Source organism: Chaetodon trifascialis, chromosome 14 (genome assembly GCF_039877785.1).
Source record: "Chaetodon trifascialis isolate fChaTrf1 chromosome 14, fChaTrf1.hap1, whole genome shotgun sequence".
In the NCBI taxonomy this organism is placed as follows: domain Eukaryota; kingdom Metazoa; phylum Chordata; class Actinopteri; order Chaetodontiformes; family Chaetodontidae; genus Chaetodon; species Chaetodon trifascialis.
Window position 1 is genome coordinate 21,055,172 of NC_092069.1, and position 208,768 is coordinate 21,263,939.

The window sequence follows — 208,768 nt, forward strand, 5'->3', positions numbered from 1 at the left end:
TTAATCAGTATTCATTAGTCACAGCCCTAAATAACAATAATAACCATAGCAATGTTTTCTCACGTGTTCATGAATAATTGTCCTGTATATCCGATGTGTCTTCATTAATGTGTTGATGTAACTGGTTTGTTTTCATCACTGGCTTTTTAATGCGATTTTTCATATTCTTGTGTTGGTGAGTGGGAAGGCTCAGCAGTGGTTTTCTCCCAAAGTAACCACTCTATGTTCATAGTGGTGTTTGCATTTAGGGATTTCATAACAGTTGGATCTAAATTCAGCCTAAATTAACAGCATGGGGCATTCATTTTCCTCTCGATGCATTTGTGGTCACAGTCATAAATCTATATTATGTCAAATCAGGTGCCGTGTGTGTATTGTGCAATTTTAGACAGCAGCTATTTTTTTCATCACAAACTATCAGATTTTTTTTGTGAATAGTTTAGTATAAAGAAATAGTAAAAAAAAAAATCTGTCAGTTTGCAAACATAGAAAAACAAATAAAGCAGCAAAATTTATTCATTTGTGTGTGTGTGTGTGTGTGTGTGTGTGTGTGTGTGTGTGTGTGTGTGTGTGTGTGTGTGTGTGTGTGTGTGTTTATATATAGATCTTTGTGTTTAACTTTTCATCTAAATGCCTTTTATGTCCTTTGTGAAGCACATTGCTGTGTTGTCCACAATATTGCTTTGTTTTTTGCTTTTTTCTTGCAACCCATTTTTATCGCCGAGCGGCTTATTATAATATTGCCATAATATTGTTTATGTGTGATTTCATATTAATCCTTATTATCAGAAATGTTCCGAGAAAACTCAGGATCGTGAACTGTATGAAACTTCGCCCCCTGCTGGCTGACAGCAGGACGCGCTTCTGTGCGTTTTTGTGTTTGCTAATAAAGTTACGTTGACGAGATTTGAAACCAAGATGGCGGTGTGCATACCGCTGTCTTTAAAAATGTCACCCTCAGCTTCGCTGGGCTTGAGGTTTCTTTTAACAGAGCAGTACTCTTCCAGAAAGCTGCTAAAGTCTTTGACAGAGCTCTGCAGACGAGGTGAGACGAGTTTTTGGTGAGTCGTGTCGATGGAGAAAGTGTTAAAAGCGTTTGTCGGGTGGTGTAACGATAATTTCTACTGAAAGCTGACCTAGCCGAACGTTACTTTGAATTAACCGTTTTGGTTACAGTTTAGAGTCTCTTAAAGTTAAACTGGTATTACCATAACTATCTAAAGTCCTGTGCAAACTTACCGTGTTGTTTTGCCTGGTTGGGTCCTGCTCGGTCAGCTGTCAGACGAGCTGCCGCTTGCTAACCTTTGGTCACAGCAGCAACATTATCGGACCTTTCCGCGTCTGTAAACTCCTAATTGTGAGGGTCTGAAATGTACACAAAAGAGCTGACGTGCCGTCACCATCTGTGTTGTTATCATTTTAAAGGGTACTCCGTGAAAGCCCAGCAGGCGGTGGAGGAGAGCGGTGTCAGCGCCGGTGGGTTCACCGGTCCTCTGGATCACTACAGCGGGCTGATCAGAGAGGGGACGCTGCGGGAGGATGAGCACCAGAAAGCGGTGCTGCAGAAGCTGGACAAGCTCCACAAGACAGTCAGAGGATACAGCAACACACCGACGTCCATCTTCTCCAAGGTAGAGAGAAACTCATGATTATTGAAGTTTCCATTCTTAGTCTATAACGCTGTGGACATTTGTTTACTTTGGGACCTTTTTTCTGCCTGTTTGTCTTTTAGTTTTTCACAAAACCAAAGCCTCCAAAAGGGTATTACATCTACGGTGATGTTGGTAAGAGAGACGAGTCACACAGTTAAAAACACAAGTTTAATTTTCTCTGGCATTTTATGTTTTACATTATTTTTTCCCTGAACTCATCTGCTCTTTACTGTTTCAGGCACAGGAAAAACGATGGTGATGGACATGTTTTATTCATATGTTGAGACTGAAAAGAAAAAGCGGGTCCATTTCCACGGCTTTATGCTGGACGTGCATAAAAGTGAGTTAACTTCATGTTTGCACTGAGGATGCAGGGTGTCAGAGATCTGAAGCTCCAGAGGGGGTTACTAATGTTCATCTTGGACTGTACTTGCTCCTAACAGCCACTAGGGGGCAGACAGCTTTGAGTCACAGATGACTGCGTGAGTGAACAAATTCAACATGATGGATGATGGATGAGCTGTGCTGCATCTGAAAAGTGGAAGTTGTGCTTCCAGCTGCAAAGGTTATTCACTGCAGTGGGAAGGAAAACAACCAGACTCACCCCCCAACTTAAGGAGGAAATGTGATTTAAGAAAAAAAACACACACACACACACACACACACACACACACACACACACACACACACACACACACACACACACACACACACACACACACACACCAGGCAATCATTTTTCTCCACGTTGTCAGTGAACCAGAGCTAAAAATATTTCATATGATGAAATTTAGACTGTTTATGTTTGAGACAGAATTGCTGCGACCAAAGGGCGACACTGTCTTAGCCTTCGTGTGTTCATTCATTCATTCATTCATTCATTCATTCATTCATTCATCATTAACAGAGAAATCATGAAATCAGTGGTTACAGACAACCCACAGAATCAGCAGCTCTGTGCAGCCTTGTTAATACTTAGGTGTCAGCAGCCCATCAGCGTTAGATGTACCTCACATATACGGTAATGACCCTGATTCCAGAAAAAAGTTGTGACTGTATAAAACGTGAATTAAAGTCGTCATACTCTCCTGTCCACTCTCAGTTTTCTAAACGTGTCTCAGTCGGGGCGAAATTTGTTGCATTGCTTTTTCTTGCACTGTAATGCTTTCATTTACTGGTGTGGTGTGAAACCAACGCTTCACAATACGCTACATTCAAAGTCTGTAGAAGAACGCAGCGCTGCGGTTTTTGGACTGAACTTATACTTCCTGTTTTCAGTCACCACATGCAGGTTTTGTTACATTTAAAGGCCTGCTTACACATTGTGTTATATATGCATGCTGCTGACAAAGCACTTAAAATGTGTCCAGTAAACCTCCAGTCTTTCATTGCCACGTCTCGATTGTTATTCTTCTATAAATTTAAATATAATTATACATTGAAAATCAGAAATATGTAGCGAATGGCTCTCAGCAGTTCCACCCCAAACTTAAAAGTTATAGCTCAGCGGTTTCTACCACTCGCGTGTTTTCATTCATTCGTTCTTATCCAGCAGAGCCAAGACTGATTTCTGCTCTGTTTCTGGTCTGTAGGGATCCATCGGCTGAAACAGAGTATGCCGAAGAGGAAAGCAGGGAAAATGGCCAAGTCCTATGACCCCATTGCTCCGGTTGCTGAGGAGATCAGTGAGGAGGCTTGTCTCCTGTGCTTTGACGAGTTTCAGGTAATCTCTCAATGCTTCTGCTTACCTCAGTAACTGAGGAGTCTGACAGTATATGTATATACGTTTTCGTGTGTATCATGTAACCTGAGCACTGTTGCTCTTATGCTTTATTTGAAGCTGATTTATTTGTAACACTTATTTCAGGTCACTGACATCGCCGACGCCATGATCCTCAAGCAGCTCTTTGAGAACCTCTTTCAGAACGGAGTTGTTGTTGTGGCCACTTCTAATCGTCCCCCTGAAGGTAAGTTACAAATCCTGTAACATATCCTGAATATGTTTGGGTCTGACTGTTCTCACTGCTTGGCTTTGCCATAACTGAGCTCATCGTTGTGTCTTTGATTTACATCCTTTGGGACTTTACCAATTAAGATTTGAGAGTTTTTCTGTGGTACCTCAGACTGAGTTACTGTGCTTCCAGATTTTCCTTTTGCTGTCCTCATGGATGGATGTCAACACAATGTTGTTTGGGTTCAGTTAATCCTTCAAGATGTAAAATCCAACATAAACAGTGTGTCTCCATTAAGTGTCAAGAACAATCATTTGACAGCATTACAAAATTTGGGAAATGTGACTTAAAAGCATAAATAATGAAAAATGTAAAAACAAAAGCCTCTCCTTTCCCTCAGACTTGTATAAAAACGGACTGCAGAGAGTCAACTTTGTGCCTTTTATTGCTGTGTTGCAGGTAAGAAAGGAGACAGCACAGTGAAATGTCTTCTTTTGCTTTTAAATCTCCTTTTTGTTAATCGCTCGTCTCTCATGCAGAAATATTGCCAAACTCTTCGCCTAGATTCTGGGATCGATTACCGCAAAAGGAACAGACCATCTGCCGGAAAACTCTACTTCCTGTAAGGAACATGTCCAAGTAAAACAGTCTTGGCAAGCCAGATTTTGATCTGCTGTTTGCATGTTTTGTGTTTTCAATGTTTCCCTGTTGCATTCGCTGCAGCTCCAGCGAGCCGGACGCAGAGGCGACGCTGGACAAGATGTTTGATGAGCTGGCTTTTAAGCAAAATGACAGTAAGTGGGCTTTGAAACAACGTTTGATGATATGTACTGAGGTTCAGTCTGCATTATGCAATCATTTGGTTTGAGGTGGCGTTCTTACCAAGCTGTCTTTCTCCACAGTAACGCGACCAAGAGTTCTGAATGTTCACAACAGGAAAGTCCACCTGAGCAAAGCGTGTGGGACCATTGCAGACTGTACGTTTGAGGAGCTGTGTGACAGAGTAAGCCTCTCAGACCCGTCTATGACTAATTCTTAATTTTTTGTCGCCTCTTGTAAATTTGCTAAATGGAAAGCTTTAATGAATTTCTTTCTTCCCCTTAAAGATACTGTGTCAGCTCGTCCCAGCGTGTCACAGTACGGCCGTGTAGGCTCCTCTGTGGCGAGATAAACTATGTGTTATTAACAGCAGAGCAGCTGCACGGATGAGTGAAATGTTATTTCTTTCTGTCTCTCATCCATTTTCCACCTGTATCACATCATTTTCATGCTGCTCTGCTGGATAACACATCTTTTGGTCCTTTCACTGAATAGCTGTATAATCAGTAATTAGAGGTGTGCCTCTTTCAGCCTCATCTGCTCGCTCTCTAAGACTGAAAAACAAATATCTGTATCCATGTTATCTTGTGTACAGATGTCATCACATTGTATGGATTGAGTTTACACCAACCCAAGAGCTTAACACGATGCGAGTCAGATGTGATCTGATCCGTCAGACCACGACACATTCACACATTGCATTCACATGTTTTTTTCTTCCTTATCCAGATTAACGTGTCTGGATGCAGCATGCATTTTAATACAGGTGTAAACTGGGTTTTTCTGTACACTCTGCTAACTGAACACAGTTCACTCTTGTTTTTATTTACATTTCACACAGCGTCCTGGGGTTGTGCAGCATCTTAGACCGGTGTAGTGTGCTTTGAGGCTTGATAAATAAAAGCCACATATTGTGTTTGGGTGTAAATGTTTCAGCCTTTAGGAGCCAGCGACTACCTGGAGATGTCCAGGCTGTTTGACACCATCTTCATTCGACACATTCCTCTGCTGACGCTGAACAAGAAAACTCAAGCCAGGCGGCTCATAACGCTCGTGGATGCCCTCTACGACCACAAGGTGCACTGCTGTTAGCTGCATGCGCACGTGAGCGACACTAAAACTCCAAACTTCAGCTTTTTCTTTGGGCGCTTTGTAATTTTTTGGTTAATCTCGTCGCAGGTGCGGGTGGTGATTCTTGCAGATCATCCGCTGGAGGACACTTTCGTACATGATGGTGATCACAGTCACGACGAGAGCCACATTCTGATGGATGATCTAGGGCTGAAAAGGGTAAGAGCTGCGACTCTGTTTTCACAGCTAAACCAGTTTTTCATGTTGGGTGTGTCCTTTCAGCAGTAAAATGTAGATAATTAGGCTGAGAATGGGGGTTAAAGCGAAAAGCATGTCAGTCCACTTTGTCGTATGCACTGAAAACCCTTCATAACCAGAACTTCAGTTTGTTATTCAGCATTAATTACTTTTAAAAGACTATAAATCAGCTGCTTCTGTGTTCAGACTGGATAAACAATTGTGGCATCTGTGGGTTGAATTGTTTTATTTATTAAAGTGAGTGCCTCAGTCTCTCAATATCAAGAGATTTTGGGACATAACTCGCACAAAGCCTCATTTTCTCAACACAAGCCCTCCAGTTCCTTTATTCTGATTCGTTTCTTTGTTTTTTAGAAGCAAATTATGAATATTGAGAAACTGCGGTGTTGAAATCGTCTCACCCGAAGCAAATTTATTTCCTGTTTTCAAATTAAAAAAAACAGCTTTCAAGGTTGAGGTCACACACCTGTAAAGTCCTGTAATGTAACCGAAACACTGATACAAGTTTCTCAACTTTACTTTTGTTTCTAACTGTTAAAAATACAATTAAAGTGAAATGTTGAGACACTCTTCAAGACACGTGAACATGAGCTGCAACAGTCCACCCAGCGACTTTTGTCTACCTCATTTCCTGTTGTAGTTCTTTCTGGTTGAAGGCAAAAAAATGCCAAAAACATTATTTAAAAGAAGTGTAGTTTCTTCAGCCTCCAAATATTAGAAATTGACTAAATGTCAGAAAAAAACCATGAAGATATAACCATTTAAAATGAAAGCCTGAGAGCAATATGAGAAGCTGTGTGTAAACATGAAGATGAAGGGTTTAAGATATGAAGATTTAAGATGCTCTGAGCTGTCCTCGTGCACACTGAAGATTTAAGAACGTAAAGCTAAAGATTGGTGTAATGACTCCTGTAAAGCCATTCGACTGATGCGCGTTGACTTAGCGTCCTGGGTGAAGAACAGTTAAACACACGGGGAGTGTGTTTTGTGGTTTAACAGGACGAAGCCAGCAGTCTGTCCATCTTCAGCGGAGAAGAGGAAAGATTCGCCTTCCAGAGGACCGTGTCTCGCCTCACGGAGATGCAGACAGAGGAATACTGGCTCGAAGGAGACAGAAGTGCAAAGTCGCAGGTGTAATATTTGGACAGCGTTACACAACCAACATACTCCATAAACTCCTCTCTCCTAAACACAGGCCAGACTGAACACTACTCCCACTCCTCTCATCCAGCACAAACCCGACGCGGCGGCTCAACTGTATGTGTGCAAGTGTTGTACAGAGAATATTTATTGAACTAATCTTAAGGCCTTTCATGATTTTATTGTGACATTGCACTTTACAGATCCCTTTTAAGATACATTTTAGGGTGTCATGTTGCTTTTAACTCACAATCATATCGTGGTCCAACTGTATTTACTTTCATGAATCTGTGGGAAAGAGCTGGACGACTTTCAGAGACGGATTCCCAGCGGACTTTTGTGACGATTTGAGGGACATTTTAATCTCCTTTGACCTACATAATGTTTATGAAAATACAATGCATCTCAACGGGTTGTATGTGATTCTGATGCAAGCTTAAATACAGTGGGAGCAGATCGGCTCTGGGATTTAAAGCTGTGTGTTTGCTTCTGATGATTTACGCGGTTGGTGCTCGTGGAATGTTTCACACGTGCACTGATAAATTACAGCGTTCATCAGTATTTGCATATAACGGATAAAAAGAAAATCAAGCATGTTTCACAGCAAGTGTAAGCAGAGTAAGCAGTGCCCTGAGTAATATGTAAACAAATAACGGTTCAGAAGTTGGCTTCACTTTTTACCTTCTTACATTAATTTTTTCTTTATCCAAACACTTAGTAAGACACACCGCCCTGCAAAAAGAAAGCTGCGTGGGCAGTGAAAGCGAGAAAAAACCTCAAAGTTTACCTCCTGCATGAACAAAAAGTGTTACTGATGCACAAAGACAGTTGGTGGCATTTTATGTAGTGGAATTTGTGGTTATTTTTTGCACAAACTAAATCGTGTTTACCTTTTTAAAGCAGTTTTATACTGAAGGATATAAGTGCATTCAACAGTAAATTACAATAAAGCCACAAATTTGCCTTAAAGGGTTTTAAAAAGCCTCCAGCAGTCTGTCTCCTCTGACCCTCAGATATAGATATTAATAAGGATATTTTCTCTAATACTGACAGATACATCACAATATAGAAATTATGAGTACAATTATAGAAATACATTTTGTTTCACTGTAACACATCACATGAAACTTCATGCCACAATGACTCATCATCTTCCTTACGTTTCATTTCAATCACAATTTACAGAAAATGATCAGTGCAACCGTATGTTTGTCAGCCGGCCCTGTTCACCTTTTCTTTAATGAATTTTGATATCAGTAATGCTTTAACGTTGACATAAGTGAGTGTAAAAAGTGTTTTATTCTCCTTTCTTTTGCAGCAGAGCCTTTAGTTTTTAGTCGCTCTGTCAGTTTGCTTTAAAACTCTTTTCCCGCATCAGAAAATCTTTGAAAAAGCTTCTTGGTTTGTGCATCCTGTTGCTGTGTTGTAAACAGTGTCGTCGCCGTGACTTTACAAACGCTGAAGTCAAATACAAACCCCCAGAGGTGCCACTCCACCTCCACAAGTATTTGACGAGACACCAGACAAAAAGAATGAAATGTTTTTTTAAATGTCATTTTATTTGTTTTATTTGTGTTTTCAGTCAGTTTTATTTTTCTAAATGCTGGTTTTTACCACACTGACACTTTATACTTCTGGGCTGACTAATACTGAACGTATTATTTTTAATTTACCTCTAGATTTTTGACAAAAAGGTGAAATTTAAAGATCAGATCAAAACCCACCATATGTTTCATGTGTAACTGCAGAATGACTTCAGCTCACTGAAAGACAAAACTGATGCCATCTCAGTGGCAGCGACAGTCCTGTTTGGTTGCAGGTAAGAAAATGAAATTAAAAATAATCTGCAGGCAGCAATTGTCATTTTATGACAAACCTATTGATATTTTTTATATTTAAAAAGCTGCAGTACTAAATTTCTTGTTTGATTTTTGCATCCAGGGCTTTTTTTTGTGGGAATTTGGGAAACCTGCTTGCAGTATATGTTCCACTATTTTATGAAGCAACACAAGGGGGCATTTTAAAGGATTCAGTAATTATCCAGCATAATTATATTAGATAAATTTGACAGACAATTTAATTTAGCAATTAACATTCAAAATAAAAAGTAAATACTCTCAATATTTCTCAAATCTTGGTTATGGTTGCAGCTTTGATCTTGCAACAACAGACTTTAATGTTGCACAAATGAAGAGAAAAAGCAGGTAAGTGCTGCTGAAGTGCAGCAGCAGTGTGGAGCTTCACATGCTGTTCTTGAAATCCTGTGGTCATATAAAAGGTGCACACAGTGATGTCACTGGCCTGCGGACATTTCCATACTGTCGCTTTAATTTCAGCGCAGTCCAGGGGGCAGGATCGTGCGTTTTTTTTGCCTTCACTTGGACTCGGAGCGTTTGCGCCACCCCAGCAGCAGCAGCAGCAGCAGACTGAATGAGGAGTGTTTGCAGGCTGCCCGCCACACGGAGGACACCGTGCTGGCCTGTTCAAGCTGCCAGAGATGTGCAGCCAGAATGCATCATTATTTTTTTTAGATCTTGAGAGGGCGGATTTGAGCCTCGCCACATTTCTCCACTAGCCCCTTAAAAAAAAAAAAAAAAAAAAAAAAAGCTGCAGGGCCTTGAGAAAGCAATCTCCGCCTTGATGGTATCTGGACAGCAGCGCACTGCTCAGGCGACTGGCAGCTCTCTGCACGGATGATAAAGAACTTGGGAGAAGGAAATGGTCAAGATGGCAGCTGTGTACGGAGTGATAAAGCTGATGTGGTGGCATAAGGTGTAGTCATTTTCTGTTTCTGTGGCATGCACGTCGCAGGATCGCGGTGCAGGACGCGGACGCTTGTGAAGGAACGCCGTTTGGATTCCGCTAAGACTCGCCGCTGAGTCTCCCTATCTTCAGCTCCACATTTCGCCGAAATTGCAATGCATGTTGGCCAGGGTGTGGGCTGTGCACGAGAAAAGGCAATGTTTTGTTAATGCTGGGCAGCCCCATCAGCTCTGTGCTGCGGATAGACGCCGTGCAGGAGGACAGATAGACGGACACGTGCTGGGACTCGGCTGCAGGCTGGACATTTGCATATCGTGCATAGTAAATAAACTGCCTCTGAAGCCTGCACACAACATTGATGGAATGCGACCTGAGTGATTTTATAACCCTTTGTGCAACGACCGAGATATTGCGATTAACATGGCTGAGGCGCCGCGCAACGGCAACGAGCCTCCCTTAAACGTTGAGATAGATCCGGATTTCGAGCCCCAAAAGCGGCCACGCTCCTGCACTTGGCCCCTTCCCCGTCCGGAGTCTGGTGCGGGCAAGCCCGGGACAAATGACACTGACGTAATCCCCGAAGAGGAGGATGATGAAGGCGGCAGCACGGGGAGCGGCGATGCTCAGAAAGCCAGCAGCGGCGTTCTTAAACCAGGGGAGCCGAGCAGCAGCTCCATCTCCCAGCCTGTGGAGGTCCAGCGCGGCCCCCGCAAGGAGGAGGCCGCCGACGGCTCGCCTTCCTCCGCGCAGACCCCCGCCGCGGCTCTGGGCGGCTCTGCCTCCCAACAGCTGAGGAAGTCCTCCGCCCGCAGGAACGCCTGGGGCAACTACTCCTATGCAGACCTCATTACCCAAGCCATCGAGAGCTCCCCCGAGAAAAGGCTGACCTTGTCCCAAATCTATGACTGGATGGTGAGGTCTGTGCCATACTTCAAGGACAAAGGCGACAGCAATAGCTCTGCTGGCTGGAAGGTGAGCGGTGACATGCTGGTGCTGTCATCATAACAAAGACCATCCTGTGGTCATGCAAAGGCACACAGCATTGTGCATGTAGAGATAGAGGAGGGGGGTGCAGCCACCATATAAAGGATGAGTGCAGGTTATATTTTTAGCTTTGTTATAAGGAATATTTGGGTGTCAGATAATCAGGGGTTTAGGATTGTGTGGCTGCCTGCAAGCACATGGTGTTAAATGACACATGAGAAGTTGTTGTCAAGATGAAAGGGTACAGTTGTAACAGTGTGTGCATCAAATTACACACACCATTAGCTCTGCACCTAAAAAAAACAATCACACTAATGAAGTAAAAACACAGTGGTGGGTGTGAAAGTCGAGAGTCTGAACAGGCGATGCAAAGTTAATTTCACTTTCAAGACCAACTGCTCACACTGCAGCAGAGGGGCTTCTTACAAGCTTGAGCAGGGCCCTGCCTCTGTTTGATTTTAAGGATTAGTTCGGCCTGGAAAACCAATTCATCTGTCATGGAATCAAGTCTGATGAAAGCTTTGAGCTTTGCAGGATTTAGATGGTGGTGGTGGTGGTGGTTGTGGGGGGGGGGGGGGGGGGGGTAGAAAAACTCTGGAAATAGGTTTGTAATCCTGCACAACTGTGGATATGGGATGCAGGCTGATTCCAGGGAGATTCTTCATGAAGAAATTACAGTAACAGCCAAAACATTGTGCTTTAAACCTCATCCCGGTGATGTGGCATGTTGATGGGACTCAGAGTAAAAACATGAGCAGTGTGTTGAGAAACAAACGGATGCTAATAACCTTTTAATCTGCACAGAATCAGCTGGTTAGTTAATACTTCAGATTAGTGACGGTCGAGTTTTCATTCATGTTCGCAGGCTGGTTTTCCACCAGATGCATTCTGCAGACAGACACAGGCGTGCAGAGGAAAGGGTTAATGTGAGGGTTTCAGAAATGCTGACATCAGCATTTCCTCGGAGATGCTTTGTAGCTGTGTGACATTCAGCAATCATCTTAAGGTCCGCACGAGGGACTGTGGGCGAAAATGTCCTCAGCACGTCCAGCGTGGGACTCAGAGGTTGTAATGCGGACCTGTCACACTTCTCAGTGCCATCAGCCAGAAAACACCACATTCAATGGCAAACATTGTGTGTAGCCCTGTTCAAATTTCCTCCCTGTTGTGAATCCAAACAAAATATCCAGCTCCTGTACAGATGACCAGGCAGCGGCTCGACCCCGCTGTGTGCCACGCTGTCTTTTCATGTGGCCCGGGCACAAGAATCAATCAGCTGACTATAAATTATGTAGGTCAATGTGTAGCAGTGTGAGAGAAGCTCAGTGTTTCTCTTTGGATCTGGCTCTGGCTAAACTGGCATTGCTCCAGTCCCCGCTCAGAACGAGGCTTTGCTCAAAGGGTGCTGCAGCGCTGCTATGACTGCGTGGGGGAGGGGCAGGCAGCAGTTGCTCTTTGTGATTTATCTTTTAAACGCTGTGTGGCTCTACTGTATCTACCTGTGCAGCGTTCTGGAGATTTAACACGTCTGCGAAGCTTTAAAGATACAATAACGTCCACGAAATCTGCCTTTTAAGATGCAGGCCTGTTGGTTTCTGCTGCTACATGTCACACAGATGTGTTTTAGGCATTCAATGCAGATTATTGTTCATTAAATACCACAGCAAACCTTAGCTAGCTGTGTACTGGAGGTAGACACAATAAATAATAAACAGCTGTGCAAGAAATAACTGCCTTTATGTTGCTCATAACATAAAATCAAAGAGGAGCCTTTGAATTCTTTGGACATTTTTCAGGTGGTACGTCGTGTATTGTACTGTGTTGTACTGTATTGCAAAGTGTGACTGCTGTTTCGCCCAGCTGCTGTAATACAATACAGTCCAACACACAAGCTCCACAATTTACGGCTTCATAAATGACCAGAGAGCTGAATCAAAACCTTTCTGACAGGCTAGGTTTGTTTATTTACTGCAGGACTGTTGTGTTGGATTTCATTAGACTAAACAGAGCAGGTCCGCTCCCTGTAGTCTGGGATGATTAATATGCTGCAATGCTTTGCTAATGTTTTAGTTTTTAAAGATAAAGTCTGGATATGTAAGCATTTACTGACTATTGCCCTTCAGACTCGGTGTTTTTAGCTATCATGCATGGCGGTTCTTGAGAAAAACATACTTTAAGATGTTAAGATACTCTTTCATTTCATATTGATAAGTTAGAACTTGTCACTACTCGCATCCTGATGAAAATGGGGATGCATTGATCAGTATTGAAGTCAGAAACAATCAAATTTAGCCTTTTCACAAGTGTGGGCAGAGAAAAAAATGAATGAAGTCAAAAGTCCCACTGTGTTTTATTAACATCTGCACTGCTCTCTTCATCTTCTTGGCTCTCTTCATCAACAATCTCAGATTTATGTACTCTTAATTATCAACCCAACCTTCTGGTCGTAAAGCCAGCCAATGGAAATGGACGCATTCCAGCTGATGAGGTAATGTGGGGGGGTTTGGTTAAAGCCACCTTGAAGCAAGATGAGTCAAAGGTCAGGTTAAAGGTTAAGACTTACGATATCCTCTTTTTCTTATTGCCAACAAATCCCATGAAAAGACCAAAACCAACAATGAATCAGTCTTACTAACAAGTATTGCCTGTGTGGCCAAAGCCTGATATCTTATTCCTCTGTGCCATAGAGCTCCATTGTTATCCAAAAGCTGTTAAAAACACACTGAGTCACACTGCTGCACTGGGTGACATGTTCGTTAAGGAGCACACAGGCCCTGTAGTTTATTTTGAGGTATTCCCAAATACATATTATTATGTTTTAAAATGGCAGACAGATGTGTTGGTGGGACATGAGGAAATAAATATTGTAATTTAAAACAAATACACCACCTAACCTTGGATTAAGATAAGAAAAGTGGGTAAACTGTGAATGTCCGAAAGCTAAGCTGGTCAATGTCAAGTAATGGTGCACTCATAAAAAGGTGAGTTAGCCGTATGTGTATTTGAAATGTGCAGCTGAATCCTGTCCGATCAGCAAGCTAACGTTAGGTGGACGGGCTGCCAGAGTTAGCTAACCCTGACTAGCAGTTTAACTCTGCATTTTGGTGACAGCACAATCCTACTTTTAGCTAATTTACAGTTTAGTCAGTGGGCTGACCTGTTTAATATGAAGCTACCACTAGCTACTTGTTAGCTTAGCCCAGCTACCACAAAAACTTGAAACGGGGAAGCAACTAGTCTGGCTCTTTCTACAACTTATGTGTTACGTAGTAAACAGTACCTATTAAATAAACAAGATACAACATTAATTAGTGTGTTTTAGAGATGCTGATGAGCAGATTTTGTTATCTTTGGATATAGTCAGGCTAGCTGTTTCTAGTTCTTGTGCTAGCTAGGCTAAGCTAACCGTCTGCTAGTCTTAGCTTCATGTTTACTGCACTGACAGTGGTATCAATTTTGAAGTATTTCTTTTAATATTTAGTACACATTTTTTAAAATTTATGCCTTCACTATGAACTGGTAGATTTGGGGACAGAGTGCCACAATGTGTGGAAGCTGGACAGTATTGAGAGATGGACGTGTGTTGTTGGTTTTCATTTTTCAAGAAACACACCAGCCTTATTCTTTAAGTCAGTACTTAAACCTCATGAGCAGATCACTGCTTAATTCTGAATGATTAGCAAAAGCCACCAGCCATTCCAGCTAAAGTACGCTGGGTGGAAATAAGAAAGAAAAGAGGTACTTGAAGTTTTATATTTGGGAGCCACATGTGCTTTGTGATGAAAGTGTGCACACGTTTGTGATCTCTCAGTCATCACTAAGCTGGAGAGCAACTTCCTTCACAGCTGCCTTTATATGATCCATATTGCAAAGGCCACGGCCAGCTCGTGTTTGTATGTGTGGAGCTTGTTTAGTGTTTGATTAGTTTAATCTTCTGAGAGATGGATTTAAATAGGACCTTGGTTTACTCAACTTAATTCAAGCTTAAGAGAATTATGCTGGACCCTCTCCCAGTGTAGTTGGCCTTTGGGCTGCAGAGATCACTGCAGAGTTTTGTCCTGCTGTTACTGCAGAGTGACTTCGTGTGGGCAGGTCGCGCTGGCTCCAGCTGTTTAATTTTGTACATGGTCGGGAACATCTCCAGGGAAATCCTGCAGACCTTTCCGGGCAGCCAGAAATAGGTCACAGTGTGAGGTGCAAAGAATAAGTGTCTCTTTGAGGATACTGCAGCGTTATTCACAGTATTTGGTTATAATAGTTTGTTTTGTCAGAAGCCTTGAATTTTCTGTTGTTAGGGCATTACAGCATTGGATGTTATCTCTTAAAAGTCTTCATTTTCTCTCTCTAGTGCAGTGGTTATGAACCTTTTTGGCTTGTCTCCATAAAATAAAGTAGTTTTCCAGAAAATATCTAGTATTTCAAGAGAAAAAGCAAAAGTTTGAGAAAATTATGATGAAAAATATGTTTGATTTCTTGTGTCAGAAATAACAGGCGACCCCAATAATGCTGCTGCAGTGGAACGAGGTGGTCAAAATGTACTTCTCATCATATCTGATAGGAATCTACATAGACCTACCAGATGACTTATTTCACACAAGAATAATCAGAGAAATTATTGTAATTCAATGCTTTGAAGGATCATTCTGGTTTACTGCACCTTGGGTTTCCTTTTGGTGGTTTTCTTCATCCTTTTATCTTAATGATAATATCATACTCACCAAGTTCTTTGTTGAATTCTGAGAACTTGGCCACCACAAGGTCCGTTGAGTAGCTCCTCTGGAGCTTTCAAACGTTACCACACAATCCTCCTCAACAGATGCTCACTTGTCATGGAATTTCAAAATGGTAATGTGAACATCTGGAGTGCCGTGACAGCTGGCCAAACTCCAGCTGCTGAGGAAGATTAGGTGGTTCGATGTAAAGCGCCAGCACAGATACTAAATGGAACCTTATGGTTAGAAACTGTTTGTTTCCAAGGTCAAGAAATGAACTTTCAGTCTCAATTGACCAAATCGTCTGTTGTAGACATCATCACAGTTTACAGAGCAACTTTCTGGTTTAACCTCGATCAACTGTACTTGCCCTGGCTGTGCATAGATACATTTTTCCTGTTCAACGAGGGTTAATTACCAACATTTCGAATACACTTGCTCTCTGTTTTACCTCAAAGTAAAATGGTTGACATAATTTGTTGAACGGTTGGCTTGTTTACAAACCTCTGATCGCAAATGATCAGATTTTGCAAATCTACAAAATTAGACCAAAGTTAAACAGGAATGATCCTTTTTATCTGTCTTTTCTAAGAATATATGAATTTTCATATTTTCTAAAGTGCTTTTGAAGTTAATCTTTCACAAGTGCATTTTAATTGTAGTGTATCAGAATCAGCCTTTTTGGACAAGTGTGTTTAGGCACTACCTCACGCGTTAAACATGGATTCCATTGTTTTCATTTGTTTTTATTGCAGAATTCCATCCGACACAATCTGTCCCTGCATAGTCGTTTTGTCAAAGTCCAGAATGAAGGAACAGGGAAAAGCTCCTGGTGGATGGTCAACCCAGAAGGTGGGAAAGGCGGCAAAGCTCCCCGAAGGCGGGCTGTATCGATGGATAACAGCAAGTACATCAAAGGAGCCCGAGGACGTGCCACCAAGAAGAAAGCCTCGCTGCAGGCAGCTCAAGATGGCAGCTCAGAGAGCTCCTCCAGCCTCTCCAAATGGACAGGAAGTCCCACTTCCCGCAGCAGTGACGAGTTGGACGCCTGGACAGACTTCCGTTCCCGGACCAATTCTAACGCCAGCACACTCAGCGGTCGTCTGTCCCCGATCCTGGCCAACCTGGAGCTGGATGAGGTGCCTGATGACGACTCGCCCCTCTCCCCGATGCTGTACTCCAGCCCCAGCAGCATGTCCCCGTCCACGGGGCCCACAGGGCTTTCTGACCTGGCAGGTACCATGAACCTCAACGACGGGCTTTCTGACAACCTGATGGATGACCTTTTAGACAATATCAGCCTGACAGCATCCCAGCAGCCTCCTCCTGGAGAGGAAGACAACGGAGCTAACGGTCAGGGGACATCAGTGTTTACCTTCAGCTGCTCAGGAAGCAGTCTGGGTAGCCCCTCTGGCAGCTATGGGCCTAACCCTCTTTTTAGCCCTCCGTCCATCACAAGCCTGCGGCAGTCGCCCATGCAGACCATCCAGGAGAACAAGCAGACCACCTTCTCCTGCATCTCACACTTCAGCGACCACCAGACCCTGCAGGATCTGCTCAGCCTGGACTCCCACAGCCACAGCAACGTCATGCTCACCCAGTCTGACCCGCTGATGTCGCAGGCCAGCACCGCCATCGCCCTGCAGAACTCCCGCCGGAACGCCATGCTGCTCCGCAAAGACCACATGTTGGTGAACCCCACCAGCGCAGGTCAGGCCCAAAGCTCTTCAGTGCCTGGTTGGCAAGCTGGCTTGTCAACCTCTGACAACGATGCCGGCCACAACGACGCCAAGCAGCCGCACCTGAAGTCTCCCAGCAAGAACGCCTCTATGCAGCTCGGCTCTGGTTTGCCCGGCCAGGACCGCTTTCCCGCAGATCTGGACCTCGATGTGTTCAACGGCAGTCTCGAGTGTGACATGGACTCCATCATACGCAATGAACTGATGGACGCAGATTGCCTGGACCTCAGCTTCGACTCTCGCCTCACCTCCGCCCAGAACAGCAACAGGAATTCAGGAAGCTTCTCCAGCTCGAAACAGACCTCCTCTCACAGCTGGGTCCCAAGCTGAGAAGCTCTGCCAGAGCTCAGCATGACTTAAAAAAAAACAAGAAACAAATAAGAAGGAGTGGGGAAAATGTAAATTGGGGTCTTTGTCCTGCATTGTGCAACTAGAGGGAAGGGAGTATGTAAAAGTGTATTCATGTAGTATTTTTTTCCATTATTTTAAATGTGAGGCATTACGTTTGGTACTGTATTCTAAGTGTCTGAGGCACACAATGGTGTCTTCACAGAGGAGAAAAAAAAACATCTTTAAAAAGATCAATGCCTGGGCGGTGTGAACAACAGTATTGACTGGAATGGAAGTACAGGACATTTTGTTAAAACTATACGAAAAGCATCAACTCGTGTTAGTCTCAGGGAATCACTCATACACTATCACAAAGTGATACATGAAGATGAATTCTGTTTTCACCCCGCTTTCTCTCCTCTTACACACCCTTTCATACCTAAACCAACATTTTTGCCAAACCAGCTGTCAGCGCGTGGTGAGTGACAGCCTGTTTACAGAAAAAAGCTGCAGAGAATGTTACATTATTACGTTCCAGTGGAGGATACTTGACAAGCTTTTTTTTTATTTTTAGACTTCTTTTGAGAGACGTAGCCTAAATGGACTAAAAGATTTAAAAACAAGTGTTAACGAAAAGCTTTTCTTTCTTCTCTTCCCCCATTGATGCACAGATTCACGCACCAAATATCGATCTGTAGAGGTTAATATGTTATCAAGATGTGAACTGATCTACATTGTGTGGTTTTTGTATGTAATGTTTTATTTTTATTTGGCGAATTTTACCCTGTGATTTTAGTGACATTACTGTGAATTCTGTTCCTTCTGAAGAGGTGCATTACCGAAGTCTTGATAATATGATGTTTCTGCTGCAGATCCCTTCAGACCCCCCCTCCCCTCCTTCTCCTCCTCCTCCTCTTCCTCTTCCTCTTCCTCTTCTCCCACTTACTGCAATATTGGAAATACTGCTCAGTATACAGAGTTTAGGACAGAATTAAGGACTGTGTTTAGCGAGCAACATGATTTAGCTCAAGTTAACACATTTACATTAGCAGACACTTAGAACTATTTGGATTACAATAACCACAGCACTCAACTACAATATTTTGGTGTTTGTTCATTTGAAGGAGTTCTTGGTGCTATAAATAAGGAGATAGCAGGGAGTGGCTGCAGATGGAGCAGCATTAGTAGCCTCCCCTTTGTTATCAGCACTATAGCAGGTGCTGGGCAAAATAGTGTTTCCAACCCTGTGACAGGAGATCATGTAGTATCTTAGAGCCATTTTTTGCCATTTGAGAAGGAAACGACCACAGTATTTTAAATATTGCCAAAATATTTCTGCATTTAAATAAGTGGAAATAAGAGAATATACAGTGTATAAATATTAGGAACCAGTGCTTTAAGGGCAACAAAAAATGACATCAGCACAGTTTTTGTAGGAACACCAGGATGAACTTTTATTTTTTTGTTTGCATTTTTATCAGCTGGAAACTCAGTTTTCAATGAATTTGTCCTCTTGTTAAATAGAAATTTTATTTATTTTCTTTTCCACATGTACATATGTTATGCTTTTCCATATGGCGCATGGTAGAGCTGTGTAAGAGCACTTTTGTTTTAATGGTCTGTTGAACATTTTGACCATCTCACTAGGGTATCGATCAGGGCCGAGAGCAAACAGCAAATGGTGCCTGAAATCGCGTCCTCCATTCGAGTTATTGAGGTTGAATTTAACTGACATTAATTGAATCCCCCATTCTGCACTACTGTGCTTCCAAATATCACTGTTGAAGCTCCAGGAGGATTATTTAATCTTTAAAACACAAGAACACTTGAAGCTTAATTTTTCTTTCTACATTAATTTTGAGTAACACTCACTGCCAATATTCAAACGCCATTTCTTCCTATTGCTCCTACAAAAAACGAGAGACATCAAGTTGACATTGCCAGTTGTAATTCCACTTCCTATCTTGGTTGTGTCAAAGATGGTGCATGTAAATAAAGCTTAAAGAACCACTGAAAACTTGGATCTTTTTTGATATTCCTTTCTTTTTTATTTCAGTCTCTAGAAGAATTGCACAGCTGCAGATTTGACTCTGCAGTCACCAGCGAGGTGAATTCCTATTGGATAATCACTTCATTAGCTAAGAGCCAATCACACACTGTATCCAAGAGGAATGGACCCACTGAGGTAAAGTTAGGTTTTTGAGTGCTGAGGCATGTGCTGCTCAACGGCCGGTGTACTGTGCATTAAGTCATACATACACACACTGTACTGTATATTAGACATTACAGTTGAAGTATCTAAAAGCCCTAAAGCACTGACATCATAGTCTATCGAAAGGAGGACTCTGGTGTAACGTTAGAGCCCTCTACAGATCAAATGCAGTCACTGTCTGAGTCCGCATGAAGGCCAGGGGATGGGAGAGGATGCCCGGCTGTTTGTCTCCATAGATACGCCACAACAAGTCAGCATGTGGAGGCAGAGATTTGGCAGCACTTCAGGAGGTTTTTTTTTTTTTTTAAACGTTTGAAATGTTAGGATTTCCCAGTTTGTAGACGCGTCGATCCTGAACAAACAGGTCCGCCATGTGTGACACATACAGAGCTTCCTCCTCTGTGAAAGTGCAGCAGATGGAGGCAGAGCTGTCCAGTCAACTCTCAGCACTCAGGGCGGAAATTGAAGAGAAGGGATTTCCTCAAAGAGCAGTGCCTTCCAAGTGTTACAGGTGTGAAAGCTTACATGATTATTTCATGTCTTGTCTCAGGTAACAGATGCAGATCACTCGAAGTGTTCACCTGTAAACTCAGGTGGATGTTTCAGGTTGCTGGTGCAGAGGTGCACAAGTGTACAATGCAAATTATGCCAAAGCCATCATACAGATTTCTTAAAACATGTCTGGAGGGGCTTTCGTGTCACTTTTAAACTGCCTTTAAATTTGCTCCACATAGTTGCTAGAAGATGAATAACTTCGATGACGCCTTCATATTACCTGCAGTGTCATCATCAGGTCAAACTTTTAATTTGGTTAACACTTTGTTTTATATTTGTAAAACTAATGACGTTGCCATTAGCTGTAGCTAATAATTAGTGAATGTTAGCATGCTAATGCACTGAACTAAGCCGTAAACATGGTAAACATTACACGACGCTGCCTGCTAAACTTTAGCGTGTTAGCATGCTGTCATTAACTTTAAGCTAACGCAGTTAGCATTGCTCTAGGCGCTTAAACTTTGTTTAAAAAGTATTCTTAAAGCGAGACTGTGTATTTATATATGAGCAAAGGCCACTCTGGCCATGAGGGTGATGCTAAAACATAATATAACAGTAGCACAAGTACAGTAAAATCAACAAACTGATCCTGGAATATCACATATAGTCAGTTGCTAACGTAAGCTAACATTAGCTCCCATGAGCTCCAGGTGATACCAGACAGAGGACTGTAGTAGTAAAACCACTAAGTGTGTTGAATTATAGTAAAGATGTCAAACGTTTTAATTTGTAATATGGTTTTATTATTTCTTCTTTCAAAAGTCTGGCTTTAAATGCTGTCTGGCCAAGAGCCCCCCCCCCCCCCAATTAATTTCTAGCTTTATTTCAGTTCTGTCCCACCACCAAAAGATATTTCTTTCTTCCGTCTGGAGAGGGAACACACACTGAGGAGAGGACTTCAGGTGAGACTGAAAATATGGACATGTGTTCAGAGCCTCTCGATAATATATATAATGCTCACTTTAAAGATCAACCTGAACTTGATTTGGCTTTTTACTGACACCTTAGTCTTCCCTGGGCTGCTCTCTGCTCCTGGTTGCAGGTGGCTGAAGCCTTACCGGTTCAGTCTCCAGCTGACATCATGCACAGAGAGCTGGAGAGCTGCTTGAGTTTAGAGTACACTCCTGACAGTCTGCCTCCACTACTGCACCAGGTGAGGATCATAAAAAATGACTTGACCTGCAGGAGAACAGAGTGGAAATGAGAGAATTTGCTAATTTGGTGCATTTGTGTGCAGTTCTATACGGACAGATCATATCACTTGGCTCAGATCAAATATCTGCTCATGCTGAGATGGAGGAGATTCTGCCGCCACACAAGCGTCATTGAGAAGCTTTATTCTCATTACAAGGTGATAACCCGAGTTTCATTCAGACCAAAAAAAAAAAAAAGAAAAACCAAGTATCATTCACAATAAAATAAAGGAAACCCAATGGCTTCTTGGTCAATGTCAAAATTTCAGAAATTCTAGTCTTTTTATTATTTTACTGCCTGCACACGACTTTCTGCCTGATTCGTCTTGACCGGATCACATCAGACGTGTTCTCCCTCAGGATCAGGTGTCATACTTGACGAGTGAGTACGAGGACGCCGTTCAGAGGGCTCGCAGGCTGTCAGCGAGCAGAGAGAAGATCCTGACCGGCCGAGGAAGCCCTGCCACCCTGCTGACTCAGGATGATGTGGTCATTTACCTGCGCTGGCTGGTCTGCCATCTGCACTCTGTTCAGACCGTTCACAACTTCCTCAGGGTAAAGATCCACACACAGTTTTCTGTTGTCCAAGGTGTTTTTATTTTACAGTGTTGATTTCCTTGTTTTAATCCATCTTTATCAGGTGCTGCATTACCTACCAGCCTGTGAACGAAATGATGAAGAATCACAACCAAACGTCTGTGAGGGCAGTTTACACGAGACTCAACATGTTGATGGTAAGAGTCAAAAAACAGCACTTAAAATGTACATTTGGAGACTGTGACAGCAGAATCCAACAACAATCCATCACTTTCATCAGAAATCTAAGATTAGAAAAGTAACAACACTAAAACTATACTGAAAGTTTTGCCATTCTATCCATTTTTCCTTCCTTCCCGAGGAAAAAGGAGGAAAAGCAAACATGGGATGTTCAGCCATCAGCAGTAAATAGTGCACAGCTTTTAGGACATTGAATGCAGCATTTTATCACTGAATACATTGAACTGCAGGTGTTTCAGGACTGCCTGATGCCGTTCCCCTGCACACTGGTCACCTGGAGGAGTTTCTGCCCGAGCTGCAGGCTTTGATCGCTCACTTCCAGCTGCCCTACGACGCCCGAAAACTCAGGACCACTGCAGACGAGATGGAGTTATTCAGCATGGTAATACTGTCCAATGGACAAGTGATGCAACACATAAACAGAAGCCTTGTAATATTTACGGCGCACGTGACCTGAATCTGCAGGTGTGGAGGGAGTTCAGAGCCATTTTCAGACAACAAGAGCAGATGAGATCGTTTCCTCAGTACGACAGTACGGAGGTCAAGCAGAGCCAGTGGGGGAGGAGGAGTGCGAGTTTGGCTCTGAGGAAGGAGGCCAACTGGATCCCCTTCATTCAGGTGAGAGTGAATCAAATCAAGACATTCTCTCCAAATACAAATGAAATAGTCAAATCATTTTTGAAAGTTTTCCTGGTCAGCCAGTTGGTCTGGGGTTTGTCAGGGTTTGTCATGACAGTTTTGACTTCTGCTCCACTACAGAGAGACAGATATTGTACTTTTTACTCCACTACAGCTGTTTGACAGCTTGAAAGCTGAAACAGCTTCTTGATTAGACAGTTAGTCCACTGACAGAAAATTGATTTGGACAATCATTTAAGTCATTCTGCATGTGGAAACATTTCATGGCTCCAGCTTTACAGATGTGGGCTTTTCCTTTTAAAGGTAGACTACGCAGGATTGCCCAAAAAACAGCAAATATAGACTCAGACAAAAGGAATCACCCTCAATCATCAGTTATGAGTATAAGTATTTGTAGAAGCTTTTTTTATTCTGTTAGTTTTTCTCTCTGTTCGGTCTCTCATGTCACTTGTTAATCTGCTCCATTTTCAAGGATTTTCTCTGTCACTCTTTCTTGTGTTTCAGGCTGTAAAAGCATTACAGTGTGTGTATTTTTTGAGTTTTTTGGGTGGTGGGAGGACAGTAGACACTGACTGGGTTCTGACTGTTTGGGTTCGGTCCTGCAGGTGAAGCCCAGATGGGATCCGTGGCAGCAGAAGCTCATCACAAAGCTGCAGGAAAAGAAATGCATTGATGAGCTGCTGAAGATGCACAGCAGGTTTCTTCAGGTATCGCCCCTGAAGCAACAGCTCAGTATAATTAAACAAGATGATTAATGGTTTATCCAGAAAGTATACATTTACTTTGTCGATCAGAAAGTGTCAGGCAGTCATTTTTAGTCCTTTAAGATAAAGTGTGTATCAGGTGTCGTCTTCTCTGTGTATCTCATCAGGTCCCTGATCTGCTCCACGTGGCCGCGGCTATAAAACAACACGGCGCTCATGTCGGCGACTTACAACATGCACCGACAGCCTCAGTCTCACACAGCAGTAAGACAAACCGACACAAGATCTCCGAGATCTGGACGAGTGTTTACGGCGCTGCCACTCTCACTCAGGCATGTATCATCCCGTTTTCATCCCGGGAAAAAGCCTCTCAGCTTGGAAGACGTTATATTAGAAGTGACATTTGTCTTGTTAGGAAACACACGATCAGTCGACCATATCCGGAGGCAGAGGAGGCTCTGATAGGAAGAGTCTGAAGAGTCAAACCTCAAGCTCAACAAATAAAAGGTGTGTGGTACAGGAGCAGAGAATATTGCTGCATTGTGAGGTTTAAAAAATGTAGCACTCTTAATGATTTACTAAATAAAATGTAGCTGTTTTTCAGCATTTTCATAATTATGTATTTAATATTTGTTTTTTTTTTAATTAGACTAAAATAAGCAACCTGAAGACTGATGGTTGTCATTATTTTCTGATATTTTATAGACTTGATAATTAATTGTCTAATCATAAGATATATGTATTATTTGAAACACTGAGGTTTACGAGTTGCAGTCTGTGCAAATCAAAAGATAAAAGAGTAACTTTGGCGTCTTGGTTGGCCTCCAGGTTTGTTCTTTGTAGCTGCCATCACCTCAGATGCATAAAACACAGGAGTATTGTATAGATGTGCAGTTTTATGTGCCTTTGCTCCCTCTATTGAACACAGCTACTCTTTGGAGGACAGCCTGCAGCTCCTGGGTCTGGACGATAGTTCAGAGGAAGGAAGCTCAGATCCCATCATAACCAGAGGTGCTTACCTGTCTCTGATTTACCTGCGTCACCTCAAACTCAGACAGCTCCAGGTGAGCCAAACAGCTGCACATCACAGTGTAACAACCTTGGGATGTTTAGATGTGTGCTGGATAATGCTTGGCTTGAATTCATCGAGAAGCGTTTGTTCTAACTTTTCCCATCCACAGCGCGTCTGTCTGGGGCTGCTGAACTACCTGCGCTCTGTGGAGAGGACTTTGACCTTTGACCTGGCAGGTCTGCAGCTGGAGGAACGAGAGCTGTGCAGCACAGCGGAGGAAACGGGCTGGATGAACGCAGCCAGAGGTGGAAGAGGGGAGGCAGGAGGCCTCGGCTCGCTCCAGTACAGCTACAACACTCCTGTTGACTGTAAGGTGAGAGCACGAGAAAGTACCGGCAGCTGATTCCTGAAGATGATGGTAAACATGAAACAGGCTGTCACATAGGTGCAGATCCAGATGTGGATTTTTAAAACGTGTGAGCTATTTTTTCATGAGCTGCTGTATTTAGTGGACTGAAGTTCCATCTGACTCATGATTTTCTATCACAGTGTGTGTAGTGCAATCACTCATCACAACTCTACTGTCCATGTGTTACAATATTTCTCAAATATCCATCTGGTTATCGTCTCCTGTTTGCATGCATGCACTATATGACTTCCTCTTATTCCAGGTGCATTGCTCAGAGTTTATGGAGTTTGCTGAGGTGGAGAATCTTCATGACTTCTACAGCGCAGAGGGACGGTTTGTCCACACTCAGGACCAGCGAGGTTTTTACATCGTGTACGACGCTGCTCTGAAGGACCTGGAGCAGCTGGAGAACGAGCTTCTTCTAGTCGGCTCCCATTTCATCCAGAGAAAGGGGATCAAGAAAATGGGAACCGTGGAGAGAGCCACCACCTCGACAGCAGATGTCCACTCCAGGGCCGGGACAGATGTCGACCATGTTGCGGTGCTGCTTGACTTGTGGACCTGTGAGACAGAGTTTTTGGAGAGCAAAGTGAAGGTACAGTGATGGAAATGAGGATGTGCTCATGTGCTTTCCACTTCATGTCTCATTTCCATACTGATTTAATAAGTTAAGGCCTTTCAAGCACATTTATAACCTTGAATTAAAGTCTATAGGACCAAATTTGAGATAAAATAATTCCCCTTTATCTCTCAACTGGAATATGTATTATCCTGTTTGGTTCCTCTTTGTTCTGCAGCTCTTGAACTGTTACTACGAGGCCTACCAGCATGCCACAGGGACTGAGGAGAGGTTTGTGCTGGCTCGAGTCATTACTGACATCATGCACAGCAGACCGCACCTGGACCTGAACCTGGATTACTTTGTTCAGACCTACAGAGCCGAGACAGGCTGCCTGCGAAGCCACCAGCAGCTGATCAGAGACATTTTGGACAATCAGGTGAAAAGTGAAAGGGATTTTATGCACGTGTGAATGTGCAGAATGCAAACGTGTGCATGCTTTTGTTTGAATTAGAGATGCAACAGTGAGTCAGTTGATCGATTGCACAAGCTCTCTGCGCTGATGAGCATCTCTCACTCATCTTTGACCTTTCATAGACTAAGCAATTTATCAGATAATCAACAACTTGCATCCCTTGTTTGAATGTAATAACTGGTGTTTTATGGAAACATGTTTCTTAATTAAACCAGCCTCTGTGTAAAATCAACAGTGTGTGTACGTCAGTATACTAATACACCTTGTGACAGATTGTGTTGTTTGTTTCATCAGATTGAAAAACAGCGGCAGTACCTCCAACGCATCTGGAGAGCCGACCGCAAAGGCTCTGTTTGTGATTATGGCCTTCCACCAAACTACGTTCCCGAACATCTGGTCTCACTTGGAGGCAGCAGGCAAGTAAATACAGAAGTCTAACTGGCCTGGATTTGGTGTCCTGCAGAAGCTTGTTTACCTTCTTGTGTCGTGTTTGCAGCCCCGCACTGATGAACGTTTTCCTCCTGGAGGTTCATCCGTCCCTCTGCCTGGCTTCTGCAGTCTATCACAGCTTAGCTCAGGCTCACGCAGAGCTCTGCCAGCTGCACCGAGCCACTAACATCAGCGACAAACTCACCCTGCGGCAGAAGCTCCTGCAGCAGGCCCTGCACAGCTGGAGCCACCTCGCTTCACCTGGAGCCTCCTACAGCGCTCAGATACAAAAGGATGTAGGTTTTTCTGTCTGGATGATCTGTGTGAAGGTCCAGTGTGGAGGATTTAGTGGCATCTAGTTGTGAGGTTGCAGACTCCAACTGACTAAATGCAGCTCCGCTCACACTGCCCTACAGTGGTCACAAAAAAACATGACAGGCGCTGCAAGAGGCGAAACACGGCAATACAACATGGTGAACTTTATGGAGGAAGACCCCCTTTCTCTGGCTAAATTATCCCACCATACTCTGCCTCTGATTGGCTAGTATTTGTAATTTCAGAATAAGAGTAGGGCGGGTCATACCTTCACCAGAGTGGGATTTGTAAAGCTGCCTCCCTCTGTAGATATAAAGAGCTCATTCTAAGGTAACAAAAACACAAATATTATTATTTCCAGATGATTAAACACTAATTAAAACATAATTCTGAATATTATATATTCCATTTTTGCCAATAGATCCTTGTAAATCCTGCACCCTGGGCCTTTAATCAGTTTACATAACAAAGCAAGTAAGCATAACTTCTTTCCTTCCTCTGTCAGTTGTTCTCAGATGTGTTTTTTGATGACCCGATTTTGGTCCAAACGGTGGGACTGTCATTAGTAAGATCAGCAGAGGAGAGGGACATGATGCAGGGAAGAGAGAAACAGCTGTATGCTGTGGAAACTTTCTCCAGGCTGCTGGAGCTCGTCACCGTCCGCCATCGTCTGCTGGAGTCGGCCTCAGAGACGGCACATCTGGCACAGTTAAGATAACGGTCACGCTGAGGCTAAGGGATGTCTGCAGGGTGATCTGTGCATTTGTTTTTACATTCTCAGTGTAAAACTCTGAGTTACACACAAGCAACGTAAGACAGAGAACACAAAATAGGCCACAAAGTGGAATTAGAAATATGATTGTAGACTCGTGAGTTTTTAATACAGTCAGATAAAATAATTTGTCTAAATAGCACCTTAAAGCAAATCAAACTCTAAAATATGTGTATTATATATCTGGTTTGTGGGCCCCCTGCTGGTCCCTGAATATGAAAGCTGCCTCATATTTAATGATTTTCTCAATGATTTCAGATGTTCAGATGAATAATTACTGAAACTATACTAAATATGCCAGTAAAGAATTTTACTCCAGTATTATCTAATATCTTTAAATGGTGAATACATTGTCCAAATCCCACTTTGAATAATTCTTCACAGGTTGTACAGAAACGTGGCTTCAGAGCTCGGCTTCGATGACTTCCACCTTTATCTGCGGCCGGTGCAGTTTGAGGTCGCTGAACCCAACGACGAAGCAGAGCAGAGGCCTGTTTTTATCACAGCGGTGCTGGAAGGTGACGCCTCTGTGGACAGGTGAATAATCACACCACACGTCCCATTTCCAGGATTCAAATCAGCGGTGGAAGGAGTTTTGCAATCCTTTCCTTCAGTAAAAGTACCAACACAGCAAGGTAAAAATACTCCATTAAAAGTAAAACTCCTGCATTAAAAGTAAAACTCCTGCATTAAAAGTAAACAAGTATTAACAGCAAAATGTAGTTAAGTATTAAAGTAAAAGTACTGGTTTGGTCCCTCTGACTGATACATTCTTATGCATGATGTCATTAGATTATAAATACTGAAGCATCAGTGAATAAGCAGCACGTTCAAACTAGTTAATATACAGGTTTGTACTGTATGCAGGGACACCAGGTGTATCTGAGGGGTTGAGAGATGATTGATGGGAGACTGAAGAAGAAGCTCTGACACACACATCTGTTTTCAGTTGTTTTCCTTTTTTTCCAATCTTTGATTTTTGACGTGATACTCGATTTTTTTTTGAACACTTACTCAACTGGAACCATGTGAGAATTTAAGAGGAAAAATCACTCTGTGGTGGAGCTTTTAACAACTCACAGACTCCTGAAATGTGCTTGGTTTGAAACCGCTGGTGTAGTCTTGAACACTGTGTGGTATTTGTAAAGCTTTTTTGATGATCGATTTTGTAAAATCTTCATGGTAACTGTTCACTGGTAACTAAAGCTGTCAGATAAAAGTAGTGGAGTAAAAAGTCTAAAAGTTAAGTGGCATAAAATACCTTAAAACTGCACTCAAGCACAGTTGGTTAATTTCCACCACTGATTAAAATCTACCTCTGGACATTCTAGTTTATTTCCAGTTGGTCACATCAAAGGTTGATCTAACTGCTCTCACATCAAACAGACACATTGAAGATTATGAAGACGCTGCGCTGCAACATGTTCTTCACTGATATCAAACAGATGCTTGGGTTTGTCTTCTGAATGCATGTTTTCCGCTCTCAGCTCTTCCTCTCTGCGTGCACTCTGTTATTTCTGCTTTTCTCACAAGAGCCCTGAAGTGTCTTTGAAAGGGGATTAAAGTGCACTGTCTGCTGCAGGTTCACCCCGTCCCACCTGCCTCTGAGCATCCAGGAACTGGACGAGAACCAGATCGGGAGGTTCAGCTTCAGCTCAGAGGAGGCGGTTATTCACGTGCGTCAAAATTAAGTTAGCCAATGTATTACTCGTAAATCAAGCTATTAATTACTGACCTGATTCCTTTTCTTATCTCTCCACAGCTCATGAACAGGCCGAGTATCGAGAACCTGCAGGTGACTCTGGCCTCTCAGGTCACGCAGAAGAACGCTTTGATAAGTGCTGTGAAGCTGGTTTGTCTTTGTCGCTGGGCGCAGAGGGCAACGCCTCCGGCTGAGGTGGGTCTCAGTGCGAGCACTTCGCTGTGTGTCACTGGCAAATATTGTACTTTTTAATCCACTTTCACAGAAATAACCTTTTGTTCAAATATTTCAGGTTATTTCAGTTTGTTTCCTGTTTGTTCTCAGAGTGAAGCTGCTTTTCATTCCGACAAAGATGTAAAATTTGACTCCAAACGTGGGAGCGAGACCAACAAAGTGCAGCAAAAATCCGACTCTTCACCCTCCAAAGGCTCAGCAAGAGCTCCCACCACGACCAAGGAGAGGTACGTTTCCCCTCTAAAGAAACAGATCATGCTGGCATTGATTAACAGCTCTTGTTCTGGCTCTTTAATAAACAGAATGTTGTTTGTTACTTCAGGCTGATGGAAGCTTTTGTGTCCATCCAGCTGGAAAAAGTGGGTCTGCGTGACGAGATGCTGAATTCATTTCTGAAGAAGAAACAGGCCGTGGGGGGTCTTATAAAAACCCTGGTGAGTCGCACGCAGCGGTGGATGGTTCTCAGGCGGCTGAGCAGGATGACAAATGTGATTGGCTGCCCGTGAAGTAAAATTAATTTTTCTCACACCGCAGGAGGAAGCTGCAGCGATCAAAAGGAGGCTCATAATCAACTTTCTCAACAAGTATGTCCTTGGAAAACATCTGCATTCCTTTTGTTACGGGACAACACGCAACCCCACTGAGGTTTTCTCTCCTCCTACATAAGAGCATGCTGGAGGTAAACACTGTCGGCCTGTTTCTTCACAGATTCAGCACACAGATATCTCTTCACTGTGTGAGAGCGCAGATTGTCGCGTATTACAACAGTCTAACCTCCCTTTTGGACGACGTCCCCTCCATCCGTCAGTCCCACTTCGTGTTCGGACAAGCAGGCGAGCCAGAGGTCATTTTGGATTCAGGAGCCGACCTTTGCCCCGACCCCTGGTACAGCCAGCTTGAATTTGATCTATTATGAATGAGAAAAGAGCATCGCTTGCACTGAAACAACAAATTTGTTTAAACAGACCACATTTCTATCTGCCAGGTAGTGTTGTTTTTGGCGGCCTGTTTTAATTTTAGTCTTAGTCTAGTCTTTGTGTCAAGCTGTCATTTTAGTTTTTATTAGTTTTAGTCACGTTCATACTCTTTTTAGTCAAGTTTAATCGACTAAAAGTCTGAGCATTTTAGTCTTATTTTAATCAGAATTATCCGTGACTGTTTTCGAAAACTGATGACATTGTAGTCTAGTTTTAGTCAATGAAAATTGTATTTCTCTGTCTCTTTTTAGTAATGCAATTCTATTTAACCTAGTCAATATAGTACCTCGTAGTATAGACGAAACCAAAATTTTCTTTTAGCCAAACCCACAGAAGACACTCTGATTTGAATTTACAACATATTTATTTTACCAACCAAAGCTGGCTGGCCAGCCACCGGTCCCTGTGTCGGTTGTCTGTCGTTAACGCTAACCTACGCAGCTGCATCTTCTAAATAATGCCGCGAGTGGGAGCTAATGCCATGATGTCGCCTGCGACTGCGCAGTGCGACCTGATGCAGCCCCTGAAGTGAGACACAGGAAACAGAAATACTGCAAGATAATAACAACAAGGTGACTAAATGAGGCGAAATAACGTCAGAACATTTCGTCTCGTCTCGTTTTAGTCAATGAAAATGAAGAGACATTTTAGCAGAGTTTTTATTTTGTAAACCACGTTTAGTCTCGTTTTTATTCGCCAACAATATTGCATCATATAATTACAGTTATCATCACCTGACCAGCATTTACGTTGCGTTTCGTCTCGTTTTCGTCACGTGATAAAGGTTTGTTGACGAAAGCAACACTACTGCCAGGTTCAAATGTTTAAAAATGATTAGCTCACCCATAAAAACACACTCAAAGCTTTTATGATGAACACACTATAAAAAATGCATACAGTGTCTAACCCACAAGCGTCTGCACAGATAATCTATTTCTCCATTGATGTACACTCACAATAAAAGTATGACCAAAAGAGATTCTAAAAAAAGTTGGGACACAGTGACATGAATGCGTCTCCACCCTTCAAACCTCGTGGCTAATCAAACCTCCCTCCCTAACAGGAGCTTTCGGCGTCGGCCGCAGCAGCTGCTGTCTGCAGACGGCAAAACTCTCCTCAACCTCTGGTTCATCCCTCACTTCTCTCAAGTGCTTCACATGTTCAGCACACTGAATGTTTCGGTGAGACGCTTAAACCCATCAACTGGAGCTGCTGCCTCTCTGAAGAGCCGGTACATCAGTGTGGAATTGATTATTTTGTTCTTGTGGTCTGATTTCAACAGGCGTGTTCAGCAGCTCTGCATCACACTCTGCAGATAGTTTCAGCTCTCCATGACATATTTCATTACCTGGTGAGTTTCTCCAGACTGGGAAACACAGAAGACTCACTGGCAGCTGACTGGGGAGGTGCTGAAGGCGTTGGTAGGTGGATCTCACAAGCAAAGCATCACGCTTGATTATATAGAGATGTTATATGTGCTTAAGTAAAAGTAGTAACACCACAGTGTAGAAGCAGCCAGTGGTGGAGTGTCAAAAAATACATTTACTCAAGTTTTGCATCCAAGAACACATTTGAGGTACTTGTACTTTCTGCTTCTACTCCACTACATTTATCTGACAGTTTCAGTTACTTTACAAACTAATATTTTTGCACACTAATCATACGAAGAGTTTAGGAAATATGATGTTTTCTTATAAATTAAACTTCCCAACACTTTATACAAACACAGCTGCTCTAATTAGTTGACTAATGAATTGACAAAACAATAATTGGCAGCTGCTTTGATCATTGTTCAGTCATTGTGTCATTTATTTACAGAAAACTTCCTGTTCATGCATAAAACACGTGACCAGGCGACATTCAGTGTCTAATAACAGACCAGTATGAACCAGTATGTTGACGATCGATCACAGTAATCCCGTCGCACGTGTGTGTCGTGCTGCACAGGAGCTGAGCTGCTGGAGATCCAGCGTCAGGTCGACCGCCTGTCGCATCCCAGCAGCCCAGAGTGTGTCGGCCGCCTGCTGCAGCTGCGTCGGCAGGTCCTCCTGCTGCAGTTTGACACCGCCGTCCGACACCTCATCAGGTCAGCAGAAACACTTCAGGTCCTGTTGGGCGTTTGGTCTCTTTAAACACCTGATGCTGCATGAAATGTAACACTGCGGACATGCTGTTGTTGCTGCATGTCATTTCATCGTCATTAACAGGCCTTGTTCTCTCCATCACGTTTCTCTTGTGTTAGGGAGGCGTTCCTCTCCTCTGGTGATGTTGCCTCTTACCAGAGTGTGAGCGACAACATGGCGGCAGCCCTCCCCCTGCTGAGTGACAGTATCCAGACTGATGTGTTCAGTCTCACGCTGCCTGTTCCTCGACCTCTGGAGACTCGAGGCTGTCAGGTCGCTTTACACGACATCAGTGGACAAATATGGTTTTGTATCAGTTTAAAGCGTAACATTGCATGTCAGGCTGTGCTTCATTTGTCCCCGCAGGCACAGAGGATGTATCCATGGAGAAGCTTCATAGCCTGTCAGGGATCATTCCCTCTGCACGTTTGGGACGTCCCTCCCATCGAGTACTGCATGCAGGTTCAGCATATGTTTTAGCCTCTGACCACAATGCCATGAAACTTGATGGTGATGGTGATGAAGTGTTTCCTCCGGTATCGTCACCAGGGCAAAATGGTCACTTCTGGCACACAGATAAACACACAGTCACACTCCACAGATGATCAACCTTTACATTTGCAGAAATTATACCACTCAGCACAAAAAGTGTGTAAAGGTTTGTTATTATGTAACCAAAGATCGATGAAGAACAAACTTGCTGAGCACATTAACAGTGTTCATATTGCTAATGTTATTTTGAGGTTTGGACTATTGGTTGGACAAAACAAACATTGTTATGGTGTCACCATTTCTCCTACAAACCAGTCAATCGATTAATGGAGAAAACAATTAGGAGATTAATCTGAAATGAACATAGACAGCAGACTCCTGCTTTTACGGTCATGCATGAGTCATCATAATCTAACGATATGTAATAATTTAACGGTCATGGGACATTTTCTGGGTTTAATGCTTTTACTCTTCATGCTTGGAGTACATTTTCCTGATTATTCTTACAGGCCTTTACGAGAATAACATTTTCAATTCAGGGCTTTTTTTGAACTAGAAGAAAAACACGTCTTTTTGTGGAGATAACAACAAACAGGATAATTCAGAGCGGTCGTGTCTGTCTGCAGCTGTGTCTGAGCGGTCTGAGCAATCGCAGCAGACTGCAGGCCAACGCAGCCATCCTCGGCGTGTCGCTGCTCATGGAGGACGTCCTGAACGGCGGCAGAGAGGCAGAGCCCGTTCGTCTCCGTGGCAACAAAGACGACCATCTGCACGATGGGAAGCCTGACGAAGTAAAAGTTTTATTAGCAAGTCGTGTTGAGTGAGACAAACAAGGCAGCTTGGATCTGTGAATGTGATTGATTGAATGTGTGCGTGAGTCTACTCACAGCCTCATTTCATGTGCACTGTGTTCTGTCTTCGCTTCAGGGGGATAAAGTCTGCTCGGAAGCTGAAGCAGAGGAGACCTGCGTGTCAGCCGCCGCTGCTCCTCTTCAGGATCCAATCAGAGTTCAGTCTGTGCTGAAAGGTTTCCTCCTGCTGACGAAGCAGCTTCAGGCGTTCAAGGAGAGCTGGGCCCAAAGACGTCTGGGCGCTCAAGTATTCAGGACGGCCACTTCGTATCACCAGTTTGTCAAACTCTACAGGTACTTTGGATTTTAATGCATTGAGACACGACTGCTTGGCTTTTGATGAGATCAGATGGCAGCAGTCAGTCAGTATTATCTACTACTAATATACTGTGAACATACAGACGTGTTCCTCTGATTCACTGCTGCATCAGTATGAACGTATTCCTTAAATCCTTACATTTTTTATAATGAAAATGATCAAATTTAAAGAGTTTAACAGTGTATTACAAGCTCACCATTGGTGGCCGATCTGAAGCTTTCATCCCATTTTCTTCCTGAGCAGGTGGAGTTTGTCCACGTTTCATGAGGACTTTAGGTGCATTTTAATGTCCTTAAAGCTGGACTGTGGGACTTTTACATATTAATGAACATCTACTACATCCAAGCCCTGACCAAACGATCCACACGCTGGTGTCTGTGGCGATGTTCCCTGTAGTGATGCATCTCACATCAACCAGAAATGGTTGGTTTGCAGGAGTTGGAGGGGCAGCAACCATAGTGATGGAGTAGGCTACAGCTACTGAGAGTATGGTGGAGGATGGCATCATAAGCCTGTCAACAGTTTATGTGTAATAACTGTCGATGCCAGAAGGGGGAGACAACAACTCTGCACTGCAGGTTTAAAGGTCTTAGATGAAGATCATGCGATATGATCAGAAGCTCCGCACTGGTTAGATTTATTTTCCCCGAATGCCTTTTTCTAAGGTAAAGAATGAACTTAAAATCTCAACTTTCCAGAACTTTTCAGCATCTTTAATCTCATATTTAAATTGTGTCACAGAGCTGAAGTCTTCTTCCCCAGCATGAGAGCGCTGGCTCAGCAGATGGGGAAGGAGCGGGACTATGAGGTCTTCATTTCTGGCAGCCAGTGTCTCCTGCCTCCACCTGGAGCCTCAGAGGTTGATGTGAAAACCTGGCAGGTGCAGTACAACTACTAACTGCGGTACTGTCTGGTGTATTTGTACCTTGTAACAAAACGCCGTCTTCCTCTCAGCTTCACAAGCTTCTGGAGAGCAGTGAGTGCGACATGATCCGAGCGGTGCAGAGGAGGATCAGCGCAGAGCTGACGCTGGTGGTTTCAGAGAGAACTCGACAGGACTCAGGCCTCCCGACAGGTACCTGAAAAACACGAATTTAACTCTAAGTTGATGCCAAGTAGAAAAGTATGGCGTTGATGATGTTGCGTGTGTGGTCAGAGCTGTGGAAGAAAGCGCCTCTGAAGCACAGTTTGTCTCCTGAGCGGCCGCAGATTGTGGAGGCGTTCATCCAGCAGCTGATGGAGGGAGCTGAAGAGGCTGAGGGACAGGTACTGTGAATTACTGAAGAGGTCAATTTAAATGCAGATTATGACTTTAAAAAGATACGTTTCTCTGTTTTCTTTACACCTCACACATGCGAATGTAACCAAAGTATTTGCTGATTGATGAAAGTTCATCTCTTGGATTCATTAATGGCAGTTTTGTTGAGGTAACTAGAAACTGTAATCCCTTTAGGAAACGTGCTCTTTTGCTCCCTCGCTCCCCAGCATTGTAGTTGTTATAGCAGGATCGTAAGAAGAGCTTTACCGTCCCTCTGTTGACAGCTGCAGAGGTTTCCATGCTGAGTGTCTCCTCTTTCAGGTGAGGGTCTCTCAGGTTCGCCTCCAGCAGTGTCTCACTCACCTCGGCTGTTCCCTGATGGAGCGCGAGCGTTGCAGCTTCCTGCTTTACTCGCAGTTCTATGAGCGAATCCTGCAGCAGGAGACTCAGCTCCTGTATGAGAGAGAACAGGTAGGCGTGGGGATTATCGCCTCATGACGCGATGCAGTATGTTATCGGCACTTAACATGTTTATAGATTTCTCCCTCACAGAATGGTTACTGTACTGTATTTAAACCTCTTGTATGACTTCTTTTCCATTTTAACTTCAGGATTTAAAGAATCTTCAGGACTCTGATACCAGCAGCTCTCACATAGAGGTAACTATTACCAATGAAGTGACTGTGAACCCTTATCTCAGGAGCGCTCATGTATTTGTGCTGAGCTGCTTTGTGCTCACACACGTCTGTTTTCTGCTGTTGTTGGCCCAGAGAGCTGGGAAATGAAGTGTTTTAGTCAAAGGATGGTGGAGTTTTTAGCAGCGACACTCAAGGGAATAAATCTGGGTAAAGCAAACATTAAGAGTCCGTATCTCACCAGTTCTTCAATGGAAATCTTGTATTTGGATGAAGCCTCATCATACAGAAAAAATATACATAGGTGGCTTTTGTTGTGTTTTTGAGTGTAAAACATACAGCGATTTGTTTTCTTTGGATCATGAACGTCTACTGCAGGAAGCTGTTTGTGGAGTCTTACTGTGTCATGTTATCCCATGAGGGATGAGCCCTTTTAATGGTGTACCGGGAAAATAAAAATGCATTTATTCAGAGTCAGAATCAGGTTTATCGCCAAGTAGGTTTTCACTGACAAGGAATTTGAATTTGTATTTTGGTGCATAACAATAAACACAGTAAGAGAAAAGAAGAAGAAGAAAAAATACTGCAAAAGTCAAGAATCCTAAAATATGAAAAATCAATGTAAAATATGTATGTTTTTAAATGAAAAGAGCTGCACAGTGTTTTGAATGGAGAGGAAGTAGAATGATAAAATAGTGACCAAGGAAAGTGCAACATTTCACAGTATGATTTATTCTGAATATGTCCATGTGTCGAGATAATAATCCAAATAAACGTGTGTTAATGTGACACATTGAGTCAGACGTGGAGACATTAATGCAACATGTTTTTTCCATGGTCTGTATCACTATACTAATATTGATGAACCCCTACATTTTCACCAGTTAATCCACTGCTTGATGCCTCAGCTTTGAAATCAAGGCTTAAACAAGTGTGTGTTTGACCCGTGTGTGCGTGCGCGACAGGTGGCTGCTGTGTGTCGTGGGATGATGTTGGAGGTCTCAGCGCTGCAGGCCCGAGTCGCCCACCTGGAACAGGAGAGGAGCATTTTAGAGGAGCAGCTCGCTCTCAAATTCAAAGAACGCTACGAGCCTTTGGTCCGACGACTCTTCTCCACCTGCATCCAGCTGAAGGTGAGGAAACTTCTGCTTGAATTTAGCGATTTTCACCTCTGACTGATTTCTAGAGTTAAAGTGCATATGACTAAATTAGCTAAATTTATTAGCTAAGCCATTTGCTGCTTAATTAATAAGTCGTCTGCTGATGCCCGTCATGTCAAAGTGTCCACGGGCAAAACACTGAAGTGCAGTCCTAGTTGCTGGTCCCGAGCCTGGACAAATGAGGAGGGTTGACTCTGAAAGTGCTTGTGTCAAATCAAATACGTGGATCATAAAATTCAGATTTCACATCAGGAGATGGAGACAGACGTAAGATGTCACATTTGGTTTTTTGAGCTGTTTAACTGAACGCAGTTGCTCGTGCTCTGCGGTGTATGTATCCCAGGCCGGGCTTGATGAGTACCGCCGGCAGATGGAGCAGGATGTGAGTGAGATGGTGAACAGAGTGAGGGGCGAAGGAGTGGACAGAATTATTAAACTCAAGAAGAAGTACGGCTGCAGCGAAGACGACGACGCACTCGCAGTCACGCAGTTAAAGGTACAGAGAGATGTTTACTGCACAGCAGCAGTTGATGCTTGAACTCACTAAGGCGTTTGTTTATGTGTTCAGGCTGTCAGTCTTTGATTTTAATGAACACATCGGTGTGTCCTGCCTGTTTTCTCAGAAAGAAGAGGTCCACGAGCTGCAGCTGGAGAACAGCCGGCTGGCCGCTCTGCTCTGTAAGCTGAAGGCTCTGAGCAGCTGGAGGCGGCTGGCCGACCAGGAGAAACTTCACCGACAGCTGCGTCAGACTCAGCAGGTCAGAGCGATCAATGCAGAAATCAGATTCAGCCCCTGCAGGACGACCACGACAGCGAGTCAGATAGCCTGTTGAGTCAGAAGCTTGTGTTTGCTGCCTGTGCTCCTCAGCGTCTTTTTTTTTCCTGTTTTAATGTCTGATACGTCAAAAACTTCAGTCACTTAAATACTAAATATGTTTAACTGATTTAAACCATTCTACAATTTTCAGCTCTTCATTGTGTTTCTGTTTTTTATTTATCATAAAACGCTCTTTGGGAAAGTAAAGGTAGCATCACAGTGATTCAGGTAACGATCATGACGTATTTCCTGTCATCCAGAGGGAGATTAGCAGCCGCACCGACGCCCTCAGGGTGAAGATGATGTCAGAGGAGGAGGTGCTTTTCCTGCAGGAGGAGCTGGAGGCTGTGAGGAAGGAGCTGACCCGGCGTCAGTCCGAGTGCAGCAGCATCAAGAAGCTGCTCAGCAGGAAGGTACGTGGAGCATCATCCACCCTTCAGCTGCCAAACACCGACTGCAGAGCAAACTCAGTTACATCTTTAAGTTGCGTTAATCTACAAGGTATTTTAGCCATCAACTGATAGATTTTTGGTGTGTAAAATATCAGCAATTTGGGAAAAATGAGCATCATAATTTCCTAAAGCCCAAAGTGATATCTTCATGTCCTGTTTTGTCTGATCAACAGCACAAAACTTACAGATTTTCAGTTAACTATCATTTAATAGAGATGAATATTTACATTGAGTAAGCTGCAAACACTGATTTATTTATTTATTCACATAATGTTTTCTGTTCTTGTTGATTTTCTGTCAGTCAGTCAACTAATCATAACAGCTAAATAACAAAGTGCGAAGTAGAGAATGTCATCAGAAGCAGTAAATTTGTTGTATTTGAAGTATTTTTGTACTGTAGTTACTGTATTATGATCTCATGCCCGCCTGTATTGCGTACATGATTGTGTAAATGCCACAATATGTGATTTCTAGTGGCTGAAGTGTGTTTGGGCACAGTTACGCATCTAAAGTATCTACAGACTTACGTTCATGTAAAACTCTACTGTGAGGTTTTAAATGGTCATAATGTCCGACACTGGAAGCCTGGATGTTTTCACTGAATACCCTCTGTTACACAGGCAGAGGAGCTCCAGCTGTTCAGGCATCAGTCTGCGCAGGAGGCCCGCAGCAGGCAGGAGCTGGACACCTATCGAGTGCAGAGCCTGGAACAAATGAGAGCCGACGTGGAGGACAGAGAGACGCAGCTCAGGGCGCTGAGCGAGCAGCTGGACAGAGGCAGCAGGATGAACCGCTTCCACCGACAGCGCAGCGCCAAGGAGATCCGACAGGTCAGGAGACGTGTGTGTGTGTGAGAAAATGACAAACATTTAAAGTGTCCATGATGTAATAGAAAAGTTCTGTTTCAGCTTTGTGACAAAACGTTATTTTTTTAAGCTTTTAATGTTCTTTAGCTTCAGAAGGAGAAAAAAAATCTCAATCCGGTTCATCGAAAAAATGTCAAATCTTCAAAATGAATCTCAGATACTTTAAATTTAAACATCTATTATACATCAGGACATTTCTCACAACACAAAGTGCAGCTGAGGCTGATGGGAAGGTCATTTGTAAAATATCGGTCGTGGTGAGATTTCGACCCGCTGATGGCGCAAGATTATGATTCATTCAGAGAACATAAACGCTTCACCCAACTGTAAATGAGACATGAGAGCCAGAACATCTGTCAACCTCATGGTGGTGCTAGAGGTCAGACAATCACAGAAGTCAGTCGTGTCCCTCCTCTGAATGTCTGTCCTCCATCAGCGAGCTGTTGAAACACGTCGGCCACACGGCAAAGCGAAAGTTCAGACGTTAGAAAGATTGTGGCTTCCTGTTGTCTGCTGTGTGAATGCAGGTGAGGGGCCAGCTGCAGAGAGAGCTCAGCCTCAAACAGGAAGCCTTTCAGCAGGCGGACAGGCTGCAGAGCCAGGTGAACGACCTGGAGGCGGCTTTCTCCAGGTGCACCTCTACGACAGGTACGTCAGCAGAGACCCGACGACGGAGCCTCAGAGACGCTCGCTGCAGTCAGCTCTCACCAGACATGATCTGACATTTCACTCCCACTTCTCTCTGCGTCTGTTCCATCAGGGCAAAGCAGGAATTACATGCCGTCTGTCAGCAGATTGAGCACTGCCTGTCCCTCAGCAGGTGCTGCGCCCACCTTAATCCCACCTTCATCTCAGAGCTGCGAAGTGATGATCTGCAGAAAGAAAAAGATTTGATTTCTAGCTGCTCAGGCGCTTCAGGAGTGAAATTAAAGCCACCGTCTCGTCAGATCCCCGTTACATTTTGTGATGACATTTTAGATTTCGTTGTAGATCGTGTTTCTGAGCAGTGGCGCTCAGTCTCTGTTCTATTTGTGTCTCAGGTCGACAGAGGGCCAGTCGGCAGCCTGGCAGCACCTCCAGCACACTTCAGGACGTCTCCGCAGAGCCAAAACACCAGAGAGCAGAAACAGCCGGGAGCCGTTCAAACACCAGAATGGACCGACCGAGAGCGGTGAGCGGGCGAGAAACGGGTTGAAACTGAGGGGAACGACAGTCCATGTCCACATTATGAGAACCTCATCAGTTTTTACATGTTCAAATTTTCATTTTTTTCCAACTAATTTCTCGTTCACGTTGGCTTAAAAAATGAATTTTTGAAGTTAATTCTTCTTTATTCTTGATTTGATCTCCCACATGGTTGCTAGTTATTCTGGGCTCCACACAAAAACAATAAAATAAGACAACAGTTTAAAATCAAAGTGTCAATAAAAAAACAAAACAAAATGCAATATAAGCAAAATATAAAGATCACAAAGGCCATTTTAACCTCGTAAACAATAATAGCTGACGATCTCACCACAAGGTCCACTGAGTGAGTGTAAGAGCTTTCAGTCATATATCAGGGTCTTTTTGCCCAGTTGTCCTGCAATTATTAATTTCAGTTCAATTACTGATGAATTACTACCTTTAAGGAATAGTTCAACGTTTTAGGAAATCTGCTTTCTCGCTGTCTGTTCATTAAATATGAACCTACAGCCAGCGGCCAGTTAACGTTAGCTTAGCATAAAGAATGGATGTAAGGGAAACTGCTAGCCTGGCTGTGTCAGAGGGTAAAAATCTCTGAATAACTCGTTCTCATTTGTTTAATCTGTACAAACACCAAAGTAAAAATGTGTCAGAGTGAGTTAACTTTAAATTTAGGTGCTGATGGGTAGATTTTGTTAAATCAGGTCAGAGCCAGGCTAGCTGTTTCCAAGCGTTTCCAGTCATTGTGCTAAGCTAAGCTAACCTGCTGCTGGCTGTAGCTTCACATTCACTGTACAGACATGAATATTTTGATTCTGCTTTCTCTTCTAAGCAAATGAGCACATACAAAAAGCCAAAACATCCACCTTTTCTTTGAAGTGATTAAAACAATAATATAAACATCTGCAGTTTCACGACAACTGGGCAAAATTCACCTGCTGATGAAGAGCATGTCATATGAAGGAAAGCTCCAGAACAGCTCTGGTTGGTTAGACTGTTTTTCAAAGCTCAACGCATAACTAAAAACTAAACTTAAAAACACTGTGGGAGTCCCGCACATGTTGACATATTTGACCGCCTCACATAACTGTTGTCTATCTGCTGTCGTGATGTCGTTGGATAAATCCACATTCAGCCTCTGTCGCTCTTTCAGGATCCGCCTCGCCTGCGAGCCCTGACTGCTGAGGCCACGTTGCCGGGCCTGTGAGATTTATTTCGCAAAGCGACACCAACCTGTTTAACGAGTCAGCTGCTGTTTGTCGTGCGGAGCGCTCTGCAGGCTTCTGTGACGATTTACTGTGTTCTGCAGCCGTCTGTCAACAAAGTCATATTTAGATCATTTTCAAAGGCGAAAACCTCAGGAATGGCCGGGCTCATTCTCTTCATCGTCAAAGCGTTTTATGATCCATTTTAGAGCATCATCCACCGCAGTCATACTGTACTGTGCATGTGTTCAGACCACCGCTCTGGCTCTTTTGCTTCCTTATCAGTTCCATTGATTGACAATAAAATATTTTTTTCATTCTTCACTCTGACGTGTCCTAAAGTGTACTGTAGCTCTGTAGATTAATTCATGCATTGCTCTCAAGCACTGGGCTCAACTCATGTCCTGCACTGAGTGAAAATCCACTAACACCTGAGAAGCTCCGTCATCCCAGTTTGCTGCTTCTCAAAACGTCAAGCCTGATATCATCTTACTGAAGATAAATCTGTGTCTGTACATAAATCATGAACAAAAATCCTGAATCGCTCAGGCTCTGCTGCATCCCAAGATGTTTGTGGAGTTTACTGCTATTCAGGAATTTCCCTGAAGTCCCACTCTGTCCTGACAAGGAGTGAAGCCAGCGGTGCTCTGGTATGTAGAATATCACGGTTAGCCAGTCAGAGGCAGAGTCGGGCAGGTCACGCCTTCGCCATCATGACAGAAAAAAAACAGCCTACTGTAGCAGCAGCAGCGTCCTCGGTGTGGATCCTGCTCACGCTCAGCCATCCTGCGGCAGCCCGGTGGTGTACAGGTAGGAGACGGTCCCTGCCTGGATCTGAAAGGTCTGTCCCTGGATGTGGTGGCTGGAGATCTGCTCGCTGGTCTGGCTGATGGAGATGGGCTGGCTGCTCTGGCTGCTGATGTGAATGGCCTGGCTGTGCTCCCCCCTGCTCACCTGGCCCTGCGAGGCCTCCTGAGCGACAGCCAGCTGCTGGATGGGCTGGTGCATCACCTGCAGCTGCTGGACGGGTCGCGGCGCTATCTGAAGGGGCTGCGGGGGGCCGTGATGGGCCTGTAGGTGCTCCATGGCCTCTTTACTCAGAGTGATGACATGCATCTGCTCGGGCTGGTGCGTCATCTGGCCCTCCAACATACTGATGGTCTGAATCTGAGGGTTCTGGTCCACCACGCCGCCCTGAGCGACCAGAGCCACGTTCTGCGCGTTTCCTGACGACGGGGTGAGGAGGGTGAGTCTGGAGTGGGCCGAGTCCGTCGTCTGCCCCTCCGTGGTGATGATGCTGATCTCCTGCTCCTGAGCCGGCACGAAGTTAATGTCCACGTCTCCCGTCACCATCAGCTGGATCTCCTGCTCGGAGCTGGAGGGCAGCTGGTACTGCTGCAGCTGCAGGATGTTGCGCGCCTCCTCCGGCGGTGCCGCGGCGTCCGCTGCCTCTGAGGCAGCGTCTGTGGCTGCAGCTCTTTCCTTGTTGTGGGACTTGGTGTGTGTTTTCAGATTGTCCACTCGGGTGAATGAAAGGCTGCAGAAGGAGCAGGTGAAGGGTTTCTTCCCTGAGTGAGAGGTGACATGACGTCGTCTCGCGCTGGGGTCTGAGAATGATTTGTTGCAGATGCCGCAGTCGTACGGCTTCTCGCCTCTGCAAAAGGAAACTTGATTTTAGTTTTTGAGCATTAAAGTGGCTAAAATCAATGTTTTTTTTATTGAAAAGGGATCACATTTCTCTATATTCATATTTCTCACCTGTGAATTCGGATATGAGTCTGCAGTGTGCTCTTGGCTGTAAAACACTTCCCACAAATCTCACAGGTGAAGGGCTTCTCACCTGCAATGATATCATTAATGTCACCAGCAGGCTGCAGCACGTGCCGCCACATATTGAAGAAATTAGCTACACAGTAATATCAGTAGCTCAGAAATGATTCACGGATCTGTGGAAGGTGTGTCTGTCTTTACCTGTATGAGTCCTCAGGTGCTTTTTCAGCTGAGCCGTGTCCATAAACTTGTGGTGACACTGAGCGCATTCTGGTAGCGACTTGCCTTCAATTAAAAAGAATAAAGAACACATTCTTCAGCTTTCAGGAGTGACGACGTTATAAACAACGTGCTGCTGTTGAGGTGATGTGATTCCGACCTGTATGAACTCTATAATGGCTTTTAAGCTGCCTCTTCTGAGTGAACGTCTTCCCGCACTTCTCACAGCTGAAGGACTTCTTCTCTAAAGATGCAGATAAAGAGACACAGTTCAAACCCACATCAGGCGAACGAAGAACACGATGGACCCTGTCTGATCCTACCTTCATGGAGGTTCATGTGCTCTTGCAGGGAGTGTTTGGTGGAGAGCGCTTTGGAGCAGACGGTGCACACGAAAGGCTTCTCTCCAGTGTGCATGCGCTGGTGAGCCAGCAGAGTGTGCTTCTGGGTAAAAGCCTTCCCGCAAACAAGGCACCGAAAAGGCTTCTCTCCTGGGGAACAGTTGTGAAACACAGTGACAGGCACAGGTTCAGAGACGGATGCTCCAGCAGAATCAAACAGCTGTGATGTCCATTAAACTCCAGTCCAGTCCAGATTACCTGTATGAGTCCTCTGATGAATCTTTAAGAAGAGGTGGTTTTTGAACACTTTGTCGCAGTCCTCACATCGGGCCTCAGTGTTGGGGTATTTCCTCTTCCTGCCTCTCTTCCCCGGCTCCTTGCTTCCTGCTGTGTCGCTGCCCACCTTATAGCTCTTGTATTTTACCGGTGGCCTGATTTTGCGTTTGCTCTGCCGGTGCGCTCCCGGGCTGTAATCTGCATCGTCTTTAGGCTGTGACTCAGTTACAGCTTCATCGCAGTCCACAGCTCCAGCCTGCATCTCCTCTGAGCTCTCACATGGTGCACCTCTGCCCTCCAGCTCTGTGACGTCCACGTTCTTCTTCGGTCGTCCCCTTTTGCGTTTGGACGGATCAGGCGCCGTGTGTCCCTCCTCACCTCTAACCGCTGCAGCAGAGCGTCTGAGTTCAGTGAGCGCCTTCACAAGGTCGCTGACCTCCAACAGACGAGCCGTGGCCAGAAGCTGCTCTGTGGCGCTCTCCTGCACAGACACCTGGGCACTGTAGATGAACTCCAGCACCGCTGCAAACATCTCGGCTGCCACGGCATCCAGCTGGTAGGTCGGCGGGCTGATCCGATCCTCTGCCGTGAACAGGAGGGAGAAGTACTCACTGCTTGCCGCCAGCAGGGCTTTATGCGCCTTGAAGTGCACGTCCTCCACCACGAGAGTGATGTCGCACAGCAGGTCCCTCTTCCTGAGCCGGTCGAATTTGCTCAGGATGCTCTGCTTATGTGAATCTGAATGAAGGGCCATGAGTGAGGGAGATGCTTTCTGTGACATCTCAGAACAATCACGTCTCTTCCTGCAGGCATTGAAAAGGAACTTTTGATTAAAACAGCATTACAGTGCATAAGACTGAGAGAAAGAAACAGAGGAACAGGATTGTTTTTCCTCTGTCAATATGCATTTCAATGTACAAACTTCCTACCTCATCTATGAAGCGTCATTTTAAAGAAAAGCTGCAGAAACATAAAGCCAATCCTCTTGTTTTAGGGCTGGTCCAATGAATATTTTCAGTTTTCAATCTATAGTGTAGTTGTGCAAGTAATCAGTTATTTAATCAGCAGAACAATTACCAACAATTTTGATCATCCATCTCTCTAAGCATTTGAAAAAGCTGTGTTTTGTATCATTATATATGTGTGTGTGTGTGTGTGTGTGTGTGTGTGTGTGTGTGTGTTGAATATCTTTTGTTTCAGGCTGCTGGTTGCAAAAACAGTTTCTACACTAAATAATTACTAATCAACACATTGATATTAAAAATACTCTCGTCTATGGATGCCACAGTGAAAAATGTCCTTTAAAAGACCAAAGTAATGTCTTCAAATTGCTTATCTGAACAGTCAAAACCTCAAATGAATAAGATGAGTAAGTGGGAAAAGGGAAGATGAATCCTCAGTGTTCGGCATTTTTTCCCCTGATAAATGTCATAAACGATTGATTGATTGAGCTATCAGCCAATTTTGACAATTCATTTCAGTACCAGTGCTTGCTACCATTTTATTATATTTATCTACGCCCCCAAACTGAGTGCAGCTAGTATTTTTTCTACTGTCGAACACGTTCAAACAATTTTATCTGCTGATGTTTGGTCTCACAGATACGGATAACCTGCAGCGATGGGAACAACATGAATGTTAGCAAGCAAGCTAACTCAAACAATGCGCCCGCTGCTAGCGAGAAACAGGCCACAACTAGCACAAACAGCAAAGCGTGCGGCTGAAATAAAGTTTTCAACCGACTGCACTTCACGAATACTTCTGTTTGTGAGAGGACCCGGACAGGCTGAGCCCATAACCCGCGGTGGAATTTAAAATAGTGAGCTTTTAGGACCTTACCTTGTGCTGTCGTTGGACGGAGGGCGAGAGCGTGACTGACTTATCGCGAGAGGTGTGGTTCTGACGAGAAACACTGTGGATGGCACGAGCGCTCTGTCTGAGCTGGCTGTTTCGAAACGTAGACGTAGAAGAAAATAGAGACATACGGGACATTTTTATACAGAGAACTTATGTTAAATAAATAGTGTTTAATAATAGTGATAAATAATCGCTGTCATTGCTCGTTGTTCAGGACCTGCACGCCCTGTAAAGACGAAGAAACAAACATCCACAGACACTCCCCTGTGCAGTGACAGCAGGACACTGGTAAACAATAAAGGTAAACTCAGGAGTTTTACTTTGACAGCGCTTAATTTCACACCATAATATGAACCACAAATCAACTATAGGCTCCAAATATCCAGGGGCCTCAGGGTGAGCTCTCTGCACTGTACAGCTTTGGGGTATTTGTACTTTACAAAGGCATTTGCTACTAAATACAGAGGGGAATATGGTACTTTTCACACCATTGTTTTTATTAGGATGCATTGGTACAAACTAAACTGTCCATCAGTTTATAAAGTCGTTAAAATTAGCTCCATCTCCTCCACCAGCATGACATTAAAATGCTTTTTTACACGTTTATGCATCAGTAAGAATTATACAGAATAATGTATCATAATACAAGGGCCATTCTGCTGCATAATGAATACTTTTACTTTTCATACTGTAAGTTAAGTAAATTTTGCTGCTACACTTTTGTATTTTAACATTTGAAATGTGTGACTTTTTCCTTATAATTTTTTTCTATATAAAATTGTTGGCTACCTCTACTTACACATCCTATCTGTTAGAAACTGAAGACTTCTTCCATCACTGGCCCCATGGCATATACACTTCTGCAGTATTATAACAATGAGGAAGAAGTACTTCAAATCACCCGCGGTTAAAAACTACTGGAGTAGTCTGCAGCAGTGATGGCCTGCTTCTTGCTCTGTGGCCCAGTTTACAGCGTGTGTTATGTAACAATTCCCACAATGACAAGTCCTTGGACTGAAGGTTTGCGTTACTGAACCTTGGACTGTGCAATCAGTTTAGATATTCAAGCCAGTCGCTGTGGATTAAAGCTTTCGGGCCGCTGATATCAAAGGTTGTTTTATAGCCATCGAGCAGCATTTGGCACAGTTCTTCACTCCAGTTCACCTCCAGTTTGGACATCAGGCCCGTGCAGGATGAAACGCGTCAGGGTTGCAGTGGTGGGAGCAGGTGTGATCGGCTTCTCCGCCGCCGTCTGCATCGCAGAGGCTCTCCCTTTGTGCTCCGTCACTGTGCTGGCTGAGAAGTTCAGTCCAGACACCACCAGTGATGGAGCTGCTGGGATCCTGTTTGCTCAAGAGTTTCCAGGTATGCAACCATTTCCTTATCTCAGATGTTATATTTTAAAATGTAATGCAGTCAGTATGCAGATAAACTCATCACCTATCGCCACCCTTTACATGTACACATGCAGTACACATTAGTTTTGCATGTTGACAATGACTGATCTTACTGTATTTCTCTATCAGATATTCCCTTGGAAAGACAAAAACGCTGGTTCAAGGACAGCTTTGATCACCTGTTGGCCATTGCTCAGTCCCAACACTCACCGGACGCTGGAGTGATACTGAGCTCTGGGTAGCATTTGTTATGCAGGGCTATGAAAGGGGGCAAATAGTCAGTCAGGTCACTACTAAAACAGATCTCTTTATATCCACTGATTTTTGTTTGCATCTTTTTTTCCAGCTGGCAAATTTTCAAGGAGGTTCCAGCCATTAAGAAGCCCTTCTGGTCAGAGTCTGTGATCGGCTTTCGATTCATGACTGACAGTGAATTGAAAAGGTTTCCGGATCACAAGTTCGGCCACGCGTTCACCACCATAAAATGTGAATGTTCCAGCTACCTGCCATGGCTCGAGAGGAGGTTTGTCCTCTACATTACACTGTCTCTGTCGTGTCAAAGGTGTTATTATTGTAATTCCAATATATTTAAAACATTTACAGGTACAATTTATATTTTGGAAGAGGTGAATAGTTGATTACGAGAGATGATGTTGTTGTACAGATTCAGAAAAGCTGGAGGTCAGCTGGAAAAGAGGAAGATCAACAGTCTTCAGGAGCTGAGCAGCAGCTATGATATCATTGTCAACTGCTCTGGTCTGGGCTCCAAAACGCTGGTGGGTGACAGCGAGGTGTACCCGGTCAGAGGTCAGGTCCTCAAGCTGGAGGCCCCCTGGCTCAATCACTTCATCAGAGACGGAGATGGAAAGACCTACATTTACCCCGGCATACACTGCGTCACCACCGGCGGCACGAGGCAGGAGGACGACTGGCGCCTACAAGTGGACGAAGGAGAATCGAAGAGCATCCTGATGCGCTGCAGCAAGCTGGAGCCTTCGCTCAGCGAAGCCAAAGTCCTCAGCAAGTGGGTCGGCCTGAGGCCCGGCAGGAGGAACCCGAGGGTGGAGAGGGAGCTGGTGGAGCTGCAGGGTCGCAGGGTGCCTGTGGTCCACAACTATGGCCACGGAGGCTGGGGAGTCACCCTCGCCTGGGGTACCGCCCTGCACGCACTGGGGCTGGTCAAGCAGTGCCTGCATGAAATGCCGCTCCAGGCGAAACTATGATTGCTGGTAGCTAATGCAGAAAACACTCAAATCATGAGACATGAGATTTAAATCAACTGACAACGAATCCAAACGTACAGGAAAAAGCTGTAGAATTTGCACCATTTTCACAGTGTGTAGGGAAATAATTTATGTAATGAAATGAGCTTAATGGTTATTTAATTTAAAAGTGGTGCGACTCGCTTTGTGAGAATGTCCTAATAAATACTGCCTTCTTCATTTTTTACCACTTGGTGCTACAAACAGTTGAGTACAGAGAGAGATGAGCTTAATTCAAACATACCAACATTTATTGATCTGAGGGTAAAACAGTGATTAAAAGCCTTGGCTGCATTTTTACAAAGTATACAGAAAAGAAACCTTTTTAATTAAATTACTGCACATAATTGACTGATATGAAATAAACAATTTACTTTTCCATAAAAGACAGATGCTTTCTGGGTGGTTTGTCATTCAACTGTTACATTTCTGTCTATACTTCACACAGAACTGGTCACTGATTGCTATCGCTACTTGCAGTTAGATTAAGCTGATATCAACTATATTTTTTGACTTGTCATAGTAGGCAAAGCGCGGCGGTTACGAACAACATCAACAATAACATCAACAATGGCTCACAGTGAGCCAGCATGCGCGATACCAGGACCCCGAAACTGAAGCGCCTGTTCTTTTCTGACTGAACAGGTCAAATAATCTTCTGTGAAAAAGGAGATGGACATATACACTAATACACACTTAAAAACAGCGTAATTAATTCAGAAAAGCTTTGTTTGATGTGGGATAAATGGCCGCTCACTGCCATCACCTGTGCAAGCGCAGTTTCCTCGACAGACTGGATTCAGCTGAATGGAGAATATCTGAAATAGACACTGAGGTATCACTTATCAACCACACTGAGTGAGGTGTAACCAGATAAGTTAGGAAAATAAACATGAGTTAACACTGTCTAAGCTTCAGGTATGTTTCCTCAGGGAAGATTACGTCTACTAGACTGAACTCTGTAATGGTTGTATCCACTTGAAGCTACAAAAAAGCGACAATCCTGTATAACTCATTACACCTTCTGCATACTGTGGAAAAACGAGCCACAGACACAGTAATGAGCTCAGATTAAAAACTAAAAATCAGTATTTCCAACGTTCTGAAAGAAATATGGTTGTAAGATCATCATCCAATAGCAGCGATGAACATCTGTGAGGTGACAGCTCAGTGTACATTTGAGGATAAAGCCTTGTCAGACAGCGGCTGTATTTTGTGATCAGTACCCTGCAGCTACAGTCTTTCTTCATTCAGGGGACCCAGATTTACTGCGTTTGTGGAAGTCTTCTTTTTACCTCTCATTTTCAGCCGGCGGGCTACGGAGGTGGCTGAAAGTGAGCGGCTGGCCGTGTCCTCTGACTGCATGTGGTTTGTGTAGCTGTACAAACAGGCAGTCTCTGTTGATAAGGGCTCTTGGCGTGGGCTTGGTGATGGTGTTATTAAAGGATAATTGGGCCTTTCTGCTGGGCCTGTGGGTGGCGGCTGGAGGAGGCGCGTGCTTTGTGTTGTTTCTGCTTGTTTAGACACATTAACTGTGTCCCTGCTGAAAGTGCTGCACGCAGCTTTACGTGATGTGTCTGAAGACTGGGAGGACGGAGACACGGCCTCACAGTGTTTCTGAGGATTTACTCTGCTCTGTGCGGTCTCCTCAGTCTTGATGCTGGGAGTCAGATTCTGTTTTTTAGGCTTGATGGGTCGTCTCTTCTGCTCTCTGTGGAGGACGGTCAGGGAGGAGCTCCGCCTCAGCAGCTCCGGTGCTGGGTTTCTTCTGAGCTCCATGCAGCTGTGGCTCCTAGCAATGGCTCCACGGGGAGCATGACCTTTTGCTGGGCTTAAGGGAGTTAAGCTGCTCTTACGGGGCCTTAGTGGTGGTGAGATAGAGGGCTGGCATGCTGGTTTACTTGGGAGTGAGGTCTTAATCGAGCTGGTGGAGGTCAGGGTCTTGGGGAGGTCAGGGTACTCTGGGGACGGGAGGTGGCTTGACTCAAAACCGGAGGAGGACCTGCTCATGGATGAAGATGTCTTTTTGTCCCTTCCTGAAATAAACAAGTGAAGTGTGTGCGGATCATGCAGGTGCTGGTCAGACGTGAAACATACGTGACGTAAACAGAACAGCAGCAGAGCGCTCAGCGTCGGAAAGGATGCCCAAAGAACAGAGCAAGTTCAAGACGACATCGAAATGTGCGCTAAAAACGAATGATGGATGGAAGAAAAGAAGGAAGCAGTCAGGTCTGGTAAAGCATGGAGCAATTTATTCCTCACGCTCAACCATGACAGAAGCACACTTCAGAAAGACTCCAGACCCTCAACCTGCCACACTTCTGTCAGAAGTGTTAGAATGAGTTTAACTTTGAACTCCGTTAAACCATTTTAAAGGTTGTCCTAAGTCTGCATTTTAGTGCATTTACAGTTATACAAAATGCCATATTTTAACAAGTATAATCATAGTATTTAGTAAATATTTTAATTCTTCTGCATTATGCAGTTTTCAGGCACATGATAAAATATTGTGCAACGTTGTGTTTTACTGGACTAAAAAAATATACACACAAACAGCAAAATCTTGAGAGAAATACACTGTACAAGCGTGGCTGATCTGACGAAGTTCTCTAACCACGTGACCTTTGACATTCACAAGAAGCCTCATTTACATTACACACAATTCTCTGCACTTTGACAGTTTTCCAACTTTTTTTTTTTTTTTTAGACTTCAGCCAAACCAACTAACCACAATGAGAATGATACAGCTATGAATAAAGCGAGCATTCACGGTAAATATGTACTGCAACTACTGAGAAGTGTTTTTTCAACTATTTAAATCTTATCACACGTCGGTTCAACAGTCACCATTTTCAGCAAACGCAAAAACCACCACACAACTCACAACTGCAGATCTATTTGTGAGTAGACCTACAAGTAGCTCCACATATAGTTTGGTCAAGGGTGTGAAAAATGTCTTTAGGTAACTGCTCAGTTTAATATGATGCAACTGAACTTTCTCGTCCCATAGTAACAGAGGACCTTGTGTTATCCCATTTTCAATATTATGCTCGTAAAGAAAGGCAAGTAGTGTCAGGTCTCAAAAGCACTGAACAGACAAAAAAGTGACTGCGAAACAGATCGAGTCAATGATGCAGAAACAGCAGAAGGGATGACTGGAAGAAGAAGATACTGGGAAAAAAACAGCACCAGAGGTGAATGTGACGATAGCAGAGTCTTTCCAGAGGAGCATGAAAACTGAATTCGGTGGCTTGAAATACTCGAGCATCAGGAAGGACTGAAGAGCGCACAAGTCTTTCTAGTGAAGGATGAGGCAGAAGAGGGCAGAAGATGAAGACAGTGTTCACAGGCGACTCAGGCTGTCATTACCGTTCTCCAGGTTCTCGTTGCTCTCGTAGCAGCCGGAGTCCCGCGGGGAGTCTCCAGGGAGGCCACGCCTGTCCAGGAGCAGCTTCTCCTGTGAGCCCCCAGACTGACTGCTCCGCTCTGGGTCGCTGCTTCCTGCAAGGCACAACGCCACCAACAGGGGGCAGACGGTCACGTCTTATGATCTCAAGAGAAAACTGCTGGGGAGGTTTTGAAGTCAGCAGGAGTAGATTTACCAAAAGACCAGTGTGTAGGATTTAGCAGCACCTAGTGGTGAGGTTGCAGATTGCAGGTAAACAGCCCTCCCGTACAGTTGGCGCTAAAAATGCAAAAAATGCGAAAGGTGCTCTCTGGAGCCAGTGCTTGATTTGTCCGTTCTGGGCTACTGTAGAAACATGGCGGACTCCATGGAAGAGGACCCGCTCCCTCAGAAGGTATAAAGAACTCATGCTAAGCTAACGAAACCACAACCATTCTTAGTTTCAGGTGATTATGCACTAAAAAAAGCCATACTCTGCCAGTAGACCCCCTAAATCCTGCACACTGGACCTTTAACAGATCTTTAAAGTTAATGCTACCATGGCTAATCATGAATTTTTCACACCAACTTCAATCCTAAGGTGCATCGTTTTCCATTTTACTGCCATTTCCACCTGCATTATATATGACGGGATAGCAGATATCCTTCATATTTAAAACTTGTATAAAGAGTGTTATATCTGACAGATATGTCTCTGCATGTTTGACTTGCCCTGCTGATGACCCGACCCACCATCATACTCCTGCAGCAGCTCCACGGCGGTGAGCAGCACAGCTCTGTGCTGGGCATCTCTGATGTTCAGCTCATCCAGGTCCTCCTCCTCTAGCAACTTGAATGTGTCCAGATCCTCATAACCGTTAAAAAGGAAGGTGGGAAGATGCTCCTGTGGAGAGGTGAGGGTGGGTGATGCACACAGATAGAAAGCACTGACTGGAGCATGTACAGAGGATTTTGACTGGTAGATGACATGTAAGAAGAACTTTGTGCATGTAGTCTACATTTTGGGAAATACAGATATTTGCTTTAGTGCTGAGAGTTAGATGAAAAGATCAACAGCATTTATATAGCTGCACGGTAGATATGAGGCTAAAGCCAGGAGATATTTAGCTTAGCACCTGGCCAAGAAATAGCTGAGCTCATAATCCCCTGTAAAACCACAACTTGTCATTTTTACACTTTGGCTCTTGTACAGATTAAATAAACAGGATTTTTTACCTTCGGACAGAGCCAGGCTAGCTGTTTTCCCTTATTTCTAGTCTGTATGCTTAGCTAAGCTAACCGTCTCCTGGTTTCAGCATTAGATTCAGCATACAGACATGAGAAAGGTGTCTGCTCACTCTCAAAAGACTGAAGAAGAGTACTTTGTCAACTGTAAAACCATTTCTTAAAATACAGCCACAACCAAGTTTAAACCATCAGCCATGGGTATTCCTCTTATCTAACACTCATAAATTTGAGAAATAAAATGAACATCGAATATTCCAGCACTGATTCTGTACAAAGTCACGAGTAAAGTCAAGCTTATTACTTTGAGGTTGATGCGATCGAGGAGCTCCTCTACAGAGGTGGGTTTGGGCTGCCGGGCCTTCCTCCTCCTGCGCGTCTTTTTGGGCTTCGCCTCCTCTTCATTCAGGACATCCACATAGATGAACTTGAAGGTGCCGACTTTACCGTTGAGCATCCCCATCCATGTACCCATCGGAGGCTTACTAATGATATCGATGACGTCTCCGCTCTGCAACACAAGACGAATGGAGCTTGTCAGCTCACATCAGCTCATCTCTACATACCGTGTGGTTTGCTGGATCAATAACGCAGTCATACCTTCAGTTTGAGGGAGTCTGTGTCGTAGGGACTGGGGGTGAAGTCGGTATGAACTAGAGCGCGTCCACAGAAAGGTCCGCGGTAAGGCAGCTCGTCCTCCTCCCCGTCCTCAGACTTCACGCTCTCTCTGTTGCTGTTAGAGGAGTCAGTGGTGCCCACCGTCTGACCACCTACAGAAACCACAGCAAGACAAATGAGCCGCTTCAAGACCACAAAACTGCATGGGTGTGTTAGGATTTGAAAAACATTTTTAAATATGTCTTTTAATCTGACTGGGGTGCCATTATGTTACACATTATTCCATGCAGACAAACACAGCGAGACCGGAAAGTTTAGACTATCTCAAAGGCGTCCTTGAAACACCTCTCTGATAAACAGCACACATCTGGTGTTCCAAGGCTAAGTTAAAACAAACACTGAGAATTATTTGCAAGGACGGCCATGTAAGGCACATGCACACTGTTAACACATGGACTCACTCATGGAACTTTGTCCACTGAGGGAACTCCTCAGGCTTTCCACAGACCCTCCTGGCTTCAGCTTGGGTTTCTCCAAAGAGTCGGAGTCTGTCTGAGGCGAGTGAGGGCAGCTGGATATGCGATCTGAACTCGACTAGGACACACAGAAGAGAATAGTATTAGCTTTGCTTCACAATCTTCTCAACAGTGGCTATATGAACAATCTACAGCAGTCACACTGCTGATGCTTCTGTGCTGTACTTACCTGTTCAGAGAGAGAACAGTGGTATCTCTTGGATATGTGTTTTCTCATAGTTTCCCTCACAGACTTGACTTTTTTGCCGAGGGAAATCCGAGATGTTGCTGGAGATTTAATGGCATCTCTCACACCCTCTCCGTCTTTATTCTAATTTACATACACAAAAGGCAGAAAAACAGGCAAATAAACAAACAAGTTCAACAATGGATTCAGTCTATGAAAATTCAGGAGGAATGGCGGTTACGCACAGTGTTATCATGATCAGAGAGGACAGCCTGTACTGAGCGGTTGGTCAGGTCAAACCCTCCAAAGCTACAAGCTCTCTGTGAGAAAAGAAATTCATAAGCAGAGATGCAGATATGTAGGTGAACTTTCCTCGGTGAATACAGTGAGTTTTTAAAGCACCTAGCCACCACTGGAGGAGCTATACTCCCAGCACATGCTGCAGCAGCCAGCTCTGTTCATCACATATGCTACAATTTGACTTCTTGTTGATATGTCATTATTTTTAAGCTGCAAAATGGGGAATATACGTTCCTGCAGTGAGTCGGGTCACCACAGAACACATGATGGGCAAACACAAAAATGTTTTCAGGGCAACCGAACGCTTTGAGCTTAACATTAGGGAGAAAATGACTGACAGTGTTATACAAAGTACTGTCTGGTCTCTATTATTTACTGAAGCAGTCACATATTACTGAATCTAAAATTGACTTTGATAATATTTACATTAACATGCATGAGTGCACGTGCTGGAGGGCAGTTTGCATAACGCTGATATCAGTTTGGTTTGGTTTGATGTGACAACGCTGAGCATTTATAGAAACAAAATATAGAGCGTGAGCAGCAAGGAGCACATTAAAATAAGAATAGGACAGAGATACTGTGTACACTCAGCGTGTGCCTGTTTAAGACTGGGCATTTTGGGGCATACAGGACTTCCTGTGTGTGTGGCCTTCAGTGAGCTAGATTGTGGGTATCTGAGTGATGTTGCTTCAGTTTATATCAATCTCAAGCTGGATTCTGTTTCACAGCAGAAAGCTGCTCAAAATGCGTTAGTTATTGTTGCCAAATCAAAGAGGTTAAAGGAGGCAACCGACAAAGTATTAATTCAATGCGGGATCTTAAAAAATGCCTCACTTTCCAAATAATCTCTCAACAAAGGTTCCTCTGTACTCACCCCATGGTGGCTGAGTGGGTTCAGGATCCGCTGACGGAGCTCTCCGTCGGTCACTGAGCGAGGGATTTTGGGTTCCTCGTCATTGCAGACATCCGTTTCAGAGAAGGAAGAGCCGCTGCCTTCACCTGCCTCCCTCACCTCCCCTGCTATGCTTGTCTCCTGATGAATGGGGCTCCCACTAGACTTGCTGAAGACCTGGAAGATCTTCTGGCTGCTGCAGGTGTCCAGGCTGCTGGACGAGGGGGAGGTGGTCAGGCTGTCAGAGTCCCTGTCGTAGGTGAGCTGTTCCCGCAAGGCTGAAGCCAGCGAGTCCACGGGGCAAACAGTGGGCTTCTTCTGTACACCTGAGTACAGGGAGGTGCTGGAGTCTCCGCAGGGAAGACCGTCTATATTTAGGCACTCTGGGGGGTAAAACAGGGAAATGGAAAAAGGAAATTAAATTGTCTTGTTTAGAATTTACATGCATTAACTGAATACTTCTTATGAAGGTGAAAATTATCCGATGTCATTTTTAGGCTGTGTTGCAGTGTCCCACAGTACTTCAGAGGCCTTTCCCCTGCAGCCTGTGAAGAGACATCTACTGGCCACCACTCCACTTGCATTCAAATTGTCAAATAGCAAACATGTTGGACAAAAGCATGTCAGATAAAAAAGTTGGAAACTAGTCTTCAAAACATATATTCACACAGACTACACAACTGGTGAAAACACACTGTAAATACTGTCATTGCAGTAAATATGTAGAGTGAAACAGTAATTACATCCTTCACAATTACTGATATTTTGTCTAGACTCTGCGTCACATTGTGGTGTCCCCAGTTTTTACTGTAAACACCCGCTGCTTTTTACATCTTGGCTGCATATAGAGCAACAAACTCATGGATTTGAATTCAAAACTATGATGGCTGCCACACCCGCAAGGCCTTTAAGCAGATAAAGTGTGATCGTGGTCTTAGTACCCTCTGCTCCAGGCCTCTTAGACTCGTCAATCCTGATCAGCTTCTTCTTCACCTTCCGGGTTGAGTTGACCAGTTTATGGAGTCGCCTGAACGTCACAGATTCCTCTTGTTCAGTGTCTGACAGGTCACAAGGCTGTCAGGAGAGAGCAGTGACAGTTTTATTTCACCACAGGAGCTTTGCAGTTATGGTAAAATATCAGTTAGCGGTAGATTGTGGCCAGTTGTAAGGTTTAACATTTTGGATATGAAAGGATATATTAGTCTTTATACTCAGATGTAGTACAAGCTATAATTATTCTTCACTTCTAGTAACTTGTGTGAAATTAAAAAGGCATGTAAGCTGAGTTCAGGCTGCATACGCTGCTGCAAGTAGCTGCTGAGCATGTGGTAGAAAGCACTTGCAGCTTAATATAAATATGTGGTAGGAAACCACAGTGATGATACTGAGGCCCATGCAAACAGCTGTCCCATATGCTCTGCATCACAACAGACAATAAAGGCCTTTCTCTACAGTACGTGGGAAAAGCTAGCTGCTTGGAAATCACCTAAACCATCATATGAAACGATGGTTAGTGAAGAGGAGGTACATTTGAAGACATGTCACATATTGAGGTTTCATCTGGTGACCAAATCATGAGCGGAAAGTACATCTCAGAATACACATTAGAAGACAAAATGATGGCCTATAATAATTAAATAAAGACACAACAAGAGGCTACAGATGTGCAATCATCACACACTCACACAAAGAGAAAGTGAGAGGAGAACACGCACAAAGCACAGAGAAATAGTCAGGCCATCCAGATGAATCTGAAAAATGTGCCCTGAACCTGAGCCCCCTAATCACCCCACCCATGCATAAAAGAGCTGTGGCCTGCATAACAGGACCCTGTGCTGAATCCACCCGCTCACTACAGCACAATAGGGGGTTAGCGCTTTGACAGCAATGAATAGAAGTCCGCCCAGTGCCCTGCAGTTGGGAGAAGGCCCTGAGCTGCAGGGCTTTAGAGGGGCCCCGGTTCATCGGTGGGACAGGGACAGAGGGAGAGGGAGAGGCGCTGTCAACAGCTCAGCAGCCTTGGCACTGATAGATCGGAGGCCCTCATGCACAACAAGCTGCCTGAAGCTGTGATTCAGCATTAAAAAGCGACTAAGATGCCCTCAAACTGGGCGCTAACAGAGACTTACGTTGCAGTTGAACAACTCATTTGGGGTGGGACCGGAGGGGTCAGTCCACTCAGTGGGATCAGGCCTGCACGTCAGTCTGTTTTGGATCTCAAACTCCTTCAGCTGCAACAAAAGATGGCCCCGTTAGTCCGTGATGCAGAGTACATTTATCTACCAGCTGATGTGTTATTGATTCTTGAACATCTGGCACACATAAAGGGACTCATTAAAACTGCTTTGGTGTCTTCATGCAGATAAAACCATACTCTGACCACACACCTACATCAGAACGTTTTAAGCGTCACAACGCTGAAAATGACAGATCTACTCAACAGATAATCTCCAGCTTTAATAAATGAATTCAGATTTGCTCACAGCTACAACTCAATAAAACCTTTTTGCAATCTATTGAAAATTTCAAGAAGCTGACGGGCCTTTTGGAGGAATCATGTTGTATCCTGTTCGAAAATACAATAATAAAATATAAAGTGTTTTAAATGAAAACATCTCAAACAATCGTCTTCGGCGTTTAAAGGTCAGGTTCAACTGGATCCTTGACGCCTTTGATTAAACGGTAAGTGGACTGCAGCTATATAGCCCTTTTCTACTGTAATGGACAAAGCACTTTACAATTGGCCTCTCATTCACACACATACACACGCATGCACGCACACACAAACACGCAGCGATTCCCTTTTCCACAGCAAACTCTCAAAAGTTGAGCAAAAGGACAAAACCACAGGAGCTGTAACCTCCACAAGACGGCAAAGAGGAGAATTTCACACGTCATCGTACCCGCGCCAAGGCTTCCTCTATGGAGATCATATTCTCCTTCACCATCATCATCAGCTGGATACGCTCTTCATCACTCATGGTGATTTCACTGGCCACAAAACCAACATCATCACCTGTCAGGTAAAAAGTACAAATGTTAGCGGACAGGACTAAACACAGCTGAACATCAAATAATAAAAAGTTGTGTGTATGTTGATCCTTGCAGACATATTGTACATCATTTCCTTTTTTGTTTGTTTTTTTGTGTTATTGTCTTATTGTACCTTTTGAAATCTGACGCATCACTCCTTTCTGTGTCTTTCGAAAACTCTGCCAAAAAGACTTGCTCTTTCTCTTTCCGTCCCATTTTCCTTTACAGCACAACAATTCAGTTTAATTTAGTGCAGAGAAAAAAAAAGAGTCTAACACATCCACATCACAGATAGACAATGAAAAACTCCAGCACCTGCACTGAATTAACACATACCAAAGCATTAGGTTATTTCCTAATTACACTATTCTCAAAATACAGACATAAAGGTAATTTTTAGTATTTAAAAAAAATTCAGTCCACATTGTTCTGACTACTAGCAAAGAATAAATATATCTACAACTACAACAACTACAGTGGCTTTTCTGTATGCTTAATTTAGTGTAAAAGAGGCTGAAAAAACTGACACCAATCTGATTGTACTTAGAAAGAAGCATTAAATATAGGATTTGTGTTATTTCAACTTACCCCCTGATCCATCATCAGAGCTAGATTTGTGCACAGGAAACCTAAAAATCAAAACAAAACATTAACTTCACTTTGACGAGTTCACGTAAGGACTCAAAGCCCTGAACAGAGCAGTACCTGTTGTCCAAAGTTATTTTCTTCATTTTCCCGACTATCCCACCATCTCCTTTAACATGTCTTTCTATCCTCTGGACTTGCGTCAGACAAAAATAAAAAAACCAAAAAGTTCACAAAAGTGCTCTATGCCTCATGACACTGGCATCATAGTGAAGGGAAATCAAAGTAGTCAAAACAGATGAAAAAGACTGGCTGCTTTTGGCCGATGAACAGAGGTCAGTGCTCTACGGCCATCACAGGAACAATAGAGTCTTTTTCATGTCCAGTCAGGGTTTTGCAGCAGCAGCAGCAGCAGCACGAACGTGGCCTCTGCATTCCCTGCACACTTTCACCCTCCCTCTCTCTCTCTCTCTCTCTGTCTGTCTCTCGGTCTCATTCTTCATCTCTCTGGGCTGTTTGTTGTCTATAACTGTCTCTCGCTCTCTGTCAGTTGACACTTGTTGCTGGTGTTGGGTACAGTACTGTACTGTACTTCTTGTTATGTAAATGAGATATTAGTGGTCATATTGTTCATTGATGAAGTGATAAAGGTTTCTCCCTGATCACAACTACGAAAAAAGTCTGTGACCTGTGATGAAATACACATTTTTGTTAATGTTTGGTTAAATAATTGTTTCATATCTTAATTCTTCTTCTTTTAAAAGACAGGTCATTTATTTCATTTTCTTGACACTGAAGCGATTTGCTTTGCCACTTTGTCTTAAGCAGCCATTAACCTACTTAGAAAACGTCATTACGCTGGTTAGAAAATATCATCAATATGAGTATAAGATATGTCTGTATTGGCTGTCAAAATCAAAGGACAATGAAACATGAAAAATTCATTTTACACCAATCCAGACAGTTGATGAAGCAAGCAGTGCACCGTGATCTTCAAACTCTATTCAGGGTTATCGAGTGAGACATCAGCACCGTTTGCCTCTTTCAAATTCTACAGTAGAAAGGATGTGGGATACGCTAAATATTTGAAATATTTTGGCATGAAAATTGATAACTGTCAGTTGAAATTTATTTGTATAGCAGCTAAGAGTAACAATCTGGAGTGGCCGTGCCCCATGCACTGTGTTCCCGCAAAAACTTGAGAATGTGTGCTGCTGTCAATAAACAAGTTAAACCGTGATTTAAAGGGGGATCAGGAGGAAAATACACAGACTAGGAAGAAAGCACGAATTGACAAATACACCCTCAAAACTTAAGGCTACAAATAATGTGTTTAAAACTTGTTACTGATACTGGTAAAAATCAGCTTCCCGAGCATTATTATGTGCTTGTCCCACTAGGGGGCAGTGTAAGTTTCCTGTCAATCCTGGCTGAACACTTCAGTTATGAGTGTTTTTTTCTGCTGTGATCCTGTCCAAGTTCTGATTAATACACGCCTGTTCGTTATTATGATAAAATACTTAAAAACATGGATATTGCTCAATTTTCAAGGTTTGACTCTTTAACAAGTCGAATCAAAGCAATATGTTACTTTACAATTAGTCATTACCCAATTGCTTCATCATATTCAGCTTTCTGGTGACAAGATATGACTAATCTTTAAAATCCCTGAAAAGAAACAAAGGAGGGAAGGAAGGAAGTTTGGTGGTGACACAGAAATGCTTCATAAATATGACTGGAGGGCACCAGGAAGCAGAGGAAAGGCACGAGAGGCACAAAGAGACAATACAGGAAGAGGAATTATAGTTCAGCCAGAAGTGATAGGACTTAAATTAAATGATAATAATGTCTGTGAAGCCACAACACTACACATCATCTGGATAAAATAACAGTTCCAGCCATATTTGTTATTATCTAATAGAGTTTTTCCTGGTGTTTTTAACTATGTTTTCAATCATATGTCACCCCAGCACCTTCCCTAGTAAAGGATACTGGGCCCTTCTGGTGTCTAAATATACACTGAAATACTAAAGCTGTGGATTTCTAAATGAGGGGTTTGTATTTACCTTCTCTCGGTCTCTGGAGTGGAGGTGGTACTGCTGAGTCCGAGGGACTCCTTAAGGAGATGAAAAAAGTGGTAATTTAAATGCATAAGAGGCAATGCTTCAATTTACTGAGCTGTTTTTTAGGTGATTTTTTTGAGTTACAATTTTGTTCCATACTTCATAAAGAAAAAAAGTCATATACAGTGTTTTTAAAGCAACATGGAAATTTAAAATGTCATTTTCCTTTAAAGGAAGGCAGAAAAATAAGCAGCAGACAAAGTATCTTACACAGACTCAATCAGCTACAATTAAAAATGTGAAGTATTCATTTATCTGTGATTTGTTGCACTTTTAACACACTAATCAAAACACACATATGCCACTAGTCACATGTTTTCACATTTTAGGATCCATTCTCTCACATTCGGGACAGTCTCAAGGCCAGCTCTCTGCCTCACAGTCAGTCATACGTTACTTTTTAGCCTTCTGCTTTGGTTTTGCTCAGGATAGTCATGACAAGGCAATTCCAGAGCCTCTTATCAGCCTGTCTGCTGACGTACAGAGGAGGAAGCTGCCTTCTCCGGGGGTCTGACACACTCAGAGCTGGACACTCACCTGGATCTGTGAGCGGAGCTGCAGTGATGTGGCCACTGAGTCAACCTTTCCCTGAAACACACAGGCAGGGGAAGTGGAGGAGTAAATTATAGTGCCATCATAACCCAGAAAAGGAAATAATATTCAGCTAACTGAGACGCTCAGCCCACATTGTGGAATAACACCAGCTAACACTTATGTGTCACCAGTTATGACCTCTGCAATTGCTTTACTGCAAACAGGTGTTTGAACATATCTGAATTTCAAGCAGATTTAGACACAATATTCAAATTCAACTATTAGGATTTCTTATTTGACACGTCTTTACAATGTCAGTAAATGTGCAATGTGACAAAAATGTGAGTGTCAGATCTACTGCCAGAATGTGGCAATGTGGTGGAATAGTGGCTTGCTGCCACTAAATCCTACACACTGGACCTTCAGCACAACATGCAGCAAAAGCATAGCTCCATAAGTTAAAGGAATAGTTGAACTTTCAGGAAATGGTTTTATTCAGCTATACACCAAATCAAGAGCACTCATGTCCGTATGCTAAATATGTTCCTACAGCCATCAGCTGGTTAGCTTAGCTTAGCATTAAGACTGGAAAGCACCAGCCTGGCTAAACACATGAGAAATAATATGTCCATTAGTGAGTTTTAGAGGTGCTGGTAGCCATATTTTGTCAACATTAGACAGGGGCAGGCTAGCTGTTAGGTCTCCTTTTTACAGTCTTGATGCTAAAATGGTGCTAATCTTCTAATCTTACTCTCAGGGACAAAGTGAATAAGCATACTTCCAAAAATGTCTAACTATTCCTTTAAAAGTCAGTGAGGTGAATTAGTAAGATGGCAGCGGAGAGGAACTCAATAATGCTGAGATATAAGATTTTGTGATGAATCAAAGTCTTTACTGACAAGAAAAAGGCTGACATGACTGTTTACCATCTCTGCATCTTGCACTACTTTGCGTTTCCGTAGCTCCTCCATCCTTTCACACACGTCACTGAGGGAGGTGCCGTAATACTGAGAATACTCCTGAGCCAGGTCATCAAGGTTCCCCACTGAGCCATCCTGAAAGAGATAAAGAGGCATTCAAACTCACACAGATATGACCACAGGCCAGAGGAGGAAAACCCAACAGAGGTTGAGCAAGATGCCAAGCAGCAGGCAAACGATGCAAACGCTGACCACTGTCAGGATTAAAGCCATTGTTTCAAGCTTTAGAACGGTCATCAGCAAAACAAACAGCCAGGAAACAGTGAGATAAAGCACCAGGGGTGTAAAAGCATCAGAGACGTCCAGCTGTGATATTGCCTTCGTCTTCTCCAGCTTGTCGTCTTCCTGCCCAGCGGCCCCTTCCACCTCAGACCTGACCCCTTGGCCAGAGGAAGCACCATGTGACGCAGCTCTCACTCAGCTCTCTCTCGGTCATCAAGAGTCGACTCAAGAGGCCACGGTTCAGTCCACCGTAAATCACAAAAGCAGAATCACCCAGTCAGATGAGTCTTTGCCCTGACACTGAGCAAACCCTCCTGGTTGTAACCCCATTTAGTTTCCTACAATTGTGCGACCTGAAGTTACAGTACGTGCTTTCTGCCATGTGGGAAGAAGGAATGAATGAGAGATCAATCATTTCAGAGAATATTTGCTGACTTTTATGACCTAGTGACCTTTGGGACCAGAATCAACACACAGGGTTGGTTTCCTTGTCAGTTGTTTCCTTGTTCTAGACTTAAGAGGCATTTCAAACTAGATAAGTCAAACTGTCCGTTGGTAAAGATACAGTAAGTACTTATTGACAAGAGAAACCACTCGACTTTGTTGATCAAATTTTGCTGACTGTCAAAGAAAAGTGGAGAAGCCTGTAGCTCCATCTGGAAATGTTTATTTTCTCCAAAGAATGACATTCATATGCAACGAATTTGCATCAGCACAATACATTGAGGGGGAAACAAAATGGTGCATGGCTTTTGTTTTATATCAGCATAGACAACAAAGTGTTCCGCTTCAAGTGTTCAGGCTTAGCTAACAATGTATGTTTAAACCAATTTTTATTTGTACAATATCTGTGATGATGAGAGTATGGATACACTTTAACTGATCTTTTAGCCACTTGGGGGCAACGCTAACATATCATCCCCTTATAAAGTTGTTTCAGCTAACATGTTGGCAAACAATTGCCTATTTCCACATCAGGCAGACATGGAGCAACATTACGATAACATTTATTCACACCTCTTTTAGCTCTGTTTTGGTCTCCACCAGCTTCTGAGGGAGAATATTTGGCTCTTCTATGTGTTTTATTCCCTTCTACGTCTCCTTTTATATTCCTGATACTATTGCTGCTGCCTGTAACACATAATTGCCCCTACGGGGGATTAATAAAGTTTTATCTTATCTTAGAAACGAGGAGTGAAATTCAACCTCTGTGTTGCGTCTCTAGAGCTGCGAGAGGCTGCAGAGACGAGTGATAATTATCTTTGGGTTTGCCACCACAAGTGACTCCTTTCACATACAAGTACTCAGGTGATTTGTGGCTATTATGAAAATATTCACTGTAGCTGTTTTTAAGAAGCAACTTATCCAAGCTTCAGTTGTCTTTTAGAAAGCCTCTTTTTAATGATCTAAGATCGAGTCATACCCATGAAGTTTCAGGCCCAGTGAGGGTGCTGGTAGAACATCTATTTTACCATTTTTGAAGACATTTAAGTGTCCAAAACTCACATAAACAAGGAATTTCAACATCAAAACAAATAAGTGCATGCATGTTTCCCCTATGTGTGGCAATGCTGAATTATACTGGGAAAAAGACAACAAAAATTCTGCGAAATAATATCAAATTGCCAATTTCTAATCTTAAATTACATTGCCTATTTTATTACTATTTTCTGCTGCTCTGTGAATGAATGATACAGCTTGAGTCATTTGTGATGTATACAAATAACTAGATAATAAGACAAGTAAGATATAAAACATGTAAGACAGTTGCCCATCTTTCCCAGTCACAAGTTAAGGGCAATAAAAGCTGTATCAAATCATCAGTAATAGCCATCCGGTATGTCCATAAACTGTTTGACATATTATTACTGTTATTATTATTATTATGCTTCACTCACGCCATACCCTGAAGGTATGCAAATGTGCCCGCTGAAAACAGTCCTCTGCAGTGGAAAGTAATACTGTGGGCTCACTTGTCTCGTGGCAAGATAGACTGTGACTGGCTCAACTGTCCAGAAAAGAGGGCCATTCATTTAGTAAATGACATGCCCCCGGGTCGAAAATGGCCTGAAAATCTGGCTGCTTTTCATACAGTCAAGAATCGAGGCTAAGGCCGACTGAGAAGCTCTGCACTGTGCCTGGCTGCAGCCTCTCTTTTGCCTCAGACTGCCACTGATCCACATAAACAGCCTATTGTGACACAGGCACATGATATTGCATTGCCCTGAGTGCTTATTAGACACGGTGCACGTATACATCTTCATTGCAGATGAATGTAAACACAGCTTAAGCACAGAGAAAACAAACTGAAGTGAATGTTAAATCAAATAAACAATATGAGCTCCGTTCTTGTGCCAAAACTTCTTGCAAAATAGGAGTTTTGGGAAAATATTCCAGTGTGCTTTATATTTCCCACTGTCTCCAAATTAATGGTCTCTAAGCCAAAATTGCAGCATGAGACATCAACCACAGAGGCTTGAAAAGGAGAGTGTGGTGTCACATTTCTCAGGCACTGAGCATCTCATAGGCAGACAAAAGATCCACGTGCCCCCAGGGCCCAGAGTGTCTAATGAGTGTTTTTACAGTTCCTCTGTCTTGTCTCACTCTTTTGGGCAGCCAGACCTGGGTCACAAACTATCAGCAAATAATTTGTATTGCTTCATCCTGCTTTGAGCCAGAGATGTTGAAGGATGGTCTTGCTTCATAAGTCAACACTAAGTGTATCCGAGGATTCAGATGTGACCATAAAGCATAATTTTCTATGACTGACACCTTCTCTGATGACTAATGTCCTGAGAGTAAATTCAGGTCAACTCCATTATGACCTACAAGAGGTTTGTCAGAAAGTGCATTGCACAGAATACCACATTAAGCAGAGCGGCATCGACTGAAAAGCGTCTTTGTTTATATCCCATCTGACGTTCATATTTCAAAAAGATGTATCCCACAATGAAAAAATAAGTCAATCAAACACATGTGCTTGCTATAGCCTTGTCATTCATCTGTCAATCAATGCAACAACTTCAGTTTCATCAAATGTCATAGTAAGATCTTAGTTCAGCAGAGAATGTCATGTTCTAAACGTCACCGACTATGAAAGACTATTGTCAGTGTCTTTAACAGTGTATTGAGTGATGTTTCAAAAGATCACCAGAACAAGCACTGACTTGTTTAAGGCTTTTCTATTAAATGAAAGTCTTCGTTAACTGACTACAACAGCAAACAACACCACAGGGGAAAGATGCATACGCCAAGATGTCTTCTCAAACAAGGCCATATAAATTATATTTTTCCCCAATGAATCGACAGGAAACTACTCGCTCTAACCATAGGACCGCATTCCAGTGCAAACATAAAAATACACTCACCACAAACAGGCATCTGGCGGCCAACAGTAGCTACCAGCACTAGTTGCTCTTCAGTTCCACCACACTGCCGTAAGTGAACAACACCGTTTTGAAACTTATCTCAGTTCAGTGAGTGGAGGACAATGCATCCTGAAGTGAAGGGGAGGGGTGTCCGGCACGCATAAATCAGAGGGAGTTTGGTTGAAGGGAGCTTGGGGGAGTTGCAACCACATGTGACGCTGGTGCCTCTGGGTGGGGCGCTCTGCTCTCTCCAGCTGGGGCCCACAGGGACTGGCTGACTCACATGTTCAAATAAACCACCACCTCTCAGTGTGTGAGAGTGTGCCTGCATGTTTATGTCTGCAGTGGAGTTCAGAGCGATGTGTCAGGCTGTACCGGCATTAGAAGAAATGCAGAATATTGGTCAGATATGTCTCCCTCTGCTGATATGGAGGTTTCTCTCTAACCAGAGTCTTATGGAAGTCTGTGACAACATTTTCATGTCTTTGCACATGCACATTTCTGTTTTGTTTTTCTTACAAATACTTGTATGTAAAGGTACCCTGTCAAGTTTTCTTGTAAACAATCAAAAGTTATGCTTATATTTCTCACAAAATTGCATCATGTGTATCCAATTTTTGACATTTTGGCAGATAAGTCGATAAAGAAAATAATCGTTAGCTGCAGCCATAATGGCAATGCTGCTTCATGCTTTACCACTGACTGTGGCAGAAATGTGTATTACCTTGCCCATGTGTTCGAGTGCACGTGTGTCCTCGTGTGCTTGCATGGCACCAAAACTCTACAGGGTACCTTTAAAGTTTCCCTCCCATTGAATACTTGTGGAGGGCCATCCTACTGGGACAACCTGTTAACCTACTTTAAGGAATCTTATTACTTTGGCTTTAAATTTGTTTTCAGTCTCAAGTGCACTTTCCTCTACGGTTTTTCAGCAATTAGTAATTGACCGAATTAAAGAAAAAGCATGACAACATGACATGATGTACATCATATATCTGACACAAATACACATGGGCAAACAAAAGAGCATCCTATTAGAAGTGACATGATAGATTTCCGTGCTTCCATCTTTCATAAAAGTAATATGAACATAAAAATATAAAATGACAAAAGAGCAGGTATATTGTACATAACCCAAACAAACATGCCTCAATGTTAATCAGGCTTTATGTACCGTACAATCTTTTTGAACACTAGCAATCTGTGCACCAGCAGGTGGCAGCAAATAGTAACTCTACATCAACATCTTTCACTTGCTTACTGATGTGCCGAGGGTCATGGTAGTGAGTTGAAAGGCCAAGTAAATTGGACTCTTAGTCTAAACAAAGTGCTGCAATGTCAAATAATTCTCTGTGCACTAATAAATCACTAAATATTAGTCAACTTGCAACTGAGCCTTGTAGAAGTATAAGCAGATCCAGAAGCAGCAGCAATGTGACTTTCATCCTCTGCTCACTGCTGCAGTGTCTACATATCAGCAAAGGCATCTTTACATATCCATGGGGCATTAAGTATCAGGGTGGTGACCTCATTTGCTTGCAGTATTAGTCAGTGAGATTAAGTGTGGAGAAATAACCCTCAGCATCTTTGTCTAATTGTGACCTCACAATGTCTAATCTTGATCTTGAGCAACTGACCACACACTCAGCAGCGGCAGGAGGTAACAATATGGGTGTCAGATCTGCAGCAGGAGGCTGCAGATTATGCTGAGCTACAGATGGATGGTGGAGATGGTGGAGGACTACATTTTGCGCACGGTGCCAAAGGGCCAAAGCAGCTCATGCCAGAAAGGGCAGTTTTCCGCCTGGCTACACAGCAGCGGGCTGCTCGTCACCTCGGAGCACAGGAGGAGCCAGGGATAGACACCATTCCTCCTTGTCATAAAGCTCCCTTCTTATTACCATCAAGGCTCCTGATTTTGTCAGCGCTGACCTGGAGCGCCTGAGCTTTGATCCCAGTGGAGATCACTCGGTGCTCAACAGAGTGAGAAACACAATTCATGCATCTGTGGAGAGATGAGCATATGTGATCAGGACCAGGCCTCAGCATCACACCGCATGGAAAATCTCGGAATTTAAGCCCAGTCCTAAGGCAAAACCTGCCATGACACCAACCTTTGTTGAGTGATGAATGTATTACTGAAGGTTATTTTTTGGAATCACAGACATCCAAGAAATTATTCAGCTGAACTTTTAACATTTAGATCACTGAAACTGGAATCGCAAGGTTTTCATATGCTCTGCCCTTCTAACTACAGCAGAATCTAACCAGGCTCGACTAAGTTTGGAAAAACTGGATGACCCTCCAAGTTACTACAGGACACATACTGTTAAGATTATATTTAGATCATTTTTCACATTATGCTTGATTTGATCTATCATTTATATATGCTAATACCACCATATGTAATATATATTGCAAATGTACTATTTCAACAATGTCACATTACAGTTCTGTACATACAATACCTGCACGTTAGTTCCGGGTATGCTATGCTATGCTATTTCTCTTCAGGGTATCAATAAGTTAAATCTTTAAATACATACTGATATCAAACTATATACATATTTAATGTGGGTTGAGTGTTAAAATGCAACTGTGAGAAAAGGCAGTGAGCCATTCAGAAAGCAGCCTATGAGTGAAAAACAACCTTTTTAGCTTGATGACATATATTTGATATTCTCCACTGGATTCTGAAATGTTTTCATAAGCTGATGTGGTACTGAAATGTTTAAACCCCATGCAAGCCTTAGTACTGTAATCAACAAGAGTTTCATGTGACAGCGGTGATACATAATAGATCTATGAAATGTGTGTGTGTGTGTGTGTGTGTGTGTGTGTGTGTGTGTGTGTGTGTGTGTGTGTGTGTATGAATGACTGCTGTTCCAGAGGACCCAAGGGCCCAGTCTAGATCGACAGCCTTGTGGCTCCGTACAGAGAAAAAAGGGATCAGAGGAAGAGCTTAACCAGTCATGTCTGAGTGGTAAGTGGATTTTGACAAGTCCCAAATGAGGGTCTGATGAGACGGGTCGCACTGTGACATGCATGGTGTCAGTCACAGATACACACACTGCATATGGAATACCTGGTCTTGTTTGAACTGCCTTAGTTACAGTGGTTCTGCAATACAGCTCTGCTCTCACTTTTCATCCCGTCAGTCACTGAGCAAATATCTCTCACTGCTGACAGAGACAAAAGACCAGCTTCGCTGAACACAGAGATTTTTCATGCTCTTTCTGAATGGTAGGTAGACAGAACAGAAATGGCCACAAAGTGTTTTTTCACAGTGAAGGGAGGTACACTGATTTTTAACAACACTGACTCCTGTTCAAAACAAAAATGAAGACTGTTTCCAAAAAAGCACATTAAAAATTACATTTTTGTCCTCTGGCATGCAGCAATAAATACAGGTTCATGACACAAATGGAAACGAGCCAAGGGTCTGGATTAAAAAAAAAGGATGCCAGTGAAACTCCAAAGAAGATTAAGAGGGCAGACAGGAGGCACAGAACAAACCTTTTGTCTACACCAAATCTGATCGGGATTTTAAACATTAGCTGAAAAACATATCGCAGATATAAATGCAGGACACTCCAACAAACCCTCAGCTATAAAAAGCAACACAACTCACATTTGGAAATATCCATTATTACTATCTATTACTGCAAAAGTACCCTGTGGTTTGTTTCGGATCCCGGCTGTTTTGAAGCAGCTTCTGGATTGTCCCTGTTCCACGGAGCATGTTTAATTCAGCAGTGCAGAGATCAAATAGAGAATCATCCCCTTTAAATTTCAGTTAAATTACATGCATGGAAATTCATCCCCTCTGGATGGCAGTGTGTTTTTGTAGTGGGGGCGGCCTGCAGATTGTTCCCATTCCTTGGAGCATGTTTAATTCAGTGGAGCTGGAAACAAATACGGAGACCTCCCTCTAAAATTCAACACAATTCACACCTAGAGAGACCGTGTGTAGTCCTCAGTTGTAAAAGGCTCTCTGAAGGGTTCTGGTTTGTGGTGAAGCAGCCTATGGATTGTTCATATTCCTTGGACCATGTGTAATTTAGAGGTGCTGAAATAATTTCATCCGCCCCTCACCCCGTGCTTGGGTAATTATCCTTGTGTGACGCCGCTGTGTTCCTCTGAGACATGACTGCCAGCTAACACCGTCTCCGGCTGTACTATCAGTATGGCAGCTCACCTCTCAAAAGACCACAACATCCACTGATCCTCCTGTGAGACACAACGCAAGAGTCAAGGGCAGCTGTCAATCATGCAACGTAAGATAATGGGGCCCAAGGATGAGGTCATTCTATGTGGTGTGAACAACAAGTGAATTGGTCCAATCAGGAAAGAAAATACCCTCTGGACATTTCTCTTGTGAAACTGTCCATGGGAAAAGCATGCAGAGGAGATGTTGATTTGACTTGAAAGACAGTCCACAGCAGTAAGTCAGATGAAGAAAAGACTAATGTAAAATGGCTCACGATGGTGTCTCATGAATAGACGTAAAGCAGAAATCCCTGTTGTCTAGTCAGAGTCAGCATCTCTGCCAGACTTACCAGTTGGCTCTCCCCTCTGGGAGATCTGTTTCTCAGAGAACTGCATCGTAACAGTGCAATGATGTACTTCAAACGTTCAGAAGACCATGCTTACTGATTGCACATGTCCCTTTTGACAACCGCAGACATCCCAACAGACCTGATGACAACATCCCCTGTCCAACTCAATTTGCCTCCTTGTCTAAACTCTCAGATGTTCCATCTCCTACTCTGCCATTCCAAGGACATCCACCTTACAGCCACTACATCCATTAATGGATGCTAACCGCAGCTAGCCAAGCATGCTCTGACATCATAAGAATTGCATGAGGATCTAAAATGAACCTGGAAACCTGTTTTTGCTTCAACATCCAAGGGAGGTCTCACTTTCAGTGTTTGACATGTCTTCTATGACAGATGAGTCTTGATCCGTTTATAATAGTGTAGCTATTAAGCATTGATCTCTTCAGACTCAAATATTCCTCCCTGTTCTGCAAGTACTGGCTAACTACTAAAATGCACATATATCATTAATTTTGCTGCAATTTCATTTATTTTTCTCACTAATTTTTCAATCTAAAATGAATTTCACTAGGAAAAACATAATTTCTTAAAAGACACCACGCTTCAGAAGTCAATAAAGCTGGCATGGTGATTAAATACGTATAATCACAAGCTAGAATTGATCTCTTGGTCATATGGCCCTTTCTTGAGGCTGACATTTGGCTCCAAGCCAAACTTGGATTCATGACAATTTTCTGCATCAACTGCCTTTATGTTCACTGCAGTATCTCCACTATTAATTTCCAGTGCAGATTCAGTGTCGGTCATTGCACAACTCCTTTGTCACAGAATAAAATTACTGTGAAATGCCCTGAACAGGTGAACTTTTCCTGAGGTGCATTAAGAAGATCCGAGTGGTCATGTTGTAAAACTATCATACAAACTTTAATAATGCAGAATGCTTAAACCGTATTAAGTCAAGCAGAAGCACTCAGGAATAAAAAATTCAATAATTAAATCCATGCATTATAAATGATCTCTGCAATAGCCTTTACAATTCACACAATACATACTGCGGCTCCTAATGCAATTCAAATTAATTGATTCAATGAACAAGTCTTCCCCCTCGACTAGTAAATTTACTAATGCAAAGCGTTTCAGTTTTAGATTTCATGATCGATATGCTTGAGACAATAAAAGAAGGGATTAAAGGCATAATATGTAACATTTCTGCATTAAAATGCTGTTTGCTAAATAATCACTGATCCTTCAGAGGCACGAAAACTGCTGAGATTTTTTTTATTCAGTTGGCTCTATTTCCTTCTAGGTCATGTCACTGTTGAGCAGGCTAGTTCTGATCAAAAGCTCATCCCAATCTGGCTCACCCTCTCAGAGGACTGTCAAGCTTCGATGGCCCATAGATCATTTTCTTGATTGAAAATCTCTACTTCTCAGTCCAGCCTTTTGTCATCACATGCTGTCCCTTTAACATCACAGCCCCCTCGCTAGCTCTGTCTTTTTGTTCTCCTTATTCATTACCTTTAGTTTTCTTATCTTTTCTGTCCCACTTTCCTCTCCTTTATTTGTGTTTATCTTTCCCTTCAGGCCATATGTCTTTTCTCCATTATTTCTTCAGTATTTTCACCCAGTCTGCCTAATACTCCGGACTACAGTCGGATGCCCCCATTTGCTTGATGATGCATGAAAAAAGGTATTATACTGTATTATGTCATAAATCCCATTCTCAGAGGTTCTAAATTACGACTGTGCATTTGGATATTGAATGTGTATAGTAAAAATAGATGATTCATACTGTACACTGCGGCCTAGTAAAAGCAATTCCACTCCAGAGGTGAAATAAAGGCCACGACAAGGTGAGGCAGAAATGAGACAAGGAAGTAACAAGGAGAAATACTAAGTGGTGATGAAACTTTGAGTCTGTGGTTATGGGCTTTAGTTCCCACTACATGGATGGGAAGTAGAATAAAACAAATGTAATAATATTATAGCAGAGGAACCAAAGTCTCGACTAAGGCATTTATTGAATCATAAGCTGATGATGTGTGACAGACATTAGGACACGGTGATGAGTTAGAAAGTCCTCAGAAGGTCAGATTAGACTGCATCAATGAATTTCTTTGAAATTGCATTCTAGGTACTGACAAATTACCTGTAGTGTGGCCTTTACGTGTAAGGATTTGTTCAAATTGAGGTGGGACTCTCCTGTTGTTAGCTGCATTTATTGCTCTATTTCCTCATCTGATATTGCCCAAACTATGTCAGCACAGTATTGCATTAAAGAATTACACCACGTTTGAAAGATTTTCATAATCTTTATAGACCATAACCAATTAAATTAGAGTCATGACAACTGACACCAAATAATCCTGTTGTCCCAGATAGATTTTTCACTCCCAATGCTCCAGGCTAAGACTTAAACACATATCTTGCTGAGTGATACTATATGGTATGAGGGCTACAAGGGTTGCAACTAACTATTATTTTCATTTTCAATTAGTCAGTCTATAAAATGTCAAGAAATTGTGAGAAATGCCTGTTAAAATTCCACACAACCCATTGTGATCTATTTTGAGGCCTTGTTTGATCAGACAACAATCCAATCCACAATGATGTTTAGTTTATTATCATATATGACAAAGAAAATCCTGACATTAGAGGAACTGATACAAGTAATATGACTAATATGTTCCAAGACAGGGGAATATATTTAAATGTTTGAACAATGTATCACGAACTCGGTTCTAAAACTTATTATCTTGAATTTCTGAAATGCCCTCAATAACAGAATGAGCAGCCATATAATCAACCATCCGGCAAAAGCCAGTTTTGGAGCCAGTAAAAATATCGTCTTGAATTATTTTTTCCGATGAAACATTTTGCATGTAACCTTACAATCAGCTTGCAGACAAAAGCCTTGTCTAAATGTAGGCTTGGCCGTGTTCTTCTGATCCTCTCAGCTGCATTTGGCAGTGTAATTATGTGTGGAGAGGTCCAAATGACCCTGGTGGTTGAGTCAGATTGTTTACTTCTCAAATTGGCCATGCACTGACTGCATAATCCTGCTCAAACATATGCTATCATACTCCACACAGAGATACATCTGGCCCACATAGTACAATCTATTTTTCATTTTTCAGCACTGACATACTGTACAGTCACGTCATACCATGTCATATTCTGGCATGCATTTTATTGATGAAAAGTAATTAAGTGTGGAGTGAGTACCTATGTTTGGGAAGCATCTTGTGTTTTTATCATGTGTTTATTCAATTTTAGTATGTAAATATAACTAATAAAACCTGAAAGGAAGCTCACCTGCCAACTGTGACTACAACAAGGGACATTTTCATTTGCTCTGTCCATCCTGTAGGCCTAACCGATAAAATAACTGTCAGAAAACTTCCCGTCATTCCTCACAGAAATGCACACTATGCACTTTGTAGCTTCCTTATCACAGCTATCACCACAACACCCACATCCTCTTTTTTATGTTCCCTCTTGGACAAGCAGGTAGACAGTTATTATAAAACAATAGCCTTCAGAGATATGCAGAAGTATGTTTACCGCTGAGGTAAACGCTGAGGTTAAAACATTACTGTCATGGTTATATATTAGTTCTTTGCAAGTGCTACCTAACTGAAATTGCACAGCTAAATATTTTACTTCTATGAGTACTTGTTCAAGAGCATGTCTCTGTGAGAGTGTGTTTGGAGAATAGAGTATCATTGCAAGCCTCTTCCAGCACAAAACCTGATCAGAAAGTCACCTTAATGTCTTCCTTCTCTGAGCGAACAAATTGTATCTCCTTATAATTTGAAAGGTAGAAAAATCAATACTGTGGTCTTGTTTTTATTAACATGGAGCCCAGCAGGGCACATTTTCCAGTCATTCATCAATTAAATTTTACTTTCAGCAGCTGAGGCTATGCAGAAAGGCTGGCATAATTAATAATAAGCCAATTACAATGGAGGATGATATTTTAATGTTAAGTTGTTATGTTAAGTTGTTTTTGTTGTGAACAATGATTTAGAAATATATATGTATAGCATATCAAACAGCAAACTTGTGTTACAATAAACTGGAATGAAACTGTTTACAGACAGAGGATACAGCGAGAAACCATGCTTCCAGGTACATCTCCCTTTGTTGAAAAAAGACATCAAAGATATGGTAAATCGTCAAATACAACTCTTTTCAATGGAGCTCAGAGTGGCTTCTCACAGATGTTTGAAATCTGGCAACTATGTATGACACTGGCACAGATGCAACATTTGCCAGTGAAGCTGAAAATAACTCTAAAGTATTTTACAGTGCTGGTTGTCCACTGCGCATCATTAGCTCATACACTGAAGGTGAGTACCATTTGTGGCCATGCAGATTTTAACATCCAGGATACACAGAGTGCAACTGATGCTGTCAGTTAAACTGACTGTGATGGTCTCAAAGGGAGCTTAGACTCTAGACTAGTCACTGTGCTACTTAGAGGGCAATTTAAGATAGAGGCAGAGCTGTCACTGTTAGAACAGGAGTTTGAGTGTTATCATACCTTGAAGGACGCAAAGTCAAACCTAATCACAGTCACAGAGCTGCATGAAAATTCTAAGAGGACATCCACTGGAACTGCTTTCATGACGGTCCAAACACTGTCCTTTGTGAAAATCTGGTAAATGAGGCAAAATTAAGATCCAGTCTGACAAAAAATGAAACATATTTTGAAAACACTTGACATTTTTGAAGCTGCAGTCTGAAGTGCTAATAAATTATAGTGTGTTAAACTGACAGGTGTTTCCAATATATTGTCCATCCTATTCACATAGACAGGGTTAGGCTAAATAACAGAAACACCTGTCAGTATAACCTTCATGAAAGATTTACTGTAGGAGTGCCATATTAGCCTGGATTAGTTTTAGCTAGGACCTAATAAACCTGCAACTAAGTCATTAAAATCTATTTTTTTCCCTTTCATTATGATTTCAGCTGCCTTGTAGTTTTTTTGTTTTTTTTTTAAATAATCATTTCTGTCAGTATAAGACAGATCATGTTAAAATAGGTTTATTTGCCCTGCGTACTAGTAGAATAATAAAGGACTCTACCACAAGACATGCAGAAAACATGCTGGACATCATGCACATATTTGAAGGAGAAGGAAATAATGTCCCTTCCAGACTTAAGTCCTCCAGGTGCAATCACATGGAAAAGAGAGCAAGAGAAGAGACAGCTCCACCTTTCAGGAGGGAGATGACAAGCAGCTCTGGTCTGACTTTTCTTAAGATACAGATATATGCACAACATACATATGGCATATATTTATTTTAATGGTACTTCATATTAGATTTGGATGTTAATTTATTTTTTGTTTTGATGTCTCTTTGCTATATCTATGTATGATGTTAAAAATCTAAAAACACAGACACTACGTACATTTTACGAAATTGCATACACCTCCCACAACAGATCTGATTAAACTTTCTATGGACACACTGAGGAATGGAGCCCACAGTAAGCTACTACAAGAGAACACCTACATATTGTAAATCATACATTAGGTTTCTTTTAAGTGCAGGAGGTTACTCTCTTCTGTTCTCTGTTCTCCAAAGAACAAAGGAACTAAATTAAAGAACAGGCAAGTTCTACTGCATAATAAAAAGTCACTGCGTGATATCCAGTACGTAAAGCTTATATGGGGACAATCCATAAATATATTATTTTACAGAGCTAATGAGATAATAGATGAGCACAGTCACGTTTCTCATGCAGACTTTAGTGGCCACCATGGAGGGAATTACACGATAATGTCTAATAGGTGTCAGAGAAAATGGCATGAATAATGGACACAGCGCATCAGATGTGGACATAACCTTGACAAAGACATTAAGACAAGGCAGGCAAGGCAATCTGTATATGGCACATTTTAGACATGGTACACACTTAAGATATTTTATCCGCATACCTACAAGACACTAATCAATCCCAAAAAATCTTTCTATGACAAAAGCCACTGTGGAAAAGCTACAAATAAAAAGCAAGGCAATGAAGATTCAAGCCAAGACGTTATATTTTACTTCAAACTTTATTTTACTTGACATCCATGGTTGAACCTGCCTGAGTTTGTCTGTGCCTCATGTCATCCATGTAAAATGTATTGCACTTGGAATCAATTTTTCTGCAAGGCTGACTCTAGAGAGGAACTTCAAAAAGCTGAGAGCTAAATGTCAGTGGCTCTGCCATCTCTTTTGTTTACTTCACTGTTTCATTAAGACTCTAACATGCTGAAGTTCAAGTCGTCCAGGTTTTGACTGTGTGATCCAGTGATAAAGATACACTGTCGGCTGTGTAATATTTTCAGACACTTAAGCACATGAGAATGAAACATGAAAGCACATCTGAATGTTGAATATTCACCACAGTGGATTTGAGCCAGAAATAGATGCAGCCTGCCTGCGGGCAGACACTGGCTGACAGGGCACAAACAAGACTTCTTCTAGGAATCACTGCAAACTCAAGCCATGCAACTTATTTGAGGAATGACAAACAATGTAAAATGAGAACTGTGAGGCATTAACCTCTACACTGAGCTTAGATGTGTGCTGTCAAAACCAAAAATTAACCCACTAATATTTAAGCGTGACATTTTTCTCTAATTGTGAAGTCTTTCTTCTGACATATACAATCAAGATCATGACTACAAACATATACTGGTTAGCAACTTGCAAAATTAAACAACAAGTAAAAGAGCAGCTCTGGCCACCAGCAGTCATTTCAGAAAGAGTATTCTCAGTCTGTCCTAGTCAGTTGATTTGGTTTGCATCCATGTATTCTGACTAATGCAACATTCCCCTGCACTGCTGACACGTTCCTCCAAAGACACAGCCCTTCGTGGCCCTGTGGATAAATCCCATCCATCTGCTAGACAAAGGAGATTAAGACAAATGCTAACTGTTTGCCAACAACACTAGACCCAGGTCCAACTGCACTGAGCTGATGTTTTTCACCACATTAATTACATTTTGTCATTTACTCCTCTGCATTTTGCTGAGATCCTCACTCAGCTACTGTATTGCTGAACGTTGTTACAGTAGGCTCTCTAAAGTGACATTTTACGAACATGGAGAGGACATTATGTTTACCTCCAAACCATGCCACCATCCACAACCTTTTCACTGAACTTAAAATTCAAATGCCAAAGAAAGCTTGGCATGGCTCATGACAGTGACATAATAACTGTGTGACATTTAAGAAACTTTCTGCAAGATGTAAACTGTCTAGTTGGATCATAGTCAAGAAAGGGTCTGCAGCAGGCCGAGAATAAAGACCTTCATGAGTCAGATCTCTCCATTTTCAAAAATATTGTTTAAATATTCAACAGACGGACTGGAGGCACAACCACTCTCACTTGTGAATCACCCTGGCTAGAATCCACCAGACATGGGGTCAGAGGTGGTGCTGCGGTGGTACGTTGGCCTCATTGTGCCATATGGAATTTTTTTTTGTTTATCTGCACTAATCCCACTGAAAGCCAAGTTCACGCCGGCAGACATGGCAACCTCTGAAACTTGCTAGTGCAAAGGTGAACCCCCTTCAGTATCTACCACATCCGTCATATCTGGGTGGATGACTGTGGGTGCCTGCAGTAGAGTGGGCAGCAATGGGGGCCAGGGTTGGTCATGAGTGCAATAGCTAATGGGCTTCCTGTCAGTCTGCCAGATCAGACTCTATAAGGTAACCAGCCAACACTCACCCATGCTACCCACGGGGTGTCATTGAGCCAATGACTACCCAAAATACACTGCTCAAAGAGTAATTGAATAGTAGTGGTTGATCTGATATTGCTGTGTTGGTGGTCACATTTTGGTTTTGTTTAGGAAAAAAAACAATATGGTCAACATGGCGATATCAGATTGTGTAAATAGTAATAGTAGCAGTGTTGGTAAAACAATATAGAACAATACAGTGTAAAATTCCACAGAAAAAAAGCAGTATTCTTGATTGAGACTTGCACAGTTTGTGTATTTTGGTCTAAGTGTGTAGACTAAATCAAGCATTACTGACCCAAATAGCTGTATGATCGCAAATGACTTCTCACAGGGCTTATTTAAATCCCTCTGTACCTTTGCATAAATAAGAGGTTAGGCAGAGGGTAGGATGGATTTGAAGTACTTTGATCATATTGGTTTTGTTATCATTCTTAAAAGGTTTCCATTTTTTCTAATCTCACAGGAAGGTGTTTTCATTATGAGGACTGTTCACAGTGAAGTCTTTGGATAATCCTGTGCAACTGGCACACTGTTGTTGGAAAGACACCTTCCTGAAAGTTTTTCAAACATTTTGCCAGCACCTTATGCATTAGAGCATAAAGCAAGCCAGATCCTGTACATGGGTAGGAAAACCACAATGCCTCGCCCCCCAGTTCTATATGACATTATCAGATAACACATCAAGGTCAGTCTCTTGTATTGCAGTGCAGACTCTCCATCGCATACTGTCTGTGACATACGACCGCACACACCTTTCCTAATGGACACAATATCAGATTGAACTGCAGAGAGGAAATTCTCTTCTCAGAGTAAAGCTTTCTGACAAAAATAGACACAGAATTCAATTATAATGCAAGTGAGTGCTTGAACATTCAAAGATGCAGTACTCTGTACAACTGCAATCCAGGACTTTAACATTACAGAGCATTGCAATTTTGCTTAAAAAGAAGAGATGACGGGCTGCACGGTGGCGCAAGCAGGTAGTGCACATGCCTCACAGCAAGAAGGTCGCCGGTTCAATTCCCGGGTCGGGCCTTTCTGTGTGAAGTTTGCATGTTCTTCCCGTGCATGTGTGGGTTCTCCCCAGGTACTCCGGCCTCCTCCCACAGACAAAAAACATGCTCCTTAGGTTAATTGGTGACTCTAAATTGCCCCTAGGTGTGAGTGTGAATGCTTGTGTGTTTGTGCCCTGCGATCGGCTGGCAACCGGTCCAGGGTGTACCCCGCCTCTCCCCCGTTGACAGCCCCCCCCCGAAAGGAATAAGCGGTGTAGAAAATGGATGGATGGAAGAAAAGATGACGAAGAAAAAGGAGAAGAGGAGGAAGAAACCAGTTGTTTGGAGTGGCTGTGTAAAAGTAAAATAAAATAATAACATAAAAAATTCTTGCAGTGTAGGTCCCATGCATTTTCAAATGTCCCTTGTTTTCCTGAGGACAGTGTCAATGATCAGGGAAGAACAAAGTCATACATGTAAATGTGGCTAAACACCTGGGAACGTGGCTTGGACCTAACAATTACCCCAATTACAGCAGGAATAATTAAAGTAGCTGTCCATCTTGCTCAAGGCATTGTATTTCAATAAATAGTTATCCAGGAAGTCGAATAATGCTCTGGTTCACACACAGCGGCGCTCTATCAGACAATGTAGATTCTCAATTCTGCCTTCTCTATGCAAAAGATTCTAAAACGGGCAAACAAAAGATCTCCAGCACGTAACCAGAAATCTGAGCTACAATTAGACAAACCAAGTGGGATCAATATAACTGTGCCAGAGGGAATTCCCTAATTAAATGGTAATTGATTAAATCGAGCCAATTAATTCCACTCATGCTTGAACATGGCTGCAGTTTCAAAATGGATAACACTGGTTTGGCACAGAGGAGTTTGATCAGAGCCTGGACTATCGTCTCTAGGTGCTGTCTACATTTATGACTCACAATTTTTCGAAAATGTAATAAATGCAAATTTATCCAAAGACAAGGCAACCCTTATCAACTGAAGTAGTAACAAAGACTCCTGCAAGTCAAGAATTCAAGCTATGCAGACAAAAGCCGTATAATACCACCATGTTGACAGTGGGGGAATAGAAATTTACCCAAGCTATCATGTTTGGCTCACATGAGCAACAAGCAGTACGGGTCAATTACATAATAATTCTCATTTAACATTTCACTAAGCCAGTTGGCACAAACGCCAGGGGATGTTTGTAGCATTTGTAGCCTGTCTGGCTTCTTTGGCTTGCTGCCTTGCCACTGTTCAGTTCCTTCCTTTATTAAAACACAACTCTAACATTCAACCTCTGTGGAACTTGGGGAATCCACACAAAGTTTCACACTTAGTGAATAGCTGGATGTGATCCAAAAAGAGCTGCGATGATGCAGATGACCACAGCCTAGAGAGATAGATCGTGTTAGCTTTATACAGTTCTACCTGCTTGATAAAGACATGACATAGCCTAAAGTTTGTAGCACTTCTGTCCAGTTTCCATTGTGATTTCTTGGTTTATGTGCATTTGGACTTGCATTTGCCACTATTAGATGGTTACTCAATAATTAGTTGAGTTTTCAAGGCTAGAGTACACAGCTTTTTAAAATCATAATCCTAGGTTTTACATGTGGACATACAAGTATATTATTTATTGGCTATCTTAGTCCTGGATTGTTGGTCAACTGAACCATTCAAGTGACTTTTTCAGACAGTTTGTCTGAAACAGAGTCCCAGTGTAAGATTAAAGACTCAGCATACCAACAGCAACAACCATTTCACTAAGCCCTCCAAACAAAGACTCTACAATAAACAGCGAGACATAAGAATGTAAGCAAAAGAGAACAGCACTATGAAATCCTCCAGCACTGCCACAACTACACAATCAAACCAGTACCAAAAACACAGAGAGGAAACTGACCAAAGCCTTCAGACCCAACCTGCAGCACAGTCCTGTAAAGATATAAAAAGTGCCAATCAATATTTCACAACAGGCATTACTTCTTATGTGGATATGTGTGGCCTCACAGAGTGCAACAACTTTATTTGCCCTCTTTCAGTTGATAACACAGCACCCACCATAATGGTTTCAGAAACACACTCTTATAGCACTATCACTTTCCCTCAGCTTCCCAGTGTTCACCTTAGGGATGCGCCATAGTTGTACAGTACAAATGAACTGTTAGGCCAAAGATCTCAGCTCGCTGCCATCTACTTTCCCAGGAGGCACAGCTGCTCCGCCTTAGCTTTTTTAGAGGAATAGGCTTCTTCAATGGGACTGAGGCAGGAAAAACACTGCTATTCATTATTCAATGAGTTGCCACATGCATTCAGATAAGATGTAAAAGATACGCAGCTTGGAAGCAGTTGATGAAACTGATGAGATGCAAAACAGACAATTCAAAGATGGCTTTAAACCTTGAATGGAGGTCCATTATGATCAAACAATGAGAGGTATACATTTATATATGTGGGTGGATCAGACACCTGCAGGATTCAGACACATATTTCAAGATTCTTCAAGCTTCACATTTTTCCATTTAGTACCAACAAATATAAGGTTATTAATCTCTAACAATAATTGCGAGTTGCAAAAAAAAACAAAAAAAAACTTCATCATCATCAACTTTACTGTCTGTTCCAATTGTTCCATTCCAGAACTGACTAAGTGGAATGTGCAGCAAATACAGAACTGGACAAGCATCGACAGTCCACTTCTTGTCCACAACTGAATAAGAGCCTGCAATCTTTTTGCTTGTCTTTTTAGCTGCGTGACATTAGTCTATTTATTGCGCTTTTTTAAATTTGCAACACCGAAAAGTAATGCATATTTGATGAGGGGCAGCAGGGGTGAAACATAACACACCAACAATGTCTGAACCTGTGTGGCACATAACAGCACTTTTCTCTAACAGTCAACTGAGCATTAACCTCAATTTGACAGGTTTTCATTTTAATGTAGCCCACAGTAGGTGCTTCCAGCCACTGCTGCCCCAGTAAGAAATACACGTAACGTTTCAATTTATCCAATTATCAAACGTGTGGCAGAACTTTGCAGCAAGTACACACTGTATGTTATAGTTTCACAGATTTGAAATGCAGACTAAATTAAAACTGAATTTATTCAGTGCTCTGTGTGCTATGTTATGTGATCCTTCAACCTGAGGGCAGTGGAGGTGTTCTCTGAAAGGTGTGACTAAGTCCATGATGCATTAATGCAAACAGTCTTTCTTTCCGTTTTCAGAATATTACTGCATTGTTAGGGTGTTTTGCAGACTCAGGTTTCAAACCTTGGTCTGTACAGAGAAGAGGGCTGGATAAAAGATGTGTTGTACAAAGAGATCATTGCTCGTACTCACATATCTAACATTTTTTAGAAACTACAATCTTTACACAGAATCCATATCACATCTGGACTTATTATCACAGTATTATAAAATAATGGCTGTAAAAACATTCCATTAAGTGAATGAACATTTATTTGATTTATATAGATTTTAAATTGATTTCTTCTTGTTTCTCACTTTAACCTATATATAAAAAAATAATTAATAAATATAATACAAATTCTTACCTACCATTGACTTTAAAGTGACAATATGGAAGAGCCACAACATTTTCTACATGCCCATCACACGAAGAGTGAAAAACGATTAACGGTTCACATAAGCATATAATAATCCACTGAGACTGCAAAAAGGAGGCTAATGGGTGAACCTGAGGCAAAACAAACATAAACACGCGACAGCTGTTCCACATGACTTGGATTTCTTGGAGTGAATACATTATGTATGCTGACAGGGTGACATTGAGCACATATATTCTCAGGAGACCAAAGGCAGGATAATAGGGATGAATTTAATAATCACATCCTCTTAATTTCACATGGTAGTGAATAAGAGGAATGCCATATTCTATGCAAATGGTTCACTAGGGCAGCAGCTCAGCTAACCGTTTGCTGTGGCTGAATCTATGCAATAGTGTCAGTTGACTTGTCATATGAAATTCATAAGGGAGGAGGGTCTTAGCTGATGTGGAGAAGATGAGGAATGGAAAGTGGGTCATAATCTGAAGATACAATGTTCACTGCACTTCAGGCTTGTGACCCTTGCCTTTTTTCCTACATAAACACCAATGGCCTGTCTGAAAGGTCAGATTCAATAGTGTTTTTATAGTATGAAAGCTCTCTTGCATGGCCAGACCTTGCATTGATCCAACCAATACTACACAGCTGGATGGTGGAGACCAAGCTGTGGACTCCTGTATTACAGAGTATCAGTGGGCAGATGCAGTCACAGCAGACTGTCACTGGACGAACAGGCAAACTAGAACTGATGTGTGTGCTTCACGCTGTGTATAAGGTGTATTCCCACTGTCCACTGCACAGCAGGATTTAAACTGGGAGTACTGGGAGTAAAGGCACTGACAGAATGCCCAATCACAGTCAGTTTATTATTTTAATAAATTATCACTGGATCTCATCCAACACCAAGTGTTCAAAAACACATGCAGGGAACAGAAAAAAGATCAACTCAGAATAGATCAGCTTGGTTGGATAAATGTCATGCCATGGCACATTCCACAAGCTGTAACAGTGGTCTAAGTCTAATCCCTTTGCCCTTCAGGGACATATCACTAATGGGCCAGAACATCACACAGATGGATTGGAAGCCTGTGATTTACTGTAAGCCACTCAAGTCAGAACACAGAAGTAACCCACTGACTGTATCAGAAATATTTGCACGACATTTACAGCAGCATGAGCAGAAAGAAACTCAATGCACGATAATAACCTTAATGTGTCGACTGAATATGCTTTCAACCAGCATTTGACCACATTCCTAAGAGTGCTGTCACACGTTCATTTCTGATTATCACTGTTCACAGGGACCATTCTGCAACTGTCCTTCCATCCACATCAATGTAAACTATAGAATTACACAGTTACTGCAAGTTACATCAAGTAAGCACCAAATAAAGTTTCTGTTTCAGTTTGTTCCTCTTGCTCGCCCACATGCACCCTCTCTCTTGCCATCTCTCTCTTTATGTCTCCTTTATTAGGCTAGTCAGGCACTTAATGTTACTGTCATTTTAAAGTCAGTAATTGAGGGGTTTAACCCAAGGGTCATGACAATTATAAACAAGGCTGCAGTGAGACAATGCACTGGCTGTGGAACCGCAAACAAAACATAAGAGGGACCAAATCTTTTCTAGGTTTGTAAAGCCTGGTGCTATTTTAGACTCGTCTTAGTGTTGCCGGACATTACATCATCAGTGGGTACAGTGTGGAATTAAGTTGTTGGTGACTGGGTTTCCCTTTAACCAGTCAAGGAACAGACAAACCATATGTGAGGCTCAATTCCAAAATGTGAAACGTGGAGCTTTGTCACCATCATATAAACCACTTCCAGAGGTTGACTGGTTGGTGTAATCTCCATGTAACTGCCAGGCTCACTCGTTTCCAGTGGGTGTCTCCACAGGAAAACTGAGTTCAAAACTCCCAACAACCCTAACAAGTCAAAAGACAAATGCATCGTGTTTGATGTGTGGATGTCTCTGAGAGAGATGCTGCACAAAATTTAACATCAAAATTGAATGGCATGTAGAGAGATGTGACAATAGATGTTGCAGCTTCTTTCAGTATTTATCCTCTCAGTATTGTTGTAAACCACCTGAAACAAAAGCAAATCTGCAGGCCGATCTGGTTGGTTATAACTGAGATTGTGGAGATGGTAACATAAAAAAAGCACAAAGCGCATCATCCACAGAACTGAGAGACCACTCGACACAGAAATTATTGTATTTTAACATAAAAAAAAGCTGAATGTTGTTGTTTGTTTTAATTAAAAATGTAGTGTCTGGTGACTCACAGATGATGTGACAGAACACTACAGCAGCTGCTAACAAAACTAAAAGCTCCTTGTACTACTTTTGACATCGACCTGGGAATAGTTGAAGCACAAGTGCCAGACAACCTGAGAGTGCTCACAGCTGCCTGGCAGACATGACTCACGAAAAAGTATTTTGGTGTTACAGGATAAGTCAAATGCTTAGCTAATCAGCAAAAAAAGACTGAAGTGAATTCTAACGCTGACTGAGAAATATCTGCAGAGCTTTGACATGTCTACTACTGTGTGTAGTTTTCTTTTTTCTTTTCAGCCTTTTTTTAAAAATATAGATATAGATCAAGCCAAAGAAACAAAAATTCATGGTATGGTAATCAAGTCAAATTCTGCTGTTTTGTATGTTTTTGCTAGTGTGCCGAGTGTTGGAAAGCCAGTAATTACTAGGTAAAATCAATACTATGTTCTACAAAACTGATGCACTTGTTGGGGATAATCTGGGTTAAAGTTAGCTGGCTAAGTGTTAAATAAAAATTAAACGGCTCAACAGCTGCACATGGTATTACAAAGTAGAAGAATTTCACTCACTGTCTTCTTATGAAAAGAATGAGGCAGAATGGAGCGACACTACATCCGTCTTATAATGCCTTTGCCTAATGCACTGAATCACAGTGAGTCACATTATTAATATGTGTCGTGTGGAATTAGCACTAATGTATTGAGAGAGTCTGAGCATGTAAACAAACTATAAGCTGCAATCCATATCTGACCTATATTTCAAAAGAAATGCAACAGGACTAATAGATTGCAATATCTCTGATGATGAATCAAGAGAGTAAAGTCCCTGTTTGTCATGTAAATTTATGGGCTTCAGTGTTTATGGATGATGGATTGCTGTGGCTGCCTGATGGAGTCTAGACAGTTCAGTCAGGCTTAGGTTGACCACAGTGTTGGTTTAATGAATCTTGACAAAATATTTAGTAACTAGAAGCCGACATAAACATTCTTTATAGTCCAATAATTAAACTATAAAGAAATTACTATACTATATACCATTTTGGCTTCTGATGTGATACAAATCCTCTCAGTAATATGCAATATATATTCACTAACATGATGAATACATCCTTATATCCATGAAAAAAAGTCCTATCCATTTGAACTTTTACAGTGAAAACTTAAAGTAAGTGTATCTTAATTACTGTATGTGGATGAACTGGCTTTTGAAATAAAAAGCTGTTAAGTGTAACTAAAATTCTTGGATTTTAAAATGATACAATTTACACCAAACCTTTTAATATACCAATACATTGCATCCAATCATGTAAAATGCAAAACCTAATGCATAAATAAATAACAAAAGGAAACATATGACTGCATTAGTGTAATGGTTCCCCTCTTTGAAAGAGAAGCTCTCTAATCTACCTCTAACAACTCAGCTCCTCTGCTTGACTGACTGAAAATACTTGCTAACCCTGCTGAAATGGCCCATCTTGCACATGCAATAAAAATAGCCCAGCAGAGAGCACGGTCAGACCCTTGTAATGGAACGTGATCAAGGTCAATGTAGTGTGGCTCAACGACCTCCAAAGGCCCGGTGGTGACGTCACACTCAGAGACAGAAAGGTTAGGACCAAGGAGACAGATCTCAACAACTCCATGCCAGGCCCAAGTCAAATGACGAAAGTAATTTTACTGCTTATCTCAAATTAATTGAGACAAGCTTTAAATTGCACTGCTTTAATCATTCAAAAATAGAAATACCATTCAGCATTTGTTTCTATTTCTTGGGGATTTGGATGTGATGATGAAAAACAAATTCTCAAATTCTCTCATCATTTTATTCTTGGAATAATGGAAAAGTCTCCAAAGCAGCTTTAAGACCATAATATACAATCAAAACTGCAGCCTGATCCAGTGTACAGATGCATCAAGAAAAACTGTAGGCCTGACTTAAGTGAAGTAAATGTTATTTATGTACATCAATATCCCAAATCACAATTTTGCCTCAATGTGTTTTACAATCTGTACAGCATACAGCACCCTGCATCCTTAAACCCTCAATTGGCTCAAGAAAACACTTATGAATGCAACTTTAATAAACAAATCTTGTGTGCAAAGACTTTCACTACTTTCCTATAGACTTACTGTAGACTACTTCTGGTTATGGTTAGTATGATGACATGCCAATAATAACAATAATAATAATAATATGTAAAAGTATCCCGATATTTGTGAGTCTCTGGTTTACTTATGAGTTTAACTTTGCATTTGAACTCTTACAAAACAAATTAACTGACGTCGCCTGAATACTGTCATGTGTATTATTCTCAAATATCAGAGACAGTCATTAAGAACAGTGGTCCAAAGCATTTAGTGCTGGGCTCAGTGCCTTGAACTGATACAGACTTAAATCAAACCTCCTCTCTCAACTCAACCACCTCCTCCATGTGTCCGCACAAAGCGAATTAGGCTTTCTCTATCACTTTTCTCTTCAGTGATTTAAATTCAGAGAGTGTCACATAGTTTCAAAGACCTACTTAACATTGTTATACAATCGTTGAAGCAACAGCGAGGTAAAAGCTGGAGACTGAGTGTTCTGCAATGGCTAGGGGATGAGGAATTTGTTTACACATAACAGCTACTAAAAATACTTTTCACTCAAAGAAAAATAAAACCCTCACTTCTTCAGCTTATATACTGCCATAAAGTCCAAAATAAGCATGAAAATGGTGTGTTGCAGGGCATGAATTTAGTGTGTGATGCACTGATCTTGGTTTCTCTGGGCAAGGCCCCTCCAGATGCTCTTGTAAATAAAGCAGCATGGTACAGCTCAGCTCAACTCGCTCTTTTTTCTTTTTCCATTGTGGATAGTACCTGTTACCTGATACTTTTTTTGGGATCACCTTGGTCAAGGTTCCAAGTGAGCTGAGCCGACACTCAAAGGTGACACGCACCATCCCTTTCAGATCCTCCGTTAGAATTGTAGCGGGCCTCTTGTGTGTGGAATGAGTGTATGGTTGAGTGAGTGAGTGAGTGCCTGACAGTGACAGTGAATGCAAGCAGGGCAGAGGAAAGCGTTAACAGTGAAGTTGTCAGTTTAGCACCGTTTAGTTGTCAGTGAATAAAGGATGTGGCTTCTCAAAACCAAAGTAAAGCTTTTGTGTGTTGTTTCTCAACTACTGTAAAGGAGAAGGGGGTGCAGTGTCACTATGATGATCAGCTAAGAATCCAACCCACAGTGCGCTGAGGGAGTTTAGTTGAACCGTGTCATGCAGTGGAAATGCAGCTTTCTATGTGAAGGGGACATGAGGACTTTTTGAATGAAAATTAACTGGATAGAACAATGAGCTACTTGCTCCATCTATACTCCACCTGCAGGCCACTGATGCCAGACAATTCTAATCTTCACAAATATAGGTCAATGATTATGCCCACTTAACACACAGGTTTACATTATACATAACATAGTATTCCCATTCCCAACAACATATGCATCTCTGATATCACTCAGCAGTGATGTAATGTGGAGTGGCTAAATATGTCCGCTACAATCAATGCCAGCTGTTCTTGCAGAGTCCGCGTTTTTGGGGAGAGGAACAGACTTCTGCATGAGTAGCAATCCGGACAGGAATTTACAGAATCCCAAACTATAAGTGACAAGCATGTTCATGGCATGTTAAGCTTTTGAGTGCTATGTGCAATACTATTCAACCCCCCACCACCCCATCTCGTTCCAACCCCCTACACTCGCTCCCTGCCGGCACCATCAGTGCAATAATCCAGCAATATTCCTGTAATGGCCCAGTTGTTTGACTTAATCTATACTGACATAACATGAATAAAGTCCATAAGTGGGCCTAACCTACAGTACATTATATGATGGTGGATGTTGGTAAACTGGGAGATGTTTGTAATAGATCTCACAGCAACACACCAAATGTGAATATATGACTTCTACACTACTGCAAGTAACAAGCCAGACATTTGTACGAGTGGATGTGCACAAGGCACTTAGCCTGACTTGGCTCTTCCAATAAAAGACTATTCAAATGATGAAAAATACACTCCACCTGTCATCAACAATCCAAATAACAACAGCCAATCCTGCTGCAAAACGCAAAAAAGAAAAACTTCACTCTGTGAGATCGAGGTGCTTATTCCTGAGGTGGAGAGCAGAAAAAAATGATTATTTTGTGGTTTGTATTCCAGCATCAGTAACAAACACAGACTGATGGAGTGGCAGTGTCACAGTGAGTCAGTCTATCACTTACATATCACTTTTCTAGTCTACCGACCACTCAAAGCAGCTTTCGTACAACATTCACCCATTTACACACACACACACACACACACACACACACACACACACACACACACACACACACACACACACACACACACACACACACACACACACACACACACACACACACACACACACACACACACACAGAGCACTTTGGGGTTCAGTATCTTCCTGAAGGACACTTCGACACGCAGAGGCAACTGTACAGTCCCTGATGTGTTAACATCTTCATGTCTGGCAGTCTAGGTTCTGGCACAGCGAGGAAGGAATGTCATCTGTGGGAAATTAGTTCCAAGAGGTTTTCATTGCGCTCAATAAGCCAGACCTACTTGAAGAGAGGCAGACGGTGCTCAAACTATTGCAGCAATGTAGGGGATTTACAGAGGGGTGTCTGCATCTATTTGCTGGCTTTTTCATTCTTTTGGCATTCATTTCTTATGCTAAACACTATCCACATAAATGATCAAAGTCTGTATAAGCGGACATAATCACTGTTTTTCATAGATATAGCACAGTAACTGGAGTGGAAACATTATCTCTGAACCATTTGGTAAGTTTGGCATCACCGACAGAACCAGACAAGAGTTTGTGGCACAGGACACATATTCTCTCGTCACGTTCATTTCTATACATCCCGCGTGTGTGTGATAACCAGCGTATGCAACTTTTTAGTGCTCACAGTTTATATATGAGGCCTAAGGTGTTTTCCAGAGCAGCAGCTATGTTCTACATTCAAAGAAGCAGGCAGCATGACAAGTGATAATTATACATGCACTGATTCAACTTTTCTTTCCATCTCAAGACAGATTCCAGAGCCTTAAACTCAGGGATCTGATACCAGTACCCATTTTTTTTTCCAGTATTATAATTCATATGCATCACTGCATGGAGCTCAATGGATTCTTTTATGCAGGGTAAGATAAGTCCAGGGATTGCAGTGGCATTGAAAAATTAATTGGCAGCCTGCTGAGATTCAATGAATGATACCGAAAAAACAGAATTTCATAGCAACACTAATGAAGAAACTCTATTTATGTTGGCCTACACCCAATTTGCTTAATAAGGTCTGTGCCAGCACCGATACTGATCCAGTGGATCAGATCAGTACAACCCTAGTCATTATGGTAATGAGTTAAAAGTTTACAACACAATATTTATTTTACAGATTAACAGTTTTCAGGGTGTACTGGAGGTCATTTAAAATATATTTTTTGCATTGACTGTTAACTTGTGGTTGGACATAAATTGGTAAATTCTTGTGATATTGATTTTTTATTCATATAGCCCACCTCGCAAGAATCTTAGATGTGCTGTAAATTAGACTACACAGCAAATAACAAGTTATTCTATCCATCTGTCATCTCATTATCCATACCCACTTATCCTGTGCAGGGTAGCAGAGGGCTGATACATACAGACAGATAACAATTTACACACATACCTTTTAGAGTTTCCAACTCACCTAACATTCCTGTCAAGAGTGAGACAACTAACCTCAAACCCACAAATTAGATGCTGTGACCAAACAGTGCTAAATACATCCTCATCCAATTAAGATGACTTGTTTTAAAGGTGATAAGGGATGAAGGACTTGAGTAAACAGGAGAAAACTGATTGATGTTATCAACCATTTAACTACAAAACCACCTCTGTCATTTATTTACAGGTCCTAAAAATCAGCTGGTGTTTCTTAAAAACAACTTTGTTCACAAAAACAGTTCTATTCAGGTTGCATTTGAAAGTGACAAAGGAAGCGACAGCTGTCAGCTGCTGCAGAGCTTGTATTTTGTCAGGCTCTATTCAGACCAGCTTTTCTTCTGTCAAAGGCGGCCTGCTGGTTTTGCTTGTCCTTCGATCCCCTGGCAGAGCAACACAGGGAAATCTTCTGAACAACTAAGATTTGTTCCCCATTCTTAGAATGTTTTTCAGGCCAGGCACTGCAATGAGGCCTTCTGGGGATTTGGAGCCCTTTGTTAAGACAGCTATAAAGGGAATCCTTCCCACCAGGGTCTGGGTGTGATGAACAATATAATGTATGCTTTGCTGTCAAATGGCAACACTAATCATCTAATGCACATCTAGAAAGCTAATCATCTTGATGGGTACTGCTGAACTCAACTGAATTTTAAATCCACATAAGGAAAGAGTTTGATTTTAATGTTATAGATGATATAAAGAGATGAGGCTGCAGCAAAGAAGAGCATCCCATTCTCACCACCTGAAAGCTCTGGTACTGGTACTGGTATGTACACTTATCCACAGACAGGAAGAGCTGAATTGTAATTATTTTTGTGAGCAGATACTGAGTCTAGTGAAAGTTTGGTATAGAACATTTAAATCAGCTCGACATCTGGTATACATACATTTTATATATCATTTGTGCAAGCAAGAGTTTGAGGTGAAGTGACCTACTGTACAGTGAGTCATTTTTGCCAATATAAACATGCAATTTGTTTAATAATTTAAATCTACCTTCAACATCAAAACTCAGGTTGTTTCTACAACATGAAGAGGTCAGTCTAGGTTTGTGTGTATACTATAAATACTAGACCATAAAATCTGAGGACAAAACCTCTCCAGCTACACTGAAGCCTCATCTGGCAGTAAATGTCTGTTTATTTGGGTTCTACCTTTGGGAGACACATGTTCGTGTTTTTTAATGTCTTGGGAATTTTTGTTTTAGGTTGGATTTTGCTTTTGCTTTTGCATGTTGTAACATCATTTTGAGTAAATCTCTTACACACTTTCAGTGGAACACTTGTCATGATGCCAGTGTTTAGATCATTTACAGCTCAACCAGCTTTTATTGCATTATTGCTTTTTTTCTCTCTCTCTCAAAGTCACTACTAGGTCCTTTGGGCCTGTGTGAAGTAGTCATGCATGCAGAATAGTCAGAAAAGCACATTGTTCATTGGGAATTGATTGCACTACCAAACTGAGAGGCAGAAGAATTGTGGGATTTAAAGTATTTAAATATGCTAACAGAACACAGACTTTCAAATCAATGTCCACCTGCATGTTTGCCACTTCATGGTATTTTGGTCAATAAGAAAAAAAAAGATAACCATGAATTGTATTTTGAATCATATTACACTACCCAAAATCCCAGACTGTATTAAAATCATGAAGATCTTTGGTCCAGCTCTGCTCACATTTAAGTAAAGAAGTATTGCTGGCAGACTCATACAGTTCTTAGCCTGAAGGTGCTGTATGCTATTCCTGGTGAGAAAATGGGCTGTACTGGCCTACATACCTGCATTCCACAACTGTTTAATGGACTCAATCTGATGAACCTGAAAGGCCAAACTGCTCCAAAATACTGCTATCACAGAAAAAACCAGTCTCATCTGATGGTTTTAAATCAACAGTCTGCTGAGCTGCTCCAAAGCAGGAACTGCTGCTGGAACAAGCTGGAACTCAATATTCAAAGTGTAAATGAATGGAACGTGGATCACGGATCATGGATGTCCTCATAATGTAGTGTAGAGACGTTTAATTAGCCAGAAAGGTTGGCCTATTAATAAATGTAGCAAGATGACATAATACTGCAAATGTTAACCACACAGTGTAAGGCTGGAAAACCAAAGTTTAATGTGCAGTATATCAATAGCTAGTGACGGTCATTTGTACTTTGTACAAGCAGCAACTAACTAGTACTAGAGTGAAGGCGTAGTTATTTTACCATTCACTTCTTTTAAACCTCTTTCAGTGACATCTTTCATAGGATTTCCCCTGTGAATGAACTTAAAACCTCCGCATGGCTGTGCTGACTCCAGAGCTGGTGATGCTTTTAAGCCTAAAGAATTAAAAAAACTTTTCCGGGTGAATCTAGCTGTGGTGTTGGCTGTAACCTACAAAAAGCATGGAAGTGAATCGCAAAGTGCCTTTGCACTTAGTAGTTTATAGCCTCTGAATCTTTCATGAACAGTACATGCATGTAGCTGTGGAACTGGCCAGAATCATACAGTACTGTTAACACAGTGCAACTATTTTAAAGGGCACCACATTAGATTGTCATTATTATAATGAATGAAAATACACCAAGAACTGCACAATTTTCCATATGGATATATAATAGTTCCCAAAAGGAAGGCATGTACAGGCATTGTAAAGAAGACTCCGTATTCTTCATGATTTCTTATGACACAAAGATCATCTCAGTCAAACTGGAAAACTGCACCTGGCTCGCCAGTCTCTCACACCACAGTCATTCATTGTTGATGAGCAGGGTTTTACGCTTGTATTCACTGAGGAAAGACAAAACCAAGACAAGCATCGATGTCTATTGAAAGAGCAATTTCTCTATTGGCCAAATACCCCTGCTGAGAACAGAAGCTGTGCCTTACGTCTGAATGCAACCATATTCTGGGGTATTGATATCTATGATATGTATATCCATATCAATTTGATGTACAGAAGGTGTGGATACTCTATTGTAGTGTTGCTTAGCAGGAATTCATTCTGACAGTCTGTTAAAATACAGCTGAAAGAGATTCATGTCATCACTGTACCATGTTTCGTTAGTTTTCTGTAATATAATCAAATCTACAATCCATCAATCGCACCTTCCACTGACTGTGACAGATTGTTGACAATAGGCCAAATGTGCCACTTTGCTTTTCATCTGCCGAGCCTCAGACCTTTCGCTGAGTGTATTAAGGACTGAATGGATTTGGTCGACGCCAAACCAGACTAAACATCCTTGGCAATTACATTAACTAACGGTCTCTGCAGTCAACACAGACTGGACAATTGTCAGAGCAGGGAGGATCCCCAGAAATAAAATGGGATGGTATTAGTAAATGTATCCTCCATGGAACATGGAACATCTGTCATCAAGGCAGACTGATGCATTGTCCCTCTGACCTCCGCCTACAGAGGTCAGAGGATTTTTAATGCTATGTGTTAACTGTAAAGTATAAGGCTTATGTTTTGCACTACCACGGCTACGGTTACCAGCTGAGCTACCAACCAACACAGTTATGAAACCTAGATTGACTAAAAGGAGAAATCTAAACTATAACATACCTGCTGTGCTATTCTTTGCCTTTCTGGATCAACATAGCATTGCTTTGTGGTGTATTTTATCTAATTTCTGCACAACTGGCCAAACATGGACAATATAGTAACCTGACTGCACAGCACAACACACAGGCCTACCCATCAGGAGCAATTGATATTCAGTGTCTTGCTCAAGGACACTTCAACATGTAGATTGAACAGTCAACCTTGGGACCAGTGGACAACCCATTTTATCGCCTGAGCCACACCTGCCCAGCAGCTTGACACTATGCCAAAATATTAGCGGTGTTGGATAACGCAGACGTTCTCTGAGATCTAAAATGTTCATAATGCTACATTTGTGGTTTTTATGTCAGTCAAAGTGCTTCTTTCTTAACTCACTCTTGCCCAAACTTTTAACAAAAGAACAGTAGTGGTGAAATCCAGTGGATAAGAGGCAGTAGCTTCAATAGACTACAAAGCAAGGAAGCCACACAGCAGCTCATGCTTTGAATTAAGCATACAACTCATCTATCTTGTGTGGCAAATAAGAAGAGGATGATGGCACAGCAATTGGGCTGAATCATGCTGCAATTGTTTTTACCAACATTTTGATTCATTTTAACTACAAAATGCATATAAAAATGATGATGTGATATTTTCTAAAGTCTGTACCAAACAAGTATGTTCCCTTACTTCCAAGAAATTACACACAGCACCTGTCTCTAAGGAAAGGCCCTGAACCCACGGTTGAATGAAATAAGTTCATGCCCATTCTCTCAGTCAGCAGCATTCTGGGAATTGTGTGAAATTACCAACATAATACTTGTGAGCAGGTTAGTACAGTTAAAAGTAAATAACAGGTCAAAACAACTGTTGGAAGGCAGTGAATTCCATAAAATGATGATAATTTAATTTGTATTAAAGATTTGTGTACATAAACCTAAATGCTTTTATCCAAGTCCAAATCTAAATGGACAGTGAAGATCAGAGGAAACCACTCATCACCCACTCATGCAGCCAAAAGAAAAGAAAAAAGTCATTTTGAGTCTGTTACCTGCTGATCCATGAAAAACATATTAATTAGATGAACTTGGGGCCTAGTGTTTATAATTATGACAAAGTGAGATTTAACACTACACTGAATCTCAGTAAACATTTGCCAGAGAAATCAAAAAGCATCCTTGGAGCAATATAGAAGACTCACTGGACGTCAGCACCATCAAAGAAATTTGTCACACTCTTCATCACAAACATATCAAAGGAAGCGTATTAAATTCCACAAGACAGTGCTTGAAGAGCCAGCATTTAGTATGATCACATAAGGAAGTAAAAAATGCCTACCTTAAAGGTGTAAGGTGCTTCTCCCAGGTTGATTCCATCTTTTGCAAGTTTGTCCCTTATCAGTACCTTGAGCTTCAGTTTGGGATAAGTCACAAAGTCATTACAATCTGTGACTCTCGGGTTATGGTTTCCAGGACAGGAGGCCTGGTGTATCCCTGTGGTCCGAGAGTGTGACCCCAAAGTCCTGCAGTTGTCTTCTCTGTTTGAGTGTGAAGACTGGCCTCGAGCAGAAGGATCCAGAGGCTCTAAGGTGAAGTAGTAGCCAGGTGCTTTCCTTTTGTCCTCATCTATTAGCATCTGCACTGCTTTGAGCAGCCTGTGTCTGTGGTACTCAATGTGGACACCGATGGCATCCAGGTCTGGCTCCCCGATCTGCTTACAAACTTCCAAATCATCATACCCATTGTCGATGAATGACTCCACGTACTGGGCCAGATGAAGCTTTGACAGCCACTCGAGTACGAGGTTTGGCCCTTGGCTCATCTTAAAACAGGGTGTAAGGAGGATGCCTGCTTTAAGTGCACATCATCATATCCCCTCACACTGCAGCTGGGGTTTGTGCAGCACTATGGTCCATGTAACTGCCACCTGACACGAGGTCCGAAGTTCAACTCTCCAAATTAGACACATCTATTATCTGTGGCCATAGAAAACACAGTGAATGGAAATATCGAGGCAACTGTATGTTAGAACTGTCACAAGCCCTTTGACCTCTCAACCCTGGCTGAAACAGTGAAGACGGTCCCATCAAGACAGGTTCAAGTTCCCTTGTTGCCCCTGAGCTTTCACATCTCCCGGGGGTGTGTAAATTAAGCGAAAGGCGAAATCCCCTTACTTACACGGAGGGACGGTTTTTAAGCCAAAGTAGGAATTTTACTTCTTTAACCGTTAAACGCATCTTAACGGTTAGCTGAAGTGTGTGACGCAAGCACTTTAAAAAAATGAACCTATTTGGTCACTTTCTGTCGTCGACGGAGCCGTAAAGTTAACGCTTACTGGCGAGAAAAGCCTTTAACCGGACTGACCGCATTTCTGTGAAGTTATACCCCGCCAAGAAACCCGTAACAGTTGGCGTCTTCTCAGGCTACATCCATCCTCTTTGTCTCGTTCATCGCAGCGGTTGCGGAGCGAAATGCTGAGGTTCATCAAACATTCATCCGGAGCGAAAACTGAAAGGTTGACGCTGAAGCCAGAGCGATGTGTAGCTAGTTAACTACTAAGAAAAACGCTGGTAGTGAATAAAACACGCAAAATTATCCGTACCTGCTCAGAGCGCACTTGTTATGGCTGACTTTGTGTTTAGCTGTCGCCGTATTGAACTTTGCCGTCCCTCCGCTCCATCCACCGGTTCACTCAGTCTGAAGATGCTGCTCAGGCTCGAGCTTCACTCACTGCTGTAGTTTTTTTGCCCCGCTGGACGACGGGAACTCAGCGAGCGCGGGCGCCACCTGCAGGGGCTTCTGGGAAATGTAGGACGACATACAAAACAGAATTAAACGTTGAAATAAATAAAATAACAATTGAATAAAAAAAAACACTGATAAAATTACATATAAATAAAACAGAAATAGCAAAAAACAAAAACAATTTCTTCAAAATTCAGCTTGAAGTACATATTAGGATTTTTTTCTCTACTATAATTTAACATTGTGTTTGGACAATTCTTACCAATAGAGGCACAACATAACTACATAAAGGCCAGTCCTGTAAGTGGCTATTAAGAGATACTGCTTTTTACAGCTTATGATATGCCAGTGTTTATAGGTGCATCTCTAATGAAAACAAGTAAAACGAAAACACAGCAAAAAAAAATACCACATCACAAGCTAAAACACAGGATGAAGACACCACATTAAAGCAAATCAATAAACATCCACAGCTTGAAGTTTGTCTGCAGAAAAAAAACAGAAAATGTCATATGCACTTTGCTCTGATGCATAGTCTGTTCACTATAAAAATAAGTACATAACTCCACTTGTGAGCAAAATTATTTGTGACATAAAATCAGGGAGGCACCAGTCTGTCTCTCAGCATTATCAAGGCAGTGTTGGATCCCGCTAGACGGTTCTCCAGCAAACACTTAAATCTAAAGCCAATGTCTATGACATAGGACATAAAGAATTTCCGCATAAGAATCAGTGAAGCGTTACTTATAAATGAATTCAGCGACCAAACTGGGAAACAACACACAGAAAACACAAGGCAAAACATCTTATGATTGGTTTTACATTTATTTTCCATTGCACAATAATATATATATATACTGTATCTACAGTCTAAATTGTTTGTGGCAGCAGATTAAGTCAGACATCCATGTGAAATTTATTTTAATAAAACTGTACAAAAATTGCCTACTATGAGAAAATACTGCAACTCCACAGATATTCATCCCAGAAGACAGACAGATGGATGGAAGTATGGCGACTGAGAAACCCTTGAGTTCTCCTGCACGGTGCTGTGAGCTTAGTTTTCGCTTCCTATGCGTTTCTACAGCGCAGGGAAAGCAAGAGTTGTCATGAAGCAAACAGTAACATAAACAGATGTACCAATAAAATAAATATATTCTCTCATACTTAGACAATTAGCATGATCAAATCAAAATGGGACACGCGTCTGATGTGTGGTGAAAACTTCGGTTTTGTTCATAGATGGTAAATACAAATGCCAGAACAGACAATCTCTAAGAGGGATAATACGTGGTTGTTTCAAGTTTGTAAACACTTAATAACATGCATCCTTCAATGTGCAATAAGAGACCATTTAGGACATATATGTTGCAAACTGAAGCACTTTAAAGTCGAGGCCACACTTTGTAGAAAGACTCAGCGGCCCACCGAGAGGACATGACTCTCCTGCAGTAGCAAAGCTTGAATCTGAGAAGAGTATGTTCAATATATAACCAGAAAATGTTTATTGTCATGTCTGAATGGTGGATAATTATGCATAACCATTGTTTGGACGTTAATGTGAGTTATTCTATCCCAAAATTATATTAAAGGTATTCATTTTTCATAGATTGTTGAAATGAAAAGTATATATATTTGTTTTCAAATATATAAATATATCATAGCATCATTAAACTGACGTTGAAAACAAATCTGAGAGTGAAGCAATCAGCATAATTGGCAAATGACATAGATAAGCATAGGTTCTGTCATGTTTTGGTCCTTTCAAAAATAAGACAATGGGACAAGAAAAACTAAACACACTAAAAATCATACTAACAAAATTATTTTAAGTACAAAAAATAGTGCAAAACCCACGCAACTGCTCTTTGAAATGGGTTTATCTCAGTAGTATATAGTAGATTAAAATGAGCCAGCTATGAGTGAAGGGTTGTATTCCAAAATGTCATATATCCACTTTGAATAAAACATTTTTGGTGAGACTGACATCTCTGTGTCTCCTTCATATATAAGATTTAATACTCTAAAATCTAAGAAAATGGATCAAAACTTGATTTTACTTCATGCCTGTAACCACTTTCCAGGAGTCACCTGACTTGCTTTGGTGGATATCTCAGTTTGGAATGAAACTCTTCAAATTCACTTTGCCTGTCCTTTTCAAACATATATAGAGAGTAGTTATGCCCATAAGAAGAAGCTCAAGCCAATCTACTATCCCCCCTGCCCCCTGCACACAGTAGACTTCTTAACTTAAGAGTGCTGTACTCCAGGCTGACTCTTACCATTTTGGGAAAAATCAAGACAACTCTGTGAAATTAAGCAACTCTTTGGTGTCGGAAAAGAACATGGCCGCAAGCGTACAGTATGTCACGTTGCCTGAACCTGCACTGTCAGATTTGTGTCCAGCTGTCCCGTTATTTACAACATTTGGCAGCAATCTGGACCAACAAAGTCTCGTCTCTCCTTTCAAAATAAAAGACCGACAGGTAATGCTCCTACACTGACACAAATAGCAGCATATCCTCGCACCTCATGAAAAAGAAATCTAGTTACAATGGAGTTCTAGTTAATCACATTGGAAAACACTGTCAAGCAAAAACAAAAACCTCAAAAGACCTATTGTAATACACTGCATCTATGTAGTATTATAAATATTGGCGCCCATACACATATTCCTGAATATATGTATGTTCACAAACACACAGACATACACATAGGTAGAGGTTAGCATATATGCGTCATGAGGCAAAGGCAGAAGAGAAACAGTTTTTAAGTGAATGCTCGAGAGAGAGATGACCAATGGCACTGCGTGGGACACTCTGTGGTGCTTGGTCACTTCTACTGGCAGCTACGAATACAGAGACAGCATCACCATTTCCATTGTGCTGTAAGAGACACATGCTTTTTCCCTACACATTGAGAAATGAGATAAAAATCAACTTCAGCTATGACAGAGTGCTGAAAAGAAACCTGAAGATGTATAGATAGAATCTTTATCACAAAAAGCTTAAAATTGTAACCAAAATATACATTTATGCTAATCCATATGAAGGACAATCTTTGTCTCGCCCTTCAACACGTCATCCTTCTCATACGCCACGTAGCTACAGCCCCTTGAAAGCTAGAAGAATATGAGACCTTCAGGGGGATTCCAGTGTGTCGACTCTTCATTTTTCTGATAGATCAGTGTAAACTCTTCATCAGGGGTAAACATTTTCAGCACTTTTTAGCACATTTAATCGACAAAGGAAAAAACTAAAACTGAATGCCCAACATACAAAGTTTTTACTTCTCATCCATTAAACTGTTCCAATAAATAATTCAAAATAAAACCAAAGTGACTCTCTGAAAACACGCCATTTGTCTACTTGGCCTAAAACAACTTGGTTGGAAAATGCTGTAAAAGGAATGGTCGGTGATGAACTAGTGTACTACCAGCCCTTATTCGGTGAGAGGCAATAGATTCATCATCTCCCCGTCTGTTCTCTACGGTTCTCTAAGTGCTTAAAAGGCCCTTTCTGGACAAAAACAATGACGAAAACAGACGAATAAAAGGTCAGAGATTAAACTTCAAAAATAATTTAGACCAGAAAAACAAACATACACAGTACAGTCCTCCGTTGATTCAATCATTCCTATAGAAACTTACATCTTCATCGACTTGATTAGATTTGAAGGACACGGGGGGTCATCAGACTTTTCTCCTCATTTAAGTCCACTGTGTTTGGCAGACACCATAAAGGGCAGAGAAAGGAAAAAAGAATAACTGCAATCAGGCCTCCACAAGTACATGTTTTTGCAGAATTGTGTTTCCTCTTTCAGAACAAAACAGCAGAGTGTGTAGATATATATATGAGATATATATGAGTGCACGTCTGATGGATATGAAAGGTCCCCTGTCTCCTGTTCGGCGGACTGATCGTGAACACTGTTGCTCTCGAGCCAAATGGACTACGGGCTCCTCTTCTTCCATTTCTTTCCATTCTCCTTACGTTGGGTCGGCCAGTGTCTACTCCGGCAATCCTCCGGTGACTGAGGTAATGCAGAGTGTATGATATTGTGCTGAGAATAAAAGCATGAGTCTGTTGAGCAGAACCCCCCCCCCTCCCGTGGAGAGAAATGGAGAAGAGAAGAAGAGGGACCTGCAGCTCCTAAGAGACACTGGTGTTTGCGTGATTACAGAGTCCGATGCTCCACACACTGCCATCAGAGCTGGTACCACTTCTTATCTTTGTACTTCAGCATCATCTGAAGGGAGAAGAGAGGAAATATGAGAGCTGGAAAAAACAGGAGTTGACCTGAAAACAGCGCTCAGAGAAACGGCTCATGCGTACATCGTGAGCATGTTTGGAAAAGGACTCCGCGCTGGCCATCATGGCGGCCGTTCTTTCCTCCAGCTCGCCCAGCTTCTGCCCTCTCTCGTCCAGCGCTATCCGAGCGCGGGCCAGGTCTCCCACGACGCCGGACGCTGCGCCCTTCATGCCCTCCATGCTCCCTGGGCCCGGGATGTGCTGGGCCAGGCTGCGGGAGGCCTTACCTGCAGCTGTTTCACCAACTACCAAAGACAAAAAGAGGAATCCATTTAATGTGTTGACACATTCCAACATTCATCTCCGCATGTTCAGAGAAACATCTGGCATCCTGGTGATTAAAAAAATTGTCCTGTGACTGAAAAGTATCCCACCCGATTCCAAAAATACCTCTGACTGATCAGTAACACTAAAAATAAACTGGATCATACATGTAAATGTAAGAAAATATGTAAAATCATTTCCCTGAAATAAATCATGATTTGATACTCACAGAGGTCCTCCCTGTCCAGAGACTGAGCTCCTCCACCGAAAAGGCCTTTGAAGAAACCTCTGTTAGGAGCCTCTGGTGTCTCCACAGGGGTAAATAACTCACTGAGCATCTCCTGAGGAAGACAGAAGCATCAGTACGTCTATTTCAATCTATATTCCCTGTGGAAATATGGACTGACCTATAAAGTATCACACTGGGTTTCTTTTCTTTCTTCTTAAATACACACCAAGTCATTTCAGGGGCGTATAATGGACATGAAATTATGTAATATCAGTTTTATGAAAAGAAGTGATAGCGTCCCGTCTACAACCCTGATTTCAAAAACATTGCACAGGTAAACAGGCTCATTGGTAACAGGTGATAGTATCATGACTGGGTATGAAAGGGGCGAGGATGGAGCGAGGTTCACCGCTTTGTGAACACATGATTGGATAAAGGAGATTACTACATGAGCTAAAGTTTTTGTTTACATTTTAAATGGAGTCCTAACTTTTTTTTGGAATCAGGGTTGTACTTGGCCGCTCCACCGAGGATGCCTGTTGTAGGCATAATTGGTGTTGTGCCTGAAGATTCATTAGAGTGATGCATTATGTTGAAGTGACATTCCACAGTCCAGAAAGCACAATAAATTCTCTCCACAACCATTTTTCATTGAAGTTTCTTCCCTCCCAGCCTACATGGAAAGTCTTTTCTCCACAGTTGGAATTACTGGATCTAATAATGAAACACGAAGTCAAATTTTTCATCACTCATCCACTAAGTAAGAGTGTCTGACCTGCAGGTTATCGCAGGTCTCCTGGCTGTAGGTGATCCTCTGGATCTCGGTGGCAGAGGTGAGGTACAGGGCCTGACCCAGGTTGGAGAAGCAGAACGTTCTGGCGATGCGCATATCTGTCAGCGGCAGGTAGTTCACGTCCAGCAGAGGCCTTAGACTGGGTAAACTGTGACGATACAAAGACGAGCCATCATTTCACACGTACTTTAACTTATTATGATAAGTTATGATTTTAGCAGACTCTTTCAAAGTAGACACAAATACCAGTAGAAGCTACTGGAGATTATACCTCAGAGTCATGATATGTCCGTTAGCACAGAAACAGGCAATGCAGTTAGCTCCGGCCATCTGCACAACATCAGCCCTCAGCACAAAGGAGGTCTCTGTGATGTTGTGTTTGTAGATGCGGGTTTGGGAGGGCATGGCCACCACCTTGGCCTGTTTCTCCGAGCACAGCACGGCGAACTGGGAATCTTGACCCTCTTGCGATGCGGGAGGGGAGGCCGGCCTGCGCCTCCGGCTCTTCTCCCTCTCTTCATCTGAGGCATTTGAGTCATACCATGGCTCGTAGGAAGGGGGCAGCAGAGCTCCAGTGGCGTCCAACAGGGCCATAGTCAAAATGCCTCCTTTGAGACTGACCAGAGTGCCTGAGGATCACAGAGGTATTGTTTTTCATTTGGATTAGAGACAGCCTTCAAATTACCACAGAATAATTCAAGATCAACCAAGAGGACAGCAGAGCACGGTACAGTAGATATCTTCATTTGGAACATCTGCACATTAACTGTGATGGCAAATAAATAAAACCTCAATGAACAGCCACCCAACTGTCAAACTTCCTTCCTGTCCTGCACTCTGCTTAATGCACCTGATCTGCCTTTTTCTGCTATGAAACATCAGTAAGAGAAAAGATATTTACACATTTTTAGTGCAATAAAAATATCTTAAACCTGGCATGAACTTTCACTTTTTTTTTACACTGAATTGGCCACAGTGTGTGGACAGTTAAATTCTGTTAAATGAATACATAATAAGTGATTCCTTGATAACAGGAGGTAGAAGTGGTTTCTGGGACTGAAAACTGATCTTTCTGGAAACGAAACTCCTTACACACACATTCTGTGTGACCACAGCTTCCCTCTGTCCCTCCCTGCCACCACTTCCTTCCTAAATTTTAACGACTCTTCACAAAAAAACCACCCAGATATTTCAGCTACGAAGGTCAGACAGAGTCATTCTGATGTCTGAATTCCTGCTGCGCACACAGTAGCTAGCTTCCTCAGATCTGTTAGGAAAGTGTGGTTTTAAGAGGCTTTGCTGCAGATTAGGGTGGGAGATACTGTAAGTCCTGCACTGTTGCTTCAGCTCCAACTGTGCCCCCAGTCACATGCAGAACTCCACCTCAGCTCAGCGTCTTACCGCAGGAGGAGATGCCAACTGGCTGCTGCAGCCTCTGGTCCCCCGCGGGCGGCAGGCTGAGGGCCACCATTATCACAGAGCCCTGGGTGGTTCCCACCAGCAGACAGGGGCTGACCAGGCTGTCCACCTTCCTGGGGAAGCTCTCACAGAAGTGAAAGGCGGAGATGGCCTCTCGAGATTCTCGGTCTATGCTGGTTACACTTGAACTACGTGAGCGGGTGAATGAGTTATCCTTGGCATCTGGACAGCAGGACAGGAGTGAAAAATGAGAGAGTGAGGAAATGATTTGTGTGAAATGAACCGGGCAAGAAGTTTACAGAGGACTTCTCCATGCAAACGGGAGAATTAGAGATGTTAATGGCTTGAAATCCACTGGATTTGAGCTATGTTCTGTGACCATCAGTTTGGTGGAGCACATCTTCAATCAGTCTTTTATGGAAGTAACCCAGTACACCAGAAAGCTTTTTGACATTGAGAAGCTCTTGCACAGTTTTCCACAATGTACTTTTTTTGCAACCAAATTTGACAACAACATTCTCAATGTGAAAAAAATGTGCATGATATCCTTGTAGTACTACAGGGACTCCCAAGGAAGAAGTGGTATTTAAGGAGCGAGAATTATTCATGCCTCATTACTGTGCTGACGGCAGATGAAACACAAGCTTTTGCCCTCTTTAAAAAGCTAATGAGGGATCCCGACAGAAACACAAAAAGATCTGTGACACAGAGGGGAAGGCCAAACACACCGCCCGTCATGTGTGTTCTCCACAAGGAAAAACTGTAAATAAGAAAAGTGCAGTCAAGTCGGTGGAGCTTCCTCGAAAACAATGAGACGGTCATTGTGAGAAGATTAGTGTCACATGTCAACCCATTCAGAATAAAAGCCCCAGCAGTGGTGGGGGTTAGTACCAGTTATCCCACTTCAGACCAAGTCAGACCGTGGCTGGTCCACTCACAGGAGTTGGGGGCTGACTTAGTTCTACAGATGCCCCCCTTCTGGCACATCCTGGCTGCCGCCTTTCCTTCTTCCACATTACAAAAGCGCTTCTTACACGTGAGTGAGCGCCATCGCTGGGACCTCTCCTCTGCTCACAGTGCAAACAGAGAGTTCATATAATATCCAGGAGTCTCACATTTACACCAACATGCCGTCAAATATAAGCAGGTCGTGTTTTACAGCCGTGAACTGAACACAAAGCAGCAGAAGATTCAAAAGCAAAACCTGTAAGAAAATGTAAGTTCTTAGAGGCTAAAATTCAGTAGTTGTGGCTTACCCATGTCTGGCTTTTGCTCGCTAGACGAGCTAATTTTCCGTGACATCTTGGCTGCAACAGAAAAAAATACTCCTTTTTTATTTTTTTGATCACTAAAAATGGAAAATCAAAGACGATTTGAATAAATTACAATCAAAGATTCTGTCATTATCACCTTCGGTAATTTGTGACATTGCTTTTACTGTGAAAATCAGTGAGCAATCACTGAAAAAAACTCTGATCATGGGTCATTCTTAAGAGTGGTGATAAGTACTGAAGGACAACTGTTGAGGACACACGTGCAGCACATTACGGCATACATGGGACAACTCTTACAGCGTGCAACGAGACTCCTCGTGGCTTTCTAAGAAGAACATTCTGATTCCAAAAACACTTCAGGTGCTTAAAAGCTGGTGCTTTTAATGTCGCTGCTTGTCACCAGGAGCGTTGCCAATCTAAAGTATAAAACCCCAAAAGTTGCCTGGTGCAGTCTATAACCACCCTTAGAGAAACCTTGAGAATACAAATGAGGCCGAGCGGCATTACAGACAACCAAAGGGCCTGTAATGTCAAACAAAGCAGGAGGCAGACAAGAAGTGAAGTAATTGCAATTCAGTGAACACAGTTATGCAAAGAGAGTGGGAGGAGGAAAAATCAGTGGGTAGCCAAACAGTTAACACTGCACTGAAACCCTGGAATCAGAAACACGCAGCAGTGTCGACAGTCGAAGGGGATTAATTCACTTAAACGTTTAAGTGACACAGTTAGACATTAGTACTGTAAAGGATAAGGCATGAAGCAGATTTTCTATGCTCTGAATGAGTGAAAAGGAAACATTTGCCAATTTGGCCTATCATGCTCAATCCAGAGGTGTGGAGCAACAGCCGACAGCTTTCTAACAAAAATCTGCATAGAAAATCTGAGGCCTGAAATTCCAAAGCTGTCCTGTCATGCACTGGGTAAAGACTCCTGATTCATTTCACAAATCAACTATGCAAACCCCCCAAACCGCGTGATTAGTAAAAATCCATTTCTTGAATGCGCTTCTTTCTCTCATTGGCACAAGATGCACAGACTGACGCAGGATTAAGGCACAGTGTGGTTAGAACGCTGTCATTCAGAGAGGAAGAGTGAGTGATCAGAGAGGAGACTGGAGTCTGGAGGATACACTACCAAAGTCATTGGCAACCGTCTTGGAAAAGCGTCTGCTTTTGAACTTCACTGGAAATAAGGTTCAAAAAGACACATCAGATAACCGCAGCCTTTTTTTTTTTTTTTTAAATGCTTAAATTTACGGGGACATGCAGCTCTTCACGATACAGTACCCTTCTCTATGAACTTCTGTTTTCGTTCATCATCTGAATTGCAGGGTGAGGCAGATCCTACATGACAAAGTGAGGCATTTGAAAGAGATGTTTTTCAAAATAATAATCAGATCTGGGCTTTTTTTGTATGAATCACTCAGACTCCAGGAAAGCTTACCTGAAGTAGGTGATTTGCAGCGGTCTTCTGAGGTGTTGGACCCATCGTTGGAATCACAGAGTGCTGAGGGAGCCACAGAGATTGGGATTAGACACGTCAGAATTAGGACTACAATTCATATGTAGTAGAAATAATAAAGGGTCACCTATTTGAACAAAGGCAGGGACAGCTACCCATACAGTGTAGGGAATAATGAAGTTCACTTCACAAATCTAGAATAAATCTGTTGGCTCAAGGCCTCAGTACAGTTTGTCTACCGGCAGGGTTTAAAGATACACTGTCTGATTTTGTTAAAGTGCCCCAAAGTCTCAAAGTTTCCTCCCAGCTCACCGCTGATGTCTTTAAAAAGTCAATAGTGAGCTTTGGGGCTTTGGGGATGGCATCTCAAAATCAGGGAGTGTATTTTCATGAGACAAGGGGAAGGCTTAGAGGAAAGAAATGAGACTGCAGGGGGGAGGAAGAGCTTCTGACACAACATGACTTACTGAGGTGAGATGGGCGTAGTTTTTTCACAGACTCAGAATACAAGTTAGAAAGTCTGGACATGCAAGACGTCACAGTTGGAATGTCTTTACCAAATCACAGAGAGAGACCGACAGGAAAAACAGTGAAACAGAAAAATGAATGGACGTCATAACTGCAAAAGAAAAGAAAGATGAGTCTCAGAGGCTCGCTGCTGGATTTCTAACTGTAATTAAACAGTGAAATGTATCTATCAGACAGCATTCCTGCAGTCTGCATAGATTAAAAACTGTTTTTGATGGCAGAGAACCCAAATAAGTGTTGAATCCAGCAGCAGACCGCTGAGACTGAAAAGAGTGAGTACAAACAGTGAATGACAGGATGAAAAGGCAGAGACAAAAACACAGTAAAAGACACGAGACAAGCAAATCTGGATGAATTGTGTGTTGTTTTATCGTAAAAAGGAACACAGCATCCACTGTGTGCATGGATCATGAACGCACATGCTCCACTGTCTCCGGTTTGTCCAACTGAACAGATGGAGAATCTGTCAGTGATGCCCCCTATTGAGGCACAGGAGCTACTGCAGGGGGCAGTGCTCATGGCGCGAAGTTACGGCCGATGCCAAGTGTCAGCCCTGCCTTCCTAATCCGCCCCGAAACAGCCAGAGCCAGAGCCGCTCAGCTTATTGTTAACTGCACGAAGTATATAAAGCATTTATTTCAGGGTTGTAATGTTACCCGGGGCGGGTGTTTAGCTGTGGGGAATGACCGACGAGCGGCGCTCACCTCCAGAGGGCTGTCGTGGTTTGCGCGGGGAGCGAGGCTGCTTCTGGTAGGGGTCAGATGGGCTGTACAGCTCCAACGTGCCCATGTTGAGGAGCAGAGCTTTCTGGAGGTAGTTCACCACAGCCAGACCGTTACTGTTTCCAAACACCACGCTGAAACGCACAATGATGAGGGGCACGCTGAAGTTAAGACTCCAAGCTATGACACACGCAAGCTTATTTACATTTGTACTTTAAAAAATGGTTGCTGCCTTCTTTGTGTGACAGGATGCCTCCTGATGTGCACAAATACAGCTCCTGGACGGGGATAACCACCACTATCAAGACAAGTGTGAGCATAAAGCGATCTCAGGTCAAAACATCAAGTGTACATATGGTATGTAGACTTACAGGCCGTAGGAGGAGTTGATAGCCAGGCTGGTGATTGGCTGAGGTGGCTCCCCGCTCACCCACACCAGCTGGATCACCAGCTCCACCTGGTAGCCCGGAGACTGCTTCAGCGGGGAGCTCCGCACCCTGCATCAAACACACAGCGAGATGAGCCAGCAGGCTGCACTTCACCCTGGAATGAATTATCGCCAGTCGGGTAAGCCACACTGACAATATCATCAGTTTTTTTTTTTATAATTGCTATTCCCTCTTCCACCTTTTACTGTCAAAACATTCTCATCATTTTTAATATTTTTAGAAAGAGGATTATTTTCCCCTGGTGTACCGATGTGGAAATTATGTGGATTGAGCAGCTGACTGGAGGGAGTGAATGGAGGACTACATCACTTACTTAAATGACCTTTGTGCCATCTGTTTTCAGTGGATTGAGTGACAATCTCCTGCAAAATGACTGGAATGAATGATCCAAATTCAACTTTTTAGCAAAAAAGAAATTGTCCGTACTGCAGGCATGGTATATTGTCCCGGGGTCCGTCGGAGGAGTTGCTTCCTGTGGAGGGCTGAGTGGGAGGCTCGCTCTCCTGAGGGCTGGAGGAAGCTCCCGGGGTGGGCAGGGTGGGAGTCTGCTCCCCTCCTGGATCGGGGGAGTCCCCATCGCTAAACTCACCCTGCATCCGCACCTCCAAAAGCTAAACACAGGAGATGTGTCAAAAAGGCTCCTTCTTGGATATGCTGACGTCACCTGTCAAAACACCTGTGCATGCATCTCTTTTGGCCTCGGGCGAGATTCGGATAGTGAGCTGGCTGCTGTCAGACAGAAGTCTCAAGGCTGAGACTGAAATAATGATGAATATGAAACAAAGGTTCACCCACCTGCACAACTTCAGTGGTGACTTCCTGTTTGCTGAACCTGTAGACGATAATGTGGGCAGAGACCCCGGCCACACACAGCATCCTGCTCTCAGGGCACCAGGACAAAGTCTGGATTGCAAACGGGTCCTCCTCTACTATATCCGTACTTGGCTTCTCCTCCTTCCCACGAGCCCTCTCAAACACCTTGGCAGTCTTCAGCTTGTACAGCACTTGAAGCATTACTTTGAGAAGACACAGTGATATTCAGTTAATCTATTATTTGATATTTGACCAGAATTTCTCCCATTTGTTCAGGACACTGACACCTTAGACATAGATGGTTCCTTCATTGATCCCAATTTGGGAAATTATTTAACCTTCTACCTTCCAGGAAATGTGAACTGGCACCAATTTATTAACAGAAACCCTGGAGTGGGCATACTCATTTATGCAGATGACACCGTTTTATATACACAAGCTTAAACAGCATAATGAGATGCTCCAAAGCTCGCGATGGCCATGGCAAATGTAAACGTGGTCAAGTCTGTCTTGTCAGCAAAACTCTGTGAATGTGCCACAATGAATGCTAGCATTCATTTCTAAGAGGAAAGAAAGACTAAAGTTCAACAAGATTATTTAGTTAAAATAACAAACACAACTTAAAGGCAAACTATAAACTCAAAGTCTCTTCAATTGGTGCTTATAGAAATGCATACGATAGCAATCTTTCTTATGTGCCGACTTAAAATGGAGACGCATGACTTATATCTGCAAATCCAACATTTCAGCAAATCTAGATCAATATTGTCACTGTAATATGCTTGTATTCAAAAGGTTATACAATTAACAAGAACTGAGTATTCTGCACAGCATGAATTTTACTCACATGCAGAAGCATCCCAGAATTTGATGGACCCATCGGCATGTCTAAAATGGGGAGAATAAAGAAAACAATGCGATCATTTGTTGACTGTGTCATGTTCGTATGTTAATAAAAGTCAGTGAACCAACTGATGAAGCCATTCATTAATTAGTCACTGACCCAGTGATTATGATCTCTGGGTAACTCTGAGTGCCTTGGCCCCAGTTTCCTCCACTAATGGGCCATTCCTGAGAAAAGAATAAAACATTTTTAAAAGTTAGAAATGCAGGCTTCTTTCAGCTGTGTCATCAGTTTAACTGCATTATGTATGTCTCCAGAAACACCAATAGATTTTAAACACAGCCTACACAGAGCGGTGTTTACCTTCTTGCTGTAACCTTGTCTCTTTTGCCGGCTGCCAACAGAGTAAAGTGCAGGAATAAGGTCAGCGGGGCAGTCGGCAAAGTACTCACAGCAGGTCACTGGTGACTCATGGATAGTCAGAGGATATGGATTCTCAAATATTGGGTACCTGTCAATGACAATGAGACAATGTGCACTAGGTGAGACATCTTCATGATATCTGCACTTGTCCATCAACCTGAGATGCTCACCAGCAGGTTTAAATGTCCCATGAAATGCCTTCGATAGTGTCATTTTATATTTGTTATAGCTTTATTGGGATTTTAAATGTTATGTAAATGTTGAACACAGTGCTACCGCTGCACCCTGACACCCAAATATAGAGCACACTTCAACCAGAGTCACTGCTGCTCCTGATAGGCCGCTGCCAAGTTTCAAAACATCTACAATCAGCTGGGACGAATTTGGAAGCTCTACTGTGTGCTATAACAAACTCCAGGACTGCATCGTCATCATTTATGTTGGCTGGATTCCCCTCAATTCATCAAATTTACTAAGTGATATCTTTATTTACACCCACTGACAGAGCAAGGTGGGACAGCAATATAAGCGCTCACACTTTTCAAGGAGGAGTCTATTCTTATCCGCATAATTGGCATAAAATGGTAAATAGAGATGCAACACTCCCAGGGGAAAATAGTAATAAACATTTCAATTAAAGCAAAAAACATAATGCTCGACTGCAAAACAAACCCCTCCGGTAATTAATTAAGGTTCGACATTTTGTTTTTTGTGAGACCTTTAAAGAATCGGGTCAGCAACAGACATAATTGACTGTGACAGCTCTTGTGGGTCCCGTAACTTCATTATACTTATCTGACATTATAAATTCATTATCACAGCTGCAGAGATGGAATGACTTTGTGTCCTTCATTTTCTGTTCATGTAGTTAAATCTGCACATTTCTGACTGAAATGATCAATACAGTTAAAAAATTAGCAGTGTCTCCTCTGTGCTGTCTGTTAACGCAGTGCGCTTGATCTTCTGTGATGCACAACAACAACAATCTATATTTAGAAAGCAGAATAATCACCCAATCTGTCCGAGGTCTATCACAACTAAATCCTTCTCGAGGAGGACCACCACGGCGTAAGGCTCCTGAAAGTCTGGAAAAAAAAAAAAATATATATATAAAAGAACAGCACATAAGTAACCAGGATAATGAGGTCGTTTCAGTGAGTTAATGCAGACTCTGAGACAAACGGACAAAGCCTGTCCCGAGCGGAGCGCTGCAGCTCACCGTTTGGATATGGAGTTTCACACAGCGTCAGGAAATCGACGATGGGGTAGTCCATCTCCAGGACGGCGGTGCTCTTTCCGTGCATCACCGTCAGACAGGCCCTCCTCCCCACTGTATCGTAAGACAGGCCTCCTGACAGGACCATGAATGGGTCCCTGAGTTCAGGCAACAAACACACACGCTTTAATTGCTTATTCAATACAATTTGTTGTGAAAAGCTACTCGGTCCAATGGTAAATGGGTGAAGAGGGACACTGAATTTTAGACTGTTGTGCTTTCTCTGGAGATTCTTTGCCCCCATTTCAAGAGCATCTACGATGGGAGGAGCTTACTTTTTAATTATAATGACAACTATATTAATCCCTGTCCTCTAATACCTGAGGAAAAAACGTAAGGGATAATTAGATCAGCTTCTGTGAAATAATTTTTTATGTCACGCTCTTTTAGGAAAGTTTTCTCTTTTTCATTCTGTGACCTTGACGTAACGAGCTCCTTCTCTTCAGACGGGGATCATTCTGTTAACGGCGCTCGCAACGTGATTGACACGTGACCTCAGCGCAGTCAACAAATCATTTGTCGTGACAAAAACCATTAACTAATGATCACAACAAAACAAAACCTGTGAAAGCATAAGTAATTAGACAGCCCTCCGCCTAATTTCCATCAGCAGAAGGAGACGATCAAAAAGAATGGCCTGTTGGTAATACGCTGCTTCGATAGAATAACAGGAAAGGCCGCTTTCAGTGCAGGATATGGATTCAACCCGGAGTCGGTTAAGACACAGGATGGGCGGGGACTGCCATCACACTTACCCAGCCCTTGTTGTTTTGTACTCCACCTTCAGGATAGGCTTGCATGGTTCTGGCTTTTTTCCGTCCTTAGGCTGCTTTCCTAATGGAGGTCAAATGGCAACAATGCATTTCATTTTAATTGCTGCTGTTCACGCGTGGACATGCCGCCACCATCAATCTGCTGTCAGTCACACCTCTAAGATCGGAGGCACTTTGAGCTACAGCATGTGCTTTTAAAGACATACTTGGCATCTCTTCAATATGCCTGTGCGTGTGTGTGTGTATGCACAACTGTGTGTGTGTGTGTGTGTGTGTGTGTGTGTGTGTGTGTGTGTGTGTGTGTGTGTGTGTGTGTGTGTGTGTGTGTGTGTGTGTGTGTGTGTGTGTGTACAGCAGCTCGTACCATGTGGTGTGATGATCTGTGCAGGCTTGGCTGGAGCTCTTACATTCCATGTGGTCAGAGTGCCATCAGAGTGGCTGCAAACAAACTGTTTACCCTCGTGGTGCCAGGCTACTGAGTGGATCGCCTGAAAGATACGCAGCAGCACATCATCACAGAGTCATAAATACAGCGCATGCACATTTTACAGCCGTGCAACAATCATAAGTACATGTGCAGCAGCTCTGTGTGTAACCTATTTAAAAGGACAAGGCTGGATTATTCTGCTGTGTTTTTCCTATTTTCAACAAATCCCATTGACGAGATGAAAACCAGCAGTCCCTCAATCTGCCTCTCAAAACCCTCTGACTTCCTCAGCCCGTCTGTGGCACTCAGCCTCAAGCACATTCGCTCCTGTTGAAGAGATAACTCTTTGAAAAAGGATCATGAATGCACACTTTCATCTTTAAAAAAGGCTGAACGCTATCCCCAAACAGCTGGGCACTGGAGTTTTTAAGCAAAGGTGACAGGAGGAAGTTGTGTATTTGTTTGGGACTATTTTCAGGTGCGGATTAGTACAGTTTTGGGGCACTAGCAGATCTCTGGCAACAGGATGGTGTGTGTGGGATTGGCTCAGAGTGAACTACGGTGAGTGGGTGTTAATCAGATTAAGGAGCGCGTCATCCAGTGCGACAGTGCGGCTCATTCGTGTGTTCTTAACAGTTTCTGAACAACAATGGAGCTCTAAGGCACAGAGGAACAACACAAACAAGGGCAATGCTTTTTTTGTTTTTGTAAAATCAGTTCATTGTTTTGTTCTTTTCATGGGATTTCATTGATGGCAGTACAATCTTTAAAAGTGCTGAAGCGCTGATGAGTTGGGGAAAAATGCTCCTCATATTTATGAAACAGAGAAGGAACATGATCAAAGAATCTGGCAAAACTTTGTATAGTCACTTCACGTTATTAGCATGATAATCTAGAGAATTTATTTTACTTATTATAATCGTAATTCCAGTCTGTATATGACTGATAAACTTCACTTTGTAATACTCAAACAACAACAGACGTCACCCGACGTGGAAGCTCCTGAGACAAAATCTCAAGGGTCTCAGCGAGCAGCTGTCGAGAGCCACAGGTCAATCGCACATGATGGAAGCGACACGTTATGCAAAATCTACGGAGACCAAACATGTTGCAGGCACGACAGTGAGAAAACCCTGAACGAACCAGCTCGTGCCCTCACAAGAACCGAGCGGGGAGGAAATAATGCCTTACCTCATCATAATTGTAGCGGTAGTCAGCTTTTTTGCACTTCAAGTCCCACAACACCACCACCCCACACTCAAATCCAATCAGGAGCTGCAATAACAAGAGAAGCAAAGCACAGCTCAGCTGACTGCGGTGAAACCACATTCTGCACATGTAACTCAGGCTGGCGTTGACACGTCCGCGTGTTCAAAGGATCTTTAACTGGACATGTGATCTCCAATCTGTTCATAGGCCTTTTTTTCTTCAAAGAAGTACAGAATTTTGTACAAATTATAGCAAAAATATACAGCACTTGTCTCACATGATGAGGAATCTAGTCATGATAGAAGGAGAGCATGGAGTTTAGATATTAAAGAAGCTGAGTGGGCGACAGCTTGTTTAAAAGATCAATTACAAACCATTAATACTCGAATGAAACTGCTACAGCACAAGTGGCTAATGAGGACATACATAACCCCCGAGAAACTTAATAACTGGTCCCCTGGCACTCCAGATACATGTGTGAAGTGTTTGACTGAGAAGGGTACCCTGATTCATTGTGTATGGGAATGTCCTAAGCTGGTAGCTTTCTGGAAAATGGTTGTCCGCACTCTAAGTAAGATTACAGGTATTCAGGTACCCTGAGTAGCAAAGCTTTGTATTTTAGGGATATACCCAGATGGCTTTTTTGTTAACTCTAAGTGTAAGAATCTGATCAACGTTGGTGTCCTGCAGGCCAGGAGGATGGTTGCTCTGTCTTGGAGAGAGACTGAAGTATCCTCTACACTCTTGGATTAGAGAGATGGCAATGTGTGTTATGTTAGAAAAGCTGACCTATGTAATTAGGGGTAAAGTACAAGATTTTGAAGAGGTGTGGGCACCCTTAATGGACTTTCTCAAGCAATAATGGATTATATTTGTCTGTAAGGCTATTGAGTGTGACAATTTTATTGTTTATTTTATTTATTATTTTATATATTTTTTGTGTGCTATTATTATTATTATTTGTATGTGTGTGTATGCAGTGAGATCTGCTTGTGTGTCACTGTGCAACTAGTATGGTATGTGTGGACATTGTTCCAAAGAAAAAAATATTACAGAAAAAAATAAGCATTTCCAAGAAATGAGTACCAACTCATTTAATGACTTGCTCTGTATATACCAGAAGATTTTATAATAGCTGTATGAAATTACACAGTGTTTGGTTTCCAGGGGAATTTTAATCTTATTTAGTAAATAAAAAAAATAAAAAAGATAAAAAAAAACACTTCAAGTAAGCAGCATTAACCTGCTGGATTCAATCAGAAAGGGATGATATGGGCATAGAAAATTAGCTAGCAGGGCATCACGGCCACATTCCTCACTGAGGGGACTAACAGGTGCAATGCATTCTGGTCCACTGTTGCTAGAAAACAATCAGCATCTTCCTCTCTGCTGATTTCCTCTGTGCAACACTGTGGAACGTTTCCGTAAACGCCCAGTCCAGAAAGAAACCCGCTCTCTTTCATTTTCACACCAAAATCTGATGTTTACCAATGATGTTTGAATTAGTCGGGAATGTTCTGCCATCGCTCTCCGTCGTAGCTGCGCAGGCCTAATGACATTGTGCCATCGGCGTCGGAGCAGTTATCCACAGAGAGGAGACAAGTGCGCTACCAGAAAAAATGCTACGGTTTGCTACTGTGCTACTGCTTTAGCTTTTAGGGCTGACATTTATCCTCGCCCCACAGGTCCTGCACTGGTCAGTTACCTTTCCTTCATCCATGGGGTTATCACTGATGTGCACGACAGGCCCTGGGTGTGTCTTGGTGGATCTGTGCAAGTTTTAGGGACAGAAGAGAAACAAAACGAGAGCGTGTGTAAATTCAAGGATACTCGCGTTCTGCAGACTGACGTGATGTGTGCTGGGTGAGTAACATGTGTTTGATAAATGCTGTCTAAAAATACTGTCGAGCTTTTAGTGGGGGGGAAAGACAGGGAGGCAATTAGGGAAGACATCTAAAAAGGAAACGAATATCCGCTTGTGCACAAAGAAAAAGAGCAAGAATATAAGATGAAAATGTGCATCAGAGAGAGAGAGAGAGACAGAGACATAACATATGAGAGAAACAAACAGAGAGAGAGAGGGAGAGCAGGGTCACATGAGGGTCTATGAGAGATTATGGTGTGTGGAGACAGCATCACCGTGGCAACAGAGCAAGGGGCATGGAGGAAGTGAAGGTCTGGCCTAAAGAAAGTGTTGCTGCCTCTGAATGTGGTCTGGCTCCAGCGGCTAATGATCTCATAGCTGCTGATGAGTCGATACAGTCAGAGATGTAGCAGTGAATAAAAAGCAGGGATGGACCGGAATATGAACTCCAGTCGGTAATCACCGCACGAGCCGACTTCAGCGGCGCGGACGAGCATTTTTAAATACCATCATGGCGATAAATGGAAGCGTGCGGCACGCGTGTTTGAGCGCAATTTAAAACTGAAAAGATAGATGAACATCTGCACGGACAGCAAAGAGTTTGAGCTCAATTTAAGTGGGCTCGCTTTCCACTGCGACTCCATACATGATCATTAGGACCATCGGCTGTTTCTGTCCACCGCATGGGGCCCCGGAATGTGAATTCACAAGTTTGCGGAGACAACAAACTACGAAGCAGAAAGTGATGAAAAGACGTCTTCATCAGAGGTTGCACAAGTCGCCTACAAAGGACTGAATATCATGTTTTAAACCTCACGCTGCAGCCGAGAGCCCGTTTCTTTAATCACTTTCACAGTCAGACAGCCTAAATCACTCCCCATCTCCACTGTCTGTTCTGGAGACATTTATCTCAGCTGATGGCATACTTTGGTGTTCTGACACTTTCAACTCGCAGATCTAAAACAGCAATTTATCAGATTTCACCAGCAGCCTCACGCACACACCTTTATACTCGACTTCCAATTTTAGCTGCCAGTCACCGTCTGAAACTATTATTTCTGAGCTCACCGCTGGGCGCGCTGGAAGAATTACCAGAAACTTCCACGAGCTAAAGCGTCTCATTTTCCCTGAACATAACTGTCACGCCACCAGTTTCTGCGCGCAGAATCAGGACGAGTACAACCAAGACAGTTCGACGTTACAAGGCGGTGTGTTGGGTGATGCTGGTTTTATCCACTGAAATCTAATTTTACCTGCATGTGGCGCCTGCCAAGCTATATCTGAACCCCGCAGGAAACGCAGTGCCTCGTTCACCTGTGCACAGGATGTGATGTAAAATTCCCTCTGATCCTTCCAGTGGGTGTTTACACGGGGGAGTGGGTGACACAGGATAAGTCGCCGGGGTTATCAAGTGGGCACTTCCTATCATGGATGTTCCGTTAAATCGGGCAGCAAACACCTCCAGAAGTCTCGACAGCAAGTTCTGGCATGGCACAATCCCCACCTCCATACCGCCCTCACACTGATCAGAGCTACAGTACGCTCAGCTTACAGGACGCGCTGTCTCTGCAGACACATTCCTTTGCATTTCGGAGTTTCCTGGTCGAGCGTCAAATCGCATGAGTGCGTGGAGAAGATATGCAAATGGTTTGAAGCTAAAGGAGGAAAAAAAAAGACAAACTCACAGTTCGATGGCTTTGTTCCACATGATGACGTAGCCTGAGAGAGTGAAGGACTCCACGTTGACGATGTGGATGTTTCCCCTTTCTGTCCCGATGTAAAGCCATTTGCTCTGGAAGGGCAGGTGGCAGTATGTGATTCTGCAGGAGGAGACCAGGATCCATCACAACCAGGCTTTTCATTATCTCATGACTCAGTCTCATCAAAGAGTCACCCTCGTCCCTAATCACGCTGCTCCAACTGGAAGGAGTAGCAAGTGACTAAGATTTAATTACAAAGGCCTTGCTCTGTGTCACACTAATGAAGCCGGACTATACATAGATCAGCGGGGGGGATAGCGGAGTAAACATTGCTGTCTTTTCTCAACCCGCAGGAAGAATCGTTCAGTCACGCAGCACGTTTACGACGTCAAATGGGCTGAGCTGAAGTTAACTGGGCGACTGTTTATCTGTCCGCACATCATACGGGATGTCTCAGGTGAGACCTCGTGGGATTTTTAATTAATCATTTTGACTAAACTTAGGTGACACATATATTCTTGCCCTGTCTTTCTGTATGAAAACTGATCAGACAGTTAAAGCTACATGAGTGGATTTTGTTGACAGCATTGATTTCAGGCCACTTTTGCAACCACCTGATGAATGCAAATACAATGCTCGCTGTCCTTTTAGCTCTGATTTGGTCTCTCCAACAACCTCTTTACATCTTGCATTAAAATATGTCTCACATCCAGTTTGCATCCTAACCCTAACCCTACATTTACACCTGATATTAATAAGTGTCTCCACAAAAGTGTGGTTGCACCCCAATATTATTCTGGTATGGGAGACAAACGCCCAGACGCAGCATCAGTGCCCTCGCAAAATAGCGTTTATCATAATGTGGGGGGAACTTGTTTGAGGAGGTGGCACTTCGAGTAACAGAAGCAATTAATTAACCTGTTGTTGCTCCTTGTTCTGCATAAATTAACATTAGTCTCGTGTTTTTTTTTATTATTATTACAATATAATTTTGGGGGGGCTGAAAAGGGGGCTAAACAGCTCTGTAGAGTTGGGTAATAATTCTCTGTGGTGACACCTTTCACTTTGCACGAAGTCATGTGAAAAAATATCGATTGGTGCCGCTTTAAAGTTTGAAATGTTAAACTTTGAGAAAACATGATTATTGAAACACTATACCACAGATTCATCACCTGTTTACTGATTCAGTTTTAGAAAAGAAAATGGTTGATGGTTGGTGGACAGACGGCTTGAAAACTTTCAGAGCCAGAGATAAAAATCCCCAAAAATGAGATATGATCAGCTGGAAGGCGCTGGCATTGAACGCTGACCTCATGCATTCACTTTGCATGTTTGTTTACAGAGGAAAACCCAAGTTTTGCACAACCACAAGAGGACGCTAATGCAGTATTTCTCGAGACCTGATGATCAACAACCCTGCTAATTGTACACCGAGAAGCATGTGGCCAGCTGTCAGCGAGACTGCTTCCAAATTTTGTTCACACCTCAGAGTGACAGATGCTGCGTCACCACAGATAGAGAAGCAGAGCGCTACTGTACCTCTCCCTGTTGAACTTGAGAGAATGCAGGATAGCTGGGATTTTTTGCCTCAGGTTCCACAGGTGGATGCTGTCATCAGCTAAGGCACTCACCAGCGCCCCCTGTAGGGAGGGTCAGAAACAGGGGGGAGTTATGTGAATGCACAAATCCCCTCGTGGAAGGGTACAGCTATCATGAGAGCATTATGGAGGCATGTGGGTCACAAAACTAGTGTTACAGCTGAATGAACTGATGAATAGAAGTGATTCATGGCCTACAGACATTGAATAAGCACCAGAGTCAATGGTGCCTGCTACAACCCCGATTCCAAAAAAGTCAGGACGCTGTGTAAAATGGAAATAAAATCAGAAAGCACCCCTTTGCAAACAAATGTTTTTTCACAGCGTCCCAGCTTTGTTGGAGTCGGGGTTGTAGTAAGAACATGAATAGACAGATCGGAGTGAAGGGGTGAGGGGGAGGAGTAGAGAAAACCAAACAAGGAACAGGTAGTGACAACAAACCTCGTTGATCAGGAACTGGAGCTGGATGACAGCAGCGCCGCTCTCATGCTGACAGTAGCACTCCACACCCGCACGGCCGAAGCTAGGAGTCAGATGGGTCAAAGAAAAGTGGACAGCTGCCGGCGAAATGTGGGTAAAACCCTGCAGACATGACACAGGTGATCTAATACAACAATGTATGTGTGGACAAGTGTGTGCTGATCACAAAAATTTCCCAAACTAAATCTAAGGTGGTGCTCTCAGTTTGCATTGCTGGCAAGAACATGAAACAGCTCAAACTAGTGAGTTATAAATAAAATCAGTGGGCCCCGTCTGCCTTATTTATTCACATGCGTCAGCCAGTACTGTATGACAGCAACGTGATAAACTTAACTCTCATCTCTCTCTCCATTGGACGGTGACGTTCAGGAGAATCCCAGCCGGCTAAAAGTGGCTGCCGAAAACCAGCCGGACGATCCGTTCAGCCAGCAGTAGATGTCAGGCCTCGGTTTGAACTGCGCGTGAACTAAAAGAGGAGCCGAAATGACTGCATGCGTGGCAGAAAGACGGCGGCCACGGCGGAGCGCTGCCATGTACTGTAAGCACCAGGACTGTACTGTAATACATCCCACCAAAACCTCCAAATACTTTCACAGAAAATGAGCAGCACCGCGAGGAAAGGCTTGTCTACTCCAACCAGCCTTTAATCACTTTCACAGACAGACAGTATGTACCAATCGTGCACAGAAAGGAGGAAGCAGCAGCAGCAGCAGCAGATCTAATCACAGAGACAATCTATGCAGACAAAAAGGTGCACTGCTTTCCGTGCCCTTAATGTGATCATGCCCAAGAAACCCTCCAAAGATAGAGAGTCATGCTCACGATCCGAGTCCACTTTGAGCTGACAGCGTAGCACTGTATGCCTGAACAGGGTTAGCCGAGCTGTGATCAAACAATCCCTCAGTGGCTTAAACAAACTAAGGTGGGGTTGCAGGAGACCGTTTCAGGACAGGCTCAGCAGTGGGCATCGCTGCTGCACAAGGATGGAGGAAAACACAGACTTTCAGACTTTAAGCCGGCGCCAGGCGAAGGCTGCTGGCAACTGAACTCACATTCACCCGTGACCTTTCTGTCCAGTTTTAGCTCATGGCCCCACAAGTTCTGTACAACATTTGTCAGAAATATTAATGGATATCATGTCTCCGCAGGTCCACAATGGAGGAGGAAGAGTCATTAAGTCTGTTTCATGGCCTCTGGTCGTGAATAAATAAGAACAGAGCGGCGGTCTAAAGAGCAAAAGTGTTAATATGCAACACTGCTGTGTGTTCATACTGCTCACATCAAGCAGGATCACTTCAGCAGCCTTAAAACTGTTACTGCGTGAACCCCTCGGTGCACACCAACGTACAGGTGTCTACAGTCTGAACTCGTTCTGATGCAATGTAGGTTAATGGTGCCGCTGAGCCGAGCTACCGTCTAGGCTAGCAGGAAGCTGATGAAAAGATGAACCTCAAATAAGATTTCATCACCGACGCGAGCAAGCAGAGCATCCTGTCGGCACTTCTGTCCACGCTTCATGATCAAAAGCGTTACTGCCGTCACGTGAGCCACAGGTACAAACTACACAGTCTGTCAGCTGAGGCCGTTTTAGACTGCAGTAACCGTTTGCCTTCATGACGTCGTTTCATTAGCAGGACATATGCTTAGAAGACTGTGTCGGCACAGGAAGCCGAGTCACACCAGTCAGCCATGACTGCACGTAACAAAACATCTTGCTGTGAGGCAAACAAAGTTTGAATAATAGCTCCTTTCATCATCCAAACAGCCATTTTTAATTTGTTTCTAAGATTTCAGCTCAAGAAATGAATCTAGAAAAGAATCAGCAGATTAATTAAAACTGAATGCAATATGAATCATCCATTTACTATTTATAGACACAGAATTCTTCATATTGGATTAAAAAAAAACTGTTTTCACCTTTGATATCATATCACAAACAGCTACGTACTGAACGCGCTCTGCACTTTGTTCCTGAGAGTCTAAAACATCACACACGCTGAAGTCGCCCTCTGAAAATCATCACTTCCCCCTTCGGTAAACCAACGCGGTTCACCGCAGCATTTCAACATCAGCAGGTTCTCTTCTGTAGTCAACTGATAATCATCGTGACAGGAAATTATCTTATTGTGCTCGCTGACGAATGAAAAAAAAGAGAAAATGTTCTCTGCAGCGTTTCTTAAAGTCTGCCTTAAAACATCATTAACGCCTAAAGAAGAGGAAGCTGCAGGCCGGTGGGCTGATCATTTTAACGTACTCCTGCAGGGGAAGCTCACCAAAAACAAACTTCTGACTTCCAGCATGACCAGTCAGCCGCGAGAGCATATGAACTAAAATGCAATGTTGCGAAACATTTAATCCATTTTGTACAAACTTTCCTTTTTTCCTTTCAAAGGTTCAAAACATTTCCTCCATCCCTGCGTGGGTCTGAGCACTGCACAGAGCTGGGGACTGTCTTCGGTAACGCACTGATTAAAACACTGTAGTAGAGACAGATCTTGTAAAAGCAGACATTTATTGCTTGTAGACACCTCATTGAGCTTATGTCTACTGAGCTGTGGCAGCGTTTCCAAACTCCGGGGGCAATGAGGTGGATCGATACAGCCTGTCTTTTGATAAATGGACCTATTGCCTGAATGACAGTAATCCCATCAGCTCCACCTTGCACATTAGGACAACATGGAAGCAAGCAGTGTGTGTTCTCCGGGAGTCGCCCTGTAAACACAACACTCTCTTAATCTGGAGAGTGGATAAAGACGAGGATGGAGCCACTGCTAATGAAAATCTAAATAAAGCAGATGGTCCTCCCATGCAGCATATCAGCACAAGGGGGAACCCTGAGCATGCACGCTAATAGGCCAATTCTAAAGACATGTTGTAAACAGCACAAGCTGGATATGACCAGGCTATCAGTTTTATTGCTGTGACTCATGGAAGTTGCTCGCTTAGCTGTAAAAACTAATTTTTCTCCTTGAATACAAACAAATACAAAACTGACTCCCAGCTGCCCGGGAAGGGGGTGGGTGTGGGGGTGGGGGGGCAAGCTGCACTGTAGCAGCTTGACTGTGTGTGTGTGTGTGTGTGTGTGTGTGTGTGTGTGTGTGTGTGTGTGTGTGTGTGTGTGTGTGTGTGCTGTGCGAGTCCAGTGATGTTTACAGCACACGTGAAGTGGCATGCTGGCAGAGGCTGGGCAGCACAGTTGATGAGGTTGGCTCCTCGGCATATGGCAGAGGAGCTGTTCATGCCACTGCAGAGATACCACTAATGAGCCTGGTGCTCCAGGAGAAGGAGGCGGCTGTCTGCACAGCAACGCGCCCGAGCTGGTGTCTACCTCTGAGCTCTTCACTTTTACTTTGCTGCGTTGGATGACAGCAGGCAAAGACGGGTCACTTACTGTTTGAATTCCCCAGAGTTTGTGGAATGCTGAAGGGCGACTTGGTCATGTGACATTCGCGGAAAAGATGTCAGGAAGTCAGACATGAGCCGGGCGTGCGTTGTTTGTGTGTGCACAACGCAGGGGAGGGAGGGAGAATCATCCAAGCTTTACTTTCCTTGTGTGGCCCTCTTCATTTTCATTTTCCAGTGGAAAAAATAAAAGGATACAGCCTCAAAGCTCCAGACTGAGTCCCGACGGCCAAGATTTTCTGCACGGGGTCAAAAGCCATTGAGGATGGTTGATATGGGAAGCCATGACGCACAGTCTGCAGGAAAGAGCAGAATTTATATTAAACCTACAGTCAGCTAATCAATCATCTTCTACAGGCAAGCTGGCATTACTGGAGAAGAAAAAAAAAACATTACCATAATCTCCCAGAAATGTAATCCATCAATGTGGAAAATTAGTCTTATTATCAAAGTAAATTAGATAAAGCACAAACATTAGTGCAAATGGGGACTGGAATATTTTTCTCATATCCGCCTGACGTGTGCAGGCTCAATCCTGTAAGACATCAGTAATAAATTCATTTTATCCATCCTAAGGCTCACATTTTCAGCCACGGAGTGCACTTCATTGCCAGGATCTTGCAGTCCCCTGGCCACCAAAATGTTATCATCGTCATCAGGCATCTATAACTCAATTGTTTGGGGTCAGAAAGCCTCGCCCGGCCATCCATGAGCTCTGTGCAGCCTACAGCAGCATTATGTAACAGGTAATGCCGTGGCCCTGCAACCTGGGGGACCTGACCTGCTCTGCTCCCAGCTGGGGGTGGGGGGGTGGGGGACTGGTGGGCTGGCGCTCCCAGATGTTCAAAACATTTCACGCAAACCCCTCCGGCCAGACCTGACGGCTAGATTATTAAACCGTCAGTTTCCAAGTGTGTTTTAAAACCCTCGCATGCTTCACGCTCACTGAAAGACTCCAGGAGACGCTCTTTTAATGTGAGTGAGGGGACAAATCCACAATCCTGTTCAGCGTAAAAAAGCATTGCAAAGGTTGAGCTGAACTAACATGAGGCTTCAGCAGTGTGAGTGAGAGAAATCAACCAAAGTTACCGTCATTTAAGCACAAAATATCAAAAAGGAAGGCTGTAGCATTGAAATACACTGACTTAATTAGTCAAACAGACTGTGGATTTTGTCCTCCATCTCTACATCATCTCAGGAAGGGATCTCATCGCGGCCAGCAGGGACAGGAGGGGTTACACCAGCAGCCAAAAAACCGCTTTTAGTGGTCATGCATGTGGTGGGTGATGACAGACTTTACATAAATGTGAACCTACACTTTAACTCAAAATGGTCCTCCCTCCTCAGTCAAACTGCAGGGAGCCGAAAAACAGTGACTGGAGGCGAAGATTCAGTGCAACGCAAACAGCCACGATGCTAAGACAGCCCGGATACAACCGAGGGACACAGCCAAGCACGGCAATGGATAATTAAAAATCAGCCCCTGTTAACATCCCCACAGCTCAACTTGGGCTTTAATATTTCCCCCACATTTCTGCTGTGTCCTCGGTGCTATGTGCGTACACTCATTGAATCCCCATCCCGATGAGCGGTGCTGATGGATGAAAACAACGCCAGCGTTTGGTCACGCTGCTGTCATCTGACTGTCAGATGAAAACAGTCCGTGAACGTTAGCTGCTATTAACGGGGAACGAAAAACCCACCTTGCAAAGCTGAAATTGTTCCGACTGGAGAGTCTCCTGGATAACGTCGTTCTCCCTCGGAGTACCCGGCTGGGCAGTTGCGGAGGAGGAGGAGGAAGAAGAAGCCGCTGTCAAGCCGTCCAGCACCTTTCTAATGTTAAACTTCTTCATTTTCCTCCGGTACAGACGCGACGTTGAAAAAAACGGATCAAGCGAGCTACCATAAATTGGATAGAGAGGGGGTAGCTGCTAGCTAGTTAGCCGAAATAACGCACAGTTAATATCTTTCTGTATACATCTCACATGTTATGGAGGGTGTTGCCAGCGCACTCTCCAAAAGCACCCGAGACACGAACATTGATTTAGCGAGTCCTTGCCGATATCAGCGTTAATCCGCCATTAATGTGGCCAGCTTTGGCGTTATTCGATCGGGATCAATCGTTTCCGTGAGCTGTTTCCCCGGCCAGGGCTCAGCGGGTAGCAAACTGGCTACGGAAACGCAGCGAACTGCAGCGCGGACTGAGTCTGCGCACTGCGGTCACCCGGATGTTGGGCCGGCGTTACGGTGAATTCTGTGACCCGTCAGGTTATGTGACCTCGGCAGGATTTTCAGCAAGCAAACGCCTGAGCCAGAGCTGTATGCTGTATTTTGACTATTTTTGACAAAAAAAAAAAAAAAAAAGAGTACGCAACAGGACTCATATTCTTGTAGCTGTTAACACAAATCGTTACCAGTTTCCATTGGAGGACAAGTACTTTTAAATAGCTTATTTCAGTCTGTCAGACAGACGAAATACTGAAGAAAATGGACTGTAAAATGTGCTTCACTTAGCTCATTCTGTAGTTTGAGGAGACAAAAAGTGATCACATTGGACCATCAGTGTGACATGCTCAAAAATAATATTAATTCTAGTGTAAAACAAATACATAAATAAATTTGACTGCCAGAATGTGATCAAATGAGTGTCTAAAAATCAATAAAAATGGCAAAACCTAATAAAAAGCTAATCTACATTTACATGAAAACCACCCCATGTTATGGGTCTGACTGCCCTTTAATATAATCATAATAATAATAATAATAATAATAATATAAAACATCTTTTTCAGAGGTAATTGCTGTTAAGTGCCATCTAAAACGTCTTTCCCTCCCTCCCTCTCTGTGTTTCTCTCTGCATCAGCAAATCTCTAAATGCATTCACGTCATGTTTGACTTATCATTGTAGAAAAAAGGAATCAGACTATCTGTAACAAAATCTGTATCAGAAAACATTTTAATTAGGAGAGGAAAAGAACAGAGGAACATTAAGCTCAGCCAGTTTCAGCTTTGTGGCCCCCTGCTGGCTGAGGAGCAGTCTGAAAGCCTTGGAGCGAAGTTAAAAAGAAAAGATGCCCTTGTGACAGCTATCAAAGCCTTAAAGTCTAAAAACTATGGAATAATAATGCCGGGGCAGTGAGGAAAAACATGCCACAGATCCACAGAACTGCTAAAATTCTGCATTTAAATCTTCTCGTTTATAATCCTCCTCACTGAAGATCTTTCCCACAGGAATTTGAGAAGGGGGGTTAAGTTCCCAATTCAGAATTCACTCTATTGTGTGTGCATGGAAAATAGGCTGTATTTCCTCCTTCCTCGTGTTCCCCAAGGAGAAAAAAATGAGGTTATTTTACCTCCACAGAGAATTAGAAACTAGAAAATCTGGTTAGATGAAAACCAGAAAACCTGGTTAAATGATCACCTTTAGGATCTGTCTTTTACAAGGCTCATATTTTAATTTACTGACGTTTTCTGGCTGATTTTGTAATGTAGATGGAACATTGTAAAGAATTAAGAAGCACTCTTTAAATAATCCATCTGAAACAGGCATATGAGACATGTAATAGTAAACTGCACTGTTAATCCCAACAGTGTTTTATAATGAAGTAAACCATGTCATTTAGATTATTTCATTATTACATTTTGAGCAACATAAATGTAAGATTTTGTTGCTTGCTTTATTGCCATTTTCCCTCACTTTTTCCTCTTCAATAAAGGCATATACCACAAGTAAAAGATTTCCAGTGTTAACATATAACTGTGAGATAAATTAGAACATACAGGGTATGACAAAGGAGACCCAAATAACACTGATGTACAGACACCAAAAATAAAAAAAGACACTTTTAAGGTCATAGCTGCCACTGAGAACACCAAGGTCACATCCTCAATACTGTTTCAGGTAATTCTGGCATTTTAAGGCTGGCACCCCAAGTTTCCCTTTGATATCATAACATCTGAGCGTTCAATCCACAAGTGCTGGTCAGAGGTGAGTAAAACAGCAGAAGTCCAGTAAACTGAAGTCCTAAAACTAGACTGGAAGTATTTTATCAGGTGAATTCCAACGGTATTGTTTAGTAGTAGTGGTGGAAAGTAACTATACATTTACCAAAAAACTGTACATGAGATCAATTTAAAGTACTCATACCTTACAGCAGTATTTCCCCTTTATGCTATGCTGTACTTCTACCTATTTCTCGGGAAAATATTGTATTTTTTTACTGCACTACATTTACCTACTATACTTTCTTAGAAGCTACAATACTGTACATGACCTATATATCTATGTGTGTGTGTACAAACCAAACAAGATGTCATTCCTTTTGCAAACTGTGTATGTTTCCTCTCACACAGTTTCACCCTGAGGCTTTTTGTTTTTGCACATGTATGTTTTGCACACTAGATGGCGCAGTCAACCAATATTATACCATCCTGCAATCTGACAGCGTTTTGTTGAGGTGGAGGGCTCCTCCTCAGCCAAAATTCAGCACCACGGACAGCAGCGCATGGATTCCTGCCCCTGATTGGTTGCCTTGCTGGGACAGGATATGATCTGTTTTGATAATTAGGTTCATTCACATTGTGGGATTTTCACACACAGGCACTTCAAAGAGTTGGCTTAACATACAGAATGTGTTTGCAGTGAGATACCAGCCTGGTGCTACTGTTTGCTTTCCACAGACAGCCAATGCTTAATTAACACAGGCCATCATGAAATAGGTCACTCAGAACACAAAAAGAGACAGACAGCAGCACGGCAGGGACGCACACGCCGCTTCACTCCTCAGCAGCCTATTCACAAGTTTGACTAAATTGAAATTTTCATGCAATCATGAATATATGAACGAAGCTGCCAGCGAAAACGCACACTGGAGGGCCGATAAAATGGGGCAATATCAATAATGCACAAGTAATGGGATCTGTTGCGGAGAGTGTGACTCCCATTCAAACTGTCATATTTATAAACAACAAGTTAAGAGGCTGAGCTTTTGTGTCCGATGTGAAGAAGTATCGGGGCCAGCTTCCCTGCTTGACTCCTGAATTTAGGTCTCTAGTATCTGGGACATATATCCATAATTAGCAGTTGTGTTTTACTTCTTCCCTCACTTTCCCTCAGGCACGATTGCAGCTTGATGTAAACTACCACCCTGCCTTTTTTGCTGCAACTCACTCGATCAGCAAAGTGTAAACTGTAAATGCTGGGATAATAAAGCAGTGTGGGATTTGAAGTGTAAGATATTCCAAGTTTGACTAAGAACATGCACATGCCATACCTGGATGGAGCCTGAATTTGGACAAAAGCTGCTGTGTATAGGTACCTGGCAGCAGGATGTGGAACAGTTCCCTAGATGCACAGCAAGGACACTGAAAAGTAAAACTACAGGACAGCAAAGGACAGATTAGTGTGCAAAAATAACCATTGTAATACACAACACGTCAGTGAGCATAAAGGATAAGGTTTCACTCTCCCCAAACAACTACAAAACAATGCAGGGAATCATACTGCTGACTTTGTAATATATCAGGTAAATTAATGACATTAAAAGCATCCAGTCGCTTTGAGGGTGAAGATTTATTTGACAGTGTACTGTCAAATAAACAGTGACAGTATACTTTCATTCAACTGTGTATCAGTATGAAAAAGGAAGGTAATTAATCCCTTTGAAATGGATCCCCTTAGAAATTTAAGGGACACGGCGTCTTTAAAGGACAAAAACTTAAAAGGCCTCATCTGACGAGGCACCATGATTAACACAGTCGATCTGACCTCACATCAGTCTTCTTCAGGGCTGTGGAAAAGAAAAACAGCACACTACATATACGTATGTGGACAGAGATGTCTGCTTCTGGCGATACAGCGTATCACACAGAAACTAATGAGTCTTATGAACACAGACCTCAAACCTGTAAAAATGTATGTGGCTCCACGGTACCAAAACCAAATAATCAGAATATGTAAACATATAAAGTAAAAATGAAAAGTTTTGCATGGTTGTCATACAGAGACTGACTTATACTGCAATCCAACTCAGTGTATTTACTCAACTAGTACATTTAAGTTGAATGTTGGTGCTTTACCTGATTATTTCTGCATTATACTACTTATAATGGAGTAAGCTACCCAAGCTTCTTACTGACCAGCCACAACATTAAAACACTGCACATGAATGCACCACCAATACTATAAAAGGGGTAATTTTTCTGCATAATGAGTACATGTTGTGGATAATACCCCCGTAGTTTTATTTAAGTACAATATACATTAATGCTTTATATTGAGCACACACATATTCGCCTTTCACTAGCTGCTAATTAGCATGTATATTAGTAACATATTGGGTCTTTATTAGTCATTATAAAGCATTAATTGTGTTTTTAGGGTTAGGGTTATTAATTGTTAAGTTATTAAGATTGTATTTCATGTATGACGAATTCCTTTACTTACCATCAAGCAGTAATTAGGAGGTAAAACTCTTAGATAATGGCCTAGTAGTTGTAGAATAATCATGCAGAATAAAGCATTAATAAGTGCTTTATGATGACTAATAAAGAGTCAATATGTGACTAATATGCATGCTACTAAGCAGCTAGGTAATGGTGAATGTGTGCACCTTAGTATAAAGTGTTACCAAATTTTGTTATTTTGTGTTTGATGCAACTTTTGCAAGTAAAGAATCTGAATATTTCCTCATGCACTTCTGGTAGTCAATAATATAAAGCATCTTTTTCAGAGGTCATTGCTGTAACGTGCCTGATCCTCCATCTGAGAATGTCTTTCTCTCCCTCCCTCCCTCCCTCCGCTTCTCTCTGCATCAACAAATCTAGACCTTGCAAATGCATCAATCTCCAAATGCAGTCACGCCATGTTTGACTTCTCGTCGTAGAAAAAAAGAGGAATCAGACTGTCTTTTGATATTTGTCGTCTGTCAATGATTAGATACAGCATCCCTCCTGCGTAGCACACTCAGTGGCTCAGTCCTCTCTGGGCGGTGGATGTAGCAGCATGGTGCATTTTCACATATTCCCTCCCTCCACCAAAATCAGGTCACGCTGATAGCTTGTCTCTGCTATTGGCCATATCAAGCCGGGCCGCGATGCTTGTGCATGGGTCTTAGCTTGTCTCACTGTGAAGTGATTAACAGATAATTATATGCATGGGTTGCATAACAGACAAGTAACAGAGCTTGGATTGAATAGGTTGAAATTTAATGAGGAATACTTCACAACTTCATGGACAGAAATATTTTCAGATCTTTTGCTCCCTCTTGCTATTCTCTGTTGTTTGAGAAAATGGCAGTTGTGACTAGTTCACAGTTTCTGGCCTCTCATTGTAGCAGGTCAATCACAAACAAGTCTTGCTTGCACAGGGAGTGTCGCAGACTTTTCCCAGCAGGATGTGTGTCATGCTGATCTCTTTATTAGCCTGACTGTGAATTAATCAGTGAATTATCGGAGAAATTAGCTCAATCATCTCCACTGAGGTGTTTATGAGGTAGCCCACACAGTCAACACTTTACTGAGGAACCAGGCAATGCAGAAATATAAATATACAGTTACTGACTATATGTGGCGCAGGCTCACTGGCTTGTATGTGGTGGGTGTGGATTCCACCAGTAGGCGCCGTATTTTGGCTCTTTGCCTCAGAGCTGTGGACTCCAGCAGCACAATGACTGGCTCTGACTGTCCTCTGGAGCCTGGCTCACTTTGATCACGTCCCTGTGGTACTCTTCAGCGGACAGACTGGTGTCGAAGAGCATCATTTGTTTGACAAGGAAGGCACCTGCTTCATCAATATTTATGTTGTCCTAAAAATGATGAGGGAGAGATATGATTTAGAGCATTGCGTATGCATCAATTCATCGAGCGTTTGGCTCGGCGTTCGGACCTTGGCTGCAAGTTCATGTTAATATTTGAACACGTTTTATGAGCAGGCTACTGTATATAGCTGCAGTGTTAAAGTTCAAGTTCGCTTTACTCAAGCAGAACAGAGCCTCAGCAGTGCAAAATAACATGTCAGCTACAAACACCATACTACAAGTAAATACTGAAATAATCAAATAACTCATTTTATTAACCTGAATCCAGTTTTAAAATAGCCAAATAAGAGAGTGACTTCACACATATTTAAACATGTCTACTGTATGGGTGAGAATGGGTGGGACACCACTTATCAGCCATTCACACCAGGTCTCACATGACCCTGTTGACTCACATGAGTGTCTGAGTGGGCAGGTGGGTCAACCCATTCTCATCCATCAACACCTATTGTGCCATCAACACCTTGCCTCATGTGAGTGCTATGATCCTGCAAGAGGACCAATGGCTGAGACTCTCCACCAGTCAGTTAGAACTGAAGAAGCCTTTTGGATGAGAGGCGAAACGTCTTCTTGAACCACAAGCAAGCCCAGTTGCCTTTGGAAGCACTTAGAAAGACATGTTATTAAGGAACGCCTGCGGGTTTGGGATCTCAGCGTGGGGCAGTTTCCATGCTGTTCTTGGTAATCCAGTCTCTTATTGCTGTAATTGTGCTGCTGTAACGCCGGAATTTCCAGGCTGGGGGTCATCTTACATTATCTCATCTTACCTTAACTCCCATGAAAAATACAACACACACCTTTGCAGAGGTCTCAAACCAGCCCACGAAGCTGTTGTCTTTACAGAAACCATCCAGAGAGGACACCAAGTCTCTGTTCCTTCCTATCATGTCACATTTGTTGGCCAACAGGACAGCAGGGACCGGACGTCCGCTGTCGAGACCAACATTGCTGTCCAGGTCCTGCTTCCACTCTGCGGCAGCCTCCAAGGTGGAGCTGTTTGTAATGTCAAAGACCACTACTGCTCCCATCGCCCCTCTGTAGTACACCCTGGACATCTTCTTAAACCTCTCCTGGCCTTGAGGGAGGAGAAGAGAAATCCGTGTAATTTATGCTTCACCACAGCTAAATTCATTTTTGACAGGTAGGCTTTTGTTATTCGACAAAAGGCTGACAGCTTTTGGATTTGAATGCAAACACACAGTCAGCGCTGCTACTGTCTGTTTGTCATATGTGATTTGAATTATCATATCAAATTGGACTATAAACCAAATGTTATGTAACAAGTGAGAGACTGATGACAATAATTTTAAGTTTCCATGGACACTGGTTAGGATTATAATTAGCTCTGAGAAAACATTGGTTAGCACTCACACGTACGTATTCAACAGTGATATTCCACTCACAGCATGATTTCTTACAGCTTGAGGGCATGTTTTGCAGACTGGATCTCCTCTCAAACAACTGATGTCTCTTCTTCGCTGTTCGAGATGTACGTTATTTCCACTGTCCAAACCTATTGGAGTTACCGCCGCCTCTGGTCAGTTGATATATTACAGTTTCCCCTGCTGACGCTTGCTAACATATTAACATACATTGACTTTTTTTTTTTAACCCCAAAATCTGCATTGCATTGCCATTAAAATTCTGCCTAATTCTAACTCAGGTCTTCACAATTCAGTGAAGACCCACCGTGCTCTGCTTCTGATTCACTGGTGTTAGTAGTCAGAGCTAATCAGAGGCAGACTAGGGTCTTCGTGGAATAGTGGGATAATAGGCTGTCAGACAAATGGGCTTTCAGTCCAGTGGGACATTTGTCTGACTATTTGGGTTTCGGAGCAAAGGGACATCGTCATGGCACCATTGACGAGATCCTCGACACAGTTTGTGGATGTAGCATACAGCTTGTACAGTATCAAAGAGAACAGAGGGGCCATGTTTGTAGTTCTTTTTGAAAAGCTGGGCGCAGTTTGTGGAAATAATGCATTTAAACACTGGTTTTAGAACAAAGATGCTCTAATCCTGGGCAGACAGCAAACACCCATGCAAACATGACAATACCTTGGAAGATGTGAGCCACTGCTGGACAGTAAATAAAAAAATAAAGTTTGTATTTCCCAATATGGAATGCACTGAGAAGCCTATGTGAATGTATAAATTGCTGCACATTAGCTACGGCTAAAGTAGCTTTCACTTGATGTAGTGATCTTGCTGTAGCTGTTACTGCAGATTTCTTTTTAGCTTTGTCTTACAGTTACAGCAGATTTTTCATATTGACTCATGGAAATTGCACATTTCCATGACTTAATCATTTTTAAAATGGTAAAACAGATGCCAGACAGGCTGTAATATACAGCTGCAACAGAGACTTCATAATCTTGACACTCACCTGCAATATCCCAAAGTTGCAGTCTCACCACTGTCTTAGGATCCCATTCAATAGTTTTTAGACCGAAGTCAACTCCAATAGATGCTTTGTATCTTTTATCAAAGCGTTTATTAACATACCGCAAGACAATGCTGCTTTTTCCAACGCCTTGATCCCCAATGACTAAAACTTTAAACATTTTCTCCGTCCATAATGTCACTGAGCTTCCTGCCATGCTGTAGTCGACAGGTAAATGGCTCAACCCTACTTCCCTTTACGACTTCTTCTTAGCTTTCATTTCCTGAATTTCTTCCCTCACATAAACCCATAAACCGTTGACCTTTGATTTAAAACAGTTATTTGAGTGATCAACGACAAGACCAGAGAGCCGCTGAATGTTTCACCATGAAAAACAGGAGACAAAAGCATAGAAAATACTTAATTTACTCCCATCAAACAAGTGTCCTTTTCAATGCTCTACAGTGAATTTTGTTTAAAATGGCAGACTTAATTTATACTGTGTATTAGGCTGCAAATAGCTTCTTCAGAATATTATGAATAACAGTAACAATAGCACTTCATCACATTATATGGTTTTGATAGGCTCTTAAAGTCTTAATATTTAGGAAACTGATTGGTGTCCACAACCAATCACACAATAGAAGCATACACAGCTAATAAGGTATTTCTAATACTGTAATGCATATAGATATCATCTGAATACCAAAATATGATACACAATTCATACATTCACAAAACATATGTATATCATTTATCTTATACATAAATCCATGAAATCAGATGTCTAATTATAAAAGATACAAATTCGATACGAGTTTTCACTTTCAGAAATGAGAGTAACGTACAAAATAAAGAAATCTTGATGAAAATGTGGCACTTGAACTTGTCCTCTGCTACATTCGTGACACAGTCAGTGCATTTGCCTGGCAGTGTACTGCATCGATCAAAACTTCACAGATAATTGTTGTTGTTTTTTTCCCAACGAGAAATCATGCTAACATTAAATTTCAACAAACGAGGACATTTTTACTCTGCTCTTTCAACTTAAAGCAAAAGTTCAACATTTTTGGAAATGAGTTTGTTGTCTTACCAAAAGTTGATGATGTGATGTGTAGTATGACACAACTGCCAGTAGATGCTTAGCTTAGCTTAGCATAAAGACCGGAAACCAGCACCTCTAAAGCTTACCAGGTAACACATTATATCTTTTGTTCAATCTTTACAAAAAAGTGCAAAGATAACAGTTTACTGTACAGATCATCACCTTTGGATAGAGCCAGGCCACCTGCTCCTTGTTTCCAGTCTATATGCTAATCTAAGCTAACGGCTGCTAGCTTTAGCTTTATATTTAGCAGACAGTACCTGGAGTGCAATCAATCTTCTCGTCAAACTCTGCCTCTATTCTTCAAACCTTTCCTTCATTTCCCAATAAAGCACAAAACACACAATGTGTACATAAAACATATTTTCTGAAAATACCGTTGACAAATTGGGTTGTGTCGCATTACATACAAACTACATTTAAGTTTGTCCTGTTTAAAATCAGCAAACTCGTCTGCTTGTTGTTGCCTATGATTAGCAAATAAATCTATTTATATTCATAAACGTACATACATAGATAATCTTAGTTGTTCGTCTCATAAGCACAAAGCTATTTTATCCTAAAAGCTTTTGTTGGCATATAAATATATGATTGTAAGAGGCAAAGTCTGTCACTATGGTAGACAACATCTAAAAGAATTTTAAAATGTGGCGCCTTGTTGTTCACCCTTATCATGTAAAAGCTATCAGTTATAGAGTGAAAAATGACTTGTAAGACCACAGAATGACTTTTTCCCTATATATCATCATGTACAGCACAAGTCATATGAACTTTAAAATATAGTACAAGTGGTAATATTGAGTGTGCACCCTCACAGAGTCGAGGAGCTTTGTTTGAAGTCTCTGAGGATGACAGAGGCATATGTCACATTTGGAGGGCTGCACAGAATTGACTCAGATACCGGCGAATTGGGAAAGGGGCTCGCTGGAGGACCAGCGCAATCTCGAAAAGGGGAAGGAGGCATCAGAGCCAGAGAGTCCTCCATGGCTGATTTGACCTCAACCAAGTCCTCCTCGTCATGAATCTGGGCGTTGTTGTACATGTAGCCGTGAAGAAGGCCAAACTGCTCATTCTCCATCTCCTCCTCCTCTAAAGGGGAGGTGGGTTCCTCATCGAATGGGTCGAGGTGCACAGGTAGGACCGGGTCATGCTGGATGAGGTGGGCCTGGTGGTACACTGGCATGCCGCCGCTCACGGCCTCAGGCATGCTAATCATATCATTGAGCTCAGGGGTGTCACTGATGAATTTACGATTTACCACCATCTCCCCCTGCAGGTGGTCCATGATGACGTGTTGGGGGATAATGCTATTTGCCTGCATATGCTCAGGGGTATAGAGCTCCTCGTCCATGTCTTTTATCAGCCCACAGGCAGGAATTTGCCCGTGGGCCATCATGGGAGGAGTTGCGGGGGGATTGTACCTGACAGGGTCACTCTCATCCTCCTCAGCCACATTGTACAAGGTCTTAGTGCTGAGGTCTGAGAATTCCAGAGCTCTGTTTTGGTAGGTATTAGTTAAGGGTTTGATGACAGCCATCTGATTGGAACCTGCTTCCTGTCTCTTCACATGCACTGACAGTCTGTGCCACATGTGATCCCCTTTTGGAGGATGTCTTGCACCTGGTTCAGACCATGACACAGACTTTCCATTAGAACTATGAACAAAATAAAGACGGCTGTTACTTCACAGGAACCCAGAAAGGTGGAGACAAAAACAGCATCTCTGGTTCATGTATGAATTATTTTCACTGGGCTAAAAAAAGAAAAAGAAAATCTATCTGAAGAATATGTTATTTTGAATGTACTGCTCCAGGGTATCTGCAGGTCTTGAAAAATCTTAAAAAACATTGCATTCAATTTCCACAAAACTGACTTCAGAAGGTTTTGAAAAGACTTAAACTCAGTTCACATGTTTCCTGGTTGTAATGTTATTTCAAAGATGTTTTTGCATCCGCTTGCAGGCTGTTGGAAGACATTACACACTTCTTAACTAAAGCTGGGCTTGCTTTAACAGTGGATCGTGCACACAAGACGCGGTTCAGTCCTTTCCTGTGGCATCAGAATCATCAGATCTATTATAGCTACTAAGAGGCTCGATCAACCCAAAATGGGCAAGTGCTGATTTTGGCAAAGACTTAAATTAGCTTAAATTAATTAATAATATTTCATTTGTTAATCCATTCATCCATTTTAGCTCAGGTCACATCCTTTCAATTAATTTTATCATTGGGAATTATTGTTTTCCACTCCTGGAATGTGCTAAAAAAGTGCATATAATTATAAATAGTTCTGGGTCATGTTGTCCCTGCTGGGTTTCCATCATACTTTCATATTGTGGCTGGTATGACTCTGCAAAACAGGCATTAAATTTAAGGCTTACAGGTTACATCTGATTTGGCGAATCCTGCAGAAACCCTGGTTATTCTGCATTTCGTGATCCCACTTGTAATCCCTTAGCACACAGAGATGCTTGTTTTAATTGTACCATCAGGTCAAAGGTTAAGATGACTGTGTGATTTGAGCACTGACCTATATCCGTCACACTTTACAACAGGTGTCCCTATGAAAGTGAATACAGTAAGACATCAGGTTCCCTCTGAGAGGGAATTACAGTAAAACCAGCATCCCTGAGGTGCCTCAGGAGCAGGACTCACAGACTCAATTAATGAACCTACCTGCCGTTTCCAGTGTTCTTCTTCCTCTTGAACATGTTGAGCAGGCTGTTGCTTCGACAGGCAATTTTTCCATCGCCGACGTGCATGCGCACAGCGTCAGAGGTGGTGAACGCGCTGCGCACGTTTCGCTCTGGTTTGGCAATGATGATGTACATCTTTGGTGTGAACATACAGCCCAAGGCCACAGTCACACTGAGGCTTACGGAGAAGGACGTGGTGATGATCTTGTAGTTGCTGCCAAAGTAGATTGGCACAAACGCCAGCCAGATGATGCATGTGGTGTACATGGTGAAGGCGATGTATTTGGCTTCGTTGAAATTTGCAGGAACGTTGCGGGTCTTAAAAGCATAATAAGTGCAGCTCATGATAAGTAAGCCGTTGTAGCCCAGAGGGGCCACAACGCCTACATTGCTGGTGTTGCAAATGAGGAAGACTTCTCTGATGCTCGGGTAGGATTTGATGGGTTCAGGGGGCTCCATGATGATGAGGGTAACCTCCAAGGTGAGCTGGACACTGATCAGGATGAAGGCAATGACCACTTGAGCCCAGGCACTCATGAACCTTGGTTTCCTGGTGCAAATCTTCTTCTTGCTGCCTGCCAAAATACGAGCAATGCGGTTGGTTTTGGTTACCAGGGCAGAGTAGCACATGGCAGCCGAGAGTCCGACAAGGAGCCTCTGAAGGTAGCAGGAGGCCACGGTGGGACGGGCGATGAGGGTGAACGGACACAGATAGCCCAGGAAGATCCCTGCGAGGATGATGTAGCAGAGCTCCCGGCTGGAGGATTTGACCACAGGCGTGTCTCGATATAAGACAAAGACAAAGGTAACGAATGATGTGACCAGGATGCCCAGGCAGGAGAAAACCACCTGGATAATGGACTCGGGATTGCTCCACTCCAGGTAGCGCAGGGGGATCGGCTCACAGCCTGAAAAGGATAAAAATATGACAATATAAAGACACAGCCACAAAATACTAAAAGCAACTCATGAAATTTTTAGCATTTCAGCATCAGTTTGCCAGTTATCAAGAGAAAAATAGCCCAGATAAAGGCTAATTTTGACAAGAATTAAATTTTCAGATACTGAATGCTTTATTGTATTGACACATTCAAAATTAATCAAATACATTTTAGCCCGAGAAAATACAGTAAGTCTCAAAGTAGGTTTTTAGCTCAACTATAAATAAACCCCTTTCTACTCAGCCATGGCCGGGCTGGGCTGCAGCCAGCGGAGGAGGGGGCCAATGCACCCGGACAAAGTAAATCACTGCGTTTTTCATGGATCCAAATAAAATCTCCTTTCTTCTTCACGGTGAGAAGCCCTGTGAATATCTAATTTATGGTATTTCATTTATTTATTGTCTAATGGCAGGAAGGTTAGGGTTAGAGAGCTGCACAAAAACAATTTTTATGTCGTCCCTGCACTCTGTATTTTCTCGTGTCTGCATGCGCTTAATGGTCTTGTGTTTAAAAAAAAGGAAAAGGAAACAGCATGGAGGCAGGGTGATCCTATTAAGAAAGTGTCTTGTCTTTGAACAGCACAGAAGGCCCTTGAAAGTGGGCCAGAAGAGCGGTAAGTGAAGTAGGGCTGCCGTCGGATAAAATGGTGAAGATGATGAATGGCTCTCAGGTGTCATGGGAAAGCAATGAAAATAGGACGGAGCAGGTTTATGAAATAGCACTGCAGAAACCTTAGCAGGACAAACTGTACAGAGGACTTATGCGTGGAGGAAGAGAGCAAAAGCTTGTAGGAACTTAACTTTCTACAGAGCCTCTAATAAGACTAAAGAATCACCTCATCCAAAACTAAATGTAAAAATTGTTGAATCGCGAAATCTTCTTTTCTAATCAGACGAGGCTTGTCTTGAGTTAACTTGGCGGATAAATTTAAACTTGGGTTTACATGTTTTGGGAAATAAGTGAATTCACCTTCTGGCTGAGCATTAGATGAAGACTGGAACCACTCCCACAGTCTGCAGCCGATTAGCTTAGCTTAGCATAAAGAAGGGAAGCATGGGCAAACAGCTAGCCTGGCTCTGCCTTTCAGCACCTCTACTAATTAATGTCTTAGATCTCATGTGTTTGATCCTTACAAAAAGCCTCAACTTGTGATTTTATAGAGGGGTTACATGCTGAAGTATTTCTTGGCTGGGGCCAGAGACTTCTTGAACTCCATGAAAAGTTGGTATTTAGGCCAGATGGGTGTGGCTTTGCAAGATGTGGCAGCGCATGTTTCGGCCAGCTCAGTGATTGTAATGCACCTTTGCAAGAATGCAGAGCAAAAATCCCATCATATCCCAAAGGTCAGTCTATTTTAGCACTACTCAGTCTCTATGCTATGCTAAGCTAACTGGCTGCTGGCTGCAGCCTTATGTCCAACAGACAGATTCAAAGGTGGAATTGATCTTTTAATCTATCGGAGAAAAAGGGACATAAGCTTTTTTTCCCCATAATATCAACAAAAGAAAACCAGTTAAGTCCTCTGCCAGCCTGTCTGCAGAGTTCCAAGCACGTAAGAGGAGAAAAATAAATAAATAAATAAGCCTACCTTCCAGTTCTTTGTCAGGCCACCAGCCCAGCTCACAGGCTTTACACGTGAACTCATCCTGGACGTACTCGTTGTCCTTACAGGCGGTGCAGATCCAGCAGCAGCTCACTTCTCCCTTCCTGATCACCTGGTCGAATAAACATGTAGAGAAATGTAAAAATCCTTTCCTGCAAGTGCCGATCTCAACCCTGAGTTTGTTTCCATGCTATTCGTGTCCCTTTTTCACATGTAAAACTAAAGACAGAAAGGTGAACTAAATGGACAAAATGATGGAAAATACGTCTGCTGCCTGAGGGTAAGTTAGCCTCAGCAGGAGAAGGTGAGTACTTTCAAAAGAAGCCGTAGCAAGTGAAATATTTTATACCATTTTATACAGATGTTATTTATGTTTCATTGCTATTGTGGTGTAGCTCGGTTCTTGGTGGGCGAGGATGTGGAAGAGGGACCCTTAAACCCTTAATTAATGGCCAATTAATATGTTTAACTGCAAACTTGATGGCTTTTAGTTTAATGGATTTCCAACATTTCTAACTCAATCAAGCTAAATATCAGACAACGTGCTTTTTCCTGACCTGGCAACTCCAAACGTCTTCTTATTAACTGACCTATAAAGCCTTAGATGAGTGCCTATCTTATTAAATATTATGAAGCCATTAATATACTACAATGAAACCAAGCTAAGCAGCGTGAAGGAAGAGAATTGTAGTCATATTGTTTAGAGAGCAGTCAATCCAATGCAAGGACTGAACTACAAAAGTCCAACTCAGAGGTTCAGAGACAACATGTAGTCTCCATATGTCCTCAGCAGGATGATGTTATCTCAAGATGTGTCCCTTACCTTGATCTCTCCTTTGGAGCAGGGCTCACTGCAGACAGAGCGGACCATGTCGCTGCGGTTCATCTGAATCATTTCTTCATCCAGGCTGAGAATGCCCTCGTGCCAGGAGCCGATGTTGATGTAGTCGTAAACACTCGGCTCCACGTGCTGGAAGTTCATAATCTCATACCTGAGAGCAGATAGACAGCCGTGAGTTAGAGGAGGACGAGAGTCTTCAAGGTTTCACCAATGCTCAGTCCAATCTTTAAGGGGAAATAATAAAGAGTTTTACTGCCTCTTGGCACATAAACTGAATATTTTATCAGCCGGTGGCCTGTCAGGTTCTTGATCAATATCAGTGACTGTGGCATTTTTTGCCGGGTGCTGATGTGTCTGGCCTTCATCTCTCTACTTCTCTGGTTTGCAAGACACTCCCAGCCCAACCCCGCCTGACAATGTAACTTAAGTTTCTCTTTGATGAAAGTACTTAAAACTGCTATTGTCCTATGGACCCCTTTCCAGTGGACTAAACTACTAACTGTTTATAAGGTGGTTAAATCCATCTGCATCTGGAGCAGCTGCAACGGTAAAGTGTGGCTGACACATTAATGCATCAGTATTAATGATCTGATTAATACATGTAAGAATACTACTTTTTACTGTAGACCCTGTACTTTTATTTTTGATACTTTAAGTACATTTTACAACTGATTCTTCTGTATCTGTAGTTTACTTCAGTGGGAATAGGAATACACAATTTTTACTTACAACAGAGTATTTTTTACATTGTTTTAAGATAAGATAAGATAAGATAAGATAAGATAAGATAAGATAAGATAAGATAAGATAAGATAAGATAAGATAAGATAAAACTTTACTGATCCCATGCTGGGAAAATTTAGTTGCTACACACAGCAAGAATCAAAAGGAGACGTAGGAAAAGAACAAACAGAAAATAAAAAGGATACAAAATAAAATCAACAATATTATTATATATTACAATATTATTAGATACAAAAGATTGTAAAAGTAATATTGGTTATAAGTTTCACAATGAGTAAGACATGAATAATAAAATACTGTTAATAATGTTTTTGTACTGTTGCACAGTAAAAATATATAAGCCAGCATGCTGCTTTAATTACTGTAGTTAGAATAAAAACACCTGTGGTAAACAGAAGACTTTGAAGAATTACTGCACAGTATTTCAAGAAGAACATAAAAGAAGCGTGTTTTACCTCCCAGGTGAGTCCCCGTTCTCGTCAAACCATATGTCCTCTCCGGAAACACCCGTGAAGGTCGTCTTGAGAAGGAAGTCCAGCAAGTGGCTGCCATCGATGGGCTTCATGTTGTCACAGAGCCCCACGTGAGCAGGGCAGAGGTGGGTGTGCATGTCGTGCAGCCCGTGGGCCATGGCGTAGATGGCGTTGATGACGAAGCCCATCTTGCTGTCTTGAACGTAGTTGTCCTCCAGACTTTCATAACCTGCCCACACATGAGAGAAGGGTAAGCTTTCATGTCCAGGACGGCGTCTTTCTTTAAAGGAAAAGCCTTACGGGAGGAGCTTCATTGCTGCAAGCCGTAGCGTGTTATGCGTTATGCTGTGAAAATCATTTCTAAGTCCCAGGTGTACTGAACAGGTGTGTGTAGCATGATGTAACATATTACAAAGGAGTGATAGGGTGCTCGCAGAGGCATTCTTGTGATTATTCTCTCAATGCAGCAACATGCCTCTTTGCCTCTGTGGGAGACTGCTCTAAAAGAACTAGAAGTCTCAGAAAATGGCTTCAAAGAAACCTCGTTACCATGGCAAGACTATCCATTTCTGCATTCATGAGTCAGGATTCAATTAGAGTTGGTCTAAAGTACTGTGAGTGAGAGATTGCGTCTCCTCGAGCAGAAAAATGAACCAGACATTCTCACGTATGTTTGGATCTGTTGCCCTCTGCACGCATTGCTTTTCCTCAGACAAACACAACGATGAGACGGAAATGATCGATGTGTGGATGCAAACAGTGTGTGCTGTTCAAACACACCCTATCAGTTCAGTGTAATGCAAGCTGGAAGCAGAGGAAGCAGGGTTTTTGAGTTGCTTTGTGTCAAAGTAAGATGTCAACTTAGTGTTATTACAAAGAGCTACACCATGCATTCACTGCGCTGAGTTAAAACAGGGGAGCAGCTACGCGTGTGTGGCAGCTCCTGGAGTTGAAGATGATGGTTTTGTTACAACTTCCCTCGGCGAAAAGCATCTTTTGCCAGAGCACAGACGACTGTTGTACAATCAGCAAGACAACAAGCATCTGAATCCTTCTTTCTACTGACTAATCGTACTCAAATTGTTGCATCCCCTCTAGCCGTGGGTCCCTGAAATCATCACGTTGGCTTTAAAAAGCATGCAATTTACATTTAGAGCAACATTTTCACATCAATGCTAGTAAATAAATAGAGCCCATGGATTGTGATCTGAAGCGCGGTCTTTTATTATTAACAGGCCTGAAAATGATGTGATGCACTGCTTCACCTTGTCTGTCACCTGAATCTGCTCCACAGGAGGTGCGATGTAGCAGCTGATAATTTAACATCTGATGGAATAATCATACAGCTTACCTCATGTAACTGAATTTACCAAAGGTTAATTATATAATAGTTGAAAATATTGAATTGATGACACAATAATAATTTAAAAGGTGATGGGAATTAATTATGCAGCTGCTCAGATTAAGCTGAATTACTCTCTGTTTGTTCTTCTAGAAGTTATTAGAGGATAATCATTTACAATAGTGATAAACTGTCAGATCTCTGTAAGATTTCTTAATTGTGCAATATATAAATTTCTTGATTTTTTTCATAATTTACTTTTTTCTAATGAGGTGAGTAAAAATAATCAGAAGTTTTTATGATTCAAATTTAATTTCCAAGCATTAAGGTAGAATTCATGCTGTCAGTGTTGCTGTTATGCGGTGTGTGTGTGTGTGTGTGTGTGTGTGTGTGTGTGTGTGTTTGTGTGTGTGTGTATTCGATTTAATGTTTTAACAAACTGCCAGATGGACAAAAGACAATTGGACAATTAAGTTTTATTCTACTGTAATGGGCGTCTAGAGCAAATGAAAATAACTTGTTTAAAGGCTTGTGCAGGCATCGCAGAGATGTGTTCTAGTTACACAACTTGTCATTTACTCATTTAGTTGCTGCATTTGGTCTTTTCCCTAAACAGTGTGCGAGATCCACCGGCTGCACCCGACAGCTTTTAACTGTCTGATGCATGAGGCTGATGAGCTTCATGGCTATCATCCACTGCTGGTGTGTTTCTTCTCGCCACCCAATGGCGGTTAAAAAGGACTGCTGGGAAACTGACTGCCTGCGCAAACAAACACATAAACAGTCAATTCAGTTGGGTAGCAGCTGGGTGAGCGTCCGATGGGAACTGCTGGTGATGACCTAGTTTAACAGCTCCTTGGCTTTGACGCTCGCTGAGCTGTGTGAGCTTCAGTCATGATGAAATGATGTCGTGATGTCAGCATGCAAGCAGAGGCTCTACCGCTGCACGTCGGGATTAGTCGGCTGCATGACAACTGAACCTCTTCTGTCCAAATAGGAATAAACCTGCAGCACAATGCTCCTGACAAATACCCGTTATCTGCTGCAATATGGCTTCACTAATTTCTGTGGCTACATGCAGGTTAAGCTGGATCAGCCAGGTACCATCTCACTCAAATGTTATTGGGCTGTTTTATACGACTGTCTTAAGGCCACAAAAGGTGTGAGAGCAAGACAGGATCAATTGTTGGGCTCTCACTACAGTGAAAGAAAAAAAACACATAAAAAACATCCCAATAGCTTGATATATTAGAGGTTAACTGAGATTAATGGTAGAAAAAGTCAAGAGACAAAGTTATTGAATGATCACATCATGTGATAAATCCTTAATATCAGTCAACCTCTATGTATATTCCCAAAGTGAGGAGCGTTAGGGTCCATTCAGGGGGATTCACTCACCGTCTTGGAGTTCTACACCAATAAAAAAAAATACATGAAAATAGAAATTATAAAATAAAAACAACAGAAGTGACAGGACAGCAAACAATATCTTTACTTATAAGGCAAAAATAAATACTCTAACAACTGCTGTTAAGATGTGATGCTTCGTAGGAATGAGAAAAAGCTTGAGGTATGGGCATAATAAAGACGAGAGGCTCTATTCTTGTAAATAATGTGCAAACACTGCAAAGGAAAAACGATTAAAACAAGGGCAGAAAGTGAGGTGCACTGGAAAAACAAATTCAACTTGAAGAACCTTGAAGGCGGCTGTCAACTGAAAAGTGTAACAATGGTTTTGTTTTGTGCTGCATGCATTACTTTATATTTACGTTCATCAATGCCACTCATTTGAAAGAATATTTTAATGATTTTTAGGAATACAGGACGTTGGGTTGTCATAAATTAAGATTGAAAACGTAAATATATATTCTGAAAACATATCCTTGAAAGAAAAATGCATGAGCGGTATGCAAAATCATGTCTTGGAAACATGCTTGTTGAGCAGTGTTTCGAGAAACCAAGAACTTAAACTGATGCATTTACTTTGTTCCTTTGCAAAAGAAAAGGAGTCAATTTACCTAGATCATCATCCTCTGTAAAGCCACATGTCACAGGAATGAACAATATGAAACAAACGTTATTGGATTGACTCTGGGAGGATTCAACCCTCTGGCAGTCTAATTCATAATTAAAGAACGTGCTCCAGTTTATGGGGCCTTTTGGCATCGTCCTCTGGGCACTGCACACATCAGAACAGTTAGGAAAGACAAGCTGATGTGCGCGCTGGCGGAAAAACGTGAACCAGAAAAGCTGCAGGAAACATCATAATTGCCTGATGAATCGTTTAGCTACCTGAGCAGTTTCGTGCATAATTCAGGTTCTCTTGCGGGTGTCCGGGAAGGCGGCACTGAAACCGATACTGCCAGAACTCGGGGAACCACGGGTTGCGGGTGTTGGTGCTGAGCCGCAGCTTCAGGAAGTAGTCGTCAAAGGAGGAGACCTCTTCAGACTGCAGCTTCACAGTGATGCCGCCCACAGCCTCCTGCTCGTATCCCTCCACCACCTCGACCCGGTCTGCCCAGCCGTCGCTGCAGAGAGGAGCACACTGCAAAATCCAGAACCAGCACCACTTCGTACCTGACGTGCTCTCACTTTACAGTCAAGTTACAGAGCTAAACATATGTTTTTACCTCTTTCCTGAAGGAATCTTCAAAGACTTCTCTTGAAATCTGATGAATAAATATCCTGTCTGCAGCAAGAAAACACACATTTCTACCGTGTTTCAAGTTGTGACTCCTATGTCCTCATTCAAACAGAAATAGTATCCAGAGGTGGTTAATTTAAGGTGTGGCACACCAGACACTGTCCACTGAGGACGATCATGACTTTCTCACAGCGGGGAAAAATCTACAACATTGGAAAACCATTTTCAGCACAGCACTAACTGAAGGATTTTTACACTTCACCGTAAAAGAATCTGGTTTGCTTTGAAGGACAAACCTGAGGATTTTTGGAAAACTTGCTTCTCTCACTGCTTTTCTGGAAGAGTCTGCGTCGACTCGAGTGATCGCTGTTTGTCAGCCAGGAGTGTAGAGTGGCCACTGGAGGGCTGTGGGCTATTTCTTTTTGCTTGATTTACTTCATTAGTTTTGATTATTTTGTCCTGTGTTCTCTCGTACTGGCTTTAGTGTGAAGCATGAAGCATATAGATGTACTCACTCTGTGAACAACAGCAGCTCTTCAGCACAAATATATGGAGTTTATGATGAAGGAAGCATGTATATGAAAACAAGCTGCAATATGCATGCATGTATATACTGTATATATGTGTGTGTGACATAGCTGGATATGACACATGTTCTTGCTCAATTTATATGACGTGAACCAAAATGTAAAGGTTTCATAGCAGTTGTAATTGTCTATATTGGTGTTGCTTTCTGTTATTTCGTGTTTTCATTTCATGTTTTTTCTGTGTCAGATGTCATTTCTCAGGGTTAAAAATCTTCGAGTCAGAAGAGTCTTTGAAGATCCTGGAAATACTGAGGTGAGCCGTGTTAAACAACCTTCTGGGTTTTCCAGAGATCGGTGGGTATTTATTTCTCAGAAAAACATTTGTTCAGCTCTGTGACTGAAATGTAATGCTGAGACGTGAGAGGCGCAAACCGGCATCTTGCGACTGAAGGATTACATGCTCAGGTATTGGCTGAGAGCAAGATTTTGGCTTAACGAGGATTTTCAGAACCAGTTACAGACAGTTAAAATAGTATCGAACTGCAGAGTTGTCGAGCAGCTGTCTAAAGTCAAATAACATGAAATCCTTTTGCTGCAAACAAACTGTAAAAAGTGTATGGCAGGTAACAAACAGCACCTGGCAAGAGGAAAACTGCTGCTTTACGAGTCGAAAGTCTGCCGCGTTTGAAGCTGCATGCAGCCTCGCTAATGAGCCTCAGACTGAATCCTGCAAAAACCTTCTGCCTTTTGTCGCCCTGACGTTGTTTCCCTTTCAGCCTTCCTGCTGAGGGGCGTGGAGTGCTCACTGTACTTGCCGAAAGAAGGAAAAAAGAAGAGTTTCCACAACACAATCACAAGTCCGGTGAGAATTCACAGATTGGTACTGTAACAGTACAATCTGCCCTGGAGAGAAAACAGCCACCCCCCACCCCCACCCCACCCCCCCGACACACACACACAGTCTCAGGCTCTTTTGTATCTCCGCTGGTCAGAGTTTGTATTTATAATTTACATCCTCAGCTATCTGAAAGTCTATTCTGCACCAAATCCTCTGGCACAAAAGATAGCGCTGATGAGACAGATGCTTTTGTTTGACACTTCAGTGTCGTGCTTAGTTAAAAAGAAAAAAACAAAACAAAAACCTCCCTGCGTTTGAGTTGCAAATGCTGCTCGAGTATTTTTAAAGCAGCATCAGGCAGCAAATCCGTGATGCATACATGTGATGCTGCATGGGTGAGAAATGAAGGAGGAGAACATGGGATGCGGAGAGGCCTTAAATAGCATCGTTCCAAGGATGCAACAACACGCTGAATGTCATAAGATATTTTCTAACATTGCTTATGATTTTATTTAATGTTTATTGTACAGGGACAAGATAGCATGACGTTAAGCTAATGTTAAGGTTAAGCTACATTAGACTTGGCTTGAATTGATTATGCATCTCAATGAGAAGATCATTGATGTATAAGACGATCAGGGGACTGATTCTGGTCCAGTTAAACTATGCAGGCATGTCACCAGCTAACACACCTGTGTGCTCATGAAAACATGGTTCCAGGTGTAACGTTACTCCTCTCATGACATGCCATTAAAGCCCATTCTCTCCTGTTTTCATTTCCTGTGACTTTACTTGTGGCTTTCTTGACCTGAGCTATGATCTGATTGCTTGATTCTCACCTCAGTAACTTGAAACCTTGAGAGCACTGCGTTAAGACGCTTTAGAGACAGTCGATGCAAAGTACATCCAACCAGTCCAAACAATGCATCTTTGTGTTCAGAACAGGATCATTTTAATACTGAATATTGTCCAAATTCACCCACAGGACAAAAATATACCAGCCTTCAAAAACCCACATTTGTCGAAAAACGGAGCCAGCACCACGTTTGGCTTGGCTGGCACTTCAAGAATAGGCTGACAATGACTGTCCAGCGTGACAGTATCAACAGTACCTGGCCATCTGCTTCTCAGCATCACACTCCTCCCAGTCCAACACTTCAAGTGCCAAAAACCTACAGCTCTGACGTCAACACACGCACGCACTGTACGGATTTATAACACAGATCGACCATCACATGTTCACAAATCATATGATATAGGAGAAGGAAGCACCAATGAAAGACATTATTAATATAAAAGTACAAGCAGAAAGCATTTATGCAAAAGTGTTTTTGGGGAAATCATTTCAAAGCCTAAGAGATTAGGAGTGTTTGTCAGGGATCATGAAATGGATATCTTCTTTTATCCCAAGGGGAGCTTCACTTGATCATATGAGTCGTCTATTGTTGAGATGTGTGGGATCTGCGGTGTGAGAGCGGCCATCTCTTTCATCCTCCACACAGCAGAAGACGGATGGCCGATGACCAGCACCTCGGGCGCTTACGATTGGCCCATTGCACATTGCCTGCATGTGTTCACTTACTGCATTGCTCTAAAAACATTTTCCTTTTTCAGTAGTCTCCTTGACCCAGAAAACACACACACACACACACACACACACACACACACACACACACACACACACACACACACACACACACACCCTCCTTATCTTTCTGTGGAGACTTTAGCAGCGGTGCAAATTCAAGTGGAAGGGGTGATGGCAAGTTTAGGCTTTAAAAACGCCCTGTTTTGAATAAAGCGGCCGCACATTAATGAGGCGCTCGCAGTAAATTAACCATAGCGAGCTTTAATCGTAGCCTCGCTGCAACTGCAACCGCTCCTAACAGGACTTGAGGTGAGCTGAGACTCCGCAAAGAGGGAATGTCTGGTATAAGTGCTGATGAGAGCTTTGATGTTCACTACTCCACATTCCCCGGCTTATGCTGGAGGTGCTGTCCCATATTAGCCCATCCTGCCTGTGATCTGACAGGGAGAGGGAGAGCTCGCTGCGTGGATGCATTATTCATTACTGGGCCTGACTCAAAGCGGCTTCTGCTTTCAGAGGAACTCTAGTCCCAGAAGGAGAAAAGCAGATTTCGGTTCCATATGAACTCTGCGTACACCATCCATGCGGAGTGCAGCTGGATATCATAACAGCGTATTATAACGTAACACAAAAAAAAATGTTTTCTGGAAGATTTCATCTTTTAATATGTTTACATTGTTATTATTAGTGTCATTATTATTAATTCTATTTTATCCTGACTTGCAAAGTACTTTAAATGGCCGCTTATATTTTAAAACAATATGATCAAAAGCTCCAGAACAGCTTCTTGACAAATCCTGCTGCCAGATTGTTTTGTCAGTTTTTGCTTCCAAGGTCAAAACTGAACATTGAGTCTAAACCTTAAAGCCACTATGGAGGAAAAGTCATTTAAGTGCTCAGAAAAATGGAAAAATCGCAGCTCCGCCTGCTGAGGAAGCTCATGTGGTACAATTAAAAGCTCCAAAGCAGAAACTAAATGGAGCTTGTGTTTGCTCAACTTCTATTTACATATCCAATCAAGAGTCCAATAAGACACAGAAGCAACCTCAAATTGATGTGGGAAAATAATCTCCAGCGAACCTCAAAATTGATTTTTCTGCTTCATTTGAACTTGTGTACCATCCTGAGTGTAATTTAACATCTGCACCTCGCAGATGTTTCCTTCTTTGTGGATAATATTGGTATCATGTACAGTTATAAATGGAAGCTCCATAACAGCTACCAAACCTCTCCAAAGCCTTAACATGCGTATGCTGAATGTTAATGGTAAATTGAAAGAAATCACTTTGAATCTCAACTATTAAGCCAACGTGTATGAGAAGGCCTTAAAGTGCTCAGAAAAATGGAAATTTGAACATCTCCAGTAACATCTGGGCGACATCTGTCTGCTGAGGGAGATTCATGATGTGATGATGGCTACGAAAAGGACCTCAAAGATTGTTGTGATTGAAATTTTGAGCGTAAACTACATTTAACTTAATTCATGTGACACAAATAGCTGAAAAAGCGCAAGTCTATATATTTGTCTCTATTTCTTTTTTCAACTTTCAGCTTGCCGGGTCATTACAGTTTGGAGAGTTTCTAAAAAGAACCAGGAGAAAGAATCCTTTTCATCCGTCTCTGAAAACTTGTGTGTTTTTCATGCCAAACAACGTCGAACAAACTAAAGCTCCTCTGGGAAAACAAACTCTAACAAACCTGCCAATTAGGAGGAACTCTCCGGCTACTCCGAGCCGCCTCATGGCCATCAGCAGCCCTCGGACCGTCATGCCTTCACAGAAGCAGACAACCACTCGAGCTTTGGGCAGACGCTCGCGCAGCTTCCTCAGCAGCCTGTCAAAGTGCTTCTCGCCGGCGTTGCTGTAGATCTTGTCAGAGTGGGCGATGCAGATGCCGTCCTGCGAGGCGAGCTCTTTGAACACCTCCATCCCACTCTCCCCGTAGTTACCTGAGGGAGACAAGAGGAGCTGTCGGCCGAGTTTCATTCGCAGGAGGAACACAAAGAGCCACTGGGCTCTGATTCACGGCCTCACGCTGCGTGCGGGGGCTCAGATTGTTTAAAATGTTTTTACTGAAACCATTCAGGGACCTTCCTTTAGCATTTACAGTAAGTGGTCCGTCCTGTCCCCTGGCTTCTTTTTATGGAATCAGGAACAGTACAACTGGAGCAAGCAGGGTGAAGGTGACCTCAACAGCTGGATCTGAGGACGAGGGGAGCGCAGTGATAAACCCAAGAATTGATCTGAAGGGCTTCAGTATTTAGACTGAAAGCTGTCTGCTTATGAGACTTCCCAGTATGAATAGAGCTTATTCATTTTATTGCCAAATGATATACAGATCTTCATCTCAGCAAACAAAGAAGTCTTGCCAGATTTTGATTGGATTTTTATCAGCTTATCGCAAACTTGTCTCAAGCTCCCTCAGTGAGAATACAGATGAGATTTCAACAGCTGCTTCATGCATACCGCACTCTGCCAACACTGTGGGTGGAATCTTAATTATTATAATCTGTGTTATAATTTATATGCTTTTATAGGCTTATAAGATGTGGTTATGTTGTGTAAGATTTGTTGAATAGTAATGCAAAAAGTGGGATTTTTCTTATGAGAGACAAGTGGAAAAAGTCAAACTGATTCATTGTCTTCATATAAAATGTAAGAAAGTAGTGAAACATATCCATCACAACTTCCCTCAAATCTTCAAATTGTTTGATTTGTCTGACCAGCAGACTTTAGGCATTGTTCACTATCATAATAAAAGAGAGAAAAAGCAGCAAATCCTCACATTTGAGAAGCTGGAAACAGGGAGCATTTGGCATTTTTGCTTGAAGAATGACTCAAACAGTCAATCAATGGTCGAAATAGGTGAAAATGTATTTCCAGTCGACCGAGGATTGGATTAATCATTAGCTCTAATTGCAACAGCAGCTAATTCCTGCAGGAGCAACTGAAGAAGACTCCTGCTGACAATACTCAGGAAGAAAAGAATAGAAAAGAAAAGAAAAGAAAAGAAAAGAAAAGAAAAGAAAAGAAAAGAAAAGAAAAGAAAAGAAAGCAGGCTTGGTGTGCTTTGATGCATAAAAAGTAGCCCCACACCAAAGAGCGTGGAGGATGCCATTTTTTCTCTCCTCCTCTCAAAATGCCCTCTGTTTATACTAACATCATGCAGATGAAGCTCACAAAAAAGATCACAACCGTCTGCAGCCACCTGCTGTTTGAACAGCAGTCTAAATGCTGCCGCCGAGCACAGCATTAATTCAACCAGTGCTAAGCTAGCGGAGAAGGCGTTCACTCATTCATTACAGGGATATTCTGCTGATGTTACACATGAAGTTTGGTTAACTTGTCAAGAGGAGCCTGTGGAAACCTTTGTTTAATAGAAAAATAACTTATTTGGAAAAGTAACCCTGATGGTGATGTCTTCAGCGGTTGTAGGACAAGCTCTGCTACTGCGCTAGTTAGCTAGCCAATTAATGACTAGCACACTGAGCCCTGACAGCCATGCAGCACTGTCCAGCTGAATGCAGTGAAAACATCGTGTCATGTATGTAGATTGCTAAAAAGTAAGTTAATTGACTGCTGATGTTGATGTTAAGGGGTTAGTTTGTGTTGTTTTCAGCTAGCCCATCACTGCCTGCTCTTACTTGGTGATTGGCCCTGCTGTTATTAGCTATGGCTAGAGAGCCTCATTAAGTCCATTAACTAATCTACATGCAAACTGCTGGACGAGAGATTCCCTCACCCACTGAGAGCTAGTGTTGACTCGTTGGTTACTCATTTCATTTGTTATTTCTTGTTTAATTACATCAGTAATATGTTTTATATGCATATACATTTGGACAATTGTGTCTACGTTTGATGTCTGAGCCCAAAGACAGCCTCTGTGTCCTGACCCCATATCGGTGAAAGCGACCTAATCCGGCTAAATCCTTCAATGAAATTTGTGGTCCGTCGAGCCCGATTCTTGGCTTCGGCTTGAGACTTTGAATTTATAACAGAGAGCTGCATTACAGTGAGGCTCTGCTGAAAGAGGCTGTTGAGTTGCATCATGGGAGATGTGGGATCCAGTGCTTTATACCAGAGACTAAAAGTTAGGATCCCTCTGCTTCAGTTCTGACATTTCTCTTCTTAATCTCTCGTCTGCCTGCTTTATATGAGTGCAATAAATCACTGAAGGAGCCCTTTTAGAGAAATATGTCTTACCCTCTGTGTGCACTGCAGACACATAGGTCCAGTTGTACCGTTTGACAATGTCCAAGAGGGCTCGAGCCTGAAGAGTGTCTGATGGCACAACCCTGAGGAAGTACTTGAATAATGTCTTGTCGCTGAGGTCAATGCTGGTTGCAGAATAGGCAATCTGCGGGATGTTGAACAGCTGCAGGAGGTTTTGAACTTGAATTGCCACTGAGCTGGAGCCGGGCCCGATGACCCCTGCGATGGGCTTCTTGGTTGGCGGCGGCTGACTGGAAGGTTCCCCCTCGATGCACCACCTGGAGCCGTCGCTGTCGTCCCGGATGGAGATGAGAGAGTCTCGTATGAACTCGATGCTCTGCTCCAGAGCCACCGAGGAGTGCCAGCAGGAGTCCCTGATCTCACAGCCCAGGGTGATGTTGGGCAACAGGTTTGGGTCCGAGTTAATCCGATCCAGGGCGTGGAACATGGCTTCCACTCTCTGGATGCCGTACTGCTCGCGGACTTCCCCACATTTCCTGTCCGCCACCTTCTCAGCTGATGGTTGGTGGTGGACAGAGAAGAGGGCGCCGATTATAACATCCCCGTCCATCCGGGCCACCAGGCGAGAGGCAGAACTGGGCACCACTGACCTCTCATACTTGCCTTTCGACAACACAAATGCCTCAAACACTAAAACAGGCAGGTACAAAAGGCTTATGGCAGTCAGGTAAATCATATTCGACATTGTGCCACAGGTGCTGAGTGTAGAATCATGTCCGCTTGGCCATAATGGAGGTCCATCAATCCACTTTTGGATGAAATTGAGGATTAATGCAGTCTCTCCGTCGGTGTTGTTGTCACCCTGTACGAGAGATATGGAGCATCAATTCCTGTTTTTCACACATGCAACTAAAGCTGCAACGATGAGACGATTAGGTGATCAACAAAAACTCTGGTTACAGCTCGTCAAAGATGTCTTTCTTTGTTTTGTCTTTTATGATCTTTATACTTTGGATTCCTGGTTGGACAAAACAAGCAAATGGGATAGGCATTTTTTTCACCTTCCTCACATTTTACGGGCAGCACGATTAATAGAGAAAACAATCGTTAGTCTATCACTCGTTAGACTCATTCAGCTGCTCAGTTACAACATAACTCTAAAAATGCTTTAAGACATAAAACCTCTCTCATCTTCTCTCACAAATCATGCAAAGGAGAGTGAAAACAGACATGAAAGTTCATCCCAAAAGGTGAAGTTAATGGAGTCCTGTTGCAATTAGGTGCACAGATGGACAATGGGTGTCAGCAGTGACCATATTAGACAAGCTATAAGGTGACTAAATGCTTCATCTGAGAGCTGAAAAGTCTCTGTTCGAGGGAATCATTTGAGTTTCAGCACCATGGACAGCTGCCTCTGTTTTTGCTGATTTCAGGCTCATTTCAACCTGCGACTCTTCCTTCAACTTTTACCCCTGAAGGCATCACGTAAAGACCCTGGGATCTAGTTGAATCCTCTTTTTTTCTTTAAAGCTGACTGGAGCGGCTCAGTCGCGGCTCTAGGGCCGGTGTCATTCACAGGACAACATTTCCAACATCGTCACCTACATGCACATGCATCCCAATTAAAGGGTGAAGCTCAATTACTGGAGCAGACTGAACATTCGAGCATGTTACGGAGTCTGCGTCCGCAAAGCTGCCATCACTTCACCTACCTGCACCAGGCAATCCGGGACATAGCGGGTCTGTGCGTCTTCTGAAGCAGCCAGACCGGACTCCAGCTCTTCTGCCGAGAAAACACTGAGCAGCTGACTCTCTCTCTCTCTCTCTCTCTCTCTCTCTCTCTCTCTCTCTCTCTCTCTCTCTCTCTCTCTCTCTCTCTCTCTCTCTGCGCTGATCATGAGGTGCCCTCTTCTTCTCCTCTTCCTCACTGCATCTTGTAAGCGGGTCACACTCACTGCAGTGGCCCTGATTTGAAGCCACAATCCTTACACGTCAGGGGGGTGTTGCAGACGGTGTTACACCGATGAATTGCATTTTTTTTTTTTTTTTTATGTATTTATTTATTTATTTTTTGACGGAGTATTCAAGCACACATTGAGAAGAATGTACGGATTTCAGGAAATATGGTAACCTGAAAAGCCAAGATAACAGAACCAGATCTATGTGAAGTGGAAAGGTGTTTATTCTCCTGATGACAAGTGTGACGAGACTGGTCAAACTTCACATAAAGTCCTGCTGCGTCGTGCCTGTCTGTGACAGATGTGATGCACCTGCAATTCACCGCTGCAGCCGTAAAAAGATCATACTCTGCTGCCACCCTGTGGCGCATACTCGGTACTGCGCCTGCGCCATCATTTTTAAACAAAACTTTATTCAACAGTAGAACTCTTCACTGTTGTTGTTAGCTTATGTAGATAATCTATTAAAAGAAATATCTAACGTGGTTGATATTATAATCATTATCATTATCATTATCATTATCATTATCATTATTATTTTGTATCATAAGGTTAAATAAAGTAATTTTTAAAAAGCTGTAATGCAGTAATGCTCGCAAAGTAACTGCTGAAGACATATTTTACATTACATTAAAAAATGACATTAAAATTAAAACTGAAAAAGTAATAAAAAGAACACAGGAAGATATGTGCTTTAAGTAATTAATTTATCTTCAATTTTTGTGATGAAGTAGATGTAATGAATTATATCTATTTGTAATTATTTGAGAAAATTGTTTACAGCTTATTAGGAAGAAACAACAAAAATGTTAAGATTTAATCAAATGTGCTAAAAGAAGCTAAACAAAATGTACACAGAAAAATCAGACATTAAAAGCTATTATTTTTACTGCCCATTTTCACTCATAGTTACTCATTTTGACCAATAAAACCCAAAGTAGTGAGTAACGTTATCAGCTGCGGTTGAAGCGCGCGCTATCCAAAACACATCCCCCTGTTCCGACGTCACTTCCTGGATTTAAAAATGGCGAACAGCGACGCTGAAGTCTGTAAATGAAGTGTGTTTTGGTGCATGTCAGCCTGATTTTCTGGACCTGCCGGGACGTGAAACCACCTCGGATGCAGCGGTAGAAACCAGACCGTCTCGTGTGGAGGCTCGAAAAGTAAATGAGCTCGTTTTTCTTCGCTTGTTCGCAGTCAGACGATAAAATACGCAGCCGCTCAGCCTCAAAGTGTTTTCATTGTGTAACAGTGTTCGTACATTGTCGTCCTGCTGCTTGTTTTGTCGGAGAGCAACTTTTACAGAAAGGAAGGAGCTCATCTTAAAGCGCTCGTATTTTAGCCAACGTGAAAATGAGCTAACGCGCTCGTGAGCTAGCTCGTTAGTTCCTGTAGTTCCTGTAATGTGAGCGTTGATGATGAACACAGAGGATCCTGCGCGCAGTACGTGAAGTGTCAGGTGTAAGAAGTCTTGTGCCAACTCTAAATGCACAAGCAGTGACATTAAAATGCATGTTGGAAAAAAAACTAAGCATCTATGGGAGGAAAAGCTGATAAAACACCAAAACTAGACCAAATGTGTGACAAAAGGAAAGTACTGGTGTTGATGTGTTAAAACATTATTATATCATTTCTGATGATCATTAGCAGTTGTGTATCATATATTGTCCATGTCACTTCGCCTAAGGAAGGACATTTTGCCATTACTTTGCTTCACTTTGTCTACCAAATGTGTGCTATGGATCAGTAATAAATGAATTTAAAGGAGAGTTATCTATGCATTTAACTCTTCATTTGCTTTCTCCGTAGAGCTTAGCCATGAGTAGTCGAAGAAAGAGGGCCCCTCCTGTGAGGGTGGACGAAGACGACAAGAAGAGGTTGAACTGGAACATGCTGGAGGACCGCAAGAATGAGGCGATCCAGGAAGAAGACCCAATACCACCCTGCTCCGCTCTTCCTGTGGACTGTGCTCCCGGCTGCTCCTTTCTCTCAACCAATGAGGACGTCGCAGACGCTGCCTGTACCAGCTCTGTCCGGTTTACGGAGGAACTTCCTGGTACGTCATCGGACGGCGCCTCTGCCTCAGCCTCCCTGGCCCTCATCGTGGAGCCAGTTCTGAAGCTGGGCCACATCTGGAAGGCGCTCATTGGGGAGTTTAGCGTCCGGCCTGCTTGGATCCCATCTGACTGTGAACAGAGAGCTTTCACGCTCCACAGGGTGGGTGACCAGCTCTGCCTCAGTTACAGCAGCTGTGAGGACAGCACAGGGCAACAGTGGAGGCCTGATGAGGACACTTGCACAGTGGAGTGCAGCCTCAATGTGATCCCGCTGGAGGACCTCGACTGGCTGCAGAAGAGGAGAGTGGTGCAGCTCTGCCACCAGGCAAAAGAGGGAACAGTCAAGGTATGAAGGGATTTCAGGAAAGACAGGATGAAAAATCTCTAGCATTTATGGTGATACTGTGCGTGCAGGGCTGCATATTTAGATGCATTTCATATAAACATGACTCTTATCTTCAGAATGTGTAGCTTCAGTGTTGTTTGTCAGTTAGCAGTCTTCTTCTGCATCAAATTTCATCTGAAGTAAACAATGAAAACATTCCTCTCTGTATGTCTGTATACTTAGAAATGGCAACACTTCTCTGAACTTGTGATTAGCTGGTGTGCGTTTATCTGCAGTAAAGTATTGTTTGGACATTTTACCTCCTTAGAACATACAGCTAATGAGAGATAAATATGGAGAATGACACGCAAATAAAGACCACATCTGGACCTGAACCCTGAACCAAGGATGGTGATACACAGACAGCACCTCAAACCTCTAGTCTACGAGATTTAAGGCACCAACCTCAATAATAGATGATTTTTCACATACTGGCCTGTCCTCTGCTGTTTTATGGCTCACAGTGTTAAAAACAGTCTTCATTGCGGTTGTGTGTCTGCATCGGGCAGGTGGGGATTTACTTGATGGAAAGTGGACTCGGGAAGCCTGAGTTCCTCAGCGAAGGCAACGCTCGGCTGAAGAAAGCAAATCAACTAATGCAGAAGTTAATGGAGTATTTCTATGACTTCATTATACCCGGTGAGGCTCTGGTCTTAATGTGTAATACCTGCTGTGATCCAAGTTCTCAGATACAGTGACAGCCTCACTGTTAAATTTAATAACACACTAACATCTCGTCTGGAAAATTATATTTCTCTGCTGTATTTCATACATAGAAGTTGTAGAGAATGATGAGGAGGAATGTGACACCGACCTGGAGAGGCAAAACGTGGAGGAGCTCTATGATTACGTCCGACATCTGCACCAGAGAGAGAGCCGAGAGGTGACCTTTGACGTCCAGCACAAAGCCCTCATCCCTGTTCTCAGACCCTATCAGAGCCAAGCCGTCAACTGGATGCTGAGGAGAGAGAAATTCAGGAACGCTTCACCTAAAGGTACAGCACGCGCTTCTTGTCAGGTGCTGCGTCGCTGCCCTGATTCCCTGCTGCCCTCTTGACAGGTGGTCATAATCAATATTCCAGTTCATCGTTTGTAAGAGATGTAAAGCTTGCAGGAGAAGGCTGGACCAGTGGTTTGCACTTAACTACAAATCATGCACACACTTCACGGTCAACCATTCTCTGTGGTGTAACACACATGTTCAGACTCATAAGTCTCGCTGTTCCTTTTCTTTCTCTGAAACTGGAACCAAGAACCCGGTTTTAGTAGCGTTTCTGAGCAGTGCTCAAATTTAGCTTCAGGAACTCGGATCCCAAAACGTTAAGAATTCAGCAGAAACAAAAGCAAAAGCTCATGCAGTGGAGGACGATTGAAATTGTCAATATTTACCATTTCTTTGCAGAACAAACGCTGCATTTCCTCTGGCGGGAGTTGATCACTTTGTGCAGCAAGAAGTTGTTCTACAACCCTTTTACCGGCTGGTAAGAACTTGACTTTTTTTTTCAATTCTTTGAGCAAATTAAATTCCTTTCACCTCCGTTGTGTTGGGTCAGCAGGAGAGGTGTCTTAGGGTGTATTCACACCTGCCTTGTTTGGTTCGAACCAAACCAAACCAAAAACATCGCTGGAGCGGACCTTTTGGGCTGGTGTGAATACAAACCAATGAACACTGGTGCAGACCAAACAGCCGGACCGAGACCCAGCTGGAGACGTGGTCTCGGTTCAATCCGAAGGAGCCCTGGTGCGGTTCGTTTGATATGTGAAAGCGACCACGCTTTTTTTTCTAAAAATTATATGCCTTTTTGGACGCAACAGGCTCCCGTTGCTGCAGGCGTTACGTGGGCATTATGGGAAATATTGTTTTGATTAGTTTGATTGTGCCAAACTCCTCTGATGCTCCAAAAGTTCTGCAAACGTTTGTATCTGTATGAAACAAATCAATATAAGCACGAGTGCAACACGCTGAATCTCCATAATTTTCATAGTTTGCCCTTTTTATTTTACCGCATTACCCCGCCCCTGACCGTTTTGTCCAACGATTGGACGATCTTTGCACATGTGGGTTTGTTGACAAATTCTGGGACTCTTGCGAAAATTGCAACGTGAAAAGGAAGCGCACCAAACCAAAAAAGAAACATTGTATTTTGGTCCAAACCAAAGACGGCGGACCAAAGGACTTTCCTGGTCTGAATACGCCCTTAAGCTCGTATCTCAAAACCTCAACACATCAAACCAGAGCAGACCAGAACCAGCATGACTGCTCTTTGCTTTCCTTACTTTTCACAGATTCATTTTTTTTAATACATTACAGTGTTTTTGGTTTTCACCAGTTTTTCTTTTCCCCCCAGCTTAATCCGAGAGTTTCCCCTGGCCGGTGTGGAGTGGCCTGGTGGGATCTTGGCTGATGAAATGGGGCTGGGAAAGACGGTGGAAGTTCTGGCTCTGATCCTGTTTCACGCTCGACAGGACCTGGAGCAGGAGGCCCTCACCCTGCCTGTGGTGAGGATCAGTCGGCAGCTACAGTTAAAAATACAGACGATCAGCTTTTTCATCTCTTCTTTGTCTCTCTTTACTTTCACCCTGTTACAGTCATGGATGATGATTAACAGTCATGGGAATATTTGTATAATGTAGGATTTTTGAGTGCTGACATATTTAGTTGAACATGCTGTGTGCAGGCCTGGATCAAGAGGGCAGGGGGCCCTGGGCACAAATTGTTGGAGGGTCCCCCGAATACAAACACACATGGACCTCCATCAGCTCCATCTCTCCTCCTCAGGTCCATCTTTTCTCCTCATCTCCATCTCTCCTCCTCAGCTCCATCTCTCCTCCTCATCTCCATCTCTTCTCCTCAACTTTGTCTCTCCTCCTTTTCTCTTTTACATTTTTGTTTACTGCAACCACTTCTTTCACTCATTTTTTTTCCTCCAACTACTTCTCCGCCATCCGGAGTTCAGGCCGAGCTGACAATTAATGCTGGTGTGTCGGGCTGCATCGAGGCCGGCCTTAAAAACCTGCAGCCCGGGTCAGGTTGGTTTGTAATTTTCAGGCCCATTAGGAACTCTAGCCCAGCCCATCCTGGACGGCTAACTATGTGTGGGGAACAAACAAAAAACTGTTGCGCTGATCAGCCCCCACTAGACACCCGTTGGTTGGGCCCGTGCCCATAAAGCCCATTGGATAACCTGCCCTTGGCTCTGTATAGAAGGCATCAGCCACATTGTGAAAATCTAAAATTGTTTATCTCTTTTGCTCTTTCAGGGAAAATCTGTGAATTATTTCGTACCTCCTCCTCCCCTGGAAAGAAAGAAAGTTGTCCGCAAGATTGAAGTTCAGCCCAAACTGAAAATATCGTACCCAAGTATGTCCCTCACCGTCCTCTCAGACATCGCAGCTTTTACTGTCCCTGCAGTGTGACTCAGATGTTTTTACGTTATTGTTGTGCAGCTGTGCGTGTCATGCTCCTCACCGCAATCATGGAGATGAGATCTGGCAAAGGAGCCTCCGTCAATGCCATCTTCACCTACATCCGTGCCACTTACGGTTATGACCTCTTAAAAAAACGCAACCACATCAGGAAGACGCTGGAGAAGCTGATAGGTGAAGGGCTGGTGGACCGGGTCAAAGGTCGAGGCTTGGCTGGCTCATTTAAGCTGGGAAAGAACTACAAAGAAACAAAGAAGATGTTATCAGGAGCATCCAAGTCTGTAAGAACAAAGACCTTCAAATATAAGCGTTTTGTGCTACAAATATCGCTTGGATGTATTATTGAACTTTTGTCTGATTTCTGTCTTTGTTAGAGTTGTAAAAACACAGAGAGCTCGCCCAGAAAGACGTTTCAGAGACGAGCAAAGGAGAAGGCAGAAGCAGCTCTGCAACACTCTCTGACAGAAGATCAAAGAGACCTGTACCCTCCTACATCTGAAGGCCTTATACCAGAAGAAATGGAAACAAAGAAGGAGTGGGATGAAGGTCTGACCGAGAAAGCAGATCAGTCAGATGACGCGCTGGATTCGTCCACCACAGCCTCACAGACGGCTCAGGATAGGTCAGATACGCAGGACGTGCCCGGAACGGATGATCCGCCGGATGAAAGGGGAGAAGCTCCTCAGCTTGATTCAAATGAGGAGACAGAAACCCCCACCAGAGCGTCGGTCGTCCCTTTCAACACCCCGGACTACCGCTTCGAGTGTATCTGCGGCGAGCTGGGCATCATTGACTACAAGGCTCGCGTCCAGTGTATGAACTGCCAGCTGTGGCAGCATGCAGACTGTGTGAACTACAAAGAAGAGAGCCTTGAAACTACACCGTTCTACTGCCCTCACTGCCTGGTCTCCATGAAACCCGTCTCCACTGGTGCCACCCTCATCATCTCCCCGAGCTCCATCTGCCACCAGTGGGTGGAGGAGATCAACCGGCACATCAGGTCCTCCTCACTGCGAGTGCTGGTGAGAAAGTGGTTGGATGTTTGGTAGATATTTTTTTTAGCCCCGCAGTAGAAATGTCTCGTATTACCATCTTCCTCTCAATGTCTTCAAATGTGATTACTTTTCCTGCTGCTGGTTAAGTATTGATTTGGCATTGGCTGCAGTTTATATAAAATATTTAGCCACGCTAGCGTGATACGGACGCCTCTTGATTTTGGTTATCCCTGACTTCTCCTCAAGCACCACCAGCAGGTCAAAGTTCTTGCTTGTCCTGTGAAATATCTCAAAATCTACTGGTCAGAATTTCTCCAGTGCTTTGGTTTCTGACCAATCAGCTGCAAAACTAATGACATTCCCATCAGTCTGAGCTGTACTTTGGTTTTAGTGCTAATTAGCAAATGTTAGCATGCTAACACGCTTCATTATTAATGCATGTACACCCTTCTGTTCTCTCATCCATTGTGGTTCTCTCACACGTTGATTAGCAGTTTCTTGCACTTCTGAAAAGCTCACACTGACAAAACTGTTCATTTTAAAGTACTATAGCTGATCAGTGGGACCTCTTCATCTCAGGTTTATCAGGGCGTGAAGAAGCATGGATTCATCCAGCCACATATGCTCGCCGAGCAGGATGTGGTCATCACCACCTACGACGTGCTGCGGTCAGAGCTTAACTACGTCGACATTCCCCACAGTAACAGCAAGGACGGACGCCGCTTCCGCAACCAGAAGCGCTACATGGCCATACCCAGTCCTCTGGTGGCCGTGGAGTGGTGGCGCATCTGTCTGGACGAGGCCCAGATGGTTGAATGTCCCACTGCGAAGGTGAGCTGAGGGGAAAGGGGTTCGTGTTTATCACCATATTTCAATACTTTTAGTATTTTATATTACCATGTTGATCCTCATCACATGGTTAGGGATGTCAGAGGTTGTACATAAGATGTCAGACTATGTATTTTATGTATTATCTCTTGAAAGTGTCTATTGAAAGTTTATTTATGCTCCATTTAATTTCACTCTCAGGCTGCAGAGATGGCTCTACGTCTCGCCTCTGTCAACCGCTGGTGCGTCAGCGGTACTCCTGTCCAGAGAGGCTTGGAAGGTAGCACCAAAACGAAAACATTACACAGAAAAAACAAAGCCCAAACAGTCAAAGTGGGCCTTCAGTAAGAGGCAACCTGATTGGTCTGTTAAACCCAATTAAGACATCAAAATGAATCTCTAAAGTGATGTTTTCTCTACAGATCTGTACGGCCTTGTACTTTTCCTGGGAGTTGACCCATACTGGGTCAAACACTGGTGGGACCAGCTGCTTTATCGCCCTTACCGACGTGGAAACACAGAGCCGCTGTACTGTGTAATTGCTCAGTTGTTGTGGCGATCGGCTAAAAAAGACGTCATTGATCAGGTAGGACGACGGAGGCTCTGTGTGTGCGTGGCTGTGTTTGACTCTCAGGTCTTTTTGGTGATCTTGTCCCTGTCTTTGCAGATCCAGATCCCCCCTCAGACAGAGGAGGTGCACTGGCTGCACTTCTCCCCCGTCGAGGGCCACTTCTACCACCGTCAGCACGAGGTCTGCTCCCAGGACGCTCTGGTCAAACTCAGGAAGATCTCCGACTGGAGCCTGAAACTCGGCAGCCTCGACCGCCGCACTGTCAACACCATCCTGTGCCCGCTGCTGAGGCTCCGCCAGGCCTGCTGCCATCCACAGGCTGTGAGGGGGGAGTTCCTGCCTCTCCAGAAAAGGTAGATGACACTTGTGTTTTCAGGGCGCTCGTAGGCGAGAGGAGAGGTCTTTATGTGAAGGCAGCTGCAGCGCTTCATTAACAATCTAGTTTGACTAAATAGAGAATCCGGTCATAGACTCCAGCAACCTGCCTGGCAGTTATACAGTGTGCATGTGCGTTTATTTAAAGCTGACCCGCTCTGTGTCATTTGCATCGGAGGGTTTTGTTGAGCGGGTTTCATCTGTGCTGCGCCTCCCCTCCCCAGCACCATGACGATGGAGGAGCTCCTGAAGTCCCTGCAGAAGAAATGTCGAGTGGAGTGTGAAGAAGCTCACAGACAATTGGTGTGCGCACTCAATGGCCTGGCTGGAATCCACATCATCAGAAGTATAAATCCCCACTTCTGTACTTGTGCTCCCTCTGCTCCCAGTTTCCCATGGGAACCAGTTCAAACCAAACACAAGCCATGATCTCATCTTTGTGTCCCCCAGCACTTTTTGTACTGAGCTGTTTTGTTATGTCTGTACATATAATGTGGCTGAGGGCGCTGGGGTGTTTTCTATAGCACGTCTCATTAGCTCCACATGTGACGGACAGACTGACTGATAATCAGCGCTTCCTTTGCCACCTGCAGATGAGTTTGGAGAGGCGGCAGAGATGTATAGAGAAGTGCTTCGTTCATCAGAAGAGCACAAAGGCCGACTGAAAACGGATTCATTGCAGGTATCCGACTTCATCCCATTCACGTCTTCTCCACATGTCTGCGATTAACATATGAAGGGTTTCATTTCGAGCGTCATTGGGTTTGAAATCGAGTTGCTGAGCTCTTTTAAGTTTTTGCCTTTGACTCATGATGGACGTGATGTGTCCTTTTGTCCTCACTGCAATGTCTTTTTGACTATCATGGTAAAACAGAGGCTTCATGCTACCCACAATTTGATGGAGCTGCTGAGCGCAAAGCATCCTGGGATACCTCCTACACTGAGAGACGACCGACTGAGTGAGGAGGTAACACATGAATTTTCCTCTCAGAGCAGTTTTGTACGAGAAATTGCCGATTCTGGGAATGAATTACGTCCATCGTCTTCTGTGCCTCTGTAGGCAGAGCAGCTGCGACAGCACTACATGACCAAATACGACTCCGAGGTAGCCGACGCCCATCAGAGTCTGCAGCCGGTGCTGCAGAACATCAAAGAGCTGAAACGCAAAGTGAGCACTGCTTTCACGTCGACGCTGAGGCAAACTGTGCTTCATATTACAACAGAAAATCTGCCACATGTATAGAAACTTGATGTACTCCTGATGTGGTGTTAAGTCAGTGTTAGCAGACAAAAACAAATACATTAACTTGCATTTAAACCAGAGGAAAGATAGGTTGTTAATAGGTTGAGTGTCTCTGGACACACTGAAGTCAGATTGACTGTACTCTAATGTAATTCTTCATGTATGAAACTGATCAAAATCAAATTATAAGTGTTCATTTTTACACAATACTCTAATGGTTAGAATTAGAAGGAAAACATTAAGCTGATTAACTTCCTTTCCTAAGGTCAATCTGAAGTCTCCCTGGTGGCTGGATGTTGTCCAGAGGTCGATCCGGTGCTCCACCGACGACGATCTGGTGTCTCGCATCAAGAACGAGCTGACGTCCAGCTACAAACAACAAGCCCACAAGCTCTCCATGGCAGACAAGTAAACTATTTACTCATTTAAATAAAGGACAACGGTTAATCCTCACACAAACATGATGAATGCAAATGGGGCCTCCCGCAGGTTCCGTGACGCCCACGGTCTACAGTTCCTACTCACGTCACAAATGCAAGATCTGTTGAAATCCCAGAAGACTGTGCAAGACGCGGTGAAGAGACTTGAAGGCCCTGCGTCAAAGAAAGTGATTGACGAGGCCACCGTCTGCCACCTCAGGCCGATGAGGCTGCCACTCAATAAGTAAGACATGAGCATTTTTGGCTTGATTTCAGGAATTTATATCCTTATTTTGCCTTAAAATACACACATTATAACCTTTCATCTTGGCTTTTGAATGTGTTTCATAAGCAGTTCATATAAATGTTAATAATAAATAATATTCTTCTCTTGTCATATTCTAGTTGTGTTTTTTGCAAAGCAGATGAGCTTTTCACAGATTATGAGTCCAAGCTGTTTTCTCACACGTGAGTAGGACAATATTCTCAGACTCAATCAATCAGATTGCAGGAAAACGTAATGGTTGACTTATGAGGAAAATTCCCTGACAGGGTCAAGGGTCAGACGGCCATCTTTGAAGAAATGATCGAAGACGAAGAGGGGCTGGTGGACGACCGTCTCCCCACCACCAGCCGAGGTCTGTGGGCAGCCAGTGAGACCGAGCGCACTCTGAAAGCCATCCTGTCCTTTGCCAAAGTGAAACGCATGGACCTGGAGCTGGTGGAGGAGGGCAATACTTTCATGGAGCTGTTTGAGAACTGGAAGAAGGAGTACAAGGTTTGTACAAACCCTCTCTTCATTTTCAGTAACAAGATTCCTTTACAATCCCCCTCCAAGCGAAACATTCGTCTGGAGTGAAAGCTGCTTCTGTCCCTTCTTAGGTGCTGCATGAGTACTGGATGGTGCTGAGGAATCACGTGTCGGCCATCGATGAGCTGGGGATGGCCACCGAGAGGCTACGCGTGCGTCTGCCCGATGAACCCAAGCCCAAACTGCTGCACATCATCGAACCACACGAGGTGAGTTAAAGACAGCGAAACACGTCTTACAGCCCCAAGTCCAAAAAAGTTGGGACGCTGTGTAAAACATAAATAAAAACAGAATCCAATCAGCTTTCAGCTTTTTCTCCTGGTGTCTTCTTCTGCTTCATTCTTCTGCCACTCAAATTTTATTGCTCCATAATATTTTCTTCCACTTTCTTTTCGCCTCTTTGGTGAACTTGCTTCTTTCTTCTCCCTCATTTGCTTCATGGAAATCTGGAAACAACGCAGCGCCTCCTGTGTTGTTGGTAGTTGCTGAGGGAAACAGAAAGTGATCCGGCTGTCTTTGCGACAGCGGCGCCAACAATACAGTGATACCACCTGGAAACGATGGGGTCTGGGGGGGACGGGAGGGGGCGGAAAAGCTGTCTGTTTCCACTTCAGAACTAAACTTGATCTGCGGGGTTGCTTCACAGCAAAGACCGTTCTGTGCTGTCCAGAGTCTCTTCATCTGGAGATCTCAACCCAAGCTCTTCCTCCTCCTCCAGCTCGTAAACCCTTTGGCTTCGTTTAGCCGAGTTCTGTTTTTGGATCCTTTGACTGCAGTGTAATTTATGTAATGAATATCCTGACTACTCTCCTTACACTTTTGGTTTGGTCTGCCTTTAACGTGAGCGACTGCAGGCCCATCATGGAGCCTCTGACCCTGCCGTGCTTTTTGTTGTTGTTGGTGAAAGTTTCCGAGGTTGTAATACTCTGCCTTAACTATTTTTACTGCATTCCTGACCCCTGCCCTCGGTTGTTTTGCCTCCAGGTGGAGCAGAACAGAGTCAAGCTCCTGAACGACCAGGCAGTGGCCAAGTCTCAGCTCCAAAAGAAGCTCGGCCAGTTTCTGTATCTCACCAATCTGGAGAAGGTAATTTGCATTTGATGGTAACTACAAAGCACATGCGTTCTTTCCCAGCTCGTTCAGAGACTTCATCTCAAACCGAGCGGTGCGATCTCACTCCAGATAATGTGAATTCCTCTGTTCCAGTCCCAGGACAAGTCTACTGGAGGGCTGAACCCAGAGCCGTGTCCCATCTGTGCCCGGCCCCTGGGACAGGAGGTGAGTCGGGGTTCACATTAAGCATCAACAGTCTTTCTCCAGATTGACTCACCTCAGCTTTGAATTGATCGGCTGAAAGATGTGTTTCTGACCTAAAAAGGCCTACATGTTCAGAGGCACACAGGGACTTTTAACTGATTATTTACAGTCTAATTATATTGTATATACAGTATTGCTGTCCCTCTGGCTCTCTGTTCAGACGTACTTTATTTATCACATCACATCACAATGCACACTACATGCACACGCCATGCTTCTTGTGAAATTATTTCTCCGCATTTGACCCATCCTTGGTCAGTCCTTTCTCCGCGGCGGACCAGGAGCGGTGGGCTGCCAGCCGACAGCGGCGCCCGGGGACCCAGTTCTTTTTGTCACCATTGGTCAGGAGGTGATCTTGTATGTTTTTAGTGGGCGTATTTTTATAGTGAACATGGGAAGAACATGCAAACTCCGCACAGAAAGGCCCTTTTCCTCGAGATACGGGGCAGCAGGCACCAAAGGCATGGTGGAAGACACGCCCCCAGCGCCCACAGCACCCCAGATGGGAATCAAACCCGTGATCTTCTAGCTGCGAGGCAACAGTGTCGCCGCTGCTCCACCATGCCACCTAAGCACATCAAGCCATTCTCCTCTTTTTAGGAGTCACGTGGTCTCTCTCTCTCTCTCTCTCTCTTCCAGTGGGCCGTGCTGACCTGCGGCCACTGCTTCTGTAACGAGTGCATCGCCATCATCGTGGAGCAGTACAGTGTGGGCTCAAGGCGGCGAGCCATCAAATGTGCCATTTGTAGGCAGACCACGTCCCACACTGAGATCTCCTATGTGTTCACCACCCAGTCGTCCAGCCAGGACCAGGACATCCCGGTCAAGGTCAGCCAGCTACACCGTCCTCGTGTAGGATTTATTTTTCATGAAGTCAGTTATTGCTGGACCTGGAAGCTCTGATTATTTGGTTCTTATGATCATAGATGTTAGTTATGGCCCTCACTTGCACTCATTAGAGGATTATATGCTGATTCAAGCCTTGTAACGCATTTAACTGTCATTGAAGAGAGCTTTGTTCAGGCTGTTGTTTATTAGTTAACACTGTAGTTTAATTTCCCCGTGTCTGTCAGGGAAGCCACTCTACCAAAGTGGAGGCAGTGGTGAGAACACTGAAGAAGATTCAAGTGACCGACCCCGGGGCCAAGTGTCTCGTCTTCTCCACGGTAACTGTAAACTTTACCCGCTCTGTGAGATGGTGATTTATTTTGACCGCATCGAGTTTGGATGTGACCCAGTTCGTTTCCTTTTCTCTCCGGCACAGTGGCTGAGTGTCCTGGACATCATTGCGAAGGCCTTGTTTGACAACAACATGGAGTTCTCTCAGATCAACGGGATTCACAAATTCCAGGTTTGGGTCTTAAACTTAAATCTTAGACATAAACACAAGCTGTTGTGTCACTTTGTAGATATCGCTCGATTAATGCACTCACCTCAAATTTCCAGGAGAATCTGAGTTCCTTCAAATATGAGGAAAATATCAACATCCTCCTCCTTCCTCTCCACACGGGCTCCAACGGCCTGAACATCATCGAAGCCACTCACGTGCTGCTGGTGGAGCCCATCCTCAACCCCGCTCACGAGCTCCAGGCCATCGGCAGAGTTCACCGGATCGGCCAGACCAAGTAAGAGGCAGGGAGTGAAGTCTGTCAGTGGACAGAAGAGTTTCAACCAGGAACTTTTCCAGCACTTTAGACCTTCAACATGGCGATGTTTTGACCTATGTGCGGTAAAAACCATAACCCTAATTTAATGGTGCAGCTCTTCTAGACGTTCCAAATATTATTAGCCTGAATGCATCAAATTTTGATAGTGAAACGAGTCATTTCATTATCCACCGTTTTACAGCTGCTGCTGCTTCTATAATGTAAATCAGTGAGGTAAAGTCTTTTTGAGCCAGTGTGCCTCATGTGAGGTTGTAGTTACACAGTTTGGCCACTGTGTCTTTGGCTTCCATTCTTGGGGCTTGGTTGGATTAAGACTGCAAGGCCACAGCTGCACCACTAACAACACTGCTCTGATAGTTTGTTCTGCACTGAATGCACAAACCTTCTTCACACCAAACGAAGCTGTTTTCTGACAGCATATTCTGCGATATCGCAGTGAGAGAGGCAACAATGAGGGAGTAATCGCTGTCAGTCTTCAACTGTTTTCATAAACAATCATTTCAGCCATCTCTCTCAAAAGAAACATCTTCAAATGTGATTTGCAAATGTTTGGTTTCATCTATAATAGTAAATAAAATGTCTTTGTGTTCTTAAAAACGCTGAGAAATTTTCACTATTTTATACACAAAATGATTAATTGTGAAAATAATTGTTAGCAAAAGAAATGATCGAAGAGTTTTCATGTAAACAAATATTAAGTTCGCATTCAGCATTACTCACCAGAGCAAGTCTGATAAATGTGTAAATGTTCAGTGTTAGCCTCCATATCACACCTTCGTTCTCTCTGCGTCATGTCTCCTCTCTCTGTCCTCCAGGCCGACGTTTGTTCACAGATTCTTAATCAAATCCACCATTGAAGAGAGAATGCAGGCAATGCTGAAGACAGCAGAGAAGAGGTAAGAGTCACAGAATAAAGGAAATGTATTAAAAACCCTTAAATTCAGTTGACTGAAAGGACTGATCTGATCAAAGCTTTTTTTTTATTCTAGCCACACCAGCGCAGCCATGAAGCACTCAGAGGCAGCTGTACTGACGGTAGCCGACCTGGCTGATCTATTTACTGAAGACACAGAACATCTGGAGTGAATCTGAACGCCTGCATACACCCGAGCTCACTCTTGATTTTGCACTTTTTATATAAACGTCCTCATGCTAACAGATGCATTCCCAAATCGATATTTTAGCAGGTCTCTGACAACAGACGACGTCATGTTTCTTAACTGTGTGTACTCAAATCTTGGATCTCTTTGGAGTCTTTGTGTATTTGGCTCTCTTGTCATCATGGTTGTAACTGATTCAATAACTACTTCAGCTCTTCGAGTACATGTTTGATGATCCCGTTTGACTGTACAGTACTGGTGCTTGTGTGAACCTAACGTTAAGCATATGCATTTATATACGACTTCACTGTACAGTAAGTTGAAAATGGAGGAAGACACGCGCCGAAATCACATCAGCGAATGAAATGTTCTCACTACTTTCAGGAAATAAAAGGCAGGGTGTCAGCCTGCTGCCATGACCAGCGCTTTTCGTCCGGTGCTTTTATTGTGGTTTATTTCTCTGTAGTAAAAATGGAGGCAGGAAGGAGGCCGTTGACCTTTACAGCAGAAGTGAGAGATTTTCTTCTTAAAGCTATTTGTCTGCTAAAACAATGCCAGACAATCCAGCCCAACACTTACGCCTGTCTTATTTGCAAGACAAAAAAGCACAAGATTCAGTGTCTTGGAAACTAATCTTGTAAATTAAAGTCATAAAAAATGTGAAGATGTTTGCTGCCTCATGCTGGCAGCTACCTTTTTCTGATATTACCCCTTCAAATTGTCAGGATGACTTCAGCGGGCCTGTGGCTGTTTTTCTTAAGTTTCTCCTCTTTCAAAGCTTCTTTTTTTTTAAATGTGATGAAAATAATCTTTCTCGCGTTCGATGCTCTAGTGTTTTATGGTCTCTTCCACCACACACGTACACTCACAGGTCTTTGGCATCGGGACTGAATTGCCCTTGACTCATAACGACTTTCTTTTCGCCTGACTGACTGGGATTCCCGCACCAGTAAAGATTTTAAAATGTCCAGACAAAGGATGTGGAGAACAAAGAGTGCCAGCCCAGCGCTGTTGTTCCTCTTTACATGGTTACCAGCCTTCTTGTTGCTCCCTGTAGTAAGAAACAGTTGTAAGATGTTTACTAAGAAGACATCACCGCAGTAGGCGGTAACATGCGTGTTACCTTGGACTCCCCTCAGTTCCCCCTATTCATGTGCGGAATCTCATTGTTGTTGGGGACATCATTCAAGCTGGTGTTTTAAGGCCAGAGGGAGGCTCCCAGTTCATTAGAGCTGTGTTTCGAGGGTTGGAGTAAGAGAGGGGCACTACGTCTTGTGGTGACAGCGACCCGCGGTGAATAGTCCCCAGAGGATTCACAGAGTTTCAGGGAAAGCGCCAAAAGGTGGTGGAGCGGCTGAGCTACGAGAGACCAGAGGGAGAGTCCTGGGAAGATGGCACCTGCCAGTTTGGTCTTTGCCTGGTCACTGCTCACCGTGAGGATGGTCACCTCGGCAGTGTATCTGCAGCCCGAGGAGGAAGGTGAGCTCACACCACACGACCGGGAATGAAGCGTCAAGGGTTGATAATTATTGGTTTGATATGGGTTTTCCTTCTTTCACCATTTAACTTTCAACACAAAAGCAACATTATAATTTGGTATTTAAGCATTTCTCAGTGGTGAAAGAAATATTTAGATACTTAATTAAGGTAAAAGTAGCAATATAATACAGTTACAGGTAAAAAGAAGTGCAAGCACACAAGTAAAGAGTAAAAGTACTCATTATGCAGCAGATTTCTATTATTACAGAATAAATTCTTCTCATTATTATTGATGAATAAATGTGTACAGACCTTTTAATGTCATAGCCAGTCGAGGTTGACCTGCTTTATGCATTGTTGAGTAGTTTAGTCCAGTGTTTCCCAACCGCTGATCATCAGGTGTGCCGTGGAAGATGATCCAATTTCACCTGATTGGTGCTCTCAGGCGTAGAGCACCAATCAGGTGAAATCTTCCTGTGTGTCAATTCCTGCAAGAATATGAGCATTGTGTTCAACTAAACAGGCCCAGATTTCACAGCAAGTAAGTAAATTGAGACTAGATTTTCCTCATATTTCAATAAATATACTTTTTGTGTATATTTTTGTTTGGTGGTGTGCCTTGTGATTTTTCTAATGTAAAATATGTGCCTTGGCTCAAAAAGGTTGGGAAACACTGGTTTAGTCTATAAACGTGAGAAAGTGAGAAAGAAGTAGCTTTAGTAGTTTGTAGTTGTAGTTTGAAGATGAAGTGTAGTGAAGTACAAGTATCAAGTAGCAGATTCTGGATTGGTTTTATTAGTCAAGTGTGTTTGCACATATGAGGAATTTGACTCCAGTTGAAACATTTCAATCAATGTAAACTCAAAGGAAAAAAGGCATACAGCTCAACGAGGACAAAAAAAAGACAAAAAGACTGAACAATAAGTTAAGTAGTGCAAAAATCTAAAATAAACAATATATACAAAGAATGATGTGACAATAAACTACAGTGAAATTTACAATGTGCAGGTTTTCATGTTGACAGTGAAGAATGTACATGTTAAAAACTGCTGTAATGGATTATAAATGAAATATACAGTACTTGAATACATGTAATATTCAACTATTGACATGGCTGGACATTCTTAGTAAAATATATGAATGGTTTATGAGACTTAATTAATGTAATAATACACAAAGTAAATAAAAATATCTCTATCTGGAGCCTGAAAGAGAGAATGGTAGAGAACCAAAAGTGCCAAAAAGGAGTAGAAATTTTAAAAATCATCAACATCTATTTCTATTTTTGTGTGAGATTTATTTGTTTTTGTCTTCTTTCTATTAGAGCTCAATGAAACTGTCATTTGCACCAACGACCATATGGAGGTGATTATTCCCAGTGCGTTTTTCCTCAACAAAGAGCCTCCAGTTTACGTAAGTTCACACCAACACAGCTCCAAAGTATTTTCCCTCGGCGCAGACGTTGCCTCGTCCTGACATCCTAAATAATGTCGTTTACAATTCTCTTTTTTTCCCCATTGTGTGTTTCATGTTTAGGTTTGGGATTTGCATCTAAATGATCCAGAGTGCCGCGGCGTCGAGGTGGGAGACGACTACGTTTTCAGCATAAAGACAAACCTCTCAGACTGCGGGACCATCATGGTATCGCCTTCCATCTTTGTGCTCGGCGTTTGCATTAAAGTCTGTGACAGCTTGTCAGTCAGGCCTGCAGGAGTCAAACTAATCAAAGGATGCACGTGAACTCAGACATCCAGAACGAGCCTTAACAAAGGATGAAGACATCAGCTTTAAACAACATGAAGACAAACTACGCTTGCTATCTCCATTATTGACAGCATGCGATCCCCATCATAATAAATCACCTATTTTACGATGTCTGAGGTTGTTGTGGGAACCGCTGCCACCCAGTGCTGCATCTTTTCAGAGCCAAAAAAAGGAGCAACTTTAGTCACTTTACATAACAGACAGATGACTTGAATAAGACCAGACCCTTTTGCCACTTTTTTCCCTGCAGTGACGTAAATGTGCACTGTGAGGCTCTGTGTTCAGATGGCCACGATGGAATTAGCTCATAGCAAGTCTAATAAGATGGACAGAGAAAGGCACGTACCCTGAGTCCAGACAGAGAGGGCTGAGGAGAAAAGATGGGGGGTGGTGCGTATGTCAAGAAAGAAGGGCGGCGTTGTTCCTTTTGCCCATAACGGCGCAGGACCTTATTCAGAGCAGCAAGGGGACCCTGAATGGCCTCCTAGGTCTAAATGATCAGGATTTACATGGAAATGATGATTATTTGTTGATGTCCACTGAATAGGAAGGCCGTTAATCATTAGCCAACTAGCCCACTGATGATTTTAATCCATCCACTCTCATGGATTCCAGCTTTGGGGAGGTTTAAATCCCCACTTCAGCACACGAGTGTCCTTGAATCGCTTGCTTGGAATGCATGAAGGTTCTTCTTGTAAAGCGAGCAAAAGGTTAACACAGCTTTCAGCAGGGAGGAAATCTCCCAGTGCTCCACCTCAGCACTTTTACAAGTTTTTTTTTTTGCTCCGCGGCTGAGGAAAGTAAGCCTGCTCCGGATTAGGTGGCTGTTGCTAAAGCAGAAGAATGCCACAGCTGTCAATCTTGCTTTCACCTTGAACTTAGAGTGTTTGAAACCCGCTGTCAGAGAAGTGAGTGAATTGTTGGGTTTAAAGGTCGGCCATTTTTTATTGAAACATGACAGCGTCCTTGCTCATGTGTCAGCATTTGTGGGACGCGGAGCCTTCGTGTTGCCCAGTGATAAGTGCAAATACCAGTGAGGTTCTGCGGTGGAGACCTGGTGCTCGCCGCTGAGACCTGTGCTCACGGTGGGGGGGCGGTGTGTTTACCAGGAGGTAGTAAAAGATGTCTCGAATGTGAGAGCTCAAGGTAATTCATCCTGCTCAGCCACTACAGAAGCCGGCCTCCGTCTGCACTCAGCAGGATCCCAGACAAACAGTGGACGCAACCTTTTCACCCGTCCCCATTTTACGGTTTCACCTACGTCAGCTGCCAGCAGTTGAATATTGAGCAGTATCACTCACATTTACAGCGTGTCAACAGATGATAGCTGGAGATGTCATAGCTTGAGAAAGAGGTTACGTAAAGGAACCTCAGCTGCTCCTTTTTAATGTGATTCTCACAACCGGGAGATGCTGCAGTTGCGTCCATCTCACAACCACATTCACACACATCTCACACAACCCCAAAACAAGTTGGGACGCTGAGTAAAATGAAGCAGCCTGTTTCTAACCACCTCAATCAACTGATATGATTAGTCAAATGTCTCATTTAGTTGACAGAGAGAAAATAAAAAGCGTAATTTTCTGCACTGATGAACAGGTTAGTGTAGGAACCAACAGAGTGAAAGGATGTTGCTGCGTGCTGTTTAAGTCCAGAGAGCCACGAGGCAGCTGAGTGTCATTCAGGGTCAGTGGGTCACCAGATTTGCTGAGGTGCTGGTCGGGTTTCCATCAACCAAATTAAATGAAGATACAAGATACCTGACCTCTCCAAGCTCCTTTTCACTGAACATCCATGCAAGACTTCTGAGGCGGTTCTCACAGAAAACAGCACAGAGGATTCTTTTATCGGCAAAAAAAGATCAGCAATAATGAATAAATGATGAGTCAGATCTAGAAATGAAACGCACCTTGCAGATTAACATCTCTGACTTGATTCTTTTCTTGATTATCTCCTCAGGCCTCAGATGATACGCACATCATGTTCATAAACACTATACACAACAACGATTCAGACATTATAACGAGAAACTACATCAACATCACCTTTGTTTGCCGCTACCCCATCAACTACATGGTCCAACAGCCCAACGGTGAAAACATGATTCGAGTGGACGTCAAGTGAGAGTTTATCTTTAATCTAATGTAGATTTGCTCCTGAAATGATTTGCTTTAACACCTCCGATCGTCTCCACAGAACCATCACTCTGAACACGGAGGATGGGAACTTTTCGGTGTCGATGTTGCTGTACAAGGATGAAGCCTTTGAGGACAGATGGACCACGGTGCCATCACTGACACTGGATGATGACATCTTTGTCAAAGTTTTCATGGTAAAACATCCTTTACTGTGTTTTTGAATTGTTTTTATTCTTACTTTTTAATGGTTTTTGATTCACATGTGCATCTTGCATCTCACACAGACCTGAAGATTGTGTCAAATGTAGTTATGCACATTTTTACAAATGCAATATTAGGATTAAATTGCCTGACAAAGCCTTTGAAAACACATTAAAGCATTTACAGTATTCTCAGTATTGACAGCTATTTTTGGGTAAGGTTAAGCATGTTGTTACAGGATGTTAAGCAATATGTTGTGCGGCGGGATGTTCCAAGCGATGCTGGAAAGCTAACACTCCACCCGTGACCTGACGGTAATTTGAGTGTTGTTATAACCTCTTGGTCCAGCTGTTGTTTACATACTGTCAAATCATCATTTTGCAGCCTAGTATGGGAAAGTATTAACTGTGTGAAGCATGATTTTACTGTCACCTGACCCTGTGTGTCTCATAGATACCGGCTCACCTGATGCTGCGTATAGAGAGATGCTGGGCGACACCCACCAGTGACCCATACAGCAATATTCAGTACACCTTCATCAGAGACAGGTCAGCACTCGGAACAGTTTAAACAAAAGCAGTTTTTATGTAATATGAGCAAATAGGGAATAATGGAGTTTCATTGTTAAACCTGTTCTTTTCCATTTGCAGCTGATAAAGTAAGAATGCATGGGTTAAGATTTCCATATTCTCCCAAGATAGAAGATGATTGCGTGTTGAAACCGGCTTAAGGCGAGCTCTCTGGCCCTGTTATTTCCCCACACTTGCAAGCAGCTCTAAGTCCTCTCACAGGAGAGCTGTTGAAATCTGAAATAAGAGAATTTGTTGCTTGGAGAGCTGGCCAGACAACAGCTCTCAGAGCCTGGTCATGTGACCCCTGTCTGAGAGGCCATATGCGTTTCAGTTCAACAGCTGTGCATGTCCTTGACAACCAGGCAGTATTTGGTACTGTGAGGAACAGCAGAGCAATGAAATGCCGGGGGGAAAGAAAATACTCAAGCAAATCCGTCTCTCGCTGTGTTGAATCACTTCGAGAGTGTTTACATTATTTCTCAGCTCTGCAATTCATCACGAGCTGAAATCTGCTCCTTGTCTCTATTTTTAAAGTCCAATGTTTCATCCTAGATTAAATCTCACTGCCACCAGGCCTCCCTGACTTCTTTGTCTTCCTGCCGTAGCTGCCCGGTGCTGTCAAATGAGCAGACCCTGAGCGTGCTGAAGAATGGCCAGGGTCCAGAGGCCATGTTCAGGATACAAATGTTCAAGTTTGTCGGCGGCTCCTACACCAACGTCTTCCTCCACTGCAACGTCCAGATCTGCCACAACACCGCGGGGCTGTGCCAGCCTGTGAGTGAGCTCACGCTGCACCCATTCCTCAAACCGGTCGTCAGAGGCCAGTTCAGACTAGTAGCCAACTATATGTGCAGCTTATGTCCTTAATATAGACCCATCAGCCTGGAAATGTTTTCCAGCCACATGAGCTTGTGGTTAAACTGTCTGACCTGAAGACTTACAGCATCTTTCTGTCATGTTTCCACCATGTTTTTGCCAAACAGAACTGTTCCAGTGAAGATGGTTTAATGAGGATACGGAGAGACATCCCTCTGTCCCATACAGTGTCTTATGGACCAATCAGACGGCTGCTAAACAATAGTGAAAAGCCCAATCTGAGTATGCGTATTCACCTTTTACATATTCTCTGTAGCTCATGGATTTTAAAGCTTTGTCTTTTAAACCATCAAAGCTTAGTGATTTGTGTACTCAATTCACATGCAAAGTGTGGTTCCACCTGTGTCCTTTCCTCTGTAGATGCAGGCGGAGTCCCTCCTGTGGAGACATTTGTCCTCGGGGGACTGCTGGTCGTCTTGTTGCTGATCACAGGCGTGTTTGGGAGGCTGTGGCTTCGCTCCAGACGTTTCTACCCAGCGCGGGAGGCGCAGCTCACCCTGTCCAACATACACCACATCTCAGAGGTGGCCTCATGAATGAGGCGATCAGGGACCTTTTTCAGCAAAGACATGGACAGACAAATACATAAACATGTACAAATACAAACACACATGTACAGGTGTGATTTATGATAATAATCAAAGGCTTGTTTCTCCTAATAAAATACATTTCTTGAACTGTAACAAACTGACTTAATAAAGGTCTCCCTCAAGTGTTTTTGCAGATTTTTTTTTTCACTTTGTTGAAAAAGTACATTTTTACATTTTAAATTTTTACATTTTACATTTTTCAGGGTAGGTCCAGCTTGTAGTAATAATCAAATAATGTATTATTATAAATATCATTCTCAATCAATACTTTCTGATATGAGCTGATATGTTAAATACATTTTGCTGCTAATGCTTTTGTACTTAAACCCAAGTAAAACTTCGAATGCAGGTCTTTTACTTGTACAGCTTATGTAAAGCTTTATCGTATGTTTTTCTCATCGTCAAAAAATCCCTAAAAACAGGCCACAGATATTACAGTTTCATTTTTAATAAAAGGTAAATAATTCCTTAAAACAGCTGGGCACTGTAGATGAATTTGTTGGGGACTCTTTTAGCTGTTCTTCAATACATGTTACTGAATAGCAGCAGGAAAGGGTGTGTGGGACTGACACAAAATAAGCCACACAGCCCACGTTCATGGTAATGAAAGAACATGATACCTAGTACAATGGTCATTAGTCAGTTCTTAATACTTTGTGGTATGTGGCACAAAGGAATATGCCAAACACTGGGAGTTAGTAGGATCAAATCATTGTTAGTTTTAGACTTTTAATGGGATTAGTATTACGAAAAACATAGCTTGTCAACAGCCTTACCACTCCATCCACCACTTTTTTTTCTCTTTTATGTGTTTGTAAGTAATTTGACTTGCCTGGAAATATGCAATATGCAATAAAATCCAAAACTAACAGCGCAGACATTGCATGAGTGACTGCATGAAAGCTGCCTTCAGGGTATTCCCCAGACCGCCTATTTCAGTGCTCTCTCACAGGTCTGCGTCCATAAACCTAAATATGACCTACCGTTAACGTGATGACGTAGAACTGCGACGTCGCACTCCAGGATCAACACAAACGCCGACCGAATCAGAGCAGTGAACGAGTCTCAGCCGTTGAGCCAGCGGCAGCCTGGTCATATAATAAGAAGATTTGGACACGATTAATACCGCGAGGTGCTTATGGCGCTGTACTTTCCGCGTTTCTAATGTCGACGGAGCTCATATAAGTAAAGAAATAGTGATAAGAAGCACCCGGAGAACCCCGTAACTCGGGTAAGCAGTTTCTAGAAGCTACCAGCCAGCTAACTGAGTAGGCTAACGAAGTGTAGCTGCTAATGCTAACTCGCTGGCCATGTTGTTGATGTTCTTTTGTTTAACTTAACAAAGTTTTGTGAGTTTTCACTTCGTTCTTTTCCGTTACGCATTTATCATGAAAACAACTTTTTGTAGTTAAACAGACATTGGTGATGTTATTGATGCTAAGTTTATAATTGGCTGTAACTATTAGAACCGGCTGTTGCTATGTTGTTTGTGTTTTTAGCTGTTTGCTAACCTGCCAGCTATGTTTGCGTAATGTAAGCTAGCTGTTGCTGGCCATGGCAGCAAAGACTTGAACAATAGCTCTCCTGTCTGGCTTTGTGGTTTGGACACACAGCGTTGTTGTGGGTCCCAAAATGATTGATTGTGTACTTTTAGTCAGCATTCATTGCCCTTTAAATCCCACCACACGGCTAAAACTACCAAAAAGCCCGAGCTTATTTGGTGGGCCGTTTGCGGCTTATAAGTAAACATTTGCATGATATGTTGAAACTCTGGCTTGTCACCAAGATCCATGAATTAAGGACAGGTCTCAGAGCTTAAAAGTAAGGGGTCAGGTTTGCCCTGACGTCCTGGAAGAACCAGTGTCACCATGAAACCTAAGAGGGGTGTTGTGAAATGTTAGCCTAAAGATTTAGTAAACATGTGGAGACAGAACATGTGTTGGACCAACTTACGGAGTAGTTTTAAGGAATGGGACTGCATGTGTTATGTTGGAGGGTTGCATTAATGTCTGTAGAACAATGTGACCTCAGCACACTCTGTGCCAGCTGACCGCTCCATATGCCCATCTAAAGACGTTGTTACTCTGGCATGTATTTGGCTTCTTTGGACTTGAGAAATAACTATATCTCTTGCTGACTTTCTTTCAGGGTTGAACTCTTCACTCCCTTTTCCCTGCCAGAACCAGTTGGGCAAGGAGCAATACAGTAAAAATGGAGAACCTGCACTCCCACTGCCTTAAATGCATCAACAGAAGATGCATGGTAAGACCAGAGATGGGCGTTTGCTGCGACCTCATCGGCTGCCCTCTTGTCTGTGGTGCAGTTTTTCACTCATGCAAACTAGAGGAACACCGTCTACTGTGTCCATATGAACGGCTGCCATGCCTTAACAGCGGATTCGGCTGCCCGTTCACTATTGCAAGAATCAAGATGGCACAACACCTTGAGACATGCCCAGCAAGTATAGTATGTTGTACTATGGAGTGGAATCGCTGGCCAGTGAGCTACTCTGATCGCAAGTCGTATGAAAACTTGAGCAAAGACTTTGATGAGGTAGAGCAGCTAGATATGGCCTTGGCCCTGCAGGATCAGAGGATGTTGTTAGAGTCCCTAAAGGTTACGACCACTGTGTCAAAGAATGGCGATAAGGAAGCAGATGAAAGTGACAAAATGGCCACGGCTTCAAGTGCACCAGAGACAGTGTTAGGCAATGGTTCTGTGGAAATGGAAGAGGAGCCCTATAATGAGTTATATAGAGCCTCAGTGGAGACAAGCAGAAGTTTAGCAGTGGCCTTGGACATCCTCTCTAATTCCAAGGATATTGGTGCAATTGTTGGCAATTTAAATGGTGAAAAGACTGACAAGAATGGAGCCCTCCATAATGGAGAAAATGGTGATAGTCATAATGTTTATGTTGCAGAGGGTGGGAAAAATGTAGATATGCAAGAGAGTGACTCTGATTCAGAGTGTGAGCTTGGAGCAGTAGGGGGCGTGGATTGTGCAGTGGGAACAGATGGAGAAGAAGATGGTATTGGCTGGTCAGAAGAAAATGATTTTGTAGAGTTGTTTTTTGAAGAGAAGGAAGACATTATCGAGGAGCCAATAAATGATTCCAACCTTGTCTGGCCAGAGATGCCTCAGGATTACATGCCTGTTATAGCACTGGAACGCCCTGTGCCTCAACAAGCACCGCTTTCACCTCCAGTGCCATTCCTGCTGTCTGGTCATGTGACAAATAACTTCTTACAACACTTACCTACAGAACTCAGGTACAGGTGTTTGGAGCGTAAACTACAGAATGTGGAAGTGCTTAGAGGGATAAGTATGTTTACATTTAACGGGCGTCGAGCTCTGCTCTCAGACCCTTATTTGTTTCGAGCAAAGATGGAGGACAAGGCAGTGGACACGTCTGACTTGGAAGTAGCAGATGACCCCATGGGCCTCCACGGCATCGATCTCATCACTGCAGCTTTGCTCTTTTGCCTCGGCGACTCTCCGGGAGGCAGAGGAATCTCAGACAGCAGGTTTGTTGATGGCTACCACATTGACTTTGGTACTCAGACATTCTCCTTCCCTTCAGCCATTCTTGCAACCAACACCATGGTGGGAGATATCGCTTCAGCCTCAGCCTGCGATCACGCCAGCCCACAGCTTTCCAATCCGAGCCCCTTCCACACCCTCCGCCTGGACCTGGTGCTCGAATGCGTGGCTCGATATCAAACAAAGCAGCGCTCCATGTTCACGTTTGTGTGCGGGCAGCTGTTTCGGCGCGACGAGTTCTCGTCTCATTTCAAAAATGTTCACGGGGATATTCACGCCGGACTCAACGGCTGGATGGAGCAACGCTGCCCCTTGGCCTACTATGGCTGCACCTACTCCCAAAGACGATTCTGCCCGTCTGTACAGGGCTTCAGAATCATCCACGACCGGCACCTCGGCTCGTTTGGGGTTCAGCCTGGTTTGCCCTTAAAAACTGGGGACAGCCTCCAAAGAAACAGCTCCCACTTTAATTCTAAGTGCGATCAGTTCAGCAGTCTTCCATTCGAGGTGTTGCAACATGTAGCAAGCTTCCTGGACAGCTTTAGCTTGTGCCAGCTGTCCAGAGTGTCCCGCACAATGAGGGACGTGTGTGCTAGTCTGCTCCAGATGCGTGGTATGGTCGTCCTGCTATGGGAGAAGAAACAGCGTGCTGATGGATCTCCTTCATGGCAGATCACTGACAAGGTTAGTCATTTTTTACTATTTAAAGAAATGCCATGATCAGTTTCCTTGTTTTCTTTATGGAACTGCTGTACTGCATTAATGATCGCTTCTCTGTTACTGTCTTGTTCTCATTCAGGTGTGGCGATTCAGCACAGCTTTTGGTACAGTGAATGAGTGGAAGTTTGCCAACATCGCCAGCATGGCCGACCACCTCAAGAAGTGCAAGTTCAATACGATTGCTCGTCGGGAAGAGGCCATCCCTCTGCCGTGCATGTGTTTCACCAGAGAGCTCACGAAAGAGGGAAGGTGTTTACGTTCAGTTCTCAAACCAGTAGCATAAGTGTTTTTCAAAGATGAAACCATCTTTTGGACATTTCTGAGACCACTAGAACTCAAATACACATGTATTTTCCTCCAGTGTTTACAGACATTAGTCTCTACCAGCCTCAAAAAGACAGAAAACTCCTGGGTGAACGTTGTAAACGTTGTTCTTTGCTTCACAGTGGAAAAAAAACTTCACTCCCATTAATAAAACATAAGCCAGCAGCGGGCTGATATATACTTGAGTGGAAGCGTTCTGCAGTCACAGATCAGGACTGTGAACAAGCACATTAAATTGCTTGCCTTTTATCTTCCCCTCTTGTGGATTTATTAATACCAGTGTACTGAAGTTGTATCCTGATCTACTCTGACATTGTGTAAATAATCAGATGTTTTGATGTAGAATTTTTTTATTTTTATATCAAAAAGTCAGTACTGTGCTACGATGGAGGTGAGAGTAGAGCCTTAACTTATGATACACTTGATTTTCCAGTCATGAGGTGGTTCGGAGCATCTCGGTGAGATTTCTCTGCTGCTTCTCGTTGGAACAGTTTACTGGTCTCCTGCACGGTTTTATATCTTCTCCGGATACCTAGAGCGACCATGTGTGTACTGCTTAGAGCTCATAGATTTCATGGCTTTAATTCTACATTTTAAGACTGACCAAACATCTGTGGTAGCTGTGCACAAGGTATGCCATTTGACAGGATGGTCATACTGTATTCACTGTGGGTGTTGATTTTTTGTTCACCAGCATACGGCATGTCACCATCATGTGTGGTGTTTTAAATATAGTGTGTTTTGTGGTTTGGCATGTTATAGCAGCAACAAAGGTGGTCCATCTTCCTTTTTTCTCGTCTCACCTCTGACTAATGGGCTGGCATGTTGGTCAGGTGAGAGATGAAATAACACTATTCACCAGCCTACTAGCCAAACATTTGTAGCTGTGGTTGGCTCGTGGTTTGTCTGTTCTGCCAGCTATTTTTACAAGTAACCAGCAGTTGTTTGCAGGTTGTTTTATATGAAAACCTAAATGTAGCATGCAAAGTGATGAATGCTTTCTTTCCCTCAGTGTCAGACCTCATGAAACCCTGCAGGCCAGGTGTTAAGAACTTAACGGGCACACACTCCCCTCCAGTAATGAGCATCACTAATTATGTTCATATTCATTATTTATCCTGGTTGTGTGTTTTTGGCACTACATTGTCCACTGTGTTCAAACATTGTTGGTGACTCAGGGTTGTAGCGCGAAGCTTTGTCTCGCAGTAGATTGCGTGTAGTCGACAAAATCCCGAAGAACGACACGCCAACTCGTCAGCTGCTTGATTGTCGTGGGGTCTCAGAACTGATGTACGTACCGCTCAGTATTATTATAACTTAACCGTGTGTGTTGCAGTGCTGGACTAACGAATTACATGTTTTTAAGCTTGTCATCCATCAGCGTTGTGTTTATAACAGAGGAACTGAAAAAGGCTGTCAGCAGAAATGCTGTCTGAACTTGTTGAACACCTTTTTAATTGTATTTTTAGTTTGGATTAAGACATGAAGTCTAACAGCACATGACCATAATATATTGCGCTCCCTTATGTGGGTAGATGGCTTCAAACGTTTTGCAGTGTGGAATTTAAATTGGTTAAAAATGTCATAGACAAAATTGCTGGTGATTTAAAAAAAAAAAGATATTCCTTCAAGAAAATTGTGTGTTTTTGTTTTTATATTCTAAAAGTTTGATGTAAAGCCCAAGCGATTTCTTTTGATGTAAGTCCCAATCCATGTTTGGTTCACTTCCTGTTTTTTTGTACTGGTACTTTTATTTAGAAAGAAAAAGAATCTGCCTCTGTAATGTCTGGATTTGTATTTGAATGATTGATTTGCACATGAAGGCATGTACTGTAAAAATGTAATCATAATGCTGAGGGGTTGTCTTTGCTCGAGTAGCGGGGATTTGACTCCCTCATGTTTTGCATGAGAGTTTGATGTCTTTGAAAAATGTATCAGTGAGTCTACTTGCAAACTCATTTACACAGTTTATTTCTCAGGCACAGTGCACCGGTTGAGTATATTTTCATATTAACTGTTTGTTTTATTAAACTTGTAATGAACTTCAGCCAGATCTGATCACATGCCCTCATTCTCCAGGTTTAATGGGTGGCGTGGGTAACTGTTAAATCAGTCTTTAGCTCTACTGAGTTACATAAAATGAGGACAAGGGGGCGTCATCTGCAGCACACCTCTTGTTTTTTCATAAAGCAGTCTTTGCAGGCACCCGGAGTGTATCGACCCCTTCATCAGCAGTTTGTCTTGTTTTCACTCCTTCTGAAGTGTGTTTTTCACCACAGTATGCCAGCTTCATTTGTTTGACTTCTGAAGCATTTTAATAAAGAGGCTCTCGGTTTTTAAATGTTTGTTTATTTGTTTTTTATTGCAGCAGTTCTCAACCATGTGTGTTACCTGAGCAGCACCGACCTCCTGCTTCACAGTGCTTTTTTTGACTCACTAATGGCTTTACATCTGACTGTGTTCACAGAGACATTAAGCTTTAAAAGATTATAAAAAGGGTTGAAACATACCCCTTTTTCAGGCTGATATTGTTTTGGTGTGGATGCTCTCAATGTTTCCCTAAAATCCAAACTGTTCAGGAGGGATCCACTGCTCCTCCTCGCTTAAGAGAAACGTTGAACGTGTTCAACAACAGATATTTTATAGCTAGATGGCGCCAGATCCACACACTTCACCTCATCGGACGGGAAGGCCTTTCCAGACAGATGATCCCTCAATTGTGATGAGTCAGCATGTGATTGTGATGTTTTGTCTCATTTTAATGTAGGTGAATACGATAAAGGTCAAATCAGGTTTTGAGGTTTAACCTGCATGTACAATCACATGTAATTAAGAGACACGTTGCAAATGAAATGTATGCTTCTAGTCACATAAACCGACAGGCCACATTTCCCCTGCAGGCCATCATAACACAGGAGTGATGGCTTCTTCTTAATTGGTGGGTGGACTATCAATCTGGGAAGTAATCTACAGAAATAATGAGGTTAAAGTGCTTAATTTACTCAACAATTACTCTTAACCTGAATTTTTCAGTTTAAAATATCCGCAACTACCAGGAGTGGGGTTCGAACCCACGAGGACATACATCCATTGGATCTTAAGTCCAACGCCTTAACCACTCGGCCATCCTGGTGAGCGAACTGTCAATGAGTGACTGCGCACATCTCGCAAAGACAAGACCACCGCGATAACTTCGGGACGCCAGGTGAGTCTACCTGTGTCAGCGTCACTGTGATGCCACCGCACGCGGTGACGCTGCCGGTAAATGTCCTGCACAGACCGCACAGCGCTGCCGAGGAAGTGCTTTCATTGCAGCCCTGAAACCCATTTCAACACAGCAGAGGCAGTTATTCTGCAAACACCCACTGGTGTCGTGCCACGCAGGCTACCGCGTGACGAGCGGCGATGCTCGCAGAGCCTCTCAGCTTCACTTGAAAAGGTGATAACTGGGAATCCCCCCCAGTGGGGGATGAGCCGCCGCACAGGGGAAAATAAAGGTCTTTAATTTTACTGACTCTCAAACGACACGGAGATAGGGCTGCTGTGCACACTGAACCACGCTACTCTGACCACATCAGTTTCCCATTCACTGCTGTTGTCAGACCGCCTGAGCGAACATCCATGCACACATCGACTCATGGGCTCTTTTGTCTGGAAGGAGCAGAGAAAACCCGGCCCCGTGATGCAAATCTGATCCACTCTGGTTGTGTGCCAGTGAATCAGTGAAGCTGCAGTAAACATGGGATTTGATATGACACAGTTTTAAACCCTAAAAAAGTGGATCAAATAGAAAGAGTGTTGGGGAACGTTAAGCCCTGGCTCACAGCTGGTGAAAACTCTACATGAGGTGGCCAATTTCTAGTTGCACAAGCTGCACAAATCCCCAGCTAACCATAGTCTGCCTGTGCTCTGTTCTGTGTGTTTCTTAAGACCAGTTAAGCAACGGTTGTAATAAGAAAAAGACCCACATAGCTACAGTCAGGCTGTGAAAACTAGGTTAAACATATAAAAAAAACACTCTAAGGCGTTTATTTACATTAGTTAAATACCTCATATAGAATTACAAATTTGAAGGGCAAAGCTGAGAGTCAGGCATTAAATTAAAGCCTAGATGTCTTTACAGTCATCATGCAAAGCTGTTCTCAGTAGCAATCAGGAAGTGCAACACCCATATCTCACTGCGTGCATTTACATAAGGACGTGTGGTTTAAATGTTGGCCTTTTCTCGGACCGGCTCAGTGAAGAAATCTATTCTAGATTATGAAATTTGGACACTGCTACTGCTAAAAAAAATGGAGTCAAGGCTCCATTTGAGCTTAATAAATACAAAAACTAAAGCAGATATACTTTGAGCCCAGTGTTATCTCAATTGCAGCAAGGGAAGCAACAACAGAACAGTTTCTTGCATGGATTGTTTCTCTTGTATTTCACAGCCTTCTTGATCTGCACTGTGGCCTTGGCAACATAGTCCTGGGTCGCATACACGTTTGCTTCTATGTTATCCAGCATGCAGCCCTGCTCCTCCACCAGATGGGCCATCTGGAAGAAAAGCTCATGAATGTCCCGGATGCGGCTCTCCAGCTCCAGCAGCTCCTTGTGCCGGTTCTCGATCTCATTGAGCGCAGATCTGGCAGTCCTCCCCTCCAGGAGGAGATTATCCGAGAAGACGTTCCACTTGCCCGTCTCGATCATCTCGTCGATCTGCTCCCTGCTCACCTCCTTGCCCATGATCTCGGCTTGCCTCTGGATGCGGGTCTTGCAGTTCTCCCTCTGGGCCATCTCGGCCTCGTTGTACTCAGACATGGCATTGTGGAAGGCGCCGGTCAGAGAAATGTACTGTGAACGCACCATGCGGGCCACAGCTGATGTCGGCCCGTGCTCCTCATCCAGCTCTTTGCTCTGCTTCGCCAGCTTCTCCAGCCGAGCGTAAATGGCCTCCCCTCTGGCCTTGATGTCCCGCCCGAGTGCGTTGGAGTCCCGCTTGATGCTGCTGATCCTCCTGACAGACGTGAGGAACCTGGTGTTCTGCTTCCCAAGACGCTTCACGTCCATTTTGAGCAGCAGCATCTCCTTCCTCATTGCCTGGGCCTCTTTGTAGAGGTCGTCCATCACATCCTCTCCATCGAACACGATGGCTTGTTGCTCCACATGCTCCTCGTTCACCTCAGCGATGTGCTTGTGGCTCTCCTCAGGCCTGTGCTCCTCTCCCGCAGGCTTGTGGGTCTGCAGCTCAAACAGTCGGTCCCTCATCTCACCTGCAAGAGGAGTCAGGAGCCTTCACTGACCTCTTCAAAGAAATAGTTGGACATTTTGGGAAATCCACTTAGTACACTTTCTAATGCAGAGTTAGATAAGAAGATTGACACCCCTCTGACAAATTCAACCCACCAGCACCTCTTACTCTTGTACAAAAAACCCTCCTAAGTCTAAAAGCAACATGTTGTTGTTGTTTTACAGGCTGTAATGTGCCGTACTGTTTCCAGTGGAGACTCCAGGAAGACGGGTCACCTGTTCCATAAAACAGCAGACTGTTGTGATGTCCAAAAAATGAATACGAATTGGTATAGCAGAACTTTTCCTTCTTTCCAGACACATCACAGGACCCCTCAGATTTATTTTGTATTGTGACCCACAGGTTGGGAAACACTGGACTAAACTTCCTAACTGTATAGTAGTTGAAACCAGCTCCCCCTCAATCTGCCTCAACAGCAAACGATGCCTCAGTAAAAACAATCTGAAAATGTAAAATATGATTACATTACATAGCAATCAGTCACAGGGTCCATTTTTAAAAGATGTTTAATTTAGAGAAAATCAAAGTTACCACAAGAGAAAAATATGGTAATTTCAGGAAACCATGGACACCGCTGTCTCTGTCTCTCTCTGTCTCGTGGCATATTGTTCCTGTGGTTTATTATTTCATATTTTCAGAGGGAAGACATATTCTGTGTACTATATCGACTTGTTATTTAAGACTTCAGCAAACAGGTTATTGATTGATTCAGTCAAACTGGCCGTTTGATGCACTTCCTTAAGACAGACAGATGAGCATCTGTGTAAACTCCTCCAGAGGAAGCTGGTGGCTCACTTCCTCAGCTGTGACGATAATAATGAATTACTTCAAACTCAGTCACTTCCTCCACATAAATGATGTTTTTCACACAGTCAAATAAATCACACGAACAGAATTTAAATCATCAGGTGTCGACGGGTGAAAATCACGAGGAGAAAAGAAAAACAACACTGAGGAGGCACTTCAGGAATCAGCCTGTAAATCTGTGGCCACTTCGGACACAGATCATCGATTATTCGTCCCTCCCGTATCAGAAAGCCATAATCAAACCGGGGCGCACGTACCTGCTGCTGCGGCTCTCCTCCGGCGGACTCACGCTCTTAAACTCGCTAAAGCAGAAGAGGCGACCACGGAAAGACGCATTTCCTCTTTTTCTCTCTATCTATCACCAAATTTCAACATGGACAGAGAGTGTGTGAGTGTGTCTGAGGAGGTCGCGCAGTCACACACACACACGCACACACACACACACACCCTATATGACACTGACACACTGACGGAGGCTGCAGCAGGTATCGATGCGGAAGATCACGCCTTCTTCCCCCACAACACTTCACACACTTCAGCGCGTCTCTGGTCTGCGTCCAGGAAGGAGGCGACCCGCCGCATGCTGCTCACAGCCATGAGGGATCGAGCCATTTATTGTCAGACAGAACAATGAGAGAGTTTTAAAACTTGTTTAGCATTACCAAACCTTTATAAGTCTTCTGTTGAATCAACGTAAAACAACACAAATGCATCAGAGTTTATTATTCTAACATAAAATAGAACAAGGCCAAGTTCTGGACCTGGTTTATACTCTCATGAAGTCCAGTTAGTAGCTGTTCTGGAGCTTTGACAGTGAGCTGGAGGAAGAGTCCAGATACTTTAAGTAGTTAAAGTTGAAGTTAAAATACTCTGTTACAAATAAAAGCTTTGAAATATTAGTTAAGTACAAGTAAGTATTAGCAAACAAAAGCAAAGTATCAAAAGTGAAAATACTCATGATGCTCAAAGTGAAAGAGTTTTACTATTAATAGATTCTTGTTACTGATGCATCCACGTTTAGGCAGCTTTTTAAGGTTGTCTGCAAATCTCATTGGCTTGAGCAATATTAAGTGACTAAGTGGTCCTGTTGCTTGTTAGTAACTCATGTGATCTTTACTCAGTTTGACCTTTACCCTCATCCTGGAACCAATTCACTGAGACTGAGAGTATTTTTCATGGATCGAAAGCTCCAGAGCAGCTACTAAATGGACCTTGTGGGGAGATTGTTTTGTCAGGATTAAAGTAGTCCAGTGGACAGAAACCACCATCAGACCTAATTGTTGAAACACGGAAAGCAGCAGCAAAACATTCTCTTGAAGGGGTTGTTTTTGTCAGACGTGTTGGCTCTGTCCAGCTGGAACACGGCATCCTCAACCATCACTTCAGTATTTTGAACATGTTTCTGGATGTTATTGACGGCTGCCCCCTGCTCCTCCGTGAGCATGGCCACGTCCAGAAACAGCTCCTGGATCCCCTCGATCCTCTTCTCCAGCTCCAGCAGCTCCTTGTGTCGACTCTCGATCTGCAGGAAAGCTGAGCGCGCCGTTTTGCCCTCCACCTGAGCGCTGAACACGTTCAGCTCCCCGCTCTCCATCATCTCCTCCAGCTCCTCCTTGCTGACCTCCCTGCCCACCACCTCCATCTGCCTCTGGATCTGCCGCTTACAAGCCTCCCTGTGGCTCATCTCTGTGTCGTTGTAGCTGAACATCACCTCCCGCAGAGCATTGCTGAGACACTGGTACTGCGTTCGAGCAATGCGCACTGTGGGGTCAGAGCTGCCACGCTCGGCCTGGAGCTCCCTCCTCTGGTCGTTCATCTTGCGCAGCCGCTCCAGCACAGCTTCCCCTCTGCGTTTAATATCCGCCCCGATTGCATTGGAGTCCCGCTTTGTCGCAGCGGGGTACGAGGTCTTGTTTAAGGCCTGGTAGTTCACATCTTTCAGCTCACTGATGTCGTTCTGGATCTGCTGGATCTCCAGACGTATCTGCTGGGCCTCCTGCAGGACGCCGTCCAGGTCCTGGTCAGGATGTGATCCTGCTGCTGCTGGTGCTGCTGCTGCCGCCTCACACCCTGATGAATTGTCCAGCTCCACTGTGCTGAACCCCTCAGAGTCAGTCTGCACCTGTTGGAGGTGCCTCAGCCTGTCTCTCATGTCTGACAACAAAACAAAAAACAGCAAGAGAAAAGATTTATTTATATTACAGTACGAGATTCATCATGTTAGGACGAGGCTGGGACTCCTACAAGGAGTTTTAAGTTCAATTTGAGGAGCCACAAGAACTACTGCGACACTGATGGGAGCAGTGAGAGAGAACCAGAAAAGTAAAGTCATGGGCTCTAATATATGAGTACTCCCTTTCACATTACAGCCATTTGATCTGCTGTTAATAGAAAATATATTGATTAGTGCAGCTTTAATGGTCACCTGAGCTCAGTGACAAGCTCATAGACGTGCAGCTGAGTAGACACTGCCTCATTTTAATGGGTCAACGCTCAAAGTAAACTGGGTCCACTGAGATGAAGATCTAACACTCATTATGGGTGACTGTTCAAAACTTGAAGGGGTTTTGTTAACACAGAAAGGCGGCGAGAAGAGCTCCACGCTGAAAGACAGACATGAAAAGAGGAAGAGTGATTGGTTGCAACAAACAAGCTTGTACTTGTTGTGTTAAATATTTCCTGAGCCTGACTGAAGGCGTCAACGCGCAGTCAAAAACTCTTTGCACTCGACGTGTGAAGCAGCTGAGAGAACTTTCTGCCTCTTCAGTATCATATAATCTCAGATGAATGCACTTGATCTGCCAGGACATTTAATCTCCCTTGAGGACTTACCAAACAAGTTTTAAAAGCAGAAAACGACAATATAAAAGTATTTCAGCAGGTATGCAATCAGTCAGTAAACGTTAGAGTTTAGTTTTTTTAAGTGGAGTTCAATGAAGACAGCCGAGGACTCAGGATCAGTAATGCTGAGCAGCCTGACAGAAAGCAGTTTGTTGGTTTTAATAGATTAATGTGCATTTTTAAAAATATTTTTATCACACTTTTCCTCAAGAGTGAGTTTAAAGAGGCCTTGAGTCCAGGTTTTCTATTAAATGCTGCCTTTTTAGTTCAAATTTTCTAAACTCCCATCTCAGACAAACCTAATCAAACATATTAATAAGAGAATTAATGCTCCTTACTTTGATGTCAGTTTGTTATCAGTAGCGGCTTTGAAGTCTCTTCTCCTTGTAGCAGAAGCTGCTCACAGAAACGGTCGTTCTGTCCAACGGGCAGCGAGACGACAAGATTTTTAGAGATGTTAACCATTGTCACTTGTGCACCTGTTCATGACGAAATGCTTTTAGAAACAAAACTTTCTGCATTCCTCTTGTGTCACATGGAGGCATGGAGTGACGTCCAGGAAGGTGAAGCCAAGATGACGTCTGATATATCTGTATTTACATTCTTCTTTATTCTCAAGGCAGCTGTCACCAAAGTGCACTTTTGTTTTTGACAGATTTCTAAGTTGTTCTTCATGTTTCATGTCGTATAAGGTGATGAGGGGTTGTGAAAGAGACTCATGTAAAGAAAATACATAAGATAATATCAAGGACAGAAGTCACCATGCACTGACAGTAGACACTAAAAGCAAGTAAAAACAGAGAGGAAGCATTTCAGATATGTTATCTTCTACAGGGGTTGAACTAAAGTGTTCATATGTGATAAGAAACCATAATCATTGCAGAAGTTTGTCTGCTTTGTCACCAACAATCTTCTAATGTTTCAAAATGTAATGTGACCAAATGCTTGTTCTCATCCTGCGTGTAATGAAGCCACCAACTGTCAGCTGATGATCAGTCATGCTGCCACAAAAAGAAGCTCGAGCGTATCTGAATCAGGAAAATGGATTTAGTTGATGCGTAGGCAGCTGTGCAATACTCACACTCATTTCCACCAGCGGCAGTGGTTTGAATGTGATTCGTAATTTCCAGCAGCCTCCATGACTTTGAGTCACACTGGCTTTTCTCGTTTTTTTGTTGTTTTTTTTTAGCAAAGTTTTTGTTTGACTAAGCTGCTGATGCAAACTCCTCCAGCGTGTAACTGACGCTTGATTCTGAGGAAAAGGAGAGCAGCGTGAATGAGGCTGAAACACTCCCCAAAAAGCTACAATATAAGCAGCAATCATTTATTTTATTCCCCTCTTGTGTGAGACACCTGTTTGGCGTGTTCATACAGCTTACCCGGTTACTACTTCTCCAACAACAACAAAACTTTTACAGGTATGTATTTGCCATTTACTGATACTGTTCATCCAAAACACTCAACCAAGTTAAAGTACTGCATTATAAAGTAGCTTTCAGGTGATTAAAACTGCTACCACTAGATGGCAGCCTTGCACACTGCCAGAATGTGAGTGTTGGGCTGTTACGCTGTGAGTGGGAGCTGGTGCTGAAGGGCAAAGCAAGGAGAGAAATCATGTTAAAGGAACTCCATCACACTGAGCAAAGCCTGTCTACAGGTGCCGGCGAGGATCACTGCATATGGGGGAACAACGCTGGATAAAGCCTTTTACAGCTCGAGTGGAGCTGCACTGCGTCCGATAAGTTGCCTCATGTGATGTCATTTGAGTCAGGACTGAAGACTACTCAAAACAAAACAAAAATCAGTGAGGAAGAAGAGAGCTAGCAGACCTCTGAGGCCCACTTCTCGTCTCTGCTTGGCGGACATTGGCCACGACTAGCGTTCCATCTGTGTCCCAGCTGTTCTGGGATCAGGGCTGTAAATGTTTGTCAATGTCAAATATGTTATCAATATATTAATTGTGACACTTTCTGAATCTAATAAAACTTTCCTGGTTTTCCATTAAAGCACAAAGTTCTAGATTAAATCTAGTTATCATATCTCTGCATGAGGCTATAGCTCATGGTTACTCTACATTAGCCGCTAGCAGCATTGCATTGTGGGTAATGCCAAGTATGGAAAGGAAGAGGGATTCTTGGTTTTAATCCGTTTTTAAAATTGAATTACCTAGATCTCTGTACATGTAAAAGTGATGCATTCAAAATCTTCCAAAGTAAAAGTACAAAAGTATTTGCATTAAAATACTCTTAAAAATGGCCCAGAAATAAAACAGAATGCGATAATTTATGAATCCATTTTGGCAAAAAGTACAAAACAATATGTTTAATTTGTTTGAACTCATCAGCTTCATTGATTTTTGTAAATATCTGCTTATTCTGAATCTCATGCAGCAACACGTTTCAAAGACCGGGAGAGATGTGGAACGCTCCAAAAACACCTGTTTGGATCATTCCACAGGTAAACAGGTTGATTGGTAACAGGTGACAGTGTCATGATTGGGTATGAAAGGGGAATCCTGGAAAGACTCAGTCGTTCACAAAGAGGATGGAGAGGGCTCACCACTTTGTGAACACATGACTGGATAAAGGATGTTACTACATGGACTGATTTAAATCTTGTTACCTCTTCAGTCAGCTGCCTTTGATTTGAGCTGCATGGTCTTTTTTTAAGAAATAAACTGTAGCGTGAGTTTGAGACGTATCGCCTGTTCACCTTGAGGAGCGTGTAATCAGGCGAAATCTAACCGCCTCACTGCTTATCAGAGGTTCAGAACTACGAGACCGAGGCACAGAAACACTGAGAAACAATTCACTGTGAGTGTGCCAAGACTGTTTTCTTCATTAGGGATTGTAAATCTGCTAAACTTGAGGACAAAGGTCTATTTTGTGCACTTGGAAATCCTTAAGTAGTACATTTGACATCCCTTCAGGTCACAATGATGGATTTCTCTGCAGATCCTTCTTTTTGGAAATGAAAACCTTATAAGCCTTCGGTTTGTGTGTCACCAAAACAAATGTCTTATTATAAGACTGGACCAAGACTCAAAATATTGCTGGAGTAATAAGAAATTAAATTGATTTTAATCATACAAAAGGAATCAGTATATCTTTCCCACACTAAGAATTAAAGCACTGAAATGAACGCACACTGAGTAAATGATCTCTAATATCAAGATGATTATGTTTGTAATCAGCATGTTAATCTAATCTGTAATGCTTTTTAAGTTTGATATTATTATATTGCTATATGACATTATTTCATTTTCCTTCTCAAACACATACGGTGCAATTGCAAAAACATACAGGAGAAAACCAAAAACGACAGTATCAGAACTCTGCTGACCTTTATGTTCTCTATGCCAACTTAAAGTGCAGAGCAAGCATTAAAAAGGAATTTCAGCTGCACTAATGCGTGACACCATGAAAATATACACAAAAGGACACGCACATACATGCAGACTGATTCATGGAGACCCCCTGCGTGTTATCACATTACAGTGCATGGGGCCTCGAGGTTAGGTTGCTGGATCTGATGTAGAAAACATCAGCTGTTTCCAGTTAACCAAAGTTGTGACTCTAATTAATTCAACTTATTGGCTTCGGACTGAGGTTCAAGTAACAGCAGCAGCAGTGTCTGCAGACATGTAATGAAATTAACATGAATGCCTGTCATGGGTTTGAACATGTTTCTCTGCTCGGAGATTTCCCAAGGTCTGACTTTGTGCAGTTAAGGTGATTCATCAGTCCTGTCTTAAGTCAAGCCGTCCTCATCTTAGCAGTAAATATCAGGTATACTGCAGTACAGGGGCTTCTTATACTGGACTGCTTCACTTAAATATGGCTCTTTTTACACAAAAAGTCATATAAAATTGAACTGCTGGACCCTTAAAAACTTATTAAGTTGTCTGAATGGAGATATTTCCTCTGTAAAATGAGATGGACATCCCTTGTCTGAAAGTCACATCTGTTCTAATTAATCACTGACATAAGACAAAGACATGGCAGTAAAAAGTACCAGCTGGCTTTCTATCTGCTGACAGATCCTTCAAATACTATTTTACTTCAGTTGAGTTGGGAAGAGCGACTCAGCGGTCTTTAGCCTGATGCTAAGGCCTTTGCTCTGAGGCTGTCCGGGAACCAAAACTCAATGCATGACATGGTAAGAAACATATCACTTGTGTCAAACTCTTATATATAATTAATCTGTGCAGATTAAACACAAATAAGGAAGACTACTTGAGAAATACACTGAGGACACTGTGGTGAGGTGGGCACAGTCTCACTGGTATCACTTTTCCCCTCTTTTTACCTTCCTGGCAGTAAAATGGACATTAATGAACTGAAAAACACAGGAAATTAGAGCAGGGGTGGATTTGAAAGAGTTTGTGGATTTATTTGCTCTCTAACAAAATTGTGCATGAGAGAATAAACCTGCATAATCCTTCACTTTCACACTCACCAATGGATTAATGTGCCAGCATTCTCCACCATCATCCAAACAGAAAATGAGGGATTATGTTTGAGAAGAATGGTGTTCAAGAGATCCAGAGAGCACAAGAATCCACGACAAGGAGCACTGAAGCTCACTAACACACTTTTAGTTTGACATTTTGGGAAATAAGATAATTTGCCTTTTTTCTAAGTATTAGAGGAGACAGTAAATGTCTCCGCTAATACTCCAGTGTAATGCAGTCGCTCTCATCAATTTCTTTAGTTTCATCTTCTAGTTGGGGTTCAGAATCAGAAGTGAGATTGTTGTTGGCATAACCAGAAGCTGCATAAGTAGCCATGTGGTTCCCTTTTAAGGTGCCGCTGATTGGCCGACAAAAGAAGGGAAACGTGAATAGCCTAAGAAAGCCAGTATGCTAATTTACTGTTGAATCACCACACCCCCAACTAGGGCCAACAAATTCCTCTAAAACAACCCAAATTCACATACAAAGTTTATGGTTTTAAGGCCCCTGATACTGTTATTTGAAACAGGGAGTGGCTTCTTCATGATTTCAACTTACATACTCTGCAAAAAAAAAAAGAAAGAAAGAAAATCACTAATTTTTTTTTTTATTATTATTATTATTATTATTTTTATTTTTTTCAAAAATTGATTTTTCTTTGTTTACACAAGTTGCGCTGGACCGACTTGTTGCTGGTTTTCCCGTGGCGGGTCACAGTTGATACCACTCTCAATGGCCAGCAGTTAGCATAGCTTAGCATAAAGACTGGAAACAGGAGGAGACAGCTAGCCAGTAAGTCACCTCAGAAAGTCACTGCGCCCGGCCAAGAAATAGTCCCAAAATTATCCCCATGTAAAAATGCAAAAAAGAAAAAAAAAGAAAAAAAAAGAAAAGCATTTTGTTTTTACACTTCAGTTTTTGTTCAGATGAAATAAGTCACAACTTATTCAGTAGTCAGCTTTAGAAGTGCTGATTTGGCCAGACTCAGGCTAGCTGCCCTTATGCTAAGCTAAGCGGCTGTGGCCTTATATTTTCCTATACACATATGAGAGTGCTATCAATCTGTTCATCTAACTCTTGGCAGGAAAGCAAATGAGTAAGTGTAATAAAAAGTCAAACTGTTCCTTTAAATTGTCAGCAGCTATAACAGCTCTTAGATTTTCACATTAAACATTATTCACATTCACAAAAGAACACATGCAAGACATCGGAATCAGCGGAGTTTTCTAGAACCACTGAGCGACCACACATGATGTGAAAAACAAATGTCAGGACAGCTGAACAGCCACAACACTGTGTTCATCGGCTGAACGGTTGAGGAGCAGACAAATTTTAGATTAATTTCATTCCTCTATCATCTCCAGCCTGAGGTCAGCCCAATTTTAGGTGAAGGCCAAGCTTTTCCAGACTGGCGTTTCGTGTTGTTCTGCCCTGCTCTGCTCATGACATTCTGCCCACATGTCTCCGTTTAATCTACAAATTACATTAAATCTGTTCTCCTCCAGAGTTACATTTGACCGGTCAGTTGATTTCCATTTTCAAGAACAAATCCTGACATTAAGACCTTTGATCATTTCCATAAGATATAATGCTGCTCGGATTTGATTGCAGTTAGACTAATCAGCAAATGTAGCTTGTATACTGCACACTGGACACTGCAACTCATGGCATTACTGATGATGTGTTATAGATAATTCATAAGACATTAATGAGGACACTTTTGACATCACAGGCTGTGAAAAAAAATCCCACTGACATATTCTTTATATTTGCTGCTAATCCATTTCTAACGTTTGGTAATCCATTAACGAACGCTCATGGATTTCTACTGAGCCGCAAGGTCTGCAGCCACAAATGTTAATAAGGCTTTAACTGAGGGTTTCACCCGTCATGTCCGCAGTTTAAAGTGTTAACAGGTTTTACAGCCCTTTCACAAAGATAATCAGGGATGCAGTGTTTGTTCATTTCCCCCCCAAAGCTCTGGAACACACTACCTATAGATATCAGAGGAGTCAGTTAGCTTAAAAATGGCATATTTTATTATACTTAATGCATTCTTTGTATTCTATTTTTCACTTTATTGTATTACTATTATTCAGTAGGTTTTATTGTCCACCTGATGTTATTTTTCATTAATTTTCTATCCCTGTTTTTATGTCCATTCTGTCTTTTCTATATGAAGCAGTTGGTGCATGGGATGTCTTTGCTTTAATGGGATCGGATGATAAAATAAGCATTTATAAAGTCATTCGTTTAAACCTGCCATCCCTTTAAAGAGGATGCCTCATTCGAAAGTGACTTTTAGAAAACTCGCTCCATGCTCAGTTGTCCCTTACTTCATTGTATTTTGATCTATTACAACATTTGCTCTCATCCAGGTTTTCAGTTTCAAAAACAGCCTCTGAAAATCACACCTGCTGCAGTCATCACTGTAATCCAAGAGATGAAGACTGCATCATCATCATCATCTCTTTTCTTACTGACATGAGCTGACAGGACAGACCTCATAATGAAGTTAGCTCCCTCAGTTATCCAGCTAAACACACAGCTTCAGCCTCCCCCAGAAAGGCAAAAGTTCAAGCCACACAATGACCCTGAGAGGATTTTGTGAATGCACAATATGTGCAAAGGAGACACAAAAGGAGAATAACTTTATTTATGATCAAGTTTCTTTATTATGCAGTTTGTTTTTGGACTTTTAATCACATAAAAGTTCTGCAATGCAATTTCCCCAGTCAGGCAAATGTGCTGTTCATTTTAATTGTAGTTGCACAAATGCTCATAGACATTTTTCCTTTTTTTTTTAAGGGAAATGAGTAAGTCTCTTCTTAAAGGTTACTGCACAGCAAGAGAGGGTTTAGCAGCCTAGACCTTTCTGTTAGCATCAACCTGGCAAACAGCTCGTGTGATGCAGCTGTTTCCAATGAAAAGGTGTTTTTAAACTGATAACACTGAAGATTTCACAGCGCTGTGAGGCAGTGAGCGCGTGCAGCGGCGCAGATACATGCATGTTGCTCGGACGTTTCATCAGTCATCTGAGGACATGCTGTTTCCTCTGCAGTTTTTTTTAATGCAGCGAGAGGCGTGCCGAGTCCGGCCGGGCCGGACCAGGCTCGGCTCATAAGCTTCATGTGATCCTGCAGGGAGGTGTTCGGCTAAAAAGAGGACTTTTTCAACGTCCAGCTGCAGCAGTTGAGAGCTGACCGTCTCTCTCGCCCTCTCACGAAACTTCCGGCTTGCTTTTTCCTGCGTACATCTGGGATATTTCCATCACTTGTGCGGCTCATTCCGGATAGTGACGCGCTGCAGTTCCGATAATGGGAGACGCTCAGTCTGCGCAACGGGAGGGCAGGCAGGATGCAGCAGCGGCGGAGGAGGAGAGAGGAAAAGTGGATGATGCTCAGACTGAGCAGAACACCAAAGACAAGGTATCATCTTATTTCGCACCCATCCAGACTGTTGGCATGCTGCAGATAACTCCTATCATGTTTGTAGACAAACTTATTTATAATAGGCTTTCCTCCTTATCTGTGTATTAAGGATTTCGAGGCTCTGCAGTAACACAGTCTTTGGTGTAAAGCCTCTTACGTTTCCAGAAGCAGTCAGTGGTTGTTGTGTGCAATAAAAATGCTGAGGCTGGATTTTGTCGCTGTTGTCAGGACAGTACAGTTGCTGCTTGCCAGCACATCCGTCCACCCAAAGACAAAAACAAAGTCCTTGTCTCATCAGGATGACCTGAGCACACCAAGCTCGGTTTTTTTCAGGTGTAAAATGAAGCTTTTACTACCAGTTTCTTCTTAGTAACTCGGAAAAGTTGTTGTAAACGCGTGTCACCTGTCTGATTCTGTCAAACAGAGGAAGTGTACATGCCTCCTTGGTGACTTTTGCTTTGGTGGTTTGAGGCTAACAGGCACACAGTTCCATGCAGGAGCTGCTGGCTGTAGAGCTTGTTTTCACAGCCTCATTGAAGGGAACAGTGTGGAGGAATAATGACCTTTCATTCTTAGAGGAACCTCAGTAAAGCCCAGGGGAGGGATGGAATTTCCCCTGTGCTGCACTCAGCAGAAGGCAACATCGATTATTTGTGTACAACATGATCACTGGGTCATGCAGACCAGGAAGTCAATTAGACAGCACTGTACCTCTAGAATAAACAATTAATGTCTTATGAACAATAATCATGTCATTGTGCTGATTTGATGACATCTTTGACCTTTGTGGCTTAGGTGAGTACATGATTTGGATGGAATATGGGCCTATAGGTCTGCCACTGTGACAAATCCTTTCATTTGAATAAAGTCTAATGTTGTATCAAGTTAATACAGCAAACATACTGTCCTATTGTTCTTGCTCTTTCATTAAATTGACTTTAAATAGAGTAATCTGGTTTTCTTTTCTAAATAAGTTAATAACTGACATGGCATAAATGGTATTTTAGCATGTGTATTTCCCCAGTGTAACATTTTTATAAATATGGTTTTGGTCAGGGTCTGTTAACCCGTTCAGTTCAGGATGAGTGAAAACAAAGCGGTGCCTGTTCACAGCCCTGACTAAAGGCTTGATGCATGTAAGTGCAATGTAAATGACATTTGATCAGCCCACAGCCATCCATAATCATATTATGGCTTTTGATCCTTTGGCATATGGTCACAGTTCGATTCAGAGCGTATCTCCACATCACTGGGGTAAAAATGTAATTAGCCATCAAATTAGGCGGCATTAAAACACATTGGAAAAACAAACTTTGTTTGTAAAGCAAAATAATCAAATGTGCCAAGTGCTTCACATAGAATAAACATAAAAACAGGAAAAGTCAGAGCTAGTTAAAGGCTAAATGAAGAAATCAGTTTTTAACTCTCTTATAAAAAATTGTGAATTTCCCTTGGGGATGAATAAAGTATCTATCTATCTATCTATCTATCTATCTATCTATCTATCTATCTATCTATCTATCTATCTATCTATCTATCTATCTATCTATCTATCTATCTATTTTCCTTGATATCTATAGGTAGGCTGTGGGACAATTAGGGTTGTTTACCTACAAGACTACAATCACATGCACCCAACAGTTACTGGACTTGTTTGTACGCAGAATAGAGCTTTGGAGCCCCAGTTAATGAAAGACTGAACTTTTTGTTTGCTTTCATGGAAGTGCAAATTCTGTTGCAATGAGCATGAGCAAATGGTTGCTGGGTCTATATATTTCTTTTAACTGAAAAAAGTGTGTGTGAAATTACCATTTTGAACTTGGAAGTGTTTAAAATTGACTGCTATGAGATGGAAACAGGTTTGTCTATGAGCTTCCATACTTATTTTTACCACAAGAGCAAAGGTACATTGTACATTCTATGTTTTGTGCTTTGTTTCAGCTTCTCAAAAACAACGAGCAGATCTCTGAGATTAACGGAAAAGCAGACGGGGCTATAGAAAACGTTAATGGTCAATGTGAGGATGAGATTGCTGCAGAGGGTGGGTACTCTTTGCTGCTGCTTACTGGCATATAACATCAGTGTAATATCAACAGATGCATAATTTGTTGGATTTCAGATGATTGAGTTTCATCTCAGTCATCAGTCTTTTACAGCTGTGCAATGGAAGTGTTTTAATATTTAATTTCTTTCCGGGTTTAGCCGTCCTTTCACCAGATGAAGATGTTTCAGAAACAGAAAAGCCCCTTCAAGGAAAACCACCATTAAAAAATGTTGACATTCATAAAAAGGAATCACCTACTGAAGCAAAGCAGAATGACATCAATGAAGGTTTTAGGAAATTTTTCAGTAACATTGGTGTGAAACTGACAATAAAGAAGGGCTCAAGTGAAATAGCAACAGATGTATCTGATGAGACCAACAAGGACAAACCAAACAGACCAGAAAATATCGAGGAGACCAAAAGTGAGCATGCTGAACTGAATACTGATGGGAATATAGCACAGGAGACTTGTGATAACGACTCAACGACATGTCCTACCCTGACAGACGGTATATCGGAGGACACTCTAGAAAATGCAGGGGAGAAAAAAATAGAAACCAAGGAGGAAGTTGAATCTAATAATGCAGAAGCAGCAACAATGTCACCTTTAGGAGAAGAGGCACACCTGGATGCTACACCTGAAGACAAGCCACAGTCCACATCTCCACAGAGTCCTGAAGAAGAGGTGGTCGTAACTCCAATTAAAAGATTTTTTACAACTGGAATTTTTTCTGGACTACGGAAGAAAAAGAAACCTGCAGACAATGAGGCAACTGAGAAAGAACAGATAGACATGGGGAAAACGGAAGTCACAGAGACAACAGAACAAACTGTACAAGACCGAAAGCAGGATAAAGAGGAGATAAGTCCAGGTGTGGAGGCAGCTTCAGTTGAGGCAGAGCATAAAGACAAAGAAAATGAACTTAAAGCAGAGATCCTGTCTGCAGCATCGGCCCAGACAACAGATGAGGGGAAATCGTCTTCCACGGATCCATCAACCATCATTGTCACTGAGCCGGAAATTCTGAGTTCACAAGAGAAGGACAAAGTTCAAGCAAGTCCTCTAAAAAGGTTGCTGTCAGGGTCTAATTTAAAGAAACTTTCCAAAAAGCAAAGAAGCAGGAGGTCAAGTGATGCGAAAGTGTCTGACTCTGGAGAACATATTTCAGATCAGCTTCTGTCGTCTACTGAGTCACCTGAGAATCAGAAAGAAGAAGGTCCTGCACAGCCCACAGCAGAGCCGGCTGAAGAGGAGGATGGTGCGTGGGCTTCCTTCAGAAAAAAACTCATTAAGAGATTCTCCTTGACCAATGAAGAGAAACAAATCCCGGGCTCAGTAGAAGAACCAAAAACAAGTGAAGGAGAGCAAATATCAGATCACAGCACAGACGAAGGCAAGAAAAGAAAAGACTCATCCGTTTCATGGGAAGCTGTTTTGTGTGGATCCGGAAGGAGAAGAAGCCGAAAAACGTCCGACTCTGAGGACGAAACACCTCAAAATGACAACAAAGGTCACAAGCAAGATGGTGGATCTAAACATGTTGCAGAATCGCACCTGGAAAGCTCTAATGAGAATGAAATTTTGGCCTCTTCCCCTAACCAAGCAGGAAGTCCTTCAGAAGGTGATGGAGGGTCGACTTGGAAATCACTGAAAAGACTTGTCACCCCAAAAAGGAAACCCAAGGATGAGGATGAAAGCAAAGATAATATACAGTCTGACAGTGAAGTTACACAAGATGAGTCCTCCTTTTCAATAAAGAAAATCCTTCCAGGAAGAAAAAAGAAGAAGTCTGCTGAAAAGCAAGACCAAGTGTCTTCAGATGAGGCTGATAAGGATGTAGCTTCAGGTGATGAAGACTCTGAGACACCAGCTGTGGTTCCATTGTCAGAGTTTGATACAGTTGAGGCAGAGGTTAACATACAAACACAGGCAGACATAGAAAGTCATATACCTGAGGAAGCAAACTCTGATCTCCAGCAAGACCTCCTTGATCAGATGGCTGAACCAGTCCTACCTTGTGACAGTCTACAAACTGAAGCAAAGAAAGTCCAAGGCAATGATGACACTTTGGAAAAAAAGATATCCACAATCCCTGAAGAATCTGATGATCTTACAGAGTCGATCAGTAAACATCAGCAACTCAGTGACATTCCAGAGGAGGGCATAATTACAGAGACCATGGGCACTCCGGCTTCAGTCACTGAGGAGGCAGCTAAAGATGACACTATAGCAGAGGACCTGATAGAGATCACATCTGAGGCCATTACTGCACCAGAACCTGCTTCAGACATTACCCTGGCAGATGAAACTGAAATGATCTCTGCCGTTTCCCAGTTATCTTCAGAGTCTTCAAAAACATCTGGGAACACAACACCAGTCCCAGCAGAACATGACATCATGGAAACAGATACACTCCTGCAGCAGGTTGTCGAAACCATCGGCATAAGCCCAATGGCAGCTCCAGTTTGTTCAGAGGTGCTAAACTCTGAAAAAGTAGTTAGTTCTCTCTCACGTCAAATACTGGAAACATTTGCGAAGGAGGAGCCAACAATTCTGGAAATACATAGAAGATTAGATGCAACTGCCATTAAAACAGGTCTTTATGTTGAAGAACTGGATGCAATTAATGAACTCGCAGCTACGTCCCAAACAGAGAGCATATTTGAAGTCAATAACTCTGTGTCCACGGAGGTAGTATCTGAAACTCCTACTGAGGAGTTTAACACTGCTGACACTACTGTAGATGAAATACAGGAGGCCAACCTTACGCATCCAGAAGAAAGTGTAAAAGAATTAGAAAGGATTGATGGAAGCGATCAACTGGTGCAATGTCCGTTTGAGATAAATGCTGCTGTGTCTACAGATACATTACCTGAAGGTGAAGAAATTGTCCCAGATGTAGGTTCTCTAGTTGAAGCATATCAAGCTGAAACTAAAGATGGGACTATAGAGCAGGAAGTCCAAACTGTGACAGACATGTCTGTCAATATCACTCATCAAATTCAAGTTGAGGATCAAGATCAACCACCAGTAGAGGGGGAATCAGCAGCCGCACAAACTGCCACATTAGATTCAGAGGAGTCTAATGTTCAGTCTCTTGAAAAGGACATAACAGTAGCTGAAAGAGTTACATATGAACTCAAAGAGGAAGCAGTGCCTCCAACTGAAGCCAATGTTGAGCCAGAACAGGACGATGAAATAACGGCTGCCAATACTGAACATAGTCCAGCACCAGAAGCATTAAAAGCTGTGGAAGTGTCCACATTAGATTCAGAGGAGAGTAGTGTTCAATCACGAGAAGGGGAACTAAAATCAGAAGACATTCCAACAGCAGAAACAGTGCCAGATGAGCCCAAACAGACAGCAGAGCATGTCAGTGTTGAGCCTGAGAACAAACTACCAATGAATGTTGTCAAAACTGAACATGTTCAAGAACCAGTGGCATTAGACACTGTTCAAGCACCCTTCTTAAAGTCAGAGGAGGGCAGTGTTCAATCACTTGAGAAAGAGGGAAAATCAAAGGATGTTGACGAAGTAGAAAAAGGTACAGATGAACCCAAACAGGAAAATGAATTGAGGGTTGAGCCAGAAGAAAAGCTACCAGTGGAAGCAGAAAAAACTGAAAAAGTTCAACAACCAGAAGTAAAACCAGCCACACTGGATTCAGAGGAAGGCAGTTGTCAATCACTTGAAAAAGAGATAATAGCAGAGGGTGTTCCCGAGGCAACAGTTACAGATGAACCCAAACAGGAAAATGAATTGAGGGTTGAGCCAGAAGAAAAACTACCAGTGGAAGCAGACAAAACTGAAGAAGTTCAAGAATCAGAAATACAAGCTGCACAATCAGCCACAGATTCAGAGGCAGGAAGCATTCTATCATTTCCTTCTTCAAAAGAAGGAACATCAGAGGATATCCCAGCCGTGGAAACAGCTACAGATGAACCCAAACAGGAAAATGAATTAAGGGTTGAGCCAGAAGAAAAACTACCAGTGGAAGCAGACAAAACTGAAGAAGTTCAAGAACCAGAGGTAGAAACAGTTCCCAAAGCAGAAACAGTTAAAGCAGATAAAACTGAAGATGTTCAAGAACCAGAAGGACAAGGAGCCACATTGGATTCAGAGGAGGGCAGTTTTCAATCACTTGAAAAAGAGGTAACAGCAGAGAATGTCCCTGAAGCAGAAACAGTTACAAATGAACCCAAACAGGAAAATCAATTGAGGGTTGAAGCAGAAGAAAAACTACCAGTGGAAGCAGACAAAACTACAGATGTTCATGAACCAGAAATACAAGCTGCACAATCAGCCACATTAGATTTAGAGACAGGAAGCCTTCTATTGCTCGAAAAAGAAGGAACATCCGAGGATATCCCAGCAGTGGAAACAGCTACAGATGAACCCAAACATGAAAATGACTTGAGGGTTGAGTCAGAAGAAAAACTGCCAGTGGAAGCCGCCAAAACAAAAGATGTTCAAGAAGCAGAAGTAATACCATCTGATGTAAAAGATGAACTGATGAAAAGATGTACTGTAACTGAAAGCAAAACTGATGAAAAGGCATCAATGTGTGTGCATGTTGTCACAGAAAGCACAGAGGGAGGAAGTGCTCAGGAATTTGAAAAGCAAATACTGTTGGAAGACATTCCCAAACCAGACATTAACAATGTCACGGCATCAGTTACGGATGATATTGAGAGTAAAGCTGTCACACAACTGGATCAGCCATTAGAGATAACACAGGATCAGGAAACTGCAAGTACCCCACAACACGCTCGGGTTGAGCAGGAAAACTGCACCCCTGATGTTGTAGATGAGTTACAGGCATCAACAGCAGTTCATGTATCCTCTGTTAACATCGATGCCAGTAATGTTCAAGTCCTACAAGAGACTGTGTTTTCTGAAAAACCCTCTGCACCTTGTGTAGACAATGCTTCAGCTACAGATGAAGCCAAACATGAAGTGCATCTCAGTGTAGTGCAACTCAGTGCTGAGCAAGAAAAAGAAAGTGAACTTCCAGGCACTGAGAGTGCGGCAGCTAAACACGCCGTAGTGTCAGAAGTAGTCGTATGTAATCTCAAGGAGGTCTCAGTTGCAATACCCAATGTTTTGATGGAGAAAACACCAGAAATTATTGAACCCATGATAGACACTGTGGTAAGTGAGCAAATGTTCAAGGACGAAGTCGAGGCTGCCACGCCAAAGGATGATGTGGCTGAGACAGCAGATAAAGGCAGTGTGGTCGTGATGACGCATGCACCATCAGTTAAGTCTGAGGACAATCACAGAATTCAAGTGCAGGTGGTCGGCCTCGATATAAATTTAGCAAAGACAATTGCGGATGCAGTGCTAGAGATAGGGGTAACGGAAGCCAAAGAAGTCATAGATGTTTGTCATGAAACAGTTAAGAAGGTTGACAAGCACTCCGCAACTGCAGAGACTGAAGAGGAATTAAATAGCAAGGAAAACAAGGTGACCATTCGAGAAGTTATTCAACATGTAAAGGAAAACTTACCAGAGACAGTGCCCGAATCAGTGGTAGAAGTAGAAGTTCTGAAACAGCCAGATGCTGTGACAAAAGTGACCGAGACTGCTGACAATGAATCAAATCAAACACTGAGGGAGAGACAAGAAGAAGCACCTGCTGTCATCTGTGACGACTCTGCAACTGAACAGCAAGTATCTGAAGATCTCATGCAAACACCCGATATTCCAAGAAATTCTGATGTTTCTACCCACAAAGCAGATTTGGAGGAAACTGAAGCTGAACAAGAAAAATCAGAAGAAGGTGTCCCAACAGAAGAAGTCAAATCAGAGGAACTAGATGTGAAAATAACTCGTGAACAAGCTCAAATTGCTCAAAGTCAGATCGTAGCACCTTCTAACACTGGACAGACAGTCCCCCAATACACTGGAATGATCTCGTCAAAAGGTAATATGGAGTGCCCGTCGAGTCTTTCTTTAGAATTCAAACTGAACATACAGTTTGGGCAAGCTAAAGAACCAGCTTCCCCATCACCTACAGCAGAGAGAACTGCACCTGTGAAACAGACAGAAGTGTCTGAGGTCAGAGCTCAGGCAGTAGAGCCTGTAAAACCACTGGGTCAAATCCATCCAGCTGAGAGCCCAAAACAGACCCAATCAACTGAGGTTGCTGTTCAGGTAACAGAAATCACAGAACCAGCGGCAAACTTAGATTCAACAGGGGGAGTCACGATCATGACTCAGCCTGTGCTGCAGGAATGCAGCATCCAGGTGATGGAAACAGGAGAACCAGCAGAACAAATCAAATCAACAGAGAGCGTTACCTCCAGTGTTCAGGCAACAGGAACAGTACAACAGATAAGTCCGACAAAGACGACGCAAGTGTCCCTGAGTCAGCCAATACTCTCTGAAACTTGTGACCATGAAACAAAAGCAGAGGAGTCTGTTAAACAAAAGGAGGAGGAAAATGACCGGGATGTGTGGATGGACGCTGAGGAAGTCATGTACGCCCAAGTCATAACAGAGGTGG

The 208,768-nt window shown here is 42.9% G+C and overlaps 17 protein-coding genes and 1 non-coding gene across 28 annotated transcripts; 10 read left to right on the forward strand and 8 right to left on the reverse strand.

Annotated features, from left to right (window-relative positions):
• The first annotated feature begins 908 nt into the window (after positions 1 to 908).
• On the forward strand, positions 909 to 7,363 carry afg1la (AFG1 like ATPase a). Its single transcript, XM_070979122.1, has 13 exons — positions 909 to 1,045; positions 1,426 to 1,631; positions 1,733 to 1,784; positions 1,891 to 1,992; positions 3,245 to 3,375; positions 3,520 to 3,619; positions 4,005 to 4,063; positions 4,144 to 4,226; positions 4,328 to 4,398; positions 4,507 to 4,607; positions 5,360 to 5,500; positions 5,603 to 5,713; positions 6,752 to 7,363. The coding sequence occupies exons 1-13, from the start codon at positions 919 to 921 to the stop codon at positions 6,887 to 6,889; spliced, it is 1,422 nt and encodes a 473-aa protein (XP_070835223.1). The 5' UTR covers positions 909 to 918; the 3' UTR covers positions 6,890 to 7,363.
• Positions 7,364 to 9,272: 1,909 nt separating this feature from the next.
• On the forward strand, positions 9,273 to 19,434 carry foxo3a (forkhead box O3A). The gene is made up of 2 exons (XM_070979533.1): positions 9,273 to 10,627; positions 16,107 to 19,434. The coding sequence occupies exons 1-2, from the start codon at positions 10,076 to 10,078 to the stop codon at positions 17,418 to 17,420; spliced, it is 1,866 nt and encodes a 621-aa protein (XP_070835634.1). The 5' UTR covers positions 9,273 to 10,075; the 3' UTR covers positions 17,421 to 19,434.
• A 569-nt stretch (positions 19,435 to 20,003) lies between these two features.
• LOC139341879 (putative uncharacterized protein C6orf183) lies at positions 20,004 to 23,976 on the forward strand. Its single transcript, XM_070978587.1, has 10 exons — positions 20,004 to 20,143; positions 20,226 to 20,253; positions 21,230 to 21,340; positions 21,741 to 21,935; positions 22,021 to 22,114; positions 22,397 to 22,539; positions 22,623 to 22,775; positions 23,301 to 23,303; positions 23,402 to 23,503; positions 23,668 to 23,976. Exons 1-10 carry the CDS (start codon positions 20,004 to 20,006, stop codon positions 23,974 to 23,976), a joined length of 1,278 nt encoding a protein of 425 aa, XP_070834688.1.
• A 3,312-nt stretch (positions 23,977 to 27,288) lies between these two features.
• Positions 27,289 to 35,067, forward strand: LOC139341880 (uncharacterized). Its single transcript, XM_070978589.1, has 16 exons — positions 27,289 to 27,407; positions 27,856 to 28,008; positions 29,054 to 29,147; positions 29,234 to 29,368; positions 29,498 to 29,634; positions 29,730 to 29,841; positions 29,942 to 29,991; positions 30,116 to 30,292; positions 31,448 to 31,565; positions 31,667 to 31,805; positions 32,332 to 32,470; positions 32,627 to 32,780; positions 32,874 to 32,969; positions 33,626 to 33,790; positions 33,927 to 34,144; positions 34,911 to 35,067. The coding sequence occupies exons 1-16, from the start codon at positions 27,289 to 27,291 to the stop codon at positions 35,065 to 35,067; spliced, it is 2,163 nt and encodes a 720-aa protein (XP_070834690.1).
• On the forward strand, positions 35,051 to 41,836 carry LOC139342047 (coiled-coil domain-containing protein 162-like). 2 transcript variants are annotated; one of them, XM_070978893.1, is made up of 13 exons: positions 35,051 to 35,244; positions 35,326 to 35,435; positions 35,749 to 35,898; positions 36,039 to 36,086; positions 37,028 to 37,195; positions 37,566 to 37,718; positions 37,846 to 37,980; positions 38,300 to 38,452; positions 39,112 to 39,321; positions 39,885 to 40,005; positions 40,118 to 40,177; positions 40,398 to 40,528; positions 41,696 to 41,836. In XM_070978893.1, the coding sequence occupies exons 1-13, from the start codon at positions 35,157 to 35,159 to the stop codon at positions 41,747 to 41,749; spliced, it is 1,581 nt and encodes a 526-aa protein (XP_070834994.1). In that variant the 5' UTR covers positions 35,051 to 35,156; the 3' UTR covers positions 41,750 to 41,836. The 2 variants fall into 2 exon arrangements, with proteins under 2 accessions (XP_070834994.1, XP_070834995.1); XM_070978894.1 differs by lacking the exon at positions 40,118 to 40,177.
• A 120-nt stretch (positions 41,837 to 41,956) lies between these two features.
• On the reverse strand, positions 41,957 to 46,240 carry zbtb24 (zinc finger and BTB domain containing 24). The gene is made up of 7 exons (XM_070978892.1): positions 46,193 to 46,240; positions 44,336 to 45,156; positions 44,060 to 44,227; positions 43,897 to 43,980; positions 43,719 to 43,802; positions 43,506 to 43,587; positions 41,957 to 43,401 (listed from the first exon to the last, which is right to left on the reverse strand). The coding sequence occupies exons 2-7, from the start codon at positions 45,132 to 45,134 to the stop codon at positions 42,525 to 42,527; spliced, it is 2,094 nt and encodes a 697-aa protein (XP_070834993.1). The 5' UTR covers positions 45,135 to 45,156; positions 46,193 to 46,240; the 3' UTR covers positions 41,957 to 42,524.
• A 6-nt stretch (positions 46,241 to 46,246) lies between these two features.
• On the forward strand, positions 46,247 to 49,257 carry ddo (D-aspartate oxidase). Of its 4 annotated transcripts, none has more exons than XM_070978895.1 (5): positions 46,247 to 46,511; positions 47,381 to 47,575; positions 47,737 to 47,845; positions 47,954 to 48,130; positions 48,272 to 49,257. In XM_070978895.1, the coding sequence occupies exons 2-5, from the start codon at positions 47,404 to 47,406 to the stop codon at positions 48,828 to 48,830; spliced, it is 1,017 nt and encodes a 338-aa protein (XP_070834996.1). In that variant the 5' UTR covers positions 46,247 to 46,511; positions 47,381 to 47,403; the 3' UTR covers positions 48,831 to 49,257. The 4 variants fall into 4 exon arrangements, with proteins under 4 accessions (XP_070834996.1, XP_070834997.1, XP_070834999.1 ...); XM_070978898.1 differs by having other exon boundaries at positions 46,249 to 46,511; positions 47,322 to 47,575; XM_070978897.1 differs by having other exon boundaries at positions 46,255 to 46,511; positions 47,334 to 47,575.
• Positions 49,111 to 98,017, reverse strand: sash1b (SAM and SH3 domain containing 1b). Of its 2 annotated transcripts, none has more exons than XM_070978889.1 (18): positions 96,658 to 98,017; positions 63,216 to 63,344; positions 62,293 to 62,343; positions 61,699 to 61,748; positions 59,636 to 59,676; positions 59,181 to 59,267; positions 58,918 to 59,030; positions 58,144 to 58,245; positions 56,956 to 57,088; positions 55,997 to 56,397; positions 55,065 to 55,139; positions 54,823 to 54,963; positions 54,579 to 54,711; positions 54,100 to 54,269; positions 53,804 to 54,010; positions 53,008 to 53,158; positions 52,239 to 52,370; positions 49,111 to 50,905 (listed from the first exon to the last, which is right to left on the reverse strand). In XM_070978889.1, the coding sequence occupies exons 1-18, from the start codon at positions 97,138 to 97,140 to the stop codon at positions 50,103 to 50,105; spliced, it is 3,402 nt and encodes a 1,133-aa protein (XP_070834990.1). In that variant the 5' UTR covers positions 97,141 to 98,017; the 3' UTR covers positions 49,111 to 50,102. The 2 variants fall into 2 exon arrangements, with proteins under 2 accessions (XP_070834990.1, XP_070834991.1); XM_070978890.1 differs by lacking the exon at positions 96,658 to 98,017 and adding an exon at positions 66,860 to 66,937.
• Positions 98,018 to 98,863: 846 nt separating this feature from the next.
• stxbp5b (syntaxin binding protein 5b (tomosyn)) lies at positions 98,864 to 126,534 on the reverse strand. Of its 4 annotated transcripts, XM_070978692.1 has the most exons (30): positions 126,025 to 126,534; positions 124,520 to 124,617; positions 120,881 to 120,962; positions 120,381 to 120,481; positions 118,827 to 118,961; positions 116,983 to 117,046; positions 115,260 to 115,343; positions 114,006 to 114,129; positions 113,624 to 113,702; positions 112,812 to 112,966; positions 112,605 to 112,677; positions 111,533 to 111,680; positions 111,329 to 111,396; positions 111,173 to 111,213; positions 110,308 to 110,528; positions 109,939 to 110,123; positions 109,435 to 109,560; positions 109,046 to 109,197; positions 108,281 to 108,364; positions 107,796 to 107,858; positions 107,639 to 107,695; positions 107,487 to 107,534; positions 106,335 to 106,385; positions 106,017 to 106,145; positions 105,061 to 105,300; positions 103,931 to 104,288; positions 103,642 to 103,807; positions 102,867 to 102,978; positions 102,398 to 102,618; positions 98,871 to 102,311 (listed from the first exon to the last, which is right to left on the reverse strand). In XM_070978692.1, exons 1-30 carry the CDS (start codon positions 126,172 to 126,174, stop codon positions 102,270 to 102,272), a joined length of 3,657 nt encoding a protein of 1,218 aa, XP_070834793.1. In that variant the 5' UTR covers positions 126,175 to 126,534; the 3' UTR covers positions 98,871 to 102,269. The 4 variants fall into 4 exon arrangements, with proteins under 4 accessions (XP_070834789.1, XP_070834790.1, XP_070834792.1 ...); XM_070978688.1 differs by lacking the exon at positions 108,281 to 108,364 and having other exon boundaries at positions 98,864 to 102,311; XM_070978689.1 differs by lacking the exons at positions 106,017 to 106,145; positions 108,281 to 108,364 and having other exon boundaries at positions 98,864 to 102,311.
• A 5,427-nt stretch (positions 126,535 to 131,961) lies between these two features.
• rab32b (RAB32b, member RAS oncogene family) lies at positions 131,962 to 134,738 on the reverse strand. The gene is made up of 3 exons (XM_070979188.1): positions 134,525 to 134,738; positions 132,936 to 133,213; positions 131,962 to 132,126 (listed from the first exon to the last, which is right to left on the reverse strand). Exons 1-3 carry the CDS (start codon positions 134,736 to 134,738, stop codon positions 131,962 to 131,964), a joined length of 657 nt encoding a protein of 218 aa, XP_070835289.1.
• A 191-nt stretch (positions 134,739 to 134,929) lies between these two features.
• On the reverse strand, positions 134,930 to 156,000 carry grm1b (glutamate receptor, metabotropic 1b). Of its 2 annotated transcripts, none has more exons than XM_070979190.1 (9): positions 155,747 to 156,000; positions 154,065 to 154,896; positions 151,561 to 151,810; positions 146,558 to 146,793; positions 142,906 to 143,152; positions 141,689 to 141,857; positions 140,851 to 140,977; positions 138,302 to 139,229; positions 134,930 to 137,246 (listed from the first exon to the last, which is right to left on the reverse strand). In XM_070979190.1, exons 1-9 carry the CDS (start codon positions 155,930 to 155,932, stop codon positions 137,138 to 137,140), a joined length of 3,084 nt encoding a protein of 1,027 aa, XP_070835291.1. In that variant the 5' UTR covers positions 155,933 to 156,000; the 3' UTR covers positions 134,930 to 137,137. The 2 variants fall into 2 exon arrangements, with proteins under 2 accessions (XP_070835291.1, XP_070835290.1); XM_070979189.1 differs by having other exon boundaries at positions 134,930 to 137,281.
• A 999-nt stretch (positions 156,001 to 156,999) lies between these two features.
• shprh (SNF2 histone linker PHD RING helicase) lies at positions 157,000 to 171,612 on the forward strand. Its single transcript, XM_070979160.1, has 30 exons — positions 157,000 to 157,155; positions 157,802 to 158,395; positions 158,944 to 159,073; positions 159,211 to 159,429; positions 159,837 to 159,915; positions 160,783 to 160,933; positions 161,696 to 161,795; positions 161,882 to 162,141; positions 162,235 to 162,882; positions 163,435 to 163,686; positions 163,885 to 163,963; positions 164,106 to 164,269; positions 164,351 to 164,607; positions 164,854 to 164,975; positions 165,223 to 165,311; positions 165,504 to 165,596; positions 165,690 to 165,797; positions 166,138 to 166,280; positions 166,362 to 166,535; positions 166,697 to 166,759; positions 166,844 to 167,069; positions 167,174 to 167,311; positions 168,087 to 168,188; positions 168,309 to 168,380; positions 169,059 to 169,247; positions 169,493 to 169,585; positions 169,684 to 169,770; positions 169,866 to 170,044; positions 170,902 to 170,982; positions 171,076 to 171,612. The coding sequence occupies exons 2-30, from the start codon at positions 157,811 to 157,813 to the stop codon at positions 171,170 to 171,172; spliced, it is 4,980 nt and encodes a 1,659-aa protein (XP_070835261.1). The 5' UTR covers positions 157,000 to 157,155; positions 157,802 to 157,810; the 3' UTR covers positions 171,173 to 171,612.
• An 802-nt stretch (positions 171,613 to 172,414) lies between these two features.
• LOC139342737 (pancreatic secretory granule membrane major glycoprotein GP2) lies at positions 172,415 to 178,933 on the forward strand. Its single transcript, XM_070979982.1, has 9 exons — positions 172,415 to 172,665; positions 173,990 to 174,078; positions 174,202 to 174,306; positions 176,389 to 176,549; positions 176,626 to 176,761; positions 177,222 to 177,316; positions 177,946 to 178,114; positions 178,324 to 178,438; positions 178,577 to 178,933. The coding sequence occupies exons 1-9, from the start codon at positions 172,578 to 172,580 to the stop codon at positions 178,750 to 178,752; spliced, it is 1,134 nt and encodes a 377-aa protein (XP_070836083.1). The 5' UTR covers positions 172,415 to 172,577; the 3' UTR covers positions 178,753 to 178,933.
• Positions 178,934 to 179,854: 921 nt separating this feature from the next.
• On the forward strand, positions 179,855 to 185,728 carry fbxo30a (F-box protein 30a). Its single transcript, XM_070979804.1, has 3 exons — positions 179,855 to 180,037; positions 180,955 to 183,030; positions 183,146 to 185,728. The coding sequence occupies exons 2-3, from the start codon at positions 181,018 to 181,020 to the stop codon at positions 183,347 to 183,349; spliced, it is 2,217 nt and encodes a 738-aa protein (XP_070835905.1). The 5' UTR covers positions 179,855 to 180,037; positions 180,955 to 181,017; the 3' UTR covers positions 183,350 to 185,728.
• A 712-nt stretch (positions 185,729 to 186,440) lies between these two features.
• On the reverse strand, positions 186,441 to 186,523 carry trnal-uaa (transfer RNA leucine (anticodon UAA)). The gene has a single exon. It is a non-coding gene; the product is annotated as a tRNA-Leu (tRNA).
• Positions 186,524 to 186,642: 119 nt separating this feature from the next.
• stx11a (syntaxin 11a) lies at positions 186,643 to 190,307 on the reverse strand. Of its 2 annotated transcripts, none has more exons than XM_070979323.1 (2): positions 189,748 to 190,307; positions 186,643 to 188,645 (listed from the first exon to the last, which is right to left on the reverse strand). In XM_070979323.1, exon 2 carries the CDS (start codon positions 188,638 to 188,640, stop codon positions 187,756 to 187,758), a length of 885 nt encoding a protein of 294 aa, XP_070835424.1. In that variant the 5' UTR covers positions 188,641 to 188,645; positions 189,748 to 190,307; the 3' UTR covers positions 186,643 to 187,755. The 2 variants fall into 2 exon arrangements, with proteins under 2 accessions (XP_070835424.1, XP_070835423.1); XM_070979322.1 differs by having other exon boundaries at positions 186,643 to 188,677.
• Positions 190,308 to 190,690: 383 nt separating this feature from the next.
• LOC139342536 (syntaxin-11-like) lies at positions 190,691 to 192,766 on the reverse strand. Its single transcript, XM_070979678.1, has 2 exons — positions 192,670 to 192,766; positions 190,691 to 191,644 (listed from the first exon to the last, which is right to left on the reverse strand). Exon 2 carries the CDS (start codon positions 191,640 to 191,642, stop codon positions 190,764 to 190,766), a length of 879 nt encoding a protein of 292 aa, XP_070835779.1. The 5' UTR covers positions 191,643 to 191,644; positions 192,670 to 192,766; the 3' UTR covers positions 190,691 to 190,763.
• Positions 192,767 to 199,718: 6,952 nt separating this feature from the next.
• Positions 199,719 to 207,232, forward strand: akap12a (A kinase (PRKA) anchor protein 12a). Its single transcript, XM_070978590.1, has 4 exons — positions 199,719 to 200,212; positions 202,157 to 202,256; positions 202,418 to 205,227; positions 207,182 to 207,232. Exons 1-4 carry the CDS (start codon positions 200,102 to 200,104, stop codon positions 207,230 to 207,232), a joined length of 3,072 nt encoding a protein of 1,023 aa, XP_070834691.1. The 5' UTR covers positions 199,719 to 200,101.
• Positions 207,233 to 208,768: the final 1,536 nt, after the last annotated feature.

Excerpts from the sequence above, each read along its gene's own strand:
- stxbp5b (XM_070978692.1), bottom strand. The coding sequence starts at position 126,174 with ATGAAGAAGTTTAACATTAGAAAGGTGCTGGACGGCTTGACAGCGGCT. Across the intron at positions 103,808-103,930 it reads GGACATATCATGACTCTGAG|TTTACCCAGTCTAAGGCCTC; the intron begins GTATAATCTCCA and ends GTATCGTCACAG. Across the intron at positions 102,619-102,866 it reads TCTGGACAGGGAGGACCTCT|TTGGTGAAACAGCTGCAGGT; the intron begins GTGAGTATCAAA and ends TGTCTTTGGTAG.
- afg1la (XM_070979122.1), top strand. The coding sequence starts at position 919 with ATGGCGGTGTGCATACCGCTGTCTTTAAAAATGTCACCCTCAGCTTCG. Across the intron at positions 4,608-5,359 it reads TTGAGGAGCTGTGTGACAGA|CCTTTAGGAGCCAGCGACTA; the intron begins GTAAGCCTCTCA and ends TAAATGTTTCAG. Across the intron at positions 5,714-6,751 it reads ATGATCTAGGGCTGAAAAGG|GACGAAGCCAGCAGTCTGTC; the intron begins GTAAGAGCTGCG and ends GTGGTTTAACAG.
- rab32b (XM_070979188.1), bottom strand. The coding sequence starts at position 134,738 with ATGGCAGGAAGCTCAGTGACATTATGGACGGAGAAAATGTTTAAAGTT. Across the intron at positions 133,214-134,524 it reads GCAACTTTGGGATATTGCAG|GCCAGGAGAGGTTTAAGAAG; the intron begins GTGAGTGTCAAG and ends TCCTCCCTCAAG. Across the intron at positions 132,127-132,935 it reads GGTTTGAGACCTCTGCAAAG|GACAACATAAATATTGATGA; the intron begins GTGTGTGTTGTA and ends CATCATTTTTAG.
- stx11a (XM_070979323.1), bottom strand. The coding sequence starts at position 188,640 with ATGAGGGACCGACTGTTTGAGCTGCAGACCCACAAGCCTGCGGGAGAG.
- ddo (XM_070978896.1), top strand. The coding sequence starts at position 47,404 with ATGAAACGCGTCAGGGTTGCAGTGGTGGGAGCAGGTGTGATCGGCTTC. Across the intron at positions 47,576-47,736 it reads GTTTGCTCAAGAGTTTCCAG|ATATTCCCTTGGAAAGACAA; the intron begins GTATGCAACCAT and ends TTTCTCTATCAG. Across the intron at positions 47,846-47,953 it reads GGAGTGATACTGAGCTCTGG|CTGGCAAATTTTCAAGGAGG; the intron begins GTAGCATTTGTT and ends CTTTTTTTCCAG.
- foxo3a (XM_070979533.1), top strand. The coding sequence starts at position 10,076 with ATGGCTGAGGCGCCGCGCAACGGCAACGAGCCTCCCTTAAACGTTGAG. Across the intron at positions 10,628-16,106 it reads ATAGCTCTGCTGGCTGGAAG|AATTCCATCCGACACAATCT; the intron begins GTGAGCGGTGAC and ends TTTTTATTGCAG.
- LOC139341879 (XM_070978587.1), top strand. The coding sequence starts at position 20,004 with ATGTGTGACACATACAGAGCTTCCTCCTCTGTGAAAGTGCAGCAGATG. Across the intron at positions 21,341-21,740 it reads TGCCTCCACTACTGCACCAG|GATCAGGTGTCATACTTGAC; the intron begins GTGAGGATCATA and ends GTTCTCCCTCAG. Across the intron at positions 21,936-22,020 it reads CCGTTCACAACTTCCTCAGG|GTGCTGCATTACCTACCAGC; the intron begins GTAAAGATCCAC and ends CATCTTTATCAG.
- LOC139342047 (XM_070978893.1), top strand. The coding sequence starts at position 35,157 with ATGATCCGAGCGGTGCAGAGGAGGATCAGCGCAGAGCTGACGCTGGTG. Across the intron at positions 37,981-38,299 it reads AGCTGCGTCAGACTCAGCAG|AGGGAGATTAGCAGCCGCAC; the intron begins GTCAGAGCGATC and ends CCTGTCATCCAG. Across the intron at positions 40,006-40,117 it reads CAGGTGCACCTCTACGACAG|GGCAAAGCAGGAATTACATG; the intron begins GTACGTCAGCAG and ends CTGTTCCATCAG.
- LOC139342536 (XM_070979678.1), bottom strand. The coding sequence starts at position 191,642 with ATGAGAGACAGGCTGAGGCACCTCCAACAGGTGCAGACTGACTCTGAG.
- sash1b (XM_070978889.1), bottom strand. The coding sequence starts at position 97,140 with ATGAGCCAAGGGCCAAACCTCGTACTCGAGTGGCTGTCAAAGCTTCAT. Across the intron at positions 62,344-63,215 it reads TAGTGCAAGATGCAGAGATG|GGAAAGGTTGACTCAGTGGC; the intron begins GTAAACAGTCAT and ends TGTGTGTTTCAG. Across the intron at positions 56,398-56,955 it reads TAAGAGGCCTGGAGCAGAGG|AGTGCCTAAATATAGACGGT; the intron begins GTACTAAGACCA and ends TTTACCCCCCAG.
- akap12a (XM_070978590.1), top strand. The coding sequence starts at position 200,102 with ATGGGAGACGCTCAGTCTGCGCAACGGGAGGGCAGGCAGGATGCAGCA. Across the intron at positions 200,213-202,156 it reads AGCAGAACACCAAAGACAAG|CTTCTCAAAAACAACGAGCA; the intron begins GTATCATCTTAT and ends GCTTTGTTTCAG. Across the intron at positions 205,228-207,181 it reads TAGAGCAGGAAGTCCAAACT|ACAATGCTTCAGCTACAGAT; the intron begins GTGACAGACATG and ends CACCTTGTGTAG.
- shprh (XM_070979160.1), top strand. The coding sequence starts at position 157,811 with ATGAGTAGTCGAAGAAAGAGGGCCCCTCCTGTGAGGGTGGACGAAGAC. Across the intron at positions 164,976-165,222 it reads TGGAATCCACATCATCAGAA|ATGAGTTTGGAGAGGCGGCA; the intron begins GTATAAATCCCC and ends TGCCACCTGCAG. Across the intron at positions 169,248-169,492 it reads ACCAGGACATCCCGGTCAAG|GGAAGCCACTCTACCAAAGT; the intron begins GTCAGCCAGCTA and ends CGTGTCTGTCAG.
- LOC139341880 (XM_070978589.1), top strand. The coding sequence starts at position 27,289 with ATGATGCAGGGAAGAGAGAAACAGCTGTATGCTGTGGAAACTTTCTCC. Across the intron at positions 32,970-33,625 it reads CCATCGAGTACTGCATGCAG|CTGTGTCTGAGCGGTCTGAG; the intron begins GTTCAGCATATG and ends GTCTGTCTGCAG. Across the intron at positions 33,791-33,926 it reads ACGATGGGAAGCCTGACGAA|GGGGATAAAGTCTGCTCGGA; the intron begins GTAAAAGTTTTA and ends TCTTCGCTTCAG.
- LOC139342737 (XM_070979982.1), top strand. The coding sequence starts at position 172,578 with ATGGCACCTGCCAGTTTGGTCTTTGCCTGGTCACTGCTCACCGTGAGG. Across the intron at positions 172,666-173,989 it reads TCTGCAGCCCGAGGAGGAAG|AGCTCAATGAAACTGTCATT; the intron begins GTGAGCTCACAC and ends TCTTTCTATTAG. Across the intron at positions 174,307-176,388 it reads CAGACTGCGGGACCATCATG|GCCTCAGATGATACGCACAT; the intron begins GTATCGCCTTCC and ends TTATCTCCTCAG.
- zbtb24 (XM_070978892.1), bottom strand. The coding sequence starts at position 45,134 with ATGTCACAGAAAGCATCTCCCTCACTCATGGCCCTTCATTCAGATTCA. Across the intron at positions 44,228-44,335 it reads TCATCAGAGGACTCATACAG|GAGAGAAGCCTTTTCGGTGC; the intron begins GTAATCTGGACT and ends ACTGTTCCCCAG. Across the intron at positions 43,588-43,718 it reads GCACCTGAGGACTCATACAG|GTGAGAAGCCCTTCACCTGT; the intron begins GTAAAGACAGAC and ends ATATCATTGCAG.
- fbxo30a (XM_070979804.1), top strand. The coding sequence starts at position 181,018 with ATGGAGAACCTGCACTCCCACTGCCTTAAATGCATCAACAGAAGATGC. Across the intron at positions 183,031-183,145 it reads CATGGCAGATCACTGACAAG|GTGTGGCGATTCAGCACAGC; the intron begins GTTAGTCATTTT and ends GTTCTCATTCAG.
- grm1b (XM_070979189.1), bottom strand. The coding sequence starts at position 155,932 with ATGATCAGCGCAGAGAGAGAGAGAGAGAGAGAGAGAGAGAGAGAGAGA. Across the intron at positions 141,858-142,905 it reads AACGGGGACTCACCTGGGAG|GTATGAGATTATGAACTTCC; the intron begins GTAAAACACGCT and ends ATCTGCTCTCAG. Across the intron at positions 139,230-140,850 it reads GCCTGACAAAGAACTGGAAG|GCTGTGAGCCGATCCCCCTG; the intron begins GTAGGCTTATTT and ends TATCCTTTTCAG.